Source organism: Cololabis saira, chromosome 14 (genome assembly GCF_033807715.1).
Source record: "Cololabis saira isolate AMF1-May2022 chromosome 14, fColSai1.1, whole genome shotgun sequence".
Classification (NCBI taxonomy): Eukaryota; Metazoa; Chordata; class Actinopteri; order Beloniformes; family Belonidae; genus Cololabis; species Cololabis saira.
This window is the reverse complement of record NC_084600.1, coordinates 20,335,842-20,624,199: the sequence shown is the minus strand read 5'-3', so window position 1 is coordinate 20,624,199 and position 288,358 is coordinate 20,335,842. Positions and strand designations below refer to the sequence as shown.

General features: G+C 40.5%; 9 protein-coding genes across 11 annotated transcripts in view; 5 read left to right on the top strand and 4 right to left on the bottom strand.

Annotated features, from left to right (window-relative positions):
- LOC133459786 (active breakpoint cluster region-related protein-like) overlaps window positions 1-27,260 on the bottom strand; it is a 138,560-nt gene extending 111,300 nt beyond the window's left edge. Inside the window, exon 1 of the mRNA XM_061740071.1 lies at window positions 26,291-27,260. Within this exon, the coding sequence (XP_061596055.1) occupies window positions 26,291-27,074 (784 nt within the window). The 5' untranslated portion in view covers window positions 27,075-27,260. The remainder of the gene's footprint in view (window positions 1-26,290) is intronic.
- A 6,654-nt stretch (window positions 27,261-33,914) lies between these two features.
- aspa (aspartoacylase) lies at window positions 33,915-52,501 on the bottom strand. Its single transcript, XM_061740081.1, has 6 exons — window positions 51,942-52,501; window positions 42,674-42,869; window positions 40,374-40,467; window positions 39,101-39,208; window positions 35,679-35,788; window positions 33,915-35,028 (listed from the first exon to the last, which is right to left on the bottom strand). Exons 1-6 carry the CDS (start codon window positions 52,193-52,195, stop codon window positions 34,837-34,839), a joined length of 954 nt encoding a protein of 317 aa, XP_061596065.1. The 5' UTR covers window positions 52,196-52,501; the 3' UTR covers window positions 33,915-34,836.
- A 1,390-nt stretch (window positions 52,502-53,891) lies between these two features.
- Window positions 53,892-59,438, bottom strand: LOC133459787 (nucleolar protein dao-5-like). Its single transcript, XM_061740073.1, has 5 exons — window positions 59,128-59,438; window positions 58,035-58,323; window positions 57,825-57,949; window positions 56,358-56,406; window positions 53,892-56,270 (listed from the first exon to the last, which is right to left on the bottom strand). Exons 1-5 carry the CDS (start codon window positions 59,211-59,213, stop codon window positions 54,192-54,194), a joined length of 2,628 nt encoding a protein of 875 aa, XP_061596057.1. The 5' UTR covers window positions 59,214-59,438; the 3' UTR covers window positions 53,892-54,191.
- Window positions 59,439-62,213: 2,775 nt separating this feature from the next.
- On the top strand, window positions 62,214-64,621 carry LOC133459791 (ester hydrolase C11orf54 homolog). The gene is made up of 8 exons (XM_061740080.1): window positions 62,214-62,370; window positions 62,465-62,563; window positions 62,806-62,879; window positions 62,974-63,075; window positions 63,320-63,496; window positions 63,782-63,931; window positions 64,025-64,141; window positions 64,274-64,621. The coding sequence occupies exons 1-8, from the start codon at window positions 62,304-62,306 to the stop codon at window positions 64,445-64,447; spliced, it is 960 nt and encodes a 319-aa protein (XP_061596064.1). The 5' UTR covers window positions 62,214-62,303; the 3' UTR covers window positions 64,448-64,621.
- Window positions 64,622-68,336: 3,715 nt separating this feature from the next.
- Window positions 68,337-85,836, top strand: LOC133459789 (A-kinase anchor protein 10, mitochondrial-like). Its single transcript, XM_061740078.1, has 15 exons — window positions 68,337-68,545; window positions 71,873-71,923; window positions 72,349-72,534; window positions 78,051-78,542; window positions 79,281-79,379; window positions 79,502-79,586; window positions 79,699-79,822; window positions 80,119-80,255; window positions 82,349-82,493; window positions 82,888-83,055; window positions 83,254-83,363; window positions 83,804-83,886; window positions 84,342-84,394; window positions 84,546-84,638; window positions 84,740-85,836. Exons 1-15 carry the CDS (start codon window positions 68,524-68,526, stop codon window positions 84,743-84,745), a joined length of 1,854 nt encoding a protein of 617 aa, XP_061596062.1. The 5' UTR covers window positions 68,337-68,523; the 3' UTR covers window positions 84,746-85,836.
- A 3,257-nt stretch (window positions 85,837-89,093) lies between these two features.
- LOC133459793 (LHFPL tetraspan subfamily member 7 protein) lies at window positions 89,094-230,851 on the top strand. The gene is made up of 3 exons (XM_061740082.1): window positions 89,094-89,828; window positions 137,975-138,113; window positions 229,115-230,851. The coding sequence occupies exons 1-3, from the start codon at window positions 89,472-89,474 to the stop codon at window positions 229,339-229,341; spliced, it is 723 nt and encodes a 240-aa protein (XP_061596066.1). The 5' UTR covers window positions 89,094-89,471; the 3' UTR covers window positions 229,342-230,851.
- A 951-nt stretch (window positions 230,852-231,802) lies between these two features.
- On the bottom strand, window positions 231,803-235,286 carry LOC133459346 (spermatogenesis-associated protein 22). The gene is made up of 7 exons (XM_061739235.1): window positions 235,247-235,286; window positions 234,230-234,370; window positions 233,898-234,078; window positions 233,246-233,618; window positions 233,007-233,130; window positions 232,824-232,921; window positions 231,803-231,994 (listed from the first exon to the last, which is right to left on the bottom strand). Exons 1-7 carry the CDS (start codon window positions 235,284-235,286, stop codon window positions 231,803-231,805), a joined length of 1,149 nt encoding a protein of 382 aa, XP_061595219.1.
- Window positions 235,287-240,234: 4,948 nt separating this feature from the next.
- Window positions 240,235-249,349, top strand: LOC133459790 (stress-induced-phosphoprotein 1-like). Its single transcript, XM_061740079.1, has 14 exons — window positions 240,235-240,338; window positions 243,312-243,521; window positions 243,606-243,747; window positions 243,979-244,120; window positions 244,421-244,586; window positions 244,674-244,800; window positions 244,967-245,069; window positions 247,081-247,201; window positions 247,331-247,427; window positions 247,513-247,637; window positions 247,725-247,761; window positions 247,857-247,960; window positions 248,576-248,748; window positions 248,850-249,349. The coding sequence occupies exons 1-14, from the start codon at window positions 240,330-240,332 to the stop codon at window positions 248,920-248,922; spliced, it is 1,629 nt and encodes a 542-aa protein (XP_061596063.1). The 5' UTR covers window positions 240,235-240,329; the 3' UTR covers window positions 248,923-249,349.
- A 1,625-nt stretch (window positions 249,350-250,974) lies between these two features.
- LOC133459788 (ribosomal protein S6 kinase alpha-4-like) lies at window positions 250,975-266,675 on the top strand. Of its 3 annotated transcripts, none has more exons than XM_061740075.1 (19): window positions 250,975-251,264; window positions 251,460-251,897; window positions 253,884-253,955; window positions 254,753-254,820; window positions 254,928-255,078; window positions 255,259-255,374; window positions 257,000-257,107; window positions 257,216-257,296; window positions 258,894-258,997; window positions 259,130-259,280; window positions 259,372-259,533; window positions 260,983-261,108; window positions 261,646-261,779; window positions 261,929-262,022; window positions 262,164-262,334; window positions 263,516-263,707; window positions 263,797-263,956; window positions 264,095-264,258; window positions 264,360-266,675. In XM_061740075.1, the coding sequence occupies exons 2-19, from the start codon at window positions 251,810-251,812 to the stop codon at window positions 264,579-264,581; spliced, it is 2,364 nt and encodes a 787-aa protein (XP_061596059.1). In that variant the 5' UTR covers window positions 250,975-251,264; window positions 251,460-251,809; the 3' UTR covers window positions 264,582-266,675. The 3 variants fall into 3 exon arrangements, with proteins under 3 accessions (XP_061596059.1, XP_061596058.1, XP_061596061.1); XM_061740077.1 differs by having other exon boundaries at window positions 250,982-251,076; XM_061740074.1 differs by having other exon boundaries at window positions 250,975-251,897.
- The last annotated feature ends 21,683 nt before the right edge of the window (window positions 266,676-288,358 follow it).

Genomic DNA, 288,358 nt, shown 5'->3' with positions numbered 1-288,358 from the left:
AAAGTTTTTTTGGTCAGGGGCGTGGTTTGCTGGCCCATCTTTTCATTGCATCAACAAATCTCCGACTCTTTCAAATGACGTTAAATCTTTATAAACAACATGAAATGCTTGGGATTTGTTCTGTAAATGAATGTATGCATATTATTATTTTTTATACATTAAAAAAAAACTTTTTTTTATATCATTATTGTTTTATATATATACGAGAGGTGCCGGATCTGCCCAAATAAGTCCCGGAACGCAGGGAGGCCAAAATCGAGAGGTGCCGGATCTTGTTCCGGCAGGATCCGGCACAAATTAACCCCTGGATATAGTCATGCATCGATGTCGACGCATCGACTTCAAAATATCGTCGACATTTTGTCGCCGACGCATCGCCACGCACATGTGGGTCACTCAAAACAAACAGTTCGGTCTTGGCAGAATGGAGACCGAAACTGCGACTTCCTCACAGTGTGCTCAGCAGAACCCTGAAAAAAGCCCTGAAACAAACAGTCCTAAGTCATAAAAAGTATGGGAGTACTTTAAATTTAGTCTGGAACGCCTTTGGAATTTGGAATTGGCATACCAGACCAGCACAACAGCAACGTTGGAGCATCTAAAGAGGAGGCACCCCATTGTTTCTTGTGGACGGGAAAATAATAATTGCAAAAATCACATGATCAAATTATGGTATGTATCAGCTCCTACAATTGATGTTTTCTGGTCATAACTGCATTACAGTGTTTTGCATTGCACTGCATTTTTTTTTAAATCTTGTAAATTTTGTAATTTTGTACAGAAGAGATTTTTGTTGGACTGCAAAAGTAAACAGGCTGGCCTTTTTATTTGGTATAATTTTATTCTATATTTTTATTTTGATGTGCAAAACTGTTTAATAAACTATATTATTAATGATTTTTTATATTTATTTGATACATTATGTTTTTTATTAAATCGGAAAAAGAATCTATAGAATAATCATCTAATTGCTTATTAGATTAGTCAACTAATCAATAAAATAATCACCCGATTAATCGTTTTAAAAATAATCGTTTACCCCCATGGTCAGCATCAAAGTAACAAAATGCCAATTTCCCAATAATCAAATTTATTAATAAGCAATGGCATACATAGATTGCTCAACTGATGACCATGAAATAACTGAATGAATTATTAAACTGAACAAACATGTTATTACATGTAATCACTCTTATTTTCATAATAAAAGGTTAACTTTTTCTGGCATAATAGCATCAATATTTCATATATTACTTCTTGCAACCATTTTTCCCCATGGAGACCAGATATAACTTCTTTAACTCTATTTCACACAAAATAATTGAAATGTTGTATTTGGGAGGATGTTAGAATCAGAGAAAGCATATACAACATTACTTCCCTTGTTTCTTTTTTTTTTTTCAACCTTTCACAAACTGCACAGCTTCTGTCTGATTAACCACAAGAACGACGCTGCACACGAGAAAACAGCACAGTGCTGCTCGTTGCGCTTTCACATTGACTGCACTGAATGGAGGGACAAATCTATACTGTAGAGGGGAATACTTGGCTTTTATAAAGTGTTAGAATCTAATGCCAGTTAAGTTGTCTGAATACTAGCTGTAAATAAACCTTTATAGTTAGTAAAGGTCAACCAAGATGTGATGTTTACTACTCTGAGTGACAAGGATAGCAAGGGCCCAGATGGTTAGGATATATTTGTACTTTTAAGATAACATTAAGCGAAGCAAAACATAGAAATTGATTTAAACCCATAAAAAGAATAATTAAATTAGTATAATTTAAGTTCTCAAATGACTGAAATGACTCCCAAATTATAGTTACCATTATTATTACATAAATTATCTTATTTCACCACATCATATTTATTATTGAATTTAGTGCCCACTGGAACTGAGGGCAGCACAGCGACCTGGTGGTTAGCAGCATTGCCTCACAAGGCAAGGTTTGTGGATTTTGCAGAGTTTGAATGTTCTCCATGTGCCTGCGTGGGTTCTCTCCAGGTACGCCCGCTTACTTCCACAGTCCAAAAAAATGCATGTCAGGTAAACCGGTGTGTTAGTCCATGGACAGGTCGCCGGGTCCTGTAATGGACTGACGTTTCAAGATAACTCTGAACCTCCCAAAAATCCAGTAATTTGCTAGAAAATGTGAAAGCAACATTCATGCAATTCCTCACCTATAAGCTGAACTCCAGGACAGTCTCTGTCCCCCCCTCCCCTGCTGTCGACGATTTCCCCATACTGGCACAACAATCAGAGGATTCCATTTTTATTATATTGCCATCTTTCGTCCTTCGTCAAACTCTTCTACACAACTTACTCTCCCGTTGACTCGTTTTCAGGGCTCTGAAAACGTTGTCATGTTCCTTGCTCTGATTGGTCGCAGCGCTGACCAGCTTCCTGCGAAGGCAGTTTGATTGGTGCTGCCCCTTGATCCAGGAGGCACTATGGACCTTTTTCTGATCCATCAGGGTAGTTAGTTTCCTTAAGTGACTCAGAATTTTGCTTTAAATGACGAAGCTTTGAGAATAACCTTTTTTCATTAAATCAGATAGGCTTACACATCAAATCATGTATCACACACTTAACCAAAACTGTGAGACCATAACTGTGATATGAACCAAACCAAGAAGGTGCCAATGAATGATGCCACTTAACCACATCTGACACAGTGACCGTCAACCCCGTCACAGGAGGAGCTGCTCAACCAGCCACAAATCTCACGTATGTTGCTGAGTACTCAGTCAACTGCACCTTAAGGTTTTAGCTTGAAACCTTTGTGAGAAGAAACAAATCAAAACAACCACAGTGAAATCTCCAAGACCTATTTATTTATTATTGTTACTTTTTATTAGTGTTGTGACTATCCTCTCAACTCTGAGCAAATCAAACTCCTCCTGATCATGAGCTGTTTAAGATTCTTTATATCTGGTATTAAACTTATTTCTGAGTGATCCAATCATTAGTGGGCAGTGTTAAGTGCAGGTGTAAACACACCCAGAACACATTATCTAATTTTACACAGGAAGGTTGAAGTGAATCAATTTTTGATTTTTTTTTCCTCCAATGTGTTAAAGATTGGACATGACCAGTGGATGTGTTCACCCTAAAAAGGTGCAGGGATCCTGATATTTTCAGAGTGATTTCAGGCCTGAGGAGGCTCACGCGCAAGCTGGAAATAGGTCCATATATTAAAACTCTTCCTTGATTTTTTCCAGATCTGTAGCCAAGCTCATCCACCCTGCAAGGCTGTTCCCAAAGAGTTAACCAGTGTAAATACAGATATCAGATACAGGACTAGTTTAAAGATGATGTAAGCAACTCATTAAAAAGTGTATACATACTGTAATCAGATCTAGGTTATAAATCAGAATTGGCCATGAAGACCTTCAGTGTAAATGCAGTCACTGAACCACAATCACCCAGACCAAATTCAAAGGTGGTCTGCGCCAGGCATGCCTACATTTTTTCAGTTGTAAAAATGCTATGCATCCTCAGGCACACTGAAGTCTTGCCTGTCTCCATTTTCTGTTCGTTGTAAGCAGAAGGACATACCCATTCGTGTAAGAAATGTGTCAGATTCAAGTATGAAACAGGTTGGAGCCATAACAACTGACACACACAACACACAACGCAAGAAAGAAGTGGTCTTGATCTGAAATATCTGATGAACACTGATTCGTTGCTGCTGATGAGTTAGCTAAATAAGACCAAAAGCCTGAAATCACTAAATTTTATCGTTGCATGAACTATCATAATCTGATGAACATGTCGCAGCGCTGTATGATTAAGACATCCCATCTCATTTATTGTTTTTCCAATATACCCAAAGTTGTTGCACAATAAAATAATATTCTCCAACCATACCTCGGCTTAATTTTCCGTATTTAGTATTTATATATTGGCTAGAATGATGACAATAAAGTAAATCAAATACATAAATAAGCAATAAAAAGAATCATTAATCCATACAAGCTCAACTTGAGAGAAAAAGAGCACACCAGTATTATCAGTATTGTTGGGTTTTTTTGTTAACTGATATATTCCACGATACAGCATCACCTTTCTGCATTTTTGTTTTTTGTATCAAAGCTAGACAACCGTGACCAATAATCAGTGACAATATTCTCGTGTGGAGGGCTCGCTGTCAGTTCACAAGTTCTAGTGATCCTCAAAAGAAGGTGGACATGACTGCAACATCCACATCAACTTCTGACAAGAACCTTCTTGCATTTTCTGTTCACCTCCATTCATTAACAAGAAAAGACATTCTAAAAAAACTATAACCAATGTTGACAGAAAGAGAAACAAAATGTCAAGAGCAGTAACAAATATCCAGTTATTTTTGCAAATAAACACAGTAATCAGAGATTTATCAGTTTCCCTCGACAAGGTTGTTCATAGTTCATCTAACTAGCATGTGGTGATTATGAGCTTATCAATACTGAAGTAAATACAAGCTGCTTCTTTGTATAACACTCCCGTTTTACTAAGTTGTTCATAAATACTGACCATCTCTGACAGAACCACCAGAACACCCACGCACCCACGCACCCACAGATTCATCTGTGAGGTTCAGCTTCACAATGTTCTTGTATCTTTACTGGGGATCAACAACAGCAGCTAATACTACTGTGCCTGCTAATTCAGAACAGCCTTTAGTTGAATTTGATTATAAAGATCTTAAGAAAACCATTGCCATGTAAAGCAGTAAAACAGCAAAGTTTAGGAGCAAGTTGGAAATGCAAATGACAAATTAGCCCTAATAGTTAACTGGCAAAGGACAGCTGTGGCATCAGTAGCCTTGTTAAGCAAATATTTAAAAGGTTAAAGGGTTTTAGAGTGTGTGTTTGTGGTTATTTATAACAAGATAAAGATGTTCAGAATGAGCCAAGCTTTGTTTAAACAAACAAAAGCTTGTTCATTACATTTGTTTTCAGCCATTATGTTTAATAGTTAAGAAAGCAAGAATGATGAAAAGCTAACAGATTTTTTAGAGATTTCCTTCTGTAAAAAAAGATTATGTGATAGAAGAATGTGGCATTTTTATTGCATGAACAATACTGCATTTACCAGTAAGAAAAACAGCTTTTAAAAAGTAAACATATCTACTGAAAAAAAACTGTCTGATTTTACTGAAGTATTACTACAGTATTGGATTACTTGATTGTTACAAAAATGTGTTATATACTCTACATGTATTACCAGCCTTGCACACTTTCAAGCACACACTTATCTTGAAACCTACTGTAACCTCAACAGCTCAGGGTGGCGTGTAGATTAACAGCTGCATAACCTGCAGAGGCATTAGGGAGTAGATGTACTTGAGGCCATGCATACCAACTGGCAGAAGAATGCAGGGCTCTGTAGGCCACATGCAGCATGAACACTCCTGCACACAAACACCAGTGGCTCACCACGCATGTATCACACTGGGGTCTCCATGGCAGCCACTGCAGTCAGCCAATCATTAGCCTGGTGTTGCCTCTAACTGCAGTCTCAGAGGAAGTTTTGTTTTCTTCTCCTACTTTCAAAACTTAAAACACAACATTTGCATGTTTCAATCATAAACAAAAGATACTTGAAGTCTTTTATAGAGATTTGAAATTAATGCGACTGTTAGCTGCATTTTTCCTCAATAATCGAGGATTCATCAGGGATGTGGTCGAGGGGCATGAATCAGTTAACTGACAGGAAAACCGCCACTCTTAGGGGCTCCCAGATCTTGCAGCTGCTCACGTCTTTTGATTTGATCTGAAAAAAAATGTGTCTGTACTTCCTACCAGTGTATTCCCCCGAGTGAAAACTCTTGCTGCAGGTCATAATCTGAAGGGAAAAAATTATTTTGCTTTTTTTGACTCATTTCTTTATAAGATGCAGTAACTCAAGGCCAAAAAGGGGAAAAGTAAAAAGTCATTCTGCTCAGCCCTCTCTCGGGGGAGATGGAAGCAAAACATTCATCAGAAGCAGAGTCTTTCAATAGTAAATGGAGAGCACAGCTGAGTTAAGATGACTATCCCCTTCAGTAGCCTCTTCCTCCTTCAGTAGAGAAAAAAAAACAACAACATAAAACTTTCTGGGCATGGCTATGTTCCTAATACAAACAATTAGGAAGTCCACACCTTTCTTGATTCCTGGAACTGCACAAACTTAAAGAAGCACAAAACCAAAGCCAAAACTAATCTAGCAAATGCCCAAGAAATCAAAATCATCATGTTGCATGGGTCTTCTCAAACCCAGTCACAGTTTCAGCAGTTGATGAATATGGCTGCTGACGTCAGCAGACTGCAGGAAGACATTGCATCATAGGACTTTCTGAGAGGCGACAGTGTCTACACACTGTGTGTCATTTCAACCTGAGACTGTATGGTGGGAAATCCTGGTTTGATGAAATTGTTGCATTAAATAAGCACAATTCATCAGGTCAAGTTACGTGCGTCAGTGTAGAATGGGACAAATAGAACAGGCAGAAAGGAAGAAGAATAAACAGAGAACATGCTTCTTTTCTTTTTTTTTCCACGTTATATTCTACACCAAAAGACTAACATGGCATTCACTATCGATCCAGATCCCTCAATGGCACCAGGGAGCTGTCTGATTACATGAGCTGCAGCACGATAAACACCTCCACTGATTTACACCACAATCAGCCTCTCTGACCCATAAATTCTGGACTTGTAATTCAAACCTCTGACACAGACGTAAACCCACAAATAAGTCCAATCACACCCACCACATCTCTTCCATCTTGGACCCATCATTCACGTTTCCATGCCCCACCATGGTGACATATTACCAAGGCAACAGAACATAGTCTGGTCATTTGGACAACTAAAATGTATGGATGGAAATGGATAAATTAGAATGGTTTATATAAAATTATATGTACATGTATCAGTGAGTCAAGCATAACATTGTGATCATTGACTGGTTATGGACATTCACATTAATGTTAATTTAACACTTGCCACGTACCATAAAATTGTTGGTGAGCTACCACACCCTCAACATGGCGACATCATTCCCCCTACAGCAGCCATCTCCTGCAGCAGGTTAGTAGTTTGTACCTCTTTTTCAAAGAACACAACAAAGCGTCCGAGCTGTTCATTTGTCCTCCAAACTACCCATTTAACAATCAGATTGAACCTCAGGACATCTGTGGAAAGCAATCGTAATCGAAAGAGGCGCCACTCCACAACCCACAGGGCCCAAAGGCTCTACTGCCAACACCTTTTCTCTGTCCAATGACAGGCTGGTGGTCATAATGTTACACTTGATCTTCTAATGTGCCTGGTATTATTTTTTCCCTCTCGACATAGTTATTTCCAGCTGCTGTCCTCTGCAATTAAAAAGATACATTTCACTTTTTTAAGTGCAAGTGGCATGTGTGTTAATTTGCACAATAACGGAAAGGTCAGATCCAACAAGACCAAAGACATTTGGAGACACATTAACAGCAGGTGTAAACACATGCACTATGCACTGGGGACTGAATTTCTCAGGACACATTAAATACAAGGTCTGAAGGGGGCCTTAGTTATCTAGCAGATATTGTATCCAAAATTAATTGTAGTGAGGAACAACATTCAGGCTTCGGCCCCATAAGATATTATACCCTGTGCTATTTTTTCAAAAGCATTTAAATGGGTAGAGGGAGAGCAATGCCCAGAACTGTCATTTAGGTAGGAGCACTTGGTGATAAAATGGGGGAGGGGGAAAAAAAAATCTGGATAAAAATATATATTAAAAAAAAAAAAAAAAAAGCATTTAAATGACAGATTAAAAATAGAACAGGTGCGAAAGAGCAAAATAATGTGGGTTATGAGTGTTAGGGTGTTAAAGGTGCTAGGAAAGCAGGTGATGAATAATGACGAGTCTTTGGGAGATTACTAAAGGTGGAGAGGGAAGCCCCCGGCTCTGACAGCATTCAATGTGAACCACAAATGAGAATAGTCTAGAGACTGAGGCTGCCTTGTGTGAAAGCATAGTTGTGCCAGAAAAATGCATTTGAAAGAGACACAGTGGTCAACAATAACAAGAGCCCACATGGTTTGAGCATTGATGACTTGAATTGGAGTCAGACAGCCATGGGCATTACATGAGTTCAGTGATTAATGGATTGACGTGTTCTGCTAGGCTGAATAAACATCACGCCGCTCTGCAAAAAGAGCTTAACTATAGTTGAAGCGGGAGGTAACTGTTGGGTTGTTCTGAAGTGTAATGCAACATGACAGGCACTGAATATGGTCTGAGGTCATCCATTATAACACCATGGTTTCTTGTAACTTTTGTTGGGTATATAATTGAGGAAGCAAATGTAATGCTCTGGATGACGGTCTGGCCTTGAGACATGAAGCCGAAGGTGGTGTTTGTTTATCCAAACCATAGCTGAATAGGTTGTTTTTTTTCCATCCTTATAAAATAATGATAAATAACTGCAGTTTTAATGACACACCTATTACAGTATCCCTGACACTGAAGTCACTCTCTAAACTAATTCAATTTCAGCTTTGAAGCTCAGAAGTTTAGTTTGTTGCCATGGAAATTAAGTGGTCAAGAAGCAAGAAGCAGTGCAGCAAAAGGTGTTTGTTTGACATTGTTCCAGTTTGTTGAAATGCAAGTTTGAAAACCTATGTTATGCTTTCATGTTCTTTTTATAAAGAAAATACTATCCTGTGGCAACTCTTCCAAACAAGCCACACTTGTTCAGACTTTTTCAAACTGTGCTGTCATAAATGTTAACATACTGTACCAACTGAGACCTGTAGAGTCCGAGACTTGGGTCTTAGATTTTGCTAACTTCATCTTGAGAGGTCCCTGATCTGCCCTTATGGTGACTTGGCCTGACTAGGCGATGAGTCCTGTGTAATATGTCAACTAGGGGTGGGTTAAAAATATCGATATTTTATCGATATACATGTGTAGGAACGATTATCGATCATATCGATTAAAAAAAATATTATTCTTTTTTTTTCAAATCCTGATTTTTTTCCCCATTTTATCACCCAGTGCTCCTACCTAAGTCAGTCCTGGGCATTGCTCCCTATACCAGCCCCGGGAGGCCCTGCACTGAGGTCAAGTCTCCTCCTTACCTGAGGAGTGAACAGGCCGCTTCTTTTCACCAGACAGGGTGGGGCTTCTCTGGCCGGACGTAGCGCGTGGAAGGATCACGTTATTCCGTTATTGTAACTAGAATATCGATATCGAATCGTATCGAAAATCGTATCGTCTTGGGACCTAGTGTATCGGAATCGTATCGGGAGGTTAGTGATGACACCCAGCTCTAATGTCAACTGCTTTTAATGAATGAAAGCATTATGTACTGTAGATTGTTTGGAAAAGGCCTTATAACTGTTTCCAGAATGAAATCCAGCAATAAGGTATTGTGTACATCCAAATCCTCTAAAGCAATAAACTACGAAAATTTCTGGTTTTATAAAAGCTGCCCACACTTGGTGATGGCCAATGTGATTTGCAGAACATACTGCTTCAGCATTTTGGTTTTGTGACCTTAAACACATGATGACAAGCGATGCTTTGTGTGTTGCTACTAATCTGATATGGCATTTTTCTCATTTTAAGGCCTGGCAGGTGTCATGATAGATGACCTTAGAATTAAAAAAGGAGTCTACTTTATTTTTGATGTCCGCTCTCAAAATGTTATCTTATGTTATTATTTACTTAGCTTAGCGTAAAAGTCACTCAGATAAAAAAAAAAAAAAAAAAGAAGCTTGCTTTACATACTCTTTTAGTTTCAGGATGAATATTTCACAGTAAAAAAAAAAATCCCTTAACCTTCTTTTATGTTTGCTACACTGAAAATACAGAAAAGCTACACAAAAAGGAGTAGCTAGTACTTTACAGTTTGAGCTCTACACCTCAGCCATAAGTGGGATGAGCCAGTTTCTCCTTTTTTCTCTTTTCAAGTTTTTCTGGAGTGTAAAACCTTTCCTTTGGATTAATTCAACACACTACCTTGAGGGCTCATCTTGTATACAAGACGGTTTATGACTCAAGTCCAGAGAGAGAGCAAACAGTCTGAACTTCCATTTACTCCAGAAAGAGCTCGTCTGAAAACTATGACAGGCACATAGCTCCCTTGCTGCTGCTTTTGTTATTCAAGACGGGCCTGGACAAGTCGGGCTCATCTGAGAGGAGAAACCGTCAACCCAGAAGTGGGAATGTGTGTCATATTTAAGAAACACTCTGAAGCAGTGGTAACAAAAGCACGTGCGTTCTCCAGGTTCTCCAGATGATGTTTCTTTCTTCCCCTATGGGTAAGAAAGGTAATTTTTGGGTAGTATTTTTAAGTTTCTTTTATTTCCTTGGGGAGGTGCTTTTTTTATAAGCCCGTACAGGGTTTTTTAACCTCTACCGCACATATTATTTTTGTCTGTTAGTTGTTGTTTTTGTTTTTCTCTTTTATGGTGCAAATACAAAAAGTAAAGTAAATAGGTTGTTTGTTTGTTTTTTGCTATTTAAAAAAAAAGCTGCTTGTCATGCTAATAATATACATTAGCAGGAAAAATGAATCCATTAAAAATATAACGTAGTGTGTGATGCGAAGTCTGTCTGGTGACAGACTTTTAAAATTTTAAATTTTAAATTGATTTATTACATCACTACAGACAAAAAAATAAAAGAAATTCACGTTTTGGATGGAAAATAAGCAAGTGGAAACAGTAACGCTATTTTTGTCTTTTCAGTCATGTAACTCACTGTAGCACCGGATTTTAACATTTTCCTATTTTGCCAAGTGGGATTATTAACATTATGGCTTCATTGATCTATTACATTCAACGGCTGTCCGTCATTCTGTTAAAGGTCACTTCTGTGTTAGTTCTCAAGAGTTTGACTCCACAATAGTGACGTAGAAAACCACAATATGACCATGGCATTTACCATTTACGTGTGACTGGATGGTACACCAAATGGTGAAGCATGTAAAGCAACAAGCCGTTTTGTCAGACCTAAGAGTGCTATATTTCCATGTTTGACATTATAACAGTCCATGAGAGGAGGAGAAAAAAAACCTTTTACAAGTTTATACCTGTTAAACAGGTAATGAGCTATATTAAAGGCACAGAAAAAAAAAAAAAGAAAAAAGTCGTAATAGTCACACTTCCCCTGCTTCACTGTCAGCTGAATTCACTATCAGGAAGGAAGCAGGTTAAAGTCAAAAAGGCAGAAACGGTAATAAATATTAATGCTAAGCTTGTCAATGCACTGAAAAATATTCTTGAAGGAATATTCCAGAGTTAAATCAGCCCTTGGTTTATTACTTGATGGTAATGAGGGAAACCTTTTGTAAAAAGAGCAAAACAACATGAATCGTAGCAGTAAAAATCCATGAACAGGAAAACGTGTTTAAATGTTCGACCAAAACATTCCACCCAAAGAAACAGGAATATCTGGAGATGACCCACGTAGGCACGGAGAGAACATACAAACTCCACATGGAAAGCCCCCAGCTGGGGTTTGAGCCAGAAGTGTCTAACTACCGATCCAACATGTGAAACCCAGAGGCTGCTAAAGTTAATCATTGAGGTGGTAGTTTAATTTATATTCATCAGCAGGAAAAACAACCAGTGTCAACTTCAGCATACCCAAGAGTTTGGGGGGACTTTTCAAATTCTACAATGTTTCAAAGAAGCTGAAGCAAAGATATGATTTGTTTACTATGCAGTTATCCAGCCTCACATGATCTGCCTGCACCAAGTTTAAAGAAGATGACCATGAAAGTCCAGCTGCCCATTCAATACAGCATTTTGCACCACTTTGCCAAACTCCCAGCATTTCTGAACAGAAATAAATACATAAATAATCCTGCACCTGCTTCATTTCAATATCTCCATGTGTGCAATTATCACTTAAAGCAGTACATTTGCAACGCACACAAATGGGTCAACATAAAGATCTATATGTCCGTTTTACAAAGAAACAAAAGGATACGTCTGAGCTTTCCAAGAAACTTATTAATAATAGAAGCTGCTTAATAATAACTGCACTCCTGAGCACATCAAATTCTGAAATCACCACTCATTTGTACTGCCTTAATCTTTGTAAATGACTGATTGATTTTGAAACTGAGTAGATTCTGATTCAACCCTAACATAAGCCAGGTTACAAGGACACAGCCTGTAAAATAGGCTAGAAAGGATCAATGGTACAGTATCCAGCCAATCAGAACGCATGTTCACAGCAGCAACGGTACATTGTGCTGAATTTGTACATGCAGAGAAATGCTACAGTGACAGAACCTACAGTTGAACACTTGGATGTCTGAATGAAGTCCTGCTTGCAGCAATTACCAAGCCACAGAGAGGAATGCTTGAATTGGTCAGGTTTTTTTCTTTCTTTGCATTGGATAATTTGAAGTTGATGGTGAGCCTACCAAGGAATAGTTGTTAAGATCACTGGATTGCCTGGAAGGAGCAACCACAGTCAACTGCCACACCTACCATCTAAGGTTACCAGTAGGATAAACACTGCATATAGCTCAAGAATCGGATTACAATCCCAGTGCTGTGCAACAGAGGGATTGGTTGTTTAGTTATTAAATTGTTATTAATAATTGTCTGATGACAGTTATCAATAAGTTAAAAAAATCATCAAAATTAATTAATCAAAACTAAAAAACTAAAAATAAATAAATAAAAACTAAACAGTTAATAACTGTTATTCTATGCGTGCCAGCCTGTCACCAGGGGTGGCGCTAGAGATTAACAGAAGGAAGGACTCAGGGTTTAAGAACCCGCAAATGTTACAAACGTGTAAAATAACCACAAACATCTTCTCTCATTCGAATTAATCACTTTTTTTTTACTCCGGTATTAAAGAAGCTGAAATGTTGAAACTTGGAATAAAGTTCTGATATCTAAACTAGACATTCGCAAACTAACTAGACATGAAACAATGTCAGTTTAAATACATGTGTGTTTGTGCGAATGTGTGTTTGTGTGTGTGTGACAAGATGGCCGTTCATACACGTGTGAATGGCAAAAATGGCGGATAAAATAACGTGGTGTTCAAGTCTGGCTTGATTAAAAATGTTGGACGAAGCCACGTGGTGAGTGAGTCTCACGTGATTCAAATGGCAGACGAGATATCACCACACCCAGAAAGGAAATCAGAGGCCTGAAGTGCCAAGATAAGAGTGGACGTGTGTGAGTGAGGGTTAGCAAGAGGGGATGAGAGAAAGAGGAGAGGAACATAAAACCCAGAAACACTAGAATAACTCCTCGCCACCAGAAAACTAGGCTGTTATAATGTTTCCCACACAGAGACGCACCAATGTGAAGCCATTTTCAAATCTAGTCACTCAACCTGGAAATGAGGAAAAACTTTGTTTTCTGTTGCGGCAGAAAGCGTCAACGAGACCCAACAACTTGGATACAACACCAGATAGCTAAAAAATGAACAAGCACATTTCAGCAGCTAGAGCAAATAAGCACAGTTGTGGCGGGATCAGCGGTCTGGCTCACAGCGTGTGAGACACGCTGAGACAAAAGTTAAATGTGTTAACCAAGTTTCAAGTTTCTGCCTAGACACAGAAACAGCCCGTTACGTGGAGGAAGTGATGGTTTTGTCTTTGACCGACGAACGTCCCTCTCGGATTGGTGAACAGCGAGACAGTCACACTCCATCAGTGATCCTGCCAAGGAGTGGCTCGCTCTCTCTCTTTTTCTCTCCCCGTCTCCGTCAGGACAAGTGGATGTAGCGTCAGTACCACAGCTGGGCTTTCTTTCTTCTCCCGATCGGCTTGAGAGCATTCACATCATCATTGTTGTCTTGTCTGGGGCTCAGAACGTTTGCGGGTCACTCCCTTGGAGGAATGTGGCCAGACAGACTGTAGGTGCTGTTTCCTGGTAACCAGACACTTCTTCAGACACGGTGATGGAGGAGGCAGGCTTTTAGCTGGTAGCTTGTCACGCTAAAGTAGTAGATGTGGCCTTCACAGCTCACAGGCACAGGAGAGATGAGGTCCGTGTTAAGAGTCGTGGAGGAAGAGTGTGTGAGAGGGAGGAGCTTCCCTTTATAGCCGGGCCTGGACCCCTGCGCATCAGCAAGGACCCCCGCTGGGTTTTGAGGTCCATGTCCAGTGAGAGGCCAATTCTTTATCACCTAGGTGTCATAAATGGAGCAATACCTGCTGGGGTTTTGAGTAATTTAGAGGGTTTCTTTGTCTTAAATGCTTGTGGTCAAGCATTGCTGTTATTCCTTTCTTTGTTTTAACACATGGATGTGGCGCAACACCAGTAACTCAACCGCTGGTAGAAATCTCATCCCCTTGACTTGGACAATGAGTAACTCTGAACGAGACAGTGACCCACCTATTCCCATCAAACACAGTCCACCCTACCAGTGGAAGAACTGGGAGTTAACCTACACTGGTTAAAGTGGAGGACTGAGTAGTAACTCATTTACAGATGTTCGGGTACCAATTTCTTCTTTCCGATACCTGGGCTTTGGGTATTGGCCTATACTGAATAATCTTCTGATACCAGTGATATTCTTACAGTTTTTATTTTTCCTAAAAATAACAATATAAACATTTAGATTAGAGTTATATATCTATGCCCATCCTTAGAATCTGTACCATGGCTACAGATGTTCAATGTCACAGTGAAATCCAACATTTTCAATGACCAACAGAGACTGCTCATCTAGGACAAGGAATTCCACTGTTTTTTTCCATTTCCCAACATTGTTCTGGTTTAAGTTAGAAAACCACATCTTTGCATGAAGACCATGTCACACAATGTTACTGACTCCCCATCTGGCAACTCAAAACAGGAATTTCCAAGGCAGTATTGACTAACTCCATGTGTTGGCTTTTAGAGTAACAAAGAGGAATTGGGATTCTGTTTATAAAAATCACACAGTATTAGATGCTGCACAGATATAAACACTCACCAATACAGATACTCGTATCTGTGGCAGTATCTGCAAGTAGCAGTATCAGAACAACAGTTTTAACCACACTGTGTGGTCAAAGTGACACTATTCACGTTCAAAAACTATTTAAATATCTCAGAAGGGAAATTAATTGTTGTAGCAAGTTTCAGGACTTAAGTCTCTTAAAAGATTAATTGTAGAGGTTTATCGCTGTGGGAAGGAAGGATATCCTGCAGCCGCCTGTGTTGCAGCATATTATTGCTGAAACTGTGAAATTATGATCACTGAAAGGTTTTAGTGACTCCGTCACACTGATTTCATCAATAGGGTAGTGTTTTAATTATGTACCTGTTGGGCCTCGCCCATATGCTCATGTGAACTCTGAACTTATAAATGTATGAACATTTTGTGAATGTGTATATTCAACTTTGAGACTGCTCAGCCGAAAATCGGCTGTAATGTGCCTCCTAAAATGGCCACCTTGCCATGAACTACAACCCCCAGCATGCCTTGCGTGGGGGGGGGCGGCGCCTACAAGCGGGGCGCATCCAATCGCAAACGAGGCAGCGATGACGTCACCGCAGCGCGCGGAGGATCAAAACGCTGCCGCTGCTCCCTTTTTCGCTCTCTTCCCCACAACATCTCATCCGAGCTGGATCTTTGGCTCCGGGCCAAGATCCCGTTGAAGCGGCGGTCTCCGGGAGGCTCCGGCTCCCACTAAACTCTGTCCTCTTTAAGTTTTGCAGATCCGAGCTCACGACGCCCACGAGCTCCCGGCCATCAGATTGGGACACCGCTGCGACTGAACGCTCCGACTGAAGCCCCATTCCCCGCTCCGAGCCCCTGTCTGCTGACCGCGCAGGGATCGGGGCAGTCTCCTGGACGGACGGCCGGCGTCTCGCCCGGTTGTGAGCTTTCCAGGGGCCTGGACGGCCGCGCGTCGGCGACCTGCGAGCAGGGAAGCACAGCAAGGAATGACCGGTCCCCCGCCGCGCCTAGGAATGCGTGACAGCCTCCGTTGGTCCGGAAGCACGACCCGGCACGAGGCGGCCCCGCCGCTGTCTAATCCGTTTCAGGGGAAGGGACGGAACGCGAGAGCCTGACTGGGAAAACCCCCTAGCAGGACCGCGACCCCAGTCGACAAAGCCCACAGGCACCCGATCCGGATCCCGAGGAGACGTGGGGTCGTGAGCCCCGTGATCAGTAGGATTTAAGAGCGGTTCAGAACTGTGTGAAGTCGTGATCCCTAGTTATCAGTACATTGGAGCGTTTCAGAGCTAAATCTGTGTTCCGAACTGAGATTACTGCATACATCATCATCATTGTTATCATTATCGTGTTTGATTATTTGGTAGTCGTTGTTTTCTGCCGTATTCACGTTTTAAATGCTGCGTTCGCCATCCGGTCTGCACGTGGCGAGGGCGCGTCCATCTTTAAATACCACAGAGTTCTGTCGTCTTTAAACACCGCAGCCATCTTTGTGCAGCCACAATGTTTTAAACCGTAGATGTTCGTTGATATCATCTTTGTTATTGCTTTGATTCTTTTTTTCATTCCATGCATTTAACTTTCATTTCATTTTTATTGATTGTTGTTTTTCTAGTTAATTAATGGTTTTATAATAACGTAGTGTGCCATCAGGATTTATTTGGGTATCTATTTACATCTGCTTTGATACCCGTATGTAAATAAATTCTGATTGATTTTTAATGAGTGGTTTCTGTTGTTTCATGCAATTTGGTCACATTCTGATTGTTTGAGCAGAGCCATTGCTCGAATCTCACCCTTCAATTGTATTATACTATACTTAAACCTTAATCATCTGAGACTGATTTTCTGCTGTTAAGTTATCATTTTTCCCTGGATTAAGGCCCCGGGGTGGTGCCCCTACGAGAATTATTATAATTTTGATAATTCAATTTGATATATAGTCGACTTTACTAATTATTAATAATTCTTTAATAGAATTATCATTAGCCTTCGATAACTGATCAGCTTAGCTACCTGTGTGGCACAACATACCTAATTTTGGATGTGAATGTTGAGAAGTGGGTGACTGAATTTATCGGGTAAGGGTGCATCCTATCTGGTCATTCTGCTAAGAGGAAATGATTAACAGGGAAACAGGTACTTTTCTAGGTTTGTTTAATATTGTTTTTAGTTTTTTTTCTAATCAAGGCTTTGCAGTTTATTTCTTCCCCATATTTTTTTAAATTATTTTTTCCTTCAAAAAAAGTGCCAGGTCATCAATCTATATTGCAATTAACCTCCCTGCCTCTGTTGAGTCGAGCCTAAATCTTCTGATCTTGATTCAGCTATTATCATGATCATGATAACTAATTGCTGGGTATTACTAACTATTTCTGGTATTTCTTGGGTCTATGCGATGTGTTTTACACAACATTCAGCAGTGTTCAATGTTGTACCTAATAATAGTGCGTGAACCAAAAAGTAAAAAACATTTAGAGAGTACAATAATGTATTGATTTAAAGGGGAGTTTTTTGTTGTTTTTTTTAAATAAACTACGCCTCGTTTAACGTTTAACCCGGTTTGGTGTCATGCGATTGGGTTCAGAGAACGACCCATAACACTCGTGTGTACAGACGTGTGTAGACGTGTTAAAGAGGTAAAGCTACAGATTTGTTTTCTTTATTGTTGTAATCTGTGCTTTAAATAAATCTGACATTGTTTATTATAAAACAGACTGATTTATTGCTTGTGTAGTTGAAAAATACATGAGAACAGGACCTTGAAAAAATAATCGCATATTAAATCGCAATCGCAATATTGAGGACAAAAATCACAATTAGATTATTTTCAAAAATCGTTCAGCCCTACACATCACACTGGATGGCTCATCCGGGCGGCTGTACAGACACTGCAGAATTTGGTTGCTTTCCTCCTTCTCTGAGTTGGCAGACTGAGGGGAGACCACTTTGTATATGTTAAAGCAAGAGAAAATGTGTTTTTCATAATAGGTCCCCTTTAACTGCAGGATTTCTGCAATAGTGCGAAAAGAAGATCAAAAGATGAATCAATGCACAACGTGACTGTTCATCACTGTGACCACATGGTGTTCAAAGTTGCGTTGTGTTGAAAGCGTTGCATCAGTGGTCTGGCTGCCATGGGTAATCATGCCCTTGCAACCTTTCAACTAGATAAGCACCAGTATCCTCAGTCACAATGCCAATAAATTCAGTCGTTGCCAGAGAATGGACAGCAGTGTGTTTCTGGGAGAGTGTATGGACTATTATCTAGACTCTAGAGAATGCAGTGCTACCATGCAAATATTTGGCTTGTTTCAACATATCTGGACAAGCAAAGGCTTGACCCACTGCTAACAATAAAAGATTAGCTACTGCAACATCATAACAAGGGAGGGAAATTATTTTTTATTCATGATTCAACAAAACGTCTAGCAGGTGCAATCAGCTTTTCTGTAGAAAAAGAAAGGGCACCCTTGTCCTCAGAGGCTTGTTTAGTAAATCTTCAACATTTGCGCAATCTTTGGGGCTTTTCTTGCATGTACACCCTCTTTCAAATGCTATCACCACAAGATTTGAATATGATTCAAAACTGTCTCATATGTGTGTAAGATTTGTGCTATTTCTCCTAAATTAGACAAGGCAGTGTCTTGGATAGGCAAAAATAAAAAAATAAATGTTAATCTAATGTTTTTTGGAAAACCCTTTACCAGAAATACATGTATCAACAACGTTATTCACAAATCTTAAGGCTTCTTACAATTTTCCTTTAAAGTCTTATGAACACACACTGTGCTGTTATTAATGTGAGTGATATTTTTTTCCAATTTAAATTAAGGAAGACACTATAGCTTGTCTATGTGATGAATGTTTTGAGTAAATTACATTTAAAAGTACACTTTTACTGATGCTTAATTATGTATCAAACCATGAATTGCTGAAGAGTATCGTGCAGCAATTTGTCTAATTGAATGTTTTGGCATGATCTTCAGTTTAAAATACTTTAATTCCAATATTATACTGTATGTCCATAGTCCAGAAGTTACTGACATGGATGTTAACTTGTTAGTTGTACTAGTTCTGTTATTAGAGATGCACCGATCAGGATTTTGAGGGCCGATCACCGATCATCCACAGCAGTATTTGCGGATCCCGATATTGCCGATCACAGCGTGAAATCCATAAATTCTTCAATAGTGTTGTCTCATGAACACAACACTGACATTGTATTATTAGTTATAAAAATTAGGAGATGAGAAAGTATCATGAATTGACCCCTGTTTTATTGCAGGCTGCGGCAATGTGCAATATTTCACCCTCTAGAGACTCTTAGAGATGACTTAGACTCAGCTTACAAAGAATAAGTGTAGCTTACCAGCTTAAGCTTTACTGAGGCAATAATTATGTGTACAAGACAACATGTGCAGTGCACCAACATTAGTACAGTAGACATGTCACTCTCTTAGTGGAAATTCTTTTGTAGCATTCCTCCTAGAGGTATCTCCTTTGCACACACCTTGCAAATTTGTTGTGCTTTTCGGACATTGTAAAACTCCCACACCAGCGACGCCATTTTCAGTGTTGTTGTTTTGTAGAGACTGCCACGCCCCCTTAGGAGACCTCGGTCTGAGATGTGGGAATGTTGTTGTAAACGTCATCTGATCGGTCTGCTTTGAACTATTTTGAGAACTCAAAACCGATAGGGGGCATTATCGGCCGATCGGCCGATTGCAATCGGTAGCCGATCAATCGGTGCATCTCTGTCTTTTATGACTCACCTTACCATGTTTCCCACAAGGTTTTTTTAAATGATTAATAGATCAGGCCAAGCTAATGTCAGCTTTACAGAAAATGAAATGCTTAATTTCTCATAAAACTGCTGCACATTTCAGCACAAACAATAATAATAATGACTTGGATTTATATAGCGCCCTTCAAGACACCCAGAGCGCTTTACAGAGATCATTATTCATTCATACACATTCTCACCAGTGGTGGTAAGCTACATTGTAACCACAGCTGCCCTGGGGCAGACTGACAGAAGCGTGGCTGCCACATCGCGCCAAACGGCCCCTCCGACCACCACCAACATTCATACACATTCACACGAACAAGGCCTGTGTTTGTTTGTGTAATGTGAGAATGGAGACGGTCATTCTCTGAGATGCAGAGCACAGAAGTGTGTTATAGGTAGGAACAGGAAACAGGCCTCTCTGTAAGGCCATTCTGTTACCACAGTAACTTATGAACCATGAACTCAACTAAGATCCGGCAGCAAATCACTTACTTTACACACACACACACACACACACACACACACACACACACACACACACACACACACACACACACACACACACACACACACACACACACACACACACACACACACACACACACACACACACACACACACACACACACACACACACACACACACACACACACACACACACACACACACACACACACACACACACACACACACTTCATAAAGTTTCAAATAGGCACGGATAGCTTGAGAATCATTGAAGTGGACCAATTTGAATGTTCAGATCTGGAATGCGAGATTTTTATTTTTAAACAAAAAGAACATGAAGAAAGAAAAGATAATGCCTATTAGAGCAGTCTTGCCATAAAAGTGAATCACTTCAGGTTTAGACCGAGAGTGCTGTGACTCATCCGAGGTGAGTCAGGAACCATACAGAGAGCCCAGTGCACTGTACGGTGACTCCCATGATCTGATGGGTGACCTCTTCCCAGCATGCTCACAAAACACAAAAGCATCCGCATGAGCAATATTCCCCCCTGTGAACTGCTGTTACTTCCATCGAAAGAGTTCACCTCTCAGCCGACTGAGCATCAGCATCTGAAAATGCCGCTTGCACTTCCTACACTTCCATACACCCTGCATTGTTTGTATTCACAATAATAGTCTTTCCACTGATTATCCCAGCTGTCAAAGAAAAACATCAATATCCTGTGAGATAACAATGTAGAGATTTAAAAGACAAACAATAAGTGGTTTTCTTATTAACCTATGCATTTACAGGGAAATACAGCCTCCGACCAGTTTCAGCAGAAAAGAAAATGGTGTGTCAGTATTAAAAATCTCAGCAGGTGTTTCATTTATTTCTCTTGGTTTCTTCAGTTGCTTATTCAAGATTTAAGACCAGTCTCTATAAAAAGAAAAAAAAATTGCAATGATTCCTACAATGACTTTGACTTTTATTGCAGACAGCACAAACCAAATACAGTCAGGTTTTGCTTATTAACTGTATATCCTTTGTTGTGATTGTAATTTTTTTTTTTTTGCTTTTCATATCTGCAATAACGTTGTGATGGAGAACTTATAGGGCAACTAAAGACGTCAAGTAAATAAAAATATTTATGTTATATCAACCAGGTGATTTTAATAAGTGAATAGAATTATGTTGTCCATGTCCATCATGAAAATATTTTAACATTTCTCCTTCGACAGCGCATAAAATTCGCAAAATATTTCCGAAATCTTAAGAAGTTTCCGTGCATTAAAGCAGCACAATGTAACTTTCAGCTTTTGTTGAGTTTGGCGGCTCCTTTGGACAAACGCGGTAGTGCTTTACCAGTAGTGTGGAAGGGTTCCTGCTAGGGCTGTTCGATTTTGCCCAAAAATTAAATCTCGATTTTTTTCTCTCAAAATCCAATTTTCGATTACGATTATTTTGTGAATTGACAAAAGGCAAAGAAATGATTTCAAATATGCTGTTTTTTTATTGAACATTTGCCCCATTGGGCTTTAAATGCAAACTTTGCTCTTATTAAACCAAAAATGAATGAATAAAGTGCAAAACTCTATAAAATAAGTTGAAAAAAAGTTTTAAAAAATATAATAAAATATAAAGTTTTATCTCTGAAAAAAAAAAATCAGCAAATCAGCACTTGCAAACATACAGTAAGTTATATTTCCAATTAGATAAAACAAGACATTTTCTAATTAAACTAAACTGGGTCTTTGCATGCTAAATAATAATGCAACCCATGAAGGAGGTAGAGGTGTGTAATGTCAGTCATTACATTTGCTATTCACATTTGCAAGTTTTTTGCAAGGAACACGAGCCGGTCTACCGCATCTGGCTTGAGGGATGCCCGGTGGCATGTTACAGCGCCCACTCCTACACTAAAGAGCCTCTCCGATGGGACACTTGTCGCAGGTATTGAGAGGTATTTCCATCAATCATTAATATGGTATCAATCATTAATATGTGTGCAGACAAGGTAAAAAAAAAAAAAAAAAAAGTGAAAAATCGATTTTACGAGTTTCACATTTTAACATCGTTCTAATTACACAATCGCGATTACGATTTAAAATCGATTAATCGAACAGCCCTAGTTCCTACCATCCACCTCGAAGTTACATAGTGCCAGTGATACAGACCCCCTCAGACCATGACAAAGGTGTCATTAAACCTGTTGGAAGTTGATGTACCCTCACAATGACTCTGGAAATATATTAAGGTGGAAAAGTTACATTGTGCTGCTTTAAAGGGCAAGGGCACCTAAGCTGTACTGCATCAAGAACCATCCCTCATAGCTGATGGAATGACATGGGTTTGGGATTCATTTGAAAAAGCTTTCGTCACGCACTACAACACAGAGCACATGCTTAAATGCTGCATAAATCTTTTCTGGAAGAGAAATGTGAGTTTTCGTAGCACTTGTGTTTGATCGTTACTCATACTAATGTATAACCGTCCTTCTAACTCAAAATTGTAAAACCTGACAGTTCCTCATTTTGTTTTCAATAGTTCATGTCTTTTAAATCAAATCAAGCCATTATTTAATGCTACAACTATTGCAACACAAATGTATAAATAAGATAACACCAAGTCAGAACAGTGCACGTGTTACACATGTTTTGTTGCTTAAAAAAAAAATACTTCCTCATTCTATTCTCCTTTTTATTCTAGTCATTCATTCTTGACTCACAAAATTCCACACAATCTCAGTTAATATTGCCAAACCGTTTTAGTAAGCCAGTTTTCAACATTTGTGCAAATCCTGTGGTCTAGATTAGTCGGAGCATTGTCTCCATAGCTGTGAAGTCCTACAAAAACCAGGCCTACAGCCTAAATACTGCAGAAAATAGAATAAGTTTAGTTGGAAATTATTAATTTTCAACGAATTATATAATGAAGAGCATTAACTAAATTCTTCACAAAGTCATTTCCAAATGTTGCACATGTTGGTCTGTAGTTGAAGGGCTGCTAAGTCGAGCCCATAGAATGGAAAAAAAGCTCTGAAAGCAGCAACATCTCCGCGCAAACACCGCTAACAGCCTGTTTCTACTCAGTTGTGGGTGGGCGTGCATCCTATCAACCGTCAGCACCGCATACCTGGAGCTGGTCTCAATATAGTATCTGCTTAAAAAGGCCCACTTTTCAGCAGAATCACATCAACAGAAAGAGGAACTCCTCGCATGCTGGAAAAAGAATGTAGCCAGCCACAAAAACCAGCTTTGTCGATGCTGCAGAACATTTCTTGAGATGGACATATGATCCGTCTGAAGCAACTCCACAACAAAGTGAGTCAGAACAAACCACCAAAATAATCTTAAAGGGGACCTATTATGTACGGTGGCCAACAAGGGCCAAACGCACTGCAACGGTCTAATGGGTCTCAGTTAAGGAAAACGGCTTCAAGTACAGAAACGATTCAAATTCACAAACTTAAAACGAGGTACAAAAAGAGGAACGTGGTGCAAATGAAAAAACTTGCTGCAAAAAACAAAGACAAATGCAGCATCATCAAACGCGCTGCAATTAGAGAAACGATGCAAAGCACAAAACGATATAAAACAAGAAACAAGAAAAACGCTTCATAACCGGTCACTACAACCGGAAGTGATCCAAACCTGCAGGGGGCGCATTGTATCGTCTGGTGTAAAATATAATAAATAAACGTCTCGTAATTTGCAGCGTTGTACAGTGATATAAACATCGTATATAAATATAGTCAGATAAAAAAAAAAAAAAAATCACATTACCGTTCCCGCTGTACGTTTAAACCATGGATGTCAGTCAGCTGCGCCCCCTGCAGGTTTGGAGCACTTCCGGTTGTAGTGACCGGTTATGAAGCGTTTTTCTTTTGAAGATGGTTTCTTGTTTTATATCGTTTTATGCTTTGCATCGTTTCTCTATTTGCAGCGCGTTTGATGATGCTGCATTTGTCTTTGTTTTTTGCAAAATCCTACATTAACTTCTCACATAGTCATTTTCACATAAGGTCAGGTATAATTTTTGAAAAAATTCTAACCTGCAATATGCTCTTTAACTGAGACGCATTAGGCCGTTGCAGTGCGTTTGGCCCTTGTCGGCCACCGTAATTATGGCATCTAATAACCCATTTTAAACAGGCCTTGAATGTCTTAAAAACAAGCTTTTGATTGTTTTTGCTAAATAAAGTCGAAATTCAGCCTCTGAGCCATGTCTTTATCTTCCCATTCTCTAACCTCATCATCAGAATCTGAACGGCTCGTAGAAGCCACATCACATTGGATGGCTCATCCGGGCGGCTGTACAGACACTGCAGAATTTGGTTGCTTTCCTCCTTCTCTGAGTTGGCAGGCTGAGGGGAGACCACTTTATATATGTTAAAGCAAGAGAAAACGTGTTTTTCATAATAGGTCCCCTTTAACACAGAAAATGGACCCAAAGCTTCCAGTATACAACACACAAGCAAGAAAACAACAGGACCCTAATTACAAGATGTATTGATGTTTTGTCTCCAAAATTGTGCACATTGGAAGATGACAATTTGATTTATCTATGGATGTTAACCCTCTTCAAAAAAAATTATACCTTAAAAAAGTTTCGACACAATTTTTCCATCAGCAACCGCAATATTTCTTTTAATCTATAGTGTGACTTTGTGATTTTTAACCTGTGAATCTGAGTATAAAAGTCAAAGAGGCAAAAGATGGTGAATTGTGCTTCTGAATTTGTTTTGTTTTTTCGAAGGAGGCTCAAGCCATTTCACAGTCCTTTAAGTGGTGCTTGACCTCCTGACAAACTATGATATCAAACTGCGCCAGACTGGCAACATACCAAGACGGCCAAGGAGCTTTAATATGCCTAAGATAAATAGAGTGTGTTACGTGGGAACAAAACCTTTATGAACCATATCTTTAAACATTCCAAAAGAACAAATACCTGACTACATATGATTGTATCCGTATTTGTTTCCCATCCACACTGACGATCCTTCGAGGTGTCAGTTGAGACCTCAGTTGCCAAATGTCAAACCAGATCATAATTCCCCATCTAAACTAAATATTCACCACTGCAAGAGCTTTGTCTAGTTCCCTTGCACACACAGAGCTGCACAACTGAAAGTGTAATGGGTGGCTGCACAAGCAGCACTGTTTGCTGACTTCTCCTGTCTCTCCGATACCTGAACACTGCTGTGCTGCAGGACAGTTGTGGTAGAAGGTGTTAGTTTCTGAAAGATTGATCTAAAAAAATGCAACATCACATAAATAGTTTATCAAACTTTAGCAACCTAAATTAGTTGTAGGGGCCGTGAAGTGCAAGGAATTGTGTCCTGAGAAAAGAAAACTGATAAAAATAAATCAAAGCGCATGTAAATATAAATCTGTGATATTAACAATTAAAAATGAAGTTTGTTGCTTTACATGAATACATATAGTTTTGAACTTAATCTGTATTTGTTCAAAAATCAAGACATTGTGCATTTTTTTCCTTAACAAGCAGTATTTATGTAATCCCAGGCAATATTTTCATTTACACACAAACAACAAGCAATGATCTTGTCGTATTTACCTTTCCTTTAAAAATTTTAATCTATTGGGCAGATTGACCAACGTTTAGATGAAACATGCTTTATTTGTTTGAGTAGAACACCACAGTAAAAAATATCTTGCTTGATCTACTTTAAAAAAAATTAAGGCGACTTTTTCGCATGAGATTTTTTATGTAGATCAAGAAAGACTAGTCTTTGTATAAACTACTTAATTTTTAGTATGTACAAAATTCATTTGCAAGTAAAGTCAACTTAATTTTGATAAATAAAGTAAACTTAACACAATTAAACTGACTGTACTTGCAAAATGTATTATTTACATACATAAAATTAAGTAGTTTATACAAAGACTAGTCTTTCTTGATCTACATAATAAGTTGACTTATTTTTTAAGTAGATCGAGCACAATATATTTGTATCAGTGAAAAGACGCATTTATTGTAAGAAAAATTGTGTGAAAAATAACTTTTCTTTTTTCAAAGTGCGTTTTTTAAATTTTAGGCCTTTTCATTGCACCTACGTTTTAAAAATCACTGTCACAGATTGCACAGGTGAAATGCAGTGTGAGATCAGATGTTTTCATGATCTTGAGCAGAAGACCTTACCTGCAGAGGAGTCGTCGTCGTGGTCGGAGCTCAGGTATCCATCGCTCTTCCTGTCGGGGGTGCTGCAGCGGGATCCCTGCGAGGCTCTCAGCTGGGTCTGGGGGAACGAGGGCGACTGCCTGCCTTCCTCGCAGGAGTCCAGGTCCCTGCTGTGGCGGAACATCCTGCGGTTGTCCCGGTGCAGGTTGAACGTCCTCTGGCCGTCCCCGCCGACGCTCTTCGGCGTCAACAAGTTATTCCTGACGAAGTTGTGGTTCAGCTCCGCGTCCTCGTACTCCCGGTCGCTGCTCTTGTCGTTGTCATTGGCGTGGGTGACGATGGCGGGGACGCCTTTGGGGGCCGGCGGGACGGGGATGGGGACCGGGATGCCGGCCCTCCCGCTGAACCTGCCGCGCTCCCGGCCGAAGGAGCCGCCGCCGGCCGGCGGAGGCTTCGCTCCCCCGGGGTCCCTGCTGCCGCCGCTCCCGCCGCCGCCTTCGTCGTCCCTCCGCTGCGGTTTCCGAGGCCCCCCCGTCTTAGAAAAGCCGAATGTTTCCGCGTTGAAGTTCTCATCTTTGCCCTGGAAGCCCCCCGGCTCGGGCTTCCTGCGCCGGGCCACGGTGGTCTGCAGGTAGATCACCTTGAATTTCTCCTCCGCCAGCGCCTTCTGCAGCCCCTTCAGCTTGGCTTTGCACGCCTCCAGCTCCGACTCCACGTCCTCCACGGAGTTCAGGTCCATGTCGGGAACCTCTCCGTCTGGAAACTCATTCCTCCAGTGTTTGGCGAACTCGTCCTGCTCCCACATGTTTGATGAGAAGAAGTGTCCGTCTGTACCGTCACTCAGTCGCGTCCCTGGCGCATATATCACACCTTCCCCTCTCCCTCTCTGTTTTATAATAAAATGAAGGGAAAAAAATACCTATCTATTTGAATTGGAAATATTCAGACCACGCTCATCCTCCCACGAACGGCGGACGTGCGTGTGCGCGCTGACAGATGCGGATAACAAGTTTGGCACCGGGCTGAAAAAGTTTAGACTTCCTGTATCCAGGAAGACGTGGCGCCTTCAAGTACGGCTCGGAAAAGTGTCAGGTTGTCGTGCTCACGTTTATTAGGGCCCGAGCACTGACAGCAGGGGCGTCAATTGGGTAAGCCAAGGTATGGCAGCCGCCACACCTTGGCTTCAAGGGTTACATGTAGGTGTTTGTTTTTTTAAATACATTTATGGAATTATTCTGTGTCTCTTTGTATTGATTATTATATTACTTAATACATATAGAATAACTACAAATGCAAATCAGAACAACATGATTTCACTAGTTATTTTACACTGCAAAAACTCAAAATCTTAACAAGAATATTTGTCTTATTTCTAGTTAAAATGTCTAATTTTTTGTCAAAAAAAAATCTCATTACATATAAGACAAGACTCAAAAACAACCATTTTCACCTGTGTCAAGTAGATTTTCACTTAAAATAAGTAGAAAAATCTGCCAGTCGAACAAGATTTTTTTGCTTGTAATGAGAAGATAAATCTTGTTCCACTGGCAGATTTTTCTACTTATTTCAAGTGAAAATTTACTGTCAAATAACAAATTATTTTTCTGGTAATGACTCTTGTTTTAAGTGAAATGAGATTTTTTGACCAAAAATAAGCCATTCTAACTAGAAATAAGACAAATATTCCTGGTAAGATTTTGAGTTTTTGCAGTGAGCGAGACTGCATTTGGAAAAGTTTCAATTTTCTTGACCACACAGATAAGCTACATAGCAGACTTCTGTGATGAGTATTTGCTGGACGTGTTGATTGATACTGTATTTAAGTTCTGTGACTCGTAACCTTGCCATACCTTAGCTTCCACTGAATTGACTGCAAAGGCCCTATTGTAGGAATTTTTATTTTCTCGTTTTTATTTTAATTTTTCTGACGAAATGAGGGATTTTTTGCCCCCCTAAACGTGCCCCAAAAGTCACCAAATTTTGCACGCAAGCCAGGCCTGGCGAAAAATTTTATATTTAATGGTTTGCATTAATGGGCATGGCCTAATGGCTCAACAGCGCCCCCTAGAAAAAACTTACCTTCTTGACTTGATCTTCATTGGCATGAATTAGCCCCACCGCTTCTTCTGATTGGTCGATATGTGATAGTTCCTTTTTTCTGCAATAACTTTTGAATGGTTTGACGTAAAGACTCGTGGGTGGTGTCATCGGACTCGGTTTTGAGTCCTTGAACATAATTAGTCCCGCCCCTTCTTCTGATTGGTCGATATCTGATAGTTCCTATTTTCTGCCATAACTTTTGATTGGTTTGATATAGAGAGTCGTGGCTGGTGTCATGTCATCCGCTAAATGTCCAGGCCTGAAGAATCTACATGCAAGTCATACAAGTGCTTCCACTGCAGCACGCCTGAACGTGCACAAGGGTGTGAGGGCCCGTTCATCACTGCTTGCAGCTTTAATTATTATTATTCCCCCTCTCGTGCATTGTTTCAAGAAAAAGAACAAGAACAAGATGAAGAACAAGATGCTCATTAAGTATGATCATATTGTATGAGTGTTTATGTAAGTGTCAGAACTTAAATAGATAATAGGTCTATGCAGTATATTGAATGTTTTATTATTTGTATTATTATTATTAATAATAATAATAATAATCATAATATAGGGCAGCAAGGTGGTTTGGTGGTCAGCACTGTTGCCTCACAACGAGACGGTTCCTGGTTCGACTCCTTGGCCCGGCAGGGTCTTTCTGTGTGGAGTTTGCATGTTTTCCCCGTGCTTGCGTGGGTTCCCTCCAGGTACTCCGGCTTCCTCCCACAGTCCAAAAATATGCATGCTAGGTTAACTGATGATTCTAAATTGCCCGTAGGTGTGAGTGTGAGTATGCCTGGTTGTTTGTATATATGTGGCCCTGCGATGGACTGGTGACCTGTCCAGGGTGAACCCCTGCCTCTCGCCTGAAAATTAGCTGGGATAGGCTCCAGCAGACCCCGGTGACCCTGCAAAGGATAAAGCGGGTATAGATAATGGATGGACGGATGGATAATAATAATATTTCCTTTAATCATGGGGAAATTTTAGTCTCTGCATTTAACCCATCTCTAGTCAAACTAGAGCAGTGGGCTGCCATTTTGCACAGCACCCGGGGAGCAGAGCAGTAAGGGTTAAGGGCCTTGCTCAGGGGCCAGAGTGGTTGACGTCGGTTGCAATCCAGGGGCTTGAACCTGGGTCCTCCAAACCTCCTCTGTAGCCACTAGGCTACCATTCCCCCACTCAATATACAAAAAGTATATGAAATGTTTTTCTTTTAATTGATTTACTGCTCTGTATCGGTATATGTAGGAGCTGACAGAAATTGATTATAAAAGGGTAATAAGCTAAGCTTCAGCCTACACCTCTTCGGTCTCGTTTTGTTTATATATTTTGGTCTAATGCAATATTTGCATTAACTTCATGTTTATTTGTTTTTTTCTTTTCTTTAATTTCTTTTGTATTTGAATTCTTAATTTGGAAATGACCGAAATAAACAAACAAACAAAACAAAACAATTGTTTCATAACTACAGGTTTTTGATCAATGCAGCGCACTCCAGTAACCGACTTTACAGCTAGTATGCATTCACTTTGACTCCCTAAAATGATAATAGCAACATTGATCCATTTAGAAGTCAAGCCCAGAGCATCATAAAGCACGGGTTTCATTTCTTTTAGGTTTTTTTAGTTAATTTTCTCACTGATATCAAAACTACAAATAGGGACTCAGATGGAAAAATAAAATACGATTTTTAACCATTTAGTTTTTTTCTTACACCGCTTGTCTTAAACCAAATTTGGTATTAAGATCTATTATACCAAGAATTCCTATTAATTGAATGCAACATAGTTTACTCCTGAGGTGCAAGGATCACCGCAGTCTGACGAAACTGACGCCTTACCTGGTGGTTAAACGAGGTGTTACAGGGGACAGAAATGGTTAAAAAAAAAGAAAAAATAGGCTACAAAAAACTAGTCATTAAACCACTACATAATGCTTTATCATGGCTTTGAAAACTGTATGTGAATTACTTGTAACCTTCTCCACTGCTGCTTACACACTGAAGATTTAGTGTTTTTAAAGCCATCAAGCTTCAAATGGAAATAGAAGGATTTTAACTACTTCCAGCAATAAATGCACATCTTTTCTTTGCTTATATGTTGGACTTTTATATTTACACGTTTACGTGGAATTTACAATATGATTTTGTTAATAGACTGCAAAGATCAGACTTTTTAACTTAATTTTCAAGGATGAAATATTGTCAAAAATCAGTTATCAGTATTATGTTATTAGTACAAAATTCAGTTTTGGCATTTTGCTATTGAGTGGTGCATTTTAGCAGATATGCAGACAAACTGAGCTGTGTGTTTCTGGTCATCAGCTGAATTTCTCTGGTTTGGGTGAACTGAAACACACACCAGGATATATCCACAAGGCATGAAAATCTGGGGCCTGGTGTATCGGGTTTGCAAAAAATCAATTTCTCTTTTTGTGTCACTTGATATTATAATTGCATGGGCAGGTTTGTATTTCCCAAAAATGTTATTGCTGATCTGCCAACTTGCATCATTGCAGATGCAAGACTGTGAAAGGAAGGTCCAGACTGGCTCTGACACAGATCTCCTTCCTTCCATCTGGTGGTTTCAGTAATATGACACTGAGGAAGGGATGAGTTCTTCGTGTTCTCGTGTTTATCAGGCAGTTGAAATACTGCGGCAGTAATTATACATGTTGGGTTTTTGGTGTGTATTTGTCCACAACAGATGCCTGCCATAACATAATGGAGATAATCATTCGCCTTCTTAATTTGACTTCTACTTATATAACACTGCAAAAAAATCTTTGGATTGAAATGGTCAAGCACGCTCGACCCTCTCGTTAACAAGCATTAACTTTGCCCTTCACTAATTTAACACGGTTGAATGAAGCACTCAAAGGAATTAGCACATCTTACCTTGAAAACTTTTGATCATTGCATTTTTCAAGTTGATATACATCATTCCTAAAATGCAGAAGGGAGTACACCCACCAAAATGATCAGCCTAATCTGGGCAGAGCCCATGCAACTGGGTCCAGATAACAACTACTGTATCTGATAAGCTTGCAAACAGCGCACTTCCAGTAAAAGCGCTGTAATATTACTTGTACAATGAGGAAGACAGTTATCACAGGGAAGAGGAGGGTGGAGGCGCAGATAGACACATGAAATGTTTAAGTGCATACTTGGATTCCTGCCGAGAATTGAAAGATTGTTCTCATAAAAGCTCTCTGTAACCATTGATCAGCAGTTGCAAGCCTGAGAGCCCTGATTGAGTTGCATTAATGAATGAACTAGAGGATAGGAATAGGCTGTAGTCATGAAACTGATGCGTTACGTAATTACAGGCCTGATTGCACAAAATGCATGGACTTCTCTGGGTGAGGCACAAGCATTCAATACACTCGGCTGGTGGAACGCTTTACAGTCGCTGTCCCTGTGAGACAGTCACACTCCTCATACCTAACCAAAATAATAGTTTGTATCAGTAAATCAGAAGCCTGACGAGTTTGCTCAGTGTACTGTTTTTTGAAGATAAAGCTTCGACTGATGAAGTGTACATGCAAACACTAGCTGGCAGGCTCTGTTCTCTAGATCTCATCAGATCCATCAAAGACCTCTGATTTGTTAGGTTTTTAATAGAAAGGTGTACAGTGAAGTCACTCAGCATGCAGGTTGGAGGTTCCCACTCTTCTTCCGTACATACATTTCTCGTCTGTGCATTTGTATTTTCTTCATGACGCTTTAACGGATCAAATGACACCTCAGGGGAAATAAGCTACATGTTTTCAGTCAGTGACTGTTCAGCCCTTCCTGTGCATAACTCCTCATCTCTTTAACTGCTCTACCAATCAAAAGATTATGAAACACATGAATGAAATCACAAGCTGTTAAGGCCTTATAGCCTTTACTGTTAGTGTAAACCAGTGGTTCCCAAACTTTCTGTGCCCAAGGCACACCAAAGGACAAATAAAAATTTCAAGGCACACCTATTGTGCAAAATAGCCTTATAACACGTGTTATCACTAATATCATCTGTTTATCTGTTAAGTTTATTATTTACTAATGCCAAATAAGATATGACAAAGACAACTATTCTACTCATGAAATATTTATTAACAAAATACTTCACAAAAATATTTAAACTTTATCAAATTGGGCTTCATCAAACACACCCATTTCAGGAGGATTTTTTAAAATAGTTTTTAGATAAAGAGTTTGCCTCTGTATTATGGAATGAGTGCATTCAAAGTAGTATATAGTAAATTAAAATAATTATTTTTGTCTAGTTGTATACTATATTGCAGTAGGCTATGGTTGTCACAAAATCCCACGGCACACTTGGACTTGCCTCAAGGCACACCAGTGTGCCGCGGCACACAGTTTGGGAACCACTCGTGTAAACACACTGTAAATGTACATATGATTCATGTTGTGTAATGTGGAGTCAGAAACACAGACTGTTTGGAACAATATATCCTGCCTCCTCTTTGCTTAAAATTGCAATGTTAGAGTTATAATCTCCCATGAGGGTGTATAGGAGCAAACATTTATTCTTCTGGTTATAGTCTGTGCAAGTATATTTTAAAAACTAAAAAGAGACAGTTGAATGCCTGAGCTTATAGGCTTTTAGGCTGAAATTTCTGAACAAAGAGAAGCAGGTAAATTGAAGGAAATGAAATTCACAGCACCAGTGACTGCTGCTGCTGTACTCTAGTACGACCACGAATAACTGGTCAACGAGGTGAAGTGTTTTTTCCCTAAAGAAAAGTTTCAGAGTTTAGTGGTGACCTTTGACAATGTCCTGAAAATTGACTTCATCATCAACAAACCTAAGCTCAGTTAACGGAATGAATAGTGTTCAATATGTCAACGAAAACCTGTTTATTGGCTGTAGGGTTATTGACGGGCATCACCCCTGGTCCTTCACCTGACCTGCAACTCCAAATCATTCATGATTCTGTAAAAGTGTTTGTTTTCAGGCAGTCATCTTCAGATGTTTTTTTTGGATCTGCCCCATCTCATCGCTCGATACAGATTCATGACTCACCACCAAAAATCTCTTTTATCTAATCAGCCAGTCGATGACTAGCTCCCTCGCTGACCGTATCCCTGTTTTCGTTCAGTCAAGTTGAATGTCTTACATTTTTGTTGTACAATTTCTATTTACAAGCCTTGACACTTGGATGAGTATCAGTCTGTCTGTATGTTTCCTTTTTTACAATGCTCCCATTTTCTTTTGTACTGAGGTGACTGGGAGCAGCCAACTTTATCCGCCACACTTGTTGAATTAGCCTTTTGAAAGGGTTACAGAGTCCTTTCCATGATCTCAGCTGACAGTTCTCTCGTTAGGACCATGCAAAATTAAACAGCTGAATGAACATCCTCCAATAGGAATTGTTCTATGATTTTTTTTCTAGGGTTTGCGTAGGCCATGCTTCCAGGGTGCTTCCACAGGACTTCATGTCGTGGTCGCGGGCTGCCCTCTTGTGGATGCAGGTGCTACCCTCCATGACAAACTCACCAAACTACCGCCATAAGAGGAGTGCATCTACAAAGACACACAAAGCCTTATATAGAACGGTACTACATTTATTGAATGGTTCATTTCCTCAATACTTCACCAGCTGCAAAAATGACTAATAAAAATATTGCTGATTGAAAAGTGACTTACTGAAAGACGACAGTGCTACACTTCAAGAAAAGAGACATTAAAACATTAGAAAGTACATGTTTTCCATGATTTAACAAGTCATATACGACACTTAAAGTCAAACATACGTAACAGGGATATCAAAATAGACACGTATATTGTTACAAACAATATCCATTTCATGTAGAGGAAGAGAACATATACCATTTCTTATCAAAATAACACATTATTCAGCACATATAATCTACAAATTTCACTTTAAATTTGTTGTGCAAATTTCTGTGAAACCCCTAATAAGGCAACAATAGGACAGCACCACAGATGCAACCACTGGAGTTACAGGTAGGTAGTATCAAAGGCCACACAACACACCCCAATAGATGTTACAAGTATAATTTCAGAAGACGACAACAGTTTCGGGTCAAAAATTGCAGGTTACGATCCTCTATGGCCTTCCTGAGTGGTAGTAGGAAACAAAGAGGGTTAGAGTGATTTAGAAGCCATGATTGATTAGACCTGGCCTTTAATAATATAAAAGTTTAGTTGATTTAATGTAAATAATTATTTTAAATAAGAGTATCATAAATACTTACCACAATAATATACCAGTAATCAAATTGAAGACTTTGCAACATCTCCATAAATGATCCTTTGCATAGTTATTTGATTTTATGATAGCAAACACATAAAAAAAAAAAGATAATCCAGAGTCTAAAAGATGGTATTTAGTCATTATGTACAGAGAATCTGTAATTTGCTAATAGGGCAACGTGCAAAATCTACATAAAAATCTCTGTAGTGGCTAACACATTATTTGTTATTAGCCTCACAGAGCATCCTTCATGCTTTCCTGATGGCACTTGCAACCAAGGTTTCTCGCCTGGTGGTAAGAAATGCTTGTTGTTTCTCATAATAGGCTGCCTCATTAATAAAAGTGGGATAGACGGTGCCTGAGCCTTGGTAGTGGATTGTCTTTCCATCGAACGTTTGGAACATTGGGTCACCAGGGTTCAGTGGCTCCCAGTCACAGTCCTGAAACAACAAGGAATGGCCGCGGGGAGAGTAACTTGAGTATGCCGCCCAGGCTAAAATAATACACTAATGTCAACTATAGAGGGCTCATTTCCTATTTCACAATAACTTACAGTACTGCAAAAAAGTCACAGCCACACCTAGTGTTGTTGTTTTATCAAAGTTTACTAATCATATACATTTTTTTCAGGAAACATAATAGACAGCATAAAATTACTAAAAGAAAATACACTTCTAGTACTAGAGAAAGAATGATTAATCCGTTGGCCAATTATTGGCCATTTTCTATTCATTTCTATTTCATCACTGGCCATAATAAGTTATAGAGTTATAGACACACACACACACACACACATACACATATATATATATATATATATATATATATATATATATAATATTTAACTCTTTGAGAAAACTGTCCCATACAGATGTTTGCAGTGACAGAAATAAGGATTCTATCATATGTCACATTCCTAAGGTCTGTCTTTCTGTTCTGTTTAATAAAGAAAGTGGAATATGAATAAGATGTAATTACAACGTTGCTAAAACAACAACATTCATGGTGCCCAAGACTTTGGTACAGTACTTTATATTAACAGATCCACCAGTCCAGTGGATAGAGAGTAAATTCAGCCGGTTCTGTTCACCTGCAGATTGGGGTGGACCATGGCGATGATGTTTCCATTGGCATCTCTGGGGTAATCGATCCTCTCAGAGACCCAGAAGACTTCCACCGTACAGGGGGGGAACTCCATTCCTGAACAGAAGAAAACACAGACACAGGCTTGATCAAAAGTGGCTAAACTGATGGTTGAGATTGGACAATGAGGAAGAAAAAAAAGAACACCATACTTAACTTTCAAGATTTTATATTTAATTAAAAAACCTGAAAATGAGGATAAAAGCAATTTCAGATGAAAACACATGTAAGAAAAGCTAAGCCAAAACTGAGCCCTCTCTGTGATTCAGCAGCTTGTGAACAACTTTTAGCAGCAATAACTTGAAGTAATTGTTTTCTCTCTGATCTGATTTTTTCTCACATTGTGGAGGAAGTTTGCCCACTCATCTTCACAACCTAGCTTTGGCTCATCCATTTTGTGGTCATGACTTTATACACAGCTCTCTTAACGTTTGACTGGGCCATTGCAACACCATAGTTCTTTTCGTTTCAGCCATTTGGTTGCCTGATCTGATTTCAGACGAGCTTTATCTGTTAGTCACATAGCCTCATACTAGATTGTAGAAGACTTCGTATGTGAGTTCATAGTCGACTAAGCAGTTCCTTAAAAACAGCCCTTCCAAGGTGGAACTGATGCACAGAAATTCCACCTTATTTTGTACATGAATGACCTTAAGTCTCAACAGAGGGGATTTTCTTCGTGCGTACTGGACCTTGGGAGGTAGTTACAGAGTTGGAACAAAGGGAAATGAACTGTGCAGAAAGGGTAAGCAGTGAGAGGGACATTGCATCATGTGGCTGGAGTGGAAACCTGGCTTGCTGTCTGGATTTACTATAGCGCACAGTTATGGGGCCTTTATCTTGATCTATGAAGAGCACAGCTGTAGCTTATTGGTGACTCTTTTGAATGTAGGCATTGTAGTACCTTTTTGTAAAAACAAAGACTTCAAGGTGCTGGGATTCTATAGCTGCAAAACAAGTCCAGCTCACCACTCGTCCTGGATTGGTAGTGGGTATTGTGTGCTGACATCTTGTATCTGGTTTTCAACAGATGTCTTGCCAGGCACCCAGGCCAAACATTTCATCTTTGGTCTTACATCACATTGCCTTCATTTCAAATATGGAGAATGCAATAGGACATGTTCACTTTCTCATGTTCTTTGTAAAGAAAACAGTTTTTAATTGAATTTTTTGAACAATATCTATTCAGTCTGTTTTCTTATTGTTTTGTGAAGAACTTTAGCAATGATTGTGCTAATTGAGGTCTGTGGATTCTCTAGAGTCTCAGCCGTCTTGGATCTTTTTCCCCTTGTGGCTAATCTCTCATTGTAGAAGAATCAGTTTAAAATCGGTTTAACATGGTGGGCAGCAGGCGGGGCTCACTCCTTGGGGTACGGCGCGGCCCTGGGCCTGGTGGACCGGGGTCCTCCTGTTCCTGCAGAGGTTTGTGGGGAATGTGGGTGCTTATCAAAGCCAGCACCAGCCTTCTATCCTTGTGTCTTCCTGCTCCTCTACATGACTCATCCACACATTCACATAGGACCCAGAGGTGTTGCGTGTTCCAGGATGTTGGGGAAGTTGTCTCACATTTCCAGAGACTACCGACTCATTTCTTTTTAACTCCATGGCGGAGTGGAGTGGTAAGACAAAGAGCTTTTTTTTTCACCTTGCACACACACATACACAAACATACAGTACACCTGCTCACTCACCTACATACTGACCCGAAAGTTTGGGGGACAAATAATCACAGTGGTCTTGATTCAGTTTCAGAGACCTGGGATGGTTGCTGTTTTTGTCTCAGCCTGTTTCTGTTTTTTTACTTGTTTTTCTCTTTCAGATTCCAAATGTTTGTGTGCCCGTTGTGTTTTCTTGTGTTTCAGATTTGCAGCAGATGTTTCACCCCCCCATATCCCACTCACAAATTTTTTTTAAATGCCACTCAGATTTATGAAAAGCCACAAATGTCTTCTGTAACATTTTTGCGGATGTCTTTCTGCTGTGGTATTGTATTAGCACACACACACACACACACACCTGAATGATCCATACAAGTAAAATCTTTTCTAGCGGTGCTTAAAGCTGCTGTTGATCAATCAGACCAAAGCATTTCATGAACTGCCTCTGGCCACAATTTAAGCACTTGTACACACAAGTGTATTTTTTTCTTTTAACATGCCTCTATTTCAACTGTTTTGTTACATATTAATGACATATTAATGCTTCATGTGTTGTTGTTCATCTGATATCCATTTGCACAACTGAGCAGAACCAGATGTTTTTTTTTCATTATACCTTGAAAAGTTATTAAAATAAAAAAGAACTAAAACATTTTCATTCATTTCATTTTCACATTACTGCATGCAAGGCAACAATAAGTATATTATCTAATCAGTTTGATGTTGTGGAGCCACTAAAATAGAATCTTGTTTAAATCTACATCAAAGAAGCTGAGAGGCTTCAAACACTCAAAGCAGACTTGGTCAAGCTTCCCATCTTCATGAGAAGTGTGGTGTCATTACGGAGACTTTCAACCTGAAGTAAGTAGATTCCCAAAGTAAGCGTTTCACCTGCAACTCCACAGAGCTGTGCCAATATGCAAAATAAAGCACTGGGCGAGAACAAGAAGTACAAATGTTTCAGTTCCAACCATTTGAGATAGTGCTTGTTCATCAGAGCAAGTCATTTTCACACGTGATGAAAAGCTGAAGCTTTCAGCAGAAAGAGTTGTTTAGTCATGCTGCTCAGCTTCAAAGAGCGGGAACATCGATTCATCACCATGCCAGACCATTCATTAGCACCAGTGTGGTTCCACGACAGAAGATTACCACACCAATGGCAGCCGGCCTCTAATGACATGGAAACTGACCAACTCCCAACAAGCAGGCCATTTAACAGCAGGACAGTCCGGGGAAACCAACAGACTGCAACTCACACTTGGCAAAGACTGTCTGATTATGTAAAGAAAAAGAAAAGAAAAAGAAGAGAAGTGCAGCATGGCACCGAAACACTGTCCCTTGCCTTCAGGAGCAAAGACGCGTCATGAGCCAGCTGTAAATAAATTTAGAAATAGGAGTTTCAGTACATAAGGAGGAGTCAGTCAGACTCCCATGGAGACTCTGTCACCATGTTTGACGTCACAGGAATGCTGACATGAGTTCATGTTTTCTGGAGCGTAGTGGATAATGACTCATCATATTAGTTTGTCTCCATGTACATGTACAGACGGTCTTTGAATTTCTTTTTTTTTAAAGAATAAATAAAAAATGTGAGTTCATGGTGTGGTCATGCATGCTTTAGTTGCAGACTAGATGGTATAATCTTGTAAAGAATGGCCTTGTGTATGTGCCATATAGTTAAATATGGTGAGATCATCAGTCAAAGCCTCACCTTCGTTAAAAAGTTCAATGAAGTCCAGGGCGTGCTTCAGTATCACTCTCATAGCTTCAAAGATGTTACTCCTCAAAACACCTTGAGGCTGAGGGCCAACTTCCAGACCTGCAATGAAACAACCAACAGATCCACTTGTACGTGAGAAACATTTCTGCCAGAAATGTAAGCTTTAAGTAGAAATATTTAAAACATTGTATCTAGAGCTGGAAACAGTTGGAGGGGTAATACCTGTTACATTTGAGTGACACAAAGTCAATAAAAACAACATAAAATCTTAATGACCACAATACAGACAACAGAAATCTACAAGAGTCATACATGTTTCACGAAAAAAAAAGAAAGAAAATCACAAAACTACAAAGAGACACAAACTCAGAGTAGAGATTGGGAAAAAAAATCCAAGAGGAGAAATTAAACGTAGCACAAAGAGACACAAAACTACCAAAAGACCATGAATGATTGTAGAAGTGAGAATCAATAGAAACAAAATAACCACAAACTTTTGAAAAACACAAATTAAAGACTATGACAATCAGCGCTGCACAAATTTCCCCCCTATAAGGAAAAGCAGAATGACTATCAGTGAAATGAAGACGAGGATGGAAAAATAAAAACAAAAAAAATCCCAACAGCCAAAAAGAGAATCAATCTGAACACAATGTAGCTAAAATTAACCATGAAAGTATTTATATGACTTCAGAGAAGGTGATCATGAAGAAAAGCAGGACCACATTCTTATGATGACAAAAAGAGAAGAAAAGACTCTTAAAGCCAAAAATCTTGTTTTATGTATGTTAATTACCTTAACTGTATAACATCATAATTCTGATATTATACATTTTGATGGGCTGATGGGCCGTTAGATTGCTGTTCTGTGCTACTCATCCCATTATCAAAAATAGTGTCAAAACCAGAGGTAAAAATAGACAACAGAGCACCAACATACAGACGCAACGAGACAAGCCAAGAACTACAAAGATATTCAAAACATTTTGTTTGAAACTTCTCGTTGCTGTAGATCATCTGAAGTCAAAACGTGACTCTTGTAACTATCTCTATTTTGCAATCATATACTGCAGAATAAAGATGGCAAACATTTATCATGTACAGTTCAGAACAGCCTCCAACAACAGCTCAGGCTTGATTCTGAAGTTTTTTATCTGACTTATATTAGAAATGTTCAGTCTCATTTAACACTATGCTCAAAAGTTCCTAAAGCCGCCCCTGGCACCGTCCTCGGGGGAAAACTGGACGAACTGGGGAGACTCACCAACGGGGTGCTTGGCCACAGAGCGTGAAGTGGAATATTTCAGGAGAGGGTGTTCATTCATCAGAACGAGACAACTGGCTGGAGCGATGGCTTTCTGGGATACAAAAACAACACAAATAGGAAGATAATGAGCTGCGGATAATAAAATAATAATTAAAAAGACACGCAAAGGTTATGTGCAGGGTTTTATGCAACACAGCGGTCATGTGTTTTAAGATTCTAGTCATATGCGTCACCATGTACTGGAGCAAAACATGACACGTGCAATTAAAAGAGCAGGTCTACACTGGGCAAGTGCATGGCGTATTTTAGAGCAAAAAAACACAAACTAAAATGTATTTCCACTGAATTTGCTTTTAGTCCAGCATACGGAAGAGCCATAAGATCTTGTCATCTAAACCTGAGACACTAGGAACAGAAGAACCTAATGAGTTATTTAATAACGGTTTGTTGACTGTGTGCCACGGGGGGATGCAGGTGATTTCAGAAGTTAATCTTCGATCCCTGTGTGGCAGCTTGTATTTCTAAGAATCCTGTACCAATTTTCATTCGTTTTAATCTCCAGTTGGAACAAATTGATGTTGTATTTGACATTAAATTAAATAGTAGTGACATAATCTGAAGAAGTGAAGTGAAATAGTCCATCCTGCCCAAACCTGCAGATTGCATTTCACAGACCACATCAGGGAGGGGGTAAATATTAGCAGGCCTTGTCGTATAGCCCTACATAATCTCCAAAAAGCCTTTAATACTTCCAACCAAAAACTCTTGCTCTTAATGATTTAGGTTGCGTTTTAGATAATCTCTGCTCATGGTCCTACAACCACAACGCGACCTTGGCAAATGACAACATTTTTAGTCAGGAAAACAGCCATGCATCACAGTATTGACTTCAATTATTCTGGCCAGGGTCTTTACTACATCACTTTGACTTTTTTGACATAACATTACCAGACAGAACTAAACAGTTGATTCAGTCACATCTAACACACTCTCTCTATCTCTCTCTGGTGGGCTTGTTTTGCTTTTACAGCCACAGGATGGTACATTTCACATGCTCCGAGGGCTCCTTTGACTGCATGTTGTAAGTTTACAGCAACAGCAAATCCCACACTTGGACTTGGCTCGAAACATTTTCTGAGATTTATTGGTTCAGAAGCGATGCCAGAAAACCCCACATCTATCCATGAAACAGTGTTAAAGTCAAGGATTAAGTACATTTTAAAGAACTGTTCTTCCTAAATCCTTCCTCCAAACCCAGTGTTGACATTCCCAGACCAAAGCCCTTCCAGACCATATTTATCATTTCACTTGAAAATGTTTTCGTAAACAGTAAAGTAACAAAAATGGCATGGGAGTTCAAATAATCCTGACATTGACTTTTGATCCCAGATTGTTTCAAATTTTTCTTTTTACAGTAAACAGAGAGAGAAAAAAAGTCCATACTAAATAAGATCTTCTTAAAAAAAAGTAAACTGTTTAATCGTTTCAGTAGCGGTGACCTTTTTTGGGTCTTACCAGAGATCATCATAAGAAAGTTCACCTGACAAATTATATTCCCTTCAGATTCAAGTGCATGATAGGTAAAAATAAATTTTATACCCTGCAACATTTTGCTACTGAGAAAAAAAAGCATTTGAGTCTCTGATCTCATGAAGACCTTAGTCAGTGGCTATTGCCTGTTTTTTATGTTTCAATATGCATTTTCTGACTTTAATATCTGACCTCTTACCACCATTCGTCCTTAAAGGCTTAGGGTTCCACAAAACCACAAAAATACAACTTTCCTGTTAATGATCTTTAAGCCTTGCCTTTTATATGTTATGAAAATTCAATTTTCTTTTAACGCCATCAGAAGAATCTATTTGAAGTAGCACACATGCACCAAAGTGTGTGTCTCCTCAGGCTGATGTGAGAGTTTTTGCTAAAAGCAAATGATGACCAAAGTGTATTTTGCTATGCTTTAAAGGTTAATCCCTAAAGCAGGTCATCTGATTAGTTACAAGTTTAAACTGAATTAAGGTGTTAAAGGTGAAATATTGACCAGAAAACAGACAGTCACCATAACTTCATTTTTTTTCAACCATTTGGAGAAAACGCCTGATTATTATTAATATTATTTGTTTTAAAACAAATGGTATACACATCTCATAGGCATTTGTTAATTAATTCCCTCTAATAATTGAACTTTTCACAAATGTGACAGCAAGTTCTCATGACAGCTCCTCACTGCCTCCAGGACACAGGTGTATCGGCACTGCAGGGTGCTGAGATTCAGTCAGACGTGAAACACGTGGTACCTTTATGTAATTCATCATCTGGAGGTTGAAGTGATCTTTGGAGCTTTCCAGAATCAGAGTGCTGCCCATGTTAGACGTGGTGTTGTGGAGGTCAAAGATGACGTCATAGGCCTCTGGGCTCCCTTTGGGTCCAAATATCCTGTTGATCTCCTGGGCTCTCCGCACCTCGTAGGGTAAGTCATCGCCTCCGTGGGCACTGCAGAAACACACGTTATTAGAAATCAGACCGGAGCCAAGACAGTCACATTTTATCAGGGAATTCAGCTGAAAGAACAATGTGCCACAAAGCGTATTAATCATTCACAGGTTGGTGTCTTCACAGTATCAGGAAGAGTCCTGTTAACTCATTAACTGTAGGGTTAGACAAGTTACTACAGCAGCAGTAAAATAATGATGGGAAACCTTTGGAATTTACTGCTTTTCTGCATTCATTTACTATAAAATGTGATTTGATCATCTACCGTACGTCACAACAGCAGACAAACACCGCGTGATGAGGCTAATAACACTCAAACAATTACAATTAAACATGTACAATACTGGGTGAAAAAAAGTAAACCCATTAGGTAAGTTACTTAAACAAAACCTTAGTGGAGTCCAGTTGATGGCATGATATTGGAAGTTTGGGACTACCATGATTGGTAAAAGACTTACGGTATTTATAAAAGAAAACCCATAAAAAACACTAAAAAGACAATGTTTTAATTTAGCTGTTCATAAGAAGCATCTGATGATATGATCCATGCCTTGCAAAAAGCAATCTCTAGACATCCAATTAAGAGTAGTTGATCTACACGAGGCTGGAAAAGGACAAAACAATCCGGTGAAAGTGCTACGCCATGCATCAGTTCACAGTTAGACAAACTCTGTAAATGGATCAAGTTTGGCACTGTGGCTACTCTTCCTAGGACCGCGCTCCCAGCCGAGGTTATGGGTAACAGCTAAAGGCTTGAAGACATTACTGGAGCTGACAATCATTTCTGTTCATGAGTCTACGATAAATAAATCATTGAACAGGCAGGGCAACACTACGGGCAAAATGTTTTGTGGACTCAGGAAACAAAAGTGGAATGGTTCAGAGACAATATTCAGCACTATGGATGACATGAAAAGAGCACAGTTTAGCAACAACAAAACATCATTCCAGCAGTGAAGTGCAGTGGAGGGAGCTTCATGGTTCATGCCTGCTTCACTGCCTTTGGCCCTGGACCACTTTACATCATTAAGGGGAAAATAAAAAAAATATCCTACATTATAATGTCAGGGTGACTGTCAACCCTTGTGATAAAGCAGAACCATGACCCCAATAACTGAAGTAAATCCACCACAGAATGGCTTTGGAAAACAACAACAACAACAAACCATCTCCCTTTAGGAAATTCCACCTGAACTTTGTACAGATTTCATCCAGAGCGATTCAGAGCGATTGAAAGCACCTGCAGTTGAAGTCATCATTACCAAAGGAGGTCTGAATAGCCATTTACTCTAAAGGTTCATTTCCCTTTTCTCCTCCAGACCTGTGAATGTTCAATGGGTAATAGTTTATGTGATCTTAAGCAGATGGTGTTTCTCAATTTCCAGAACTTAAATAAAGGTCAGATCACATTTTATTGCAAATTAATGCAGAAAAGTAGTTATTTTCAAGACGATCTGGGTGACTTTTCTTGCCATTGTATGTAAAGCATGGATACCAAGAAAAAAAGGTTCATACAGGGAAACCCAAATAACTTGATTGTTGCCATGTTACCTCAGACTTTGTTAACATAGAAGTCATGGGAGGCATTAAAGTGATTCTGTAAAACAAAACTACAGTTCAGGAGTACAGTAGTTTAAGAGCTTCAGACTTAATTGGGAATTATAATATGCACACTGAAGGATCCTTGAGCGGAGGTTTTTATCCTCCAGCTTAAACTCCTCTTCAACAAACTCTGACCACAGAATAAAACCTGCCCCCCTCCCCTGGATGTTTTCTCACTCCAAGCTTTTTTTAAAGCATTTCAAAATAACCACAGCTCCAGCACCTTCTCCAAGCCACACTAGAATAAAAAACAACAACAAAACAAAAAAAACACCTCTGCTGTCCATATTGTCTCACCTCCACTCATCTGGCCTTTAGGCTCAGTTTTCAGCTATTCTCCGGTATAGTCTAGATCGCCAGGACATGACTACAGAAGCATTGTGTGAGCAACTGTGGGTTTCAACACTTTGTTCTCAGCTGAGAGACGTGGAGAGGCTAAATTTAAGGAAACGGCAGAACAGTTAGCCTATCAGAGCTGGAAAAGGGGACATTATGAGCTGTTTTTAGAAAATGCCTTGCACTGCCTAATCTTCTTACATGTTGCCTTCAGAGAGGTCAATCAGTGCATAAGCTGAAGAGTGTCAAAAAAGATCAACTAACATCTGCAGGCAGAGACTGGAAGCACGTCACTCACGCAATCTGAGCTCCCAACGTCACTTAATTTTTGCATCTGTAGGTAAAATATAGTCCATAAAAGAACATAGAATGCAATAAGAATAAATCCTGAAGGATGTTTGTCACTTGTTTAGAGAGGAGTGGTGATGCCAGATGTGTTGAAATGAAAGCCCACCGCTGTTTCCCAAGTAAATGTCTTGTAATGCAAGACCTCAAACTAAGGTAATGAAAAAAACGTGCTTTTATAATATTATATGATTGTATAATCATTATTAATGCATGGCTATGCAATATAATGCATGTTTTTTAAGTTTCTTAAGTAGAAGCATCCTTGGGCAAGACAATAAACCCCACTCTGCCCCTGGTGAGCCCAATGGTGTATGATTGTGTGGAGAATGGGACAAAGAGAGGTATAAACGCAACCGAAAAGAGAGTCCGTGTGGATCTCCTCAGACAAAGACAGTGCTACAGTATGTGGATGGGTGAATGTGGCTTGTAGTGTAAGAGCGCCTTGAAAAGGGCTATAAAAATATAGTCCATTTACCTTGTGAGACATTTACATTTTTATTATCGAAGACATACAATAAAATAGGACCCCAGTACTGGATGAAGTCCTGGGAGCATCTCAATCAGGCCCCCTTTGAAACCACTGTGCCAGCCTTGACGAAAAACACAACAAAATGCATCTCAAATGGGACAAAATGGTATTCCAAGCAGTACCCGCCTGGTTCCACTTGTTAGTGCCGTATTAAAGTGCATTTCCATTGGCATGTATTCAGGGTAAACCCACCAGACATGAACCTCTAACAGGATCGACCCACTACACAGGAACCTTTTGGCGCTTTTCCACTATTACCTACTCAGCCCGACTCGCCTCGCCTCTGCGCTTTCCCACTAAGGGTCTAACGTGAGCAGATACTTTTTCTGTAACTATTCTGCCGAGGTTCTAAGCGGGCTGAGTTGGTCTGTATCTGACGTCATCACGCTACACTGCACCGATTGGTCAGGGGGTTGGGAGTCAGACGTCTGAGTCAGGATTTGGACATCAGTTGAAGAGCGACTCTGACGGAGGTTCTTGTTCATTTTATTTGACAGGCAATGGCAGCGCAAAGGTATGTTTCATGATCGAACTCTGAGGTGCAGATGCTCATAAACCTGGTGGCTGAGAAAGAATTAAAAAGAGATCTAGACTGGTGATAAGGAACGACCAGATCTACAAGGAGCTCTATCACTTCATAGCAGCTCGCGACTCCCAGCTGACTTTTCAGCAGCGCCGAGACAAAAAAAAAATTAAAAAGCGTTGCTGCTTGAAACTTCTCTCACCCTCACTTTTTAACTTGATATCGAACACAAGCCACAGACCCAGCAGCACATCTATCATCTTCTCCATTATCTTTAGTGTTGTTGTCTTCTTCGTTTAGATACACAATCAAATACATCACAGCAGCTTCACTCCAACCTCCTACTTCTGCTCCAGGTGCTGAATTGTTATGGAAAAGGAACTAGGCCGAGTTGAGTCGAGTTGAGCTGAGATGAGTAGAGCCGAGTAGGTACTAGTGGAAAAGTGACATTTGACTGAAGAAATAACACAGCTGACCATGGGGTGGCGGTAATGAGCATTTTTGGCTGTTTGTTAACGACCAACAGGTTAAAATCAATCAATCAATCAATCAATCAATCAATCAATCTTAATTTATAAAGCCCTTTACAACACACAGGGTGACCAAAGTGCTTTCCATTAAAATCCACATTAAAACAAAACAATTTAAAAACAACATAATAAAACCAATAAAATTAAATTAAGAATATATCACAGCAATACTATGTATTAAAAGCCAGTCTAAATAACCAGGTTTTCAGTCTGAAAAAAAACCCCCCAAAGTCAGTGATGGTGCGCATTTCTGGGGGCAGCTTATTCCAGAGCCTGGGTCCAGCAACGGAGAAGGCCCGATCACCCCAGAGTTTAGTCCTGGTCCTAGGGACTTCCAGCAGGAGCTGATTTGAGGACCGTAGGCCTCTAGTGGAGTTCTGAACATCGCACTTGTTCACATAAATAAACAGGGGCAAGTCCATTGAGGGCTTTAAAAACAAAGATTAAAATTTTAAAATCAATTCTAAAAGAAACAGGAAGCCAGTGAAGAGCAAATAAAACCGGAGTGATGTGTTTGCGACGTCGAGTACTAGTTAAAAAGCGTGCAGCGGCATTCTGAACAAGCTGAAGACGGCTAAGAGAAGACTTGGAGACACCAACATACAAAGCATTGCAATAGTCAATTCTCGAACTTATAAAAGCATGAATGGTTTTTTCCAAGTCTGCACGATTTAAGAATGGCTTTACTTTTGTTAAAACCCGTAACTGATAAAAACTGGTCCTGACCACGATGTCAATTTGCTTGTCAAATTTTAAGCTGCTATCAAAAATAACTCCAAGATTCCTCACAGAAGTTTTCACTTTACAAGATAGATCACCAGAGTGTGCTGAATCACCAAAGAAAATACATTCTGTTTTACCTTCATTTAAGTGCAGAAAATTTCGCCCCAACCACATTTTAATTTCTGCAATGCAGTCATAAAGGGTTTGGAGAGCACCACTTTTGTTTGGGAGCACTGGAAGATAAATTTGCAGGTCATCTGCATAGCAGTGAAAAGCTAGGTTGTGCCTGGCTATGATAGAGCCCAAAGGCAACATGTAAAGTGAAAACAATAAAGGGCCCAGTATGGAGCCTTGGGGCACACCACAGAACAAAGGAGCAGCAGAGGAGGACAGGTTCTGTTTGTCAGGTACGATTTAAACCATTTCAGTGCTGTGCCACGAATACCAGCACACTGATTAAGGCGAGACAAGAGGATTGAATGATCCACTGTATCAAATGCAGCTGTCAGGTCTAACAAAACTAAAACAACAGGACATTTGGCATCAACGGAAAGGGCAATGTCATTATGCACTTTCAACAGTGCGGACTCATTTTCTCAGTGTTCTTCTTCTAAAATCAGCGACCCGCCATGTAGTTTCCATTGGCCAACCTGATTACCTCTCCTACTACAAGAACTGCAGTCCATCTTTTTCCACCAATTAGTTGTGTGGCCCTTTCTTTACTTTGAGTCTAAAATAAAAAAAGAATATGACCCATCACTAATCTAAGACCTCTGCTGCCAAAGTATCACGGACAACAGTCTACAGCAGTCTACCACAGACTGCCCCCCCCACCCCACTCTACGTCACATTAACGTAAAGACCCCACTTCTGACCTTATGCATCACATTAACGCATATCCTAGGTCACCTTTGTACAGACTCATTACTCCGGCACTTTAAAACCAACATGTATACCTTTTTTTTTAATATATATTATTTGCTCTTTTGTATTGCACCAATCACCACAACAAATTCCTTGTATGTGTTAAACTACTAGGCAATAAACTTCTTTCTGATTCTGATAACTGTCCTGGGTAAAAACCAGCATCACATCTTCATAAGAGGTTGGGAAAAATTGGGAAATGGAAAAAAGAGCAATTAAGCAAAAATAGTTCAATTAAATTTAGACTTCACTATAGAACAGAAATATCAACAAGGAAATTATATGGTTTTAAGGAATAAAAAGTTAATTCAATCAGATAGTGACCAATCTCCAACTATGCACCTTATAAAAAACACTGCAGATGAGTTTGGGATTCGGGGGGGCATCATCCAGCCAAAATGAATAGGCTTCCATTTGTGTTTGTGCACGCATTTGCGTAACACATCATCTTCTGCTGTGGTGCACTTGAAAAAAAAAAAAAAAAAAAGAGTAAATAATAAAAAATGGTCTTAGCTGGCTTGCAGCTGGGTCACGTTCCGCTCACGTTTCTCCTGCAGGCTGGCAGTGAAGCCCGGGAGGAGGGACGCAGCTCTGCGCTTATTGGGTACCGACGCACACACGACCCGTGGAAACATCACCGGACCAAAGACACTATGGGCTGGAAATCCACGTGACTCACGAGAACTGTGTATGCATTATCCCCCTAGACGTGTTTAAGCCCCGCCTCATCACAGTGATGGTGATTATAGATTAGCCTATATTATGTTTGGTACATTGATCCCTTTTAGGCGTATGGTCCATATCTATCTGGCAGAGCACGTGTACTCAGTTACATCTATTATGCAAAAAAAAAAAAGGATTTGATTATAGTTTCCTACTAACATCTTCGAGGACATCATACACAGCAGTTATCACTGGAGTTGGTGCGCGCATATCTTAAAGGGGACCTATTATGAAAAACACGTTTTTTAACATATATAAAGTGGTCTCCCCTCAGCCTGTCAACTCAGAGAAGGAGGAAAGCAACCAAATTCTGCAGTGTCTGTACAGCCGCCCGGATGAGCCATCCAGTGTGATGTGGCTTCTACGAGCCGTTCAGATTCTGCTCCCGTCGTTACGTAACCAAAATGCAATTTGCATCGGTTGGCCTTCAATGCGTGAAACCACGCCCACAAATAACTCCGCCGGCCGGAGCTTCCGCCATTTTTCGTAGCAGTGTCATCGCGTCATTCAGGCAGCCAATCAGTACAGTGCCTCATTATCATAGCCCCGCCCACTCAGAATCCCACATAGATAATGAGGTTAGAGAATGGGAAGATAAAGACATGGCTCAGAGGCTGAATTTCTAATTTATTTAGCAAAAACAATCAAAAAGCTTGTTTTTCAGACATTCAAGGCCTGTTTAAAATAGGTATTAGATGCCATAATAGGTCCCCTTTAAATTATAATAATAAACTGAGGTCAATATAATTTTGTAAAGACATACACCGATAAGGATATAGGCCCTACTGATAGATGTAATAATGTTTTGTAGATATGTGCAATAAAAAAGGAAAGAAGGAAAAGTTTTAATTGATCATAGCGGATAGTGACAAGGCCGTGAAGTTAGTCTTAGGTTGGATAGCTGACAGCCATTCACTGGGATCAACGTCTCAAAATTCTTAATAGTAAATAGTAGCAAATAGTAAATTATTAAACTTAAGGTGAATTGTAATAATGCAATTGACAAATGAAGTTAATTTGAAATTGAATGATTTCAAATCAATTTCAAAGTCACAACAGTAACTTCAATTTCCACAGATGGAAGAAACTCAGGAAGGGTCATGCTTGAATTGGGGAGATAAAAATCTCAGTCGACGGGCAAAACGGATAGAGGAATTCAAAGGCAGACGTTTCCACATCTTGTTCTCGTCATTAAATCAAACTTGGTCAGTATTATCAAAAGTTAAGTTATGTCTCATAAACGGTCATCTATTGATGTCAACAATCGATTAGGAATGAAAGAATCTTGCTCTAGTTGTGAAATGACTGCAAGATCTCCAATCTTTAATCTGCAGCCTAAAGCTCTGCCTGCATAGTCTTTAGATGGAATGGCCTGTCATACATTAGTCTTAATATTTCTGACATGTTTGCAAAGATGCCTAATGTATGGCTGGCATAAAATATTTTGCTTTGAATTTGAAAGGTTGCTCTATTTATTATTTACACTTTTTTTCAAAGAAATCTATTCATTTTCATATATTCTTTCCAGAATATTCCACATCTTTTGACCCAGTGACTCAAGTTGAATGGAACTACTACAAGACACAAATGACATACATTTTTACCAAATTTGAGGGATTTTAATAATCCCAAAAGGAATATCTTTATGATGTATTTACAACGTATTTTTTCCATGTTCCTGTATTTTTCCATTAATTTCCAACCCGCAGGACCCAGTGAATCCAAAACTAAGCTCCAATGTAGCACCACAAGTGACAAATTTGACACAGCTTTTGAATTATAGAAGGAAGAAGCCCTCAAATCCAATAAAAGAAGGGAAATGTCGTCAGGTGCTTTCCATTTACCTCTGTAGTTGGAATTATATCACATGCGTCTATGTTGCTAGTGCTTTTGAGGCTATTTAAAAGAAAAAACATTCAAATGAATAAAAGACAATAGTGTTGTCTAAAATGTTGATGTTAAAATAGAAAAAGCCCTTTATGACCAATGATCAGTACTGGAGTTGAGGGGGGATGAGGGGGGATGGCATCCCTCCTGAAATAAAAACGGTCCAAATCATCCCCCCTGTAAAACTGCCATCCCCCCTTTCCATCCCTTATGTCATTTCATCAATGAATGTGGTATTACTGCTATTTCAACATTTAGAGTCATCACCAGAAAAATAACTTTTTATTTTCACCTGTTTCAAGTAAATTTTCACTTGAAATAAGTAGGAAAATCTGCCAGTGGGACAAGATTTATCTTCTCATTACAAGCAAAAAAATCTTGTTCCACTGGCAGATTTTTCTACTTATTTCAAGTGAAAATCTACTTGAAACAGGTGAAAATTGTTTTTTTCCAGTGATGAGTCTTGTTTTAAGTGTAATGAGGTTTTTTTACTAAAATGAGACATTTTAACTAGAAATAAGACAAATATTCTTGTTAAGATTTTGCATTTTTGCAGTGATCCATTTTACTTATCCTGTGAAGGACAGAGTCATATTAATAAGTTCAGAATACAGTTTTTATTTTTGTGTTTTGATGTATTTGATGTAAGCCCAGTGGATATTTAAAGCTTACAGAAGGCTGCATTTAACTGCTGCTATGTCATTCATGCAGTATTTCTGCAGGTGTTTTGGTCAGTGCTATTATTTGTAATATATTATATTATTTGTAATCAGCACAAATTATCTGTCCCCATATGATAAAATCCACCATCCCCCCCTGATTTTTTTTTACAACTCGAGTACTGCCAATGATAATAACTCCAGAGACAGCAGTAAGCGGTCGGGTATCCAACCTCAGACCAACTTCTCCGCGGTGACAGCTGCAGCCCCGCACCGGTGTGTGTTTACCTGAGATTTTCCGGGGTGAAGGCTCGGTTCAGATCCGTGTCCACATATCTGCTGCACTTCTCCACAGCCTTCGGGTTGGCAATGAAAGGTTTGATCTCGAGCCCTCTCCTCTGGATCTCGGCGCTGTTTTTGATCCACAGATTGACGAGCGTCACCCCCGACATCTCGTTGCCGTGCGTCCCCCCGAAAATAGCCACTTTCCTCGCCTCGCCGAAGCTTGCCGTGTTGTGGTTGTTGTTGTTGGAGGAGGACATGTCTGGAGCAGGCAAAGGTGCAGAGCAAAGGTGCGAGAAAAGTTTGCAGCTGGAGCTTGGCAGTTTCTGTTTTGTCCCTTTACGTAACGCGTATGCTGTTATCAGTCACTCCGCGTAAAAGCTGCTGTTGTGATCAAGCACATCTCGGACTGAAGGCGAAGTCCCCGATAGACAGGTCGCTGCCGCTGTTTTTACCTGTTACTGACAGATCTACAGCCAAAATAAAGCCCTCGGCTTCCGGTACAAGTCTTCCAAAATAAAATGTTTATTTTCGTGTCTGTTAAGCTGGACGCTATGCCACTTCCGGTCAAGTTTTTCAATGTAAAAGGTATTTGAGGAAATGCAAAACTTCCTCGAATACCTTTAACGCCTTTTCAAATACCTTTTACCTTTTTCAATGTAAAAGGTATTTGAGGAATTACAAAACTTCCTCGAATACCTTTAACGCCTTTCCAAATACCTTTTACCTTTTTCAATGTAAAAGGTATTTGAGGAAGTACAAAACTTCCTCAAATACCTTTAACACCTTTTCAAATACCTTTTACCTTTTTCAATGTAAAAGGTATTTGAGGAAGTACAAAACTTCCTCAAATACCTTTAACACCTTTTTAAATACCTTTTACCTTTTTCAATGTAAGAGGTATTTGAGGAAATACAAAACTTCTTCAAATACCTTTAACACCTTTTTAAATACCTTTTACCTTTTTTCAATGTAAAAGGTATTTGAGGAAGTACAAAACTTCCTATACCTTTAACACCTTTTCAAATACCTTTTTACCTTTTTCAAGGTATTTGAGGAAATACAAAACTTCCTTGAATACCTTTAACGTCTTTTCAAATACCTTTTACCTTTTTCAATGTAAAAGGTATTTGAGGAAGTACAAAACTTCCTCAAATACCTTTAACACCTTTTCAAATACCTTTTACCTTTTTCAATGTAAAAGGTATTTGAGGAAGTACAAAACTTCCGAAAGCACACAATTAGTTTGAATCCCGCAATGTTTACAAGATGTACTATGTAATACCGCTGCTTTACAGTACCATTTGCTGTTAATTATAGGGTATTTAGGGTAATTATTGATTACCTTGTGTTGTTTGCATCTTTTCAGACATGTTAAACAGGATTTATGTTTTGTGTATTGTTGCGCGTGTGCATGTAAATATAGATAGATGTGTGCACAGTGGGTATACATTTATTTTGTTGTAAATTCAGTTAAAATAGATTCATTTATCTATATACATTAATTTACAATGGATTCTAAACGTTCAAAATGTGTGTGTATGTATATGTGTATATATCTATTTGCATATAGATACATAGATTCATACTAGTGTTAACGTTGTTCTGCTCTATACAATGGTTTGGACATGTCCTTTATACAGACATACAGTATATACTTTAATATGCTGCATGAATTTCTGTTTGGAAGTAATGAATGTTGTATAATTCAGCTAGTGGGATCTTTAGGTTTGTTCTTATTTTTTATTAAAGTCAGTATCCACATCTGTGCACATTTCAGCAAGACAATCCCAAATCGCTTTCATATTCTGCTGTGATAATCTAAATGAGGAAAATGTGAAGAGTTAAACATAGGGTTAAAACCATTTTGCAAATCATTACATTTTCTTTGGGATGTTGGAACAAAAGGCCAGAATTAGTTAGTTTATAATAACTTTTTTATTTAAATGTGGACTACGTAGCAGCAAATGTCCTCCTTCAGCACTAGACACAAAGTTTCAATCCACACTTTTGACATTATTTTTTTTACATTTTTTGGTCCAAAAATATGTTTTAAATATAAAAATACAAATGCAATTACGGCAAATTACTCTGTAAATTCTTCTAAAAACCAATAGAGAGCAATAGTCATAAAAATATTTTGTTGTAAGGTACATATTTAAAAAAAAAAAAAAAACATCACTTCAAGACTGCAAGGTAAAAATGAGTTTACAAATATAGTGAAAGCTCTGATCACATCCGATCATCAGCTTGTTACTAGTCTGAGAAGAGCTCCTCACTTGGATTATAAAGCGCCCTCTTGGCTTTTTTAACCTTGTTTTTCCTGACAGTGTGTGAAGAGGATGTTTCAACTTGAGTAACAGGTGTGTCTGGTCCGGCAGAGATGAAACTGCAATCAGCTCCTTGCTTTTTCCTTTTTTCTTTTTTGGTTTCATAGACCACTGTATCAGTAGTGTCTGTGAGGGATTTCAGTGGAGCTAAATGTTCATCACCATCGTCCCCGCTTTCCTTCTTCTTCTTGACTCTCGCATCACCTAATCCCAACGTACTTGAAGACGGTAAAGTGTGTTCAAACAGAGTTTCTGCGGTCGCTTGGCCTTCAGATAAAATGCTATCAATTAAAGTTTCAGAGCTGCGACCATGTTTGCGCTTTTTCTTGGGTGAAAGTGAACTACAGGTATTCAGTGTGGAATCTTCTGATTTGGTGTCTTCAGGGGCAGCTTTCTGTTTTTTCTTCTCCTTCTTCCTTTTATTTCTCTTGTGTTTCTTTTTTTCCACGATCCCCGGTTCAGGTAGAGCCCCTGGACTTGTTTTCTGTGGTTCCTCAAAATCTGTCTCTCTTTCCACACTGTCCCATACAGCTGACCTCTTCTTTTTCTGCAGCCCACTTTCCTCCAGACCTGCTGCCACGTCTGTTGATGTGGTTGTTAAATGACTGATGCTGACGTCAGGCGTTTCTGCACCATCGCCGTGACAAACGTGTTTATCTCCATGTGTCTGACCGGCTTTTTCCTCTTCATCAGCAACAAGGAAGGAAGAGGTCTTCCTCTTATACTTTTTCTGTGCAGACGCCAAACAATCACTTTGTGAAGCAGTGGCTTCTGACACAGTCGTGTCGGACAATTCCTTCATTTTCTTTTTTTTCTTTTTCTTCTTCTTCTTCTTCTTCTCAGTTGCCAGATCAGCATCTTGCTCCTCGAGGGCCTCAGTCTTTTTGGGTGTATTATCAACAGTTTCATCTTCTCCTGGAGTATATGAGACGTGCACCCTCTCAGAGATGCTCTGTTTTTTAGCTAACAAGTCCGTACTTCCTGTCACAGTTATAACATCGCTAGAACAGTCCACATCTACACAAATATCTTCTCCAACTTCAGTATTGTCTTTAAAACTTGAGCGTTTCTTTTTCTTTTTGGGCTTTTTTCTTTTAACAGAGGTAAATTCTAATGTTTCCAGAGCAGTTTCAGGGTTTTCCAAACAATCCTCCAGATCCTCAACGTGCCCTGTTGTTGGCTGGGGTAGATCTGTAGTCTTATTAAATGATTTGCCATCATTATATTGAGGTTCATTGGCCATCCCAGTCTCTATATCCACATTGTCATTCATATTTTTTTCCTTCTTCTTCTTCTTCTTCTTCTTCTTGTTCTTCTTCTCCTCATTAAGGCTAACTGCAGCATCCACCTCCACGCTCTTTTCCTTCCGTTGTGACTCCAGCTCATCGGCAGCCTGCGACACACGGGGAGCTTCATCTCCCTCTGCGACTGCTGCTTTCACAGACGGGGCCGCCCGCTGCCCCTCTGCCTCTCCTGGACTTCCTTCTAAAACGCTTTCATAGTCTTTTTTGCCCTTTTTCTTCACCCTTGTTTGACTGCACAGAGCACCGTTATTAGCATCACCTCGGGGGAGATTTGGCCTCTCGGGTTCACACTCTGCGTCCCCCCTCTGGGAAATATCAGCATGAGGCTCAGCCACAGCTGCTTCTTTGACCTTTTCCATGTATTCATCCAGACTTGAGCCACAAAGTGTAGGATCACTGTCGCTACCCACCTCATCTGCTTTTTCTTTTTCATTAAAATTTATATTTTTCTTTCCTATTTTAAGAAATTTCTTTTTCCGTGGCGTTCCGGTTGGAGCCAGGACCTCTCCATCATCAGAGCTCTCACTATCTGAAGACAGTGTAATCCTCCGGACTTTCCATATCGTGCTCCGTTGTTTCTCTTTTGACGCCCATCCAGCAGTACTTGATGTACTTGTCTGCTGTCGTCCTTCATTATTCCTTGGATTGCAGGAACGTCGCGATATCTTGGGTTTTAACGGCACCGCAAACTGTTTCCTTCCCTGTCAGAGGACACGGTATAAACGCTCAATCACTCTCACAAAGTGCTTCAGGATCTGTTTTATTCTTGGTGTAAACAGCCTGCTTACCACAATTTTGAAGTCTCCGTCCTCCAAACGGTCTTCTTTATCTTCTTCCCTACAACAGCAGAAAGGCTTTTATTACCAACTATTCATAGGTACTGTTGCAGTGACCTTCATGCAGGTTAGTGCTGCCCTAAGTACTGAAATAAGGCACACACAGTTAAACATACCTAATTATTCACGTGATTTTCTTTACTTTCAATCATCTTTTACATTGTCGAACAAAAGGGATGTAAACAATTAAATAATATATATAGTTTTCTGTGATGATCTAAAAAAAAAGGGAACAAATCACAATTTGTCTCGTTAGATGACTGTTATAGTCAAGATTTTCACAAATAAAAATGTCACATTTGCTGTGTCTCATACAGTCAGGTGTTTGGAAGGAAAATGTCTCATCTGGACTCATAACACCCAAGTCCTGACACTCGACTGATAAAAATATGTGTAGTTTCCTGAATAAAGGTGTTCAAAGAAACAAATGTGCTTTGGAATAGTTTTACACCAGATTATTAAAGACTATGTTTTTTCTTTTTAAATATCTGATTCTAAATATTAATAATAATGAAACATTATTCATGGGAATAAACTGGAAACCTTAAGCGCCACGAGAACCGACTGTCATCCAAAATAAATAAGTAAGTACCGGTAAGTAAATAAAAGAATGATCTCTAAAAATATGCTTTCTTAAAGTGTCATTTGTGAGGTTTTCAAACAAAAGAAAAAGCCAAAAGAAGACCTGAACAACAGATGAGAGACTGCTCTGACATCCCTGTCTTTGGGATGACCACACAGAACTTGGGGTGAAAATAAACACTGCAAAACTACTTGAGGCAAGTTGGAAACATGAGTGGTATCGCAGCTTAAAGAAGCGTGATAGGAGAGTTTTGTGTCTTCAGGCAATCAGGAGAGAAGATGAAAATAAGGGAAACTCAAGAGACCTGGCCAGCTGTTATGTGCATGTTTGTGGTACTCACTTCATTACAGGAAAAATCTCTTCTGGTGTTAAAAATCCAGCTATCTGCCCATCCGTTATCTAAATTTAATGTAGCTGTCCCAAACACCCAGACATTCTTCCATCACTATAAATGAAAGGTTTTCCATATAACGCTGATGAAAAATAAAAGGCCAAATTCAAATTTTTTTCTTCTTTCCAGGCAATCCACCTATATTTATCCCTAACTTTGTACTTGGAAGTGCACGCATGCACGAACACACACACAAAAAAACAACATTGTTAATTGTTGATGTGTGACATAGTACTTTAATGTGACATTCAATTGTCACGTCCTGGATGGTGGTCCAGTTGTTTTGGTTGGTTTGGTTATACAGTATCTGAGATGGGAGACTGCAAGAGCAGGGTTGTTTCGCAAAAAAAGAAAGTGCTTAAAAGTGATTATTAGGGATTAGTCCTGATAGATGCAGGCTAACTTAACATTGAAGACCTTATTCTCTATTTATGTGTAAACTTACTCTGAAATTGGGGTTATGCAATCCCTGTCCATGTCAACTGTTGGCAAAGACGACATCTGATTTTCTCCTCTCCTCTCTCTCTCCAACAGCTCAACACAATTAAAAAACCCTCTCATGGCGTAATTCTGCAAAGACATTTGCATTACTTGTTTATTTCACACAATAACAGAGAAAAAGAACAAAAAGGAATTTAAGTTTGTGTGATCTCACATGCAGCCTTTTGTTCTGCAGGGGCGTCAGGGCCACGCTACCCTGGCCCTCTGTCTTGTTGAGAAAAGAGAATCTGTATGTGGGTGGCCTCTTCTTTTCCTTCTTCTTCTTCTTCTGTTTGTATGAACTGTGTTCTGTATTAGAATTAGATGGCGATGTTTCATCTTCATAAAAAGCTGTACCTCCAGAAGAACTGAACTCTGATTGAGAGTCTTGGGCCCTTTGTCTCTTTCTTCGCACAGCCGCTGGTACAGGTAACTGAGTGATGAAGATGCTGTCCCCTGAATCACTGCGGAGAAACACAAGATCCCATTTAGGACAACCTGGAGCAGCTGGCTGATCATATTTGAGGAGCAGAGGTGTCAAGTAAAGAAGTACAAATACTTTGTTACCTTACTTAAGTAGAAATTTTGGTTATCTATACTTCACTGGAGTAATTGTTTTTCAGACGACTTTTTACTTTTACTCCTTACATTTTCACGCAATTATCTGTACTTTTTACTCCTTACATTTTCAAAACAGCCTCGTTACTCTATTACATTTCGGCCTTTAAAAAAAAACTATCCAGTTAAATTGCTCCATCCGGATAGAGTGAATTTGGTTGTGGTTGTTTCAGATGTTCTTGTCCAGTTTTGTTCTTACATCCGTTCCCTTAGATTCCTGCAACTAAACTTGGATGTACATTCCAATAAAGGTTAGGATAAATGATAACATGCCTCTGAAGTTTGACTCTTTGCACCATTACAATACTTATAGGCAACTAGTCATCACATCTTCTGCTCTCTGAAACACATGTTAATGCTCAATAGTACACATATATGGTTCTTTAATATATTTGCATTATACTAAGATGCATTCATTTTCAATGGCTTTTGTCCTTAATGGCTTTTTTCCCCCTTACATTACTTTTACTTTTATACTTTAAGTAGTTTTGAAACCAGTACTTTTATACTTTTACTTGAGTAAAAAACTTGAGTTGATACTTCAACTTCTACAGGAGTATTTTTAAACTCTAGTATCTATACTTCTACCTGAGTAATGAATGTGAATACTTTGGACACCTCTGTTGAGGAGCCACACACCCATTCCTCACCTATGTGCTTCATCTGGACCTTCAGATATCCCATCCTTTCCGCTTTGACCTTCGGAGGACTTTAGACAGTGTGATATTTGCTCCATAAAATCAGGGGGTACGTCTCTAGTACACTGTGTAATGAATCCGGCGGCACAACCTCAGTGATTACATCCTGTAAAGCAAGACAAGCTTGTTTTGACGTCGTGTTGGAACAAAGGTGGAAAACGCATTTGAACAGAAACAGTAAAGGCGACTGGTTCCTCAAAAGACAAGCAATGTTAGTAAAATCCCACAATCTTATTGCCTGTGTCAAAAAACAGTAAACTCCGTACACGTGGTACTGAACAAAACAGGAAGAGTTTAACCAAACCACGTGGCATACAGCGATCTGACCAATCATCGTCCGCACAGAGAGTATAAAATACATCAAGATGAATACCTCCCCAACTTCCGGTCTGACGGCTGAAGGCGCTGAGAAACCCCCGCCGAAGGTTTGCAAGACAAGCTCAACTACGCCCTGCTTTAATTTTTGGTAAATGCTTTAGTATAGCTGAATAGTGCATACATTTTATGATAAAACCCGTAGTAATTTAAGGTTTTCGCCCATTGGGTACTTTTCTATCTACTCTAACCTTAAAAGACAAACGTCCCTGTTTCCTGTTCAAAAACTAATTAAAAAAAAACGTTATCTGAAGAAACGTACTGGTAGGGGAACCATCTTGTCTATGTGTAGTCTTTTGAGCTCAAGTAAACTTTCCTGCACAGCAAAAAACTAGATAGCTTGTCCTATCAGCATGGGTCCACAAGAGATGCAGTTTGCACTGACAGCCTTATGCTGAACACTCCTGGAGCATAAATGTGACTTTGCACTCTGTATACGTGCTTTACTTGAGATTCATTTTCTCAGACTAAAAGTATTGGGATGCCATGATTTCATTTTGCAAAAGTTGCAGAGGGGTTTATTGAGATAAGAACAGGACTGAGCTGTCTTAGTGAAATAACTCTGAAAGGGACATTGTATAAGACATTGTATTGTATAACTTGTTAAGAGTTTCACAAATAAAAATGTGATCCTCGCTGTGTTCCATACAGACACGTGTTTGGAAGAAAAATGTCTGATCTGGACTCATAACACCCAAGTCCTGACGCTTGATTTATAAAAATGTGTAGTTTCCTGAATAAAGGTGTTCAGCTACACAAATGTGCTTTGGAATAGTTTTTCACCATATTATTAACGACTGTTTTTTCTTTTTAAATATCTGATTCTAAATATTAATAATAATAATAATTAAACATTATTCAACCACTGAATACTCATTGATTTGCCCTCACCACTCTAAGCTCAGTGATGGGCAAATAGGGCTCAGAATCATGCAAAAATAGTCCGAGGCTTTAATAAAAACTTTAACAAAAACACGCCATATGAGTAGAATAGGTGCACGGCCAGTGTATCTTCTCGATTTCAGTGTGATAAAGTAGGTCAAACACATGTTTATTGCCTCTAGTGCAAAGCTGGGCAACTCTGAATCCTTGAGGTCTGCCATCTTTCAAGTTTATCAACACATCTGATTCAAATAAATAGATAATCGGCTGTTCCTCAAGGTCTGCACAAGTCTAATAATGACGGCCATTTGTGTCAACGTGTATTAAGCAGTCGTGCTCTAGTGGGACAAAGTGGTGTTACAAGGCTGATGTGTAACTCTCTAACCCTAACCCCAATGATCTGGTCCTGAATGTGACCAAGACTAGTGACAGACTTCTGGAAATGCATCACTGCATATCTTTAGGGTCTGTGTGAACAGTTCACCTTCAGGTTCCTTGACACATGTATCGCAGGAACGTCTTTGGACCAGAGACATCAAGCAGCAGCCAGAAAGGAAGAGCGGTGACTATTTCTTGAAGATCCTCAGAGTAACATTCAAAACTGCTGCTGTCTCCTACCACTGAACTTGGAAGCTGAACAGTATCTGACAATAAAAACCTGAATAATAAAAACTGAAAGACGGGATTAGAATTCAGTCTAACAGGAAACACCTCAATTTGATACTTTTCTTGTACACGTTTACATCCTCAGCACTTTAAATTAATAGTACATTTATTGTGATTATTACTGTGTAGTAGCCTACATGTGCAATAAATATTTTTGTGCAGTAACCCACACCTTTAATGATCTTTCTTTCTCAGACACAGCCTTAAATAAACTACAACTACTTGGATAAATTGTGTTGTATGGTGACAATAAAAGACTGATTACTCTTTTGTAATTCTTAGAGACATTACACTTTCTAGTGCAACATTTTAGTTTGAATAATGAGGTATTTTGGAATAGACTGTGATTCACCGTTATGAAGATTTTTTTTTGTTTAGAATACATACCATATGTGTCTTTTTTATAGCTTTGTTTTACGTATAAGTATTCATTGCAAGTATTTATTTTAGCTGTAAATAATAAGTAAGTAATAATAATAAGTGAAAAAAGTTGAAGCAGCAGTTTTGCAGGAAAGATAACGTTCAGTTTGTGTTTAGATATGTAGTAGTAGTAGGCTATGCATCTGATTCAATGTTCAGTGAATCTGTTCATTAAATTGCTGAAACATGTTTCTTTCCAATGTAATTATCCTTCGTCCAAACACATCAGGTAAAACATCACTACCCATAATGATGCTTCCGCATCATCCCGGAAGCTAGTTTTCCAGGATTGTTTATTTCAATTTTGATCAATGGTGTGGTTTTTTTTTTGTTTTTTTTGTTTTTTAATGGCCCTTACTAAAATAAGAAATATCTGCCTTAATATCATAGACAATGCATGCGTTCTGGAAGAGGTATATTTAAAATAAAATGCAGCAACGTGTAAACTGAAACAGCTTTAAAGAGAATAACATACTGTAATTGGGCGCCTACTGAAGAGATGGAAAAGAAAAATAGAAACATTAGAAACATGTGAAGGAGACTCTGGAGACAATTTCGGATACTTCTCTATCTACAACTAAGTTCGCAAACGCCACTGTAAGCCATTACGTTTGATTTCCTGTCCGTCAGCTGTTCGCCGGTGCGGCGAGGAAACTTCCTGTGAGGGGAACTATCTTGTCAACAATGACTCTTTGTCTGGACTTGAACCGCAGAAGTGCAGGCAGCAGGTTTTTCCTGCACAATCAAAACGCTGTCAAAGCACATTCAGCACTTCACCAAGAATCATGGCCGATACCAGCAAAACTGAGAAAGTGCAGCTGCACACCCCGGCTTTAGAGGAGCTACGTGGAGGTAAAGGGCTTCGCCTATGACATAAAGACAACCTGGCAAAAGTATGTTCGTGCGATTATGGGTTCACGTGATGATTCGTGCTTGTTGATTGCAGTATTGCAGACAGGACTGGGAAGCAACTTTGCAGAAGTTCAAGTGAGTGTCGTGGAATGTCCAGATCTTACCAAGGATCCTTTCCGGTTTCCTGTCAAGGGTAAGAGCTTATCCAATACAAATTATTGCTTTGTACTTTTATATTTTTGTGGAATTATGTATGTACATTTACATAGTTTCCTAATAACTTTCTTTTGCATTCATGTATATCTTTTTCCAAAATTGCATATTAATCTTCTTTTCCAGATAAAAAAAAATAACTGAAGTGCAAAATGTAAGATATATGATGCATGTCTGCGGTTTTGCATTCCTGACAAATCCTCTATTGTTGCTGTGCTTAAGGGCTTTGTGGAAATCCTCGCATTACTGATGTTGGAGGTGTACCGTATCTCATCCCTTTGGTTCAAAAGCATAAGGTAGTTGTTTGTTTTTAATATAACACCATCGCATGATAATATTGTATTCTGTCCAGTAGTGACAGCACTTATTCTGTTTTCTACCTTCTTTCAGGAATACAACATGAACACAATATCAAAGGAGCTGGAGCTGCCAGGAGCTTTCATCCTGGGTGCAGCAGCTGCCCCCTCCAGAATTGTTGGAATGAATGCAGAGGTGAGTCAACATCACAAAGACTACTCTTGCTAGGCAGCAATATTTACATATGTTACACAATGACTTGTGTTTACAGACAATGATGGCCTAAATAAGAGAATGAATGCAAGTAAATAAGGCTAAAACGTGATTTTCATTTAGCTTTTTCTTGAGAATCATTTCAAAAAACTGAAATAATGACCATCATAAACCTGAAAAGCTTTAAAAAAATAATAATAATTGAATGAAATATTGTGGTCCACAGCTGATGCCTCTGGTTCTCACTGAAGTACAGGGAAGGCCTGCGGTGAACAGCAGCTACTTTTCCTCCATCAACCCAGCCGATGGGCAGTGTCTGCAAGAAAAATACAGCGACAAATTCTCTGACTGCAACTTTGGACTTCTGGGCAATCTGTATGCTTGTGAAGGGAAACCTGGAAAAGTAATGAGCCTCCTAATCAGATTTTATCTCCAGCTCGTAGATTTGATAATGTGGCGTGCACTGGCTTCTTTTTAAATATACTTAGTCATTCCCAATTTGGTTTGTGGAGCATAATGATCACATCTGGTTAGACATGAGCTTACAAACAATTACCTTGACCTCTTTCACTAAAATGGTTTTGTATGAACTTCAGCCCCATCACGTGGGTTCTCCGGTCATTTGAAAGAATAAAAATTAACAAAGACTCAGTGCATGAACAAGCTGGGTTATGCACATTTTCTCCAGGTTATAGAGGTTCGGGCCAAGAAGAGAACCGGCAGCCACAGTCTGGTGACGGCCCTGAGGACGACTCTTGAAACTCACTACCCTGATAAAAGCCTTGCACTTGGAGGAACCTTCATCATCCAGAAAGGGAAGGCTAAAATCCACATCATGGTACTATTATTGAATTAGACCGAAGATACATTCCTAATAGCTACTGATGGTTACATGCAATGATTTTATGTTCTTATTTTGTAAAATTAAAAGCCAAGAGAGTTCTCGGCCTGCCCCCTCAACTCCAACGATGATGTCAACAACTGGCTCAAGCACTTTGAAGTCAGCGCTCCGCTCATCTGCCAGTCAGTGCTGGTATCCAGAGACCCTGTAAGTAAAGCAAGCATCCTACATACATGCCATAAAAAGATCTGTTTTAGGTTTTCTCATCTGTTTTCAGTAATTTTGCACAACAGACTTGAACTCTTCTAATGTGTATTTGGATGGTGTTGCTGTGTCCAGGGCTTGGACCTGCGTGTGGAGCACACCCACTGCTTCAGCCACCACGGTGAAGGTGGTCACTACTACATTGACACCACCCCTGACAGTGTGGAGTACCTGGGATACTTCATGCCCGCAGAGTTTGTCTATCGTGTCGACAGGCCCAAAGAGACACACAAAGTCGGCCGAGACTGAAAAGAATGATTAGTCATATCTGTTACCTATATGAACTCAAACTCACGATAAACATCGTTTAAATCATTTCAGATCAGGACTTGTGTTTCACATATTTCAAAATTACAACTCCAAATAAAGTTTTCTTCTGAAAAAAAGGTATCACCTAAAATATGTATGACTCTTGCATTAAAGTCACATTTGAGTAATATTGTCTCATTGCAAAAAATAGATATACAAGAAGTCTGTTTTTGTTTTTCTGCTGTTGCCCAAGTTTTAATCGTGATACAGAAAGCGAGCATCAAACAACGTTGGAGGAAAGTCAAATATAAATAGGTTAGCAACAATAGTGATGACATTTTTTGGATCTACAATCCTGGAGTGAGCAACACGCCTATATGACAATAATCCTGGGTTGGAATTAATGAAGTGCACATTTTTTTAATGTGTTCGGAGAGAGAGAGAGAGAGAGAGAGAGAGAGAGAGAGAGAGAGAGAGAGAGAGAGAGATCAGATGTTAAGTCTCTCCTGCTTCAGTGGATGCTGACAAAGTGAAACCGTTTTTTTCAATGGAGCTGGGATCCTCACTGAAAGCTTCATCCATGAGCAAATATAAACAGCTATGATGTCTTTCCTAAGGACTTTTTGCATCCACCCCAATCTATATGTCTATCTTGAACTTAATGGTTCAGATTCAGATGACTTTATTAATCCCTTTGGGAGGTTCCCTCAGGGAAATTGACATCTCGATCTCACACACAGCACTGTCATATACGAATCAAACACCAATATAAAGATAAAAATAAATAATGTGCTAATAATAATTTACCAGCTTCTTTGTTTTTGCTCATAGTTATTGTGATGACTATTGCTACTCAAAAAGTCCTTAAGGGATTGCTATACTGGGACATAACAGTTTGGACGCGTGAACTAAATACACATGACTTCTGTCGCATTTTAACAGTGTTTATTCCAATATGAAATAAAATCAATCTCACCTGCACCCGTGAGCTCACCTAAATTCCCTCTTGCACCCATACACCACCTAGCGTTCAACAAATGACAACAACAAATAAACAACAATCAATAATGAAACATATATAATGGCTGCAACAGTTATGTCAGTTCCACAGTGAGTGCCGACGGCTCTGAACTGGAGTTTGTGACCTGCTGCAAATATCTTGGCCTCTGGTTGGGCTCGTCCCTCTCCTTCACCACCCATATCAAGCACCTACAGTCAAATGTCAAAGCTCGCATGAGCTTCTTATTCCGCAACAAGGCCTCTTTCACCCGTTCAGCAAAACATACACTTATCAAATTGTCCATCCTGCCCATATTTGATTAAGGTGACACCATCTACACTGGAAGGCATCTCAATCCACCCTCAAGAAACTGGATACTCTTCCGCCATCCGCTCTGAGACTGGCGCTTCCTTCACCACTCACCACTGCGACTTATTTAACCTGGTAGACTGGACATCCCTCCATACCAGACGGCTCCGTCACTGGCTCATGCTCATCTACAAAACCATACTTGGCGTAACACCTCTCTACCTCTCTTCCCTTTGACACCTGTCACACTCTGCCCTCAATCTAAGGTCCAGTCATTTCATTAAACTCTCCATCCTCAAAGCCAGTACAGTCTTTGATCGCAGCGCGTTCTGGTTTGCTGCAGCTAATGACTGGAACATACTACAAAACACTCTCAAACTCTCTGCCCTCACATCACACTCTGTCTTCAAACAAAATTTGCAACAAATTACAGTTGACTCTTGCACCTGTTGATCAGGCCGACTTGCCACGTCCCATTGTCTTAATGTTTTTCAATGTTATTGTATTTTTATTTATTGTACATATTTATTGTTCTGATTTTATGCAATTTTACATAACGTTTTTTATTTCTAGCACTCCCCTTCCCCTCTCCCCTCAAAGTGCTTATGCCCTTTGTTCAGGATGCATTTGTAAATAAGAATTTGTTCTTAAATTGTTTCCCTGGGAAAATAAAGGTTAAATAAAATAAATAAAAGTTCATGTTGCATCAAGAGAAATTAACAGATATATGAACATTTTAATTGAGGCGTAAGCTACACTACCTATTCAATGAATTTGAGAACTAGAAAACTGTCTTTGATTTGGGTCCCAGCTTGTGATGAAAGAGGGATGGAGGGCCCCGAAGCCGGACCAGTGCAGAACCACTGATGTAAAATACACCTCAGTCTTAAATGCACCACACAACTCTATATTTCAGTGTTACCACATGACTACAGTCCCTTACTCTCATTGAGTAACTGTATTAATCAAATCAATGAGTTGATGTGCCAGAATTTTCTCCAGCTAAATGCAGAAAAGACAGAGGTGATCATTTTTGGCCCTAAAAATGAAAGGGAAAAGATCAGCGCTCACCTTGGCTCCATGTCATTGACAGCTACAAATCAAGCCAGAAATCTTGGTGTAATTATTGAATCCGACCGGAACTTCAACAGTCATCTAAAGTTTATCACTAAATCTGCCAATTACCACCGGAAAAACATTGTTAGAATTAAGGGGATTCTGTCTAAACAAGACATGGAAAAACTTCCATGCATTCATGCATTCATTTTCAGTAGGTTAATGACAATTTTACAGGCCTTAACAAGAAATCTATCAGGCAGCTGCAAATATCATACACAATTAAAACATTTAAAAAATGAGGAAGTGAAGCTCTTGGCATATCCCTTTCTTTATTGTTGACAATTTAATTTAACTTGAGTTCATCTGGATCCAGTTAACTGATCCAGAACGCTGCCGCCAGAGTCCTTACAAACACCAGGAAACTGGACCACATTACAACGGTCATGAAATCACTTCACTGGCTTCCAGTAAGTCAAAGGATATAGTCAGTACTCGAGTTGTAAAAAAGAATCAGGGGGGATGGTGGATTTTATCACATGGGGACAGATAATTTGTGCTGAATACAAATAATATAATAAATTACAAATAATAGCACTGACCAAAACACCTGCAGAAATACTGCAGGAATGACATAGCAGCAGTTAAATGCAGCCTTCTGTAAGCTTTAAATATCCACTGGGCTTACATCAAATACATCAAAACACAACAATAAAAAACAGTTTTCTGAACTTATCAATATGATTCTGTCCTTCACAGTAAAATGGATCACTGTAAAAACTCAAAATAAGCATATTTGTCTTATTTCTAGTTAAAATGTCTCATTTTAGTAAAAAAATCTCATTACACTTAAAACAAGACTCATCACTGGAAAAAAAGAACAATTTTCACCTGTTTCAAGTAGATTTTCACTTGAAATAAGTAGAAAAATCTGCCAGTGGAACAAGATTTTTTTGCTTGTAATAAGAAGATAAATCTTGTTCCACTGGCAGATTTTCCTACTTATTTCAAGTGAAAATGTACTTGAAAAAGGTGAAAATTGTCAAATAAGTTATTTTTCTGGTGTTATTTTTCTGGTGATGAGTCTAAATGTTGAAATAGCAGTAAAACCACATTCATTGATGAAATGACATAAGGGATGGAAAGGGGGGATGGAAGTTTTACAGGGGGGATGATTTGGACCGTTTTTATTTCAGGGGGGGATGCCATCCCCCCTCATCCCCCCTCAACTCCAGTACTGGATATAGTTTAAAATCTTACTGCTCCACAAAGCACTGAATGGTCTTCTTGCCTTGCCTTATGATGTAAACGACACTTCAAGCCTGATTTATGGTTCCGCGTTAAATCGACGGCGTCCCTTTCGCCGTAGGCTACGCGTTGGTGTAACGCGGGACCATAAATCAGCCTTTAGTCTTAAATGCACCAGCCTGGTAAATGTCGCCCCCTTCTGGTCGGATCAGGTATTACACTATTACCCACAATCCCGCTGCGGCCGCAGCCCGGAAGTGAGGCGTTTATTGACAGTATGGCCGCAGAGCTGCGTTTGGCTCTTCGCTTTTGGATACAATTTTGACTTGACAGCTTCGTCCCGGGGCTGCGTAAATAAGCAGTTTCCCCTGCAAGGGTGTGCAGAACCGATGCCTTTGAATGAGGGGACCGGTGAGTGGACAGGACGGCGACAGTGAGCGGAGGAAACGTGCAGAAAGCCGACATGTCGTTCTTTAAGAGGAGAGGTGAGGAAAAGCTCCAGGCTCGGCGGCCCCGCAAAGCGCAGAAAACAGCCCTGCTGGGCAGGAACAAGTCCTTATAGATGATAACACTGAAGCTTGAACCGAGGCTGCAGGGGGGGATGATTAATGGATACCTGTCAAGTTTGGGATTTAAAAATACGGGACATTTTCCGCCAGCAGCCCAACCGAGGTCCAGTATCTTACATTTTAAGACAGATTTAGGAGAAATCCAAAATAACTACCTGTCAACCACTTACAAACTACAATTATGTGCTCAGAATCTGATAATCCAACCTTTGTTAACACTGAAATACTGTGTACTTCCTATGTATGTAGTTCCTATAATACAACCTAAATGAAAACATAAAGGGGAATTAAAGCACGTTTAATTATTTTAAATATTTTCAGTTTATATACACATTGGTTGTCTTCAAGTGAAACATTTACATTTTCTTTTAGTTTGTAATTTTCACTCATGTGGCTCTCTGGTAATGACTGATGACACACAGACGCAGGTTTCTGTGCTCCATCCTGCTCCTCTTTAGAAAAGTAAATCTAATATCCCATTTTTAGAGATATTTACACGAAGTTTTCGCTTTTTGTGCAGAAATGCTTTCTCTCTGGTTACATCCATCCATCTCTCTGATTTGTTGCTCCGAGTTTAATAGATCCATGGTTTGTACCCGTTGTCGCCACTAACCTCGCGAGAACTGCCATCCAGGCTACAGCAAGGGACAGTTCTCGCGAGATTAGTGACAATTCATTTTGCACATTGTTTCATCGTCTACGCCAGTGTTTCCCAACCCTGGTCCTCGAGGCACCCCTACCCTGCATGTTTTAGATGTTTCCCTTCATCATCACACCTGATTCTAATTAATGGTCCTAATTAGCTTGTCATCAAGGTGTTGACACTTCTGTTGATGACACACGTACTTTTATCACGGTGTGCTGAAGGCTGAAGCAGGGAAACATCTAAAACATGCAGGATAGCCTGCCTCGAGGACCAGGGTTGGGAAACACTGGTCTACGCATAGAAGAAAGAAAAGGAAAAAAAGAGAAAAACACAGTCTTTAATCCCACTTGATGGTTTCAAATACAAAAAAATGAAAGACAAGAAAACAACAAATAAACATGAAGTCAATGCTAATATTGCATTAGACCAAAATATATAAACAAAACAAGACCGAAAATGTGTAGGCTGAAGCTTAGCTTATTACGCCTATCCTTTTATAATCAATTTCTGTCAGCTCCTACATATACCGATACAGAGCAGTAAATCAATTAAAAGAAAAACATTTCATATACTTTTTGTATATTGAAAACATTCAATATACTGCATAGACCTATTATCTATTTAAGTTCAGACACTTAAATAAACACTCATACAATAGAATCATACTTAATGAGGATCTTGTTCTTCAATATTTTTTTATATAAATATTTGCTATGTACTGCACTCTTTAATTTCCATTTCCAAAAAGTTCCACAGATTAACCCCATAAACTGAAACACATCTATGTTTGACATCCATTCTGTTCTTAGTTTTGATGAACATACAGCTCTCAGTTCATATACACTTTGTCTTTGCTGAAACAGCAAAGACAGCGTGAGTTAAACCCCTGTCACAGTTCAGTACATGTCCAGTCTTTAATTTACTTTCTTTAAAAAAAAAAAAAATGCTGGAGTATCTGTGTATTTTTCTTTTGTCCACATAGTTTATAACTATTATAATAGACAAAGTATAAGAAACATGTTTCATGGAATAGAATAGAATAGAATAAGCTTTATTGGCTAAGTATGAACATGCCAGACAGGGAATTTGTTTTCGTTTTTTTCGCTCACTGCACCCAGATTTAAATATGGTAGTTACAAACAGTAAAAGACAAATGGCTCTTATTAACAACTATACAACTATACTATACACTATAAAAGTGAAAGGTGCAGCTATATGAGGAAGTCATGGTTATTGAAAGGAGCATTGTTACAGCATATGATAGTGGTTATTATAATAATTATAATAATAATAATTATTGCACAGTGATTGATTACTCTGAGACTCTGAGTGATGAGAGTTCATCAGAGCAACAGCTTGGGGGAAGAAACTGTCTCTGTGTCTGGAAGTTCATGTTAACGGTTCAACAACAAAGTCCCCAGAATTGGCCCCCCAAAAAAGACTTCCCATTGATTTATTGCATATCTTTAATTTAGACTTTGTGTTGCTGTCTAGTCCTAGGCATTTCCTCACATTATTATAGCGTATGCTTTGATAGAAAGGACACATATGTGACGGGCTAGAGTGGAAGCGCGGTGCTGGTGGAAGTCACTGACCAGGTTCTGCATGTGATGGTGCGTTCTTTGTGAAACCTGCTAACTAACTTCCCTCTCAAAGCAACTGTTCATCCTGAAGAGGGAGAATGAAGATTTCTCAGTTATAGCAATCAAAGCAGCTGACACAGCAGGTTTCCAAAATGAGGAAATGTGAGACAGACCTCAGTTTGAGTGCTCTGAATCAGGCTGACAGGAAGTGAGCGGTTCATGTTGGGCTGTAAAAGTTTTACTGGCGAGAAAGTTTGCTATTTTTATTGATGAGTCAAATTGTATTCATAACTATTCTCTCTATCGCTCCTTCTGTCTGTCAGTCGATTCATTTATTTTGCATATTTTACAGTTCTGTGGAAATGCATCCACATCACATCATTGCTTGATGCCAGTTTATACAGAAAAAACGTTGGTCGTACAATGCACATTTACTTTTCTGTAATCAAGGACATCTTGTGTCATCTGCACCATTTCACTGCAATACAGGTTGCCAGTTTATACTTCTCCTTTCTGTGGTGAACGGCCCATTTTTGCCAGCTCGCTGTGTTTTAAGGCTGAAAGATTCACAAAGAACATCTTCTGGAGCACGTGTCCAGCTCCTTGTCCTTTGAAATTGATTTTGGGCCCAAAAACACTTCACAATCTTAAAATATGAATGAAAAAAGAGCCTATCCACCATGTCTGCCTCTATGCATTTATTCTCCACAGTGAGGAAGCTGGTATCTGTATGTCAGCTCCCAACTTCCATATTTGACAGCACATTTGCCAGCAGCAGTGACTAAGATTCCAGTCCAGAGTGCATTACTCGAGCAGCATCTTGCTTATTAAATTGCAGAATATGTCATAATGTAATTTGATATCTTTTTACCTTCTTGTTGTCACTCCACCAGCTCTTTTCTTTATATCTCATTGAATGTTGCATGCTTATTTCTGTTTTCTTTCTTTGGCTGCCCTTTCAAAATGCGGTGTGCTTTTTCAGTTACACCTCTGCTCTCATCTTTCTACCCACAGGCAACAAAAGCAAAGAACCTGAGAGAGTGACAGATGCTAAAGTCAACAGAGGTGAGCTCATCCTTGCTTCTGCAAGGATATGGAAATGTCACATATTGATGTTGGGAGACATTGCACATCGGTGAACTAAAAGTGGAAGCTATAGTTATAATTTCTGTTAGTGTGGACTCCTTTTAACTACTTCAACACAGGAAACTCAGGGTTGGTGGTGTGCATGATATAGAACCACATTTGTAAACTGAATCCATTGAGGGAAAAACACACCACAATCAAATAAACACTGAACAGTCTGTTTTCTCAAACAGCTGTGACAGCCTGAGGCCTTTCCCACTAAGAGCTCTTTCAAAAACATTAAAGAGACTTTTATCCAAGTCACCCTCCTGTCATACGTTTCGGCTCCTGAGAACTTTGATACCATTGTGTCATTTTCTTTTCCTTTTTTTTCATGTTTTCTATCCTCTTTCTTCCACTCGCAGCTCCAGTGGGTCCTCATTCTCCATCACTAGCACTAAGGAACCATAATGCCATCCAGGAAGCTGCAGGGCCCAGCCATGTGGCCATCAATGCCATATCTGCCAACATGGACTCGTTTGCCCGTGGCCGCACCGCCATTCTCAAAAAACAGCCGAGCCACATGGAGGCCGCGCACTTCGGAGACCTCGGTACTGAACCTGTTGATACACTTTGTATTGTTTTTTTGTGTTGATGACAGATAAATATTTAGAAGGCAAGTCTAACTTAATTTGGAATTTAGTTCTGTTTTCATCAGCAGGCAGTAGGGCTGGGCGATATGGACCAAAAGTCATATCTCAATATTTTCTAGCTGAATGGCGTTACTCGATATATATCGATATTTTTTCTGTGCCATAATTGGGGTTTCCCCCAAAGCATTATAGCATAGCATCTCTGTTAGCTTCATTTTTTTCTGAGGCAAACCCTTAAAAAAACAGTCAGTTTTAATACAAAGCCTCGTGCCAAATGTCACACAGGTACCTTTATTAACAGAGATCTGCACAATATCAAAATGTATAAAACACATGAAATAAAAATAAACTGCCTGCATATATAGAATAAAAATGCTTCTTGAATAAAATGAAACAAATATCCCTTTCCTGTGTAACAATTAAATTAAAATACACTGTGCAATTAATACAATGTAGACAGTAACAGGCAGACTTTTCCACTGAGGTTGACAGTTGTGCAAATAACAAAACATTTGTGCAAATCTCAAATAAAACATTCGAGTCAATTTGTCACAAAATAAGCTATATCAAAATCATAAAAAAAAAAAAAAAATTAAATCGATATAAACGATATTGTCTCGTACCATATCGCGTTTGAAAATATATCGATGTATATTAAAATCTCGATATATTGCCCAGCCCTAGCAGGCAGGTATTATTAACCATATAAGATTTTAAGGTTTAGATAATCTCTTAAACCTGGTTTCCACTGAGCGGTTTGGAAGGGTTAGAAAGGTCCAGCCTGTTCAGATGAGCGTTCCCACTGCAAGTTGGACTGCCATTGGACATGCGGGGTTTAGACCACATACCTATAGTGACGGTATACTTATATGACAACAACAAACGTGATGCCGCAAACTAAAACAACGGAGGTCATCCAGCAAGTTGTTTTTGTTCTGCTCGGCTTTTGGTTGTTTGTATGAACAATACATGCTGCAATGTATGAGAGATGGTTGCGGGCGGCGAAAAGAGACGAAAACTTCCAGTGTCAACTAAATAACAACTTGGTGTTTGTTTTGCACTTGCTTTTGTTGTGGGCAGTGATGTTTTTCTGTCTTTTTATAATGGTAACACAAAAAGTCTTGTACCCAACTGTACTGGCCCAGACCGAACTGTTCAGTGGAAACAGGGATTTAGTTCCAATCGATAAGTTATTCTGCTAGAAGTTTTCCATCTCCTGCACACTGGACCATCAGACATTAAATGAAACTGCTGCACCAGCAGATGCCAAGAGCAAAGCAGAAGAGAAAAGCTGGTCTGCAACTATTTATTATTTTCATCTGCCAGTTACTGCCTTAATTATTTGATTAATATAGAATGCCTGTCCAAAAAACAGCCACCACCTGCTTTTAACTGAGCAAAACGGTAAGAGCTTTTTGTTTGATAATTATTGCATGGATGATTATGTTTCAGCTGGCAACAAGTTATTTAACCTTAACTGATACAACACAATTTAGTTCAGCTTTATTTATTCATCCATTCATCTCCCTCCGCTTATCTGAGGTCAGGTCGTGGGGGCAGTAGCCTAAGGAAGTCATGTCAAGGCCATCAAAAATACATTTCATATTCATTCCAAATTAGTCTAGTTAATACAAAACCATAAAAGAACAATAATAATTATGGCTTCGCTATGAAACCAACAGGTTGCATCAAAGCTTTTTTTTTATGCAAACCCCATCCTGAGCAAGCACCAGGCGACTGTGAAAAGAAAACAACCCTCCCCTTTAAGAGGAAGAGATCAGAACCAGACTAAGGACCAGCAGTCATCTGCCTCAACCAAGTGGGGGTTGAGAGGACAAGAAAGAGGAGAGAAGAGCAAGAACAACAACAACAACGGATCAGGAACACCCACTGGGAAGAAGGAAGACGGGTTAATACCAGATAACAATGTCATTAATAGCGGAGTGCTGTGAGCAGCTTCTCATTTCTTAAACAACCATGTCAAAAGACATATCCTGTGGTCGTGGAAAATATGTTAATTTCTTTCAGAAGGGTTAATCTATTGGCACGCATCAAGGAAAGAAATCATCCTCAAAGATTGCTGAAACTACTAAAATTTGATGAGGAACTGTCCAACATGTTATTAAAAACTGGAAGGATAGAGGGGAGCAATAATCTTCAAAGAAGAAATGTGATCGTTAAAAAATCTTAAAGGAGCTTGAGGCTCCTTTTAAGAAATGAGACTCTCTAGCGCCACCCTTCACCACGACGGCCGTCGGGGGTACTGCAGCCAACAGTGAAGCCGGCACGGGAGAACGCGCATGCAGCGTCATGTGACGTCACATCCGCAGCCCAGCGCGGGAATATTTGGGCCCGAATTGCAGCACATTTTGCAGCACACATCCTGTTAAAGGCAACGGAGAGATACACTAGAGGGCTCATTCTTTTGGGTTTGGAACGCTTCATCTGACATTATTACTAGAAAACTTAAAACGTTTACAAATTTTTTTCATAAATTCTGCCTCAATCCGGCCTCAAGCTCCTTTAAATGATTTAAGAGTGAAAGTCAGAACATTTCCACATGAACAATGTGTAGCGAACTCAAAGGATTGGGACTAAACAGCCACTTATCAGTGAGGCTAATCGCTGGGGAACATAAAGCTTGGACTCTGGAGCGATGGAAGGAGGTCGTGGTGTGATGAGTCCAGATTTACCCAGAGTTCCAGAGTGATGAGCATCAGGGTAAAAAGAGAGGCTGATGAAGTCATGCACCCATCATGCCTTGTGGCAACCGTACAAGCCTGTGGGGGCGGGGCTCTGAGTTGGTCAGGTCCAGGTTCAGCAACGATATGAGGTCAGCTGACTACCTGAATATGCTGAAGGACCAGGTTATTCCATCAATAGATGTTTTCCCCTGATGACACCGTCGTACTGAAGTCATACACAATTGTGATAGTGGTTCAGGGAGCGTGAAACTTCATTTTCACACATGGATTGGCCACCACCGAGTCCAGACCTTAACCCCACTGAGAATCTTTGAGATGGGGAAGACTTTATGCAGACTCTTTCACCATTCATACAAGATCTGGGTGAAAAATGAATGCAACTCTGAATGGAAAAATGTGACATTGCAGAAACTTATTGTAATGATGCCACAGCGGATGTCTACTTCAATCTAAAGGCGATCAAACAACAAATACGTTTTTGACCTTTTTTTTTGGACAGGCAGTAAAAAAAACAAAAAAAGAAGGAATAGTCTCCATTTAGTGAAGGTGAAGTTAATACCCCCCCCCTCCCCTGCTTTCTGCTTAAGTACCAAACTGTACAACAGAGAGGCAACAAATCTACTTATTAAAGAAGCTAAAAGCAGCTTAAGAAGCTGTTTTTGTGTTGAAAAAGTGAACAAAACAATTTGCTTATTTAAAAAATAGCAAGTAATTTTGAGGAATAAAAAAACAACTATTACATTGGATGTACTCTTTACCAATTTCTTGGAAATAAACACTAGTACGTCATTAATTGAAATGCTAAATGATAAGATAAGGATAACACATTTCAAAGCCTTCCAGGGTCAACATGGTCCTGCAGCTGATTTCCTCATGCAGTCATATGCTGAAGAAACCTCTCCTCTTTGTTTCTTTCCCTTTTTTTCTTCTTCTTCAAATGAGACATGCTCTATAATTAAAGGGGACCTATTATGAAAAATACATTTTCTCTTGCTTTAACATATATAAAGTGGTCTCCCCTCAGCCTGCCAACTCAGAGAAGGAGGAAAGCAACTAAATTCTGCAGTGTCTGTACAGCCGTCCGGATGAGCCATCCAGTGTGATGTGGCTTCTACGAGCCGTTCAGATTCTGCTCCCGTCGTTACGTAACGACGGGCGCGATTTACATAGGTTGGCCTCCGATGCGTGAAACCACGCCCACAACTAACTCCGCCGGCCGGAGCTTCCGCCATTTTTTCGTAGCGGTGTATTGTGTCATTCAGGCAGCCAATCAGCACAGAGCCTCATTATCATAGCCCCGCCCACTCAGAATCCCGCATAGATAATGAGGTTAGAGAATGGGAAGCTTGTTTTTAAGACATTCAAGGCCTGTTTAAAATAGGTATTAGATGCCATAATAGGTCCCCTTTAAGTTTCTGAATGCCATGAGCTGGGACAGTGTGTGCACACAGTAGCATGCCTAACATGTTAAAAGACAGGGGGCAAGAAGTGTACTAGCAAGTTGGCTAGACAATAGCTGTGGTGAGTCAGATCAAAGTGGAGAAACCTGTGCTGCAGCCCGTACAACAAAAGAGTTGCAACCTGCAAGGCCGCAGTGATTCTGGCAAGAAAGGATGGAGGTTAGAAGGAAGAGGAGGAGTACAAGAGACAGACAAGGTTAACGTCATTCTTAGCTTGCAGGTAACTACTAAAATATCTGTAGACTGGTAATGAGAACTAAAATATTGGACAATAAGGCATTATTTTCCTGGTCGTTTTTTAAATATTTGTTTCGAAAATATAAACGTGGCATTGCAGGAAACATTTTCTTTTAATTAGGTTTGCAGATGAGGCTATGTTTATTGAGACACAGATGTTGCACTAATTATGATTTTCCACAGCTTTCAGTATCAAGGTGAATGTGAAGTACATGAAAAGGTTGATTGAAAAGCTCCTCACACTACTCGACACTTCATGCATCATCCTGCTTTCAAGAAGCAAAGATGACACCACACAGCCTCAGCCCAATTCATTTGAATTACACCAGATATGCTCTGATTTTTGTGAACCAGCAAGTGTCATCGTTGTGGTCAGCATCCTCCATCTGGTCCTCTAACAACCGCACTCAATTCCAGACATCTCAGTCAAATAATTTGGCATCTGAATGGGAATCAGATTTATTTATTTATTTTTTTATGCAGCTGGAGATGGGAGTTTGATGTGATTGGACTGTCAAAGCTTTCTGTGGATGTTGCATTCACTCGCTGACCATTTCATATGCGCCTGAGTGACGGGATCCACAGATTCTTTTGACGCACTGTTCAGAGCAGTTTGTCTGGGGTAAATCATCTGTGAAATTACATAGTCCAAAGCCACCTCTTGACAGACAGAGAACTAGAAATTTCACAAGGCTTCAAAACAAATATCTGGGCGTTTAAATTCAGCTCACAGCAGCCCCCAGACTTGTCTAAACACTCAGATGAAATAAGAAAACGGAACTCAGGAAAGCCAGGTTTTATCTACCAATTTATAGCTCAACCACCAGCAATATCCTGCAATTTATCTTCTAGTTCGAAAGTTGAAGGCTATAAATAAAGGAGTTCAGTCGTGGGTCTGTGACACGTGAGCAAAGCTGAGGACTTTGGTGTTTAATGTGTGCCTAAAGACAGGATTATTTTTGCCATGTCTCCTGCAGTGTTACCAGTTTTGTTAAATTAGATGATTGTGCATTTGTAAATTCTTCTGTGTGGATCTCTGAATTGACTGCTCATTCGTTCTTACGTTTTGCAGGTCATTCCAGTGTGAACTATCAGCCCGAGGAGACTCGCTCTCGCCTGTCGAAGACGGTTGACCAGGTCCTTCGGGACAGTGTGGCAATGCCCCACTACATGCACTTCATGGAGCGCCGGGGCGCAGATCACATAGTACGGTTCTGGCTGGAGGCTGAGCGTTTCCGCTCCAGCAGCTGGTCACGTGTCCGAGCGCACAGCCTCAACTCTGTGAAGCACAGCTCGTTGGCGGAGCCTCTCCCCGTCTCTCCAGATGGCTCGGAGCTCCCAAACATTGCCCAGAACGCACCCGGCGCCCTCGCCCAGCACAATACCGGCGAAGGCCAGATGGCAGCGTCCAAGCAGCGGGAGCCTTCCAGCACAGAAGCGGGCCTGAGACCCAACATGCCCCGAGCAGAAACCCCTAGTAGGCAGAATCCGTCCAGAACAGGGACTCCCAGCAAGGGGCAGACGAACAGCACTCTGAGAGAAATCTCTGACAAACTCATGAAAAGTGAGTCGGCTGTGCTTGCATCTGTTACACGTTCAGTGGACTACGTGATTCATTACACAATTTATAAACTGACCAAAGGAAGCTTGACTTAATATCAGCATTTCATCTAATTTAGATATTGACAAACAGTGGTAAAAGGTAGCAATTCATACCTAATAATATGAAGCAAATTTCCATAATGAGGGATTAAAAAAAAAAATATGAATTTCTATATCACAGTACTTGGAAGTGTGGTGGCTTCACCTGGAACTAGCTTTAAGATTATGAACAGTGCTTGAAAAAAATTAATGGATTTTAATTTTGTCCATCTTTTTATAAACATAAATGTGTTACATGAAACAAAAATTAGATATACACTGAATATAGGAAACATGAATAAACATCAGATCTGAGTTGTAATCTTCCTTCAGTTTATGCATGAAAATATGAATTAATTTCATGTTTTCCACATATGATTTCTTTCAGGTTTGATTTCACTCTGGAAAATTATGCCATGTTTCTTTAACCATCTACTGTACATAAACAGTGTTTAATGGCACTTAATGAACATTAGAGGGCAGTTATTTATCTACATACAACCAGCCTGATGTAACTATTGCCTGTGATCTGAATTCACCTGTTAAAAGGAAATAACAGTAAAGTGACCCTGGAACCATTGTAGCCACCATTAACCCTTTCCTTTTCAGTGTCTTTTAATTGGTCTTAATGATGCACTGTTGCTTTTGTGCCTTAATTCAGGTATAGAAAAGGATGCTGTGACTATCTTCACCAAGTACATCTCTCCAGACGCTGTGAAACCCATTCCCATCACAGAACAAATGAGAAATGACATAGTTGGTAAGAAAAAACGTGTCAATAACACAAGGACAAAGCTTTTTCATTGTAATTTTCGGGTGCATTCATACAAAATTGTGTCTGAAATTACCATAGAACAATTATCCTGTTTTTTTCCTGTGTAGCTAAGATATGTGGAGAAGATGGCATGGTGGACCCAAACTGCTTTGTCATTGCACAGTCGGTAGCCTTCAGCGTAATGGATCAACAGTGAGTTTCTGTTTCTTTTAACATTTCCACTGTGACGTTTCATTATCATCATACTGCCTCGACTTCCTCGGTAACAGCTGTCTCCACCTCCAACGCTCTCTCTAATTTCCAGGCACTTTAGTGAATTCCTGCGGAGCCATAATTTCTGTAAATACCAGATTGAAGTGTTGACTAGTGGCTCTGTATTCCTGGCTGACATCTTATTCTGTGAGTCGGCTCTCTTCTACTTCTCAGAGGTGAGCAGGGCCTGTGTTTTACTCCTACACACATCGTAACTCCCTCGTATTACACATGTCACAAAACATGAAGGTCGAGACACAATCAGCATAGCAAAAGGCACAGAAATCTAAACAAGACTTTCTGCCCCTACAGTCTGCTGATTTGATGCAAAACTCCCTGCACAAAGAAAGCCAACAGTGGTCACAGTAGACGTTTAGCAGCAGATTGTCTAACTCGTCCTATAAACAGTTTACAGAGCATAAATATTTGAAAAAATGCATCATGATTTGTTTTTGCATGTCGTTGTTCACAGTTCATGGAGAAGGAAGAGGCTATGAATGTACTGCAGTTCTGGATAGCGGCGGACAACTTCCAGAACCAGCTGGCAGCTAAAAAGGGGCAGTATGATGGCCAGGAGGCTCAAAATGATGCCATGATCCTTTACGACAAGTAAGTCCTCTCTCTGCTGTTTGTCAGTTTGAATGCACTCCCAAACATCTTACTATATTTTATAAAATAAGTTGGTTTGACTTGATTCTTACAAGCCACTTAGATACATACGTTTTATTTAGTAACAGAGTTATTTTCACCCATAAATACGATCCTTTTTCCCCCTATTACTTTTACTGTATCAGTTTTTTTAAGTTTATTTTCAGTGAAAATGCTTGAGATTAATGTGGGAACCTCCTCTGTCCTTTTTTCTACTTTACCGGAAACTTGTTTATTCATAAATATTCATAAATTGTTAATTTCAGTCTTGTGTTTCATTGAATTTACAGTGTGGTACAGTAACCCAGCATTTTTGATTTTCTTCTGTAAAGCCCTTTTGTTGTGTCGTTATCACATGCTTTGTTGTTCATTTGTAATGTTGGAGCATGCTTCCTCCCCCCTCCTCCCATGTTCAGTCCCACTCTATACACAGACTCTCTCCAACCCGCCCAACCTCAAATCCAATAAAGAGGTGAATATGATTCCTCCTGGATCCATTTCATAAACACGCAGCTTTTATCCGAACACTTCATCCACCCATACGTTTACGAGGCGCCTCAGTACATCAGCAATAAAAGTATGCAAAAAAGAGACTTAAAAACAACAAGTGAAGAGGGTAAAAAAAATGTACTCGAAAACAAAAACAACCGGTAATCTGAGAAAATCTTTCCGTCATAATTTGTCCACATCAATGACAGAAACCAGCTCTTGGAGATAATGTTTCTAGTGGGAATAGAAATCCTGTGATTACACATCTAAATATAAGTGAAGAATTTTAAACTGAAAGATGGTATTGATACTAAAGTCAGAGTAATAATAAATCATTAGTTATACTTTTACCACAAGCTGAAGAACCAGCAGCGTAACATTACTACTGTTGGAATAATGATGGTGAATTTCTTTTACTGAATTGAATCACCCCTAATGTTCATTAAAATGTAAATTTTTATCAAACGCCACAGAATTGATATTGTTTGTTATGCTGGATTCAGGGGCAAGATGGATTAATTATTCCAACCTATAAAAACTTCCAAGTACCGAACCTCCTCAAAGCCATTTAATGGAGTCATGCTGTTTTTGAGCATCAGCAGTTGCTGCAGTGCATTTATTCAACAATCAATGTACCTTAATTAAAAGAAAACCTGCCTGGAATAAAGTCAAGCTGATCTGGAGTGATGATTTCTGTTGCACATTTACATAAACTTGTGCTCAATGCTTTTGTTTTTAATCAAAATTAAGCACAGAATTAAGCATTAGTGAATCTTTTCTCTCCTTTCATACAAGATGTACATTCTCCTCTGAAGAGAATGTGGAAGCCATTTTCGGGAAATTGAATCATTTATCATCCTAAGCAGGTGGGGGTCTAAAATTTCACAAAAAAGCATTATAAAAATCAGCTGCAAGGAAAAGTTTTAATTGCCTCCACTGTCTCAGCAGCTGAAATCATACTCTCCAAAGTCGGCTGATCATTCTTATTTAAATTTGGCAACGTTTAATTGAAAATTACTTAACTTAAAGGAGGATGGATAAAACGTTGCGGTGGTAGATTACATTCAGGTAAATGTGGTGGATCTGTGACTATCAGTGTATGTGCAGAAAAATGGGCATCCAGTTTGTACAGAGTCATTTTACCTGAATAATACACTTGATCATCATTGCAGTCTGAGAGGGAGAATCAGATTCTTGTTTACGGTTTAGTTCAGGCTGCCAAATTGTCCGTGGATTTGTTGTTATTCTGGCTTGTTTGAAAGCTTGTATTTTTCAGGATCAGAGTCTGGTAGACTCTGTTGGTGGTGGTATTTTCCAGTTCGGCGAGGTTGAAAGGCCATAACTCGCTGTACCTCCCTGTTTCTCTTAATACCAAGACTTCTTGAGTCAGTAGAGTTGTGGTTCTATTAATACTTTTATTCTTAAACGCCCTGATTTTTCACATGAACAGACTGCTGACAGCCCCAGCCTGATGTGCAGTTGTTATAGATTTACTCCTGACTTGTGTATCTTTTGGGGTATTGATACAAATCTTAATCTCCTTTCTCCATTTTTTTCCTTCCCAGGTATTTCTCACTCCAGGCTACCAACCCTCTGGGCTTCGGTGACTCTGTGCGGATGGAGATAGAGTCAAATATCTGCAGAGAGGGGGGGCCTCTTCCGGACTGCTTTACCACTCCACTCAGACAGGCCTGGACAACCATGGAGAAGGTCAGGTTCTCTGTTAGACACACCGGGGACTCTTTTACCGCTATCTCGTGTTCTGTAAGGATACTGGGATGTTCAGATAGGGAAAAAAACTCAAATCTACAAGTGTGAAGAGGCCATTTAAATTGAATTACTCTTTATCGTAAATATATGTTTCAATTTATTTCAACAATTTTCTGTAATTTAATATCCTCCTTTATAAAGGTTTTGTCTTGTCACTGAAAAAGATATGCAATTTCACCTCTGGCAAGTGCCCCATGCCGTAATGAAATGAAAGCTGAGAAAGTATTATTAGCGCATAAAGGTCAGAGACAAACCTTAGTAGCTTGTGCCCAGAAACGTTATCTGAGAGCTCATTATTTTGTAACAATGTTCGCTCTGTTTTGCATTTGCTCAGGTCTACTTACCCGGCTTCCTGTCGAGCAACCTTTACTACAAATACCTGAGTGACCTCATCAATTCAGTGCGAGCAGATGAGTTTGTGAATGTCAGCACTCAGAGCCAGGCCGGGCCCGCGGACCATGACCGCGCCGGCTCAAATGCCAGCGAGGGCTCGCAGACTCAGGTGAGCCCTCGACTTTCCCCCCGTGGTCTTCACCGCCCGGGGACACTGCTCTCCACGTGATGACATTTTAGACCTGTCCTGCGTTGTTTACCTGAACAATGAGGATATCATTACTTTTGTGTTTATGTATCCATAAAGAAGTATGACAATGTTACCTCTAATGCTGCTCAGTATTCAGTCTATGCATCTTCATTACAGCAAGGTGCCAAGAAAGCAGCGATCAAGATCCTGAAAAACTTTGACGAGGCGATCACAGTGGACGTTTCCAGTCTGGACCCCGAGTCCTTGTACCAGCGACCATATGCCGGGTGAGTGCTGCTGCCTTTACTGTGACACCACTAAGTGGAGATTATTAAAACCCATTAGCGAAGTGAATTATTTTCACAGATTTGCTGCCACTTGACTACTGATGTTCTTTGTAATTTCTCCTAGTTGTACTTTAGTATTTCTCTCCTTTTTATGTCCCTTTGATGTTCCAAACTGCTGTTTGGCTTTAATACTTGCATCTATCTTGTTTTTATTGGCTCCTCCAACAGTTTTACGAACGTGGCTCAGAATGATCTGTGCAAAAATAATTCAAGAGGGTGCTTTTATAGTCAGATTGTTTGTTTTTCCTTTTACTGAAAATGCAATTGTTGAATGGATGGGAATTAAAGTGTTTGACTTATGCTGTCTCCACAAACCTGAGGGGACAGGGTTTCTCCTTTTTCCTGTGAGCTGTCTTCACTCGCTCCTCTTGTCTTCTTAGAAAGATGACTTTTGGGAAGGTTAATGAATTGGGCCAGTTTATCAGGGAGGCAGAGCCGGAGCCGGACGTGAAGAAATCTAAAGGTTAGATGAAATCACACTTTTCTATTGACTTACTTGCACTATTTATCTACACTTCGTTTTTTAAATCGTAGTCCTTTCCACAATGACAAAGACATTCTCTGTGGCCATGAGTATAACCTTGCTGTAGGTGGTCCCTGCGACTACATTATACAAAAACTTTTATCATGTCTTTTTATTTTTTTTCTACAACTGCAGGTGAGTGAAAGACCTTGGCTTAAATTTAAGCTTCCTGCTCCTAAAATATGACCAGAACAAAATCTCACGAAACTCTGAATACTTGAATATCAGAGGATGAACTTAATTAAATTTACGAACACTCCAGAGATTGGAAGAGTTGATTTTCAGTGCAGTGCAGTTGATTCAGTGAATGAGCTACAAACTCCTTCTGATTTCTCTTTTGAAGTGTAGTACTTTTGTCTGAAGCAGGTTTTTTTTCTTCTTCTCCTCTCATTAAGGTTCCATGTTTTCTCAAGCCATGAAGAAATGGGTCCAGGGAAACTCTGATGAGGTGAGATGACGTTAAACTGTCATAAATAATTCAGTAGTCTGCGACACGCGCTGTCTCAGCATAGTGTGTGTGTTCACATGCACTTTTTGGCTATTAAAGAGTATGAATAGTAGTTATTGTTTTGTTTTTTTGTGACTCTCTTATGATAAAGGCTCAGGAAGAGATGGCATGGCAGATTGCAAAGATGATTGTCAACGATGTTGTCCATCAGTCAAACCATGACAGTCCAGGCAAAGCCACTAAGGTACAAAATCTCTCTCGGTAGTCTCCATAGCGATATGTAGGATGACAACAGATCGTCTATGTGGTGTAATTTATTTCACTTTCTTTTTTCTCTGTCTGCAGTTATGACCCCGCTGAGGAACCAAAGGACTGTCAGTCCCTGCAGACGCCGGCCAACCCAGTGATAAACTGTACACAAGGTTCACACTGCAACAAACCGCATTACTCCGAGAAAGAACAAGGCGTTTTATCACCTCCACAACTGCTCTGTGTGTATGGCTGTGAGCTTGGATGAGTGATTGTTCATGCATGGACTAATAGAAGACGTGAAATACGTCATTGTTCCAATCGTCCAACTCCATAACACTATAAAGGTACATGTGTAGTCTCCAGAAGAAGTCACTCCAGTAGATGGAAACGTTTTCTGTTTCCAGAGGAAAGTCGGTGCAGGAAAGCAGCAGCGTGCCGGAAGTAGGTCTGTCTTACCTCGGATCTAGGGAGGACGCGACAAAGACTGAATTAAGCTCACCCCATGATGACACACCTCCCCACGCCTTTTATAATCATTCCTTGTTTTTACATTAAATTTGCTCCTGAGGCCCAGCCTGTTACAGCTAGTCAGCTTGGAGCGTTGTACAGTTTTTGCAAACTTGCGCCCCCCCCTACCCAATCCACTAGGAGTGGTTTTACCAGCCAGTCTCTGATCCAAGCAGTCCTGGCCATGCCGTTTTATGTACTGTAGAACAACCTGTAACGTGAATGAATCACATGAAGAGCTGATTCACTTTTTGGACTGGCTGACCCTGTTTGTGAATATTGAGGCACCTTCAGAGAGCATAGAATAAATACTCCCAAATGATGTTAAAATTTGCCATTTGTGATGGGAAGACTCCAAACTCTGTCTTAAAAGGTCTATACATATAATATATTCTGGTTTATCCTATATATATATATTAGTGTTTGTCTTTTTTTAATGGTGATCTTAGATTTTTTTAGCACATTGCTGAATTAAACATCGGTGATGAATGGACTGTTAAATTGGAAAGTGTGCTCAGTCTTTTTTTTTTTTTTTTTTTGAGCCTTACCAAGAAGAGAACCAGAACCAGAAAAATACTTTAGGTACTATGTACCAATGTTTTTTTTTTTTGACATGTATGTAAACTTAATCTATAATCTATTTAAAATGTGTTTGATTTAAATACAGATACTATGAAATGTTCTGTCTCTGCTTGTTAATTTTTTTTTTTTTAAATAATTTTCTGTATCGTGAGTGTATTGCAATTTTAGTCCAAGGCAGGCAGGTATATCAACACAATGAAATTTAAGGTGCTACTCCGATCAGTGCTTTAAAATAAAATAAATAAAACTACTAATAAATACAACGTATGAAAGACAGGACACCCCCCCATACATACATACATACAGTTCTCACTCCCTTCAACCTCACTCATCACCCCCACCCACACAACCATACATACAGTATCTCCACGCTCACAGTACACAAGACTGTTCTCCCGTTTGACCAGTAGGGGGCAGTGTTGATAGTGTTGCTGAGCCTGTGATTAATCTAGTGTATTTTTTCTCTGCTAATGCTTTAGTTGCTTTTGTACAAGTCAGGAGTAAAAAAGTACTCTCTATAAAGGTAAATTTTAGTACATTACAAAGCATTTTAAAATAATAACTTGTTTCGTCAGGCCAGGCTATGTAGTCTAACATGAGCTGGAAATGTACAACTACCTTTCTTGGTTTGATCTGAGAAAGATAAAACTCTCCTGAGGTCAAAACTGGCGTAAAAGTTAGTTACAGTATTAGGATTTGCATATTAAACTAATTTGTACACAAGCTTTTTACAGGCTACCTGCACGTGCAGAGGCAACGCCCACCCACCTATAAAACCTGCCCGTTTTCTGGTTGGCTGGGATTCTGTCAAAGCTACTGAGTCACACGTTGTTGGGCTCCAAACATGGGATATTGATATGTACAATGTTTATTACGGTAGCGAATTAGTGTCTGTTTAAGCGGTATTGTTTATACGTGAATTGGCAAAGTGCACACGGAATACGAGCAGGTACCTGCATTCAGGTAAAGTTTAGGAGGCTATGGCGAATAACGGAAATTGGGTATTTTTTCTTCAGAATAAAAGCATTTCCCAAACTACGTTTAATGTATGCACAAACTGCATGGGGCGTCCTTTGTAAAGCGGCCCATGCTGAAGGAAAAGTCAACATTTTGTCACATTTAGTACATTTAGTACACTTTTTAGCACATTTACTACAATGTTTATTAACTTATATGGTACATTGTTAAATCTTAATATCCAATCTTACACTTAAATGTTAAATATAAATCCATCCATCCATTTTCTGTACGCTTTTTATCCATTTGCAGGGTCAGGGGATTAAATATAAATAATTAATCTAATTTTAGATTTAATATTTGGGTGTAACATTTAATATTTAGATTTAACTTTTTAACATATTTCACGTTTAATAAATGGTGAATGTGCTAAAATGGGACTTTCAAAAGTTCCCACCACTTTTTTAAACATTGTTTGAAGCTAACTGTGACAAAAAGTTGATGTTTTTTCCAGGGTTGCCGCTTTACAAACAGCAGTACACACTGTACTCCTACTCCATCAAAAGTTTAACTTCTAACATAAATCTATGAATAGACCTAGACAGGGATATATCTATTTTTTTCTTTTAACTCTTTAATTGATATAAAATAAGTCTGTATATAGGTCCTTCTTGACACATCCTACCTCTCCAAACTCTTCTGCACTGCAAAATATTGTGCAGCAACCTCATAAAGGGCAAACTGGTATTACACTTGTATTACACTCTTATGATCCAGGTCCTGGTCAAGGTTTCTTCCCTTCCAAAGGGGAGTTTTTCCTTGTTTCCTGTTTGGCTTAAGGTTTTTCTCCCACTAGGGGAGTTTTTACCTGCCATTGTTTATGTTATGTTTATGTAATAATTGCTCGTGGGTCAGGTTCTGGGTCTCTGGAAAGATCCTAGAGACAACTTCTGTTGTAATAGATGCTATATAAATAAAATTGAATTGAATTGAATTGAAATCACTACGACGGAGTATTAGGGCCAAACTAAGACAAAAAAAAATAATTGGAAATTACGAGAATAAAGTCATAATGTTGCAGGAATAAAGTCGTAATAGAATAAAGTCGTATTATTATGAGAATAAAGTCGTAATATTACGAGAATAAAGTCGTAACATTGCGAGAATAAAGTCGTAATATTATGAGAATATAATTTATGAGAACTCTTAACAGGAAGAGCAGTCTTCTCTCTGTGTTAAAATGCGGAATATTGAGCATCTTGTGAAGTTATATTTATATGTTTATAATATATTTAATATTACGACTTTATTCTCAAAATATTACGACTTTATTCTCGTAATATTATGACTTTATTCTCGTAATTTAACGACTTTATTCTCATATTATTATGACTTTATTCTCGTAATTTCCTTTTTTTTTTCTTAGTTTGGCCCTAATACACCGTCGTAAAATCACAGTTAGTGGTTGAAAAGTATTTATCGTGAATAGACTTTTGAATTCATGATGTCGTAACCCTTTTTTGATAGTTATTTTCAGTACTCGAGTTGAGGGGGGATGAGGGGGTATGGCATCCCCCCTGAAATAAAAACGGTCAAAATCATCCCCCCCTGTAAAACTGCCATCCCCCCTTTCCATCCCTTATGTCATTTCATCAATGAATGTGGTTTTACTGCTATTTCAACATTTAGAGTCATCACCAGAAAAATTCATTTAAATAAGTAGAAAAATCTGCCAATGGGACAAGATTTATCTTCTCATTACAAGCAAAAAAATCTTGTTCCACTGGCAGATTTTTCTACTTATTTTAAGTGAAAATCTAATTGAAACAGGTGAAAATTGTTGTTTTTTCCAGTGATTAGTCTTGTTTTAAGTGTAATGAGATTTTTTTTACTAAAATGAGACATTTTAACTAGAAATAAGACACATATTCTTGTTAAGATTTTGAGTTTTTGCAGCGATCCATTTTACTTATCCTGTGAAGGACAGAGGCATATTGATAAGTTCAGAAAGCTGTTTTTTATTGTTGTGTTTTGATGTATTTGATGTAAGCCCAGTGGATATTTAAAGCTTACAGAAGGCTGCATTTAACTGCTGATATGTCATTCCTGCAGTATTTCTGCAGGTGTTTTGGTCACTGCTATTATTTGTAATATATTATATTATTTGTAATCAGCACAAATTATCTGTCCCCATATGATAAAATCCACCATCCCCCCTGATTTTTTTTTACAACTCGAGTACTGGTTATTTTAAATAATTCCTCTGGACACCACGGTATACAGGAAACAAAACTTTAGAATTGTGGTTTTATTTTGAAAATCTCCCCAGGAAGTGTCCTCTTTCACATGAGTTAACTTGAGGTTGCACTTGACTCGGGAGGAGATGAAAGTGCGCTGCTGTCAGAGCTGAGGCTGAGGAAGTATCCCGGCGGGGGAAGCTCGGGGATATATTGGTATTTCTGCTCTGGGACCTGACTTCAACGCCTCATTGACCTTCACTGATATGTCAATTGCAGTTGTGGGTAGTGAGAGAGAAAAAAACCAAACATCTTGAGTGTCACATTTGCCTTCCTATAGCAGCCTGAGTGCGCCGGCGCGGATGACCTGACTTTCTCCTCTCATCTTCACTCATGCCACATTTTTCTTAGTAGTTTCTTCCTCAGACCAGATGTTTCGGGGACGCACATTGCTGCTGCAGCTGCAGACGCCCTGCCACTGCTCTTTCTCTCATGCACTGATGGGCAGGAGCTTGAACTTGAAGTCTCGCTCTTGAAGGCAAATGCATTCGCTCCTGGGCCGGGAGAAGAAAGCAGAAGCAGAAGAAGAGGAAGAAGAAGAAGAAGTGGGGTTCGGGATCTATCTGGGTCTGTCTCCGGGCTTCCTGCCCCAAGCTGCGAGCATGTTCAGCTGCGTGGGCTGCTTCTGGGTGCTGCTGTGCTCCGCGCTGCTGGCCGTCTGCAGCTTCAGCTTCATCTCCCCCGCCTGGATCGTGAAGGAGCATCACCCAGGCAGCGGACACGACTCCGTCAGCTTCGGCTTGCTGTGGCACTGCTCCGAGTCCCTGGACCACATGTACCGCTGCTACACCTTCCGAGGGCTGGCCAGGTTCGCAGAGATCCCCTCCAGCTCCTGGCAGGTAGAGGAGTCTGCACACACACACACACACACCCATGATGGGTGGATGAAAGCTGTGGAGCATCAAGTGGGTAGGGCATGGCAACCTGTGCGACAATGAGCAGAAAGCCAGTTTTGTAGTAAAAATATGAATGAGTTATCTAATTTGCAAGGCAAGGCAAATTTATTTATATAGCACAATTCAACACAAGGTAATTCAAAGTGCTTTACATTGACATTAAAAGCGGCAAGACATAATAACAAATAGGTAAGAATAAGAAAAGAAGTAAAATAATAAAAAGCACAAGCTGTTAAAAATAAAATAAATAAATAGGGGCAGTACAGTACAGCAGGTTTAATTTAAGAGTATGCTTCAGTAAACTAATGTTTTTAACCCTGATTTGAAGGATCTACAGTTGGAGCAGACCTCAGGTCTACAGGAAGTTTGTTCCACCGGTGAGGAGCAGAATAACTGAACTGCCTCACCTTGCTTGGTTCTGGTTCTTGGGACACACAACAAACCAGATCCAGATGAACCTCAGGGGTCTGGGAGCTTCATAGGAACTAACAGATCAACCATGTATTTTGGTCCAAGACCATTCAGGTCTTTGTAGACCAGCAGTAAGATTTTAAACTCTATCCTTTGACTCACTGGAAGCCAGTGTAGTGATTTCATGACCGGTGTAATATGGTCCAGTTTCCTGGTGTTTGTAAGGACTCTGGCAGCAGCGTTCTGGATCAGCTGCAGCTGCCTGATAGATTTCTTGTTAAGGCCTGTAAAGATGCCATTGCAATAATCCAACCTACTGAAAATGAATGCATGAATACGTTTTTCCATGTCTTGTTCAGACAGAATCCCCTTAATTCTAGCAATGTTGCAGTCAAAAATGGGCACATTTGCTAAATTGCAGCTATAAATCAAGACAATTGTGCTTCATTTAAGAAAAGGGCTCTTGATTGAGACATTTAACCAAGCAAGATTGTTTAGTCATTATGTGTCACAAAACATATTTTAACTAAAAAATACTGGCTGAGAACGTTGTAGGAATATGCAATAATTCTCAAAAGTCAATCTTGTTGTTTTATCCAAGTTTTAATGATATCCATATTTATTTTTCCTGTTTCCCCAAGCTGTAAACAGAAAATACAGGAATCTGACTCTCTTAAACCAAAACAGAGTAGAATGTCATTAATATCATTACAAACATATGGGACGGACCTCTTAAAAAAGAGCGGGTTTTGAGGGAGATCACAATAAATACTGACTTATGCTTGTAGAGACAGTTTTCTTTTGAATGTAGTGTGGTTTTATTTTTTTTCGTACATATCTTAAAGTTGAAGGCTCTCCTAATAGCCATATTGGCCAATTGTAATCAGTCTACCTTTAATAGTGTTACTGCATTTTTTGTTTGCATCCCAGTTCTTTTTTCAAAGGTTGAAACAATGCTTTGAGTCTCGATGAAACACTTGATGGGGCAGCACGGTGACATGGTGGTTAGCACTGTTGCATATCAGCAAGAAGGTTCCTGATTTGACTCCCTGGCCCGGCGGTAGTTGCATGTTGTCCTCGTGCTTCAGTCTGGGTTAATTGATGATTTAAATTGCCCGTAGGTGTGAGTGTGCATTGTTGTTTGTATCTATGTGGCCCTGCGATAGACCAGCGACCTGTCCAGGGTGAACCCCTGCCTCTCACCTGTAATGAGTTGGGATAGACTCCAGCAGACCCCCGTGACCCTGCAAAGGATAAAGCTGGTATAGAAAATGGATGGATGGATAAAAATGCTTGATGAGTTTACCAAAATATGACAGAGATACTAAAACCATTCTTAACAGGATGATCCTTTTTTCAGACCAATGTTACAGCTTAGTGTTACTCCCTTCAGAGGTACAATAAATGTGGATTAATGTGAATTTGGGACATGATGAAGATGGCAAGGCTTGTTAACTTCATTCTGATCCAAGTGTGTGACGTTGCAGAACCTCATAATTCTGAATGACATGTTTTCAGACAGCCCTGTGATGGACTGGTGACCTGTCCAGGGTGAACCCCTGCTTCTCGCCTGTAATGAGCTGGGATAGACTCCAGCAGACCCCCGTCACCCTGTGAGGGATAAAGCGGGTATAGAAAATGGATGGATGGATGTTTTCAGACATAGAGAACCTTAAACTAACGATCAGGACTGCTTTTACTCAAAATATTTGAGTTGGTGATTCATTCAGGGACCAAAGTATATGTGTCAAGCACAAAATAAGTGTTTTTTTTTTTTTCATATTTTCTTTTTAGCCTTTAATATAAACAAGACTGGGGGGAAACACTTCGGCATAATCCTGAGAATATTCTGGTTTTGTTCTTTCTGCATCCAGCAGTAAACTGAATAAGACACAATCCTACTCCTCGATCTAATTTGTCATGACTCAGAACATTTCTATGAGGAGAAATAACTCAGTGATCAGGGGGAGGCTACTTCATACAGAGCAGCATCTGCAGCGCAGCACGGCCGACACACATCAGAGCTGCGAAAGTGGCATCAGGTTGGCAGGTGGCCCTGTGATCGCGGCCCCCCCACGAGCAGGGATTTTTAGTTTCTTCCCACTTGAGCCCGCTTCGTGAATGTGCGAGTGGACCACGCAAAGGCTGCAAACAGCTGCACAACCATAACAACAACAAGCCTTGTCGCAGATGGGATGTCTCAGGGTGAACATTTGCATTAATGTGCCAGAGCTGATCAGTGTCTGCGGGTTTATGACTTTGACTTTGAGAAAAGTTTACAAATGTTGTCGTGTTTTGTTAAATAGAGACTACAAGCCTGTGAGCTCACCACCGCCACCATCACCACCTCCTCTTCACCTCTGGAGAAATGATTTATGTATGAAGGTGAATTAGCATTTGAAAGGGGGTTATTAATAAGTGCTGTTTGTGGGATTGTAATGTATGAGTTGAAACTGCAGAAACAGTGTGCTTCATCTTCTCTACACTGGTTGGCCGTTACTTTAAAGCCACTTTCGCTTAAAGTGTGCATATCCAGGCTGTGTTGATAAACTATAGCTTTTGCTTGTAGTGCCATGCTCTGAGGCATGTGGTATTGATAGTCAGCATTTGTGAAAAAGGGTCTTCCTCATTGGATCTTTTTTCCATCACATCTCACAGATGCACTAAGATTATTTCCTCTGCACGTCCATCAGCAAGCCCATAGCGCCCTGCACCTGTTGAGGGTTTAGCAGTTGTTCTTACTTTGACCAGACTTTCCCAATGTATAAAATAGCGGTGTCAAATTATGTCAGTTATGTTTTTTAGGCAAGGCAAGGCAAGTTTATTTGTATAGCACAATTCAACACAAGGTAATTCAGTGCTTTGCATCAACATTAAAAGCAGCAAGACACAATTAAATAGTAACAAGCTAATTAAAAAGGGAAATATAAAATAAGAAATAATAATACAATACAATGAAATAAAATTGAATAAATAACAAATAAAATGAAATAAAATGATAAGAAAAGAGGTAAAATAATAAAAAGCACAAGTTGTTAAAAAGTAAGGGCAGTAGAGTACAGTAGGTAAGTATTTAATTTAGGAGTACGCTTCAGTAAACAGTAATGTTTTTATCCTGATTTAAAGGATCTACAGTTGGAGCAGACCTCAGGTCTACAGGAAGTTTGTTCCACCGGTGAGGAGCAGAATAACTGAACGCTGCCTCACCTTGCTTGGTTCTGGTTCTTGGGACACACAACAAACCAGATCCAGATGAACCTCAGGGGTCTGGGAGCTTCATAGGAACTAACAGATCCTGCATGTATTTTGGTCCAAGACCATTCAGTGCTTTGTAGACCAGCAGTAAGATTTAAACTATCCTTTGACTCACTGGAAGCCAGTGTAGTGATTTCATGACCGGTGTAATATGGTCCAGTTTCCTGGTGTTTGTAAGGACTTTTAATTGCTTAATCTATTTTCTAATCTCTAACTTTACTTTTTCTGTTTGCTAGTTGCTTTTATTGTGAAATCTGTGTTTGTGCGGTGGGTTTCTGCATGAGTTGTTAGGGGTGGAAAACAATGATACGTTGCACCTTGAAGTGGACATTGATTGGCTGTCCCTGTGTGTGGGCGTGGTTAGTAATGCTGGTAGACTCCCATTGTAGCTGGACAGGCACGGCGGGGGGGGGTAGTGGAGAGATGAAAATGGAGGTGTATATGAAAGTTGTCGGTCCAGTGAATGGGGAGTTTACATTTCTAAAACGCCCCGATGGCACCATCGATGAAGGTAGAGTGATATGTGTTATTTGTGGGAAGGACTTTGCTCCCCACCGAAGCAGCTCAAGTTTAGCCACATAATCGCAAAACACTCGGTCGCGAGCGCAGCTACAGCTAACGTTAGCAGCAACGATGTTGCCACAGCAACGCTCTTCCACTAACTAAACTGGAGGAGAGCACCGTGCGCATGCGCACATCTGCGACCAAGAGGCTGGCAAATGTTCTTGCCAAGTGGATGTAAATGGCTAGGACTGCATCTGTTCAAGTCTGTTAAAAAAATTAAATAAATGACTTTATAAAGCCACTTATATATCAATCTTTTGATCTGCCACAATAATGTAATGAATTTAAAGGAAAGCACCTCAAATTGAGGGCTTTTCCCTGCAATTTTCAGGTGTGATTAAAAATGAGATTAATTAGATTAATTAATTACAGATCTTAATTAATTAATCACAAAAAAGGAAGTCTAACAGTCTAACTTCTTGCCACAAATCTGTCACATCTGGATCTTGTGTTGCCGTAACAACGTAAGCAAGGTTACTGTTCCTGCCACTCAGTGGTTTTAATATTGTGGCTGATTGGTGTGTAATCATTAATGGCTATATATCCATAACTGGAATTCAGTCTGGAATACTGTTTAAGGCCCATTTAACTAAAATCAGGGACCAGTTAGCCAGTTTTCAGTGTGTTAATAAGTGGCTGTTATGAGCTTCTCTCCCAGTGAGGTTGATGGAGCTGCTTTCCTGCGCAGGGCGACTCGTGTTATTACGGCAGCGAACCCCGGTGCATGATCCTGATCCCACAGCCATTAATAAAGTTGAAGGGGCCATTAAGTTTTCATCAGAGCCACTTTATTACCCCACCACTCCTCACTGATCTGCACATCATTTTGTTGATGCTGCTATTTCCAACTTGTCAACAACCTGCACACAAGAACACAAACCCATACAGAACGTGCAATTTGTGTTTATCACAACAACAATGCACTTAGTCCTGAGCGTTCAGCCTCTTTGGATTCTAAGGTTTTTTTATCAAGATGTAGTAAAAAATTATCCGGTCCTTGCCAGGTCTTAAAATGAGTCATACCCGTTTATGATGTATTTGACAGAAACTGTATCCCTGCCTTTTCTCCTGAAGAGAGCTGGGATAGACTCCAGCAGACAGCCGTGATGCCAAATAGGTATAAATAATGGATGGGTGGATAAAGCATAGTGCAGAAGCAGCCGTCTGACAAAACTAAGGGCATCCTCTCCGCTTCTGTAGGAATGAAGAGAGTAGGTAGAAGCCCATCACTGCTAATGAAATGCACTTGATTAATTGATCTCAAGTAGGAGATTAAAAAAGAAAAACAAAAGGTTTTGATAGTTCACTGGTCTGAAGCGGTCAATCGTGTGTTAACACGTTACCAAGGAGGAAGGACACCAGCAATGATCTTACAGAGGTAAATGTTGCCTCCCATCAATTTGGAAAAGGTCACAAAGCCATTTACAAACAATCTGTAGGCCATCCTTCTGCAGTGAAAAGGCTAACTCACTCACATGTAGAAAACCTTTCAGGCATGTTACCAGTCTTATCAGAGGTGCCTGTCAACCTAAAGTAGGGCGGCACAATAAATGGTTAAAAAATGGCAATCTTGATTTGTGGGCTGCACGATCCTGGAAGTTATTTGCTTGGAATTGAGATGGCGATTCTCTGGCAGGACCTTTTTTTTCCCACAAATTTGAATGTTTATTCTAATGTCACAATAATATTGTCACAATTTTTACATGATAAAAACATTCCATCCATCCATTTTCTATACCCGCTTTATCCTGTGCCAATCACAGGGGTCTGCTGGAGCCTGTCCCAGCTCATCACAGGTGAGAGGCAGGGGTTACACCCTGGACAGGTCGCCAGTTTATCGCAGGACCACATATAGAGACAGAAAACCACGTATACTCACATTCACACCTACAGTCAATTTAGAATCATCAATTAGCCTCACAAGCATGTTTTTGCTGTGAGGCAACACTGCTAACCACTAATCCAAGGTGCTGCCTGCATTTCACCACTATTATAGTAGGCGAAAATCCTTTCAAACAGGACATTACAATAAACCTTTCAATTTGTGAAAAAAGATTGTGCCATTTTCCATGATCTTGCAGCTTTAACCCAAAGTCAGACTTGTTCAATGCTCAGAAAAACTGCAAAAGTAAAAAAACAAAACCAAACAAACAAATTAAAACCCTACTACTTCACTTAAACAGCATGTTAAATGTTAAAATTCCTGACAGAACAGTTTTCAGAAGCAATGTTTCTTGGACAGAACAGACAAAGGTACAGATGTTTGGTCATAATACTCAGCTCGACACTGAAGACAAAACAGTATATTAACAGAAACCCCTCATACTAATCTTTAAGCAAGAAGTCGGAGTATGTTGATGATTGGGACTTGTTTTGTAGCCGCAGGACCTGGACACTTTGTAGTCATGAAGTTGTCTTTTATTCTCAGTCAAATATGAGCCCATCTGTCTTTCAATTCAAGCTTACCGGTAGTCAAAGCTACGGCAGTGTGGCCGATAAAGAAGAGAATCAGTTTGTTACGATGTTTCATTGAAAGACCGGACCTGACCTTGAAGATCCGGTGGCTAAAGAAAGCTGTAGCCTACATTAACAGATGCCTGAAAACCTCAACGAACTGAAACAATGATGTAAGTGTACCATAATTCCTCCGTGAGGATGTGAGAGGTTGATAGCATCAGTCAGAAATCAATTACATCATTATTGATCCTAAAACAAAATAATGACCTTCAGCTAATTTTAAGACCTAAGAAGAACCAGAAGATTATTATTTTTGAACCATGTTCTCATACGGAAAACCTTGGAACTGAAAGAAAAAAAATAACGTAACTATTGTAAACACACAGAAAGCAGCTGCTGGTGTGTCAGTGGGAGTAAACAGCTACCAGACCTTGAGCTCTGTCAGAGTGGAAGAGTGCCGTCTTAGCTCACTTTGAAGAGTCGGGCTGAGCCCTGCGGATGCTGCGTGAGCGAACCGGAGGACAGGAGGGGACATGGTAGGAGGTGTGGGGAGATGATGCTCCCTGTGAGACTGGCCTACTTGTGTTGTACTTTCTTTCTGTTGTCAGTCTATGTTGTCAAAAACTTTTGCTTTGGGAAGCTTTGCTGAGCTCTGGCACTGCTGCTGCTCTGGAGCACAGGGCTGCAGGCCATTACCAAACTGGCAGGGGCCACCGCCTTTGTTTAGGCACAGACACACACACACAAACCCACAGTCACACACTCACAGATGGACTGAAGCCTGTGCAATCTAAACGTAAGTGGGAAACAATCATTTGTTTCTGTAGCATTCATGTCATGTGTCAGATGTGTCAGGGATGGGGATGGTGGGAAAGATTTCCATTCATATCAACTAAGGCAGCCCCTGTCTCATTTCTTAATTTAGTTGACTTCTCTTGGCATCTATTACATGCAAAAGTCTGAACTCCCTTTTTAATTTTTATTGTTTTTATTTAAAAACATAAAAATCCTATGATCCTTGTACTAGGAATGATCGTAGTACTTGTTAAATAAAACCACAATGAAAAGCAATATATCTTTTTTTTTCACCATACCAATGTTTTTGTAAAAAGCAGGAAAAAATGGGCAATACTAAGTACCCCCATGATTAAATACTTGTAGAGCTGCTGTTAGCAACAATAAATTGAAGTAATCATGACTTTATCATTGTTGTATAGAAACTTTAGGTTTTTCCTCTTTACAACATTAGATGTGTTTCCACTATTCAGTTCAATTTAATATTTATGCAGCATCTGTTACAATACAAATTGTCTCTAGGTGCTTTCCAGAGAACCAGGACATGACCCAGGGGCGTCACCTCTCGAGTGCTGTACTTGACAGGGGCTATCAAGGGTTTTTGCTGCAGGGGGTTCGGGGGTAAACCTCTAATAGGGTCGACCTCCTCCCCAGCCCCTTCAACCGGCGTGTCTCCATTACACTGTAGCGCTGCGCAAAAACCATTGATCGAACAAGTAACACTGCTTAGCACGTGATGGGGCGTCATGCACGTTTTTTCCTGTTCCCTAACAGCCAACGGCATAAAAAGAGACAAAAAAGAATGGGGCAAAAGAAGAAGAAAAAGATGTTTCTTGGGGTTTTGTTAGCTTTTTTTTAAACATAGGTGGAAGCGATTGAGAGTAAAAGAAAATAACCCAGCTGGACCTCTACATTGGTGTAATTCCATCTATCTTTATTTTATTATAACCTCCATCTTCATTGAATTAACTTACAGCAAAATGTTTCTGGTCCAAATGATTCAAATAAGTCGTGTTCACATGAGAGGGCTGAACGTAATACAGAATACCTGATCAGCAAACCCACCAGCTAGTTCCTATCGACTGATCTGAGTACGTCTCTTACTACATGAGTGTTTTCCGCGCTGCAAAGGTTCCTGAAGGCCTCTTTTACACGGCAGTTCCTGGTAATGGAGATATGCATCAATGTTTAGGGAAACGTTTTTTAGGTAAGTAGGTAAGTTTTTAGGTATTTGCTCATGCACAGCTCTCTTAAAGTGATGCATGACCCAGCTGTGACAAAGTTGTAGCTGGTTGATAGATGGCCACACAGAAGTTCATGTTTGCCTCAAGGACTGCAAGGTGTCCTGGTGCTACAAAACAACCTTAAATCATCACCTCTTGACTGCTATTCTTGACAGTGGCTATGAAGTGTTTCTTTTTTTCTTTTAAGGATTTTTTTGTGGCTCTAGTGGCATTTATTCAAGTTGTAGACAGGAAGGGGGTAGAGGGAGAGAATGCGGATGGCATGCAGCAAAGGGCTGCAGGCTGGGACCTTTGCTTGCTTTTCACCACACATGGTGTTGGATATTACAGCTAAATATCTCAATTTTCTTCACATCTGTCCATAGGACATTTTCCAGAAGTCTTGTGGTTTTGTTCAGATGCATATTCTGAACCTTAGTCATGTTTCCATGCTATTTTTTTAGCCAGATGAGGCTATATCAGAGAACCCTTCAAAGCAATTCATACTTGTTCAGTCCTCTTCTAGTTGTGCTGTCGTGGATTTTCACATGTAAAATATTCAGTGAGGCCTGCAGGTTCTGAGATGTAGCTCCTGTTTTTTTTTCCTTATATTTCCCAGACCGTGGATTAAACTTACTGAGATGTCTAACCCTGGAAAGATTGGAAAATGGCTTTCCGCTTGTGAATAATTTTTCTCACTGTAGGTCGTTGAACTGTTATTTGGAAGTGACCTTCTCAAGTAGATGGGCAGTTACAGTTGCTTCTCTAAGATCAGCACTGATTGGTATTGGCATTGATAAAAGACATGCCTGAATGCTTTAAACCAGAGTAAAAGATACATCCTAAGATGCACTGGGACACATCATCAGTGATGTGCCTGAGATCATCGGGGGTTTCGGGTCTTTCAACAATCATACCCCCTCCTTCAGGTGACCCAGCCGGGGTTGATCAAACCCCGACTTGTGTCCCAGTAGCATTGGCCCACAGATCGCTCCTCCTGATCCAAAGCCATCTCAAGGCTCTCTCTGCTGCCTCCATCGTGGACTTGATGGCTTTCCTTTTTGCAGCCCCCGTAATGCCAAATAGCGTGAACACCTTGCACAGAGAGCGGCCAGCAAACCCTCTACAGCCTACTTCATTACGCTCACAGCGTGCCTTCCAGCCTCTTCTTTGGCATTGCTCGACCAGCTCCTGGTACTTCGACCGCTTCCGCTCGTTCGCCTCCTCTATGCGGTCCTCCCAGGGAACTGTCAGTTCTATCAGTAGCACCTGCCTTGAAGACACTGATGAAAGCACAATGTCTGGCCTCAAAGACGTTGTTGTGATGTGGTCAGGAAACTTGAGCTGCTTGCCCAAGTCCACTTGTAGATCCCAGTCAACTGCTGAGGTGAGGAGGCTGGCTGCTGGTTTGGGCTGTGACTGCGGCTGCTCTCCAGCCCTGATAAAGGCAGTGTTCCTCTTGCCAGGTTGTTGCTTGCTGCTGTTGCTTTTGGCCACGATGGTGAAGATGGCTTCAGCAACTGTCTTCAGCACTTGGTCATGCCGCCAGGCCCTCCCCCAGGGCTTTAGAGCAGCTGCTTAGGATGTGCTCCAGAGAGCATTTCCTGGAACACAGGGCACAGGCAGGAGAGTCAACCATGCCCCAGAGATGGAGATTGGCTGGGCTGGGTAAGACATCGTAGACAGCTTGGACCATGAACTTGATGCACTGGGGTTCAGCCTGCCTGAACTCAGACCAGGTCACCTTCCTCTCCAGCGCTCCCTCCCATCTTGTCCATCCTCCTTGCTGCTGCATGCCCACCATCATGCTGGTCCATTCCTCCTCAACCCCTGCCTGCACCTCCTTCAGGACTAGCTGGCGTTTGTCCTTACCTGGAACCTTCTCGTAGCGAGGTTGAGGAATGGCTCCCAGTCCTGCACGGCCTGTTGCAACCGTGCCCACCAGAGCCCTATGTCTCAGTCGAGACTCAGCTACCTCCAGGCCTTCCTGAGCCCTCCACTTCCTACCGGTTCACACCACTATGCCCGCTGATGCCACTTTCGAGTCTTTGAAGTCCCGGTAGAGCAAAGCCTCTCTTGTGCGAGAGACCCTGAACTCCTCTTCAAGGCTGCTAAAAGGGAGCTGGAGATTGTTGGTCTTCCCATACAGAGCTGCACTGCATAGGCTCCGTGGAAAGCCCATCCAATGACGGAGGTGGCTGCTGATCTTCCTCTCTAGAGTCTCCACTGTAGACAAGGGCACTTCATACACCAACAGAGGCCAGAGAACCCGGGGTAGGACGCCATGCTGGTAAATCCATGCCTTAAACCTCCCAGGTAGGCCAGACTTGTCAACAGCCATTAGCCACGTCTCAAGCTCCTTGATGGTTGTTTGGATTGCTGCAGTGTCCCTGAGACTACAGTCGAAGACCTTGCCCAGGCTCTTGACCGGCTTCTCGGTGATTGATGGGATTGCTGTGCCATCCTCAAAGAAGCGAAACTTGTCCACCACCTTTCCCTTCTTCTGGGTCCTGGAGCTGATCTGGCTCTGGCTGCGGTGACAACCTCTTGGATTTCCTTCCAGGTAGGCTCGCTGGTGATAAAGTCGACAGTGGGAGATGGTATATCCAATAAGGCACTGAGGGGCCCTAGCTCTTGCTCTCTCTATCAGGGTCGCTCAGGTTGTTTTCCAGGAAGTGATCAACTTCTTCCTTGGAGCAAACTAGACGCCCACTGCGCTTCTGCCCCAACAGCTGTTTGATGAATCCGAATGGGTCAGCTATGAATGCAGTTCGCTTCGTGGCCCTCTTTTTCCTGCGTCTCCTGTGCCATTCAGCTCTACGCGTGGTCGTAAGTTTTTTCCTGATGATGTTCCGGAGTTCAGCCAGTTGCGGTTTCTCCTCCTCAGTTGCTGCCTTGTACTGCCTTGCCAGGGACCGGAGCTCCTTCCGCAGTTGATGGATCTTTTCTGCCCTTCGGTTCATGGTGTAGGGTCTGATGGACTTGCACTCTTCTACGCCAAACCTCTCTTTTCCATAGTAGACAATGATGGTGGTCATGGTCTGAAGCCTTTCTGTCGACGTCCCCTTTTGCTGTTGAGTTGATGATTTTGGCTGCGTCCTCATCAAATTGGTGCCACAATTTGTATTGGCTTGCAGGAGACCACTTGATACGAGGCTGCCAAATTACTTCGCTGGGCGCTGGAGGGCGTATCACATGGAGGTTCTGGGCTCTGTGGGGTGTCTCCCGGCAGGGCTCCTCCGTCGTCTCACCAGGACTAGGTCCTGTGCGCTGTGTTACACTCTCCTGCACAAAGCATTTAATGCGGCCCTGATGGATTTTTAGGCCACGCTCGTTCTTGCAGATCTTGCCACAGATGCATCTTTCGGTTGTCGTCGTCATTAAGCCGTTTGCCAAAGTCGTCACCGTTAGGTCCGTCCTATTGGGGAATTCATCCTCCCCCCCTCTTGGGTTCCCCTGTGGGCATTTCTCAGTAGGTCGTTCTGTAGCTTGGTTGGGTTTCTCCCTCGCGGAAGATGCAGGTCAGGATGCTACCCCTTGCTGCCCCAAGGGCGCTGTCTTTCCGAGCTGTCAGTTGTCTCTCCAATCGTCACCAGACTGATCCTGGTCATCTCCCAGCCTGTTCCTGGGTGTCACTGGCTGGGCCAGCAAACTGCCCAAATATATAATTTTATAGAGGTGTGAAAACATCCTATGGGACCAGCAAGGGGGTACTTATTATTGCCCATAGTTATTTTTCCCTATTTTTCTCTTATTCTCTTTTTTCGGCTTCATCTATGTTAAATAAATAGTGGCACAGTGAAAAAAGTTATATGTTGTAGCTAATCTGAGGTTGTGTTTGCCTTATAGTTGCACTGTGATCAGAAGATTATTATTTTATTACACAAAAAAAACAAAAAGTAATATTTAAAAAGGGGGATCAACATCTCTATGGTTCAAACCATATAATATTAAAGTAATATTATGCATCTTTAATTTTCTTGACTAGCATACTCTACTGGATTTGATACATTTCAGAATAGCAATAGTTTCTCTCTATTGCATCAAGTTATTTGAATTTTTTCATATAATATATTTCAGATGGTGGGTGCAGCACAGCACATACAAGTTTTATTAAAAAATAAATCAATGGTAATAAAATTGTTTTAAGATGGTTGTTTGTATATAAATAACGACTTTTGCTTGTTTCTACTGCATCGTGTGAAGTTACTTCAGAGTTTATGTAGTGCCGTGGTGGCATGCATGCTTTTATTTATGTTGCCTTGTAGTAAGTGTGAGAATGCGAGGCCGCTGCCTGGTTGGATGGGCTGCTCGGAGGAGGTGTACTGTGAGCTGCTGCTAGGTAAAGTGTGAAGGAGGAGGAGTGCACCTGCCAGAAAACATTTTCACCTTAACTTGTTAACAGCTTTTTCGCCTCCAGCTGCTTCAGGGCACTAAACACTGGAGCTGGATTAACTTGGCCTCTGTAGTTGCCAGCCGACAGTCTGACACACACACACACACACACACACACACACACACACACACACACACACACACACACACACACACACACACACACACACACACACACACACACACACACACACACACACACACACACACACACACACACACACACACACACGCGCACACACACGCACAGTGGCATCTACGTGTGACCGGGTTGGGAGGTGTGGCGCCTCGGCGCTCTTGCATTGCACTATGCTTCGCCTCCACTGTGGTTGCAAGCGCGCTCAAGATTCTCCTGCAGTACATGCCCACTGAGCGCGAGGGCCGTCTTGAGTGAGTCGTGGCTAAGCTCCAGGACTACTGTCTGGGAAATGTTTGAGTTTGTCCTCATCTTTTGTCTGTCTGTGCAGGAAATGGCACTTTGTCAAAGCTTAGCTTCTGGGCTGTGGACGGAGACTTGTGACTGGCTTCCAGTGAAATCCTTTTGCACAGGAGACAAAACCGCCGGCCCATGTTGTCTTCCCCACATGCCAAGAAGATGAATTGTAGACGCAACTGGAGATGTTTCACCGTGTCTAATTGCCAGCTACCTACGAAGAACACTTACTGGTGCATAAACCATGCTACATGCTCATTTCATCAATCAGTGAGCCAGAACTACTTTTAAGTAGGCAGATAAATCCTTGAATAAAATTCACCCATGATTCCTTTGTCTGGCTGTTGCATATGTTTTATGTTTGGCCTTCCTCATTAATGTCAACATGTAGAAAGGATTAAATGTTTGTTGTTATACATCATAAGCTGCACTATATGAATGTGTGAGAAAAAATAAATGTGAAAAACACTGTAAAGAACTTAGACAAGGTGAAAAGGTGTCATATACAGTATGTTCAGATGCTTACCATTTAAAGTACTATTTGTTCCTTAATGATGGTGTAATTTAACAAATGTTTTTGCACCATTCTTATGTAAAACATTTAAAACTGCTACGGGTAATATTCAAGATTAAATAAGATTGAAGCTGGTGTTGAAAATGAATAGATGCAATTATACTGAGTTGGAAAAGCTAGTTGAGAATGGTTGGTTCACCTAAAATCGGTGTATTTGGACTATGGTTGGACGCAGAACCTGGAGAAAGTCCTCACGGGCCCATGCAAACTCCACATAGAAAGTCCTCTGCCATCTGAACCCAGAACCATCATACTAGCAGGTGACAGTGGGGCTTAACTTAGGTATGAGATGCTTTAGTCAAAATACAACAGCGATGTGGTACAAAGGCTCTCCGTTCAACCATTTCTTTAAACTTTTTCATAGTAGCCAGTTTTAGAGTCAGCTGTCTCTTTAGACACTTCAGACTCTCAAATATGCTTTCAAACACAGTAAATGTGATATATGTTTCACAAATATATATATATATATATATATATATATATATATATATATATATATTCACTATAAGTATGTCCCTTTAAAAGCTGGAATGTGCAACAATAACAAAGATCTATGTGAAAATGCAGATAAAAACAAATATTCTGTTAGTGTCTTATCTCTTTTAAATCACCTATTTCTGCATGGGGTTCTTCTGATGTTATCAAAGGTGTATGGAAGAGGGATATCGTTCAGTGAATGATGATGGAGAAAATAAATTAGGAGAAAGTTGTGGTCCTGGATCTTTCTTTATACCTTGAGGGCATATTGGTCGGAAAAAGGAGAAGTATTCTTACTATGTAAGGCAAGAACAGGCAATAAAGAAGCAAAAAAACAATGAGCCGAAGCAACTTCTGGACAGACGGACTGGCGACCTGTCCAGGTGAACCCCTGCCTCTCGTCTGTAATGAGCTGGGATAGGCTCCAGCAGACCCCCGTGACCCTGCAAAGGATAAAGCAGGTATAGAAAGTGGATGGATGGATGCAGTCTTGTCGACGGGATTGGACTCGATCACTAGATGTCAGTTAAATAGTTAAATATAGTTCAACTATGAAGAAATAATTGCTGTCAGTTGTGGTTAGTTTTAATATAACACTTCTATACTTACAGGAAATGAATACAGGGTCATTAAAATCATGTACAAGCACACCCAACGTCACCACATCGATCATCTTATCTACGCTGTGCATATTTCATACAAGCTCGCTCCAATTTTTAAATTTAAATACATTATAATTACTCGTTTCTGCCAAATTTTCCCCCACAGCAGAATTTTGAAACCAGTAAATCTATGTTATAATTAACTCGTGTCTGTTTTACTGTGTGCACACTGGAGATCAGTGTCAGGCAGGCGCTCACCGAATCATCAACTGCCTAATATCAGAGTAATGGACAAGGTATTTTTAACAACATGAGAGAGAAATGAAAGATCTGTGCTGACCTCCACCTGGGGAGGTGGGGGGGTTGTAAAATGGCAAATGGCACACATGTTTCACGCACATACAACAGATTCAAGGGGGGCGAGTGTAACCCTGGCAGCTTTCTGGCAAACACCTGGATTCAACCTGCGAGACGAGGTCTTTGAACTCTGCTGTTGAACACAAAGCCGTCACTTGATGCCGGATGGAGCTGGTGCTCAGATTCACTGCTGCAGTAAAACCCGGCCTCTCTCCTCTCCAGTGTACATCGCCTTTTCTACTTTGATACCAGTGGGGGGAAGCTCTGTGGTGAAATCCATTTGTATGGAAGCGTGTGTTAGAAATGATGTTAAGGAGTCTAATGCACTTGTTCCTGCTCTCCCTCTACCCCCGTGTGGGGAGCCCAGTGCCCAGGTTGCATGAAAACAAACTTTTTCTTCTTGATGATCTAATTCTGTCCCTCCACAGAGGCAACACACACGAGCGTGATTATAGTACTCAAAGCGAAGTGTGCTGTGGCCTTACCCTCACATGCACAAAGTGTAATGAAAAGAAGCCGCTTCAGAAAAAAAATCTCTCATGAATCAGAGTGTGATCAAAAGAGACATTGATGTGACGAACAGTGGCTGTCCATGTCAGCGCTGATGCAGTAATTAGGGGTTCAGGGAGGGATGGCCGAGGGACATTTGGGAGTAGAGTGAAACAGTAAAGTCTTACTGAGTTATTTCAGTGATGTCCCTTCCGTCGATAGCTTGCTTAAAAGCCCATATTCATGCTGAAGTAGGTCAGTATCCACTGTAACACAGGTGCTCCAGCAAACGGCTCCACAACAAAATTGAGCCATCATCATCATCATAAGCTGAACTTCACATCATTTCAGATGACAATTAAAGTAGAACTCCACCTGTAGCATATCATCTTTGTGCTGGTGGCAACATGCGGCTTGGAAAAGCATACAGCCGCTGATTTATGCATCTTTAGATGATCCTATAGACTGGGTCCAAGTATAAATTAGGAGTGTTAAATTTGTCTGTTCACCTTGAGCAAATCCAGCTGCATAAATAGACTCACTTAAAAAACAAACAAAAAAAGAAACAAAACCAACAAATCAACCAAGGAACTGGAACTGGACAGAGAGATAGATGTTTGGTCCTTTGACAGCAAGTCTGGCGTGAAATGTGGTGTGCTGACTTATTATCATACGGCGCATGTTTACTGCAAGGCCACTGTTTAGGTGCGGTGACAAAATTAATGGGAAGTGGTGTGTGTACAGAGGAGCATTTTACAGTGATAGATTTGGCCATGAATGGTCCATTTGGAGTGCGTCCCGATTCTCATTATTACTTTCTCACAGGTCACAATGGGCTCTCTCTTTGGCTCGAGCTAAAAAAGAATTTAAAAAATCCCTCTAAAATCCCACTGTGCTTATAGTCAGATAATGCAATTGGACTGCAGTGTCTGTTAGACTCGATAACGGGTTAGCGGTGGAATATATCATGATTTTTCTGATATGTCAGGGACAGGGTATTATCTATCTTTTATATCAAACTGAGCCAAACGATGTTGTCAGCCCCTGATAACATTTGTATATAATCTGCTGGCTGTCTGTGGAAGGTACTCAAAGGATCAATAGTGGCAATAGTGCATTTCCTGCAACATTATTATTATCATTATAATTATTAAACCAGAAAGGAAAAAAAAATCAAGATTTAAAATCTGCTGCCAAGACAAGCAGCGGCTGAGAACAACAATATACACAATACACATCATTATGAACATAAAATGTCAATTTCAGTTTAGATAAATGCCATCAAAATTGTTTTCTATAAATATTTTCATGAATGCTTAAATTATCTTCAAATGTGTGTAGTGAGATCAGTTCCTAATGGTTTAAGTAGGTTTTGAGTTGATTCCAAGAGAAGCGAGCAACATATGGAAATGCATTACCCATCTTAGTTCAGACTTTAGTTGCAGTTACAAAAATAAAGTCCTGGAAGTGAAGACATTAACACCCACAGCTTATTTAAAAAAAAAAGAATGTAGGTCTGCTGGTAGGACGGCAGAACACTGAAAATGGCGTAATAATATCTGCCAGTCTGAGTCTATAGGAGGACAAAGCAGACCAAGCAGATCAGGACATACAGCATACAATGATGAGACTGAAGCATGAGATGATATTAAGCATGAGATAATTGTCGATCAAAGTTATTAACATACAAAGTAAAACAAAAGTGGTCCCAGGACCAATCCCTGTGGAACTAATTTAGTTATACTGAGACTGTGTTGACCTTTGTCACCTCATCCTGCCTTCAGGCCCAGGGGGCTTGAAGTACAGGAAAACATATAACCTACGTAGTCCTTTCACTATTTAAATCGTATGGTGTGGGATAGGTTTCATTTTTCAATTTCATTTCAAAACACATACACACGCAAAAATAAACATTAGATCTGTTTTTATTTATATAAATAGCTGAATGTTTAAAAAAGGGAAAGAAAAATCACCCCTGCTTGTCAGTTTATCCACCGAAGCTTGAAATTGTGAGATTTAGCAGAGGAATATCAAGAAGGACTGTAATGTCTGCTCAGAAAGTGTCAATGCAGCTCAGATTTGTGCAAGTATGTGTGTTTTCGTATAACATTCACAGGGCAAAGTTGTTCCTGTCAGGTTTCTCAAGTCGGTGTGATGGCTGTGGCTAATGCAGTCACGCACTGAGATGCCACAGGATTGAATCGGCAGTCTGCCAGAGTTCGGCTCTTTACATCCTGCTTGCCTTTCTTTCAACTCCCTCTGCTCACATTTACCAGATCTGCAAGCAGCTGAGTTCCCCACAAAGCAGCCCTTATGCACAAATGTTACTGTATTTGTTGTCAGGTGGCAACAAAAAATAAAGAAACGACAGCAGAACAGTGGCCGTTTAAGGCTTTAAATCAATCCCAGGTCCTCCTGAGAACCATTGTGCTCTGATTTCATAACTTCCATACATGTTAAAGAAAATTGTACCATAAGAAAGAGAGGAAGCCAAAAGTGACACTGTTTTCTTTGACACTTCCACGCACATTACAAAGACCGTGGTCTCAGGTGTACAATATCAATCAGGGGGACTAAATCTGAAATTTTCTTCACAAACCACATTTCATGCTGCACGTACAAGCTATTCATGGCTGTCAGAACTTCTGGGGTCTGTATATTTCACCCATAACTTTTTATATCTGTAACTTCATGATGTCATTGAATAGCAGATGTGTAACAAGCTGTTATCAGAGTCAGTCATGGCGATGCCTTCAAGGACGCTCTGACATTGGCCTGCTATGAGTTGCCTTTTTATCAGACGTTTTCAACGGGCCAAATTGAAGAAAACACATCTATTTTGTCTCTCTTCCTCTTCCGGATTTACATTCATACAGCACACTGTAGCTCTAATGGCTTTTCAATTTGTACGTTAGACTGTCCTTGAACACACTAACAAATAGCTTAGTATCCTCAGTCGTCTCGGGAAAGTTCCTGCTCTCTGCAAGCTAATTTTTTCTTGCTGGGAGGAATTTAAAGCGAGGGCTGCCTGAGTGGAAGAAAATCAATTTACAAGGCTTAAGAAAATGTTTGGCAATAATGTTGAGAATACTGGGCCTGTCGTTCATTCACTGTAATTTATTTAAATGAGCGTACCGCTCTGCTGGTGGAATCTGTCACTGCTGTAGAGTGTAACAGCAGGTCTCCATCCATGCAGTTGCACAGGAGCACCATTCACCATCGACCCATTACAAATACAGAAAAAAGCATAGCCTCTTAAGCTCTCAGCATTATTCACTTTTTTGCAGCATAAAAAATGTGTTCTAAAAGTGTAAATATTTTCCGCATGACTGAAAAATAAGGTCTTTGAAAACTTGTCAAGCAAATTGACATTAATGTATTTTGTCACAAGTCCTTGTCAAGGATTTTTTATTTTTGGGGGGGGTTGTCGACAAGCAGAGCATGGGGCAAGAGGTCAGCGCTGCATACGGAGGAGGAATTGCAAGTGTGGAGGAACAGCTGTCCAGATGATGGATAGAACAAGTGGCTTAGGGAGAGATGAGGAGGAGAGGGAGGAATACGTTGATCTGCATTTTATACTCATCTCAGTGAAACAGAGGGGGAAATCAGTCTTGGCCGGCAAGGAGAAGGATTTATGATCTCATCAGCTTTGAAGGATGGATGCGCCCTGCAGTGCATGATCGCTTTCTGCTGCTTTTTACATCAGTTACGTGCTATTTTCAAAGCGGCGGACACTGAAAAACACTTTACGACACGTAAATTCCACCGATGGACAAAAATGTGATATACTCTAAATACAGGCCAGTCATGTTTAATCGAACAGTGGCTGAATTCCCAGCAGCAGCAAATGTGTCAGCGCTGCGAGCATTTATCTCTCTTATGAATTATGCTCTTTGCTTTGGTGATATTTAAGAGCCTCTGATCAGCAGTTTGCAGGTAGACGCAGCGAGCTGTCTGACTGATCGGAGGAAGGAGAGAGATGGGGAGGCGCGGTGGAGCGCTGTTTCCTGCGCCGGGAATCATGCTGAGTCAGCAACGCAAGGAAGGGAGGCTGCTGTCCATTTGTTAAGCGGCCTGTCACCTCCACCGCCTTCACAGTGGATCCTGCGGGTGCTTTATGTATTGATTTAACAGGGAGCCTTTCTCCATTTTTTAACATAAATGATGGCTCACTTGGCTCTATGCATACTGTATAAGCCAGTTGTGACCCCCCGACCCCCCCTTCCACTCCGAAAATCAGTAGTTAGAGCACATGCCTCCACCAGAAGAGCTCAGGCTAACAGAAAACATCACTATAATACCCCCATCTGAAACTTCCAGCAGAGAGAATAAGTTTTTAAGGAGAAGAGGATTTGAATTTCATTGAATCAACCTTACTTTTGTTGTTTTTTTTCTCTTTCCCCCCGCAGTGTTTCCATATAGTTTTACTGCTCCAATTTGCCTCCCTGCAACATCAAAACGCGAAGCCCCTGGGATCCAGCTGCTCTCCCAAACATAACTTCTGCTGAATGCATCGTGAGCCGCGCAGCTTCGGAGACCAGGGTCCCATGTGAGCGTAGACTTATTTTCAGCTGTAGGAACGTCGTGATATAAAAATCACAGGCTTTCAGCTTTGAAATATCTTACTTTTTGAATGCATGTCAGGGATGAAAGACGTGGCCAATGGCAGGTACATGAATTACGCTCACTTTCGTCGTTTTTTGGGTCTGAGAAAGTCTGTTGGTGCTTTGAAGAGAGTTCCAACTCAGATTGTCTGATGTTTAATGAGCAGAGGCAAATTTGCTCTTCTTTCTGATGGAAACTAAGCTCAAAATCAGATTTCACTAATGCCTTACATGTGTGTTCGTGTGTTTTGCTTAAGTTGCATTCACTCTGCTTTCCATAGAGGGATGTGCGTTTTGACCTTGGGTCACCTCTGGCCAGAATGATTCTGTGAATTGCAACTCAAAGATGAGCTGATCTTTAAAAGAAGGCAACGTCATTTTAGGTCTCCGATCGCTACACAAGCCAGCTTGTTGTTTTTACGGTAAAAGGAAACATTCTTCATGCAGATAATCTCTTGCTATGAATGTGTGAACGGATAACATTTTTCTGTCTCAGCCGTTCACAGTAACACAAACAATTGACAGCGGTGACCAAACATTTTGCTAGCAGTATAAAGACGATACATCAACTTCTCCAGAACAAAGTGGTGTATCACACTTGCTTCCAGCTGTGAGAAGTAATGTTTCCCTTTAGATTTGGTCGCCACAGGTGTTCTGGTATTCGTTTAGCTGATTCACACAGTCTCTCTTGCACACACCAAAACCAGCATAAAAATGAGGAAAATCTCCTTAATAAAAAGTTAATTTCCCGCTCTGCAAAACACAAGACTTTAAGACTGCAGTGCTAATGTGCAGCTCCACAGAGAGAGCAGGAAGAGAGGGAAATACAGGCGTGGTCCGGTCCTGTACGACGTGTGTTATGAAACTCTGACAGAAAGCAGATGATAAAGTCATTTGGATGCAAGGTTATTTGTACTCTCATAGAAGTGGAGAATTTGCACAATATGACCATTAGTGATTCTACGAGTGAGGACTTTAATAACCATAAAATGAACCCTTATAAGCTCCATCTAAAATATAAGAATATGTCAGCTCATCTCTGAATGGATCTGATGAGCATAACAAATGACTGCACACAACCTCAGCTCTCTGATCTTTCGCTGGTGTTCGCTTTCAAAGTTTGATTAATTAGAGACCTGCTGTGTAATGACAAACTGTCATCATGCGAGATGAAGCTGCTCAGTATCATGTTGTTGTCCAGTTACATCATCCTTTCCCCCCAAGCCTCCACAGACCAGACTGCACGCTCCTTAACATGCAGCCGATGCTTCTCCTGCCATTAGGGTGATACTTCATAGCGTGATGCAACTGTGATCCAGAAGTGGTAACAGACTATTTAATAGTCTCTTGATTTTGTGTGAAAAGGAAGATTTCTAACTTTCTTAAAACAAGATAGAAAAGAATATTAGCAGTGTGATGGCAGCTGTTGAGCCTAAAACGAAAAATGTTAATTAAGGGCTGCCAGGGCAGAAGCTTTGAGCACTCTCTTATTACTATTCCCCATATTTATTCACTTTCTTTCTTTTTATTCTTTTTTTAAGTGTTTGGTTTCTGTACAAACATTCTGCACTTTTCATGGGCTGGAATTTTGAGAATAACCTCCCAAAAAACATCAAAACATTAATTGTAAAGTATGAAATTGGCAAAAGAAAAACAGCAAAATTAAGTCTCAAAATCCAAAAACAGGGTTTGAGCATAGATGCTCGGCTGCTTTTCAGTGATTTCCATCGGCTATTTTTGATAATTTTTTCACTTTCCAACATTTGGATTGCGGGGAAATCTCCAGGAAGGCGCATCGCATCCATCCACATATTGAACTGCTGCCTGTTTCTGTCCATGCTGTCTATTGAGAGAGTTCACCTGTGTGGACATGTGCAGTTGGTGCACGTGTCAGGAAACAAACACCCAAATGCATTCAAAGTGGTCTCTGGAAATAGTAAACTTCTATCTCTGCTACACTTCTAGCTGTCCAAGATAAAGCATGCTTTTTTTAGACCCCGTCCACACGTAGCCGGGTATTTTTAAAATCGAATATTTCCCCCCATCCGTTTATAAAATAATTTGTATCCACATTACGTTGTTTTAAAAAAAAAACCCTTCCACACATAACCGAAGATCTGCGTTTTCGACCACATTCATTAGCATTCTAACCTGTAGATCATCTGCGGCTCCCGGGGCAGCTGCGCCTCCGCGGCGCAGCTGCCCCGGCAGGCGCGTCTCCTTCTCGGTCGCCACGGAGCTGCCGCGTTAAATCGACGCAGCCCTACGCCGTAGCCTACGCCGTAGGGTGCGCGTCGCCGCGTACCCTACGGCGTAGGCTCCGTGTCGGTGTAACGCAGTAAGCGGTGGTCAAGAGCAGAGACCATTTATCTAATAAATAGCTTGGAGAACAGATGCTGGATCATCTGTAGTTCTGTAGTAAACAAAGGTCGCACGTCAGAGCAGATTTGTTGTTGTTTTGGAGCATAATGTGACGTTCGAAAACGCAAAACTGCGGTTGTCTCTGTCTACACGCATCTACATAAACTGAGTTTTCAAAAATCTTCACTTTGCCCAGAGTTTTTTTAAACATTAGTTTATTTGCGTTTTCGTGTGGATGACAGGTCCAAACGTAGGAAAATATCTTCGGTTTAGCAGATACCCGGCTACGTGTGGACGGGGTCTTAATCATCTAGCAGGACACACTCAACAAGGGGCAGTTGCATTGGCGCTCCTTCAAAGTGTCTTAAGAAAATGTACTCGTTTGATTAATATCGCCTTGTAGCTACTGCGTATGTTCACTTTCTTTGGGGTCAGAGAGTTTGCCGTAATCTGAGGGTAACAGGAACCTGTCTGACTTGCTGATGAAAAGAAGCAGAGTGGTGGATGCAGATATAGTAGCATTTCCAGTTGCTACAGTACGGTATGCATGAATTATGAAACGTGCACTTGGGACCGGCAGCAGCGCAGATCATGCATAAATGCAAAAGCAAGCAAGGGTTGTGAGAGTCTTTGAGTGTGTGAGAGGTTCACTGAAGTACGGCCTCCGCTTGAGCCCACACGCTTCCACAAGGTTCTTTGTTATAAGAGCAGAAAACTTGACCATGTGGACACATTTTTGTATAGAAACTCCTCCATGATCGAATTTAACCACATACAAACAAACCTGTTAAACTTGTGCAAGGTGAGTATTTCATTACATCCAAACTCTGATCAAATCATGAATACTTGACTCCCCCCTCCCACAAATTTACACACATCATCTGGGAATCTGCTTCTGACTGGATTGCTGAAAGTTACTTAATCTTTCAAACATGCTCTCCTAAACAAATCGTTGAAATCATTTTTATGCTATTTTCAGACTAAATCATTTTCATTTATCTCTGCCTTTCAAACCATTACAAGTGATGATTCAGTTTACTAATCCCAACATTTCCATAATGCACTAATCTGTGAAGCTTTTCCAGGCAAACAGCCCTATTGTTCAAATATAGTTTAACTAATCTGGGCTAAAACGATCTTGACAGGCTCCGTATGAGGCACTGTTTGGATGTGGTTAGCTTGAATGACAGCATTATTCTGCTGTGCAGTGAAGGTGACACAATCAGAGACCTATAGGATCATCGTTCACATGATCCTGGTGTTTTAGGTATATGATAGTGAATGTGGTTATAGTGGTGCTAATGATCCTGATGTTACAATAAAGCATATTTAAGACCATGGCCTAATTTCAGCAAACCATGTTCCTCTTTAATCCTATATCTTTGTTATAAGTCATCGTGTTAATGAACTGTGAGCCTGTAAAACTAAGAGCTGGTGGAGAAAGTTTCTTCAAAAGAAGGCATGTTGCTTTCAATTTTCAGTGCAAAATGCGAAGATGACAGCTTCTCTGTGTGAATTAATTATTTTATATATCTCTCTCTGGCTTGAGTAGGCGGATTGATAAAGAAATGGGTAAGACATAAAACACAGATGGAGCCTTGCTGTATGTGGGCAGTGGTTGTATTAAAGAAGTGTGAGAGAGTTCAGTATTTCTTTTAATTTTCTGAAGAAAGGCTCCTTCTTATTTCCTCCAAGATCCCCACTGCTTTTTTCTCAATTCTCTTCCCCGTCATCTCACACTCCCTTAATTCCTCTCCATTACTGAATCTCCTGCAGTGTTGTGTTTTATTATTATAGTTTTTTATAAATCTAAAAAGATCAGGCTTCATCTCTGGACCGGATGTATTTTCTACACCAGCTACATTCTGCTGTTTGCTCGGATTCCAAACACAGGTTTATTCTAATGAGCATATGTGTAGACTTGAGTTGCGGTCTCTCTTTTTCCACTAAATTTATTCTGCTCTTCAGTTCCAAAATTTGAACAACACGCTTTTCATTCTTCTGCTTTCAAAGCCAAGAGACCAAACAAGACAAATTCCATGGCTTGGATCTTTTGTGGAGACTCAGGGGAGGAAGAGTGGAGGGGGAGGGAGGGGAGGGGAGGGGGGGCTCACACAAGTATCAGTTGCGCTATAATTCAATTACAGCATCCGTTGAGCAGAGAAAGAAAGAGAGAAACTTTGCCTGGGGTTTCTTTCTTTTGACTACCCATCACTTCCCCCACCACCGCCATCATAGGCTATAATAAAGGCTGAGTGAAAACCTCGGGCCGGGTTCTGAGGATATCATCATTAAACTGTGCTGTGAGAGACCCTGTACATTTTAAATCCAGCTGTTTGATCCTCATATCTGATCTGATTCCTTTTTGTGATGTATTATGTACGACATCACGATGCAGAAGAAAGAAGAAGAAAGATGCTCAAAAGTTCCTAATCAGGTGGAGTCTTTTTTTCCCCTCCTCTTGAATCTAACCTGAGACAACCTCGTTCACCCCCCCTTCTCCATCACTCTCAGAGTGAGATCAGGAGGACAGGAGCAGGAGGGGAGGCGTTCGCTGCCGTTGCATGCTGTTGGGATGCTTTACCTCCCAGGCAGTTGATGACCGATAAAACCGATGTCATGGTGACAGAAGGAGGTATAATTGATGAGAATGAGTTCGCTCAGCTTCGGTCAGCGAGGAGCGCATATGTGAGCTGTTTACGAGCCTGCTGGCCTGATCCCTACTCGGTAGGAAAGCGGTGGGAATCAGCGATGTTGTGATGGCCGGGTGCTCGTGGGCAGGTTGTTCTCAGCACCACCAGATGGACGGCTGATCACTCGTCATACAATTCTGGATTAACCTATTAATGGAGCAGAATCAACAAGCTCTCACCATGATTACTGCCATCATCGCTGAACTGTAAAGGGAGTTGGTTGATTCTTTAAGAAGTAATATTGCGTTTTTTCAGCACCCTTTTTATAGCTTGGGTCTCTTTTACCGTCACTTTGAGACACACTAGAACGGTTGTACGGCTGGATATTGCACCTATCCTTCTGCAGTGGTGAGGCACACACAGGCTGTGCCAATAGTAAACACAGACAGGAAAACCTCATTCTACAGTGCTTTCTCATCAATAAGTAATGAGCATCACGTGAGGAATTTGAAGTAGAGCAAGGAAATATTCACCCAGGTCTAAACTTAGCACCTCCTTACTTCCTTTACTGCGCTGCAGAAGTATGCATGAAACATGTTCGGTTAAGGTCAGAGGTTAGAGGTAATAAGTTTGGGTGTGGAGGACATCTTGGTTGAGTATTGAAATACACAATAAAATAGTCTACATTTTATAGCATTACTAGTATTTGGTATTAGCTTTGGAAATTCTGCACATTTGAAAAAATGATGGTTTTGTGGTTTCCTGGGTCTGTGTCCTCCAACAGGATGCAGAAGGTTTCGATCAAGTGTCAGCATGTGAGTGAGGACCAGATAGATTTTAGGTTCTGGCTCAATTTTAGCAACTGAAATAATGAGATTGTGAATACAAGTGACCAAAACGAGTTTCCTCTGCAGGAGTTTCAGAGGGTGAGAAGCTTGAGCAGAGCTGCTGGACCTCTGCAACCAGAGAGTGAATCAGGTGGCACATCTGGGTAGAATGTCTCCTGGATGTTTTCCTGGTGAGGTTTTCCAGGCATGACCCACTGGAAGCAGACACAGGGGAAGACCCAGGACTTGTTGAAAGGACTATGTTTCCCCCCCAGATGAGCTGGACGAGGTGACAGGGAGAGGGAAGTCTGGGCTTCGCTGCTTAGCCTGCTGCCCCATGACCTGACCTCAGATGAGCAGTAGAAGATGGATGGATTTTAGTGTGTTATAACACTAAAAAAACCTTAGTTGTGTTCACATCAGTTATTAAAGGTTCAGTTTGAAGAAGCAAAGAAATTCTTGAAAACTTCGTCTTACAGCTTTCCACTGCTCACTTCAGATTAACAGCAAAACGCTACAGGATGTAAAGTTGGCTGAAGGAAAAGATCGGAAAGGTGGATTCAGACACCCAAATATATACTCCCAAGCACAGAAAAACATGCAGATATTTTTGCTTTCAGGAAAAAAAACATGGCCAGTAGTTTTGGACATGAAGAGTCATCTGAATATGCTCCATTGAAAGTAATCCCGTCGACTTTCCTGTCTCTTTGTCCCTTGTGAACGGCTGTTGCAGGCAGTTTTATTTTCTCTCTCATCAAAGTTTGCAACTATGCTGTTTATTATAGCCACTTACTGACGCTGCTTAAGTGTGTTCAGCAATAGAAGTAATAGAAATAAGTGTTTCAATTAACCAAAATATCAGCATTTGATGTCAAATTCTCCTCACAACTAGACAGGAGCACCACTCAGCCAGTTCCTCGAGTGTCATGTTTGCAGTACAGGCATTTTTATTTTATCCATAAAATGTCCACCGTGTCACATCCTTTCAGTCTTCCTTGTGACTAATTTGGCAGGAATAACACTAACCACTGATATGGAGCACATGGAGCTCAAATATAACACATCCGACAGAAGGTGGCAGGAGAGATGCTGCAGCTGTGCAGAGGAAAATAATGTGCCCTTTGAACATTAAAGCATCTACGTCTTTGGTAATATAGCCACAAAATAAGACAATAATACTGAAAGCGAACATTTATTTTGTCTCTTCCAGGTGTATATTTGCTGACGAGTGTTTCCTTTGATGCGGCTCAATACTTGTTGTACAGCTGTGCATGACAGGTATATTTTCACCCAACAATGCCCCAAATTAAGGCTTATTACATTCATATACCTGCCTCTTCCACACAAGAAACTGTCTGTCTGTACGCTACCTGAGGGTTTTATAAAGATGACTCTCCTCTGGGATAACACCGGCATGGATCTGTTTCCTCACTCTGCACCGCAGCTCATGTGAAACTAGATCTGTGCTTTATGTCTTCCTCTCGCGGTTCTGGGACCAGAGCTTCACTGAAGCTTTTTGGCAGGTTGGCAGGCACCTCAGGCAGTTTAAATATTTACAGGACTTTTATGCATTGCCCAAAGTAAGTCATTTTTCTGAGTGTCTATTAGAAAGCTTGATTGAACATCATGGTATTAACGGTTGCAAAACGCTCCTGTGATTTCTCTTTGGGGTAAACATTTGCCTTATTTTCAATCCATTTGTATGGAAGCATTAAGTCTGCACTTTTTAGCAGTGTAGACGAGCAACCCATCACATATTGTACTGTAAATCAGCAAGTTCTTCCTGCTGCTGTACCTTGTGCATTTAGTTAGAGGTATAAATAAGCATTTATGAGGAGGGAAATGTAGTGTTGCAAAGAAAAGATGTGGAAGATATAAATAAAATATTGGGACAGATACAAACATGCCCAGTGTTAATGTTTCATCGCTCATCTAATAAGAATTTACAGTTGCAGAATCTGTTCACGGCCCTGCTTCAGGCTGGTACTTTGAGCTGTGCACATTCACACCCACTAGTATGATTGTACTGGCTGTGAACACAGCTGGTGACTTGTTGATAGTGACAGGTCCAAGTGTATCTTTGACTCGTTGATAAACAACTATTTGGGTTTATTCATCACCCCCTGAGCCTGGAGGTAAAGTTCTTCTGGTCTCCAGGTGTTAGAGCAGGTGCTAGTTAGTGACCTGGCAGGGAAGCAGCTGTCTGCAGCTCTGGACCAACTGGAACTAGGCCAGATACAGGAGAGCCGGGAGCTCTGCTGAGCCTCTGTAGACTTCATTTTTCACTCGTTTTTTTCCCATATACAGCCATACCTTTGTCAATACCTCTGTACCTATTGTATCCTGTCTAAAACCATATGGCCTACATTTTGACTAAGTTAATACTTTTGAGTAGGGGTGGGTGATATGCCACAATTAAAAAAAATAAAAATACGATTTCGATTTTATTACAATCTTAAATTGAAAAAAGAAAAACAAACAATTGGAAAAGTATTTACGGCTGGGCAGCTCATACCGCGGGTCAGCTACTTAAAAAGGCGTTTGAACCCCTCATTTTCTACCGTCTTGATCGGTACCATATCCTTTGCGAGACAAAGGGTAACAGCTTCTGTTACCTCTTTCAATCGCTTGCTTGACTTGTCATACGGATTGCCTTTGTCAAACGCCTGTTTATGTTGTCTGTTTTGGTCTCACGCTAGCTACTGTCGCCGCCTGAGGTGCCGCCGGGCCCCTCACTGTTTAATTCTCAGCATACTGCTTGGCGAGATTCTTCTTCAAGGGATTAAACAGATTAATCGTGTTACCACCCAATGTGCAAATGGTTTCTGTGCACACTTTGCAATTACATTAGCTTGAGCTCGATCACTTGCAGAAAATCCAAACCAACTCCATACAATTAAGGTGGAATTTTTTTTGCGACCAACTCCGTTTGGCTTTCAGCCATCACTCTCCACATGTTGCCGCTACACACTCAAACAAGGAGGCGGGTAGGAAAGCGCGTAATTCGCCCGTAATTCGCCCGTAATTCCCTATGATTGGTCGGTCAGGTTGACGAGGTCAATACGTCTTGTGAGTCGGTGCATCAGCATAGAACTGCAATTTATAGAATGTGTCCTAGAAGACCCCACAATCTCTGCAGTTTGAAAGATCGTCTTCACGTTGTAATCCTTCACCATCTAACATCGTCATATCGCCCACCCCTACTTCTGAGATAATATTGATCAGCCACAGAAATTTAGAGATGTGCTCTCAAATAAAGGGAGTTTTATTTATCAGCCTGCTGCAGCTCAATGTGAGTATATTGTAGTGAAACAAGTGTCTTCTGCATTACTTGTGAATTATCTTCATGAATCTTTTTTTGTTCAAATATTTAGAGCATCTGATTCTGAAGTAAAGATTCCAACAACTCCTAATTCAATGTTTTTTCCTCACTGTGATGTTCGTTAATGCAGCCCCGAGACTAATATTAGGATATCAATAGTTTGCTGCACATAACGTGTATATTTATACTTTAGTCAACAATAATGACTGGTAACGAGGTCCACTGGAGCAAAGACAGGAGTGGCTGGTTCCTGCAGACTGTGGTGAGCCTGAGACAAATTCCTGCCCCGAACAGCGATCCAAATCAAACAACCACTCACACCATATACAGTACGTGCACTATGAAGGCCTGTGTGTGTTTCCGTGTCTCATCAGGGGTGATTCCTGCACAGGGCTTGTACATGGCACCTCTCCCAGTTCATTCGACCGTATATGAGTGTGTGTGGGTGTGTAAAACGGACGTTCACTCTGTGAGCTATTCCCACCGTGTTTTTGCTTAACCTGATACCAAAGATCAGGCAGCACATTAAAGCATTGCTTGGCAGCAGGGAGCATCTCATGTGTGCGTCCCTCCAAGAAAACTGCACCGGGTTTGTGATGACTGAGGAGCTTTCTTGGGTTCGTAGTCAGCCAAAGGTTGGAGAACTGGCCAGTAAGAAGGATCGTTATATAGCTTTCTTTTATAGAACTATAGAAGACTATAGACACTTTGTAAAACATTTGACTGAAGAAGTACCTGCAAGACAAGCAACATGAGGCTAAAGGAGCCTCAGTGAGTCAGCTAAATAATGGAAATCAGAAAAACTGGCATTTTCAGACAGAACAGAAAATTCTATGCTGAAACTCAGAAATCACTCTCCAAGAGCACACATTTTAAATTATTTAACTATTACATATTTTAATTATTAATCTTAGTGTCAGACTTTGATAAAAGTTCTTCACATCTCCAGAGTGCCATGTAATGACAGTAAAAGCTGGCATTCGACCCAGAGAACCCCAGGCTTGCAAAATGTAGACAAGTCTCAAGTAAACTTTTGTATAGCTGAATACTAGTAATCAGAAGGAGAGTCACAACTTGATCCCTAGAAGGAAGAGTTAGATGAAATAGTAAGTAAATAAGTTATAGATATACACTTGGTGAAGAAGAAGCTGATAACATCCTTTTGGACTCTGAGCTTAATTTGTGTGTGTGGGCTCAGGTGTGCACTGGCCCCCACCTGTCGCAGACACGCTCCGACGGTGCCGGGCCACTCTCCTCTTGGCCTCCAACTTCAAATCGCACCACTTCTTTTTTATTTCTGCCACAGATCTGTCCGTGGCACTCACAGCGTTTACAGCAGCAACGACGTGCTGCCACTCACTCGCTTTCTTTTTGTTAGTGATGCCACTACTGTGACCACCAAATAATGTCATTTTCCTGGCCTCCACCTCAACTACAAGTATCTCGATCTCGGTTTCCGTGAATTTTCGCTTTCTGGTCTTCCCTGCCATGATTTTTGAGTGTAAAACACCAGTCGTGAAGTACTTTGCATTGACCATTCATGGTAGAAAGTGGGCGTGTAGAGGGCGGGATATGAGGCGAATTCACTTGCACAACCTTCCAGGTGGACTGTGATTTATAAAGAGAACATTTCGTGCAGGCGTGCGTGCACCCGGTTTTATACATCAGGATTTTTTTGCACGCCATTTTTGGCTTTTGAGCGCACGTACACTTTTAGTATGAATCCTACGCACTCTTTTATAAATGAGGCCCCAGGTTTGATCTTTTATCTGTTCCCAAAGTTAGAACGAAAACCTTTGGTGAAGCTTCATTTCACTTTTATGGCCCACACCTGTGGAACAGCCTGCCGGAGGGCATCAGGGCCACAGAGTCTGTCGATGCTTTTAAAGGTCGGCTCAAGACTCACCTTTTTAAATGAGCTTTTAACTGAGTCTCCTTTTACTTGTTTAGCACTACTTACTTATTTTTCCTTTATGTAATTTTATTGCTCTTAATTTCCTCTTAAAGCTTTCATTAATTATTTATTTATTTTCTTACTTATTTAATTATTTATTTTTTAATGTTGCTTCTACTGCCTTAGTGCCCATAAGTTATCTTTTATATTAACATTCATTTATGCTGTTTTTAGTATGTTTTTAGCTCCAGTGTTCTCCTCATGGGGGCCCTCCACGTCGGGAGCTTGGCCTGCCTACAGGGGGCTGTCCTGGCCTGGATAGTTGGGGGTCCTGCTCCAGGCCTGGATAGTTGGGAGTCCTGCTCCAGGCCTGGATAGTTGGGGGTCCTGCTCTAGGGCCTGGATAGTTGGGGGTCCTGCTCCAGGCCTGGATAGTTGGGGGTCCTGCTCTAGGGCCTGGATAGTTGGGGGTCCTGCTGTCCTGGCCTGGATAGTTGGGGGTCCTGCTGTCCTGGCCTGGATAGTTGGGGGTCTCGGTGTGGATGGTTCCCATAGGATGGTGTTTCCTCACCTGGTCTATCAGTGCTCAGCCATACTCCATTTTTATCACAAGGGTGGGGGGGTGCCGGGGGTGTCTGCATCTGAATAGTATGCTGTGTGTATGTCGTATGAATGAGGGTACGGGGAGTGGGGGGTCAAGGGAGATTGATTCGTTTTACTTATTAATGTAAAGCACTTTGTGTTGCACTCTACCTGTATGAAAAGTGCTATATAAATAAATATCAATAATTGCATTTGTTTGGTTTTAGATCCTTGATGGAAAACCCTAAAATGCTCCTATAACACCAGAGAGGTTTTCCTCTTCAACTACTGACACTACATGGATGTTAGGAAGATGTGTCACTGCTAGCTGGCACTTGTAACCTACTGAAAGAGTAAAAGCATTTGTGAGGTGCTGGGATACACCACACAATTAAAGTTTGTCATCATACAGTAAACCTGTCTTCCTCTATAAACATTAGAAGTAAAATTTTGGTCGTCAGATTTCATCAGACTTTTTTTCTGCCCCCCTAAATGTATAACTGCTTTCCAAGAGTGGATCAGTTGGGTTTTTATCATTCTGAGAATCAGGTTATTACAGAAACATAAAATTTGTCTGCAGTTGTCCAAGTCCTGTAATGTAAACTCCCCTTTTAGAGGAATTACCTGCATCATTGGTGCATTAAACAAAGATGTCCAGTGAAACTCAGCTCAGCACAGAAGCAGTTTGTCCCATCATCAGATTTGTGAAATGAAAATTGAACAAGGAAGTAAGTGCCAGGGAGGTAAGGGTGTCACACTCGAGGATGTGTTGCTGTCAGCGTAAAATCAAAGCTTGATTGTTGCGGCATCAGTCAGCTAGTCCGCATATTTAATGTGTTCAGCGAAGCCATGTGCCTCTTGACTTTGGATTTCGACCTCCAAGTGTCTGTAGCAGTGGGTTGGTGCTTTTTCCTTGAAGGACTTAAGTACTTTACTTTCCATTTTCGCCATGTAGAGATTTGCAACAGTGGGTGACACTTGAGAACTCTTGACAAGTCTATGTTTCTGAGTGTAACAGCTATTATTATCACACCGATCTAGGCGCTGATCCGGTTGGCAGTGAAATGACTTCTATGGTTTGTATGGTTAAAGATTAATCTTGCTGCAAAAACTGTGAACGTTTTTGAGAAACCAAGAAAAGAACTGCAATCGCCTCCAGTCCGAGCTTTTTTGGGACATGCCCCTTTACTAGATTAACCCACTAGGTCCTTTACCTGTGACCACAAGTATGAGACCAATCTTTGATGGTATTTCCAGGGGTTCATCAACATCAAATAAGACTTTTAAGCATTATTACTAAAGACTGTGTCATTTTTCTCTCTGTCTGCGTTGCAGGGCAGCATACAGGACCTCATTAATTCTTGGCTGATTAGGGGAGCTTGTCTTTTTCCTTGAGGCTGGAGCCATTAGGTCAGGGTGAATACGTCCAACATAAATTAACTGTATTACAGAAGAATTATATTTTTCGCAGATTTATTCACTGCATGTGTTTTATGTGGTTTGTGTTTTACAGTGGGTTAATAAAATCCAAAGCATGCCCATATTGCTTTTTCTTTTTCTCTTTTTTTTCGTATTTGCTGCTTCGCTTTGTGTTCCTTAGTATCATCCAGCATACTATTATAACAAGTAATGTTAGCATTACACTGGGGTTTCATAATATTATTTTTTTTCTGCTGTTGCTTCTACCTCTATTGAAATTGACCCCAGTTGAAACCAGACAAGAACAAGATAATGGTGCAACTTTTTGCGTATTTTGTAATTTTGTGTAGGCTTATTTTCCGTGTTATTGCACTGATGGAAAATCAACAAAGTACAACCTCTGTCAGGAACATCTTTGTGAACATATTTAAGCATTTCAGATCTGAGATTGTTCATTCTTGAAGTTTAAATCAATCAATCCAGCATGAAAAAAAAAGTACTTCCAGGGTAGCTACTTTATTTACCTAAAGTCATATGTTACCCTCCCAACTGTGCATTTCCTGGCATTTCAAAAGCCTGTGGCTATACTTGCCGTTGGACATTAACAAGAGGCTTTGACTACTGAATATTTTATTTCAATCTAACATACCATAAAAGAAAAAGGGTATTCTCCTTTAGTTGTACATGTGTTTGGCTGTCATTGAGAGACTCCTTATGTGCATCCCCGAGTGTGAGGGTTTGAGAGGGACCAGCGAGTGCTACCTGAATACCACAGCCTATCGGAAGCCTGTCCCCAAGGCACGAATGGACACTCCATCCACTTGTCAGGTGATTAATCTGTTTTGCCCTCTCTCGTTCGTCTCCTCTCCATCTCGTATTCGCTCTTCACGCACACAGCTTTGTCAACCATTCAAAAGACTGGCGCACACACACACACACACACACACATACCTCTGCAAATGATACACCCTCTCCCGGTCAACTCCCAGTGAAGATCAATGAAGGGATGGATGTATATTTCAGGAAATTAATTCAGAGTTGCGGGATGCTCTTCTTGTATTAGTGCTCCGACTGGCAGGATAATCGAGATTCCTCTGAAAGATGATGAAGTTACATGACATTCAAAGAGAGAAGGAACACGTGAAAATAAATAGCTTATAGAGAGAAGGGTGGGCTGAGGAAGTCTAAGGTGATTCCACATGTGTGTGGTGGCTTAAGTAGGAACATCTGGGAAGCTGTACTATGGTTTTAATGGGCTCCTGAAGGCAGTACATGTGGAGGCGGATGCTTTAGTGTCTAACCCTTCTGAATGCTGATTAGTGATGGGAGGGCTGAGGCGAGCACGGAGAGGAAAAGACAGTGGTTGAGTGCAGATGGCATACCATACCGTCCTAACTACATTTACGTACTGAAACACCTCCCTCCCTCACATCCGTCAGCCTCCTGCTCACAGCCAGTCATGCACACAAAAAGAGCTGTCCAGCAATATGGCAAACTCATCACGTCTCCTTATCAGTGGATCTTCCGCACCCTCGCTTCACCTCTTGTCCTCCATAAAGGTGTTCAATTGTAAAGAGTTATTTCTATCAAGGGCCAGCACTGAGCATTAACTGTCTCCTCTGCCTGGCACTTCTCATGAGCCAGAAACCTCCATTTTCCACCGCCAAGTGCTAAAGCCGTTCACCATTCTGTGCTGGCTTGGTGATGCAGATTGTGTTTAATGAGACATGCCTTGCTATTTCCATCTTGAAACTCCCAATTGAGGAGACAATGAAATTTCATTGGCCCGTACAGTGTAATCCCTGACTTTCTTAATGTAATTGGAAATCATAAGAGTCCCCTTCAGAGTGTCCCTTTATTAATCACAGCAGCTGAATGGATTTTTTTCTTGCTTTGTATGGTTACAGTTATTGGTCCCCAGCAGGCTTCAGATGTGCAACATTTATTGTGGGAAACCAATATAGTTCTTTATGATGGCACCAGGTAGTATTGACATGTGTAGCAGTGCCTATAGTCTTTAGTTTTATCATCCCTGTAACACTCACCACTGTGTGATGCCTGTTTGAGGATTGTGGGATTAAATGTTGCTTTTTAGATGCTTGTATTATATAAATTGTTCATTTGTGCATGCTGTCCTTGAAAACTGATGAAGTGCTATACAATCACCTTCATTGAAGTGTTCTGTATTTTTGACCTAGAACATCATCAGATTTTTTATGCAAATCCTGAAAGCAGCTAAAGAGAGCCCACCTAAACGGTTGAGACAAAAATGACACTGACCAAGTCTGATGGAGGCAGTAAGAGTGAGGACGACCCCTCATTTCACTGCTTATGGTTATTTAGAGCACATAGAACCTCTTTCACACAGAAATTGTTCATATGTTGCTGAAACACTCCACTAAAGAGGCATTTACACAAGCAAATTGCAAACGAGTAATAAATTCAAATCACTCAAAAAAAAGAAAAAGATTACAGCATTATCATCATGTGCAGTTCCATGTCAATCAGGACGTGCTGACTGGGTCCAGATTCAAACCGCTCACAGTGCCGTATCTCTTCGAGTGGTTTGGTTATAGGATATGGTCAAGATATGAGATACGGCAAAACATCAGGTGATGGGGCGGCACAGGTTTGCAGACCCAGGTATTTCTGGTCTCACCTCAAAAATTGAGGAAGAGTGGGGCCCTGGATAACTCAGTGGGTTGAGCGGGCGCCATTTGTAGTGGATGTAGTCCTCGTGCAGACGGCGCAAGTTCAAGTCCCGACATTTTGCTTTTTACTGGAATGCGCCCTCCCTCTCTCTATCCATTTCCTCTCTACCTATTTTCTCAATAAAGGCCACTAGTGCTACAAACAACTTTTCAAACATTGAGGAAGAGAAGAAGACTTTACTAATCAACATGGCTTTGAATATAAATCAAGGAGAGAGTTAGAGGACATTTGCAACAAATGGGATTATATATTTGTTGGATGAAAACACAAGAGTTGGTGGATTTTGTCGAAGCTGCAGAGCAGAGGTATGAAGACCTGGAAGACCTGGAGGACCCTGTGAAAATCATGGCAGCTGTTGGACCACTGTCATCATGTGGTCATGTGAACTCTCGACTCTTATGAATGTTTATGAACATTTTGTGAATATGTGAATTTGACTTTAAAGCCGGCTCAACCCGAAATCAGCTTTAAAGCTTCACCTAAGATGGCCGCTTTGTCGAGGACTCCAAATCCCAGCCTTAGGGTGGCGGCCGGAGGGCGCGTGTCCAATCACTGGCCGGGCCCCGATGAAGTCACCGCACCTCGACGGACAAAACTGAGCTGCGCGCTCCCGGCTATCCCTTCTTCTCTTCTCTTCATCTCTTCAGCTCTCCAGATCTTGGCTTCTTGCCAAAAGCCCATTGGGATCACGTCTCCTCCCCTCCCCGGTCGGGGGGGGGGGGTGGAAGATCCGACAAGCGCCCGCATCGGGATCCGGCCTGGGGATCCGTACGGCCAGCTGCGGCCCAGAGCGCTACTCCGCTGCGGGGCTGCCGACTCCCGCTCCTACTAATCTTTCTGTTTGAGTTTCCCTTGCAAGGAGGACCTCCGGCAGCGTGCCCAGATCAGCCTGAGAAATATCCCGCCATCTGAGTCCGTGATGCCCACGCACTCATCAGCCATAAGACGGGAGCCCACTGGGACTGGAAGCTCAGACTGAAACCCCCTTTCTTCCCGCTCCGAGTTTTCTGTTTATATCAGGAATCGGGACATCTCGAGGACGGCCGGCCGGCGTCTCGCTTCAGCTGTGAGCTGCATTTCCTGGATCCGTGACGCCCGCGCTTCGGCGACAGACGAGAAGAGCTGCACGTCTACAAGTGTTCCGGCCCCCACCGCGCCTCGAAGCGCGTGAGAGGCTCCGTTCGATCCGAAAGCACGGCCCGGCCCAAGGCGGCGCTCCACCGCTGTCCCGTTTCGTTTCAGGGAGAAGGAGACAGAAACCGAGAGACTCTGACTGGAAAACCCCTGCAGAAACGCGACCCGCAGTCGACAGAGGCCGCAGCTTCCCGATCCGGACCCAGAGGAGGCGTGAGATTTATGGTTTGGGCAATCAGTTTAATTTAGAGCGGTTCAGAGCTAAATTTGTGCTTAATGAAGTTACTATATGCATATTACTGTGTAACGCCGGCAACTACAGGCATTATTGTTGTTTGTTTATTTTATGGCGCCATTTTCGCCAGTTATTCACGGTTTAAATGCCGTGTTTTGTCATCCCGTCTGATTGCACATGGCGTGGCGAGGGCGCCGCCATCTTTAAATACCACAGGGCTGACCCTTTGCCGGACACGTGTTGCCACATTGTTTTAGAACATACTGTAGATTGGAAGATTTGTACCACATGTTTATTATTTTGACTTTGTTTTCATTCATGCAGTTAACATTTTGTTCTTCTTGTTTTTCTTTATGGTTAGTGTTTATGTTTTTAATGTAGCTTGCTGTCAGGATTTATTTGGGGGTCGCTTTTACCATCTGCTTGACACCTGGATGTAAATAAATTCTGATTGATTTTAATGAGAGTTTGTGTTTGTGTTGTTTTACACATATTTTGGTCACAATGGCTGTTTGACAGAGCTAGTGCCGAACTCTTTAAGAGCCTTCAACATTATCCTGCAGAAATAACTGTCACGTCTGGGGGTAAGGTGTGGACCCAAACGCAGGAGAGAGAGGGAGGCCGGAGGCAGGAGTTCTCAAAAAACAAAAGGATTTATTCCACAAAGGTAAAAACAAAAAGCACTGCTTGGCAGGATCTAACCTTAACATGAACGGGGATCAAAAATCAGGAGCACATGGAGGGAAGAACAGTACGGTCCGACAGGGAACAAGGGAATGACAAGACCAGATATACACAGGGGATAACGAGACAGGACGAGAGACAGGTGCAGACACAATCAGGGCAGATGGGACACAGGCGGGGCAAAACAGAAACTGTAAGCTGGGGGGAATGTCAAACCTTGACAATAACAGCCCTTATTGTTACTCTGCAGAATAACCCCTAATTTTGAGACTGATTTGCTGTTAAAGTTATCATTTTTCCTGGTTAAAATCCAGGTGGTGCCCCGAGGATTAATTCATTTTGATAATTCAATTTGATAAATAGTCTACTTTATTAATTATTAATAATTGTTGAATAAAATGATTAATAACTCTTGATAACTGGAACAGCGCAACCGCTGTGGCACAACACAGCTCAGTGATGAAGAAAACAGTAGAGGGCTGCAGTCTTGAAATGTTTTTTGAATGGTAGAAGGCAGATTTGGTGGTGGTTTTAGCAGCCGTCTACATCCAGAGGGAGATCGCCAAGCTTCCTGAGCAGTGCCTTTGGGCTTGCATTTCAATGTGAAAAGGTTGGCAGTCAACCATATTTCTTAAATTTCTCACAGGCAGTCGACAAATGGCATGGTTGGGAGCTGTGCGGAGAATGTAGTGCTGATATGCAGTTGGACGTCATCAGCGTAGCAGCGTTTGTGGTGATGGATAATTTGGCCAAGAGGAAGCATGTTTATTGTGAGTTGCTGGAGTGCAGTTGTGGTGTTTTAGGGTGCCATATTGTTGCCTGCTTGAGAGATAAAGCAGGCAATGACTCAAAAGACAAGTGAACTTCCAAAGACAGTAGAGGAAGGTGGTGTGGGAAATGGTCAAAACCTGCCGAGAGGTCCAGGAGGACGAGGGAAGTGATGAGGCCATTGTCTGTGAAACCTTGTTTAAATTGTGTGATCATTAACTCTTCTTCTCATCTGTACATAAAATATTTTTTCCAACAGTTTTCAATATTGTCAACATGATCTTTTTGGAGAGTAGTGGATTTCTCTGCGCAAACTACTGTTGGTCATAGTTCATAATTACAACAAATACCTTCTCACACAGGTTGCAGTTGGAGGGATCTTTGTTGGTCATTGACACTTGTGGTCATTAATTGACATAATTTGAACATAAATTGAAAAGACTCCCTGATTGTATGCTGGTGGAGTTCCCTGATTAGAAAAAACAATCTCCATTGTTTATTCCAGTGGTTCCCGAACTGGGGAGCGTGCAGAGCAATTGGAGGGGTGCGCGGGACAAATGAATGAATAAATGAAGGCTTACACTTTTATTCATTCAGTAGGCTTAATGACACGGCTAGCATTAAATGGACGCATTATTGGTGCAGCTCCCATGTAAACGCAAAGCAGAGGATGAAGCATCACCAGACGCATTTCCAAAGCAATTTCCTTCCAAGGCAAAATATGACGACACATATGTTGCCTTTGGCTCCACCTCTACAACGGTGGGTAATGAGGAGAGACCGCTTGAAGCCGAAGAGGCCACTTGGAGACAAATCATTCAGAGAATAAAGACAAGTCAGTAGACTTTTTCAGAAAGAACTCGTAAACTACAATGCTCAACAGTCTCTCTTTACTAAAGCTGCATCCGTGCCGGCAAGTGCTCAACTCGCTTCATATACAGTTGCCTATGTTGGCACAGTGTAAAAGCCGCACACAGGTGCCCCCCCTATGTACCAGGAGGGGGGGGGGGGGTCTTTATAGACAAATAAAGAACATTCTGTAGGGTTAAAAAAATGTCACCAAACACTATGTACGAAGTCATAACACAATCAGGGGACTACTATCTAAAAATACGTTTTCGACGTGAAGCAAAGGGAAAGAAATGTAGACGTGTCAGATTCTCCCATTCGTAATTTTCCATTGTTTGAGCTCCATGCTTTTCTCCCAGGCTCCTGCTGTCGCAATGACTCGGCCAGCTTTTCACACATAATTACAATCAATTTAGGAAGAATTACAGAAAAAACCAGGGCTGTTAGCAGCCCATTTTCTACTAAATTAACTTGTCCTCAGAACAAGTACAGTTCTGGAAAAAAAAAGTCCTCCTAAATGTTTTTGCATTGTCTATGAGTAAACCTCGTTATGAATATGAGTTGGGTTTTTCATCAGAACACAATCGCACACAGGCGTGGTGTTGGGGGTTGATGACTTGCGACACTATTAATTGAAATGTTGCTTGCTTTTTGTTTAAATAACTGTGCATTGCAGCCTCATGACCCTTATTAGTCTCATGGGATGTGCTTAAATGGCACAGTAAATGTCATGTATATAAATCTATTTCTAACCACAGATAATTAAGTGGCTGCCAAAGTGACTGAATACACAACTTAACAGGATTTACAGCTTGCATGTGGAAATGTGTATATTTATATATATGTATAAGTCTTTCCAAACAATTTAGACACATTTTATGGAGCTGAATATTATTAGATATGTCTTTTTTGTTAAATGTAATACGTTATACGATTGAAGATGGCTACTTTCCTCCGGGGCCACTGACCAAATTGGGGCCCCACACCCTCACACATCTACCCATCCCAAATGTATCATAGGTACAAAATGACCATATAACAACATGCCATTTAACTTGACAACCTTTATTAATAATAAGAAATCAACTGTAAGTACAGATACAGTAGTTTGACTGTATGAGTAAAAAAAAAAATCAACCTGAAATAATTAAATAAAAAACTTAAAACTGAAATAAATATACCAATCTGAGTCACAAATAGCCATCAATTACTCATCAAAAGAAAGTGACTTCCACCACCTCAATCCCTCACAAAAAAGCAGGTGCACACGTCTCTATTTTCTCGATGCAAAGTCGTCAATGAGGTTGAACATTTCTTAACAACATAAATTGATATAAAACTATAGCCAATATGTTATATATTGGCTAAAATGTGTAGCTTATATAAGACCAACTGGTCATTTTACCACTCTTTTTCAACAGAGGTGAATACAGAGGGCATTAGGCGTTCAATAAATGTTCATCAGGAAAAGTCTCCAGTCCAGAGACTGGAGACAGAGATTCTTATCTAATGGGGGGCAGCTTCAGTGTTTGTGCTACAAAGTTTATTTCAACAACATACTCACCTTCAAGTGAAGCTCGAGTTTCTACTTGTCTTTCCCCTTTTTTCTCTCTTGCTCGCTCCTGATTCGTGATGTCTTTTGGACGACATGTTAAAATATTACCTTCTGTAGATTACAGGTCTCTTTTCTCTCTTCCGCCTCACAGATATGCTACTCTATTGCGCATGTGCGCTACCGTGCAAATGCTTCCCCTCGCCCCCAAAACGTAGCCCCCGTTAGAAGATGAAGCCCTACGCACAGCGCGTGTTCTGGGTTTAGGGAGGGGAAACCCGGCTTTTCTCCTCCCAGCTTATATTAATCATAAACCACCTATAATGTGTAATGAGGCTCCGAGGTATGCTATACATTGAGCCTATGAAGTTTTTCCAAAATCAGCAGCTTTGAGAAAGGACCCATACATGGATGTCCCTCTTAGACGGCACAACAACAAACCTCACAGAGAAAAATAACACTTCTGTATTTTGAGGCGCTTCTACTCTGTTTTCTTAAAATCAATAGCTCCATTTACACTGCTGGATACAACATATCTATTACCCCAATTTAGCGTGTCGCCTGTTCTTCTTACATTAACTGACATGGGGTCAAGAGTTGAGCTGGCCCCCTCAATAACCCGTCTCCGAGCGTTCATCTAAACACACGTTTGCTCTGATGTAAATAGGTCGGTGGGACCTGGGTGGGATTTATTGATAAATGAAGAGGTCTTCAAGCTCCTCATCCTCAGAACCGAGGAGGCCATTAATCAGCATAGTACAGCTCTTGGTGAGGCCAGCCGAACAGAGGGCGGGGCCGTCATGTACCATTAGATAACGCCCCCTGGCTCCTCTTCCCTCCCATCAACTCAGCTTCAGGCACTGGGGAGGCAACAACACGCCTTACGTTTACACTGCCCAGTGCACACTAAACATGGGTTGATCATTCAGGTCACCATCAGTCCACCTTTCATTCTAGTCTAAAAACACCTAACGTGTCCTTTGGGCAGCGAGCCCATATGTTGGGGGGTGGAGCTCAGTTTATACTCGTTTCAGCTCTGGCAGCACTTGTTTCAGATGTTGTTTTGGTTTGCGACACTTAAAATCAGGTGTCAAAATTTTATCATATTCGATCAGATTTAATACAAAATGTTATTAATAAGTTTCATAGGTTAGCATAAGCTAATCCAGCCAAGCTAAAATAGTTCACTGAAATAGTGACTGAATTAAGTAAGAGAAAAAGAGGCAGAATACCAGAATAGTATCGGTGATACTAAAACCTGCAGGATGCCGAGGATTGAGTTTGAACCTTCTGGTCCAGTTCTTCATGTACCGTCTCCAGCTTCTCCAGCTTGCACTGAACTGTAAACCCCCACATACAGTGAACTCTTCATTTGAATGCTCCTTATAGAAATGTGATTCTTTTCGGCTCAAAGATTACTGGTATCCAAAATACCTTGAGATAAGGTTTCCACACAGGGCAGTCACCATTGTAAAATAATTAACAATGGTCTTTTTTACTTTATTATACCGACTTTACTTTATAAATCTTGCTACTTTCAAAAAACATCATGCCACGTGCAGCCTGAGATACACAAAACTCTGTAGCAACGACCACCATATTAAAACCTTTTCTGAGGTTTTTTGGCAAGAGATCATTTGAAACTTATTTTCTTTTAGTCTGAGCTAAGTGCAGCATTTCTTTATTTAGCTACATTGTTGGAAAGACCAGAGACTGTACTGCTACATGGATGAGAAATGTTCTCCAGTTTGACATTTGAAACTGTATTTATATAAAGTTAAAGCTTTTAAAAGTCCTCAAATGAATGTAATTGAGATAATCTGCCTAGGTCTTTCTCATTGTTATTTTTGCCTAATTGCTCTGGTCAAGATGCTCCACAAGGCACTTTGCTTTCAGGTCTCAAGGAGCTAATCTGCTGTGAGGATCAGCATTGCCACCAACATTACTCCTCTTCTATATTTCCCTTCTCTGCCTTTCCTCCTAGAACCGGGCCCAAGCTAATTAAATCTTCTGTCATGCATGAAAGTCGTTGTGCTTTCATCCTCCCTCCATTCATGCCAGTCACATCAGGGACATGCTTAATGACATGTTTTAGGGCTGTCAGTCTCTCACACCTGTTAGACATTTCCTTCTGATCGCCCCCGCCTGCACTGCTAATCACTTATGTATACAGACTGTGTTACTGTGCCGCACTTGTCGTGGACGTACGACTTTTTAAATGAGTCGAGGAAGATGTGTGGCAGGCATCTGTCAAAGAGGCTGGAGAGGCAGTTGGAGGGACTCTGAAGATCAAACAGTACGGCAGGGAGACGCACAGCTGGAGGGAGACACTCTTTGTCTCTCCCTCACTCAGGGATACACCAACATATTGTGTGGTTTTAAACTCTGCTGCCACTCATCCTAGAATTTACATGTTCCCAGGTGTAAAAGTGCAGCCAGGTGAAACAATGAGCATTGTTGTGCTGAGAACCAAAGTTCATCACAGCAGAAATCACATCTACTAACATGACGACAGATTAAAACAGCTGTGGTCCATTAGACAAGATGTGAAATGTGTTTACTAGTAGGCATGGGACGATATGAAAATTTCATATCACGATATTAGTGGACAAAAATATCACGATTACGATATTATCATGATATTAGCGCGTCGCTTATAAAATTCTTAAAATGCAAGGAAAAACACTAACCGTGGATCCACTGGTTCCTTCAGAACATTTATTCTCAAATCATTCTCAACACAGTGACACTTGAGGTAGAGAACAAATAGTGTACTGTAAATGTTATGCATTACAAAGTGTAAACTATAGTACCGGTACTTATTTGAACTTTCTTTTTTTGTAAGAAAATACTTCCCTGAGAGTCGAAAGAAATAAGTGACAAATAGAAATAAAGTGACAAAGTAGAGCCAAATGCACACTGATTGTATTACTCTCTGAAACTTTAACAGTGGCTGGCTGCCTGCTACTTAGTACGGCTCTCTGGAAAAATAATAAAATAAAGGCACTGCTCTGTAGTATACAGAACAAAAGCTGCATGGCCAACACAAAGATTGAGTGAAAATAAAGTGCCACAGTAGTCAAATGGACACGGATTGTACTAATAATAATAATAATAATAATACCTTTATTTATAGAGCACTTTTCCAAACCAAGTCACAAAGTGCTTTACATGCAATTAAAAACAGGAAACAAACAATTAGTACAATTAAGACACAATTGAGAGATAAAAACAGACAAATAATACAATCAGTTAAACGCAAGTCTAAAATAGTGAGTTTTTAAAAGTGCCTTAAAAGAAGACAGTGTGTTAGCTACCCTGATCTCCTCCGGCAGGTCATTCCATAAGCGAGGGGCTAAAACAGAAAAGGCCCGGTCACCCTTGGTCTTTAAGTTGGACCAAGGAATGGCCAGGAATGACCCACCAGAGGATCTCAGGGTGCGTTCAGGCTCGTATGAGTCAGGAGGTCAGCTATGTAATCAGGAGCTAGCCCCATACGAGCCTTAAAAGTAATAATTAAAATTTTAAAATCCACTCTAAAACGGACTGGGAGCCAGTGAAGGGACTTTAAAATTGGTGTGATATGTTCTCTCCTGTTGGACCGGGTAATGAGTCTGGCTGCTGCATTTTGAATTAACTGTAGTTTATTTAGATTTTGCTGAGTGAGGCATGAAAAAAGTGAATTGCAGTAATCTAACCGGGATGAAATAAATGCATGTATAACTGTCTCTAAGTTTTTAGATGAAAGAAATGACCTGATTTTGGATATTTTTCTAAGATGGAAGAAGCATGATTGGACAACGGAATTTATATGCTGGTCGAAATTAAGGTGTTTGTCAAAAATAATACCGAGGTTTCTACAAGAAGTGGTGATGTTGGATGAAAGGGGACCAAGATGGGAAGAAATATGATTTTGTGATGAGTCTGGGCCTATGATGAGGATTTCTGTCTTCTCTGAGTTAAATTGTAAAAAGTTTGATGCCATCCAGTTATAGATATCTGCAATGCACATGTGGAGGTTATTTAGTTGATTGGAGTTGCTATTATCAAAGGAAAGGTATAATTGTGTATCATCGGCATAGAAATGGTATTTAATATTGTGTTTTGTAATAATATGACCTAGAGGAAGCATGTAAATGGAGAACAGTAATGGACCGAGAACAGAACCTTGAGGAACTCCATAATCTAATGGTGATGAAGATGACTGAAAATGACCAATTTCTACACAGAAAGACCTTTCGGACAGATAAGAACGGAACCAATCTAAAACCAACCCTGAAATGCCCACCCAATTTTTAAGACGCTCAATTAAAATATTATGATCAACAGTGTCAAAAGCCGCAGATAGATCCAACAGGAGTAGAACAGAGTGTTGACCACGATCAGCTGCTAAAAGAAGATCATTTAAAACCTTAAGAAGTGCCGTTTCTGTGCTAAAACCTGCTCTAAAACCCGACTGAAATCTCTCGAAGAGGTCATTACCGTTCATAAAAGAAATAATTTGATCTGCCACTACTTTTTCTAAAACTTTAGCGATAAATGGTAGTTTTGAGATTGGCCGGAAGTTATTGAGGATATCTGGGTCTAGTGAGGGTTTTTTAAGGAGAGGATGTATGACTGCCATTTTGAAATAATCAGGAACAAGACCAGATGAGAGCGATGAGTTGAATAGTTCCATCAGAATTGGACAGGTTATGGCAAGGGTTTCTTTTAGGAAATGGGTAGGAATGACATCGAGAGAGCAAGTTGAGTTTTTCATTTTGGAAATTTTTTCAGTGATATTTTCTATTGTAAGAAGGTCAAAGGAATTTAAGGTACGATTGATGCTAGGAGGAGAGGGTTCAGAGACAGGCAGGACAGTAAGTGAGATATTGTTTCGGATGTTTTTGATTTTATCTACAAAGAAAGAATGAAACTGTTCACATTTACTACTTTAATACTACTCTCTGAAAAAATATTAAATAAATAATAATAATAAATAATATTACTAAAATACATGAAAAAAATAACACTGGCTTCTACCTGGCTGGTAGCCTTGTGTGACCAAAAAAAAAAAAAAAAAAAATTGGCGATAATTACAGTACCCCACGATAACGTTATCGCGGCCGTTTTTTATATATACGATAATATCGTATATCGCCCCATGCCTATTTACTAGTGACACTTTGTACCTGGTTTTCAACCGCTTAACGATGGAAATATCCAATCAGATGATCAAACAGCAGCAACTAAATAAATATAGTCATGTAGGTATTGAAGTTCAAAGTGAGCATCAAAATAAGGACGAAAGGTGATTTAAGAGACCTTGAATGTGGTGTGGTTGTTGGGGAAAGATGTGCTGCTTTATGTATTTCAGAACTGCTGCTCTGCTGGGATTTTCACACACAATCATCTGCAGGGTTTACAGAGGATTTTTCCAAAAAAAGAGATGTAAAAAACCCAGACTTGTTGAGGCCAGAGGTCAGAAGAAAAGGTTCACATTTGTTAAAACTGATAGAAAGGCAACTCAAATTGCCACATAGTACAACTAAAGTATGTAGACGACCATCTCTGAAAGCAGAACACTCAACCTTGAAGCAGATGAGACTCAGAAGACAACAAAGACTTGTGTCAGTTAAGAACAGGGAACAGGGACAGGAAAGACCACAAAAGATAGAAAAACATTGTTTGGTCTGACAAGTCTAGACTTGTTAACTGACATTCAGATGATATTGTCAGAACTTGGCGTGCACAACTTTAAAGCTTGGACCCGTCCTGCAGGCAGATGGGGGTGGGATGATGCTTAACTGAGTATTGTTACTGACCGTGTCTATCCTTTGCACGACCACAGTACCCATTTCCTCATGGCTACTTCCCGCACACCATGACACAACGCTGACATCATCTCAAACTGGACTCTTGAACATTATTGTGACATCAGTGTATTAAAATGGCATCCACAGTCTAAACCCAGTTCTGCACCTTTGGGACGCGGGGGCACAGGATGTTAACGTCATAGGTGCTCAGCCGAGGAATCTGCAGCAACTGTGTGATGCTGTTGAGTCAATATGAACCAATATTGTCTGGGGAATATTTCCAGCACCTTGTTGATTCTATGTTGTGAAGAATTGAGGCAGTTCTGATGCCAGAAAAGTGGTTCCAGTCTGGTTTTTGCCTATTTTTCTTCTATTGTGTGAAAGATTCAGCAAACACGTATAACGGATGTGGACAGTTCCCTCTTGTTTAGTGTTGGCTTGTTGTTGTTAATGCCACACAAACTGACCAAACCAAAACACAGACTTGTTGGTTTTTGAGGAATAGACTCCAACGGAGCAGCGAATCATCCTCCGTGGGTGTATAGAAGACAGACTGGGCAGCTTTCCATATTTGCTGCGACCTGTTAAAATGTTCGATTGGCTCAGTAAACACGCTGCCCAGGGTCTTTTCAGCTGAATTCAGAGAGCTAAAAAGAAATTGTAACGTGTGTTTGTGTGTCCCTCAGACCAGCGCGGTGCTGTGCTCAGGAGGCTGTGCTCTGCTGGCGGTCAGCTCCTTGTTGGCCATCATCACTGTCTTCCTGCCCAGTGGAGGATGTGAGAGGAGGATCTGCACCCTGGCTGGATACATGCAGATGGCTTCAGGTCAGTAAGACAGATGAATACACCCATTCTTTGTTTGATATTTTTAAGATACAGGACGTCTTTCTCATAAATAACTAATCGATAATTGATTAAGCAAAGCCTCTGAATCGATTCGCCTCCTGGCCAGTGGGGGCGCTGTGCGCAACATTTTCTTATGATTCCTGTTTTGTGGATGGTGGCTGCACGCGACCAAACAACAATAAAATGGCGACGATGGCAAGCGGAAAATCTTTCAGATCAGACGTTTAGACTCATTTTGAATTCCCATTTAAAGAAGGAACACGAGAAACGGACAAAAGTAGGGTGGTGTGTAAAGCCCCTTTCACAGAGAGGGCAAAGCACAGACCGCCGCCGGCTTTCCCATTCATTGTGTATGTGCAACCGCGGCGCAAGGGCGGACTGCTCTGCCGCCGAGGTCGGCGGTGCGCGAGAGGGCGCCTGCCGCGGCGTTTGCGCCGCGCCTGCCTGCGCCGCGCCTGCCTGCGCCGCGCCTGCCTGCGCCTGAATTGAACATTTTTTAATTTCTCCGTGCCGCGCTGTGACGACATCTTGGCCGACTCTACCCGGAGGTGGGCGCGGCACAAACCACGCTCTATGTGAAAGCAGCTTAAGTTGTGCCAGGCACAACTAAAATACAACAGCAACACGACAAACCTGCGGATCATGTTGACACAGAACTGTCTAACTTGTGTACTACAGTACAAATGCACAAGTGAGCCATTATGGTGCTGCTAAGTTTAATTGCTCAGTTAATTTCTATGTGAAGTAACATGCCATGTGTTATAGGCATGAAAATAAAAATAATGAAAAATTGCCAACAGGTATTTGTGTATTTCTACATCTTACTGAATCAATATCGAAGCATTTAAATCAATATCGAATCTAATCGATATCGAATCGAAACCAAAAGAATCCAAATCAAATCCAATCGTGAGGTTCTTAACAATACCCAGCCCTAATCGATAATGACCTAAAGTGTTCCACAGGCCCTTGAAACGACTGTGCCTCTTAGATATAAGACATCCTTATCATATTTCACTTTTAGGTCTCACGCTGTAGCAATCGCTGATAGTGCTGCTTTTTTCCAGAACGATAAAAAAAAAGCTGAATTTGTCCCCCATCAGTCAAAAAAAAAAGAAACAAAAGAAACAACTCGAGGACAGCTGCTGCTAGGCAACCGGAGTCTGCATGGCAGGGATGAGGCAGCGGAAGCAGGGCGAAGATAGATTTAGAGGCTGCCGTAAAAAGACAATTACGCCACCTTAACACAGGTCATTGGTTCAGGGCTACATGAGACTTATCAGGCTGCTGCTTTCACTCTAACAGAGAAGTAGGCCCGTAAACACAGCGGGGGCTTGTCAATGCCTAAGCCTTAAAAACTAATGACACAAGAGCTCAGGGTTCACGCCACTATTTAGTACCAGTCCTCACTCTGCAGCTCTGGCTTCAGATCATTTTAATGCAGTTGGTTCATATTTATTCTTCTTGTTATATTGGACAGCAGGGCTCGTATTTCCTGTGGTTTCAGCAGTGTGTTTTAATTTACATCAATGTTGTATTTGTGACGCTATTAGGATTTATGAGTCTCCAACAGCCTGCTCTCTGTTACACATAAGCCCTTAATTGTTGCTTTTTATCAACCCCCATTTTTTATCTTCGTACCCTCCGTCCTTTTGGTTATTGAGCAGCTCATTTAAATCCCTGCATGTGGCATTTAAAGGGGACCTATTATGGCATCTAATACCTATTTTAAACAGGCCTTGAATGTCTTAAAAACAAGCTTTTGATTGTTTTTGCTAAATAAATTAGAAATTCAGTCTCTAAGCCATGTCTTTATCTTCCCCGTTTCTAACCTCCTTCTCTATGTGGGATTGTGAGTGGGCGGGGAGGCTATGATAATGAGGCACTGTGCTGATTGGCTGCCTGACGCGATGACGCGAATGACGCGATACACCGCTACGAAAAAATGTCGGAAGCTCCGGCCGGCGGAGATAGTTGTGGGCGTGGTTTCACGCATCGCTCCTGTCGTGACGTCACGACAGGAGTAGAATCTGAACGGCTCGTAGAAGTCGCATGACACTGGAAGGCTCATCTGGGCGGCTGTACAGACACTGCAGAATTTGGTTGCTTTCCTCCTTCTCTGAGTTGGCAGGTTGAGGGGAGACCACTTTATATATGTTAAAGCAAGAGAAAACCTGTTTTTCATAATAGGTCCCCTTTAAAGGAGCCGTCTGTAAGAAATGGCCAAAACTGGTACTGCAGTCACTTTCAAGATATTGTTGAGCGGCGTGTACCCTCCCCCTCCTCCCCCCGACCAGAGGTTGCCAGGTAGGCTGCAGAATGCAGCAGGAACGTAGGCTGCCATGGCTGCGATAATTAGAGCCGAGCTGGCAACCCGGATGCCGAAACAAATACTGACTTGGTGATTGGGAGATAGGTGGAGGGTGGAGGTTCAGGCCAAAACAAAAAATGACAACATAAACATCAGTTGAGGGCTGCAACTCCTCTTTTTAAACTGGAATATCCTGGCTTGAGTGCTGTTGTCAGTGACATAAGTATTTGAAATGAACATGATTTTTAAATGTCTGTTGACATATCGGGGTCATTTTATGATTCGTTTGATTATTGCTCTTACATACAGCTCCTTTAAGTAAGCATGATTACAGACTGAATTCACTGCGCAGGTGAAATCTTTATTGACAAAGGTGGAACTTTCACAAGGTCAGGTTAACACAAGGTTGTGTGTTTAAACGGCAACTCGTTGCTTACAGGCAGACTGAACACATCTCTGTCTGACTCCAGCATCAGATCAATGTGGCTTTGGGAAAACGAGAGCGCATCTGTGGCAAAGCAAGAATATTGAGTCTATTCTGTGTGTGTGTGTGTGTGTGTGTGTGTGTGTGTGTGTGTGTGTGTGCGTGCATTTATAATCCTGTTATGTGTGTCTATTGTAGCAATAGTCTAAATAGACAAAATAACAATGCAGAGCGAGGATCTGTGCTTTTGTTCCGTTTCCAGGTCGACTCTTGTCTAGATAGACGGAGGTTTAGCGGAGATCCCACAAAGCCCCGAGGAGGGCACATCAGAGGAGTGTTTGTTTTCCCACTACTGCTCGTGTGTGTGTGTGTGTGTGTGTGTGTGTGTGTGTGTGTGTGTGTGTGTGTGTGTGTGTGTGTGTGTGTGTGTGTGTGTGTGTATTGAGGGTACTATCAAAGTGGGCTGATAAACTGTAACAAGCAGATTAGGAACTATGGTTTTCTTTGTGGTGCTGCTTTTGATGACGGGTGTTTTCTGGCAGATTGGGAGAAACGAACTGCTGATGAGACGTTGCTCATCAACATTCCTCTTGCATCTGGCAGTGATGCTCGTTTTGATCCTCGACCACATATTTTCTTTTTTTTTAGCGGCGTCTCTCACAAACGAGACGTCAGCATGTGTGTGATGTGTTGCTTTATGTAGGAAGACTTAAAGTTAATAAGTGAAAAAGTGGAAGACGAAACTTTGCTGACTATTTCTTTCTTTAGTCTGAGATTAAGATTTGAATCACAATAAATGTGGAGAAGACATTACCCGCTGAGGAAGTGAGAAGTTATTGTGTGATTTGATGTTCGTTGGAACAGATGGAACAGGGAACGAGGCATAATAGAAAAGAATTGATTGATTATGAAGGAAATACTGTATAAGTCCCTTCTACAAGATTCAAAGCCAATTCCATCCATCCATCCATCCATCCATCCATCCATCCATCCATCCATCCATCCATCCATCCATCCATCCATCCATCCATCCATCCATCCATCCATCCATCCAGTTCATTCGAGTTTAGTTGAGTAGGGACATTTTTTACCATGAAGAAGAAAACATGTGTATGTGCTTGCTTTGTTTTCATTTAATTTTACTAAATCTTCCTTCAAGGATACAGGTGACAGTGTCTTCTGAGTGTGAACTCTAGATACAAACTTTGACTTAACTTGCATTTACAGACCTTATTTACCATAAAAAAAACACAAGTTAAAGATTTTTAAAGAAACCTTTCTGGTATGTTGTTTAAGTCATCTTTAAGAATGTATCTGGAAGGTTCAGGATCCCGAAACATCTATATTGCTCAAAGGTTTTGTACAGTAGGTTTTCTATACGCGCTACCACCCACATGCACACATTCAAGGTTGCATGGGTCAAACAAGAAAAGTCTTCTCCAAGGTGCAACTGCCCCGCTCCTTTCTTTCTCAGACCTGTGCTCTCACAGGGGGCAGTTCAAAATTAGATGTGAACTTCATCCAGTGGTTGAGCTACTGCACCCACAAAAGCTGCTGCCATCAATGTTTTACGCTCCGAGTGAGGAAGGCAGAACAGTTCTTTGAGCTATTTCTCTCATCATGCATTTTTCACTGGTTTGTGCTTTTTAGTGATCAGGATTTGTTGGATTGCCTGCTACTTTGGCTGAGCGTTTTTGGTATACACATCTTTCTCTGTGTGCACCCCATACACAAACACGTACAGTATACTTAATATTATACATTATTTCAAATGCAAGTAAGTGACAGTTACCTTGCCTTAGTTCTCACTGGTTACACTGGTTTATTTATAATTGGGGTTCGTCCTGCTGCAACGGACTCTCACGCTGCAGTTATCCATTCAGGGCTGAAGACGCGTCACACTGATGAGTGTAGAAGTGCTCGCCACATGCACAACCTTAATCTGAGCCGTTTTCTTGCAGGGCATAGTCACATTACCATACGGAGAACGTTTACACCTCGCAATTACAATAAAATGTGCAGGAGATTTTAATTGCTACAGTGCCTTAACGTTGTTTTCTCTTTTTATTGATTTGGCTGCGAGTGAGTAGTACGCCAGTTCAAAAATGATTTTAGAGTGAGTAAGTTTCAGTGGGAGATTCATGGGAAGAAAACTTGAAAGGAAAGTGCCTGAAGGCTTGTTTTTCTGTTCTGAAAGAAACATCAACCAGAGATTTTTTTCCTTCTTACTCATGCAGTTGGAGATGTTTGCGTTGCCCCATCTGGAGTAGCGGCAGAAGCTTGTGGTGCTTCACTGTTACATGCAGAGATAAAAGGGAAGAAATGGCACAAATAGTTAAATGGGGAACCATCAAATCTGGCATTGCTTTTTTCGGGACCACTGTTGGACTTCTGTTTTGCTTTTGTTATACAGGTATATATTTCATGAAATTTGTAAACCTAAATCATCCTGAGCTGCATGCCCCTAATAACAAGTCAATTGGGCGAGTTAAAAAATAAAATCAAAGAAGTTTTCACATGTTCATCTCAAGTAAAGGTGGAGTATCGGCCCCAAGTTGAATAAGTTGACTGAAGAAACATTTGATTTCATTTTAGAAAACTATCCTGAGGTATTTGTACACTTCAGCTTGTTCTACTTTCCGAAAACATGCACTGGATTTACAACTTTTCTAACATGCAACCCATTTAAACAAAGCAAACTCCCTCACGTTAAAAGTACAACTCACACAGATATAAACAAATACCTGCTATGTGAAAATGTGACAAAACTAACACAGAGGAAGAGTAATTCTCCATCTGCATGTGATTTATCAGTGATGCCCCCACACATGCCTGTTAGATGAACCTCACTCTTTGGCTGGAAAAGGGCTAAGACCAGAATCAGCTCTGTGGGTGATGGGAGTGAGACACAAAGAGGCTGGTTGCCTAGACAACTGTCACTAGGCGAGAGCTGGGGTACACCTGGGACAGGTCACCAGTCCATCACAGCACCCTGAACAAGTAGGGTTAAAAAGAATAAGTGCATTAGAATATCAAAATCATAAGTAGATGAGCTTTATTCTCTGCTGCGCCCTTTTTTTGCTTGTATTTATAAACTATTTTCTGGAGCATATAACATATTTCCCTGCAGATTTCTGAATCTAGTTCACTTGGACTTTAAACACGCGCATTTGAGTAATGAGCACCTAAAGAAAAAAGTCAGTCTAATAAATTTTAGCCATGCAAGTTATATTTTGTAGGGTGGTGTAGATCTATCACCGCCCCGTAAGGGTTTAAATGTTACCATGCTAATGTTTGCTAATATGTAACAATCGAAAAGATGGTAAGTATTACACCAAATAAGTAAACTGGTATTCATGTTTAATTAAGATGCTTCTGTGCTTAAAGAATCTAAATGATAGGATATGAGGGAACGAAATGACAATCGTACTTGTCCCAGTGAGTTTGTGAAGGAGATGTTTTGAGTTTTATTCTTTTTGTTTAAAGCTTCTTAACTATCCTGCAACCTAATTCTTCCCTCGATCCCACATGTTTGTTTGACGCAGGGTAAAGTGATAGGCAGCTACATCAATAACGATCAATATTCCTCTGTCATGTTCGGATAAAACAGCGCTTTACTCTACCTCAGCCTCAGGACCGTATCTGAATGAAAGTACAGCAGAATGAATGAAAAGTCATCATTCACTCTCTGCTGCAGCTTTTGGATGGTGGATATCTTCTTCATTGTTTTTTTTTAGTTTTTTTTTTTTCTGGTTTCCTGTGTGCTCCCTGTACGCACTCACACATCAAGTTGTGCAAGCTTCAAGCCGGGCCTGCTGCTGCGTCAGCGTTCCCTTGGGAAAGCTGCTATGCAGATGTCCTCCGAAGCTCAGTGATGATGATGATCAAAGTGCTTGCAGTGTTACTGCCAGAACCCACCTGTGATGCGCGTCAATCATCCCTCCGATACAGATGAATACATGTTCTATATCAGGCAGAAACAATTAACACATTCTGTACCAGCATCATTTGATTTATACTTAGAGAGTTTTTCTGTCATCACCCTGTGCAGATGGATGATCAGTACATTGTTTATACCACTTTTAGTATTTTAGGAGTTCTTCCCTTGTAAAGGAAGGAAAAAGTTTTCCTTGAGACCAAATGTCATTAAAGTTTTGTTTGTGTATTGGTGAACTCCTTCTGGCTGCCTTCAGGGACAAAAATGTATTAATTCCCCATCAACTGTTCCACATTTCTCTGTGATGGGGGAAACTTTTTGTCAAGACCAGTTTTCAAGGAAGGCTCCTTTGGAATCTTTCATTTATGGGCAGAAACTTTGTTCCACCCTTCAGGCTGCTTCCCTCTCTCTTATTTATCGTGCCTGTATGAGAATGTGTGCAGCACGTCCGCAGTCCTTTTTCTGACGAATCCTGCTTTTGACTCCCATCAAACTCTTTTTTTTTCTTTTTTTTTATTTCATCTTTTTCTTTCAACTCCTCTCTTCTTGCTCAGCGTTTCCCATAAGCATAACTTGATCCAAATCAGAACCCCCAGAACCTTTATTGTTTGTTTTGTGGCAGTCGCTCATATTCCATTCAGTTTCATCAGTGGGTCGGCTGCAGGCTTTCACGTATGCCTCCAAAAAGTACTTTTTCTGCAGTAAAACTTTATTCACCTTCTAATCTCACTGATCCGCAGAGCACCTCAGAAGCGGAGAAAGTCGATTAAGCTTTTACACATCCTGCTTTGTGGTATGTGACTGTTTGGGGATGCATGCTGACAGACTGTGACCCAGTTTGGATGCAGTGTGATACGGACACTGTAACCCACCGCACCTGTGCCACACAGCACTCTGACAATAGATATTAATCATATACATGTGAGTCTTGTCAGTGGAAGTGTGTGTATGTGTAAATAAGTGTGTGTCACATTATCAGAGCTGCTTTTTTGCTGACGAGTAATAAGATTTGTCACTATTACTGCTTCCTGCACGCACGCACCCTCTCACACACACACACACAGCAATCAGTTTTGTACCCTTGAGTTAATTATACAAGATGGCCAGATTTACACCGAAATTATTAATATTCTAGGCAAACACTAGACAGGCAATTCATTTGACAAAGCTTTATAAATATGAAACATGTTTGATTCACTAAATAAAACCTTTTGCTGCTATATTACAGCATCTGTCATCATTGCAAATGTTCCCATAAAGATAAACTGGGCCCAATGTGTAGTTATGAATCAAAGCTTGCTTGTTTGTGTATTTCTGCATGATGCGCTGCCTCATTGGTCTAATCTGAAGTCTGCTGTAATTACGAACACAGAAAACACTCGGCTCTGCTCACCCACTGATACATTACCCACAAAAACCACAGTAATTGGTCCACCAGTCAATTAGAGCCAGACCATAATTAAGACTGAACTTTCATCCTATCCGGTTCATCAGTTTTCTTTTAATTTATAGAAAAGGTCTCTTATAGACCGTGTGCAAGGTTGGTCTTCTTAGATCAGCCGTTTTTTAATCCATCTTTAGTGTTGCCTTCTTAAAAGCTTGTCTGTGCTAAAAGATGTTCCTCGTATGTGAAGATGCAAGAAAACCAGTGCGCCAGAGAATTTTCTTCCAATATTAATATCCTTAAATATTAATTTACCTTCCCAGTGTGTGTTCATATGTGCACACACATGCACATGCACACACACGCACGCGCACAAACTTGCATAGCTATCCTTATCAGGACATTTTGCAGGACAGCGGGATGCTGGAGTAATAAAAAAAAGTCCTTTATTAAACAAAAGTGCTGCCTACTGCAGGATATAAAAAGAAAAGAAAAACAAAAGACATTAGAAGAGCTGGGATGACACAGGAGAGCACAGCTTATAGAACAAATGGACAAGCAGGGGAAAGAAGAAGACAAGACTCTGGTCCTTTTTGAAAGCTGCATACTTGGTATTCAATGTAGTACATACTGCATACTGGTCCACCAGTCGACATTAGTAAGTAGTCGGCCACCCTAATCCTGATTATGTTAATGTGACCCCTGCAAAATGCTTGTGGCCAGCTGCTGTAGATGCCCTTTCCATTATGGGATGCAGTATGTGAGGTAGACTGGTCAGCTGCACACAGGAAATGTTTGCAGAAATAACACAGCATACGGATTAAATAACACCATAACGGTTATTTCTCATGTTCTTTGGATGGGGCAGTTTCTCATTCGAGATACAGGTGTGAAACATCAGGGAAGAGAGACATTAAGGGAGGGTCAGAGTTTTAGATAAAACACAAAACAACGACACCACAGAAAATAACCCAAGAAAACCAAGATTGACAAAAATTCATTACATAAGAGTCTCCAAGAACAGATATGAGCCTAAGAACTCGAGCAGGGCAGCTGTGAAGATGCTGTCGGAGACAACAAAAGAGACTGAGTCAGGCATGGGCGCGAGGACTGAGTCAAGGACAGGGACAAAGACACTCATTGGAGGAATGACACACAGGAACAAAAACAGACTAAAAGACAGACTTAAATACAGAGAGAGAAAGGGCTTCAGGTGCAGTGGCTGACATTGGGGCAAGACTTTGAGCATGGCTGAAGGTTTGAAACTGTACTTGGCTCAGAGTCTGGAGCTGGACAACAGTCATCATCTGGAGCCGGAGTTGGACGAGGGGCAAAGGTGGAGTCAGAGACGAAGTCAGACAGTGGAGCTAGGACTGGGCGAGGGACTGAGTCTGGAGCTGGGGCTAAAACCAAGTCTGTCAGGGATGGGGGCTGGATGTTGATCGTTGACAGGAAGGGAAGCTGGAGCCGAGGTTGGCGGTAAAACTGGACCAAATACAAATAGAAATGATTGTTATCTGAGTTTGTAAAGACATCTGTCATCCAACATTCAAACATGGGCAATTTAATACCAGTTATTTAATACCAGAGCCCATTTAACCAGGTAATAAACCCTTTTTCCAACACTGTCAGACTTTGCTATCATTTCATTTTCTTGCAAAAGATAGAAGTTGGTGCGTGACTTCTGCTGAAGTCATGGCTGCTGACTCATATACACACAAGGAGCAATTTCAGAACAATAGCAAATGACTAGTGTTTGAATCGTCTGCTGTGGAATCAGTCACAGAATGCAGACTTAGTTTTGAAACTTTGAAAGAACTTTAATGAATGAATGTTGGCATGTTTACATGAAGTTTGGTTGACAGCGCTCGAGCCAGGAGGAGGCTCCACGGCAGAACCAGCTGCTTTCCTGAAGCCGTCTCCAAAGTTGTACCGTGTTGCCTTTGTTAGTGTTTTGTCACATCAGTCTCTTAAATGTGACACCCTTTAATTTAGTTTACTTTTTATCCAGCCCACATTTAAGAGCTTATGACTGAAGAGCAGATTGTAAAAACACTCCTAAGTCAATTGTGATAGACTGATGCCGGTAGCTTCATCAACATTAATATATAATACAATGAATTTACACTACTTGAAATTATAGAAGTGGCACTGTTTAATCTGGAGTTAATTAGTAGTTTGGTAATGACCAGTATGGAGCAGTACCAATTTAGCACCAGCTCTTGATTGCAGTTTGCTTCTGTCAGAGAGGAGAACCATTTCAGAGCACAAACATTTCTCTTTGCTATTCCCCTCCTGTCAGCCTTTTCTTTCTGCTCCTCCATCACTCTGCCGTGAAAGTTCCAACAAATACGCACGCCAGCACAGTTATGCACCCAAACACACTCAAAGAACTCGCGGTCATGTATATTACATGAGTCCTCCACGTCTGAAGGGCTCTCTGCACTTTTTTTTTTTTTTTCTCTTTTCATTTTTGGAACTAACAGCCAAGGATGATGAGGGGAAAGCTGGATCCTGCACTTAAGGCCTCTTCTTTTTCCTCGTCTTTTTTTTTATTTCTACTGAAACCTCTGTTTATGGTTGCAAATGTTCAAACACCATTCTACAATCCAATGTTTGTGTAATGGCTGTAAAGAGCTGAGACGGGGAAATCAAACAAACACTTTGTCAGATGATGTGCAAGTGTTTTTACAGTAATGAGATCTTGTCTCACATGGATCGTCCCGCTTCTTCCTAATCTCCTGCTTTTACGTATGTGACGCTCGTCTGCACCGTGCATATTTTGCTTTACAGAGGTTGGTACAATGGAGTTAAAGGATTTTTCAGCAACAAAGCGTTCCTAAAATTAGTTTTTACAATGGAGTTTAATTGGCTGCTAAATATTTTATTATGAGAAGAAATATGAAATACTTCAAATAAATGCATAATGATTTCAGTTGTTGGAGGTGTAACTTGTCTTCTCCTTCCAACAATCACTGGTTATACTGTACTGTATATACAGTATAAGAGCACACTGACTGAGATAAGGTCACAGTAGCATAACTCCAGTGTATGGTATGTAGACTTGTGTGTGTGTGTGTGTGTGTGTTTGTGTTTGTGTGTTTGTGTGTGTGTGTGTGTTCCTGTAATTCCCATCAGTGCCTGTTTGATGAGAATTATGAGCCAGAATGACTCATTGTTGTGTCTGTGGCTGCTGAATTGCAGTTACTGTAGTTCAGCACACAGGTCCTTCATCTGCAAACACACACACACACACACACACACACACACACACACACACACACACACACACACACACACACACACACACACACACACACACACACACACACTTGCACGAGAGAGTGTCTCCAGTATGTATATTTGTGTGTGCATGTTTATGCAGGCCTCTCTTTCCGTTTCATTTCTCTTTTGTTGTTTTACCCTCTTCCCTCTCTTTCAGTGATTGATCTTCAGCTCAGAGGCTTCTCCTTAGTATGCAGTGATGAGTGAAATCTTGTGCCACTTTATTGTGTTTTGTGTGTGTGTACCATCTGTGTTGTTTAGGATGAGTTTTTATGAAGGTCTGAGGCCGCTGGTAGATGATACACACACATACACATGCACACACACGTGTACACCATGATTGATTATCTTGTGCTGCTCAGTTGCTGAAGCTTTACTTGTGTTTATGACTTCCTCATTTGCATGAGTTAGATGAATGCCTTTTCTCTGCTAAGTGAATTAGAAAGGTTGTATTTGGGATTTTATGCATGTATGCCTGCATGCATCCTGAACAACCTTTTGTAAAATACACAGTGTACAAATAAAGGGTTGAAAAAAGGATGTGAAAGACTTTTAAGCTCTTAATACTAATATTCACAACTCCACAGAGTTCTGAATGTATTGATATAAGTTCTTCATCTTCTTCATCTCTGCCTTTGATCATTCTGATAGTTCTGAACAAAAACATTTCTTAAGGAACAGTTTTTATATATTCAGCCTATCCAACAATAAAATAACTTTTAAAATGTGTTCAAAAAGACATTTGGAAAAAAGTATATGGTTAACTCTTTAGACTCCCCCTGTTTGCAATCATTTTCTTAGCATACCCACAGTTATACTTTTACCTGGCATTAATCTGTGATTTGGGTGATTCAGTCATAACTGGACAATTCAGGATACATCAGCTTGCGCCTGGTCTCCCCATGCGTCTTCAGTGACCCACGTCCAGATCTCCTCAAACATGACAAACATGCGCAACATTTTCATTTTCAACAGCTAAATGTCTTTAATTGTGTAAATGAATGATCTGAAGACAGACATCAATACTATCGTATCATTAGGGCCGAACACTTACAGTGCGAAGACCCTATTGTATCTGTAAGAGTTCTTGTTGTTTTTCTCGTTTTTATTTATTTTTTTCTTCCGACAAAGTGAGGGCCTTTTTGCCCCCCTAAAGGTGCCCAAAAAGTCACCAAATTTTGCACGCAAGCCAAGCCTGTGAGTGAGCATTAATTGGCGTGGCCTAATGGCTCAACAGCGCCCCCTAGAAAACTTCGTGCCTCAAGCCCCACAATACGGTTCGACGTACATGCACGAAAATCGGTAAACACCTGTATCATGTCGTCAATATTTCATAGATCCTATTTTCTGCCATAACTTTAAATGGTATGACATACAGAGTCGTGGGTGGTGTCATCGGACTTGGTTTTGACTCTTTCACCTTAATTGGTGCAAATTATCCCCGTCCCTTCTTCTGATTGGTCGATATGTGATAGTTCCTACTTTCTGCAATAACTTTTGAATGGTTTGACATAAAGACTCGTGGGTGGTGTCATCGGACATGGTTTTGAGTCCTTGACCTTTATTGGTGAAAATTGCACGCACGAGCCCCGTTCATCGCTGCTTGCCGCTTTAATTATCATTATTATCTCATTCTCCTGCACCCTCTCCACCCAACTGAGAATCATGTTATCTTTCTTCTGTGTGGAGGTTTTATGTTTATAGTCGGTCTCTCCCTGATTGTATAGAGTTCTTTGTAGTTTTTGTTTTTACTTTCTTTTCCTTTTTCTTTTTTTCTTTTTTTAATATGTTTACTTAAAATGAAAAAAAGAATATTACTGCTTTAACTTTGTACTATGTACTGCCATACCTAAATAAAGTTGTAAATGTACATCTACCCACATTCACATTGGTCAGTACAGACCCTTTTTTGTGTAAAATATCCTAACAGTATAATGCAAAACTAATTAGATACCTAGCCATGGAAACCTGGCCCAGGGGAAGACTTGAGGCAACACTGCAGTCCATGAGTGAAGTGATGAGGGTTCGTACATCGCCCTGGATCTGTAAACTGTAAACAAACAGAATTGTGGAAACCTTCCCCTGAAACCACATGACGTTCCTCCAACCAATTACAGACAGTGCTCGTTGTGTTCCAGGTCACGGTGGGGGACAGAGGAAGATGCTCGGGACACTTTACGATGGGGCATGTTTTCTTCAGGAGTACGAGTGGGATGGGGAGGAGCTAGCTCGTTGTGCTTTGTTGATGTTTTGTTCAAATGTCAACAGGTGTGATGTAATCCAGAAATTGCTTACGGTACCTTTAATGCTACTTTTAAACAGCAACTAATGGCTGTTGGTTGAGGTCGCACACATTTTTTGAATAGCCACTAGATCCAACTTCACACTTATCTGTCAGATACACAAGTGTATTTACATTCTCATCTAATTCCTGGTAAGATGCAAAAGTATACAATATTACCATCAATAAACTGTGGTTAGAGCTAGTGTCTACCATAAAAGTATGGCTGTTACAGACAGGTTTAAGGGGGCTATATAATGAGAAAGAAAGAAAAGTGCTTTCAAGCTTTTATTTGCCACTTTGACGTGACTAACTAACTCAAAAAGTCTGACATTAAACAGTCCTGTCACTTTATTTGGGGACATCTAACTATGTCGTCCAGTGAGCTTTTCAGATTTATAGGATACTGGGACATCAGAAGAACAAGCTCACAGTAAAATTATTTATCCTCTCCGCCTTCATCTCCTTCCAGCTTCGTATCGGGATGCATTTGCTGCACAGAAGTAGGTTTCACAAAGCTGTAGCTGATTTAAAAAGCCTTTCAGGGCGAGAGAGGTGGAGTGATGTTGAGCAGCTGCCTCCATCCCCTAAAACTGGCAGTAAGGACATGGCTGAAAAAGGAGTGTACTGTATCTCTGTGGTATTTTGACCTAAAATGTCACGGACTTGTATTTTGAGATCTTGAGAAATTTGCACCTTTGTGCACGATGCCATTAGTTTAATGAAAAACAGGCATATCATATTTTGTTAAACTATTCAAGAATGTTTTGGGTTTTTATTCCTGTGTGGGTAAAATTGCTGATCCCACAGAGATAAAACGGGAGGAAAAAAAGGACTGATCTGGGACATTTCTGAGCTTTCAAGTATCCATCGCAAAGGCAGAGAGAGCAGCAGAGGGAATATTTTCTCACACGAGGTGCTTTTCCGTGTGGAGTTTACATGTTCTTGCCTATGAGTGTCAGTGTCTCGTTCATGTAAGAGGAAGCTGACAAGGATGGAGCTGGTGCGTGACATTGTGTTAGAGGAGCAGATAATAAATTCTGTCTTTTCTGAAAAACAACAGCTCAGAAACTTGGAATTGTTGTCTGTATAAACTTTTGAAATAAGACAAGATATGCAGGATTTTGTGTGCCTGTTCTGGAAAATTGTCGCCTTTAAAGTCTTCGTCAATGACTTTGAATGGTGTAGAATCTTAACATCAGATTTGATATATCATTTTGTATCAATGTTTGACTTAAAGTTAGATTTCAGTACGTTGTGATAATGCCCCTTAAGGATAACATTGAATCATGACAGTGTCTAACATTTCAGGTTTTTATTGTTCTTCATTTGACTATGATGTGTCAGCTGCAGTGAATCTACATCAAGTTCAGTCCGGAGCATATAATCAATGTCTGATCAGGCCGAGCATGTTCAATTTGCAGGAACAAAATCAATCTCAGATGCAGAGGATTTATTTCTAGACCGCATGTGTTCTTGTATGGTAAGACACATCACATCACGTTTGCTCGGTCAGAAAAGAGTTTCTAATATACCACAGATTTGTTTTTTTGATGTGCAGTTTCGCTCAAGTTTCATGTGTTTTGTATGTAAGAATAAACTACACCTGCTTGTCCTCTCAGCCTGCAGCCCCACATTATATCAGACCAGAAAGCTTGCTACTTATTGAGTTTATAGAAGCTGACTTACACGAGGATATGTCAGTATCGTCACAATGTGTTCCAGTGAGATTCAACCACAGCACTTTGTCTTTGTCAGAAAGATGGCACCTACAGGAACACGTCTCCCCAAATGACATCCACACATTGACGGAGAGCGATATACATTCCCGTCTTGAAGCCCTCGAGGCCCGATTTATACTGGGCTTCATGCTCCCTTCAATCAAACACACCTTCTCTGCTCTCTCTGTGAGGTTTATGCATGCAAAACTGTTGTTGTCCGGCCAGAAACGATGCACATCGCTGTCTCTGTGGAAGAAGAGGATATGATATGAGTGCTGCTGTCTGGGGTCATTTGTTACCAGCTATCATATATGAAGACGGAGCTCAGATCAGTCCTCTTGAGGGGACCACAAACACACATGGGGTTTGTAGAAGCAGCCATGGTTTCGTCTTTACATCAAGAACATGCAAATTATTTAGGACTTTTCCACATGTATTTACTCACTGAAACACATGCTTTATTGATTTTTGCCAATTATGTTTGTAACCAAATATGTCCTCATGTTTACTTCAAAAAAGACCTTTCATATCTAACTGAAACTCCAGGCGTTTTTGAAGTTATTTTAGTTATGACATAGGATGATAAACTACATAAACACATTTATGTAATATAAATAATAAATCGCAGCAATATTTCTAGGTTTCAGTTGGTCTTTTTTTTCTCTCAACATTACACCCTTTCTATGTGATGTTGTCCAGCGTCTGTTAGTGCTGACCTCCTAAACCTTTACATCATGTATACGCGTGCGCGCGCGCACACACCTCCTAACTGATATGTCCTGTGTCTGCTGGGATGCTCGAGAGGCTCCCACTGATTGATCTGTTGATGGGATGGATCCTTCCCAGTTTATGATCTAATCTGTTACAGCAACCCCATACGCACTGATGACGGAGAGGATAGTAGAAAGAGAGAGATCTGCTCTTACTCTTCACTCTCTTCATCCCAACACATCCCTCACCTCGCTCGCCTCTCACTGATTACAGTAAAAGAGGGCACCTCACAGCAACAGACACAGAAGGGAGGAAGATGGATGAGGGGAGCAACCGGGCTGGGACCAAGCAGATTAAAGCCCGGTCTCACCTAGCAGCCTCTCCTCTTCATTGCACTCCTTTCAGCATGCGACTGCGGGGTCAAAATGAAGCTGCTGCTCAGAGAGTGAAGCATGAGTAAGATGGGATCAACCCAGCAGCTGCATTCCTCAACTAAACCCTTTTCATTGTCTATTTAATTGCCTTACCTTTGTAGTGGACCCTAGCTCAGATGACTGAGCTGTACTTGCTGTACTTTGCTTACTTTGTGTAAGCGATTATGCAACACAATTTGGGAAAGCTCATTTTCTGCTTCAAGCCTCGGCGACATGTATAAGATAACCAGGACGCTGTGAGATAGGAGAAAAACCAGTGTGACCAGTTATGTAATGACACAGAAATAATAATCTGTCCTTCTTCTTTGTTGGATTGACTCCAAGCCCCCACTGGGAGAGAAAAAAAGAAAAAACAACTGAAACCCTCCACCTCCACTAAAATGATGCAGCATGAGCCGTTTCCTGTTGGGATTTTTCTCGAGAATAAACAGCTATCACTGGACTGTTTTGATACTAAAGATGATCCAAATATGCAGCGATTCTCTGCCACATATTTAAGGTGAAAGGAGCTGAGTGTTTTCACTATGGAAGCATATGAGGGACTATATTCAAATTAAAATGCATTTGCGGAAATGCTTTTTCATTTTAAGAATGTGCCCGCATTATTTGAGTCAAAAATGAAATTGATAATATATAATCCGATTTGCATTTTAATTTTCGTATTCAACACTGCTCATTCTTGTACTTAATTCAAATTAAAAAGAAAAAGACGTTTGAGATTTAATTTTCAAATCATGCCTCAGCAAATAGTTCACAATATTCAATTTTAAATCTAAAATTTGAAAATTAAAATGCATTTGCAGAAATGCTTTTTCATTTTAAGAATGTAGCTGCATTATTTGAGTCAAAAATAAAATTGATAATATATAATCCGAATTGCATTTTAATTTTCGTATTCAACACTGCTCATTCTTGTACTTAATTCAAATTAAAAAGAAAAAGACGTTTGAGATTTAATTTTCAAATCATGCCTCAGCAAATAGTTCACAATATTCAATTTTAAATCTAAAATTTGAAAATTAAAATGCATTTGCAGAAATGCTTTTTCATTTTAAGAATGTAGCTGCATTATTTGAGTCAAAACTAAAATTGATAATATATAATCCGAATTGCATTTTAATTTTCGTATTCAACACTGCTCATTCTTGTACTTAATTCAAATTAAAAAGAAAAAGACGTTTGAGATTTAATTTTCAAATCATGCCTCAGCAAATAGTTCACAATATTCAATTTTAAATCTAAAATTTGAAAATTAAAATGCATTTGCAGAAATGCTTTTTCATTTTAAGAATGTAGCTGCATTATTTGAGTCAAAAATAAAATTGATAATATATAATCCGAATTGCATTTTAATTTTATTCTTTACGCTGCACATTTTATGTCATAATCAAAAAGAAAACAAAGAAGACATTGCTTTTTCTTTTTCATGCTCTGCCCGCAAAAAAGTGTACAATATTCAAAATGAATTCGCAATCCCAGCGGCGCAGGAGAGTGACGTCACGGCTTCTCCTGTTCTCCAGCTGCAGCCCAGAAACCCTGGTGCTCACGTTTTTTAAGGTGACATCGTATTTTGCCGATTTCCCAAAGTCTGTTAGAAAAGGTCTGATTTCCTACAACTCTAACAGAGTTCTAGATGTCAACATGAGACACAGACAGCAGCGTTTCTCTACACGGAGCGTTGGTGCCGGGCTGACTCCTCCTATTCAGACACGTGTGTTTGTTTACAACCTATGGAGCACGAAATGCAAAGAGGAGCAACGTCGACCGACAAGGTACAGTAATATTACCGGATTTTGCCACAAAAATGACTTTACTAGCATTTTCGCTTGTTTTTAGCATAATGTTTGCATGTTGAGCATGTTATTTTATAAAGAAATGTTGGCTTGATGTGTGCAGATCACATCTAACTTACATCACTGCATTTACAATCGAGAGGGTAATTTATTACTTGCAGGTAGACGTGTTTCTAAGGGTCAAAAATAAGGTTTGGCTGTGGAAAGACAATTACAAAGGCAACTCTCTGGCGTAACATTTATTTATTTGTTAGCTGGGTTAGATAACTCATGTCATCCAGGAAATCTCGTAATGCAATCTCGTACAATAACATCAAATATCAAATAAATGCTTTATGTGTAGGATAACCTCACAGCCCTGACTCCACCACAGATGAAAACCTTTCTGGGGCAGGTCGTGACCAGGCTGCCAGGCCTGGTGTTTGATGTGATGGCGTTACCTGAGCATCCAAGTCCAGGTGGTCCAGATGAACCCCAGCTGCACAAACTGCAGGGACATGCCCACAGACCTGGAGAAGCTCTGCATAAGTAATCATATGGCACACATGCAGTATTTTATATTAGAAGAGGGGGTTTTGTGGCCGGCCCGGGCTGCCTGGAACAACATCTTCACCACGATGACCACCAGAAGCCTGGAGTGGAGCTGAGACAGTTGCGGCATGCGGAAGGAAATCAGGTTGTCATCCCAAGCTGTGTAGTTTGGGTCAGGAAACCTATCTGTAATCTTCCAAACAATCAGTACACCAGATTTCTTTTGCACTGGCTGGTGTGAATAACAGTGTTTAGCTGGGTTACACTTTCAATGTAAATAGTTTTTATTTTTATACATTTTATTATGTACAAGTCAGAAATGTTGAGTTCTGTCCTTGTTTACAGAATAAAAAATATATATATCTTTCCGATTCCGAATTATATTCATTGTGAAAAACACCAAATGCAGAGAATCTCCCAGAGATTTTGATTCAAGTGAGAAGTTATGAGAAAATAGGTTATGATAATCAGATCATTTGCAATTACAGCAACATTTATTTAGGGATTGTGACAAGACATGAACAAGAAATTATGTCAGTGAATTATTTTACTCTGTCCTGAAATCCTGGAGCTTTGCTCCCGAGTATTGAGACAGATATAACAACAGGCAATCAAAGTTTTAGCTGTCATCACGAGGACCTGCATCTCCACGTGACACCTTAGTTTTTACCAGTCCACGTGTGGTTGTGGTTGTGATGTGGCAGCAGACCCAGGGGCCTTGGATCTCCAGGCCTCAGACTGTCTCCTGGGAAGGCCCTTTCCACTCTGAAGCCTCTTTGAAAGAGTGGCCTTCTGTAGTTTAGGGATGTACAGTAGCCATAGTCCTTGTTCTCTTTCAGGGTATACACACTCCAGCTCTTCATGTTTTTATTGTAGAACCATCGGTAACTTGGGAAAAAACAACAACATAATTTAAAACAATTTCACAACGAGATATGGTAACAGTGCTAAGAATCTATTCGGGTGTCAGACAACTATGATATAAAAAACCCCAACAACTTACATCTTGTGTCCCATCACGGTTTCGTGCAGGAAGGCGGTGGTTGTAACCAAGTGTTACAAGCAATGTCTGAGCTCTGTATACAGGTTGGCTAAAGCCAAAATGCTTTCCTGCAAACATCAGGATGTGATTTTGGAAGTTCTCGAAGTCTGAAGTTGTCCTGTTAGTTGAGAAAAAAACAACAGCTCTGTTACTGTCACATTACTCACTTTTATATCATATAGTGTTAATAGTATTTTATCATTTCAAATAAAATCTGTACTATACCTATTACAGTATATGTATATGCACTAGCGACGCTGGCGCGGGTTTCCGGGTTATAAAAACCCAATGTCAACAACATTTCAAAGTAGAGGGCCCCCCCTCTGCCCTAAGGGGCCGCCGCCCAATGAGAGGGCCCCGTTTTGTGTGATACGTTCATATATAATCGTAAAATGTGTAGGTTATAATAACGATAACATGTGCATTGTGTGGCCAGTCTAGGTTAATTCTTACTTTACAACAGTCCTGAACGCATCAGGGCTGTGAGCCAACCTGATTGGCTGGAACTTAACTTGTTTCGTTTTTTTACATTTGAACTAACTCGTCTTGTATGTGAGACTGCGGCATTTTGGAGGGAACTTTGAAAGAGGAAAAATGGAGAATAAAAAGCACCAGTCTGGATCGTTAAAAAGAAAGGTAAAAGAGAGAAAGGAGAGGCTAGTTGCTTCCTGTCCGCGGCGGAGGTGTGAGGAGAGCGGCGGACAGTCCGCCACTCTCCTCATATTTTGCAACGGCGCCGGTGGCTGATGAGGAGGCTAGTGTTAGCTGTAGCGGCCGTTACATTGTTTTCCACGTTACTTGTTACTTGGAATATATTGTTCGAGCCGAGGATGATGTTCTGGAGTTCGGAGTCTGTGAATTGGTGCAGCGGCAACAAGCACAGAGACAGCAATCGGTGAGCACATAAATAATGATCAGAATGTTGTTATCGCCTTGACCACCTTAATGTACCTTGTGTTGTTGTCAACTGTAATAGAGTCTATTTTCTATTTGAATGCATATTGTGTGCAGTTGATACATTTTTAATAGGCTATGCGTTTTGTTGTGTTTAGACCGCTGTGTCTATTTTCTATTTATAGATCTCATTAATGGCCTTATAGACAATTGTGTCTATTCTATCTGAATAGATTGTGTAATTGTAGTTTACATTTTATGTTTTAAGTTATATTAAAGATGGTTTGGCTCACACCCTGTGAGTCACCGTCACACCAGCACCAAGGACAGCGATGCTGTCAGATTGACGGCTGTCAGGCCGCGTGTGTGTGTGTCTGTGTGTGTGTGTGTGTGTGTGTGTGTGTGTGTGTGTGTGTGTGTGTGTGTGTGTGTGTGTGTGTGTGTGTGAACTGGTTTGTGTCACCTAGGCTTGCTTGGCTCAGTAAACGTGAGCATTTGTGTTGTTTGCTGGGTATGATGAGGTGTCCGTTATCTTTAAGTTGTTGAATAGTAAAATAATTATCATAAGGGCCCATTGAGAATGCTCCGCCCCCTCTGTGCTGAAACCCACGCTCTGCCACTGGCGGAGGCTAAAACAAAACAGAAGAAATCAGGAGCACAGAAACGAAAAGATAGAAAAAGCCATTGTAATGGCACCTTAAGTTGTTTTATTGTAATTTTATTGAGTATGTCTTTGTATTGGGACTGAGTTGGGAATGTTTAATGTGAATTTTATTTATATGCTGCTATGTTGGTCAGTCATGTGTTTTTTCTTATTTATTGTATTTATTTATTTTGACATTTTGTATAAAATACCAGTCTGAGATGGATGTTTGTTTAGCCCTATATGATGCAGTGAGTTGGAACTTGGAGGTCATTGGTATTTTGCTGAATGCAGCAATAAAATGAGGAGGATAATAATTATAATTGTTGTCATGACGCTTTCTTTGGCTTTCTCGTTTCTCATTCAGTTTTTACTCCTTATATTGTCTAAAATTGAATAGGGGAATACACAGAGCTTTGCCCTGTTGCACTATTCACCACCCTGCAGTTATTATCATCCTGTGCTATGCATTCATCTGCTGATCTGGAATGGTCTTTTTTGTTATAATCATTGAAGCTGCTTGTGGCTGTCAATCTGTTTCTAAACGACTTAAAGTCATGCAAAGTTAACCGATCTGACCCGTAAGATCCCAAAAATTTTGCGCGTGCGCGCTATGCGCGCGCACGCAGTTTAGGCCTCCGCTACGCAGGGGCCCCTTTGGGCTCAGAACCCATAAGGGATTACACCTGGCGACGCCCCTGTGTATATGATATGTATATATCATAATACATATGTACTTTTATACATTTTCTAAATACTTGATATACAACCAATAAGTAAAGCACCATAAACAAAGGTGAGGGATATATTCCTCATCAGAGCCGTCTCCTTTTCCTGAACCTCTGACCAGGATCATCGATGTCAATGCTGCACGTGAGCATACATAAACACATAAGAATGGAATTACATACCAGTAAAATAAATAGGAGACAATGCACTCAACTGTGTGCTGAATTCCTAATAAAGTATAGCTCAAAAGGATAAAAGGAACAGCAATTCCAAGTGTAAAAATATATTTATCTTGCTATGTTGGCAGCCAGGAAATGTATAACCTTAAATTGGAAAGAATCTAAACCCCCAGTATTAGCCCATTGGTGGAACGAACTCTCACGCTCCTTACACTTGATGATATTTACTACATCTCATACAGAATTTGATTTTAAGAAATCCGTAAGGTAATTGTAAGGCATAGTTACAATGATAAGACCTGAGTGTAATGGTTTGTATTGTTTTGTTGTCGTGTTTGTTTTAAGGGGGGTTTTCCCACCGTTTATGTCTGTTTTGTTTTGTTAGGTTTTTTTGGTTTTGTTTTCGTTGTGTTTTGAGGGTATATATTTGGATATCATTTTGGTTCTTTAACGGACCAGCCCCAACTTAGGATAAGAAAGTAATGACATTAAGTATATATTTATCGTCACGTTTTCGTATCCCCTTCTTCAGTGTGTTTCTGGCAAACAATTCAAGGCATTCAACCACAAAATGAAGCGTACCTGAAATCTAGGCTCAAAACTAGAGGTGGCCGGCCCTAAGCTGTGGAATAGTTTGCCACTAAATGTTAGATCTGCCCAGACCCTAGTGGTTTTTAAGTCTTCTTTGAAAACTTATTTATTTTCTTTGGCTTTTAGTGTGTGACAACTTAGTTCCCCACATCTGTGTGAAGTGATTGTGCACTGTATGTGTACTGTTATGTTTTTTATTACTATTTTATTGATCATTTTAGTATGTTAGTGATTTTATTGTTTCTACACTGTGTACTGTGTTTTTCTTTTGGTATTGTTTTATTTTCTTGTATGCTGTACAGCACTTTGGTCGACCTCGGTCGTTTTTAAATGTGCTTTATAAATAAAATTGACATTGACATTGCAAGTGCCTTGAATACTTTGCCAATTACAAACGAGTAAAACAAAACAAGACAAAAAGACTCACAAACATTCACTTACATTGTTTTTCTCAAATAATTGATCTCCTCCTCATCTGGAGACTCATGCTGCTCCTCAGCAGTCATTTTCAGGAAATGCATGCTATAACCAGGACCAAAACATACAATTTAGATTAGAGTAAATATTTAGCCATAAAAATTTACCTGGACTCTAAAACATTTTCTGGCTCCTCAGTCAGTGGTATGCCTGTATGCCAAACTCTGCTCTCCAAATTCAGAAAACAATAATAATCACATCTGACCATGCAATGAAGTGTACTTTTGAGAAGTGACAACTTTACTGTATGAAAAAATACCGTTGACGGTCAGACTGTCACGCTGGACAACGACAGGGGTAGAATTTCTGCGTGTCCCTTGCCTGGACTTGATGCAACTCGTCTACACAAAGCTGGAATAAATAAATAACATGCTCAACATGCAAACATTATGCTAAAAACAAGCAAAAATGCTAGTAAAGTCATTTTTGTGGCAAAATCCGGTAATATTACTGTACCTTGTCGGTCGACGTTGCTCCTCTTTGCATTTCGTGCTCCATAGGTTGTAAACAAACACACGTGTCTGAATAGGAGGAGTCAGCCCGGCACCAACGCTCCGTGTAGAGAAACGCTGCTGTCTGTGTCTCATGTTGACATCTAGAACTCTGTTAGAGTTGTAGGAAATCAGACCTTTTCTAACAGACTTTGGGAAATCGGCAAAATACGATGTCACCTTAAAAAACGTGAGCATTTTCCAGGGTTTCTGGGCTGCAGCTGGAGAACAGGAGAAGCCGTGACGTCACTCTCCTGCGCCGCTGGGATTGCGAATTCATTTTGAATATTGTACACTTTTTTGCGGGCAGAGCATGAAAAAGAAAAAGCAATGTCTTCTTTGTTTTCTTTTTGATTATGACATAAAATGTGCAGCGTAAAGAATAAAATTAAAATGCAATTCGGATTATATATTATCAATTTTATTTTTGACTCAAATAATGCAGCTACATTCTTAAAATGAAAAAGCATTTCTGCAAATGCATTTTAATTTTCAAATTTTAGATTTAAAACTGAATATTGTGAACTATTTGCTGAGGCATGATTTGAAAATTAAATCTCAAACGTCTTTTTCATTTTAATTTGAATTAAGTACAAGAATAAGCAGTGTTGAATACGAAAATTAAAATGCAATTCGAATTATATATTATCAATTTTAGTTTTGACTCAAATAATGCAGCTACATTCTTAAAATGAAAAAGCATTTCTGCAAATGCATTTTAATTTTCAAATTTTAGATTTAAAATTGAATATTGTGAACTATTTGCTGAGGCATGATTTGAAAATTAAATCTCAAACGTCTTTTTCTTTTTAATTTGAATTAAGTACAAGAATGAGCAGTGTTGAATACGAAAATTAAAATGCAATTCGGATTATATATTATCAATTTTATTTTTGACTCAAATAATGCAGCTACATTCTTAAAATGAAAAAGCATTTCTGCAAATGCATTTTAATTTTCAAATTTTAGATTTAAAATTGAATATTGTGAACTATTTGCTGAGGCATGATTTGAAAATTAAATCTCAAACGTCTTTTTCTTTTTAATTTGAATTAAGTACAAGAATAAGCAGTGTTGAATACGAAAATTAAAATGCAAATCGGATTATATATTATCAATTTTAGTTTTGACTCAAATAATGCAGGCACATTCTTAAAATGAAAAAGCATTTCCGCAAATGCATTTTAATTTGAATATAGTCCCTCATATGCTTCCATATTTCACAGACATTTATTTGGATTTCTAATCTAACCTGTCTTTTATGCTTTTATATTGAGATAGATATAGATGAGTTGTGGCACTCAGAGAGGATGATTTTAATGGAAATCACAGCAATAGGTTCTAAGATATTTAAAGGAGATATTTCATGACCTTTTAAAAAATGTTATCCCATTTCCTTAAGTATAAATCAAATAACTTTGTAAAAATACCAGAGGGATAGAGTATAACAGCTCCTTTCCAGCCTTTTCAACGGCGGCGTGCCTCTTTAGAAAGTTACTTTACTGCTTTCAGTGAGTAAATGCTTCCTGAATTGAGCTTGAGTGGAGACAAAGATGGGGAAGCTGGAATTGTTCTGTGATGCAGATCTGTGGTGTTAAGATATCCTGCAAATCTAAACTGATCACGTAAACTGGACATCAACAAGCCTTTTCCAGCTATCTTTGTTTCATCTGGGGTGTTTCTATATTATCTTTGCACGCATTATACCTCCAAAGAGTTTTTAATACATGAGAGCAATAAAGAAAAATATCACAAGTAATGCTACTTACGCCCTTAAACGAGTTGATGTTATCATAACTGTTTTCCGCTCCTTCAAAAGGTTCTGGAGAATCTTAATTGTGTTATGGTGACAACAACTATTACCTGCTCCTGCCTCTGCTTGGAAAAGCTGAATAGGTAATGGATTTTGAACTCCAGAAATAAAGTCTTGCATCATAGAGTTTGTGAGACGTATCATGTTTGTTTTGTGTAGAAATACAACAGGACGGATGTCTAAGGTAAGACTAATCCAAAAACACGACAAGCATGTCCACTTTGAGAATGTATTTTCACACTTACGTGCCCCAAACAAAGTGACATGGTTGTATTTTATTTCATTTTGTCTGATAAGAAAATAACTGCAGAGGCCAAATATGAGCCGTGGTGCTTAAAAAACCCTCCATGACCTACAGTAAATTGCGAGCTCCAACTAAGGCTTTAACTTCCAGAAAAACAAGCAGTTGTTAGGGCCTTAGTGAAGTAACTGATGGCACAGCATCCACGCTTCACTCAATGCTCTATAAACTTTATGAAGTTTGAGCTGTTTCTTATGGCAAACATTCACTCCTCTTTGGCTCCAACTGTGACTAGCTGTCAGTGTAGCTTCCCGTCTCAATTCCTCCCTGATTCTCCAAACTGAGAGGGCTAATACCGCTGTCTGCTGCAAGTACAGTAAGACACCGACGACTCATTAGTACTTCACACAACCCCACTTAAAAAAAAAAGAAAAAATCCCCTCAAGGAGGAAGAGTGATAATACCGATCATACTGTTATTTTTGGTGGTGAGGTTGCTGATAGCTTTGAATGTTTGTTAATCACAGTTCACGTTGTCAAGACGGCCCAGCCTAATCTCATAATCCACCCAGCTATTTCCCCTGTTATCCCTTCTCGCTGACAGGTAGATACAAACAACCTCAGCAGGCGTGAATACTATGTCAGCGGGGCAGAATCATCCGTCCAAGGATGAGGTGCTTGCCATCTGCTGTATTTACAGTTTCACATTTTCAGTCGGTATTCTTTTGACAGCCTTTAATGCCTTACTGATTTCCCTTGTCTCTTGAGTCTCTTGGTTTGTTCTAGCCCTGTTTACTCTGGTCGTAGCTGCACTCTTTCATCATAGCTGGAATTCCCCAGGTTCCCAGCTTCAAACCAAAGCATGTCAGAGACATGAAGTATGGAGTAAAAAGCACTTTTGAGAAATCCAGAGTATAATTCTCTGCTCATGAGTCTGATGCTGTTTTAAATAATGCTCATATTTTGGGCTTTTAAAAGTTATTATCTCAGGACTTTCTGGTCAGTAAGGTGGCGTGAACTCAAAGCTTGAGAAAAACTTAATGTTTCCCTGGTTTTTTGTGTCGGGAGTAGGGATTAAACTATTAAAGGTGTTCATCTTTTAAAACGATTGCTCATTCAAGCATTAACCGTTATAGTAAAAAACTTAGAGAAAAGTTATTGCGGCTTTTATTTCTTACAAAATGTACATTTTATTCACAAAGTAGAAGTTGCTGGCAAGTTGTAAATCTCTTTTGATGAGATGTGACTCGTGGAAACCGACCTTGAATTGCTCCTGTTTCTTTCTGTCGCACAGAAACAATTTCATGTTGGGAGCAAAGCTTCTCAGGCATGAGACATCTGTGTTATGCAAGTCATCTCCTGCGATAAAAGAGGGAAAGAAAAACGTGGGCAACTATACCAGACGCGAAGAGAAAAACAGGAGGAGCGTAACACTTTTGAGTTATAGCGTCAAACTCGGATCAAATTTAACAGAAGCAACAGGAGCAGGAGGCGTCATTCCTCCCCAGAGCCTCAATCTGTCACCACACATTCACACAACCAGACCCAACACACACCTGCGGTGTTCAACTCAGCAACGCGATAAACATCTCACACTGAAAGGAGACTTTGTTGCTCTCTAGAGCCAAAGATAAGGAAACATCTGATCTGTTTTCAGCAAACTTTACATTCTGTTCCAACAAGTTTCCCCTTCAGCCATCATCATTTAAAAACATTTATGCTTAATATACAGGACTGTCTCAGAAAATTTGAATATTGTGATAAAGTCCTTTATTTTCTGTAATGCAAAAATGTCATACATTCTGGATTCATTACAAATCAACTGAAATATTGCAAGCCTTTTATTATTTTAATATTGCTGATCATGGCTTACATTTTAAGAAAACTCAAATATCCTATCCCAAAAAAATAGAATATGCTGGGAATCTTAATCTTAAACTGTAAGCCATAATCAGCAATATTAAAATAATAAAAGGCTTACAAAGTTGATTTGTAATGAATCCAGAATGTATGACTTTTTTGTTTTTTTTAATTGCATTACAGAAAATAAAGAACTTTATCACAATATTCTAATTTTCTGAGACAGTCCTGTACTGTAGTGGCAGGCTGAAAATTATACATCTGGTCTAAAAAAAAGAGTTGCTTTTAGCTACATTAGTGACATTCATTAATTCCAAATGGAGATCCTTAGACGTCCTCTGTGCCTGGAGACATCACCAAGTGGCCCATGATGGGAAACATGGATATAAATGTACCCTGCACCCCGTATTTAGCTAAGCACCAGTTAATGTGGTCACTCGTACACTGGTTCTGTCGTTACATGTTGAAAATCCGTTGGGCTAATTGGTTTTATTACATAAATCTCTGGTTAATATTTTCATTTACATTTGACTGACACATATGCAACCCATAACACATTACGTCCATTAGCCTTTTTATGGTAAATCTTTCTAATCCAAATGGATGGAAATTTTATATGCAATTGTGAAATACATAAATCTTACAATTAGGCCTAGATATTTCTGTGAGTGCAAGCTGCACACAGATACTCAATTCTCACTCGAAGCTGCAGATTCTCATTGTTTTGGTCCATAATGACAGTTTATGCTCATTACCATGTATTATTAGGATCTAGGGTTGATTTAACACTGGAATATTTAACACCGCCTGGGTCACAGCCGCGCCCCTCAGGGCTTGTTTTACTATATGTAGTAATTAAAGTGGATCTGATGAGACCCAGACCTGATCATCTGATTCATCTCAGACAACACAGATAATAACAAGTCGGCAATAGTATTGCTGTAAGTCAAACAATTATTACAAACAAACAATTATTATCACTCAAAAGAGCAAACTAAGTTGTTAAAGTTGTCTTTGTTAAGCAAGATGGAGCAAAGCTGGAAGGCTGATCTGTGTGAGAGCCACATTTGTCCTCCATCACAGGGACAAGTGGACTGTTCAACAGAACCATCAAGTTTATGAGCCATGCCGTCTGAATTAACCAGAGACATTAGACAGACAAATCATTTTGCAGACTTTATTGGCAACTAGGGGATGTACTAAGGCATCATGGGGAATCACGGAGCAGCCTAATAACCTTGCATAAGATGAGACACAATGATGTACGCGAAGGAGAATGATGTCAGCACAAGTGTTGGTAAAGCTACCAGCGTTGTGTCTGTCAGTAATTAGGACAGCTGAGATCTCTGCACTGCAAGATTTGACTTGAAGCAGCTGGTTGCATGACAGGACCTTGATGTTACATCATAGTTCCTTTACAAATAGAAAAAAACAATCTCCTGTCTCTACTAATTTAAAGTATTATATTTTAAAATGATTAATTATTACCTTTTCAAACCAAAAAACAAAGTAGAATAGTCATATCCGCAGAAACTTAATATAAAATGAGCTTTAGTGATGCCCAAAGGGAAGCATGAAGCAATAGTCACATGAGCAGGCGTTTTATTAATAAATTGCATGGATAAAACAGATATAAAAGAGATAATACAGGAGGAAAAAGATGAAAAGTAGCGCGCTTCTAGACATAAAATGTGTCTCCATAATGTGTACCAAAAAAAACAACTACCTCCCATGATGGTATTTGTCAGAATAAAAGATTGTTATGTAGAAACTATATATTGACAATTGTTTCATCTAAAAAATATATATTTTAGAGGAAGACAACAGTGAGTCTGAGGTCCAAATTCCTCCATCGTCTATGTTTTGCTTGTAGTTATCAGGCACTTTAAAACTGTCTGAGCACGCAAAGGCAAGAAGAAGTCAACGACCCCCGTGAGAATTCACAAGGACGATCAGCACTTTGTGTGACTGAGGAGAGACATAGCATCCATCTAATCCTGAGAGAAATACCATCTCATATAAGAAAAAAAGAAGTTCCACTGCTGCTGAGTGCGATGCAGCACTTTGCAGTTTTTCCTGTCCTGAAACAGAATTACAGCCTGTCAGAGGCTCAGAGAGGAGCAAACAACGTCAATAGTGTGCCTTCGATGATGGGGGAGAGGGGATGCGCTCTCCGTCAGAGGACCTGACCGTCATATCTGGCCTGTCTTCATACAACTGCAGGCAACTCTCAATGCCTTCATTGGCTAGGAAAATGGCAAAAAGGATGTCATCAGATCAGCCTGAAAGCACTCCTGATCGCAAGCATGAAATGATCTCTGCAGTGTCTCAGTTGTGCCTTGAAGAGAGATATAACAAGAAAATGATAGAGAAAAATCTTCTGCCCTTCTGCATTTTCTTTCTCTTGCAGCTTCCTTTATTTCCATCCTTGCTCCTTATCTCTTTTCCTTCAAATCTCATCCTGATTTTCCCCCATTGTTGCTTGCATTGCCGTAGAAGGCATACAATGCCCTTTCCTTATGTTTTCCCTGTTGCATCATGGTAGCAGCATGTATGTGCAATAAGGATGGTCCCATTTATCTCATTGTCCCATGAGGACTGTGTTGTTTGAGTGAGTAATGAGCTCCTGTAAGTCTGTGCTGTGTCTCCACCGTCCTTAATTGGTGCAGCTTGACTCTATTAGGCGGATCTGGAGTAATTAACATCCTCTGCTGAGGGGGAGTCCAACCTTCGTAGGCTGACATGTTTTAGTGGTTTGAAGAGCTTTCCTGTACTGAACAGTCTGTTCAATGTGTATCCAAAGAGGGATTTATGGACCTTGACCTACAGTAGGTGAAAGTTTTAACAAATCTACGTTTTTGAAGCCTGCTGTAACCCTCATGATTATGTCACGGGCTGTAACAGGTCATTATTTGTGAGTTTCTCCAGCTGCTGCAGATACATGTCTACAGTAGGGATGGGTGATATGGACTAAAAAATGTATCACGATAATTTCTGGCATTTATCCCGATAACGATAAAAAAGACGATAAAAAAAACAATTCAACTCCACCTTTGTAACTATAAATCTATCACCACATTCAGTCTTTGGAGCCCCCAAATCACTGCTCTAAAAGATACTAAATGCTACTAAACTACACCAATTAAATTTAATTGATAAAAACCAATTAAATGAGTCCACCTGTACTGCAAAACTGTAACGACTCAGATCCGCCATGTTTGTAACACAAAAACGTCATCAACGGGATTCTTTCTTTCTTTCTTTCTTTCTTTCTTTCTTTCTTTCTTTCTTTCTTTCTTTCTTTCTTTCTTTCTTTCTTTCTTTCTTTCTTTCTTTCTTTCTTTCTTTCTTTCTTTCTTTCTTTCTTTCTTTCTTTCTTTCTTTCTTTCTTTCTTTCACGTACGTTGTGCGTGGATTTAATGCAGAACCATAAATCAGCTTTACACAAAAACGTCATCAACGGGAATTTATCGTTTTTACCGCGAGATGACAAATTCTTACCGTGGGGAATTTTTTTGACGGTATATCGGGAACGGTAAAATATCGCCCATTCCTAGTATACAGTACATAAAACAATGCAGTGTGTTGAAACAGGACATCCATTGACAGAAATGAACTGAGTGGGATTAGGGTCTGGACTCTGCCGTGGCTGATCCGTGTGTGAAAATGATCTCTCATACTCCCTGAACCACCTTTTGACAATTTGAATCTGATAAATCCTGATTTTGTCACTTTGGGATACAAGAAGAAAAAAAAATTGTTGATAGAAAATCTATGCCATTCAGGAAATCATGTGACCCGTTATCATGAGAAAATGTCATTGCTGAACTTAAACCTAACCACCTCAAAAAGCCCCCTGATCCTCATAATGCCCCTACAGGCTTTAACAGTAGCCAGGGGGTGCATATTTTCCAGAATAAATCTGGACTCATCAGATCAGATGACCTCTTTCCTTTCCTCCAATCTATAAGCATCTTTTTTTTATTTGACGAATCTCATTGACGAGTGGAGAGACCAGTGAACAGCGATGATGACGTAGCTAGGACTCTCTTAATGTGCTTAATTTATTCTACATAAGTTCATAAGGTTTCTGTTTTAGTTTCATGTAAGCGGTGCTTACTTTCTTGATGCTAACATATTCTTGAAATCACTTTTAAGGCATTAAGGCATAAGTCTTTCCTGTTGGCTCCTCTAGAAGGCTTTGACCAGGTTTCTAACACCTTCTCACCTACCTCGAGTTACGATGCTTTTAGTGTGATCCCCTAACATATACAACAATGTCAACAATTTGATTTCCTTGTTTTCAGTGTATGAAAATGATTAACATGATCAGAATACAGTATAAGAGGAGTCCCCTCATGAACAGAACCTGTTTGACTGTAAAGTCCCTTTAATTCTTCAAGAAAATCCCAGCAGGTGACGACGTTTAACCAGAAGCACAGACGACAATTTGATCCACGCCCTACGATGGATTGTTGGCATGTCCAAGGTGTCTACCAACCTTTTGCCCCAGGAAGTCCACTGTGACCCTGAAAGAAGTGGGTATTGATGATGGATGGAAGTATTCATTAAGTTTTCAGTGATGCCTTTTCCCCAAAAATCTAGTATTTCTTTGGATGTTTCCGTAAATATCTGTCAGTTGGTCTTCCCCCATCTTCCGAGAACGTTGCCAGTAACATAACTGCCTGCGCTGTGCTGATATATTGTGTAGTAGTCCTAGAAGCAGGCGATGACAGTCATTCCTCGTTCCTTGCCAAATGCTTGGGATCTCATCCTCTGCTTCGTCCCTTGCCAAAGTACTGTGGTATCATTTTAAATCACATAATTCCTTTTGGAAAATCATTTGGCAAGATGTTGATTTAAACTGATTCAGTTTGCATCCCCAAACACACTCCGAGTCCAAACAATAAAACGATTGGGTTTTGGTGTCCAGGTTCGTATCCAATCAATTCCTCTTTATTGAGTATACATATAGATACTGGGGGGATGAATGTAACTTAACCTCCCTTCACAGAATTGGAGCCTAGAGGTGGAAACTGGGGAGGAGGTGGGATTTTAAGCGTGGCAGCGAGCTTGGCGGGCGAGAGACATCAGAAAGGCATCTGGGAGACTCTTGCTTCTTAAACAGGCGTATGAATGAGAAGGAGTAATTGAAATAAACCGTGTGGAGGAGTGAAAACAAGCATAAAATGGGCCTGAACGATCTCCCAGGGGTCACCTAATTTTTTCACTCTAATATTTACTTCTGTAAAGGGTTTAAATTTGAGATATGCAGCTATTTGTTAATACGTCTGTGGATATTTACCGCTTTTGGCATTATTCTCAGTCTAGTTTTAGTATTGTAGAGCCCAATGCCCAAATACCTGGGGCCGTTCCCTGAAGATTCTGCGTTTACCCAATTTCCTGCCTTTCTTTTGAATCTCCAGGTTAGCTGACTGATCTCAGCCAAGAGGCAAGTAAGGTTTTTAGAAACTTCACTGGTTTCCTTCTCTGTCATGCTCGCCACTACCAAGCGATAAAACAGTGGGCAATCCTTTTCTCTTAAACACTCAGTCTCTCAATGGACATGGTCTTGAATCTTAAATTTTTCTCCCTTGAGTACATCTTTTGCTTCAGCGTGGTACATTGCAAAGCAGCTTGGATGCACCAGTCATGTTGTGAGCGAGTCATTTTTCTTTGAAAATCAAATCAGTTTTATGTCGAGTTCCTTTAAACGCATCTTCTTTCATTCTGTGGTTTGAGATAACTCGAGCGTGATTGATCGTCGTGGGGCTCCAGTCGGAGGTGTCAGATCAAGCGCCCCAAGTGCTCTGTTGATATTTAGGGCAGGGAGCTCCCAGACTTCATCAGTAGTTCTTCCAAGAAAGTAATCACCATGCTATTATCTTATTGACCTAGAGGAGCTTGAACACGATAAGCATCAAAAGCTGCATATTGTGTTTGGGGCTCTTTTATTTTCCTGAAGAGCAGTGTTGACCTACAGCAACTCTGACCTCTGTCTGGCTGTGTCGGGCATTATTAGCAAAACATAATTGGTATGCTGACAGGGTAAGTCTGGGTGTTGTGTTCTTTGCTGTACTCGGTGACACAAATGAAGCATTTAAAGCTTTTATTTGCTTCCAAAATATCAAAAGGAACCAATCTTCTCCAAGAACCATATATATATATATATATATACCGTATTTTCTGGACTATAAGCCGCTACTTTTTTCATAGGTTTTGAACCATGCGGCTTATACAAAGGTGCGGCTATTCTGTGGATTTTTCTTCCACCGCTCGGGCGCTCTAACCGGAATTAAAACTAATAAAAACTAAGACAACATAAATGCAAAGAAGAATAGGTAGAAGCAGATTTCAAACAGATAAATAGATAAATAAATACTGGTTATTTTCTCTTGGTTCTGTCCAGTTTTAATCAGCAAAGTTGCTGCCGTGTTAAAAGACACTGTTAGGAAAGGATCTATTTAGGTACAAACATGTACATCATTTACAGTTCAGAATGGTTCTGTACATGTAGTAAATGTCTAATCTAACAACATAAATATTTGCGGCTTGCATATCTTTTTTTTTTTTAAATAGAGCGGATGCGGCTTATATACAGGTGCGGCTTATAGTCCAGAAAATACGGTATATATATATATATATATATATATATATATATATATATATATAATCTCCCCCCGATGAAGATGACTTGATGGGCGATGTGTTTGGATGAGGTCGCCTGCCTGGATGAAGGTGTCATCACATGGCAGATTTGGGACCACTGTGTCTTCTCTGATACGGTTTCGAGACAGTCCGGTGATCAGCCATGCATCACTTACACACTCACAAAAGAACTGCTTGTTCTTAAAGCTTATCTGTTTGCATTGTTTATGTAAGTTGTCTTCCTGTGATAATCTAAATTACAGCCTTGTTGTCGCTGTATACCAACGGTCTGATACCTGAACCTCCTTGCTGAGGAGCGAGATACTGACTGATGGGTAGAGAGAAAATGAGAAAGCAGTAAAGAAACTGAGACAAGAAGTCACAGGACAGAGTGTCTATAAACAAGCTAAGTTTTTTTAACTTCTCTGTCCAGGTGAAAAGGGTTCACTATAGAGGATAAATGGCAGGGCCAGATCACCAGATTGCAGAGCTCACAGATAATCAACTCTCACTGCTTGTACTCACACCCAAAGTTACTGGTTCAAAAGGTTTGCTCAATTTTAATTTACTTTCCTTTTTGATTTACGTTTCCTCTTTTTGTATTTGTCTTTTTTCGCATACTCTACCACGCTGTCTGTGCACTGTGCAGTTCGAGCCACGCTAGTTTTCTGCTCCCGAACACCCTGTCAGCCATCGGATCAGGGGTTTTATGTGATTGACAGGTCCTGCTGGGTGGTTTGTGTGCACGTGTATGGCTGCTGTGTGTTTCAAAATCAAAAGTAAAGGGAGTAATGTTGAGAAAACGGCATATATGTTCATGTTTGTCATGTTGTGTAACTACAATACTTATCTTGGATGTTCACAAGGAAAACACACGCACTGGCACACTCGCACACACACAGTGGTGGTTCTGTAAGGTTGTAAGGGTACCCACTGACATACTGTACTACAATCCCTTATTCTACCCTTGACCTCACAGCTTAGTCTTAATCCTCAAATCCCCATCTGGTAATTATGATAACACCTGTCCACATCAGCGGGTCAGTGCAGGGAGTTTCTCTGTTCCACCTTACATACAGACCTCATCTGCACCAAATGACTTCAATGGCGTGTAGTGAAGGAGCCACATTGGCTGCTCAGCAAAGTTCAGCGCCAAAACAAACGAGAAATCCAGTCTCCGTTTGTCACTTAAAATAACTAAAATCAACTGATCCTGGATTAGATATGGTTCTGTTACAGTTCAGAAAACTGGTTTAAGACTATAAACAGAAGCCAAACCATCACACAACAACCTTTTAAAAGGTAAAAAAAATAATAAAGGGCTGCTGAAAAGTTTGAATGTAGAAAAAGGACAAAGAGAGAAGAGGCAGAAACCATAGAAACCATGACGACACTGGAGTAACACAAACAAAGCAGGAAGATTATATTCCAAAAGCAGAAAGCGATGAAAAGAGACGTATACTGAACATCTCGGTGGCAGCTGAATCCGTTTTGTGTGTCTTCTGTCTCAATAGTCTTTGCATTACATGGTGTCATAATTTACTCCTATCTTTTACATTTTACACATCTGTTACAGCAACCAACTGCATTAGTCCCCCACCACATCCAGAAACCTCATGGCAGCTCCATCTCCAGAATGGACTGCAACTGTTGCACAGCAATGTCCCCTCAGGATAAATAAAGCATCTTGAATCCACTGCATTCACTGTATCTCCTCTTTCATCTATTACTGCAACTCCAAGGTATCCAACCCTGTTAATGTCTCCATCTCTGGACCTTTCCAGCTATGCATCTTGTCTCTTGGTCTCCGAGCAGTATAGAAGGGCTGGTCTCATTATCGTCTTGTAAAACTTTCCCTTTACTCTTCCGTCACGGGTAACTTCAGATGTTCCTCACCACCCACTCCACCATGCCTCCTCTCTTTTACATCGCCCTGATCAATCAGTTGAGCCCAAGTATCCAAAGTCCTGCACCTTCTTCACCTCTGGTACATCCTCACCACTCCACCTGCTTATAGTGAGCATATTATACATCAGCTGAATAACACTGCTGCAAAAACTGCACACTGCTGTGAGTAAAGTAGGGCTGAATTAACAATAACCCGTAGCAGGAATAGATATTCGCTTCCCAACTTTCAGTGAAAAGCTTGGGTTCCCTGTGCTGCTGGCGTAAATAAAGGCCTCTATTGGAGAATAAACAGCTTCTCCATTCGAATGAATACAAATTATAAGTAAACAACAGCAGCTGCTCTCTCTCCTGCATCACCACACTTACTAGTGGCTTCATTACACATCCTTTGCAAGGAACACCTTCCTCTCTTCATGAACAGTTCTCGCAGGCAAACATAAACGCTCATCCTCTCCCCAGCAGGTGATAACAGTGACGCCGATTCACTCTGTCATGAACAGTCGAGGCCGGTTACACACACTGCTTTTCAAACATTGCGAAGGCTGTGAATAAGTTAACACCTCAAACAGTACTGTGTGTGTGTGTGTGTGTGTGTGTGTGTGTGTGTTGTGTGTGTGTGTGTGTGTGTGTGTGTGTGTGTGTGTGTGTGTGTGTGTGTGTGTGTGTGTGTGTGTGTGTGTGTGTCAATGAATGTGCTTTTCTGTTGTTTCTTCATCGTTCAGCAGTGTAGGGTCTATAAACCAAAGATGGATAAACAAATCTCCTGTGTTTGGCCCGTGGCAGTGGCTGCACACGATCCACTGAGCAAGAAAACACAGCCTGTCAGAACACACACACACACACATGCACGGGAGGGGGGGGGCGCAACTGCTTGTTTATTGTCGACATTCAGTTATCACCTCTGTAATGATGGTCCTGTGTTCCCCTCATCTCAGCATGGCCTACACTTGGCTTCAAAAACAACCTATTTACTGTGTGCCAATTACAGATCTCTCCATCCATCCGTCTCTCCCTCAGAGGTCCATGCACACAGAAACAATATATGTGAATCTGTTTCCACTGAAAAGACAGAGATAGGTGTTTTAGAGAAATGCTTGTGAAGAATGAAATAATTCATATTTTAATTGCAGCTAAACACATATAATATATATATTTATATATATATATATATATATATATATATATATATATATATATATATATATATAATTTGCTTGTTGTTTGGAAGTATTTTCCCTGCTGCAACTTCCTCATTAATAACTACTGATGATATTCTCCACATCGTATCACTGGAACCCCCTGGATAGCTTCTGGTTCAAGGCGGTGTTGGATCCACAATCAGCAGAGCAGGAGGTAGGATTAATGAACAAAGTCCTTTTATTTACACAAAACTAAACACAGAGCAAAAAGCAAACCCTGTTTCCAACATCATGAATTCAACACTTATCCATTACACCAGTATTAATCCTGAACCTCATGCAGCATTGGAGTAACTTTGGTTCAGGTTTAGATAATTAACTATTTTAAAAGTGTAAGACCACAGCAGGATTATGTGATACATCACAATGCTGGTGCTCCATGCTTAATTAAACAGTCTGAATGTACTGAATGTTGACCCTAATGACCCGGCAGTGTTGCGTATTAACATCTGGTATCAAGCCTAATACTAAATAATTACTAAAATCTACTACAACTACGGTAATGATGGACTGATTAATCCTTGAGAAAATCACAATAAACAAAACGGGGGTGTTTGTTTTCGTCTGTTCATTTGATCAGTCTTGATCTTGATCACAAGATCAGGAAAACACGGCTGATTCAATGCTCGCTATTGACGCAGTAAAGTCCTCAGTTTAGTGAGATGTATTTCCTTTTATTCTTATAAATTAGACAATTTAATCTTGATAGAACAAGTCGAAACCCCAGTCTGGCCTCCGGCAGGAGGTCCCCCCTTATGATCCAGGTCCTGTTCAAGGTTTCTTCCCTCCTAAAGGGGAGTTTTTCGTTGCCACTGTTTGGGTTAAGGCTTTTCTCCCACTAGGGGAGTTTTTACCTTTTTACCTTTACCCATTGTTTATGTAATAATTGCTCGGGGGTCATGTTCTGGGTCTCTGGAAAGCGCCTAGAGACAACTTTTGTTGTATTAGACGCTATATAAATAAAATTGAATTGAATTGAATTGAAATGTTTGTAGTTAAAAAGATCCCTTGTAGTAGACAACTAAATGGCACATACAGTATTTATTAGCTGTTATTTCCGGCACCTCTGCCTCCCTCAGATGATGGCTTTAAAGGGGACCTATTATGAAAAACATGTTTTGTCTTGCTTTAACATATATAAAGTGGTCTCCCCTCAGCCTGCCAAGCCAGAGAAGGAGGAAAGCAACCAAATTCTGCAGTGTCTGTACAGGATGAGCCATCCAGTGTGATGTGACTTCTACGAGCCGTTCAGATTCAGCTGCCGTCGTTACGTAATGACGGGAGCGATTTACATAGGTTGGTCTCCGATGCGTGAAACCACACCCACAACTAACTCCGCCGGCCGGAGCTTCCGCCATTTCTTCGTAGCGGTGTATCGCGTCATTCAGGCAGCCAATCAGCACAGAGCCTCATTATCATAGCCCCGCCCACTCAGAATCCCACATAGATGATGAGGTTAGAGAATGGGAAGATAAAGACATGGCTCAGAGGCTGAATTTCTAATTTATTTAGCAAAAACAATCAAAAGCTTGTTTTTAAGACATTCAAGGCCTGTTTAAAATAGGTATTAGATGCCATAATAGGTCCCCTTTAAAGTAGAAGCAATAACTTCAAACTGAGTGCCTGCACATACATACGGACCAGCCTCAACATTAAAACCACCAAAGACAGGTGGAGTGTTCTGCTGTGTGTCCTGGGTTTCATGTCAATGTTACTTTGGGACTTTTTACCCTCTTGAGTGTCGTTGCAGCAGCTTCCCTCAGCAAGACATTGTGTTTTTTATGCCATAAACCTGCTCAGGAACAACTTGTTTAGGAAGATAAAGAGCCCAAACTCCCCAAAATCGTAATCCGATCCATGTGGTGTCCTGGACCAAGTCCAGATCCAACATCCACAGCACCCGATGGATCTGCTGCCAACCCATCGATGCCAGATACCTGTTTCCTTGCTCAGATGGATCAGAGGTGAATTTAATAGGCAGACAGTTTGAATCTTGACTGGCTGCTTGATGACTCCGTTTCTCTTTAAATCTCACAGACTGAGGCACAGCTTTCGTTTAGCGGGAGTCTTCTAACTCGCTGCTGAAGGAATGATTCTATTATTGATGCCTGGTTCCCTCCGTGTGTGTGTGTGTGTGTGTGTGTGTGTGTGTGTGTGTGTGTGTGTGTGTGTGTGTGTGTGTGTGTGTGTGTGTGTGTGTGTGTGTGTGTGTGTGTGTGTGTGTGTGTGTGTGTGTGTGTGTGTGTGTGTGTGTGTGTGTGTGCAGCTGTATTAATATCTAAAATGCATATACACGAACACACACAGGGTGGTATGTTATGCATTTCAGTTTTCTTCAGTTGATCAGAGACCAGACTGAGCTGTTTATTGAGATAAGCGATATTTCCCCTCAATGCCTGATGTATTTGATACACACGTTTCTGAGACCTCTGCACAACCCCATAATCAAAACAATGGAAAAATAGTTTTATACGCTTAAAAAAATCTAAAAATTAAAGAAAATTACCCAATGTATTCACAGAGATACAAAAAACATTGACTAGATAACTGTTAAAGACAAACTTAGAGGGTGTTTTCTATTTCAGGATATAATAAGCACTTCAATTATTTCACGCCAGGCATTAAAAGGTTAATACCTCCAACTGGGGAAAACGGGGACGCATATGTTTCAGAAATGCAAATATCCCCACGGGCGTGTGCATGTGTGAGGGCATCCGGGTGACGGTGGATTAGCATCTGTTGGTTGCATGTGTTTCCATGTCAGAACATCGCCACATTACTTACCGTCACCTTGTTTCCCTGGATTGGCTTTCGTGTCTTCATACCATCACTGGCTTTGCAAATAGACCCAAAACTGGCACCAATGGAATTTTTAAATACTTCACGAATAAGAAAAATGAATTACTCCATATCTGATCATGCTTCAATTATTAATTTTCTACTACAGCATCACTGATAAAATATTGGGATTTTGACATTAATAATCAATGTCTTATTAAAATTATATCATGATAATATGAAAAAAAAGTATCAATGGACTTTAAGTTGTGTGATTAACTGAATGTTTTGTATAAAAGGTTCCTGCTGTACATTTCCATGAAACACTAAAAAAGCAGCACAAGTCTCTAACATGAAGGGTTTCCCTGCTGCTTCCATCTTGAAGGTGATCATCCCCTTTTGGATCAGCACTCCCAGTCCCTGCAATCTATCATTTCCTTGCTGTTCCTCTGTTTCTCTCATCCACCACTTCTTCTGAAACCCGTTCGCTTTCCCTCCCGGTGTATAAATGTGTTAAGTTGGATCACAGGAGGGAGGCGGCTTGGCCCTGTGATAAAAGCAGGTTCAGAAGTAAAAGAGAAAAAGAAACAGGTGTAGGATCTCAGTGAGCGTCGCTGTGGTTGTGTTTGATTTTTTTTGGCTTACACAGATGCAGAAAGAGACAAAATTGGATTCAAGGGTCCTCTCCTGATCCTGGAGATGTGTTGCTTTCTGCTTGTTAAAGTCGACGCCGCACTACGTGGTGGGTGAGTGTGTCTGTGAGCGGCTGGGGGTGATTACTGTGAAGGAGAGGGGCATTTTTGCTCGAGCGGGTTTGTGTGTTGTATTTAAACAACAGCTCTTTCTCTTTGATAGCTTCCCTTTAGTCGTTGATGCAATCTCTGTAAGCCTCTGTGAAAAAGGCGCTCCTTTCTTCTGATGCGCAGCAGATAGTCACAGCTCGCAGAGAGCTTGGAGAAGCAAAGGAGGAAAAATCTTAGCAGCCGCACGCCACACACATCACTCCATCCAATACTGGAGACAGGGGAAGAGTGTGAGAGCAGGTGTGTGTGTGTGTGTGTGTGTGTGTGTGTGTGTGTGTGTGTGTGCGTGTGTGTGTGTGTGCGTGTGTGTGCGTGTGTGTGCACTGGGGAGGAAGGGGTACAGACAAAGAAGGCTGTGGAACATCTGGATGCTGATGATAGCTCTGCTCACAGGCGTTACGAGCCAAATTAATCAAACCTGGTGGGGAGACTGTTGAGTGCCGATGTGTTTGTGTACATGGCATCTATTAAGAGTCAGTCCACGTGCTGGACAACATAACACCCACATATAGTCACCCAGAAATGAGAAAGGGATGGAGAGAGCAGAGGAGGGGACCCATAAATCAGTGGGGGTGACGTGTCCAGGGTGACTGCAGAAACTCCTCGGCTTACGAGATGCTCCTCATGAAAAGAACACAACTCACACATCAAGGAGACTCGGGGTGTGTTTACACTTGACGTGTGGTTTGGTTTGAATAAACTCAAACATATTTGAAAGCCATCACTCCAACCTTGGTGCGACCAGGGTGTTGGGGTGAGACTTCTTGGAAAGGGTTCTCTCCTTCTGCTTCCAATCGCAGAATCACGTTTTGGACTTTTGGACCTTGGACCACAGACTGAAACGATTATGTGAGCACCAAATGAACCAGAACCTTTTACCAGTGAACCAAACTTAATGCCTCATTTTGTGCTTTGGCATCAAAAGTATCAAACAACAAAGAGTGAGTGAGTCCAGACGTGTCCATCACTGAATTTGTTTAGGCAAGGCAAGGCAAGGCAAGTTTATTTGTGTAGCACAATTCAAAACAAGGTAATTCAAAGTGCTTTACATCCACACTAAAAGCGGCAAGACACAATTAAACAGTAAATAACAAATACAATGAAATAAAATGATAAGAAAAGAGGTAAAATAATAAAAAGCAAAAGATGTTAAAAAGTAAGGGCAGTAGAGTACAGCAGGTACATCTCATTCTTACAATGGCAAGAATTACGTTTCTATACGGTCAAAACGTACAAAGACCGGGTCAAATGCAGTATTACAAAAGTAATCTGTAACAATTTGTACGGTGAATTAAACCAATTTGACAATTATATGCCACAATGCCTGTTTCCAGGTCTTATTTCACACAGCTGACACAACTGTTTAAATGAACTGATTCTGACGACTGAGCTATATTCAGATTATTTGATACTTTGCATTACAATTTTGTAGTCATAGTCCTCACAGGATGAACCCCTGAGATATCTCAGTAGGTATCGGATAGGACACCGGGGTTGTGACTGTACTGCACATGGGCATGTGTGCAAGGGGATTGTTCTGGCCATTTTACACTGAGATTCCTTCTATATTTTATGTAGTGCAAAGTACATTTGTGACATATATCTTTGAGAATTTGGAGGTATATAAATTGATTCAATCCAGTTTTAATTAACGGACATCTTCTCTAGAACCACCAGCAGGTCAGATTTTTCTCCCACCCACCAAAGTATCCCAACACTTTGCACACAGATGAAGATGAATCCCAGCGGCTCTGTAGGCCATCTTACACATCAGTGTGTTTAAAGTGGAGAAAAAAGTCGCCATTTACTGGACTCTGGACATTCATCTTTGTATTTAGTGATAACCGTCCGCTGCTCTTTGGTCCATCAAGGACCAGAAAGCAGTGCTGAAAAAGTCAAGATTTCCAATTCTAGTAACAAAGTGAATTCGAAGTAGGGCTGGGCGATATGGACCAAAAGTCATATCTCGATATTTTCTAGCTAAATGGCGATACTCGATATATATCTCGATATTTTTTCTGTGCCATAATTGGGGTTTCCCCCAAAGCATTATAGCATAGCATCTCTGTTAGCTTCATTTTTTTCTGAGGCAAACCCTTAAAAAAACCTTCAGTTTTAATACAAAGCCTCGTGCCAAATGTCACACAGACCTTTGTTAACAGAGGTCTGCACAATATCAAAATGTATAAAACAAATGAAATAAAAATAAACTGCCTGCATATATAGAATAAAAATGCTTTTTGAATAAAATAAAACAAATATCCCTTTCCTGCATAACAATTAATACAATGTAGACAGTAACAGGCAAACTTTTCCACTGAGGTTGACAGTTGTGCAAATAACAAAACATTTGTGCAAATCTCAAATAAAACATTCAAGTCAATTTGTCACAAAATGAGCTATATCAAAATCATTAAAAAAGAAAAAAAAAAAAAATCTTTTTTTTTTTTTTTTAGAAATCGATATAAACGATATTGTCTCGTACCATATCGCGTTTGAAAATATATCGATATATATTAAAATCTCGATATATCGCCCAGCCCTAATTCGAAGATAAATTCTTGTCACTGCAATTGTGGAGCCCCAAGCCAAGCTATGGGCAAGTGAGGAATTTGATTTCCCAGAGATGTCTCTCCCCTTTTACTCCTTCTCTATTGTTTATACTGGTGTTGGGAAGCGGGCCCAACTGCACCATCATCACTTATTTCCCAACTTGACTGGAGGGTCAATAAGCTGCACCGTTCCCTTTCCTTAAGTAACCTTTAGGGGTGCACCAGCTACTGCTTCCATCATCTGTTTCACTTGCAGGCAGCTGTAGGCAAAGTAACAAAACACAACAGAGTTTGTACTTTCGTTTGATATGATAATGAATCCAGCTACAGCTCTTTCACAATAGCTACTCCTTTGGCGCACTGGAGTGTGAAATAAACAGAGGAAGATTGGAGTTGTTCGGCCTCCATTCCCTTATTGTATCTTTCAAACAGCATCTACATGCCAACTGTGAGGGAACAATACTTTATCAGTGCAGCCGCTGTGTCCCGTTAACATGAGTGTATTATATCAGAATAGATTGTCTCCCCTATGTTCGTGCTATCGACATATGAGTATGTCATATTAGCTCCAGAGGTGCGCCGGGCCGGGGTTTTACCCAGCAGTCAGTGCAGCATCAGGAGGAGCAGACTGCTTTCTGATTCAGAGCTCTCTTTCTATCCTCTTCCCGGTGGAAAATGTCAAACTATTTCATCTTGTTGTAATGAGTGGCTAATTCACTGCTCTCTTTTAAATAACTCTGCAAGAAATATTGCATTTTTGCACATTTTCTCTCAAGAATATCAAGGCAATTTGTTCAGATTTGTGCTGTGGATAAGTGTTTTTCTCGTTTGCAGTGCCGCTCAGACAGATGGTGGGGTGTTTATTGTCATTATTTATCTCTGCGTGTTTGAAACCACCCCTCCCTCACATTCTCTCTGCGCCTGCTGATCAGGGCAGGTACCGCCGACAGCGGTGGAATTAAATGAGATGCCATAGACCCCCCCTTCCTCCACTGACATGCGAAGGTTTTAATGATCATGAAGCTGGGAAGCATTCCAAAAGCCCAACGCTTAATTGAGAAAAATGAAAGGGGCAGAGGTATGATTCATTCATCTAAATGGAGGAACACAGGGAGCAGAGGGGTTGCCCTGTCCTCAGTTTCTCATTTTTCACCCCCCCCCCCCCCCATTCCTGTAGCCAACTTACTTGAAAGGGAATGTGGGTAAATTTTGTTATGTGAGGTGCAGGATAAATCAACATGATGAATCTCGCCGCTCGCCCAAATTGTGTTTCGCTCAGCAGAAACTCAGACGGAGGTGCTGCTGGTTGTCGTGGATGCAGCTTGAGAAAGTGAGGAGAGATTGGAATTCACGCAAATGATGATGATAACCCCTTTCACTGAGTCGAAGAAAAGGAAAAGGAGATCAAAGTTTTACAAAAACTTGCATCTCAACTGAACTGTACTGTATGCCAATATTTCTGATTTATTTCAATGAAATGTATTTCTTTATCTTATTTCCATCTGTACTTTTCAGGCTACAGTAATTCATAGCAGAGAGAAGAGCTGATGTGGTTGGGTCTGAAGGGCTGACCTGCTAATGAACCTCTCATTAGGGACATCATTAGCTGACACCTCCCACGATTTCAGTCACACCTCCTCGGGGACAAGTCTGTGGATCTGTTGAAATCAATTCTCCGTCTCTGGCTGGCAACATTTCCGTCTCCCCCCCCTCTTCCTCCTCACCCCACATCCCACCATCTTGGCTTGACCCATCACTCCCAGCTGACCCGGTCTAATCTGTGATTATGTGTCAAGCAGGAGGCCATCTATTGCAGATTAATTTATTCATCGTCCTAGTGCGGCCTCCGCGGCGGGGGATTGATAGCGTAATATATCTGAGGGAAAGCGAGCAGGAGAGGAGAAACATCATCCATTTCTATCCTCTGCTCTGTCTGAGGTGGGGCTGTCAGCTTGTTTTACGGTCGGTCTCCCTTCTCTTTCATACTTAACCCTCGTCAGGCCGCCTTTGACACAAAATTAATCAGCTGATTAAAGAAATAGTCAAAGAATATTAGTAAGGGTCACTGGTTTATCTCTTCATCTCAGGTTTAATTGTGCCTTGCAGGTGGGCCACACCTTATGTAATATTTTGTGCTAATATTTCTCTCTAATAGGAAATAGGAAGGTGTCAGAGATTCAAAGTCTTAATCTGAGTGAATTCCTGCCTCTTCCACCTCCTCCGCACTCGCTTCTACATTAATGACATACCCTGAGGTTTTGGAAAGTCAGCCCTTTGATCAACTTGATTTTCTGCAGTGAGAACATTGCTAGCCTTTTCACATCTTGGTGTTAAATTTTTTAGAGCTAGTGGATATTGATCTCGAGATCCTGCTAGCTGGATTCTTCCTTTGTGCTCCAATGGTACTGTGCACCACAGACAAAAACTCCTGTAATGAAACGAGGCAGACACACAGTGGCTAGAAAAAGGTATGTGAATTGTAAAATTGAATGGTTTTTCTACATTCATTTGTAACTTTTGATCGGATCTTCGTCTGAATTGTAATAGACTAAACATTGTGCTTTATACGAAGTGAGTTGGAGGATTAAGGACTCCGAGTGGGCCACTCCAAAACACAAATTTTCTTTATCTGAAGCCATTCTGGTGTGAATTTACATCTCTGCTTTGAGTCAGCCCATCCTGCTGCATCATCCAACTTATACTGAACTTCAGCCAGATAATCACCCTGATATCACTTTCTGGGATATATTGGTAAACCTGGGGGCTAATCTTTCCCTCGATGATGGTGAGTGGTCAAGACCCTGAAGCTGCGAAGCAAGCTCAAATCATGATGCTACTCCCCCCGTACTTCAACACTGGGAAGATGTTTAGGTGTTGGTTAGAGGTTTTTTAATGCCATATATAGTGTTGAATATTCTTCCCGAGCAATTCAAAAGTAGTTTTCAGTAATCTACAAAACATTTTCCCCAGCAGTGGTTTGGATTGCCATGGTGCTCTTTGGGAAACTTTTATTTTGGAGAGTTGGAGCTTCCTCCGTGCCATGGACCCCCTGACTTAAGTACGGTAGACTCATGGACATGGACACGGAAAGTCTAGACACAAATGGATGGATGCCTAAATATTTTCAGAGCATTTTACATCCCATTTCCATCCTTGTGCAGTTTAACTAAATCCTAAGGAGTTGTGAGGTCTCATCTATCGTTGAACTCATCCAGATCCTGTACTAGATTAATATTATTCAACGGTTATCCCATCATAATGGCATCTTTTCAGAGATGTCATTTTTTCAAGGACTGTTGCCCTGCATGTTTTAGATGTTTCCTAGCTCTAAAACACCCGATTCAAATGTTCTTAACAGGAAAAACATCTATAGTATACAGGGCAGCGTCCACTGAGGACCAGGATTAAGAATCACTCCCATACGCGGATACTTGTTATGAACAACCAACTAAAAATATTGAAAAGCCTTTTACCAATCAAAGTAGCTCCGAACCATATCGCCAAACTAATTTCATTTATTGGACATGGGTGTGCAAACTGCTGACCCCAGTTAGCTGTCACTGAAGTACTTAGCATACAAGTTCAGTTACTTTTTCCCTCCAACACTGTATATCCTTAATAGGTGGAATCAATAACAACACAAGTTATTTTAACTATTTGTGTTATCACTTTAAGCAATTATTAGTTTATCTGTTATTGTGACTCAGATGAAGATCAGATGACATTTTATAGTAAATTGAGGCAGAAAGTCATTATATTAAAGGGTTGACACACTTTTCCTATCATTGTAGTTCAAACTCTTTTGCAGTATAATATAGCCATTCGTCACTCTCTATGGGCCTGATTTACTAAAGGTTTGCGTGTGTAAAAACGTGTGCAAACGGTGCGGTGTGCGTCGCCGCGTAGCCTACGCCGTCGGTTCTGCGTCTGCGTCACTGGGCGAAAGTGACGCGGAACCATAAATCAGCCTTTAGTATGCGCTCTGTGCGCTGTTCTGAACACTCGCCAACAACCCGCCAAACACTGCCATGAATATGAATAAACGGTTGCTTTTGGTTCGTTTTTTCGTTCCTGTTGACTCTTTTCATTTTTCTTATATGAAATAGAAAACGAAAATAAAAGCGTATTTTGAATCTTTGTTAAATCATATTAACACAAAAAAGAAAAAATGCAGTGTAATTCAATATTTGTTTTTTGTTTTAAAAGGAAAATCAAATAAACCAAGCGTTTTTTGTTTTTTGATTCCCACTCATGATGGAAAAATCCAATGACCAAAAGATACACGGACCGGACCCATCACTTTTTCATGTTTTGGTTTTTGATTGGCAATTGAAAATGGAAAGAACGAATGATACACGGATTCATCCAGACTCTCCATGGCGCAAAGTTTGTGCTCGCAAACCGTAAGACGCGCAACACCTCATTTAAATACTGCAGTATGCACCTGTTATCAATTGCGCACGCAATCTTAGTTGATCACCCGCAAAACACACGCAAACAGCACGCGCAAACTTTTTCAGTGCACACGCAATTTAGTACTCTTTATTTAGGATCTTAGTAAATCGGGCCCTATATGTATAAACTGTGGCTGTGGCTCGTTTTGAGAAGTTCTTTTATCAATAAAGGTGCTGGTGAATGAAATAGAGTTGAACCGAGTTCCAAAACCACGACGCTTCCTTACAGATTTTTTTTTTTCACCGTTCCTGAAGACATGTCTGACACACAGTCAAACACATGCTGGCACTTTTCTCACCATTCCTTTACCGAGTGGGCTGCCGAAGCCGTGGGTGTGCATGTGTGTCTTTTAAAGTATAATCTTGCAGGGAAGATGTCTATTTCAGGCAGGTAGACACCACTCGTTTTCCCTTTTCAGGGATCTCGATGAAGGTGTTAAGGCTGCAAGACAAGCCGCAGTGAAGCAGAGAGGTGGGAGGCTGAGAAGACTTTTAAGGTTGCCCTCTGGCACTGGTTTGATGGAGCTCCTAAGATAGCGCTTGGACGGGCGGTGGAGAAAGGTCTCGCCTTCTAGCTGTGCTTTTGTATTGACTGTGAATCTGTTATTGAGATTTAATCCCATCTAAATATTTTCTGTTTTGTTTGTAATCCCAATAGTGGCAACTGGGTAAAAGTGTTTCTTATTCTAAATACCAAATTTAAATGACAGTAATATCTTTCTTTTTTAGGAGGTCTTGCGAGGCCCAATGCGGCGAAAAAAAGGCATTGTCAGAATCAAAGTTATCTTACCTTTAATATAGTGGTAATAGTGTGGATTATTGCTGTTACTTTAGGTTAGAGTTGTTTAAACATAAGTGTGGTGTGCAAATATGTGTAAGGTCATCTTCATGCTGAGCTTGTAATGTGACTGTATTTAATTCGAGCGGTATGTTAGTTGAGTTGTAAGGCAAATAAAAGGTAAAGAGATGGGTATTTTAACAGGTGAATAAAGACGGGAAGTTTTTAAAAATCTATTACTTCTGCCAGATGCTACAATAAAGGATGGAGTGAGGCGGCTGGGAGAAGCTTATTGAAAGTCGAGTCAAACACTTGCTCCATCCCTCCCCCTCCTCCCGTCTCTCCTGTCTGTCTACTGGAATCTCCTCGTTCCCTCTCAGACGTGCTGCCTCTTCTTTGCTTTGTCCTCCCAGATGTGCCACATTAATTCCACAGCTGCTGTCCCCATTAATGTTCACCGTCACAGCTTGCGCTCCCTCATTTCCATCTTTTTCCAGGCCCTTCGCTGCTACACGTGCCTGCCGTATGTGTGTGTTTGAGAGTGAAGTGTGGCAGCTGTTAGCCCTCCACTTCTCGGTAAAACTACAGCAGCGGTGATGTGAGGAGGGGAAAGGAGCAGATTTACTCATTCGTGGAGGTGTCATCAGCAGCAGCGCTCATGCTTGTCTGGGACTCTTGCACATACATGGATGTACGTATAAACCCACACGTGTCCGTACACGGCGTCGGCTCCGGCACCGACATTCCTTTTCCCATTTAAAACAGCTCTGCCTGAGAAGATTTCAATAATCCCTGCTCTACAGCGGACTGTTTTTCCAGTACATTGCCCCGGACAGTCAAGCCCACTGCATGATATCTGTCCCTCACCCAAGGCTGCTCTTCAGCACACAACCCCCGTGCCCCCCCCCCCCCCCTCCATCCCACATGTAAAACATAGATTTTACATGCAGTTTACGGTTGCAAGGTTTTATCTCTAAATACACATGGACAAACAAAAGAGAAAGAAACGTTTCCAAAACACAACATACAGCATCCATAACCAGCAATATATCTGTAAAATCTAATTGCATGCTCATTCATCATTAATTAGTTTACTTAACATCTCTGCCTGTCTTGTAATTATGATGTGTCGGTTTAATATGTAAGCTGCTCTACCCTTTGCTCGTTAAAGTCTTTTGTAAATAATAAGGCATTAACATGATTTGTTAATATCTCAATGCCTGCTTGTCCTACGCAGGTCTGTCGACATTGTTTATTGCAGTTAATTTGGTTGTGGAGCGGAGTAGCTGTAGCCTGGCCTGCCAGACGTGCTCCCCTTCCCACTCACAGTACACAGACCATACCAAGCCAGAATCGGCGACACTCATACACCTGCTTCCTACTCTCATGCATACTTGGATGTCTTTCGTTTATACTGGTCTCAGGTTGCTCCACGTCACACGTGTCATTCTGTGATTGATTGTATGACCGTGCAGTTTCTTCTGCGTGCTCTGGCACTCTGCCCCTGGAAAGAAAAGTCAAATCGGGGGGAACCAGACTAATTCTTTGCTTCAGCGAGGTTAGACATTAGAACGGTTGGCCGAGTTTAGTAACTGATAGGGGTGTAACAATATATCGTGCCACGAAATTTCGTGATACAAAAACGTCACGAAACGTGTCGTGGAGATGACAAAGTGTATCGCGATATTATGTTATTAATATTAATCTATTGTGTTGACTAGAAACGCGCATCGGATCCATGATCCGAGCACGCGTGCCGACCGCAGCTCGACTCGCGGACCAAAATCTTCCTCCACTCAGAGGGAAACTAGTTCCGTTTTGCGGTCCCGATCACGGACTTTTAGTGTTTTGAGCTCTGAACCTTTAAGTCTGGTATAGAGTTAAGCCTTACCGTATTAAATTAAACCTTTTTCGGGTCGGGGAAAACTTCTTCAGAGTTCGCGAGTACTTTACTGTCCGCTCTACAGTCTAGGATTTTAGAATGTCAACACAGCACCTAGTGCCGTACTGTGGCGTATCACTCCTCCCAACTAAAACATACTAATCACTACAGATAAACTGACTAGTGTCATTATAGTCCCTGATTTACATCAGAATATAAAGAATATATTTATAAAATAATGAACCCTGAATTACCAAAATAACCTTAACAAAAATAAATCTCCTCTTACACTTATAAGGTGAGCATGAATCAATCTTTTTTATTATGTAAAATTGTATGTATTTATTTACTTAATTTTAGTTGTTACATTTCTGGAAAAGAAAAAAGTCAAATCATACATGAGAGAAACTATTCAGTTTGTGGCAAAATATTTGTACTTGTATAAATCTGAAGATGCATAATGCAAACCTGACATTTACTTTTAGTTCAGTTTGTGGAAAATGGTTGGCCTGGCTTTCTCTTTCTTAAAAACTTAAACAATTATAAAGCATTATAAACTGTAACAATAGGGCAAACGCACAGTATTGTTTTGTATTTTGTGTCTTTCAAATAAAAAAACATTTTTTTCCAGTCATATGTTCCTCATTCAAGGTTGTTAAAAAAATACTGCTATAATATCGTATCGTATCGTTATCGTGACCTCAATATCGTGTATCGTACCGTATTGTGAGATTAGTGTATCGTTACACCCCTACTAACTGATTAAGTAGTTGGTTAGATAGTGGTTAGATAGGTTAGATACTGCTCTAGTTGTCCTTACTCGGTAGTTCCGATACCGTGTAAAGAAAGTAAACATTGATGTTGAAGGAGATCCAATAAGTTTGATCACATCTATGTGACCTTCATTTTTATGTGATCATGAATACACTATTATTTTTAAAGGAAAATAATTGTCTCTCTGTATTTTACAGATCTCCTGGAAGTTGTAGCTTTGAAAGAAACCCTGATCACAGAATCTGTAAATTGTATAATCTAGCAGGTGAAGCATCTGAAATGTGCAGAACTGAGTAAACCGAGCTTCCTCTGCTCTCTTCACCAGACAGAAAGCAGGACTGTATCAGAAGCTGTGACCCAACTCTGCCCGTCTCAGATAGCGTAATTACTGCAAATTGAACTTTGGGATTTTCTGTCCCACATTACTTTCCCTCTCTCTTAATCAGTCCATCAAACCCAAGCCTTTCTGTATCGTTCCCTGGATGCTGTTCCTGCTCCTGAAAGAAAGAAAACCGGGGGTAGTAATCATAGGAGCGAAAGAAAAGAGGTGTAGAGAGACCAAAACATGATAGATGCCTGTTGGAAAGACTGACAAAAGCTAGAAACTGACAAATCGTTTCAGAAGATTGATGTGTGTGAAGTCAAGCGGAGAAGTGGAGTGTGTTGGTAAAATGACGGCAAAGCGAAGACACTCGAGGGAAGCTGCACTTTGCAACAACTTCCTTAATTAGGACATATAATATTGAGAGAGGATCAAGGTGGATCAAATGTGGAAACGAATGACTTTTTCTATAGTCACAACAGAATTATGGATTCAACTTTCAAAGACCTCTCCAGGATACCAGGAGTGAGAAGAAGTGCTCCACAAGGAAAAGCCTCCGGCTGTGATTTGCACAATGGAATTAAACAGAATTGTATAGAATACTCTTGCATTATTAAAACCCCTATTAAAGATAGAAAAAGAAGAGTGTCGATTAACATAGAAGTGGATTCACACCCTGAAGGGACGGGCAAAAACCAATGAGGAAAATATATCACGCCAAATGCTGATTTCAGCCATTTATTGAATTATGGGTTTTCATGAATTAGTGGGGAATGTGTGCAATGAAATAAGTTCGCAAGTAAGGATTATTTTCATTATTTATTGCTCTATTGCTCTTTGATTGCGTAACAAACAGTTTATGGTAACCCGGTGATCTAACATCGGTCGGAAGACGCACACTGTATGTAGCGTACTGAAAATAGAAAAGCTCAAATTAATGCAACAAAGGCCACAGAAGTCTTTAACAAGGTTTGATTCTTGGCTAGTGGAGGTATTGTGGGCCCTCGTGGACTGAATGCAGGAGAGTCTAATGTTCGATCCTGGCGCTCCATCCTGGGAAATGTCTTTTACGACTCGCTTTAAGTACGTTCTCAGGAGTCTCATTGGTCTGTTGGAGAGCCCCTTCTTCCACTCTGATTGAATCCTAAATGGATTTCCCAACCATAAAACCCCCAAACATTCACTACAACCTTGACTGTTACTATAGTGTGCACGCCATTTTTGAAATATACATACCACTCTCCTTCCTTGAAAAGTGCTATTAAACATAGCAATATTACGATGATTGCCAACTAGGAACAAGCTCTTTGAATTTCTTTTTTGGGGTTGGGATTTGTGCAACTGCCCACAGATTCCCAAATTTTTTTTCAAGGCAGTCAAACACCGAAAACCACTCAGTTTTTTTTTTCTCAGACGTCTTTGAGGGAGGTTGACCAGGGTGGCATTTTTCCCACATGGGAACCAGAAAGCACATATATTTAGGCTTTAGCTACTATTTTCCTTCTCCTTCACTTGTTCCTCAGCTTATTTTAGTCTGTTTCGTTGCCATTTGTTTCTGCCTTTTGCAAAGCGGAGAGCTGTTATCATCGTAACCACAAGTGTTTCTGGCTTCCTCATACTGCACACCTTTTTTTTCCTGCCCCCCCTTTCAGTCTCTTTCTTTTCCCTGGAATGTGATAAATATTTATCTCTGTGCTGCTTGTGGGTGAGGAGGGAGGTACGGAGGTGAGGAGCGTCTAAGTAGTTTTTAAAGAGCTAAGAGAACTGGAATTACTAACTAGTCCTGGGGCAGCAGGACGCACACACACACACACACACGCACGCACGCACGCACGCACGCACGCACGCACGCATACACACTACACACGCACGCATACACACACACACACACACTTGTGCTGAATTGAGGTGAACTGATTGTGGTGGCAGCCTCATGCTTTTTCACAAACCTGTCTCATTTATGGAGGGAACGCCCTGGCTGCTCGGCCTCCCAGGGGTGTCTTCAATATCTGTTAGAGGTGGACTTGGAGCCCTGCACCGTGTGCCAGTCAATTTTAATCATATAAAGCTGTCTCAGCCCCTCACCGAAGGCATGCTGGCTTTACAGTATATTACGCTCCTCCTCACTCTGCTGTCGAGTCTTAAAGAGTGAGTCAGGTGAGTGACATCGAGACTGGCATTTCAGATTTTCTTTTTCTTTTTTAATTAGTGCATGATTCTGGAGCTTATTATAAATTAAGGGTTTGGAGTGATGGATAAGTATTTCCTTTCTGAGAGATGTTTTCATGTGCTTTAGGTGTGCATTCTTGCATTTTCTTGTTTCTATTTTAATACAAGTGTAAAAAAACTCTGCAGCCCTCCCACGTTACTCACTCCAGCGCTGGCTTTCCCAGTCTTTTCTCACTGAGCCACAATTACAAATCTTCTTCCCGCCGTATGGGCCAACAATCCTATAATAGGCCAGGCTGAAAGAGGTGTGTTTGCTCACAGTCTCTGTTTCTCATTCTCACAAAAATTACACGCATTAGTAACTGTGGGACAAAGCGGGGAGGGGAGATTCTTTTTTAGTCCAGTGCAGGGTTGGAGAAGAAGGTGCCTATTTGCATGGCAATAGGCTGATAGTGTGTATGGATGAAGTCATGGGGCTGGCTGGCCTTCGAACACAGCCTGAATGAGCTGGAGGCTTGGCCTGGACACTCCATGGTTAATTGTGTTAGCAGGAGAAAGCTTGGGCCACCCCATTCTCCCAGCCATTGAGGAGTAGCGGGCTCGAAGCCTTTTCAAGACAAGGTGGAATGGTTCCTGGTCTATGAATGGACCCGTCCAGAAGCCTACCAGAGTGGCTGGAGGACAAAACGAGAGGAGGAATGTAATTATTGGATTGGACTCTTTTTTTTCCCAGACGGTAAACTTTGTTGGCAAACACAGTTGAAAGAGATTGCTGGTGCTTTCGAGAAACTGATGATATCCCAGCTAAATGAGCGGTGGTTTACCCCACACACACGCACGCACGCACGCACGCACGCACGCACGCACGCACGCACGCACGCACGCACGCACGCACGCACGCACGCACGCACGCACGCACGCACGCACGCACGCACGCACGCACGCACGCACGCACGCACGCACGCACGCACGCACGCACGCACGCACACACACACACACACACACACACACACGCACACACAGATTCACAGCCTTTGATTACCTTGTATTGATCCTTGATGGAGATTTTTGTGTACTGCCATGCCTTTATGGCTCAATTAACCACCTGACTTCCTGGGAGACTTGTGTCCTTCTCAGGTATTCGGTGTAAATCCCTTTTCCTCCTTTTGTGCGCTTAGACTTCATACATATTTTGGGTATTTTTTTCCATTAAAGACTGCTCTTATATGCTATCAGGTCCTTTTTCAGTGACAATGAAAGTATGTATAAAAGACAGACAGGCTGGTGTAGTTTAACAATGAATCGTGAATCTCGTCCTCCACCTTGACAATGCTAACCTTGAGCGCAGGGATATTTAACCACAGATATCCTTGAGCCTGGCTATTTTTACGTCTTTCCCTAACCGTTAAAAAAAAACCGTTCTGCTTGGCCAAAGCCTTACTTTATAATCTCCATCCGTCTCTGTCAGGTGGCAACTGCACCCCCCTCCAAATAAATAATCAGATTTTGGTGTCATTATGCAGCAAATAGCTTCTGCCACCGGACAACTTGCGAGTAACCAGGTTTGGAGGGGCGCACCACATTTGTCAAGTGTCATTGCTGAGGTGCAAAACACCAGATTTGAACATGTACTTTACACTTGCTCTGTAGTCTCAGAGGAATTTAGAGGTGTTGTTAGGATGAGAAGAGAACCATCTCATTTCATTTACTGCCAGATTGGATTTACAAGTAAAATCTATTAGATGAGCCAAGAAGGAGACTGAGGTTTAAAGGGCTTCAGCAAGAAACCTCTCTGAGGGAATAACTGTTGGCTGCTTTTCACTTTCTTGCCTAATTGATTGATCATTGACTGCTCATCACATTGAATACCAGCAGAGTAATACTCTTTCTGTGTTAAACTGGACCCAGATCTGTTGCATGTAAGCAATTAGACAAAAGCATCCTCAAAGTGTGTCCTCTGTCTTAAGCTTGATGTTTTAATTTCAGATGCCTTTGCTGTTTGCTCTGAGAAGTATTTGTTATACCCTGGAGATGCCTTAAACATCAGGCTCCCTCTGCCAGGGTATTAGTCCATTGACAGACAGATAGACACGGAGTCTTGTCTGCAGCAGTCGCTGTCGTCGGTCACTATGGGTGAAAATGCCTCTCCCCCTGGCGAAAGATATACGAGATCTTCTCCTTTGCTTCTATAATTGTATTTTCCATGCACTGAAGATGCAATTATCCAATAATATATAAGTAATGAAAATCTGGAAATGAAGACTTTTCCTTGATCAGGTGTCACAAGCAAACTTGTTTGTCACCAGTTGAGAGGATGGCTAGATTATTGTATCTGTGTGTGTTTGCATGTGCGTCTCTGAGGAGGTGCTTGGTAATTTGGAAGGGGGACATGAGGCAGCTCATCAATCACACGGTGTTCGTTAAAGGTTACGTCGCCACGTTTGAGGGAATGTACTCAGCCTTAGCAAGGAGAATAAAAAAGTAATTATCCTTTATCATCAGCCAGAGGAGATTTGACATAATTAGTTTTTTTTTTTTTTTCCTTTGTTGAAAACTGATTTGGAGTTTCCTGTCCTTGGGGATTAAATAAAACAGCCAATCACTCAAATTGTTCACCAGTCACCAGGATGTACTGTCACTCACTCGTCTCCTAACAAACCCAGAAACAGAAAGCTGTCCGGTCCACATCCTCCCACTTGTTTGATCATCAGACATGATGAGACGTGCTCTTTCTCCATTATAAATGTTATTCTCAACAGATATATGTTGGTTTCCATCTGTCTGAATGGTTTGTGTCTTTTTGGCCTGACAAGTGCAGCCCTCATGCCTCAACTATAATGTGGGACATTTAATGGACGGCAAGAGAAAACAATTTTCCCCCGAGGCATCAGTTAAGTGTCACAGGGTACATTAATAAAGACATGTTATTACCGGCAAAGCACCATTGCTCAGGCGTTGTTTTCACAATAATTAGATATTGCAAATCTATTTTAAATAGGAATCTAATGTTCTATTATGTCTGCTGCTCATAAAACCTGAGACCTCAATATGTTATACCCTAAAAGGTTCTATTACAATAGAAATATGGTTGTTCTTTATGGGTTCACCCATAACACACTCAGCAATGTAACGGTGGTTCTGTTTAATATAAGCAGCCAGAGTGAAGGCCACTTTAAAAAGCTGTGTAAAGATGAATTATGGCCAGCAAACCCCCAGAACCGCTCTGGTCGTGGAACACTGGACCAGCTCTGCTCTCACTAAGCTCCTGGAGGGGGCAAGGGAGTTTGCCCAACTAGTTCACGTGTGTTTTGTGTCCCTTGGGGCACTTTGTTGGGGTTGCTCCAAGAGTACGGGGTACTGGGTCTGTTGCTACGACCTATCCATTCTCTGTACAAATGGAGCGGATGTCTGGATCACAGTACGATAGTAAGTTGGATTCGTTCGATATGATGGTTGGATTCCGTCAGGGCTGCCCTTTGTCTTTTCTGTACATAACCTTTTATGGACCGATTTCTAGGCGCAATCAGGTGATTGAAAGGGTCTGTTTGGGGGTCCTAAGATTAAATCTCTGCTTTTTGCAGATTATGTGGTCTTTTTGGCTTCATCAAAGATCTTCAGCTTTCTTTGGAAGGGTTCACAACCAAATGAGGAATGGCGGGAATGAAAATCAGTCCATCTAAATCTGAGACCATGGTTCTCAGTCGGAAAGGGATGAAATGCTCTCTCCGGGTAAGGGTCGAGATGCTGCATCAGAGGGAGCATATTTAGTATTTTGGGGTCTTGTTCATGAGAGAGGGGAGAATAGAGCAGGAGATTGACAGGTGGATCAGTGCAGCATCTCCAATAATACGGATCATTTAGGGTGAAGAGGGAGTTGAGCTGAAAGGCAAAGCTTACTGTTTACCAGCCAATCTACGTTCCTCCCCTCACCGTTGGTCATGTGACAGAATTAATAAGATTTTGTGGGCCTCTGTGCTTAAATTACCGTCACCACGATGTGACCTTGGATAAACAGAAGTCAATGGATGGATGACCCCAGAACCTACACATCCTAGGGCTTTCCTCAAGGAGCTAAAACAGTAGCTCAGTCCTGTATTTTTCCCACTTCCACTGAGAATTGAGACGCAGGCAAATTAACACCGTACAGAGGACCTTTTATCATTTTTAAATCATTGGGTCTCCCCTATATACACTCAGATTAAGTCCCTTTTAAGACACAAACATTTATTTTTGACCTGTGATAGACAGGATGGGAATCCAAAGTTTCCTTGGCTGGATTTGGCCGATAGCAGAGATGGGAGACAACAAGATCTGAATGATGCAACCTGAAAGTAAGAAAACATTAGTCTGCACTATATTTTATAATGAAAGAGTCTTTTGTGCTACTTTAATAGTTTTACAAATGTGCCCTGCTCCTTGACGTTAAGGTTTAATGTTTCGCCAGTTGACGATGTTAAAGTGCAGCATCCCACTATACCTTTTGCAATTTAGACATTTGACATCCCTTCATTACAATTTATGTTTGATACTGTTTATTTTGCCACAAAATTAGTTAAAATAGTTACAAATACAAGCTTAGAGGGGTAACACTTGTAACTATTGATTGGGTAGTGGTAGTCATCATCTCAAATGGACACTGCAGACGTTAAAGTCATAATATATCCAGGAGTCCTGCAACGTGACAGCGGGTGTTAAAAGATTCAATGTGCTGATATTAGTCATAGGTTATTAAGTCCTTTTTGTAGTTTAGCTCACAGTCCACCCACATTTATATCCATGTCATTTCTGCTTTTATTTTTAGAACACAAGTACCTTATGTTTTGCTGATAGCTACCTGAAGTGCAGGCAGCACTTCTCCGACATCCTGGCCGGAGCGCTTCTTGCAGACATTTTGAATTAAGCCAGAACAAAGACAAGGTTGCCTCTCCTCCCACCATCATGACGCTTCTAATTACCTGCCAAGCTTCCCCATGCTTTGAGACTTCATGCTGGGAGTTAAAAGACAGAGAGAAAGAAAAGGGAAGAGGGGAAGAATTATGGTAAAAGGAGGCAGACTGAATGAAGGGGGTTGTGAGACTGCAAGAGAAAGAGAGAGTGAAAGCCAAGTGAAAATCCATATACATGATTTATACCATTGCGACTGTGCGCGGTAGGCAGGAGTTATCTTTTATTTATGAGGGCATCAGCGGCAATGCGCCCAGATGTTAAGCTGTGTGGGGATCTCATCTAGCCAGAGTTGCTCTCTGGCAATAAAGCCAGAAGGTAGGCTGTTGGAGTGTGGGGAAAGGGAACGGATATGTGTGGAAGAGACACAGGTTTGTCTTCTTTGACGGGAAGCTCAAGGCTGGATAGTCGTGGCAGTAAGTGGAAGCCCTGATACTTTGCCACAATTTGTTCACCTAAAACCTCGTAATGAGAAAAACAAGCAAGTACTGATGGAGTTATTTACTGGACCAGCTCATTTTGCACTCCTCCATTATTTATCTGTGGAAGTAATACACTTGTTGTTTTTGCCTCTGTCAGCGGCTCATCAAAGAGGCGCTGAGGATTCATTATGGAAATGAAGCCCTTATTGTCAGCCTCTGCAAATCAGATGCAAGATCTCCACTCGAAGCATCATCATCATCATCATCATCATCATCATCATCATCATCATCAATCTAACCTCACATTAACACTGGCTGGATATGAAAAATACGCCTCACACGCTAATAGCACTAATAAAAGGCAGGGTGTTAATGTGGTGGCGGGTGGAGGTTGCCCACAGGGCAGCTGATCACACTTTACATGCTTGCTCTAACGCTGGCTTAGAGCAAGCCTGCATTTGGCATCACTCTAAATCATAACGTGGCAATATTTTTGACAAATGTCTAACAGCCCCCGGGCTGAACGCAGAGGGACTCCTGAACTTTAACATGGAAAAGGTTACGCCATGACTGGGTTATAATCCTTCCAGCAACCCAGCATGGCCATCAGTTGCGTTGGTTCAACCGTGGCTCCTTTCCAGCTCCAGCAGCTCTGGTTGGCTGGTTGATCACATTTCGAGCATCATATTACCAGAGAGTGTTCATTTCACCAAGGACATGTATGTATTATAAACATTTAAGCATGTGTATAGTTTGTTCTGTGTGACAATGAATTCCTCCTCCTCCTTATCAGGGGCTGGAATCATGGGCGGAAATTTCATTTCACCGTTGGGGGGGGGGGGGGGGGGGGCAATAAACAGATTTTCCTAGAGCGGTTGCTGAGGGGAACATTGTAATAGGGTTATATTATTATATTCCGTGCCCTTGTCCTTTCTGCTTCCATATGAAGTCTTCGGCTTTTTCCCTCTCTCACCTTTCTCATTCAGGCTTCGAGCTTGGATTCAATTTTCATTTTAAAATGTAGATCTTAAACAGAACTTCATAAGGGCAGCCACTTAAGCAGTTAGACCAAAAAAAAATGTTTGAACGACTCTGAGACTTGAAAGGAGACATGGTATACCCTTTTTTCAAAATATCTAAAGGAAATGTTTGTGACATTCTTCAGTCAGAGCAGACACGCAGAGCAACAGCTCTGCACATAGCAGTTAGTTTTTCTCTTCCACGGTGTGTGGATCTTTTGAAATCAGCACGACAGCTTTGTGCTACCCACTCCTGAGGGTCAAGGAACTCTGCATGATGTGAATTTGGCCAGAAATAAAGATGGGAAGGTTAAATCTCTACTACTCTGAACTGGATCTGTGATGTCACAGTACCCTGCAAATCTAAACTCAATCACAACTATTCAGTTAATCAATTTCCTTCCAACAGAGTCCAGATTTCAAAGTTCATATAATACCAATTCATAAAAACAGTTTAGTTAAAGCTTGGGTGTCACAGGGCGTGGAACTGCTGTGATCCAGATTTGCCACGATTTTGCTCTGTCTGCATGTCTTGCTGGGAACATTTCAAAAGACGAGATCCTTCCAAGCGCTGCCTCCTTGGCTGCATGCATGACATCACAAATGAATGTCAATACTTTGAGATGACGTGAGCGTCAGGCAGTAGTTTGCCTGTTTAAAGGCGCACATCTCGCCATGCCTTCTTCTGTCCAGAATTATACATGTGAAAACTATGAATGTTGTTGAACTGTTTACCAATGTAATGTCTGTGCAAGTCGGAGCCCACTTATGGTGTTATTTTGAAAATACACTCATATCTGACTTCCTGCGGCTTACCCCCGGTCCAGTGGGATGTTTCTGAATCACTCCATGGCACCTCCGGTGAGATCACTCTCTTTGACTAGAATGACCGTGATGCACAACAGCTGGTGTGACCATTTTAAAGCAGTTTCACGTCCTGTGGGACTTTAGCATAAGGAACCCATCAGATTGCATTGAATCTGAATCAGTTTGGTGCAGTCCCACCATCCTGAGGTAGCATGAGGTGACAGTGGAGAGAAAAACAGCACATTAACAGAACTAGGTTCAGGGAGGGCAGCCATCTGCTTTGACAGTTGAGTGCCTGAGATAACATGGGAAAAAAAAAAGAAAAATAATATAGGGAGATTTGTCCAGGGTTATCTGCAGATGAGACACAAAAGCGACAATGTTATTTGTAATAATAATGAGTTAAAGGGGACATATTATGGCATTTAATGTATATTTTAAACAGGCCTTGAATGTCTTAAAAACAATCTAAAGCTTGTTTTTTCTACATAAATCAGAAATTCAGTCTCTGGGCCATGTTTTTATTTTTTCCGCTTCTAAAGCCTGTTTCTGTGCTTCATTTTCAGGGGGGGGGGCTATGATAATGAGGCTCTGCGCTGATTGGCTGCTTGAATGACGTGTAGCAGGGGAGGAGACAAAGCGTCGCTCCGGGGAGAATAGCAGCGGCTGCGTAGCAAAGCGTGTCCACGGTTCTGCGTTAATTCGACACGTACCCTACGCCGTAGGCTCTGCGTTGGTGTAACGCGGAACCATAAATCAGCCTTTAGTCACCTCGTCTTCAAACAGGAAGATTGAATTTAATTCTAAACAGTTACACCACAGTTATTTACTCCGATTCCTCATCATTTCACTTCTTATGTTACAAGATAAATGAATCATGTTAACTGTAAAGAAATCACAACACAGAATTTTCACAAATGGCAACTTTATTGTTAAAATATATAAATAAAATGTATGCACTATTGCTGGCTCAAGGAAGGACCGCGCGTCTTCTGAATGTGAACAGCTCCAGGTGCTTGAAAGATCTGAAACCACAGAAGAAAAATGTATTACGGTACTAATAGAGCCCCGAGCCCGGGGCTCCTCGACGGTCCGGTCCGTGAGCAGCTCCGGTGCTCCGGAGCTAAGCTAAATACTTAGCCCATGCAAAGATCATACAAATATAAATAACATTAAAAAAAAAGGAACATACCGCTGACTCGTGTGCAGTTGCCGGGTCCGTGCTGTGGGATCTGATCCTTTTATGAGGGTAAATGTCGATGCAAAATCTCATTTCTACTCTCCCTCGCTGTTCAAACAGCCACCGCTTCTGAACAATGGAGGAGCTCGAGCCGACGGAGAGAGCTGGTTGCGGACGTGGTTTCAGCAGCGGAGGCCGAACCTCTGCGCCTCGGGTGACGTCACCCGAGGCGCAGATTCTCATCAGCTCAAAAAAAATCACGTGACACTGGGGGATTCTGTAAGGCGGGGGTCACAGACCTTGCAGAAATTCATGGGATTTTATCTCCCCTGTGCTGGCAGGGTGAGGGGAGACCACTTTATATATGTTAAAACAAGAAAAAACGTGTTTTTCATAATATGTCCCCTTTAAATATATAAAAAGATTAAAGAGGACAGATTGAGGAAAGAACCCAGTGTATCATGGTTGGCCTAATATGAGTTGGCGCTGGTAACAACATTAACGTTTGATATTATTACAGATATACAGATACCTGTATATTACAGCAATCTGTTAAGCCAGAAATCTAGGCGTACTGCTTTCAAATTTAAATTTGCTTTGCAGGTATTTTCAGCTACCATCCGTTGGAGCTCATTACCGATGCCCAAAATTCACGGGAGCCAATCAAATTAGTCTGTCCTTGTAGAGATAGTCCCTGGGCGGGCAAACCCAATGACGACAGAGCGGTGACGTAATCTGGACATAAACAGTGTAGATAAACGTGAGGAATTAGCTTTGGTTTCCACAGTTAAAGATTCAGACATTGTCTTAAAAAATTGAACAGAAGACGGCACACAAATCATTTCTATGGACGATAAATGTATCTGCTGTTCTGCTGACAGGCTACGGCAAAAGCTTAATTTACTATTTTACACAACTCATTATCCCATTGACTTATTTCCGTTGCTCTGATTATGTTCCCTTGTTCGTTGCTCTGATTGGTCGTAGCAGGAACAAATTGTGTGCAAAGGCAGTTTAATAAGCAACTGTTCGCGAAGCCCTTTGGATCGGGACTCGTATGGATTAGTTTCTTTCTAGATATAATTCTACTGAGTGAACAGATCACATTTTTTATGTTTTACGTTGGCCTGACGCCTAGTTACATTGGGATGGTGCACATCAGGCTACGATGTAGGATTCATGACTACAATGGATTCAATTGACATTTGCTGTTGGTTGATGTATCAATCACACATAAGAGTCTTAGTTATGTTATCTGTAAGGTTTGATTTGGTAGTGACTTCAGATATGCATATATGCAGCAACAGAAAAAGCGTTTATTAATAATATTTCCCCTAAAGATATAATTAAGCTACTGGGACAAAAACTGGCAAAATTGCCTTGTCGATGCGTGTGTGAGGGCAGAGACTATAAGTGTCAGTTTAAGAAAACCCTTTAGGTGTCTTTGCAGAGAGACTGTGTGACGGTGGCCACCAACATGCCCCTCCACTGCCGCTCCTCCATTATCTCAATTGAAGCAGTTAGTTAGTGAAATGGGCAGTTTTAACGTGACGTTTCTTGGCTACTGCAGCTGGTGCTTATGTTATAAAAGGTTTTCAAATCCAGTGCTGAGCGACAGCTACTTAATAGCTCCTTCCCTATTAGCAATTACTTTTAAAAGAAAAAAGAATGTCCAAAGTGCTTTGTACTGTCAGTTTGCAATTTCATGTATCTCAATCTAATTTAAAGAGATCAAAAGGGGTTTGAAGGGAGCCTAAAACATTTTCAGTTTTCCAGTTGGCTAACCAGAGGAGTCCACTGGTCCGTGTTGGATGGCAGAAATCTGTACAACTTTCATATCAGCATTTCTCTGCAGATACTGGAAGATATGATCTCACTCAATGACAAATTGGCACTGTACTCTTTCAGCTAAAGGAGCAAATTATTGTCTATGTGCCAGAGTGTGTTTCTGTACTGTACATGCAATGCGTGATATTCTGAGTTGTGACAACAAAAGCCCAGTGTATGAGTGAAATACAATAACGTCTCTCTTCCTTAAATAAAGATGATATATCCACAGCTCAGGGGATGGATATATATACCATGATATATGAAATAGTGTTGTTTATCTTTTACCCTGGGACTTTTTTTAATAACAAGAACTATGATAAATAATTGTGACAATACCTTACAGATCTCTCTCACAATCTCTCTCACAAGTTATATCAGTAGAAGAGGGTCCCTCGTATATTAATTTTTTTTTCCATATCTCCTGTTCAAAACAATAGACTAATGTTTTAGAAGTACATTTGATCGTGGGAGACATCACAGAATTTTGCCAGGTTTAGACCATTACATGTTAAAGTTTCTTAAAGGGGTATCTCTTTTTCAAGATGAATCCTTTCATACCGTCTCCACTCCCTCTTCCGTGGATCGTGCTTCTTTAGGTTCAGTAAATGGAGCGTGATTCAAAGATGGATGGAGATAAAAATGATCAAGTTAATTATGTTCAGATCTTGGTCTGTGATGTCACATTACCCTCAAAATATGAGGAGCTCACCACATCTTTTCAGACTGAGGCAGCCACAGACAAGGGTGGAGGTTGTGTAATGGGTTTGATTTGATTACTTTTTAATATAATGCCCCTGGGCTTGGCACCTTTAACCCAAAGGCCAGTGGGGGGAGGAGATTCCATTTCAATATAATAATCACAAGTTCATCAGAGCCTCACCAGGCATTCATCTTTAGCCTGATTACTGTTGTGCCATTTCAATTATTGTAGAAAGAGAAAGAAAGTATGATACTTGTGCATAAATGTCTTAAACAAGCATATGTGATTGTGTGCCTAAGAACCAGGAGAGATTTAATTGCAGAAATAATTCATCAGTGGTTAATGGGTTTTCAGTGGGAGCTTGTGTTTTTCACAGTCGACTGTGGCAAACTACCTTTAAGGTAAATAATTAAACAGATGCAAGTTCTTATTAATGGCTGTCACAACAACACAGACGAGATAAAGAGCTGGATTCACCAGCAGCACCCACTCAGAAAACAAGAAAGACAAAGAAGCTGCTCCACGTCGCTAAACTATTCATCACAAAGTTGCTACACAACCTCACGAACTATGACATTTGCGGAAATGCACCGGTTAAATAGTTATTTAGACATGCTGGTATTAAGATTGAATTCAAGTGGGGCCCGACAAAGATTTGGAGACAGGCAGCAACCCTATTGTTGTATAACCTACAAGAGGGTGGAAACTGTACTCCACGGCATGGCAGGGAGCCGTCATTTAATTTGCTTGTGTTTGCTTCCAGATGAGACAAGGTCATTTGAGGTGCTTCGCTTTTAAGCTGTTGCTTAACCATCGGAAGAGTAGAATCACTCAGAGGACAAGGAAAAGGCACCGACTGTTTGAGGCTGACAGTGTCTATGTCTTATGTCTGTTTCATTATGCAGATACACAAGCTAAGAGTGGCTGCCTGCTGGGTGTTAGCGCACATGACCTGTTGAGTTTTACCCTCTCCTCGCAGCTTTCCACACAAGCCTCTGCTTTGTGGGCAGTACTATTAAAAGCTAAGGTGTGCCTTCAACTGAGCTGTCGGTCAGCTTGATTGGTTAGCTCCTTGCAATCGATGGAGCCCAGCCCACAGGCCAGCCACCAAAATCCATACACATGGTTGGGAAAGATGAGATGGCAGTGGTAGCACAGGCTGCAAGGAAGCTGTCGACCACAGACATGCAAACACACCCACGCAATCCTTCACTCCTTGTTGCAATACTCCCCCCAATGCTTTCACTGTTTAAGACCCCATCGATCAGTTAGTGTGCATGTGGCATTTTGACTTAGACCATGCATGGATAATGTACTTGGCAGGCAGCACTCAGATAGTGGGACGGCAGCCCACAGAGCCAAAAGGAGGGGGGTGGCTCATTAATCCAGGGGCGTGCCATCATGCTATGACATTGCCAACAGGCTACAACTGGATTGGATGGGTATTACACACCAACACGCAGACACACAATCATTGGCATAACTCTCTCCGATCAGCAGCCTTCCCTGGTCTGGCACTGGACAGTTATGTCATAGATGGAGACGAACAGACAAGCGTTGGCTTCCACTGAGCATGCTGGTCATATTTACTGAGTGAGGAAGTGTCAAGCAGGACTCATGGCAGCCAGAGTGAATGCGAGGGGGACGATTGGGGAATTGGTGGCTTGTAGAGATTTTCTGCATAAACCCTGAAATCATTGAATGCCAGTCCAACTGAGAAAAAACACTGGAGATGGCAATTTATGATCCCTGATCCTACGATAGAGTACTATAGACAACATTTGAATGAAATAAAAGATTCTTTCTTCAGGTTATTGCCATATTCTTTATGCGTCATGCCTGAGTCAGTGAATTAATGTCACAGCTTGAGCTCCCTACACTCAGTGTAATTGTCAGCTTTGATGGGATACAGATGTTTAGGAAGTAACATTTATTCCATTTATACTTACAAGTTTGAATTTCTGAGTTTCTAGTCGAGTGTCAACGAAAACTCCCTCTGAGGTCAGAATTTAAAAGTTGGAAAGTCGGAAAGTCAGAGAAGCTTCATTCGCTGTACCTTCAGAATTCAAATGTGGCTGCAGTTCTGTTTGATTTCCTTCATACGAAGTCACACAGAAGTTGACTGTATGTGCCAAGTAGCAGGTAAAGTGTTGCCATGAATTACTGTTGCTACCAGTGCCTAGCAGTAGCAAGCATTAGTCTGACAATTTGAAAGGTTCTGTACAAGCATACTTTTCCAACTTTGAAACTCTTGTTTTTATTTTTGTTGCTTATTCTGAATTCTCTCTCTCAGTGCTCTGCCGTGCAGTGAAAGCTCTGTGAACAGATGCGTAACCAACAGCTCGAATGAAAGAATAATTTCCAACTCCAGGGACTCGGCAGGCTTGTATGATAGTTTCTTGAAGAAAAAAAAAGATCTTGAACCTCGAGATCCATCCAAATGGTCCTTCATGGCATCAGGCTGAAGTGACATTAATAAGTGAGCTAATTCGTTTCAGACTTCCTTCTTGTCATCCTGTTTCACTTGCTTTAAGCCAAATTAAGGACAGCTGATGCAGACGGCAAATGGGACTATTGCTCACAAAGGTTGCAGGGGAGTTGTAAAAAGTTGTAAAAAGATCTGTCACATATCATTGAACCAGTGAGACAGTTTTTTGCCACTTTTTGCCAGTTTCATCCCTGCTTTTCATGGTGATCTGTCTTTTACACATTTATCACGCTCAGCTGTCCAGAGACGCGAGTGTCTGTTTGCATTTTTCTGCTGTTTGATGATGGCCCCGTCAGGGTCGTTCACCCTACTTACGCATCAGTCCTGCTGCACCTCTGTCGGTTTCTGGGAAATTACACCGTCATTACAGACTAATCACACACCCAGTAGCTTCCAAACTCAATAAACTAATCACACACCTGATCCAGTACAAATGGACATCGATGCACCGCAAATGCAAATGTCAGAATTAATAAATGGAAATGCATTCAGTGCAAACCTACACTCAAGTTGGACTATTGGCCGTTGTAGATGTGCCACAACCGCACGCTTCATCCTTCCTGCTGAAGTGTTTTCAAGCTTGATTGCACAGCATGGAAAACTGCACAATTTTGACTCAGTAGGAGATTTTTTATTTTTTTTTCCAATTCACAGATTATTTTCTGCATATACGCAGTCAAAACTCTCATTAGCTGAAATGGTGGCCAAATTGAGCTGCTTAAATCTCCCAAAACAGAAAGAGAAGGAAATTGCTAATGACCAGGAAAATTATCCACGCTAACACAAAGCAAGTGCACGCATACGCGTGTGTGTGTGAACTTGCATACATGTCTTTGTGCGCCTCATCCTTTTTGCGTGCAAAGTGTTGATGAGCAAAATCTGGTGCACATATGGCTGTGTTCTTGTAAACACCAGCTAGTTGCATTCTAATTAACCCTGGAAATTGGAGTAACAGGAGGTTGCAGTTTGTGTGGGCGTGCTGGCCTATGACAGAGGAACCATATCACGCTCTTGTAGCAGAGACCTGAACTGTAGAGGGAAACATCTCACAGTCTGACAGTTCTCCCTGCAGGATGCTGAGGGTGTTTTTTTTTTTTATTCTCAGCATGAATGGAAGTGGTGGAGGAGAGAGAGAGTGATGTTCTCATCTCGGCTTTTTAGCAAATGCTAATGGCTAATTAGGCATTTCATGACCAAAGTTGCGTGGCTGTTCTCATTACATGGTACTCAGTACTCCCAGAGTGCCGTAGCAATATGCTTAAGACGGGGAGAAGGCCTGGCTTGGTTTTACATCCCTCTGGTCACAAATCTATTTATGTAAACTTAACACTTACTGTATTACTACTTATTCATAGCAGTTGGATTTATTGGTGGAATAGTAGCAACAACCCCATCTCACACTCTGTATGGTTATTTAACTGCTCAAAGTATTTCTCCTTGACATGATAGAAGCCCCTATAGGCGCTTCTGTCAGCTTAACTCCTCACCCAGACCCTCCGTCATTAAAGCGCCGTCTGTCAAGTTTTCTTAAAAGTAGACACCAAACCATTTTATATAAACGAACAATGCACTCGTGTGTGTGTGTGTGTGTGTGTGTGTGTGTGTGTGTGTGTGTGTGTGTGTGTGTGTGTGTGTGTGTGTGTGTGTGTGTGTGTGTGAGTGTGTGTGTGTGTGTGTGTGTGTGTGTGTAAGAGAGCGATTGGCTGGGTTGCAGGGTTATTTGCTGTTGCTTAGTGATAAAACTATTATTACAGTAGCCACTGAAGATGTTTGTCAGTCTGTGCTGTCTGATGAGGGTCTGTGAAATCCTTCCGCATTTGACACTGGGGAACAAAGCGCCGCCTTTTTGTGAGATGGGAGTCTTTGTGTTTGTGGAAAGTGAGGAATGGCGGGAAAAAAATATAAGGCTGCACACAAGAACCTCTAATCATAAGAGTACTCTTTCTTCTTCTTTTTTTTTTTGCTTTTTGTTTTGGTCTCATGTCTGTGCTCAAACAATGTTTTTTAAGTACTGATTTCAGCAGAGAACAAACAGGACAGAACCTTGTTATTGAAGTATGACTAACCAGTTTTGCAGCTGGCTTTGTCTTCAGCCTCTTCATCCTCCCACAAAACAGAGTGGCAAACTGCTGCTCCCTTTAATCGCTGCAGTTTCAAACATAAAACTGAATGTTTAGACACTAAGCAGGGTGCTATTTGATGTTTTTTCTAAATAAGGTGAGCCATTAGCATGTGTTTATAGGTTTACAAGATATTACAAATGATTCATTATCATTAAGGATACCTGACAATTTTTTATTTTTTTTTCCTTCGGACTATGTTGCACTGTCTGATTATTCATGAAGAAGTGGGAAATGTTCTTAGTTGCTTCTGTCTATCCTAAGGATACCTGAAAAATGGCTTTTTGTCAGCGTCTGGCCAGATATTAGCGTACATGACATGCAGCTGTGTAAAAAAGAAAGACAACTTCTTGCAGCTGTCAGATTTTACATATCAAACATAAAAAACGAAAAAATATATGAAAATCAAAGCATGTCACTATTTATTTATAAAACACCTAAGCCAAAATGTAAAAATGTGTGATATGTGAAACTATGTGAAAAACTAAGTACCGTGTTTTCTACACTATAAGGTGCACTTAAAATCCTTAATTTTTCTAAAAAATCAGCAGTGCACCCTATAATCAGGAGCGCCTTATGTATGAATTTTGTTGTGATTACTGACCATGAACCAGTTTTATCTGGTACACTGCGCTCAAAAATCTGTCAAAATGTTTTAGTGCGGCTTTGGTAGCGATGAAGCCGCTCCGCTTGACTGATTGTCGGACCATTCCCACGGGACATTGTATTACAGTCGGTCCTCGGTTGGATTGCAGAAATAGATTTTCAAAACAAAACAGGAACCAGATTAATGAAACCAGAAAACCCAAGAAACAAAAGAAGAAACGCATAGAAATGCAAAACACACACACACACACACACACACACACACACACACACACACACACACACACACACACACACACACACACACACACACACACACACACACACACACACACACACAGACATAAACCGTGTCAGAGCTGAAAAGAACATGCCATAGTTGTTAGTTGTTTTTTTATTCTTTTGGGTTTTTCCTCTGACTACTGTACTGTCTGACCTTGGAGCTTGAATTTAAAACTCCTGGAAACTTGACAACTCCCTTAAATATTTTCCACTTGTAACCCATCTTTCTCCCTCTATAGTGATGGACTTCAGTTTGCTTGGAATAACCTTTCCCAGTCTGATACGCAGCAACAGAAAATGAAAAGACATCAGTGCTGATGTCTTATCTCCTCAGCAAGTACCTGGATGCTCCACACCAGGACACCGATTAAATTTCAGCTTTTATGGAGGTATTCATAGCTGATCGGTTCATCAAAGGCATTTCATTAGCAGTACTCACTGAGCTTTAACGGGAGGTGTTTACACACTACATACTGCTTCTGCATTTTGACTTTGCTTTTAATAAATAATGACAATATAAAATGAGTTGTTGTTTCATCTAGAGTTCTTTGCCTAATTATAAGACCCTATAACAACTAGATGATTTTATTTATAAGCTTCCAATGCGTAAATCACATAGATGCTTAAATTATTTATACAGTATATTGAATTTGATGTCACATCGACTTTAAAAGACTTGTTTCTTCTATATAGATTTCCTGAGTGACATAAAGCTGTTAATTTGTGTTTACAAGATTTTTGAAGACCTACAATCCTTTGTCCAGTAACAGATCTGTATTGATAATAATGACATATCTGCAATGACCAAGTGTAGACTTGGTCTCTGTGCACCTTGCCGAACATCAAGTGGTGATGCTTTGCCTGGCGTAGTATGTGTACTGTCATGCAAACACAAACTGCATCTGCTTCTAGGAGGAGATAACAGCTCTATTTATGTTGCCCTGGCCGGCCACCGGTCTTTAGTGATAACAGTAATTACTTGCAGCTCTACAGGCACCTAACTGTCGCAGCACCAGGTTTCTGAAGTCACCAACAACGGTACAAACCAACTGTGGAAACATTTTTGCTGATTGTAACGAAACCCAGACTTGGAGGACATGAAGGGTTCATGCATGTAGATAAATGTTGAGGCAATAGGCTAAAATAGGTATCTGCAGCTAATGTGCATGATCTATGGTGTTGCAACTGGCGTACTTCCTGCCCGGTTTACATCTCTGACCTCACACCCCAGGGTGATGTTGATGAGTTACTGTGCTCCTAAATACATTTCTTAACAGGCTGCTTGGCGCAAAGAAAGCTGTGTATTGCAGAAGTAAGGTCCCTCTACACCAGGGATATTCAATTGGCGGCCCGTGGGCCACATGCGGCCCGCCAGGAGCTTTAATGTGGCCCCTGGTCATATTTCAAAAAAGGGGTTGTTTGTTGGAAAAAAAAAATAAATAAATAAATAAATTATTTCAGATTTTTTTGCCAGTGTTGCACAGTGTTAATGTTTGTCACATTATTAATAACCTCCGTTGTACAGAGGACTTGTTGACATCATTAGGCTTCTAGGATTGGCCTGACATTTTTTTCGTTTGAATAAGTGAGGACTTTGCATTTCAGATGGAACTTCTAAGCCTCCTATAATTTCATGTGATTGTTTTGTTTTGCTGATATAATGCACAGATGTGTCATTAATAAAGGAGCTTATGGTTAATATTTTAGTTGCTTATTTATAACATCAAACTGGCTACTATGGACTGAAATGCTTGTGCCCAATGCTTAATATAATATTCAAATAAGGAAATCTTGGTGGAAAGTGGTGCTTTGTCATTATGGCGTGTTTTATTAAAAGTAGGTCAATATCAATTTCATTAAGTTTGCACAATGCATGGTTTCAAAATGAACTTGCATTTAAAATATTTCTTTATTTGAATATTATATTTAACATTCACAATGACTATATCTGGAGACAATTAATACATAATTCATATGTAAACTAGATATATTCAAATGTATAATACAAATGTATTATATATACATAAGTCTTCGTCTTTGAGTGCAGAATACCTTTTGAAAACCCCCAAATTTTCAAATTGTACGGCCCTCTCCATCCAGTCCTTTTGCAGATGTGGCCCCCGGCCGAATATAGTTGAATACCCCTGCTCTACACCACAGATACTGTGTGCCTATAATACATTATGGCTTATGGTCAACAGTGGGGAAGCCACATGGATATTGCATCAGAATCAAAATCGACTAAATACGTGAAATGGCATCATTTATTTTCCATTTAACATTAGATTAAGAGCTTTTTTTCAGTTGCTCTCATGTCTTTGAGGCTGTCAGTTTCATTGTGATGGAGTCTCAGAGGGTGAAACAATAAGCATGTGTGATTGAGTCAAGCCTGAATGACCAGAGGTCACCCACTGACCCCGACCACTGGCATCGTGCATGTCCTTGTGTGCAAAGTGCGTGTCCACGTGTGTGTGTGAGACAGACAGAAACACACACACGTACACACAGAGAGATGAAGCATTAAATAAAAGAGAGTGTCGCCAAGGCCTTGTCCCCGAGAACGGTCAAATGTCGCACATCCACACTCGAGCCAGTGTCAGTCTCTGAATGTGTGTGAGTAGCTCAAACACCCCTCTGTAACAAAGGAAATGCTCTCAACACATTACGGCCCCCTCTCTGTTGCGTCTCAAGTGGTCTTCTTGATTACCTCCCTGGTCATCCCTGTTACCTGAGCCTTCATTTACAGATCTGAAAGCATATGATCGATGGAAGGCGAGACAGAAGCAAATTACTGCGACTCGAAAGCCGAAGGTAGATTTCTGATTGGCTCCTTAGATTAAAGGAAGATGTTGATGTGGAAGTCCGAAGAGATAATGGGAGGCGAGGCGAATGGGAACTGCTGAAGTCGCCTTTTAATTGATTAGCGTGGACAGCTCTTAAACAGGTGTTATATAGACGTGTTTAAGGACGTGGGCACCTGTGTGACAGCCATGGTTGCACGAGGAACAGAGGAGCTCATTAACGATGTAACAGACGCATAGAAAGTGAGAGACACTTAAAAACAGACTCATCCATGAGATGCAGCATTTTGGTGCTCCCTGTTAAATATATATGTGGAATAGCATCTACCTAGGGTATAGTTTGTGTTTGTAAAGGTGGTAAATACTTAATACAGACATTGAAAATACCAGGAAGCAATGCTGTGGTATGGGATGTGAGAAACTTTTGAAATAAAAGCGATTGGAAGTCAATTTGTGTGGATCATTACTGCAAAAACTCGTATAATTTCTACCTACGCCCACAGACGATGGACTTACAAAGGGCAATCAGGACTTAGAAGCAGCAATAAATACCAACCAAGGTTATACCATCTTTAAACAATGTGTGCAGCTAAGCCATCAACAGACAGCACAAGTTAAAAGCTCAAAAGCAACAAGCACAAAAATGCGTCATAAGCTCCTCCATCAAAGAGAGGAAAAATTAAAAATGGCAACTTGTTAGATACGCTAGAATCAGATCAGGACAGCATGAACACATTCAGCAACAAATAATTCAACAGAACATGTCTGCATGGTAAATATTACCTGTTTGTTGTAAGACAAACCACTAGATTTAGACCTGCTCTGAATTATGAGTTCATATTTCTCCATGATGGCTGCTGCTCAGAGGCGTCTGCAGAGAAATTGTGCTAAAATGTCAATGGAAGTGGAAAACATTGCTGTCAGAAAAAGGTAGCAAAGGTAATGAAGCTATTTGTATGCTGGGGTACATTAGATGTCTACAAAGCTCTTTTCAAACATGACATATGTAACGTTAATGATTTCATCAGTCTGTTAAAGTGACATCATTCAGTCATTCAGACACTGTATGTAAATGTCCCACACGGCTTTATTCAGACAGACCCCCTACAGTCACGAAGAGACCTACACTCCATTTTTCCTCCATGCAAGATTGGATGATACACAAAGTAAGGTTAATTAAAGCTCTTCTTTACAGGGTGTCCTTTTTTCCTGTTACTATGACAATTGCTTTTAGTCTATCAGGCACATGATTGTTTAATAAAATCTGGTTATGAATGAGAGTAGCTTAAGTGTGTTGTCACATCTAACTCATATGGCTCAGACTTTTCAATTACACCCAAAGCCACAAAAAGCCAATTTTTTCCAGCCAAAGCGAGTCTGGTGAGGGTGAACCGCGCCACTGGCTTTCCCACTAACGTCCAACTGAGCCTGCCCTAGCCCTCGGTCTCTGGCCTCACTTTTTGAAAAGCCAAAAAAGGTTGAATGGGTCTTGAGGAGGTGTGGGGGAAGTTTATTTTAAACCTCTTCTTATTATCTTTGTATATGATAGACTTCACTTACAGCTGTGGTGAACATTAGTCACAGATACGACAGATTCAGTTTTAGATTAACTGTTTCTTTTTTTACATCATCTCTCAGCCTCTACTCACTCGCTCCCTACATGCTACTTGAGTGTAGTAATGGCTACGGCTACTCTTTTTCATTGAAAACATTTGTTCACTCAGTACTTGACCAGAACTCTGATCAGAGTCCCTGAACTGAAAAAAGACTCCATTTAAAAATCTTGACCTTTTAAAAGTTTCCTTGGCAAATGTTGCAAGTGAATGTTGGTTTTAAATTGTCTTTTTAAGTAGTTAATTCTTCGCTTCCTTGCACTGAAGGCCATTTTAACTATTCAATTATGTGTTGGTAGAAAACAAGCCTGCTGGGACAATGGGGAGCGAAAAGGTCTGCCTTTGTGTTTGTGTCTTTCTAACTTCATCTCGCACGTTGCCCCATCTACCAGCTGCATTAGCCGTTAGCTTGAGGGATGCGGGGATGGTAATTTACCAAAGTAATTTGTGTGCAGACAAACAATCACATTTGTTCAGTCTTGTGCGGTCTCCGCTTGCCGCCCGGGTTCACAACGGAGCTCAAACTGTGACGTCAACGGATCGTGTCTGTATGTGATTCGGTTCACTTCCTTCGACAAAGGTTTTTTTTTTTTTACCATTTCCCATAACCCATCATATTTCACCAGGACGTTTTCACCACAGCACGACATTAAGGGCGGCTCACAGGGGCAGCACGGTGGGGCTATCAGTTCAACAGTGTGGACAGGAATAACTTTTCTGAGGGCAAAATTGAGACCAGGGGTGATTGGTGTGTTTAAGCCTGCTCACCAGCACACCAGCTCATATTGTCATCTGTCTCGAAACCAATGATTTTCAAGATTATAGTACTATATACTACTGCTATGGACAACGCTGGTCTTTTTTACTCATTTCATTTTTTTTTCAACTCTTAAATCATAATAGAGAAAAGCAGAGGAAAGGGAGAGTAATGAAGGGAAAGGAAAGGTGAAAGGAAAAGCAGAGCCAAAGGAAAAAGCCCATCTAATCTAAAGGGTTCATCGGTGGCAGACTACCATGGTGCTCCATCTCGTGTAATGAGCTTGATCCTAGAGATCTACAGATCAAATAATCTCCAGCCAGTGGCACTCCAATTTAAGAGTCCAGCCAACAGTAGAGGATGCAATTGCTGTAACGGACACATTGTCTTTTTTTCTTTCTCTTTCTTTTCTTCTCAATCCACAAAATATCATTCTTAGAGAATTATTACAAGAGTCCGTCTTTTGTTCTCGTCCCCTTGGGATTTTTTCATATCTGCGCTTCTTAAAAAATAGCTTGTGGATGCAACAGAGCAATGTGATATAACAAACACACCCAAAATACCGAAAAGCACAGTAACTTTACTTGGTTGAAAAATCCACAGCAAACAAAGATATTGCACTCCTAATAAGATGCATTCAACCAAGAGCAGGCTTAGTAGGGGAGCACCGAGATACACACACACACACACACACACACACACACACACACACACACTTTCATATCGAAGGAAGCTGTTATGATCCCTGGACAATTTTCGAAGCTTTTTGCTGGAATGTGACTGAACGCAACCATCCAGTCTTTTCTAAAGCCCCTCATCTACGTGTGTTTCACTTGTCTGATATGTTGTATGTCTGGGCTGAGTCTCACTCCACCCACACCAACACCTGCGCTACTCTGTAGCTTGTTATGGTTGTGCCACACATTTCAGTAGTAGGGTAGGAGTCCTGTCTGGCAGGGCTCCACTGCTGTGTGCTCTCTCTGGCTCAGCTGCGTCTTGTTCCTTTCCAATAAACACACACGTACACACACGCTTGTGCCTGCTCCAGGTTCTCCTTGGTACGCCGTGGTGACGGCTAGGGGTAATGGTTTCCATTTTTCCTTAATGCCAGTGGGTCAGAGAGCCCCGGTGGAGCAGAGTTCATTGCAGAAGCCCAGCAGGCGCCCGTGTCTCATGCAGGGATTCATTATGTTTCTGCACCCCCCCCTGTTCAGCTGCATCCGCCGCTCTTCATAAAGCATTCAATACATCGTCAAATACTGATCACGCAGGTTGGGGCCATTGCATGAGACCCAGGACTCCTTTCTGTTGTGAGGCTGTAAAATCATTTCATCTCTCACTTTCCAAGCAAATCTTCCACCTCTGTTTACATTTAGTTTACATTTTAATTACATTTAGGTGTGGTTTATGGATTTACAATTGGTAAAGTCAGAGTTTTTCTTGAAGAATTTACAGCTACTGGTACACACGTTATTTTTTAGAACATTTGCAAACTACATCCAGGGATGTCTGTGCTCGACATGTCGAGTCCAGACTTATTAACGGGTTGTACTTTATACTGTGTAGCCGCGATGTATATTTACAGCCTGCGTGCCACCTGCTCAAGAGCCAAAGCAAAACAGGAGGTGTTTAAATGGTTCTGCACAGCAGAAAGCATGTTCAACATTGCATTCACCCTTTAATATTGCACTAAAGCATCGTATAAGCACAGTTAGCCCAGTTAATATAAGATTTCTTTTTTAACTGATTATTTGTGCAAACTTGCAGACCCTTTTTCTTTCTAGCTGTATAAGGTTATATAGATATTAACAGTAGGATCAATAGTCATATGCAGTGACATTCACTGTTATTTTTAAGAGAACATAAGCTAAGAGTCACCGTTTCACCATGCATTCAGTTAGTGATGAATAGCTGCTCAGTAATAGTTGCCGTGCTGCAGTCAGGTGCAGAGCGCCGGATTTTCTTTTGTCTACAACTTGCTTGTGCGCATCACATTCATACTGATCCATCTTCTTTATGCCTCCATTTTAAAGACGCCACACTGCCAAGGCAACGCTTTTAAAGGCTGCGCGCGGATGCTAAATTCTTTTACACAGCGAAGGTGAACACACACGTAAAAGGGCTTCTCGTATTTTCCCTGCGGAGTCGTAGGACGGTCTGTGTGCTGAGTGAGTGCTGCAGTGCCAGGATGTGGAAAGGCCATTTAAAATACATTCTGCGATTTGAAAAATGTGTGGCAGTCAAATGGAAAATAAGTGTCCCATTTCTTCTCCTGTCTCATGAATTCATGCATTTTGCGTTTTCTTTTTTAATACCTGTGTTGTTCTGCAGGGGTTTGTGGTCGATCTACCAAGCGGCTGCCATGGCTGCAGCATTTATATTCATACACAGTTTAGGCGTGTTTATTCAAGGAAACTCCCCACATCTGGTTTTCATGTGTGGTCTTTGCAGGGGGAAGGTACATCATATCAAAAGGGACTTGACTTATATGTGAAAAATGCACTATTAGTCAAATTGAAAAATATGCCTTCAAAATGTGTTTTTTTTTCAGTTGTGTAAATGTATCCAAAATACACAATCTTAAACATTTATATATAAAATTATATTTTACCTTTGTTAATCTGACTTTATGAAATGAAAAACAAAGCGCACTGTTGTTGTTCTACTTCTTTAGAAGTTGTACCTCTTTGTTACTGTTGTTTTTTTTGTCATTTTTGTTTATCTTTTGGAATTTTTTGTGAACATTTTATGTCACTTTACATAAAGTTTACATCATGCTTGCAGTGGTTTTATCCCTACTTGTTTAACACTTCTTTTTGCAAGGTAGTTGTTTGCACTTCTTTGTGGTAGTTCCTGTTTCTTGGATGTAATTTTATGTCTCTGAGGTTCCCTCAATTCCAATCTCCGCCCTAAACCCTCAAGCCCTGAACCCTCACAGACTTTAGTGACGTCAGCTGGAAGTGATCAAGTGTGAGAGGGTGTGAGGGCTCCAAATGGTAGAAATAAGAATGGGACAGCACTTAGCAGAAACCGGAAACACGTCAGATCAAAATGTTACGTACCGGTATTATAAGTTTGGGAATGATCATCCTACGGATGTTTGAAAACAAAGTGGTAGCCTATATAAAGGAGCATAAAATTCAACAAATAACACAATTTAAATATGCGCATAGTGCAATATGTATTTCCATGTTAATGTAGTTTATTTCTTTCAATCTACCCATACCAGCACATCCAGTATGCCAGGATCAATTGCCGAGTAATTTCATTTTTGTGAGAGCGTGTAAACTGATGGTATCCTGAGTTAAATATTCCATCTGTGTTATGACCAACTAAGATTACTTTCCATTTTGAGCATGATGTCATTTCATTTTTGTAAGAGAGTGTATAAATTGATGGTAACCTGAGCTAAATATTTCAGTTCAGAACAACGTTTTTGTTCAACTTGCTGAAATTGTTTAGATTTTGTGGTCATAAATAAATGAATAACCAAATTACTGCCTGACTTGTTTGTGTTGGATCTAAAACTGTCTTGCTAGTATTTACATGTATACATTTCTGTTAACATAGGAAATCTTAATTCAAACACTGTAGCCTACTCAGATTAAAGAAAAGCAAGTCTTGTTTATTCAACACCAGGTCAACTGGAGGATTTGTCTAATATAAAATGAAAACAAAAGAAATTGAACCTCAAATTATGAATAAAAAAATGATGAAGAAAACTAAATTTTGTCCACCATCTTCCCGAAAATGCCAATTGACTTAGATAACTGGTCATCCCTCTTCTTTTCCCTCTCCTCCTCCTTTTCATCCAGCTCCCTCAGTCTCTTTTCTTGTCTTTGGTCTTGAAGAAACTCCAAAACTTCATTTGTCCTTTTTTTGGTTTTCTTCCCTCCGTTTGTTGGTCGCTCCCTGTTTGTAAAGGAAATAATAGGGCCGTTGAAAAATCATCACGGGACAACAGTTTTTCTGAATTTAAATCACCAGTGGGCTATGTATTTATACTTACAGGTGAACTTCTTTCGTCTTGCAGTCGCACATGAATTATTTTCCTCTGCCCCCTGTTTTGTTTACATTCTCCCTGGTAACCTCCTTTCATGTCACAACGCAATGAACTGTGGGTAATTCCCTTTCCAAAAGTCTGCGGAGATGCAGACTTACGGTAAGTGAGCAGTAAGGGCTCAAAATGTCTGCTGGGAGCCCCCGCGCACTTGACGACTTTAGGAATGGGACAGCCCTGAACCCTTACACAGGTCGGGGGAGTGCGCCTGTAAGTGTGTGAGTCTGTGAGGGGGAGATTGGAATTCAGGGGTTATTTTTTGTCATGATCCCTCACCTGATCACCTGCCTACCACTCCCACCTCATCAGTGCAACAGGCTTCACCTGTGCCCCCTCACCAGATATATTACCACTCCTTCCACTCGGTCTCTGTCTGATTGTTTTAGCTCCATGCAAAGCCTTCTAGCAGTTTTTCCTCTGGATTGTCTTGTTGTTTTTCGACCCTGCCTGATCCTGACTACTCCACCTGCTCGTTGCTTGTCTGGTTCCTGGTTGCCTGAAGTTTTCTGCATCAAAGAAGGACTGATTTTTAGCCTGTTCAGGTTGTGGATTACCATATTCAGCTTTGATTAATTCTACCACCTTATTTTTGGTTAGTAAATTGATCCATTCCACCGGCCTTGATCCGTGCTATTCTTGGTTTTAACCTATTATTACTATTATTACTACTACTACTACTACTGTCATTTAGCAGAAGCTTTTATCCAAAGCGACTTACATCTGAGAGCAAGAAATCACACGGGAGTGTACAGCATGGATCAGTGCTGGCCAGACTGCTGTGAGTCCAGTTGGAAACAGGTGCTGCCATGCCAGTGCTAGATTTTTTTTGATTTTTTTTTTTCACACCCATCACAATTTGTCAAAGTTGTGTGGAGTGATGCAGTCCCTCTGTGACTATTTGTACATGAACAACAATAATTATTGACCTCGTAATTAATAAGAAGAGTTCACTGATGGTCTTGTTGCTTTAAAAATATTCATGTAATATTATCGTACCTTGGGTTTATATGTCAAAGAGCATAGTTTAATTAAGCAAACATCCCTTGCATCTCTACACCTTGTGCCCCCACAGTCCTGCCCCTTTTTTGTTTTATGTCTCTTTTACGATTGTTCTGCAATTTCTCGTGCTAGTTGTGTGCCCCCTTTGTTTTGTCTCTTGTTGCTTTGTGTGACCTTCTTGGGAGGTCAATGAAGTTGAACCCTTTACTTCAGCTGCATTTATATTCATTATGACATCTGTCTGGCTGCATCGTTCTCTCCACTAAGTTGCACAGATGTGAGTTGTTGCTCCGTGGCACACCTGGATGTACAATTTAGCCACTAGTGTCACCGGGTTGTTCTGGCTTTCACCGCTGACATTTGATTTGGTCCCAAGGCAGCGGCTGAACCCAGGAGATAGTTAAGGGCTCAGACTCGGGGCCAAAGGCTGTCAGCACAATCAGGGGGTTAATGCCAGACACGCGGCTGTACGCACGCACACACAGACGTCACCTTTAACAGCTGTCTACATCGATCACAACAGCGCTGCATCAGGGTTTTTTTTTTCTCCCTCACACATCATCGTCACTTCATAATTGATTAATGCCTTTAATCCGAACACCACTTTGTCTTTTGTCATATTAATATTTATTTTCCCATCCATGCACCTGAGGCACTCTGTCTCCTGTCCTAATTCAATTTACTAAGCGGGATTAGGTTTTGTCGGGTGATACACTGACGCTACCATGGGGGCTTTGAGGGGGTTGCATCATAACAGATAAGAAAGTCAAGGGCGAGCCATTTGTCTGAAGTGGGAATTAATTTGCCATATTGAAAAGAAGATGACGATATGGAAATGGAATTATTAAAGATGATAGATTGGATGCAGCATGTGAGATTCGTGTGTGATTGTTGTATTGCTCCAATGATGGAGTTTCACAGCAAGAGTTCAGATGGGTCATCATGAGCTGGAAGCTCAGAGACACAGCCCTCGACAGGGTCTTTGTCTGCAGACTGTCACTACATGGCTACTCGTTTATGCATTTTTGTTCTTTTTATTGCTTTAATTCATTGTTAATTTTCCTTTTCTTATCCACAGCTGGAAATTGATTCTCTTATTGCACCTTCATACACAACAGAAAGGGGGGGGAAAAGGAACCACCAAACATCTTCTTGATATCTTTATTGGCTGAGAGCACGGTATCCGTAATACGTGCTCAGACTAAAGCTCCTAGTGGTCTTATCTCTAACGCTCCGTGTCTGCTCTGTTATCTGCAGCAATTTCTTCTTTCTACAGACCTGCACAGATTTATTAGATTTCAACCAATCCTTATAAGACTGTCTCCGAGATGCAAAATGTTTGTGCAAGTTAAAATCACCAAGATCCATTGAGACTAAAAAAGGACAATTGCATTCTTGTAGCCGTTTCCGATGGAGGGCTTGAACCACCTCTGGATCCCTCTGAATGAGCTGACTGAATGACTCAGTGATAAAGAGACCCATTAACAGGCTCTGATTGACCAGTACACAGGCGGGCGTGCACACTCTAAAGATAGCAGAAGCTTTTTTTATTGCCTCACTAATCTCTCTCAACTTCCTGTATTTTATTTCCTCGCTGGCTTTCTCTCTCTTTCTCTTTCTCTCTCTCTCCCTCTCTCTGTCTCTATGCAATCATTCCCTTTTATCTCTTTTTGTGCATCTCTCAAGGTCACCAGGTTTTTGCCTCCACTGACACTGGTCACCTATTTTTAGCAAAAAGGCTTTGCTCTTCTGTTTGACAAGTCGCTCACGCTTGGAGCCTGAGAAGTCATTTTCTCATAGCTTCAAACAGGTTTTTGCAGACGTTTGGAGCATGCAGCCTTTGTTCCTCCGCTTTGTTGTGACCAAAAATTGAGTGATGCGTAATTTTCCTGTTCTTTATTACTTATGTATTTTAGGAGTTTTACATGTTTAAGAATTTCTCTTTTTTTTTTAAGGTGCTCTGAATAAAGCTGAAGTCTAGCTAATAATGCCCTTTCAACTAAGTGGCATCGACTCAGTTTTTCTTGGAAGAAAAAAAAAAGAATTTAAGTTGTTTTCTTTCTTTCACTGCCCTTTTTTCTCTCTCTCTCACACACACGCACACACACGCACACACAATCTTTCTCTTCAAACACATTTATTAGGCAGTTAATACTTGCAGCTCCATTCATGATCACCTGCAGCCAAATGTTTTAAGATATGTTTGGTAGTTGGAGGATTGTCATTAGCATTATTTCCCAGAGGCATGCTGGGCTTAATTATCGACATGGCTGCATGCAGTCTAGAGCGTGGCTCATCACATCAAGACTGAGTCCCCGCTGTTTCTGCCTATGCTTCGCCAGGTCCCCAACGACTACCTGGAGGTACATTTCTGGCAAAGTTCAGCCTCCAACGACGCAGACCCTTTCATCTTTCACAACACAACTCTTCACTCCAAGCACACCAAGGGGTCAAAGCAGTGAAGAAAATGTATTACATTGTATTAAAATGTGTTAGAGGGGAGGACATGGCAGGCCATCTTTTGTTTTCTCTGCACATTGCTGTGTGTTATATCAGCTCCTTTTCTTCCAGAAGTGTTTTTAGTGATCTTCACTGAGATTACTGACTTCACATGCTCTGCTGTCGGTTGGCTTAAAGTATCCATAACATGCTAATATTGGTCTCTGGTACCTTTTTAGAGTGGCTTTGCACCCAACAAACATCCCAAAGCTTTTAAATATCTCTGAAAGACAAAGACTGAGAATCACAAGGATAAGCGCGTCTTAAACAGTGTTTCCTGATTGGCCGAATTCCTGGAGGCTTCCCAGTGGGCGGTGCTAACAGCTCATTAATGGGCACAGTTCCTGTTTATGGTTAGAAACACACATTTTTAACAAATCAACATGTTGTTGGACTGACTTGGGTCTCTAGCGTTATGTTGTTGATATGTCACTATTTTATACTGGAATGCTGATGATGCAAGGCTGAAATATCCCAAGGTGGCACAAACATCACTAAATGTAAAATGGCCAACCTATCAAGCAAAAAAAAAAAAAAGCAAGCAATAGTAGACAAAAATTGTAGCACGCCATTTCCAAAATGACCATCCAGTGTCAGTCGTAGAAAATCTCGGACTTTGTCTGTGAGGCTATAACTGAACATATATAAGCAGGCATTCAGCTTTATACTTAACATTTGGACCTCTGACATGATGCCTGACTGGAATCGGATTAGTACTCAGTAATGGCCCAGACTCAAAGCCCAAACAACAGAATTAGTGTACAAAAGGAAAAAAAAAAAAAGGTACTGAAACGTCTCCAGTTTGAGCCAGAATCCAACAGAATATAAACATAGACAGTACAACAAGCAAAGTTTACAGCAGGGCTATTCAGTAAATAATATGTTCATGTCATGAGTGTGATGTGACTTTACAGATTGTAGTGTCTCTAACTGTATATTTACGTTATCTGTACAAAGTACGTTAAAGTAAATTATTGTCAATATTGACGAGACTAAAATATTGACACGTAAAGTTAATTAACAAAGATTGTAGTGTTTCTGTCAAGAAAGTAAAATAAAACCATTCTTCACCTCTGGATAAAACATCAGCTGAAGCTGTTATCATGTTACTTTTGACTGTTGACATACTGTAGCTTCCACCCATCAAGGCTATCTTGTCTTTGTGAACGGTGAACCTGATTACATTTTTCTGTGAGATGCATTGACATGAATACATTTTTCTTGCTACCATAATACAGCATACAAAGGTGTGGAAGTGGTCGCTATTCTTACTGTGCCTACAATGTGTGCAATAACACCAAACGCACACTGACTGCCGACACAACACAGCTCTCCTTACTGCTTCCAGTTAGGACTCAATCTTCTAGGGTTGGATCAGCTCTGGCTTTCAGGTTCTGTCCTTCTGCGGATGTTGTGCTGATCTGGGCCCTTTTCATGAAATGGTGCCTCATGAAGTGTCACAAACAAACAAATGCATTCACCCCATTGTTAGTCCAGAAAAAGAAAATGTCATCCACTCAGCCATGGTCAGCCAACTTTCCAACCAAAACACAAAAATACATTTAGAAACATCTTGGTGACAAAAGCAAAATTCTTAAGACGCACCAAATACACTCGATCCTGGCTGCTGAGTCATAAATCACTGTTTAGGCTCTGCACTGCCTTTAGAACATGGCTAATATCATTTTCCTTTTTGATAGAGAGCTGAAGTTAGAAAGAAACGAAAACCCATTTTTAACACACCCAAAACTACTACAACAAGTTTTTATTTAATGTTTTGAGCCTCAGATCACATCTAAGATGATAATTTATTATAACACCATACTTATGTAACGACCAGCCAGAATAGGACCCTGAAACAACAGATGAGCTCCAGGAAGTTTTTAATTGGGGGGAGTATAACGCGACAGGAGGAGTTGAGAAGGATGACAGGTAACTCAACCAGGCAGATGTTCTGAAAGGGCGGGATGGACCGACAGAGCAGAATCAAACAGTGTGTAATTATCCAAGTTGCAACCCCCAGAGATAAAGAGGAGAGGATGGGTAATGTACACAAGACAAGGAAGGCCTGGATGGACGGTGAGCACAGTGAGCCGAGCAGCGGCAGGACAGGCATTCGAGACCACTGGAATCCTCTCAGAAAACAAAACAGAAAAAAGAAGGGGTTAATCTTCAAGAACATGTCTGATAAGGACTAGATTGGCCACAGGTACTGAACCTAGAATCACCTAGCGAAGGATGAAAGCTGAGCCCTATCAGCTGCAGGTACTCAGCCAAGATCACTGGACACGCCCATCCTCCCGGGACACAGCTGACACAAGGAGTAAAGGACAAAAACATAAACAAACAGAGACATGACAACTTAGGTCAGGAAAACACATGGCGTTAGAGAGAGAGAGCGAGAGAGAGAGAGACCCTTTGCCATTCTCCTGTAAGAAAAATGGAAATACTGCTGTGTGTGTTCAGGAAACAGGCAATTTCCTTGAAAAAGGCCACACTTGTGTACAGCTGTTTGTTAGGTGTTTATCCCTGTATCAAATGAATGCATGCATACACCGATTAACTTATCCATTTAGAAGCATATTTTCACGTGTAAACACTTTTCCAGAGACAGAAGTGTGCAGATACTCTGAGGGTGTGCGTATCTGGGTCACAGTCTGGGTTTACTGCCCCAGGCTGTTTCTGTAAATCAGCATCCAATTTACATCACCTCGCTTGATCACATCTTGGTTATTATTATCTACATGGGAAGAGACAGCCCACCTATTTTATTCCTGGGAGATTCTTGCTCATTTGAATAGAAAAATGAGAGACAATATAATAGAGAAAACGAAGTAGAGGAGGGAGCTGGAGAAGAGCTGTAGTCCTGATCTCTGACTTTGGACCTGCAACTGTTTTTTTTAAGCCTCATTCCTCGGATTTTTCCGCTCTGCGTTTCCTGCCGAACGACTCTGTCTCACAGCACAAACAAATAACCCCTGCGTTGACAAATCAAGATTTATTAATCTCATTTTGTCGTTGTTCTGAATTTGCCTGCAACACCTGAGCGAGGGTTGACGGAGGGAAGGATGAGTGTTTTTTCTTCGTTCTCCTTTGTGTAAATGCCTTTGCTAGTCAAGGTAATGTGACATCAAATAGGTTTGTGGCATGCAAGGCCACAGCCTAATGCGTACGCTCTTTAGTATGTCTTTGAAGCGAACGTCGCTCCAGATGATGTTCCTGTTTGGATGGCTGCCAGATAAGAAGTTTATTTTTGCAGTAAGAGGTGACACCGAGGATACACCCAACAGACAAAGGAAGCCTGTGGTTTTGCACATCTTCTTTTAACGCATGTATGTGTCTGACTGCTGTTTACTACGTATCGCCGCGCGGTGGCTTCTGACCCTCCATGCGTGTCTCTATGTATGTGGATGGTGGTAAATACACGTTTTTACCTGACTCTTTGCATAAAGAAGGAAACAGACGGATTAAGTAAGGTTTGAATAAGTGAGGGCTGCATCCTCGATAGAAATGTCACCATATTCCTATTGAGCTGAATTCAACAGTCTGCACCTGAGGCAACACTGAGTTTGATCCAAAGCAGAGGTCTAAACATTGCATGGGAAGGAGCTGCAAAGCTCATGCAGCTGAACTTTTATTTGTAGGATCTTGAGGGAGGCTAAAGGCTAGTAATTCTCAGCTAGATAGCTTTTTCTATGAAAGTCCAAGACAACAATATATTGGATTTCTGACATTTTTGACAATAGCTTTCAGATTTCTGCAGCTGCGCTCAGGCAGTCACTCGTAAGTAAGGCACATGAATGCTGCTCTGATTTTCTAGGTTTTTGTAATCAACTAAGCCAGTGATTTCTGTGTTAGAGGTCTGGGAAGAAAGTGACTCAGTGTCACGCTTGGATGCCAGGTTATCACACACCTTCCTGCCCCTCAATCCCGTTCAATCTTTTTCTCTCATTTTCACTGCTGTGAACCTGCTTCACCATGTCGGGGAGCAGCTTTCCATTTCTCGCTACGCCGCTGAGAAAAAAGATTCAGAGCTAATTTAGCTCATTTAATCGGTAAAAACGGCGCCGAGTCTTTGTAAGCCAGCTCTGTGCTTGCCGGACTGAATTATTTAATTTTGCTTCCCTCTTACACCGTCTTTGCCATTGATGCATCTATGAAAACCCATAATACCAGAAAAGTAGCAGGCACATTCATGGATTTGCTATTGATTGGGCTACGCTAGGGCATCCAGAGCCTTAAAGCTATAAACACATAAGAATATAAAATAAAAACAACAACAACAGAAACAGGCCGCAGCAGAGGAAAAGTGAAAACACAGGAAACCTGGTGCTCTCGGTTGCCCCTGGCTGCTTTAGCTTTGCAAATCGATATTTTACTCTCTGCTTGAAGTCTCCGCTCCCTTCAAAGCTAATAAGGTGCACATTCAAAGAAGTTGGCAGTCAAGTGAAATAGAGCAGGAGTAATAAAAGGATTTTAGATCAGGAAACGGTAAATGACATGAAGTACAAGATCCATTTGTATGTTTTTACTACAGTGAAATATTACAAAAGGTATTCAGGAATATGACAAAAAAAACAGCATCAGTGAGTATCTGGGAAGGTGTTTTGCCACCTTCCCTGTTAGTGAGCGTGCATCTCAAACAAGCGTTTCCCACCTCTGCCTCTTTGCGGACCATTTGCCAATAACAGTGAGACACATTATTGGCCGGCTAACTGGAGGCGATGCCTCATCATCTGCGCACCCGCTGTGATAGCCTACTCAGCGTTACTTATGTGATTGGGGCTGGCACACTCTTCCACACTTTTTCATTTTTATTCCCCTCTGTTGTCAAAGCTCAGGTCAGACTCGACTTTCCACCCTTTCTTCTTCTCTTACAAATGCAGACCACTGGCCGGGGGTTATGAGAGGGTGAACTCTCAGCTACTGAGGTCAGGTGGTAAATGATGGAAGAACTCATAGCTCTTCTACTTCTCTCCTTTTCACCACCTGGTAGTTTTCACTGTCCCTGTTCCGATGATAAATTGTGAATTGCTTGTTTGAATGTTTTGGCTCACAGCTTGAGTAAAGTGTTCTTCTCCTGGTGATTAACTCGGACTTTTCTCTCTTGTCCTGTGCATCCTGCGTTCATCATTCATTTGGCCGTGTTAAATGGGTGTCCTGGTGGTGCAAGCAATGAGCCTGTTCAGGCTTCAGTCTCCCTGCATGGCATCTGGGTGTCATGACACCCTCTTTCATCAGGCTGTCCATTCTTCCTAAGATTAGGCCACTGAGCCGTGTAAGAGCCTGTTGAAATTAAGCCTGTTCAGCCTGCGGTGACAACAGCGCTGCTTATTCTCACTTTCCCTGACCTTAATTGAAGGTTTGTCACCCAACACAGACCGCAGTGTTTTGTTTTATCCGTCCTGTGAAAGATACAATCAGGAACTTTTGAACAACAACCGACACCAAAGAGTGAGCACAATCCCTTGTTAAAAGTTGTTTTGTTTTTTAATATGGTGCCTACGTTACCCATCATGCAACTATTGCAACAATTGTTTGGTATTACTGAGTGAAATTGCACCTGGCAACAACTACTACTGTACATGGGCAGGGAACCAACTCAGATGTGTAGTGTTACAGTATTTTGTTCATTTGATGAACAATTTAAGTACAGTGAAGAGAAATGTGTAAAAATAAAACAGATATCTAACTTCTTTAAGCATCTCCTCTACTAGCACCTAAGTCAGGGTGGGCATGTAGCGCAGTCAGGCACATCTAATGAGACAAATATTTTATTGACATTAAAGCGTGACTTTAATAATTCATGGCACATGGAAATAAGATGGACTACCGTATATTAGAGTCTTTGCAGTCATTTGCAGTTCTGCTATCGCACACATTATTATCACAGTAGTGATACTTTTTTGATTAATTGTGGAGTCCTATATTCCACATAGATTTCTCTTGAGATGCAAAAGTGAAGCATAAGAAGATGCTGGTGAAGACTTTGAAGTGAAATAGAAGTTTAATTTTGTTTGATTTAGTTCCTTTCCATTTTAGATTTGAAGAATTTTATCTATTTGGAGTTTGCCTCTGATTTGGCTTTTAACATTTTTCTAGCCTTCACCTCTCGTTAAAGGTTTACAGAGATCCAAGCAGCCCAATCTGACTTATCTGATCAAGACAACCGCCCTGCACACTATCCTGACCTGATTGATAAAATCTAGCGCTGCTTTGCTTGTTAGTAGCCGCTGCTTTGATTTAATTTCCATATTGATTGTTCTGGGGTTAAGCTGTGCTGGCGATCCTACACTCATTCAAGTTTGTGTTGGAGAGAAATGACATACACAGAAAGCATAGTTTGATATGGATGGCCATTAAAGTGTCATTAGGTAGGGAGCTTTGAAGCGTTGGGGCCCTGCAGATACTACATGGGGGCTCACAGAGGCCACATTAACCAGGTTATACAAAGTTTAGCTCTTAAAAAGCGCCACAGACACACACTTCATCAGGCTAGACAAACTACTGTCATCAGATGACTGTTATTTTAAAAAAAAGAAGAAAGAAAACCTTTTCTCCGCGCTTCCTCACAGTTTTTTATTTTTTTATACCAGACATTCATTTTTAAAGCTCCCGTTTATACCTTGAGGATCACTGCAAGCCTTCCACCTCCACATCTTCGTCTACTACAACTGTTTACTGACCTCATGAACCACGTCTGTGATCTTCATGGAGTTATAGTGTTGTCACTCATTTATGAATGCCGTTTCCTCCGCAAACATGAAGTTGCTCTCTTAGAAAGGAGGAAAAGAGAAAGCATCTCCTAAAATCAATCAGGAGTGATAAAAGGCACGTTTGTTGTGATGTTTTAGAGTTACTCATTATCAAAAGGTCAAGTTTTGCTCGCAGCTCCTGCCAGACTAAAGCTGCAGTGACGCTGTAACTGAAACCCAGCGGCACTCAGAATGACTAAGAGCCGCTCTGATAGCTCGTAGCACAGTCGATAACTGCTTGGCAGCCTGTGGTGGGAGTCTTGGCTCGCTCTGTAGATCTGAGCTGGTGACTGGCAGCACGGGAGTAGGGGGATACTGTCTGAGAAAGCTGATCACCGCAAAAGTGCATGTGAAGCTGCGGGGTTAGGATGATGTTTTGAGAAATGAATTATTTTGGATCATCTGAGCTTATCTTGTTCATTAGATTACATACAATCCAATACAGAGCATTAAAATCTCTGTTCTTGCACAGATGGAACTCTAAAACTATCTATGATCCGGATTTATTTTTAAATACTCAATGCAACTCCAGGACAGACATGGGAAGTCCACCTGGATCTGCGTCAGCACTGATACAGAACCGAAATGAGATGCGTCTCTGACTACGTTAGCAGAGCGTCTACTGCCACCAAGAGGCTCTCAGTTGATGGCAGCTATTTGAGTACCAAACTTTCACTTCCATCAGATGATAATTAACAAAAAAACACGCAATTTTTCTCATTCTCATCAAGTCGTATCTTTCCGTACAAAAGGCTTCCATGATTTTTAGAGATCCATATTGGTCTCATAATAGTTTCATGACTTTTATTTCATTAGTAAAAGTAACATTTGGGAAAACTGCCCTTGAAAATCTGGTTGCAAATGTGAATACGAATGTGGATGGATTAATACTTACCTGTCTCCATGACTACGCAATATAGACATTTTAATGCCATAAGAATTTTACTTTTGACTTTATGACCTTATTTAAAGAATAAGAAAAAGAGTGTTTATTTGCATTAAACCTTCTTCCAGCATCTTATATGGGTTAGTTTATTATTTTATTCATCTTTGTTTGCAGTGTTCATCATGGCTACCGGACTGCTGGTCTACCCCTTCGGCCTTAACTCTTCGCTGGTCCGGTCCTTCTGCGGAGACTCTGACATCTTCTACGCCGGCGAGTGCCAGATCGGCTGGGGCTACATGCTGGCCATCGTCGGAGTCATGCTGACCGTCTTCTTGCCCTTTTTTGCCAAATATGCACCGAAGGAGCAGCTGTCCCCCACCCCTTTGCCCACTCTGTTATAGTTATGTCTTCTTTTTATTCCCCCTATTCCCCATTCTCCGGGACAGGCCTGATGTCCTTGGAAAGACATGCATCTCAGTCAAAAGAGCAATGCTACTGAGGAAGCTCCACTCAGTGATGACCAATGGCTGACACTGGAACAGCGAACAGTCTTCCTGCATCATGAATTCATTTGGAAAGAATGTGGGGTTGTTTTTTTTGTTACAATAATACAATAATGTGATTATTTTTTCGCAGTTTGACATTGGTCTTTTCTCCACGTCTGTTTTGAAGATGATGCAGTGAGAAGAAAAATTACACAGACATAAGAACTGGCTAAAAATGGACATTTCTGTTAAACTAGTCGACATATGTAACATTCCAAGAAGAGACTGGAATATTTCAGTGAGTCGAGTGGAAGCATGACCGTCGGAGGCACCGTGGATCCAGGTATCAGCTACTGTCTGGTCTTCAAGAAAACCAGACAAGAGAGGCAAAAGAAACAGGATTGAGGACTGTGGAAACGTGTGTAACTGACTCACGTGGGACCGCATTTACAGTACGACGAACTGTGCAGAGATCTCTGCGCGATCAGTGTGGTCCGGATTGAACAGTGGCGCATTGAACTTTCAAAGTAACACACTGATATAGGAATTGTGATGGAGGAAGGTTTGTTTTTCTTCAGGCTTCTTTTGCCCTCCAGACTTGTGACCTGGCTTTGAACCGATGGGAATCAAGCATTAAGCTTTCAAAGACACTGGTTTTACTAACTGTCACAAAAAGTGGACTACGGAATATCTGATATTTCAAGAGGACAAACTGAAAATCAGCCTCTTCTCTTACAAGGTGAATGATAGTAGTTATTCCAGGCAAGTGTCATTTTAAAATAGAAAATTAAAAAAAATAATAATAATAAAATAAAGTTGGGATCTGTTTGTTTACCCTTTCCCAAATTTGTTTGTGTAATGTACTTTGCTTGTTTTTTCTGTCTACAACACACAATACTAAACACTGTTATTCAGGAAAAAAAATGGTTGCAAAAGGCAGGGAGATGTAGGAATTTTGTCCAAAATGCATGATAAACTTGGGCTTTGCTAACAGTAAAACAGTTGCTCTAAATTCAAACGTGATCTGACCAACGTGTGCCTTTTTCAAAGTAACCAAGACGAGTGTTTAATACAGTTATCAGGTAAGCATTGTTTTCTGCAGACAAACTGAGGATGCCGCCGTGTGATGTGATGGGTTTTTTTTTGTCTTTTCTCCTATGTTTTTCCCTCCTGTTGGTAAAATGTTTCCTCTGTACTTGATGCAGTACGATCTCATTAACTTGAGATCTTCTGGAGGGGAAAAAAATAGCTACATCTTCAAACCTCTGGAGATAATAACAGTGGAAAAGAGTGTACATGTGTTCAATAATGCCCTGGGAGACTTTTGCTAATTATCCTAAAGAGGTGGAGCACTCCCTCTATTAAAAAGTTGTGACATGCAGTTAATGGGTTAATTGCTGGTATCTTTGCTTGATGTGTGGTGAAGGAAAAGGGAGCGGGTGGGGCGGGGTGGTCTTGTAAAATTATAAGCTGACCCTTGGTTGTTTTTTCATTTCTCTTTTCTAAGCGCTGGCACCGTTACCGTCATGTTCCAAGGACAAAATATCCTCAGCTAACTGTTCCTGTGCACTGCCAGTTTCATCCAGGTCCAAATTCATTATCTGGATGGAGTTCTGTTTGTATTTGTGTTGAATGGATTGAGGTCTATTGACAGATTTAACTTTACATAATCCTCAAATGTGGTTCCCATAGTTGGTTCCTGATAAAATACATTGATTCTATTGCCATATTTCAAGATGATCCAGAAGGGAAACGTTGGAATTGTATTGGACCTCATACTGTGCTTGGCTGTGCGGGAATGACTGGCCGTGATTGCACTGGACTTTATTCCTCGTTTGTTAAACTGTTGTATGTAAAGTCTCAGCACTGGTGAAACTGTTTTGGTAGAGTAGGATTTTTTTTTTCCATTGTGATGTTTGACTGTAAATAAACTAACTGTTCTTGATATCACGTTGTTCTTAACTGCCCCGTTTTTCGAAAATATATTTTCAGAAAATACTTGGTGTTTGCTTTATCTGAATTAACTTCTAAAAATGTTTGTTGTTCTGTGACCTTTCTTTGCAATAAAAATATTTCATGTCTTGTAAAAAGAGGCTTTCCTTTCCAGAAGGAATTTTGTTTATTTTTGTTCACACAAAAAAATGCAAGATCTCAGGAAAACATGCAGGAAACTTTCATTGTTACAATAAACATGCAGATGAAACCAGCGCCCTCTGTAGGTTCAAAAATAAAATGCAACAATAACTGCCTATTTTTTTAAACTCTATCTCAACCATAAAAGATTTGAATAAAGACCATTCATCTGAACTTCATATATCCCTTGAAACTAGTGCTTTCTTTTTATGGCTCATATACATCTGCTGATACCTGCACATGCTCAGACTTCACTGAGCGTCTTCACAAGTGCTCTCATTTCTGCATCACAAGCTTTGACGGCTTGCTGGGCATTCCTCAGCTCTGAGGGCAGGCCGGGCCTGACAGACACACAGATCAGGACGTCTCTGTCGCGGTCGTAGTTGCCTACGCAGCGATGGACCTGACCACGGATAAGACGAGGCAGTGCCTGCTCCTTTTAGACAGAAGACAGAAATGATGTCAGAAAGCTATGCTCTTTTATTTATCTGATATTCCTAAATCACCAATTCTGGCAGGTTTTTCAGTTTAGACACGCTGTTAAAGCCTTTTAAATACAAACTAAGGTTAATGATGATAATAATATGTTTATAAAGACTTTCTGAATATAAATATTTATATTAAAAGGCTTAATTTTTCTGTTATGTATATCACAGTCAAGTAGACCATAGATAGTGTATTGTACTCTTAAGTCTTGTTTTATCTAACTCAGCGGTCGGCAACCCAAAATGTTGAAAGAGCCATATTGGAGCAAAAACACAAAAAACAAATATGTCTGGAGCCGCAAAGAATGAAAAGTCTTGTATCAGCCTTAGAATGAAGGCAAATGGCGAAAGGAGAAATGTTGAGAAAAAAGTCAAAATGTCGAGAAAAAAGTGGAAATGTTGAGGAAAAAGTGGAAATGTTGAGGAAATAGTCAAAATGTCAAGAAAAAACTCGAAATGTCAAGAAAAAAGTGGAAATGTCGAGAAAAAAGTGGAAATGTTGAGAGAAATGTCGAAATGTCGAGAAAAAAGTCGAAATGTCGAGAAAAAAGTCAAAATTTCTAAATGTCGAGATCAAAAAGGAAAGGAAAAAGGAAGAAAAAAAGAGAAAAAAGGAAAAAAGAAGAAAAAAAGGAAAAAAAAAGGTCAAACATTTTTGAAAAAGCTCCAGGAGCCACTAGGGCAGCACTAAAGAGCCACATGCGGCTTTAGAGCCGCGGGTTGCCGACCCCTGATCTAACTGGACCTTAAGCAAGTCAAAGATTTTTCTTCAAAACTCACATTTTCATAAAAGACACATTGCACAACCTCCTTCCCGTTGCTCATGAGGAAGTTCTTGGCTCCAAAGCGCCCCAGTGTAACCGCAGAGTCCAAGGTAGCTGTGGGAGATTCACAGCCTGTCAGACTAATGGTGTTGAAAATACTTGAGAATCCACGAAAAACAGCAACTACCAAACTACTAACCAAAAATCTCAAATAAATACGACACTTTGTCTTTAAACTGGCTCCAGTGTCTCATTCCGTCAATGGTAGCAGTCAGGATTCTCAGCGAGTTCTCAACCACTGGTTTCTCTGGAAGGGTTTCACGCTGAACAACGCATGAGAAATGAGAGAAAAATAAATGATCATTGATAAAGACAAATACAAATTCTATGTTTCAAAAGACCTGTATATTATCAGATATTTAACATATAAAACGTTACCTGAGTTTTAGGTGGTTGAGCAGTTTGAGATTGATTTGAACTCTTCTTTTTCACAAACGATGAATTCTCCCCCTCAAAGCTGTTTGTAAATTTCCAGGAGTTGTTTGGTGACTTAAAAGTGTAGGCAGAGGACCTCTCGGGTGTTGTTTGGGTAGGAGGAACAGGTCTAGACTGCTGGGAATACTGGTTTACAGGGATGGGTGGCTTACGACTTGACTGCTGAGACATCTGAGAAAACCCTGTATGCGGTGCTGGCACACTTTTTGGACTCTCACCACCATGAACACCTTGGTATTGGCTCTGTTTTGAGTTAGCTTTGGAGCTGAATTGGAGCTGTTGTCTGACTGGGTTCCCAGATTGTCCCACCATGGAGCTGAAATGAAAAGAAATATCACCTCTTTTGTGTAAATAAAAGCCCCAGACAAACTAAGTCTGTATTTCTGTAAACATTTCTCCCTTTTTTTTACCAGTCTGAATGGATCAATAGAATTTAATTATTTTTAATTTTCAACATACAAAAAAGCAGAATAACTTACACCCTTTATGAGTCTGGAATTTCCATTTCATGTTTAAAACTTTTACTTGAGCTGCTGATGTAATGATAGAAGTTTCAGCATGCTATATAGTTTGTCAAACAGATATTGAAATATACCTTGTGGCTCCAGCTTTGTATGGATGTGGCATGCATGTGTATGATTTCTTTGCAGGGAAGGGTCCAGGAGCAGATTTGTTGCTGCCATACTGCTGGCGCGGAGCAGCCTGAGGAACGCTCCATTGATGGCTTTGTGGGGTACCAGAAGACTGTCCTGTAGCTGGGTGACCTCCATACACACCTGTTCATGCAAAATCATCTTACTTCCCAATGAGACCATTCATAACGAAAGTGTTCAATGTTTTACTTAGAATACACTTATTCTTCTCTTTATTTGTGGGTGTACTGCCACCTAGTGAGGGAAGTGTGGTAAAGGCTTTAAGAGTGAATACCAGAGGAGTTCTGAGGAGCAGCTGAGCTGGGGCTTTGAATGTATTCACTGTGGGAGAAGAAGTTGTTCTCACAGGGAGCAGAGGTCAGAGGAACTCTGTTTCTCTTCCTCTGGTTGAAGAGCAGTACAGGGAGTTGGCCTGCTGGGGGAAAAAAATGGCACAAAATAGCACACTTCTTCAGACACACCACAGATTTTCTTTCCAGGTACAAACTTCTTCCTTGAATTTGATACCAAACCTAAAAAATATAGAAATGTACTTAAACTTGAAATATACATTTCAAGCACTAAAGGCTCACAACTAGCTGGAAGCAACGCAGCCAATAATATTACTGTAAAGGCTTGCAGTTTGGTCAAGTTCCAATTTATTTATATTGAACATTTTAAAACAACAAGGTTGACCGAAGTACTTTAAATCAGAGGGAAAAAGAGTGTTAATCTGTTGTCCAACTTAAGAGAGTTGTCAAGTGAGTGACTACATGAGGCCAAAGGGCCAAGAAAGTCAGCCAAACCACATCTGATTTACCAAACTAGATGACCTCCATCTTCTTTTCATTAAGGTTCAGAAAGTGAAGTTTCATCAAAGTTTTTAGGTCTTTCAGACAGTCTAACAAAGGCCATAGTGAAGTGTTGCTGTCTGATCCAATGGGCATATAAACCTGGATATAATCAGCAAAACAATGAAAAGCTATGTTATGCTTTCTAAGTATAGACTCCAAAGGCAACTCACATACAAATATATATATATATATATATATATATATATATATATATATATATATATATATATATATATATATATATATATATATATATATATATATATATATATATATATATATAGCTGACATTGAATCACAGCTATTTCTGTGCCATGATGTGATTTAAAACCAGTCTGAAACCTTTCACAAATGTCATTATTGTGCAAGTTTATGCAGTTTGAGAAACATTGTTCTAAATTGTGTTTTTTTACATTATTTCCCCATTTCTTTTCATTAATGTATTAATTGTTACTAACCTGCTGCTGCTCTGTGTGGCTCCTGTTGCTTTCTCTGCATGTTTAATCACTAAGAATACAGTTTATTTAGATAACATTGAAGTACACAAAAATTAAATCTTTTTTAAAGGTGTTTAAAGGGCGTCAACGTCTTTGTTGTGTTGGTTTTTACCGATTTAACAAATTAGCTGTATAAATTAGCCTCGCTTAACAGTGAATATAGTTGATAAAAAATTACGTTTCAAAACTCTTGAACTATTAGTCGACAGGCTTTATAGTTTTTTTTTATGAACAATATACATTCATTTTGTGAACAATTTTAAGAGTTTCTATATATTTCGCCCAATTTAACGGAATAAATAAACGACTTACGCACAAATGTACATTGATAATAATGTTGCCTTCAAGTTACCAAAGCAAGATCGGATATTCTAACTTCGCTGCAGGAATTTAAATGGGTTTAACATTTAGTTGAAAAAAGTAAACGGACTGTTTAAAAAAATGGCAGAACATGTTTTTTGGAAGGGTCTGCCTGCAACTTTTAGATCCATTGAGTCTGTGAGCTCTTCTAAAAGCCAACTAAAAACCTACCATTTTAAACAGGCTTTTATGTAAACTGCAATGTTTTAAGTTATTTTAGTTTTTTTTTCTTTTCTATCATGTACTCTATGTATTTCATTGCTCTAAACTGTTTTTATTCTGTAAAGCACTTTGTGACAAATGTCTGTAAAAAGTGCTATAGCCTATAAATAAACTTTGCTTAGCCTACTTACTTATAATTTGTCAAATGAAAAATTATCTATTTCGGTAAATGTTTTCTATTGAATGTAGAACACTTTTCACGGTTTAAAATACATGTGTGTAACAATGGTTGATTTGACCGATAATTAATCATTAATAATTCCCCCAAATTATTCATGCTTAATTTAAAGTACGACAGTTCTCCTCAGGTGGAACTTTAGTTTCCGAGTTTGTGTTTTTGTACAGTCTATTTGGAGGGGGGGCAACGCCCCTATAAAAGGCTCTCCCGCCTAAACTTTCCCTCTTTGTTCTGTGACGTCTTCGGGGAAAGGCAGCGAAAATTTGATAATTGAACGGCTTGAGTCAACGCAGACGCTAACCAGCACTGGTTACATGTGCAAAGACCATGGACTGTAAATATTACTGAAAAAACTATCTGTGATTTCACTCTTATATTATTTTTTCAAGCGGCTTTCCCATAGACTATGCAACAATGGATGAAGCGTTTGGTCACGTGACCTATTGGTTTCTGCCAACTGTCAGTCACTGACATTAGGAATAAAGTTAATGCTTTATATAAACTTTAGATACGTGGTGCAAAAAAATGTACCCCACTCAAAGTTGTCATGGGTGTGAACTCAATTGACTGAGAACTACAATGAATCTTAGTCCTGCATGAACCTCAACCTGGAAGTTAGATTGTTGCTGCTTGGGTTTTCCGTCTGTCCTGCTCCATATTGCAAATGAATGATCAAAAAGGCCAGAGAAACTGGCTGGAACCCTCGACCATCTGTGTCAATCAAAGTTAGCTGTGGATATCAGCTCCGTCAGCCAATCCATGCCAGAGGTGCAGCAGAGCTGGCAGCAAACGTTTGCAGCTGCATATACTGTTTCAGATGTGGCAAAATCATGGCGACCATGGCAAAATCAGAATAAAATGCTATAATTAGCAGACCCTAGGTTACTACAAGCTCCGATTGCTTCACTAAGCTTTGTAGCATGACAGTGACTGATGAGATAGTAATATTGGCTGAGAAGACTGCCATACAGGAATGATAAAATCTTTGGCATGAGCTGCAGTTTTTCCCTCAATGATTTTGGATGTGATAAGGAAGATTTAAAAAACATATATTTCAAATTTGACAGAGAATTCAAGTAGCAAAGGTAAAACATGAAGAAATGTGATCTGTCTTGTTACTCTGGCCACAGTGTTTACAGTTTACTGAAAGATGACAAGTTTATCCAATCATATGGTCACCTTGCAAAAATAGTATTGCACTCTTGAAGCCACATTGGGTCTTTTAAAGTTAAATTACCTCCGTTTTGCTTGGGTTCAAATGCAGAAAATGACTGATCACATGGTTCTTTATGTTTCTAAGATACCCCTACAAAACCTCAGATGAGAAAATTCAGTTTTCATAGACAAATACAGCTGGGTTGCATCAGCACAACATTGAAAATGCATGTTGATAACAAACCCAAAGAAGCAAATATAAACAGGAATAAACCCTGTGGAACTCCTGTATATGTCCAGGAAGTATTATTCTCAAGTTAAAACTGGAGTCTAGCACATAAATGCGACATAGAAAGATCTCAACATTGTGTATTAAGATGCTTTAATCAGTGGTGGTAAATGTAACACTGAGATCTAAGAGCACCAGCACAGGACTCCTTTCTATGTGTTGACAGTGCCATTCAATATAGGGACAATTGTAAAATGAGACACAATAACACACTATACATTAAAAAATGTGTATTCAAATCAGTTGGAGGAAAAATAAGGAAATTAAATAGTTCTACAAAGTAATAGTTAAATAATGCACAAGGCAATGTTGGATGATAGATGAACCAAGGATTTAAAGAACTAAAATGTATATCAGCATTTATGTACACTGTTTGATTTCTTTAAAACCTTTTACTGTTCTCTTAAGCTGGAAATTAGAAAGTTAGAGTAAAAATATAACCTACAGAGACTGACATTATTCAGTCCTGGTTACAGGTATCTGTGATTCCTACTCCCTTGGCCTGCTGACAGAGAACAGCTCCAATAACCTATCTGCACATCAATTATTATTAAACTTAAATTTATTCTAAATATCTGCGGGCCAGTAAATGACTTGTATATGCTTATATTTGCAGTCACTGGACTCATCCAGTAATGCAACACTCACATGTTGATCTATCTCAGTAAAGTGAGTGATGTGATGTTAGAGGGGCTGTTGAAAAGTGTAGGCAGAACAAACACAATTCTGGAAATCTTTGGCAGACTGAGCCTATGTAATACAAAAGTAAGGCAAAGGTGACTATAGTATGGGACTGACTCCTGTTCTGTGCAGAACCTGAGGCTGTGTAAGCACCAGTAGTCCAGTTTGTAGGTTACTTACTTGTCTTGTTTGCGTAGGAAGGTCCTGCCCCTATCAATTATGTTCATGTGTTTGTGAATCCGTACAAACTGGAGCATTAATTAATTTTCAATTCAGAATAGCTTCATCCATTCTTTGAGTCTGAGTAACTATAGATCACCTGTTCTGTTAAACCCTTTCAAGAGTGAATTCAAATTAACTTTCAATGAATGAATTAAGGATTTGAAGGTTCATTTTAGAAAACTTAACAGTACTTTTATGGGAGTTTATATGACGTATTACAGTTTAGACTCTGGAGTTCTGCAGCTGATGTGTGAAGGAAGATACGTCATAAAATGAAGAAGATCATGGACACCTCTGAGCATCGTCTTCACAAGACTGATTAAGGAACCAGTTCTTCAGGCAGAGGCTGAAGCTGCAACACAGACCGCTACAGGAGATCCTTCCTGCCCACAGCAATAAACCTCTGCAGTTACTTTCTGAAGAGATACTTAAATATGACTACTGTGACAATAATTTCCCTTCCGGGATACATTGGGTACTTTTAATTTGAACTGAAATTATGCTGTCTGCTCTATGAGATTGCACCATAATAAAGTGTTTTTGAAGGTAATTTAAGAAACAATAAACATTACTGCTACCTACATCTCACTGCATCACTTTATAAGCTCTTTGATGAACTCCTTCTAGCTGCCGGAATATTGCATACTGCAAAACTGGATCAAAATGCTTCCACCTAGTGTCACCCTTTGGTACAGGGAGATTTTTAACACCCTCCCTCATGAGAGGTTACAAGCCGCTGTAATGGGCTAGCCTGGGACAAGCTATTTTTAAAAGTTTGGACACCTTTCCTAGATAATATACCTGCAGATCTGGAAAAATCTGCTGTTGATGGGCAGACAGTTTTTCTGAATGGAATTAGGCCTCCCCCTTGCAAGAGACACAAGGTTGCTGATGACTGGTTTCCCTCAACTCATAATTACATACATTACACGACTGAAGGGTTTGATGGGTTGGGTTGGGGAGGTGTATCTTTTATTGTCTATATTTAAAAACAATAAAATGTGTTAAAAAAAAACCAACAACATTACTGCTGGTTTTTGCTTTTCAGTTCTGATAGTGGCTTTAGACTTGGACAAATCCTTCCCTTCTATCATCCCCCTATTGTGAAAAGGCCTTTCATTTATTTGAAATAACTCATATTGAATAATCTGTCTTATATATATATATATATATATATATATATATATATATATATATATATATATATATATATATATATATATATATATATATACATTTCTTAAGTTTCAGTATAATAATTTGATTTGATGTGAAATAGGGTATACTGAGTGTGTATGTATATCAAAATACACTGAAACTTAAGAAACTTAAGAAATATATATATATATATATATATATATATATATATATATATATATATATATATATACATTTCTTAAGTTTCAGTATAATAATTTGATTTGATGTGAAATAGGGTATACTGAGTGTGTATGTATATCAAAATACACTGAAACTTAAGAAACTTAAGAAATATATATATATATATATATATATATATATATATATATATATATATATATATATATATATATATATATATATATATATATAGGGTATACTGAGTATTCATAACTGATATTAATTTATTAAAAGCCCATACACTGTACAATGAGGTTTTAGTTACTTATGATCAAAGATTATTTATCTAAACATATTTTCCGGGCGTCCCTGCTCTGTAGAGCTTGGAGTGAGTCAACCCTCTCTTGTGTAACAGTCTCGGGGATTCGTTTCCCTCTTCTGGAAGTTTCGGTCACTGAGGTATAAATGGTATAAATGGTGAGCCTGCAGCCTCTGAGGGCGAGACGTTCATGTACGCGCTGATTGCTGATTTCCGCCCTCAGAACTGGCAACCCGCGCATGTCTCTGAGGGGGCGGAGCCAGTCCAGTAGTTTCTGGAAGGAACCTCATGCTGCACCATGGACAAGGTGAGTGTCCTCCTCCATTTGGTGTTTAAACTATCATATCTGTCGGCTATTGTTGGTTTCCCACATTCACTATTAACGTTGGGATATTTTACCAATTACAACGTGGAAGTTGGCGTCCTTAATCGACTTTTAACGCCCGAAGAATGCACTATCAGTCAGCTAGCTCGTTAGCTTAGCGTCATGCACTGGCCATTTGACTGAGACTGTGTCGTTGAGCTATGCAGATGTCTCATCCCCCAAACCCTAGGGACTGCATTTAAGCTTTGGATTACCTAATAAACACGCCTGAGATTGCAGGTTATATCTGTAGTTGTGGCTATCTGGCGTGTAACTAACTCAAGTTATGAAATGTCTGCGCCCCAGCCTGGTTTTAAATATGATCCAGTCACGTGGGTGTTTAAGTTACGATGTTCACGTGTGAAGTGTTACGGCAGGAGACTCGACAGTTGTAACTGGGGTGTTCGTGTGTGGCATATGCATGTGCAGAAGTATTTTTGGAGTCTCTTCAGCGTTGTGGGAGCTAACGCAGCTACACGCTCACCCGGAGGATCATGCTAGACGCACACGGCGCCGCTTCCATGGCTACGGCCGCATGTCGGAGGAAACTGTCGCAAAGTTTCACATTTACGTTGAAAAGGGAGAGTTGTGGCAGAATCCGGTATTCCTACTCAAGTGCTTAGGGTTGCCAACCATCCCTTGAAAAACGGAATCGTCCCGTATGTATAAACTAAAGTAAGCGTCCCGTATTGAGCTGAAAAGGGACGGACTACTATGAGAGTCATACAATGGCATTGAGCTGTTGAGTTCATAAGTTATTTTTTTCTGTTTTACTACAACTGTAGCCTACAGTCATGGCCTTTGAGGCACAAATATGTTTATAAGTTTTCTACAGTCTCTCTGTTTGCACTTTTGTTATTGCACTAAAAATGTACACAGAATGGATGTTCTGCTTGCTTTTTATTGTTTCATATTCATGTATACAATTTTAAGTTAAGCAGGACAGGTTTCTGTTTAAGAAAGATACTTATTTTATCCAGGTTATTTTGTATTAAAGTGAATCGCTAGATAATGGTTTTCCATGTGTTCATGGCATTCAAAAATATGCATCTAATTTGAATTCAGGTTTGAGTCAAATAGTAAAAAAAAAATAATTTCACTCACAAAAAAGGGGCTAAAAAAAATTCACCACGCCAGGAAGGGTGAAGGCAATCGGGTTGGCCAGCCCTTCCAATGAGGTGTCCCGTATTTATTTTTCAGGGAGTTGGCAACCCTAGTTGTGGCAGAACCCGGTATTCACACTAAAGTACTGGGCTATTAAAACAATATATATATCAGGATATATATATATATATATATATATATATATATATATATATATATATATATATATATATATAATATACCTAAACATGCAGGTAGCTGGGGTTGTGAACATTTTAAACACCCCTGCAAAACAGCCTTTTATCACCTCAGGAACATCGTCAAACTCCGTCCAACACTCACCCTGAGAGATGCAGAGAAGCTTGTCCACGCCTTTGTCTCGTCCAGACTGGATTATTGTAATGCTCTCCTCACCGGAGTCTCCAACAGGAACCCCCAGAGACTTCAACACATACAAAACAGCGCTGCCAGGATCCTGTTAAGAGTCCACAAATACGACCACATCACCCCTGCTCTGAAATCACAACACTGGCTCCCCATCCCACTCAGAATTGAGTATAAGCTCTCACTCATCAGTGCATTCACAGACATGCCCCCCAATACCTAAAATAACTACTCACCCTCAAGACCTCCTCTTTCAACCTCCATTCTGCATCCAAAAACACCCTCCAAGTTCCCAGAACCAAGCTCCGCACTAGGGACGATCGGGCCTTTTCCTCTGCAGCTCCGAGGCTGAACGCCCTTCCTGACCATCTGAGGGCCCCGCAGACTGCAGAGGCTTTTAAACTGGCTGGATTTTTGTTGTTTGTTTTTTCCCATTTGTGATATGAATGATTTGGGCTCTGGCTGTTCATGTAAATGTTTGTAGATCCAGCTATAATAATTAATGGAAACAAGCTGGGATTTCTGTTGTAGCAATTACACTAAGCAAAAAGCTCATCAGTAATTTGATGTAGCCTGCATGTCATTACATGCATCTGAGTGAATGGGTTGCATTAGCATTATGTTTTTGATAGTTTTTTTTTTTTTTTTTTTTTTGTGTTGATAATTTGCAATTTCTTGATGATTGACATTGGCTGTTGGTTATTTTACAAAGACGACAGTGTACACAACAAGTGCAGACACATAACTACTGTCAGAAGGGGCCACTTGAAATGCTGTTTTTGTGTACTCGTAGATAAATTACAAAGAAAAAAGATGAAATAAATCTTTTTGAGCAAATGCTGGAAATTTAGACAATAATGTATATTGTCATTTAAGTTGAGCAGTAATATGTAAATCTAATTGCATGTGACTCAACTGGCCACCCTTAAATCTTGAGGGAATTCCCATAATTCCTGAAAGGAGTATAAACTCCTAATATTTTTAAATGTAGGAATTTGCTTCTGGTACATTGACTCTGAAGCCCTGAGCTGGTGGGTTGTCAGTCATAACAAAGCAATACTATGTTTTAGTGTCAAAGATATCTGAGCAGGAAGTTAAATTAAGGCAAAAATGATATATGGGCTATTAAAGAAACGTATACTTCCTCTTTCTGTCCAGTGGGATCTCAGCATTTTCTTTGTCTCAAACTTGGACACTGATTCTTACTGACACATGAATTATTGATAAATAATTAAATTTAGAAGATGAGTAGATGTCCAATGACTATTATTTCTGCATTCCTTTTACACCCGTTTGATTTGCCAGTTTCTATTTTTTCACTTTTACTAATGTGGAGGCTGTATCCTCTTCAGTCAGATCGATATTGGGGACTGCTTGCATGTGAATATGATGGATCTGTAGTAATGTGTTGGTTTTTGTGCTTTATAGGTTTCAGGACTAAAAGACCAGGGCAACAAGGCTCTCAGTGCAGGAAATATTGACGAAGCGGTACGTTGCTACACTGAAGCCGTGGCTCTCGACCCATCAAACCATGTTCTGTTCAGTAACCGCTCAGCTGCTTACGCCAAAAAAGGCAATTACGAGAATGCTCTCCAGGATGCCTTGCAGACCATCAAGATCAAGCCTGACTGGGGCAAGGTTGGACATCATTTGTTCTGTTATTTTGTCACATGTTATAATTGAAATTGAGCATAATCTAAAATCATAATGTTGATCAACCAGGGTTATTCCCGCAAAGCTGCAGCATTGGAGTTTCTTGGCCGGTTGGAGGATGCTAAAGTAACCTATCAGGAGGGGCTTCGCCAAGAGCCAAATAATCAGCAGCTAAAGGAGGGGTTACAGAACATTCAGGCCCGGCTTGCAGGTACAAATCTAAATATTTTCTTTCTTTTGTTATACTGAAAGAGGTTAAATAATCTGTTCCAAGATATGGTATGTTAAGGATGTCCAGATTTGAAATACCAGGAGGCAATCCACTTGAATCATTCAGAAACAGAGCTAAAAAAAGAAAGGTGTTACATCTAGTCCCATACCAGTGGATGTGTGTGCATGATCATTTCTGACCACTGATGAAAATGAACTTGTGCTTTTCCAGAAAAATCAATGATGAACCCGTTCGCCATGCCCAACTTGTATCAGAAGCTGGAGAACGATCCTCGGACCCGTGAGCTCTTATCAGATCCCACCTACAAAGAACTCCTGGAGCAGCTCAGGAACAAACCATCAGACCTGGGCACGTAAGTGCTTTTTTTTTTTAAGGCTTAACGGTTTGTTTGTTTTTTACTTAAGATTAGAAAAAGAATGGATCAGTTGAAAAGCAGAGTTATTATTGTAGACCAAATGTGTTGTATTGAAAAATATTTAACAGTAGCTGTAGCCACACATTTACTTTGCTTTCATCTGTTTGAAAAGTTGTCTAGTGCTTTTCTGCTTGAGCAAATAAGAATAAGAAATTGCAGGTTTATTTTGTAAAATTGTAATAACTGAGAACATAGTGTGTCATTTGAAATTCACTCGCTGTGCTGATTGTCTTGTAGGAAGCTGCAGGATCCAAGAGTGATGACTACACTCTCTGTGCTGCTGGGACTCAACCTCTCTGAGATGGAGGACGAAGAGGAACCCACTCCTCCACCTGCTCCCAAACCCAAAGAGACTCAGCCACCTCCTCCCAAAGAGGAAAACCTTCCTGAAAACAAGAGAATGGTAGATTAGTTCATTCAAAAGCTCACATTTCTGATGATTCTCAGTACCAAGTATAATTAATCTTTTAAACCATTCTTTCTTTAACAGGCCATTAAGGAAAAAGAGCTGGGTAATTCTGCCTATAAAAATAAGGACTTTGAGAATGCGCTGAAGCACTATGAAGAGGCAATTAAGCACGACCCTACCAACATGACTTATTTATCCAATCAAGCAGGTCTGTAGTCTCAGCATCTTTTAAAATAAATCATTTCTCACTGTGGAGTTTAACCAGATTGTTGTGATACAATATTAATTGTTGGAGACTTTGAAGTGATGCCTCCCACAACATTCTTGGATGAAAGAGGAGAAATGCATGTTGATGTGTGACTCTATCATTACAGCTGTGTATTTCGAGAAGGGGGACTTGGAGAAGTGCAGAGAGCTGTGTGAGAAGGCCATCGATGTTGGGAGAGAGAACCGAGAAGATTACAGACAAATTGCAAAGTGAGTTCTTTAATTGAGTGGGAGTGGGCCCTTGCCCTTTTCCTCCCACTGCGTCACTCATTTTATTAACTTGGCCTGTGGATTATGGGTTGCAGCTTCAGTGGATCGGGCATGTTGTGATGCATCCTGCAGATGTCGTAATAGTTTGGGATCTGCACAGTTTTAGGAGCACACAGCAGTTTGATAAACCAGCTCGGCTATATATAGGGGTGTTTCTTGGTAGTTTTTCTGGTCTCTGAAGATGGTCTTGTTCTGTTGGGCTTGGGCACTTCTACGAAGTGAAACAGCAGAGAAAGATGCACTAATGGACCTGCAACTTTTCTGAAAACGGCCATTTACACAGACTGTTTCATTCCTGTAGATAATTTTGCCTATTTGGCATAAGTGTTGTGGTTAAGTTGATTTATGTGGTGCCTCTAAATTTACACTGGTCACCTACAATTCTCAGTAGGAGCATCAGTTCTACCTGATGAGGAAAAAAGTTAGTCTGGAAACCTTAATGACTGATTATGATGAAGTAAATTGGACATCTTTAGGAGCCAGCACCTCATTGTCATCAGTGATGTTTTTCTTGAATACACGTTCTCATTAGCTTCATGTCTGACTTCAGATAATATAGTCAATAGCTGCGTCTGAAATTCCATACTTCCACCCAATGAGTATGCAAAAACAGTATGTGAGATTTTTTTAGTGCGCCCGAAACATTAGAACGTACTCAATTGATTGATCGACACTAGCTAAGCAGAAACTTCCCGCGATGCAGCGGTGTTTGGTTGCTAAGTGCTGCGCATATACGTATATGTCATAAGTATAATGTTATTATATATAATGTAATCTTGTTTCGGCCAGGATAAACGGGAAAGAGCGGTGCGCTGCTACTGCTGCTGTCACAGGAGTTGTTACCATGGTAACAACTCCCCCTCCCAATGGCAGGAAGTGCCGTGTGTGCTCTGAGTAGTACGTCCGAATTAATGCATACTACTGATATTTACTCAAAAGTGTGCCGAACTTAAAGGGGACCTATTACGGCATCTAATACCTATTTTAAACAGGCCTTGAATTTCTTAAAACAAGCTTTTGATTGGTTTTGCTAAATAAATTAGAAATTCAGCTTCTGAGCCATGTCTTTATCCTCCCATTCTCTAACCTTATCATCTATGTTGGATTCTGAGTGGGCGGGGCTATGATAATGAGGCTCTGTGCTGATTGGCTGCCTGAATGACGCGATACACCGCTACGGAAAAATGGCGGAAGCTCCTGCCGGCAGAGTTAGTTGTGGGCGTGGTTTCACGCATCGGACGCCAACCTATGTAAATGGCATTTTCGTTACGTAACGACGGGCAGAATCTGAACGGCTCGTAGAAGCCACATCAGACTGGATGGCTCCTCCGGGCAGCTGTACAGACACTGCAGAATTTGGTTGTTTTCCTCCTTCTCTGAGTTGGCAGACTGAGGGGAGACCACTTTTATATGTTAAAGCAAGAGAAAACGTGTTTTTCATAATAGGTCCCCTTTATTTACTTTTTGAGTATATACTGTTTAGTGTGGCATTTCGGACGCACGGAATGTGTTACAAAAAGACTTGCTGTAATATCACTTGTCGATTTTACAGTTTTAGTAAACAGTGTAAATGACTTAATTATTTAAGCCTAATTTTTAAGTCTTAATGTTTCTTTTATGATTTGTGGTCCCATTCAAAGTAAAACTAACAAAGTGCGGTGTGCATTTTGATGAATTTATGTTTTTGACAAGCTGCAACCACACTGAATGTGTATTTTCTGCCGTTCACACCCAAATGCATCCATCACTCAGGCAAAATGAGGATAGGTTTGTCACTTAGCTTGAGGCTTTAGAAAAGTACGCACAGCTTACGAGGGGCTGTACATGTTTGTTTTAAACAGTTTATGGCCCGGTCAGATGTTCTGTCACAGCACTAAAATAATGTACCTTCAGGATGATCTGGTATAGTACTTGTTTATCATAATCTTCCTTCTTTCCCTTTTGTTTCTAGAGCTCTTGCTCGAATTGGCAACTCGTATTTTAAGCAGGACAAATACAAAGAAGCAGTCCAATACTTCAACAAGAGTTTGACAGAGCATCGCACTCCTGATGTCCTGAAGAAATGTCAACAGGTACAGTGGCTTGAAACATGTTGACCTCAATGATGAATGCTTCCGCCCCAATAATTGGTTAATAACAGTTTCTCAAAGCTAAAACCTGGTAAGAATATTAAGCAAGAACTAACTTTTTTGTTTCTGCAGGCAGAGAAGATATTGAAGGAGGAGGAAAAACTAGCCTACATCAACCCTGAGTTGGCGCTTGAAGAGAAGACCAAGGGGAATGAAGCCTTCCAGAAAGGTTTGTGAAATAGTTTGTTTGTCACTTTATTCCTAATTAAATAGCTTTCACTAAAAAAAATGAACCCCATTTTTCTTTCTACCAGGAGATTACCCCTCAGCCATGAAACATTACACAGAGGCCATCAAGAGAAACCCCAATGATGCCAAACTGTACAGTAACAGAGCCGCTTGCTGTACCAAGCTGTTGGAGTTTCAGCTTGCCGTGAAGGTATGGCATGACCCACAAAAAACACCTCCCATCTTTAGTTAAATGCACTAATTTTCATTTGATGTTTTTGTTTTCACCCTTTGTCAGGATTGTGAAGAATGTATCAAAATTGAGCCCACTTTCAGTGAGTATTCTGCTTTAAAAATAATGATATATTTTGTCAGTTTAAAATCTTGTCAAATCTTTGGAGTTTCTGTAATCACATCTGTCTGTCCACAGTTAAGGGGTATACCCGTAAAGGAGCTGCTTTGGAGGCTATGAAGGACTTCACCAAAGCTATGGATGCCTACCAGAAGGCCTTAGAGATGGATTCTTCCTCAAAGGTACGTTAAAGTGGAAGACTGAAAGATGTCAAAGTAGCACCAAAGTAAATATTTCAACCATAGGAGTTCCAGGAGTTTTGACTTTGGAACAACCTGCTCTCTCACAACCACTACCACATTACAATATTTCTACAGATATTTTGAAGGGGTCGTTTCAGAACTTCAGAGAATCTCTGCGACATTAGCTTCAGACTCATCGCAGACTTTTGCAACTCCCTTATTAATAACTATAAAGTAACTGCGGGAGACCATGTGTCAATAAATAAAAGTAAAATTTCTGGGGATTTGGGGCGACAGAGTGCACTGCTTCAGATACTCTTGTCTTTTCCTGTTTGTTTTGTTCTGCTTGCAATATTATTAATATATTTAAATCAACATAAAACAGTAATAATAGATTTGTAGGGATAACCCTCCAGTCTTGAGTAAACCTTTACAAAATGTCCACGAAACTTTTATCATTTCTTTCTGTACGTGCGCTCCACTTAGCAGATCATCTCCTGTAAAGCTTATGTGACCGGGACTGGTGGAATGCGTGAACATGAATTTATTTGAGAATCGTCTTTTTGTGTTAAATCAGAGGCATTGTTTTTAACCATTTTCCCTCTCCACCTCCAGGAAGCCTCAGAGGGCATTCAGCGCTGTATGGTCAGTCAAGCCATGAGGAATGACAGCCCTGAGGATGTGAAGAAGAGAGCCATGGCTGACCCTGAGGTGCAGCAGATCATGAGTGACCCAGCCATGCGTATGATCCTTGAGCAAATGCAGAAGGACCCTCAGGCACTTAGCGAGTAAGATTGCAGACTTAACAGTCTGACGGTTTTCTTTGTTCAAACTGCAAGGTCCAGGACTCCCTTGACATAGATTTAACAGTTTCCTGTTTTATCCACAGCCACTTGAAGAACCCCGTTATTGCTCAGAAGATACAGAAGCTCATTGATGTTGGACTGATAGCCATCCGCTGATGAGAGACAGCAACCACATGTGTGAACAAACTCCAAGACAACAGTGGAATAACATGCAGAGCCCTCAGAAATATTGCATCTTCCCTTTTCTTGCCTTTTAATTGAAAATTACAGTATATTGTCATTGGTCTCACTGGGACTTGGTATGTATGTTGTTGTATTTTTTTTTTTTTTTAAACCTGGTTCACAATTTTTGCATTGTGTTTGGGGGGGTGGTGGGGGCATCTTGTATGTTTTCTGGAAAACGTCAACACTCCAGTTGAACTCACATGTACAGATGCTGTAATACATGTTAAAATAAACATCACAATGCAGTGTTCTTTATGCTCACTGTTTTTAAAGGGGAAATCCATCCTAACACTGCTCTCATATTCCTAGTGATTCACACTTAAAGCAGGATCAATAATTGGGGGAGAAAAAAAAAGAAGCTTGTTCACAAGTTTAAGTTAGTTTTCACTGTTGGTCACTCGTGAACATTTTTCTTCAAAGTTCAACTAAACATGGTGCTCTAAATTTGAGGGTTTGTCCTCCTTTGTTTTATGTCCTACATCTCAGGTGCAAAATTCAGTCTAACCCATCTACCTACTGCACTCATCCAGGTTTTTATTAGCACATGAAACAAGCACCTTGTGTGTGCTGTCATTCCAATAACGGAGCAACTTTTGGCTGATTGCAAAATTCTGTCAGATGAAGGTTTGGACAAAGTCTGAGTTGTTGCTTTCTGGCTTGCTTCAAATTTCAGTCAAGAATTATTTTGCTAAATTTACCTGAGCTGCTTGTTTCAGTATAATGGGAACAATGTGATAGTTGAGGGGTGGATTTACCTTTTTTATAAACTAGCCATTACTTGTTAAGCAACTTTATTTTCCAACTATATAAAACATCTTGCTTATTGGATCCTCAGAAATAGCTATTGCGTATTACACACACCAAAGTAGTTCTTTAGATTTTATTTTTGCCATCCCTTTCTAGTAGAAAATTTAGGGTTTTTAAATGATTATAGAATCACTTCTCTCAGCCAGCCAGGTGGTTCAGCTTTGGTCTCGAGAGATAAAATGCACATTAATATTTTCGCCACATGTGGCTTAAGATACCTCAATCTGAGTGTATTGTCGCAGTGTCTTTGCTGTGGTTTCCAAGGTCGGCATCAAATATGTTTGTGGATTAGTAGTGCGTTTTTATTTTACATATCTAGTAGGATTATCAATCTGCAGTACTCTTATTACTCGTAATACAAAGCAGAAATAGGAATATTGAGTTTTTTTTCAGCTCCAGTCCTAATGTAATCATAAATAAACATGCATCAAATGTAGAACTTGCACATGGTGTAAAAGAAACTGGTCCAGGAAGCGTAATGTACTGATGGAAATTAGTTGTATGCTGAAATAACATCTGAATGTATATCAAAAGTGTGGTGTTTTTTTATTTTATTTTTCTCCTTAAGGTCATCAAAGTCGAGTAGAACAGTGCGGCTTGTAGTCAATTCTTAATTTGAAAATGTATAGCAGTACACTCGAGTGCAATAATTTCCTCAACCGAATACTGTTTATATGCCAACATAAGCGTTAAATAACAGCAAACAGAAGTTGGCCAAGTCAGGTCAAACAAGACTTGGAATTTGACTTTGTTATTTTGGCTCACTGCTCTTAACATATACAATTTGAAAAGAAAAAAAAGGTGAAAGGTGCAGCAGTATGAGGTAGACATGGTTATCAAAAGGTGCATTGTTACAGCATATGTTTGTGGTTATATCAGTGAAATCGTAAGACATAATTTAGAAGAAAAGCTGTTTGAGTGGAAAGTATATTTCTGCATGTTGCAATTACATTAACACAGGGAAATGCAAGTAATGAAACTTGACTCAGGTTTGAAAATAAAAGCCTAAAGGCTGATTTATGGTTCCGCGTTACACCGACGCAGACTCTACGCGGTACCCTTCGCCGTATTCTCTGCGTCGTTTTAACGCGGAACCATAAATCAGGTTTAACACAGAAACGAGACTTGAGTCTCTAGCGTCCTCACCGTCAGCAGGCCCCGCCCACCGCCGGTCACGTGACCGGCCGTCGCCCAGGTGGTGTCGAAAGCGTCCTGGAGAAACTGTTAGCGCCTCAGCGACTACAGGCACCTGGAAGTGAGATGTAAACAGTCTTCCGAGTGAGTTATCCATTTGATTTTAGTGGAGAGAGAGAAGACGTTGAGCTACCCCCAATTGTCCTGGTCCAACATGGAGAGCTTGCTATTTAAAGAGGCCAGCTGACATGGCTAACGGACAATTAGCGTGTAGCTTGTGGTAAAAACTTTGACGGCTAACTCGGTTTACTACTACAATACCGTCTAGCGAGGTAACAGTTGTTCTCGTCGATGTCACTATGCTACGGATGGGACAGTGTGTGTCTATAAATGCACTGTTTTGAACTTACGTGACTTATTTAGTACCGTTTTCAGTAATGACCACTGCTCCACAGCTAATGCTAACGATAGCAATTTAAACTGCAGCCAAGACACTGAAAACTGTTAATCTTTCCCTCAAATTATAGAGACGTGGACGGAATCCGCTCCAGAGCAGAAGGAGCCTGAATAGCAACACATCTTTGTGCTGATTGATTCCGCCCGCTGGCAAGAGATAAATAAGATCAATAAATACTAATAATGCCAAACAGCCAGGATGTCACTGGCATGGGGATTAACATCAGGACAACAGCACTGGCTCTGAAATACATCTTTACAATCCTTCCCATAATCCTTGTGATATTTGCACTGCCGCCACAATAGAGTTTTTTTTTTAAAACATTGATTTTGTTGTGTAATGTATTTTGAGTCAAACAATTGTCATTAGAGTTGATTATATTCAGCCTATCAAGGCAATAGTATTCTTTTCGCTGAAGCTATGGCTGGGGACACATCTGATAGTAGTGATGACTCTGATGCAAAAACCAATGAGAAGGCCTGCACTGTCGAGCATCAAATCACCAATGGTAAGTTGAACTTTATCTTTTGTAGAAGTACACCATATACTTACATTCAGATTCCCCAATTTCAGTGATATAACATTGGAATAATTTAAAGTTTCTGTCAGAGTGATGGTGATTTGACAGCTATGATGACCAGATAATCTTTTTCATTATCTTAAATTGTTGCACATTTTCTTATATTATTGTTCTGAAAAAACAAGGTATACATTGTGGTGTTGAAAATACTGAATTGTATTAAGCTGCATTAGTTTGTGAGATTATCAAGGGTAGTATTGGTGCACTACCATGATAAATAGCCTTCTAACTAAGGCTCAACAATATTTGAAAATGTATCATCATAATAATATCAAGGCGGCAAGAAGAAGTCAGGGGTAGTCTGTTACTTTTCAAATGGCAAATATTCACCCTGTAAATATCAACAATGTATTTGACCAGTCAACTGGAACATCGCTGTAGAAGATGCAAATTCGCATGGAGACGGTTATGATGACAGAAAGAAAACAGGGGAGCTAGGAAAGCATAGGAAAAGAAGAACAGCACAAATGCATAACATAATCCAACATTGTGGATCAACACAAAAAGTGTATAACTGTAACTGTTACTACACTGTTATAGATTGCTTCTTGTGTTAGTTTATTTAGAGAAGAACATGCTAATATATATATATATATATATATATATATATATATATATAGTGTGTGTGTGTGCTTGTGCGCGTGCGCTACTGTCTGGGGTCAGATTTAGCAATAATGCAAAAAGATGTTCAGTGGAAACACTAATGTATTAGTTTACTTTCAGTTAAGTTAAAAAGAAGATATAACACATGTTGCTGCTTACACTGAAGGGCCTAAGCTTCCTCTAGACATGCGGTTTGCTCTCTCTTTTCATGTTAACGCCATCATTGTTGCGTCTCCAGTCCAGTCTGTATCTGCCACGATGTATTGCCATCTTAATTTTCAAGAACCATATTACATGTTTTTTCGTAATTGTGGAGTACAAGTTCTTACCAGTGATGGCTGTAAATTAAATTATTTAACCAAAATATACATTTATGGTTATTTTACTATCATTTTTGGATCCTGAGAACAAAGAATTCATAGAAAAGACTATATTTAGTCACTGAATTAAATCCATACTCAGAGTCTCAGTAGACATAAATTAAAATTGTTTATTTTATTATAACTATAAAATGATATTCCCCCTTTAAATGTTGCTATGTTTTGTTTCAACCATTAATTATTTTGGATCACTTAATTGAAGAGGCTCCATTACTCTGGACTCTACATAAATAACATTAAAAAAGACTAAATGTGGCCTATATGAATAAATGTATGATAAAATAAACCGTTCATATACCAGAATTCAAAGTGTAGTGTAAATTCCAATAAAAAATCGAAAAAGATAGCATCACATAAAGCAGAGAAGTGGTGTGTTGTCCTGCTTTTCTAACCTGCAAACCGCAAGTCGGTGGTTGATCCGGCTTTGAAATCATCAAAAGTGTCACTGAATTAATTATATGTATATATAAACTTTATTACGGGCTCTAGACCTAATAGCAAGACATACAACATAAAAAATACACAACAACTACATAAACACATAAAACCTAAAAATCTTATTCTTGAGAGTCTTAAAAGCCACCCATACCAATGTTTCCATAGATATGATTGATATCTGACCGAACTGCACCTGGGGCTTGTGAGCTTCATTATAATACGGTTTTCTGACTCATCAAGTCGAGACATAAACTTAAACATCAGGTTCCTCAAGAGAGCCTGTAAAGTGCTTAGCCCTGAGTCACAAAAGATGCATATGCATTCACAGAAGAGATAAATATGTCTTTATCTTTTATAGAGAATTCATTAATTATACAGAAGCTTTATAGCATTATAGGATGTTTTTGTTTTTTACTGGAATTATGACTTGGTTTTTAATTTGCATGCAACAGAGTTATGATTTTTATTTTTTTTCCCCTCTCCCCTCAACAAGCTAACCTCACAGGTCACACTGAACGGGTTGGCATGGAAAACTTTGAGCTGCTCAAGGTTTTGGGCACAGGAGGTAAGTGTTCACACAAAGCCTTTCATGTATGAAATGCATAAAGAGATTTAGACTTATATCAGACAAAACCGTAAACAAGATGTTAGTGCAAACATGAGTTATTCACCGTAGCAATATCTCAAAGGCAATAGGTGTGTGATAGTAAGTGAAATTATCCTGGATAATCCTGCTGATGGTAAAATATTTTATTATCTGTATCCTGACTTGGGAATTGGACATCAGTGACACAGCAGTGACACAGCAGTAGCAGAGACATCAGTGAGAAGTGTTTGTTCCATAGTTGGAGCAGATACTGTGAGTATCTTTGTTATCCAAAGTTGAAAACCTGTGACAGATTTCAGGTTTTTCCTATCAACAAACCACTTAATTTTAGTGTACAGCAGTACTTAAGCATTGGCTTTGTTCCATATGAATGTGTTTATTTATTTTAGTGGCTCCATGTCGGATTAGGGCACCATTTGGTGATTTTACTTATTTGCTCTAGTCTTGGCAGCAGTGGTTGTAGAGTTGGTTGTCCACCAGTTGCAGCATTGGCAACAAGATCTAAAGCAAGTCCACATGTTGGAGTGTCCTTTGGCAAGACATTAACCCCAAATTGTTCCAACTGGCAAGTGATTGCTCTGGATGACAGTTTTTGCAATGTGTTTATTTTTGTATGAATGAAAAACAGCGTTCTTGTATCCAAACTTGGGTAAAAGGCACCGTAGAAATGCAGACCATGACTGTTCAACATTTTATTCGTCCATTTCTTTTAATTTTTGAGTAATTCAAGGAAACATTTGTTTGTCTTTGTCTAGCTTATGGGAAAGTGTTTTTGGTCAGGAAGAACAGTGGTCATGATGCTGGGCAGCTTTATGCTATGAAGGTAATGTTGATGGTCTTGTTTGTTAATCAGATGCAAAATTATTCACATTTAACTGCTCTTAGGATATCTGGTCTTGAAAAGTAAGTTTGATGTCTGAATGTCTCCAGGTTTTAAAGAAAGCAGCGATTGTTCAGAAAGCAAAGACAACAGAACATACTCGCACAGAGAGGCAGGTGCTGGAGCACATCCGCCAGTCTCCCTTCCTGGTCACGCTTCACTATGCCTTTCAGACTCAGAGCAAACTACACCTTATACTGGGTGAGTCCCGAGACACCAGAACCAAGAGCGCTTACGTCGGCAGTGTCAAAACACTGAAAATGTTTCAAGATCTGGTTTCTGTCTTGCACTTTGTCTTTTTATTGGCATTTTGTGCATGATGTGTGTGTGTATTATTTTTGTATGTACTCAAGCTCCCTTGTAATTTGTGTGTGAAAACAGACTACGTGAGTGGTGGGGAGATGTTTACTCATTTGTACCAGCGGGATCACTTTTCAGAGGAGGCAGTGCGGATTTATATTGGAGAAATAATTCTTGCTCTGGAGCACCTGCACACGGTAAGTGTTGCTCTTTTGGCCTTTTGAAAACTGTTTTTACATTATTTTTTTTGCTAAGGGATTATAGGCACACTACACTGTCATTGTCTTTATAGCTTAGATGATCAAATTGCTCCTAATAGACAGAAATCAAACTCAACTAGTGTAACTCTAAAATTTTCCTAAAACCTTGAAAGGCAGCAGTGCCACTGAATCCTAATTATGTCTTTACCTTGAATGTGCTGAAATGTCTGTCTAGAAGGAGGTTAAGTTGTGTGTTTTTTCAATTATCTCATTCTCATTTGCAATAACGACTTGCCCTTTAGTAGATTAACTAATCTTCACTTTATAACATTTTCTGCTCAGCTAGACTCTCAGCAGTCTGTGTGACACACACACACACACACACACACACACACACACACACACACACACACACACACACACACACACACACACACACACACACACACACACACACACACAGAGCCATGCAATCTATGATTGGAGTCAATGAGGCGCATACATGGAAAACAGTAGGGAACAGAGCAGCAAAACAGCAATAAAGACCTTCATACTGGAAAAGCGCCTCTTTAGAGATGTTTTTCAGACAGTTCATGTATTCTCATTTTAATTAATACGTCTTTAAGATACGGTTGTGTTACAGCTGCTTTTAAACATGCCGTAGTGCAGCTGCTCATAAAAAAGAGAAATCTTGACGTAACTGTTCTTTCTAATCATCAGTCAACTTCAAAGTTGCCCTTTCTGTGGAAAGTCCTGGAGAAAGTTGCTTTTAATCAACTCGAGGCATTTTTTCACAACAATGACACTTGTGAAAAGTTTCAGTCTGGTTTTAAACCAAATCATAGCACAGAAACTGCTCTTTTAAGAGTTGTCCATCGCCTTTTTTTAACCGCTCTTTTGGTGCATTTGGACCCGCCTGCAGCATTTGATACATTGGATCACAACATTTTGATATGAAGACTTGAAAACTAAGTTTGTGTCAAAGGTACAGTTTTAATGTGGATCAGGTCGTACCCGTCAGAGAGAACCTTTTGGGTTCACGGTGGCGAATGCTTTTAATCTTCAGCTCCCTTGACTTATGGAGTTCCCCAAGGCTCACATTTATACCACCGTAAAGCCCTGTATGTTGGTTTAGATCAATCTTCTGTGCGATGTCTGCAATTGGTTCAGACCGCAGACAGCTTTTTTGATTTTATTGTTTCTTAAATGCATTTTTATTATATTTTCCTGCTTTTTAAGGATGATTTTTGTTTTATTGTTATCTGATTGTAAAGCACTTTTGGTCCACTTTTTGTTTTTAAAATGTGCTATATAAACACATTTGACCTTGACATAGATGGAAAAAGAGTCACATGGAAACTGAGTTTTACTTGAGTACTTGATCAAACACAAAACAATGTGTTTGTAAAACTGATGCTCAGTCGTTTTTTTTATCCTTATTAGGTGGGAAATCCTTTAAATTTTGATCAGCATGTGTACAACTAATTAGTGCATTACAGTTCCCAGTTCTTAAAAACATGTCTGTACTGTATTTGATCTCACTTTGATTACAGTTTTTTGATTACACAAATTACAGTTTGATATAAATGTAATTGGTAATTTTTCACTCTGGTTTTCTGCAGCTTGGGATTGTGTATCGAGACATCAAATTAGAAAATATACTTCTAGACAGTGAAGGCCACGTGGTATTAACAGATTTTGGGCTCAGCAAAGAGTTTCTGCAAGAAGAGGTAAGAGATACAAAACTACGCTCCCCACATAAGAGTGTAGTGTTACACGTTTTTTTTTGTGTTTGTACAATTGTGATTGCTGTAATATTTAATTTCTCCTCATTACAGAAGGAAAGAACGTACTCTTTCTGTGGCACCATTGAATACATGGCTCCTGAAATCATCCGGGGAAAGTCTGGGCATGGCAAGGTAAATACCGGACGCCCACGCGACAAATACCGGTTTTTGTTGCCAGGTGAAAAGTATTGTGTAATTTATACCAACCCTTTATTGAAATGCTCAGTGCTGTTTAATAAAATATTGCGATGACTAGGATTTGGCTGAAACATTGTCCACTAAAATGTTTATAAGTCTCTGAAAACTATGAACGTGAAGTAAAACCCACCTGGCAGGTTAAACTTTCAGCCGTTATTGTCAGTTGTTGACTTTCTCTGTGTGTTTATCAATGTTCAAAAATAATATAATGGTTTGTATCTTTTGAAGATTATGGTTTCAAAGGTAGAAGTACACAACTGTCGCTCTGCATCTGGTCTGAGGATGTTCATGTTCAAAGGCCTCAGGATGACGGGAGGATAGTTTTTGCTTTACCCAGTAAGGCTGAATGGAAAGTACCTGCTTGTGTTACTCCATTTCAAGCCTGGTGCAGTGGGAGACAGTTTTTGTGTTTTTTTTTGTTTGTTTGTTTTTTTTGGCCACCGACGCCTTACCTGTTACAGGTGACAACATGTACCTGGGCGAGGTCATTTTTAGTGGCCCAGGTTCGTCATCGCCCTCTTTCTTGTCAACTAATTACTGTTTCTATCAAATAGAAGAAGGACAATAAAAGACAGAAATATTTCAATAAAAACAAGAGTATGCATGTGCACTTTCCACACCCGCAGCAAAGAACATATCGTGTCAACATTTTTAAGAGAAGCAAACTATTATAACTGAAAACACGATTAATTCTTAATATACAATAATATTGTACTCTTTTAATCTATTCAGGGGCTGAGAAGTAAAAGGTTTTCACTGAAGAGCCGTTCGTTTTCCAGAAAAAACCCCAAACTTTACAAGTTTTTATATATATTTTTTTTTAAAGCCTTTGGTTGTAATGTTTTACTATTAAGACAAATGTACTCGGAGTTGATGGTTCAAAATACCAATTAATTTTTATTACGTCTTGTTGCCAAACCTTTTTTTTTGTTCAAATAGTAAAGTTTTATTTCATATCAATTTTATTAGGTTTTTATACAAAGTTTGGAATGTGGTTTTAACTCTTTAGACATCAGACCAGTTTACAAATGGATAAGAGGCAAATAGGTGTTTTGATTAGTGGCTACCAGCTAAAATATCGCTATATAAAAATATCAGTGTCAGTGAGGGTTTGACGAAAAATTACATCAAGGACAGTGAAAGAAGAGGAATACAACAAACTTTTGTATTTTCTAAACAAAGCTCTGCAATATTTTGACAGTCTGCTTGGACTCAGGAAAATTAGTTAAACTTTAGCTCGAACAACCTCTTGTTGATGTAACAAGAGCTACATGAATAAGGCTGTACTGATGAAAGATTAGTCAGCATAATGTTTGCATGATAGCTTTGATAGTTGAGACCAGAAGGATTAGTCAGGGGGGGAAAAATCACGTAATGTGTACTCACAAGGACTTAAAAGATCCAGGTCATATGAGACTTGGGTTAAGAAAAGGTAGTCAATATTATATCACACAACTTGCATCTCCCACAGGTCATATCTAGTGGGTGCCTTCATCTTTTATAAAGCTTTTTAACGCTTGTTCTCCTTCAGTCAGTAGATTGGTGGAGCCTTGGGATCCTGATGTTTGAACTGCTGACGGGAGCTTCTCCTTTTACCTTGGAGGGGGAGAGGAACTCCCAAAGCGAGGTGTCAAAGTAGGTGCTACTGTCTTTATGAATCAGCTTCAGGTCTTCAGTAAACCAGTACGTGTGCGCAAAGATTGTGTACGGCTATTTTGAACGATATGAAGGCTGTCATTTAAAAATGTATTCACCCCTTCTCTGCAGGCGTATTTTACGCTGTGATCCACCTTTCCCGTCTATGATTGGATCTGTTGCTCAGGACATGCTGAAGAAGTTGTTGGTGAAAGATCCTCATAAGAGGCTGGGCTCCGGACCACGGGGGGCTAAGGATATCAAAGCTCATCGTTTTTTCAAGGTTCTTTAAAGATTAAATCTCTCCTCTTAAATCCTCTAATTTATGTGTAGCTCTTTTCATGTGCTTTTTTTGTTTTTTTTAAACGCAACAGGGACTGAACTGGGACGACCTAGCACAGAAGAAGTTACCAAGCCCGTTCAAACCAGAGCTAAAGAGCGAGCTCGATGTGGGCAACTTTGCTGAGGAGTTTACGGGGATGGATCCCGTCTACTCTCCGGCGAGCACGCCTCCAAGCACAGACCGCCTGTTCAAGGTCAGTCTTCGCTTAGGGTTTTTAAAAGTAGTCCTAGTGCTAGTTCGCTGCTAGTGCCAGACTTGGCACCAGTTTTTTGCTCTTCAAACGGGGCTGCGAGGAATGCACTAACTCAGTAACAAGAAAACTGGTGCTGTGCTGGGCCAGATGCAAGAACCGCCACGTCACGGCGGGGGCCATGATTATCACAACCAACCAAAACAATGTAACCGCCATATTTAAACTATCTCTGTGAGTTTAAAACATAGATCACTGGGAAATGATGGATGGACTCTCACTGATTTAATCATGTAATCAAAATACATCTACAGGAAACACTTGATTCTTAAAAAGACGTAGCCCTGAAACGTAAACACAGACGATGTTAATTGGAGAGAGTTCCATGAAGTGGATTTAGGACTCCAAACAAGATTATTAGGGCCAGAATTATCACATGCACGTACTGAAATTTGTTAACCACTGAGGTATTTCAAGTTCCTTTTACGTATTTCCTACTTCCGCTTTGATGACGTGATAAATGACGTAGGGTCCCGGCTCTCCGGTGCTCTCCGGCCAGTGGAAAAGCAAGCCTTTGTAGAACCTGTTTGGAACTGGCTCTACCATCGGCCTAGCACCAGCATTAGCACCAGCATTAGCACCCGCCTTAGCACCAGTCCAGCACCAATTCTGAGTTGCTTGAAAAGAGTCTCAAACTTGATATGACCATGTTGTGTTTTCATAAAGTGTATCTTAAAGGAGCTTGAGGCAGGATTGAGGCAGGATTTATGAAAAAAATTCGTAAACGTTTTAAGTTTTCTAGTAATAAGGTCAGATGAAGCGTTCCAAACCAAAAAGAATGAGCCCTCTAGTGTATCTCTCCGTTGCCTTGAACAGGCTGTGTGCTGCAAAATGTGCTGCAGTTTCCCGTGCTGTCCTGCGGATGTGACGTCACATGACGCTGCATGTGCGTTCTCCCCGTTCTCCCGTGCCGGCTTCGCTTTTGGCTGCAGTACCCCCAACGGCCGTCGTGGTGAAGGTGGCGCTAATGAGTCTCATTTCTTAAAGGAGCCTCATGCTCCTTTAAAGGAGCATGAGGCTCCTTTAAAGAAATGAGACTCATTAAAGTGAAACAGGAAATTCGGGCCCGGAATTGCAGCACATTTTGCAGCACACAGCCTGTTCAAGGCAACGGAGAGATACGCTAGAGGGCTCTTTCTTTTTGGTTTGGAATGCTTCATCTGACATTATTACTAGAAAACTTAAAACGTATACAAATTTTTTTCATAAATCCTGCCTAAATCCTGCCTCATGCTCCTTTAACATTCTGATAAAGTACATGCAAGTTTAGATGGAAAATAAGTCACTATTTCAATATCTTTTTTCAAATGTATTTTTATTGTTTTCCCTTCTGTCTTAGTCAGATGAGACAATACAAAGTGATGTACCTCTAACACCTCTGCCCCGTTTCAGGGTTACTCGTTTATCGCCCCTTCCATCTTGTTCAATAAGAACGCTGTCATGGGGGACTTGGTAGAATCTCAAGTTGGAGCTGACCGACCGGCCTCTGCTTCTGTCCAGCGGAGTGCAATTTTAGAGGTATGGATATGGAGTTAAAAACTTTTGAGCAAGGTTTGAATTAAATTGAACAGAGCTATTGGTTATTGCTGGTGAATGTTGAGAGGAAGTCTGATAATGGTTTCAGTCATGTTTATTAACTGACAGGAAGCTCATACACAGTATATTAAGAGGTTTGTTTCTTATCTGATAAGATGCATTTTCAAGAGCCAGGAAACAATGAAGAACTTTTATTAGGTGGTATTCATCAAATGCTTGTTGATAAAAAGAAAAAGTCAATTAGACCTGTATTATCTCTAGCTATCTTTTTTTTAAAATGTTACAGTACCACTTATTAGGATATGCTTTACTTTATTAGAATCCTACATTTCACTATACCTGTGAGATATATGATGTATATATATATATATATATATATGAAAGTTTTATTTAAGTACAGTATTTGACTAAATGGCTTGTAGTTAATACTATCAGGTACACAAACCCAATATCAAAATCATATTCCTTCTATATGAAAACTATTCCCACTAATAATCCTTGTATTTCTTGCTTGTTTAGGAGTCCCAGTTTTTCCAGCACTATGAGCTGAACCTTCAGGGACCGCCATTAGGTGAGGGGAGTTTTTCTGTGTGCAGGAAATGCAGACATAAGCAAAGTGGCCACGAATATGCTGTCAAGATCGTCAGCCGCAGGTGAGTGGAGACGCAATGCTGCTAAACTGTCTTGTTCTTGTGTACCGCTCTTTAGTAGCTTCATGATCATGTGGTTGACTGTGCTTTGTTATCATCTGCCTGAAGATGTAAGCCCTTTTAACTCTGGTTGGTTCTTTTTATTGTGGTAGAATGGAAGCAAATACTCAGAGAGAGATAGCCGCCTTAAGGCAATGCGAGACTCACCCCAACATCGTCAAGCTGTTTGATGTCTACACTGATCAGGTACAAGGGGAAGCATAGGATGACATGCATCATAATTGCAACTAGCAGTATATTTATGTTGGTTTTTGCTTCCGTTTAAGGTTATAAATGATGTTAAACTGTATTATACACCCAAAAATGGCATACCTCCTTGTCTTTCAGTACCACACTTACTTAGTGATGGAGCTTCTGCAAGGTGGGGAGCTACTGGAGAGGATCAAGAGGAAGAAACTCTTTGGCGAGGCTGAGGCCAGTCAGCTTTTACAAAGCCTGGTCTCTGCTGTCAGCTTCATGCATGAGGCTGGAGTTGTGCACAGAGATCTCAAACCCGAGGTATGCAGCAATGTCATGATTTCATTCATTTGAAACTGCGGTAGACTCCATGTAAAAGATAAGATTCGCACCATGTAGATTTGGTTCTTCACTTCAACTTTATTTCAACTATGATTCTTGTAGATGGCATTAGATAGATACAATTTTATATATGTATGTATGTATGTATGTATGTATGTATGTGTATATATATATATATATATATATATATATATATATATATATATATATAAAATATAATAATTCATGGGAAGGTTAGCAATCATTGATGATTGATAAGTAGGCCTCTAATCTGTGGTGTATAGGAGTTGAGGCTAAGAGGCTTGAATCAAGGACTTCCTTTTGTCGGTTCTTGAAGATGTTTCACCTCCCTTTCAGACGGGTTTGTCAGTTCAGACTGACTCAGAGATTTCTGAAAGGAGGGTGAAACATCTTCAAGAACCAAGAAAAGGAAGTTAAGTTGCCTTTATTCAAGCCTTAAAGAATTACCAGGACATGGACAACAAGGTTCTACGGAGTTGTATTGTCTCAGTATTGTCCCAGCCACTTGGATATGTGGGGATTCTGAAGTGCTTTTTTTGTAGCATGTGATGTAACCAAGGTAAAAAACTCAGTGAATAATGTTTCTGGTACGGTACTCTCTTGAATGAAAAGCTGGTGATTTGTCACAGATGCTGTTGATCCTGTTGTCTTCAGATGGCCACTAGATTCATTTACCTAGACTTCAAGTCTGAGGGAGAATCACCAACATTTAATCATTACTTGAACCTTTAACTTAATTAAAAAAAAAGAAATTAATTGATGATTTTTTTCTAGGTTTCTGTACTCTTCCTTTCTAAGTTTTGGGCTTTCTTCTGCTGGCAGGCAGCATTGATGAGTGATTCTCAGATAAGGGAACCAATCATCTCATCATTCGCTGACCCCAGCTCATTCATCATGCCTAATGGGCATGAAACAACCGACTGTTTGCCCTCTGCTCCCACAGTTTCACCAAATGCTCTGCCCAGGGCTGTTGGCATGGACAGGGCAGTCAGCAGCTTGTAGCCTTGATTTGCAATAATAAAAGTATTTACTCACAGTATTAAATAGTTTATGCTTTAGTAGGAAAAATGAGCTCTGGACATGCACTCTAAAGAATAATAAGAGAAGGTCATCATAGTGTGTGTTTGTTTATCTTACAGAATGTGCTGTTTGCAGATGAGGGCGAGGACTCTGTGCTGAAAGTAATAGACTTTGGATTTGCTCGCCTGTGCCCTGCAGGCAGCGCCCCCCTCCAGACTCCATGCTTCACGCTGCAGTACGCTGCACCAGAGCTTTTTGAGAGTGCAGGATATGACAAATCCTGTGATCTCTGGAGTCTAGGGGTCATCTTGGTAATTTAACCGTTAAATGAGAAGATTTTAATGTTAACTCTGTCACATCTAAAAGACACAGCGTGCTAATGACTCCATGTGTTCAACAGTACACGATGCTGTCTGGCCAAGTGCCGTTTCAGAGTGAGCAGCGGGGGATGACCTCGTCATATGCTGCAGACATCATGCAGAAAATAAAAGAGGGGGATTTCTCATTGGATGGAGATCACTGGAAGAGCGTATCAGAAGATGCCAAAGAGCTCGTCAAAGGTTTGGCATCTGGTTTATTGTTATTGACACAGTTGTTTCTCTGCTTTAGATGCATTAGAGAACCTTTGTTCTTCATGGGGTTTTGAGTGTTTGCATGTTCTCTCATATTTATGTTTTGGTGCGTTTCTATGATTTAAGGCCTCCTGACAGTGGATCCAGAGATGCGTCTAAAGCTCTCAGATCTGAAGGAAAACAGCTGGCTGCAGGGTGGAGCGGTTATGTCAACCACTCCTCTGTGCACGCCCGATGTGTTAGAGTCCAGTGGACCGACCGTCCGCACATTTGTCAATGCTACATACAAGGTAATGAGCCCATTTACTGAATTTCTCTAAGCTTGTTTGGTTGGTTTTCAATGGATTTACTTGACGTATTCCCGTCTATTTTGTTTGATTTTTCTCATCAGGCTTTCAACCGTGGTAAGAGAGAAGGCTTTTTTCTGAAAAGCGTCGACAACGCTCCCTTGGCAAAACGACGAAAGCTGAAGATGACAAGCACAGGAGTGGAGACCCGCTGGAGTTCTTCCTCCTCCTCGTCCTCTTCTTCCACTTCCTCCGTGGCCTCTGCAACGGCATCCAAAGACCAGCCAAAGCAAACTGTGACTCCAAATCCGAGCAAGGCAAAATGAGAGGTAGAACAACACAGAAAGAAAGTGGTATACTGGCAACTTAATGCCCTCCAGTGGTTTGTTTAAAAAAAAAGAAGGAAAAAAACAGACTGTTCAACACTGGTTTCAGTGAATCAAATGTTTTAAATGCAAAACTAACTTCATTAACAGCCAAAAGTCTTCTACCGTTCTTCTATTTTCTTCTCAAACCAAACAAGTATTATCCTTGAGTGAAGAAGATGTGGCCTTCAGAAAAGTTAAATTATGGGTCAGTATTTGCTCAGCATAATTCGTTTTCTTTCACTGTGGCTACAATACAGTGCCTGGCTGTATAGGTAAAAGGGAAAAAGGAGCCATTCAAGAGCAGAAGCCATACATGCAGCAAAGGTGGTTAATACAAGAATATGAAGGACATATGTACATGTCCTTCCACTAATTTGTTTTATCTCATTGTAATAGCTATTCATTTTTAACTCTTGTCAGACATGTGAATATTTGGGAAAAAACCTCATAAGTCTATCCACAAGTGCGGTGCCATATGTTGGTACGCTGCTCAGTACAGAAAGTAGTTTTGTAAGAATATAGATTTTTTCCAAAGTCAATTTTGAATACAAATTTAGTTGTTTGCAGTATAAGTGGAGAATCTAAATGAGCAGTTTATGCTTAAAAACAAAGTGCTGCAACAGCTGAGCACGGAGGGAAATGTGTTTGTGATGCGTGTGTAAGCTTGGAGATTGCATAGGATGAATAATACTCTTTCGGAAACTTTCTGTTGGATGCAGTTTGAACAGACTGGTGATTTTCAATCCAAAGGGTGCTGCACCTCCAGTACACTACCAACTCTAAGGATCATATTTAACTCTTTGTAGAACTTGTTTCACGGATCACTCAGCTCCGTCAAAGTGATTTGATACACAGTTAACAAGTAAGCTGCGGTTGTAAGTGTCCAACAGTAGCTCCTGTATAAAAACATAAAGACGAGGAACAAGGATGAGGTTGACAACTCTTTATCATTGTGCCAGGGTGAAAATTCCTAGCAAATTTATTGGAGATTTTCTATATTTTGGTATCTGTGACAGATGGGAGTGATCACTGGTTTTTAAATGCTTGCAAGTGCAGCGTCAGTGTTTGCATGTAATTGGAAGCAAAACAACTTGGTTATTTGGATCACACACTGCCTTGAACTTGTATATTTTTTTAAACAGTACTTGTCTTGTGTTCGGGCCTCCGACTGGAGCCATATGGGACTCCAGAGATACAATCTGATTTGATGAAGTGAAATGCTGTTGCCTAACAGCTGAGCTCTACTTGTTTCTAACTGGCCTGGCTTTTATTGTCTTTTCTTTCATTCTTTCTTTCTTCTCTCTCCCTTTCTCTCTCTCTCTCTCTCTCTCTTACCAAGGTGATTTAAAAAAAAAAAGACTGTATAGCTTTGAAGCTCAAAATATGTCACAGAATGAGACACTTAATTGTGACTTTGGGAGATCGTCCTGTGAAAGAAATGTACATACAAATCATGATTTTTAAGCAAAAAATAATGTATGAAATGGTTTAAGATTCGAGCGCTGTTTTATGGTATATTAGTCTCTTATTGTCATGTTTTTATTGGACTTTTTTTTTTTTTCTTAATTGTTGATCAGTTAGACATTACAGCTTTAAAGGTGCTTTCACTGGTATTTATTACATGTCATTGATTTTAATGCTGTGGTAATGGGATTAGTATAATTTGGCTCTTGGTGCGTGCGTGTGTGCGTGAGTGTGTGTGTGTGTGTGTGTGTGTGATCTTGAGTGATGCTTGGAGATTGATTGTACAGATATTTCTGTACCAGATGAAGCATTGTTACAGATTACTGTATTTTCTATTGTGCTTTGCCAACATTGTCTTTTTAAAAGTAACTGGTTGTCTGTGTTTGAACTTCGATATTTTTACTTAACTGCCTTTATTTGGTATTGATATTCTTTTGTTATTGTAGGTGATATTTTTTATCTTCCTTAATTTTCAGCATTACTGTTTCACTGAGATGCACTGTCACTGATGTAACTGGGAATTTATCTTTTGCACCATATTATTATTATTTTCTTTTTTTGATTGGCGCAAAATAAACAATACTTTTAAATAGCTGTTTGTGATTTGTCTTTCAAGTGTTGCATTTGTGCGTGATTAATCAGTGGCACATGCCCGGGGGTGCAATCTTTATTGTGTAATTAGTGTGAAAACGGCTCATAGACTTTTACGCACTGCTATTCTGATATGTTCTGCTCCATTGTGTCTCTCTTGACCAAAGACTTTCTGGATTCATATCCACATCAAGCCCATGGAACTTTTGCCATTACCAGACCATTCAAAGAGATCTAAAGGTTGCCTATTAGTTGAATTACAGAACTAATTCTAAATGGAAATAATTTGCTGGTTTGTGTATAGCAAATAAAACCCACTTATAAAAAGTAAGAAAAAATTAAAGTGGGTTTCATGGGTTTCAGAAGTGGGTAGATCATGTATTTTATCCTTAGCATCTCTCCTGGCAGTCGTACCTACAGATAAATACAACAAAGACCTTGTGTACTGCTTGCTGCAGTCAACCTGAAGCATCCTCTGACTAAAGATACTCCATTGTGTAATCATTGTTCAGTGCTCTCCATTATGTTTTTATAACATTCTTCTTTCCACAATCGGCTCCAAGGCCTGCAGAGCAAGCCTTAGCGCACACCCAGTTTTTTTTTTTTTTTTTTACACCAGTTTGATAACTCCAAGTCTCAGGATCTGCTGCTGCTGCACCAACAAATGACTGCAGATTAAACTGATCCCTCCACCACAGATTAACAAAAGATTTCTTTTGTACAGTCTATACAGTCTGCTCTAGTCTGTCGTCCAGATGAAGACCAAGATATGTGTAGTAGTCCTCCTCCACCTCTTCTCTCGGGATGGAAATGTACAGTCATCTCCTGTCTTGTTCACATTAAATGATGTGATTGTTCCCACACCATACAACAAAATGCTACAACAGTTCTCTGTACTCAGCCTCCTCCGGCATTACTGACTCACCCAACATCAGTCATTTGAGTATCTCTGAAGATGATGGGACTCTCAGTTGTACTGAAATGTAACAGCTCTGAATAAAGGCCATCTTGCCTGGTCCCTGAGCTTTTATCTCCTCCACAGTTTGGTTCTTAGTCATTCCCTTTTCTAATAATGGATTTAATGGTTTTTGAGCTGGCATAGGTCACACTTCCTCAGAACTTTGTCCCTTTAATTTTCATTTTCCATTTAAATTACAGGTAATAACTGCAACAAAATAGGTGAAATTAAGAAACAATACACCCCTGGTTCCTGGGTTTTCGTTAACAAGCTCAGCAGTGGGAATTTAATTCTTAGTTTCCATTTAGTTCTCACCATTAGTCTGCTGTTGCTCATTTAACATCTTTCACAAATGAGTCAAACTAACTAAACACTGAGCTCCTTTTACATGTATCACACTAAACCAGCTCCACATAAAGAGATTTTACAGGTGCTGCAGTACATGACTGTGTGCCATAAACAGCTGTGTCTCCACGGAGACACTAATGACTCTGTCACACTGAGTTCAGGTGAAAGAGAAGCTGAACATGGTTCTGTCTGCGATCAATACAGCTGCCATGTGAAGCTCACCTGCTCGATCAAAAGCACAAGCATTCTTACCACTTGTATCATATATGCTGTCAGTTTATGACAAATATCTGGCAAAATCCAGGCTATATTATTATTTGATGTGACTTTGCTGTGCATAAAAGACACCAGAACTTGAAACGGAGTGCATGTGGCATCCCATCCATGTTGAGCTCCATCTCATGAAATTCAGTTTCATTTCCAGGTTGTCAAAAGGGAATGAATAAAAGTAATCACATTTTTTTACTCTGAATTTAACTCTATTCCAAATCATTATCACACACTGGCAATACAAAGGTTGATGGTACTTTGTTGGGCTCTATTCATCCTACATTTATCTCAGTTCTTCAGCCTGAAGTCTGTGATGGAAGGAGGAAGAAAGGTCAATGGTGTCATTCAGCTTCATTAAATGCCAGCCTTTTCCTTCCAATCAAAGTTTCCCTGAAATCCTGTATTTCAGTTTCTATACTGATCCTCCAGCACAGCTGAGAGGCTTAGCAGTGATGATCCCAACATTACCAATACTTCTGGCTGTCGTATTCTGCACTGGGGATGGTATTACTGTATATTTGTGTACTTTTTTTGTACGTGGGATTAGACCAAAGATGATTTCCTGGTAGTTATTGCATACCAGACATCTATTCTGTGTGTCTCTCTGGGCAGCTGGATCATGTACATGCTCACACATGGTCTAATGGCCCTTCAGCTTCATCTTTTATTCAATACCTCTGTAGTCGACATGGTGCTGCAGCAACTCTGTCTGTGTAATGAGTTCATTGTTCCATTAGGTGGCCTCTATGTCCTGCCATTTGTCCTCTTATGTTGAGTGTTTTGCTACTTGAATGCATAAATGTCCTCAATAAAAGATACTTAAATAATGCCCAATGACTTGATCTTTCTCTCATCAATTTGATTTGATACATGACCATCAGTAGTAATGGCTATAGTCTGCTGCTCTGCTACATTTCTCCCTAAAGCCAAGTGAAAGTTTGCAACGTTGCATGGTAGGAGACAGCAATTAAGAGCATAAGCATCAATCGTTAGGACAAAACTGACAGGGAGCAGGACAGTAAAAGACACAGTGGCATCTAATGACGTTAAGACCTCTATTACACCGGACAAGCACTTAGAGTCTAACGCTAAATTCCAGCTTGTCTTTACCAGTAGGCTAAATAAAAGCCATAATATACATACACATAAAGGGTTTGTAGGATTTTTAAACACGCTATTGTTTAGTATATTTAATGTGTAATATTTTAGGTTATGGCATTGTCCTGCTTATATTTACTAATTGAAGGACAGTGAATTGGGAAAGTATTAGGATTGTTAGGAACAGATTAGATCAATTAACAAAAAAAAATATTCACATAGATTTCAAATATTTAGACAAATTTCATGGCATATACTGGTAAAAATGTTATCCCAAATTCACATTAAGCTCAGGGTGGAACCGCAAAATTCCTTTTTGATAAGCATGAATATTTGTACAATCTTGCCATTGCATACATATAATATAAATTTAAGTTTAAATATCCACCTCCACCTGCTTGTGAAAACATATCAACTGTCATGTCCCAGACACAATCAGTTTCTTGGCTGTCCATCTCACTCTTTTTATTTATTGACTGTGAACAAGTCACAGTCATTCATCCGACTGTTGTAGAGATGTTTCAGCCTGGATCCAGGTGGTAGAATCGCAGACTGATTATAAGGTACCAAAGGGGAATATTATAGCAGTGGCAGTGATCCATGCGGTAACACAAAAGGAAAGAGAATACAATAAAACTGATTGGCATGCTTTGGAGTCCACTTATTGATCGCTGGCTGCAGATGAGTCCCCCGCTGAGCCTCTGGGCTAATCAAACTCTTCGCTTCACGTACTCTACAGACTGTGTGCTGCAGCAAAGGCCTCTGTTACTGACACCACGGCTCCTACGAGCAGGCTGACTGTCAGTCAGAGGGGCAATACTTTAGTTTCTGCGGGAACTAAAAGGTTCCTGTGCCGTCAATTAATCAGGATGAAATCTGTGAACTGTATTCTTGCAATCTGTCATAAATACTCTTGACGTGCAAAGTATTTATATATATAAAAGACTATTATCGAACGAGTGGGTTTCATAACCTGTGGCGCTGTCCATGGTGCTGAGCTATGCACAGTTCCACCAGCAGGGGGCAGCGGAGCGCTCTGGACTGACAGCACAAGCGGTACAATGAGCAATTGAAAAGAAACGGATAACACGAATATAATATGCCATCGAGCCATAAATCAAACCAGTCCCCGGGTAGATGATTTGCATAGGGTAAATATTGCTTATTGAGCAGGACAAAGACAGATCTGGGTGGTACACTCGCTCAAAATCATCAATTACAATCCGAACGACTTGGAAAAGATCCAAGAGTTGAGTGTACTTCCTTCCGTCGGTGGCGTGCATTCATGAAAGCAGGAAACATTTATAGATGTTATCATGCTCCCGAAATGCAGGTATTGATGACATTGCAGAACGGATCACACATAAAGTTGTGGTCTTGTATTGTTCCAATTATCAGCCCACTGGTGATAAAATGAATCCAGACTGGATGGAGAGGCTGATAACTTCAAGATGGGGATTTAATCTTACACTGGGGTTAAATTACTTGAATAGAAGATTTATATGAAGTGATAAGTTATTTTAAAAAGCCTCTAAAACCAATATAACATGCCAATTTCCATGTATTAATTCTTAGTAGTTATGTATGATGTTGCTGGAATTTGTTCTGCATCCATTCTTATCCCTTTGTTGCCTTTTTACATCACCATAAGATGTGATGAAAGTGTAGACTTTCAACTTTAACTTACAAAGTTTCACAAAAATATAGAATTTACCATTTAAGATTTACAGTCATTTTAAGCAACTGACTCCATCGTTCATGGACTCAAGAGTATTTGGAATTTTTTTCAGAAAAGCGGTTAATTGGCTGGATGTGATCTATTGCCCTATTACTTCAATGGCAATAAATGGAGCAGCTAAAAGGTCTGTAGTTTATATCAGGTACTGAGTTGGTGTTTGGCAGCGGTTTGAACGGTGCTATCAACATGATCAAAGAAGGATCTCAGTGCAAGGGAAGGAGACCATCATTGGTGTCAAAAAGAAAAAAATAAAACATTAATCTATGCAATAGATTGCAAAAGCCTTAGATGTGGCTAAATCAAACAATTCGAAGCTCAGCAGAAGCTCAAAAACATCAAATGGCCTGGAAGACCACAGAAGACAACTAAAGTGATGAATCTTTCCTTGGTGAGAAGAAAAAAACTTCTTCACAACATCAAGCAGAATTCAAGAATGCTCTGGAGAAGCATCCTACAATCAAATACATCTTTATGAATGTAAATGAGCTGCAAAACCACCAGTAACATTCAAGAACAGGAAAGCCAGATTAGACGTTGCCAGAAAATGTAGAAAGAAATCTTGTAATCAAATTCTTGGGACAGGAAAGCCAAGATAAACTTAAATCAGAATGATGTAGAGATGAAGAGAAAAGCATAGAGAGGGAAAGGAACAGCTCATGGTCCAAAACACCATGTGTCAAACATGGTGGGGGCAGTGTTATGGTATGGGTTTATATTTGGCAGCCAGTTGAACAGGCTCACTGGTGTTTATGGATGATGTGACTGCTGCAAGAAGTAGATGATGAATCCAGAAGTGTTCAGAGTAATAATCTGTCTACATTCAGCCAAAGGATAAAAAACTGATAGGATGCCGCTACACAATGAAAACTGATAATAACCTAAATATGAAGCAACTCAAGACTTTTTAAAGCCAAAGAAACAGAATATTCTATAATAATAAAATCAGGAAAAGCCCATAAGCAAGCAGCAACTGAAGATGAATGCAGTGAAAGTCTGACAAATCAGGAAACTCTGAATTTAGTGATGTCCTTTTGCTCCTGACTTCGGGGTATCATTGACTGAGAAGGATTTTCATCCGAGTATTTAAAAAATATGGTTCTGGTTATTATGTCCATTTCTCCTAGTACTTTGAAAATGAAGGTATTTATCTTAAAATGACTGCAATTCCCAAATGGTAAATGTCATATTTCACACTTCTTATATTAAAGGTGGAGGTTGACACTTTAATCACATGTTGGTTGTTTTATTTGAAATCCATTGTGATGAGCAAGAAAGGGGAAATCTCTGTTGTTGTCCAAATACTTCTGGTCCTCTCTGTAACTGGCTGAAGACCACGTGGTGAAGATAAGTACTAATGACTCTCGTTTGTGTTCATCTGCATCATTTCCTCCGCCTTCTCTTTCCATCTTTCTGAATCAGTGACATTCACAAGAACAGGTTCAATCTTGCTGGAATGTGCGAGTAGGACTACTCAAATATCAAAGAGAAAAAGGCTTCTCTGTCGTTCGCAGCATGATCAGAAACGCGGCATTACATGGAAACGATACAGTTTTTCTACAGGAGGAAGTGAGCTGAGACGCCTCGTGAATGTCTTGACATGGCGCTGTTTCTGTTGCGAGGGGATTAAAGAAAGACACGGAGCTGAGAAAAGGTCTTTACTTTGTGTTCCTGTATTCTGTCACTTTGTAAAAGAGACCTCACCAACTGAAAAGTTCTCGGAGCAGAGAAACTGGGTATTGATTCAGCAGCTCAAAAGGCTTTTTCATTTCACATACCATTCAAACAGCTTTCCATTTTTTTTCCTCCACCAATTCCATTAACCTCCCCCTCCCCTCTGACACCCGTCACCCCGGCGTTTTCTCTTTCTTCACCATTTCTGCGTCACCATCATTACCTTTCCACACATGACCATCTCCAGCCACGATGGTGTAGATTGTGTGGGCTACATGCATTGTAAAATGCGCAGTCACAGGATGCCGTTCTTTGCCAGTGGTGCACCTAAACACCTCTGCTCTGACTGCTAGAGATTCAGCTGGCAGCTCCGATGCCGTCTGCAAACAAATCAGCCCAGTCTGTTAAGAAAGAGTAAACATGATCGCAGTGTATTAAAAAGAAAGAGTATCAAAGCAGCGGTTCAGCTGGGTACGACCTGAAAGGATGATGCAGCAGCTGTGAAACATGTTGAATACTTCCACCTGACGATGTGTGGAGTGAAAAAAGCCTTCACAAAGACGAGGAAGGAGTGAGACAAAAGCAAAAGGGAAGAGTCTTTCAGGGTGCACTGGTATGATTTCTTTAGCTTTTGTGTGGCATAAATTATGAGCCATATCTATCTCTCCACCATTGTTAACTGCGCCTCCTTGGCATTTGATCTGTGAGACTGTGAGCAGTTTATTAAAAATGAAAGCCATTCTAAATGAGCCTGTAATGCTCAACCCTTTCAGGAAATCTTAATGGAACCCAGCCTATCTCTGACAAGGTTAAATGCTCGTGGAGATGGCCAGAAACGTTAACAGACTGCAGAGATGTGAATATTAACCAGCATGTGATGCAGATTTATCTGGCCTATCACAGTATATTTACATGCATCAGATATGAAAGTCTACAGAAGATGCTGACTGCACACAGTTTCTCTGATGCTGTGATTTTCATCACAACGTTTTAAATCTATTACATTGTCATCACTTGAATCTAAGACAGAAAACCTTTTTGAAACAATGGAAAGACCTTGAATCAAAAATATACACTTGCTGCAGATACAGACAGCACAAATAAATGTCAGAGATTCAAAGGGACCCCAGAAATATTATATGAAAATACCTGGAACGCAAAATATTTTGATTTTGTGATTTGTCTTTTCCTGCATACACGCATACAGGCAAAAGTGTGCACGTTTACTGTATGTGAAAATATCAGTATCAGTATATATTTAGTATATGTTTTTATTCTATCTTTTTTTAGCCTGTAAAAGCATTTGAAAATATTGGGGTACCCCCTTATAGAATTTCAGAGGAAATGTGCAAATGGGTTGTGCTAATTATCAGTCATTGGTGAATTTATTACCAGCATGCGTACAGACCTAATAAAAGCAGAGGTTTGGGCTTTTTCTGGAGCATTTCCCAAGAGGGAAAGACGTGAGCAGTGGTTTTGGAGATGCAATTATTGCTGGACATCAATCGGGTAAGGATTCTAAAACAATTTCTAAAACAGTTTGGAGTTTAACCCTTGACAGTGAAAAAGATTATTCACAAGTGGAAAACATTCAATAAAGCTGCCAATCCTCCCAAGAGAGGACTTCTCAGAAAATTGAATCTTTGGTCTGCAGATTTGATTTGGCTTGCAGTCATGGGTGAAAAAAATCATCTGACCTTGTATCCCAAGGTCAGACCATGTGCTGCTCAGAAAAATAAAGAAAACAACAACCCAGAGCTACTTTCAGACTCGAGGCCTCACTGAGAATGTTACATGTTATAAGTCCATGACAGTAAAATTAGGAGACTGATGAAGTACAGTTTGTTTGGAAGGGTTGCCAGAGAAAACCTCTTCAGTCGAAAAAGACATGGAAGCGTGACTGAAGTTCATAAAACCTTATCTGAACAAACCACAAGACCTCTGTAGCAATTTCATTTGGATAGATGATGCCGAAGTGGACTATTGCCCAGCAACATATTTGAAAAGAGGATTTCAGCAGACACACTTTCATGGTGGTGGTGGAGTGGGATTGATATGAGGTTACTTTGCAACCACATGCAAAGTGATCTGGTCATCCTGCTAGACCATGACGTTCTCTGTATACCAGTGTCTTCTAAAGTCAAGAGGCTATCTCTCCAGCAGCTAAACAAAACTGGTCAAAACAGGGTCATACTGTGATGCTCCAAAACACAGCAGCAAACCTACAACAGAATGGCTGAAGCATACAAGAATGAAGATCTTCTCAAAATCCAACCCAACTGAAGTGCTCGGGTGGAGCCTTAAGAGAGCTGAACATAAGCAAACGGCCACAAACCTGAATGAACTGAAACAGTGCTGTTTAGAAAAATGGCTCAAAATTCCACCACAATGATGTGAGAGGCCGATAAAGTCATGCAGGAAACAACTACTTCAAGTTCTTGCAGCTAAAAGTGGATCTACAAGCTCCTGAATCAGGGGGGTATGAAGTTTCATGAATTTTATTTTCTTTTGGGTTTATTTTTGCTGTATAAACAATTTTATAGTCAAAACAGCTATATGCTGTTGCTGTTTGTCTGAGCTCGCATTTTCCTTGACGTTATTGTGGTCTTGCATTAAAAACATTGGATTCAAAGAGGAGGGTATCTATGTGCACGACTAATTTCTCAAATGTGCAGTCATAATCAGTATTGAAAGATGTTTTTGTGCTTGGATGTATTTCCTGAATTTGAGTTGTATTTCTGTGTTTGCATGAGCTGATAGTTTTCAGATTTTTCAATAACTTTGTGGTCTCAAACATATGCGGTTGTTTTTCCCTGATATGCTTGGGTGCATCAAAGGTCGTGACCCCACTCGGCCTCCGCATTTCACGGGGGCCAACTCCTCAGTCATTTTGGGCTGAACACGTTTATGTGTTTTCAGAATGTTCACAGCTGCTTCAGAGAGTTGATGAGCAGTTCAGGCTCTGACGACTGAAATTTCACCTTCACAAATAGCCTGAATTAGCCTCGCAAAATGAGAAAAACATCAATTCCCCCAGAACATCCGAATGACTACATTATGCTCACGAGTTTACATGCAGTTTTTATAAAATGCAAATGTTCCTCCAGGATGATCTTACGCTCCACATGGAGTCCTTCAGATGACACCACTCAGAGAATGAATTCAGCCTCATTAAGTCTGGAAACGTCAAAGCAGAGGAATTTGTGGTACTACAGTTTCACGACATGGGATTGTCTGAATAATGCATAATCTGTGTTTGTTTGGCGAGGAGCGCCTTTAAAGTCTGGGATAAGCTGTTCACATACATCTTTAATGTCACACTCACACGTCCCCATGTATAATGAATAAATATAATCCGAATATGCCCGCAGATGCCATGGAAACTGTGCTTAAGTTGACATCCTGGTGTATGAGCACATCTTCTGAGTATTTTTAGACCTCCTTGTGGCTGGAATAAGATCTTAACTGAATGGCCTTACGCAGTTGAGTCAAAGCCACATGCTCAAATGATCCTTCAATATTCTCGTACATGATTTCTTGAGACATAATAACTAAAATATCGGTAGATATCAATATATATTTTGGATATATCTTGATGTAATGTATCTAATGAAGACTGTGGTGAAATTTAAAAGGAAGCTGAGCAGCTGTCAGCGTATCAGACATGGAGGCTGGGAATGACCAGTCTGCCTTTTAGGACACACGGCTTTCAAAAGGACAACCTGTCATCCATTATTATGTCTGCCTGTGATCTGGGTCAAGCCCCTTGTAATGCTCGAGCGCCTTTATGAGCATGCAAAAGACCAGCGTGCCGCACACAGAACCAACACACAATTGAATCTATTATGGGGTCCGCTCTGCTCTTATTAACAGTCTCTAAATGGCTCTCAGCTGAAGCTCGTGTGTACAGGAGCCCCCAGAGCGCCCGCGGCCCTCAGTCAGGCCTCACAGCGGCAGCACTTTCGTCGGCCACATATCAGCTGAAAAGTGGCACAGGATGCCGGAGGAGACATGAAATGCATTCTTGTCCTTGCGCACAAACAGCAAAGCATAATAATCACTGGGGAGCTGCCTCTTCCACTGGATGCAGGAGGAGTTGTTGCTGGAAATGTGTGTATGTGTGTGCGTTTTTGCGTGTGCATTAGAGAGGGAGCAAGTTAGATTCTGTGGGGATGCAGAGGGGGAGGAGGTTAATGCAGGGTGGAGGAAGATACAGTATCAGTATTGTGGTATCTTCATGATTAATTTAGTGTCTCTTCTTGTATCACCACACACTATTCACTTTTCTTTGAATATGTGGCACATGTGCTCACTCTTCAGACTTCCTCAAATCAAGGTTGATGGCATGGGTTAAATATTCAGGAGTTTGTTTGCTTGAAAAAGAACATTTGAGTTGCTCCAAGCAGCATCTTTACATGATGATACAACATGTCGTTCATGAATGAAAAACCACACAAACGCTTGGCATTTAAAGAACAGATCACCAGAAGTTCATGATGAAACCCTTTTATTGTGTAGTTGTGCAGTTAATCTGAGCAGAATAAAAGTTATTCGGCTCCTCACCGGTGGAACAAACTTCCTGTAGACCTGAGGTCTGCTCCAACTGTAGATCCTTTAAATCAGGCCTAAAAACATCACTGTTTACTGAAGCGTACTCTTAAATTAAATACCTACCTGCTGTACTCTACTGCCCTTATTTTAACAGCTTGTGCTTTTTATTATTTTACTTCTTTTCTTATCATTTTATTTATTATTTTACTTCTTTTCTTATCATTTTATTTATTATTTTACCTCCTTTTCTCATAATTTTATTTACTGTACAATTATGTCTTGCTGCTTTTAATGTCGATGTAAAGCACCTTGAATCACCTTGTGTTGAATTGTGCTATATAAATAAACTTGCCTTGCCTAAATCCACTCTGCTTCTAGAAAGCCTAATAATTTTAAGGGTTAATATGTTCAGTAATATGTTACTGAAAATAGTCATAAAGAAACTCACCATTCATTGGGTTCAAGTGATGCCCGATAAAAACCACACTGCTCAGATTTTTAAAAAGTTTTTAAAACCAAGTACTTACTTTTTTAGAGCATAAAACTACATAAGTGAGCTGGTTTTTGAGGTACAAAACATCTTGGCTTCAATGCGAAATCTACAAAGAGGTGAACTGAGGATGCTTTCAAGGTCTAAGCTTTGTTGATCAAGCGAAAAACCAGAGCTAGATTTTAAATCCTTAATACTGGAAAACTGCAGTGGTGGCAGGATGCAATGACCAGCAAATCTCATAAACCCATTTGTTAGTCGCAATAGAGCATAGAAACCATATCAAATGTCTAAAGTGTGGAAATGTACTATCTTATGAAAGAAAAACATAATTTTAAGTCTGAAGGCATCAACACGTCTCAGATTTGTTGGGATAGTATGATGTTTATCACTGTGTAGCAGCTCCTCTTCTCTTAACTGTTGTCTCATTTTTATTATTTATATCTACTAAGGTCAAGACTTCAGTGACTGCACTCTTCCTCTATGAAGGCCAGCTTTTCCAAATGGCTGCAGTAAGTGGTTTAGCTTTGTCTCCATGTACAATGCGAGGCCTTCTCTGACAAAGACTTCTAGATGTGAGCATATATTGCTCTAAATCCTGTGTATACCCTTTAGTACTGATGTTTCCTTTTCAGATGTAAGTTACCTACTCCACGGTCGTGAATGTACTTCTGTAAGTATAAGAACATGTTAGGGATCAATCAAATATTGCTGCGTACTTGTTACTTTCCCCATTCACATTATGTAATGTTGATTGTCCTTCATGATGGGATAGCAGGACAAACTTTGTTCTTTGTGATGAATACTGACTTGAAATCTTTTTATGATGTACGTCAATTGAAAGTTATGAGATTTTCAAAGTCTACAACAGAGTCTTCCCAAAATTGTTTTATAACTTGCAGATGCATTAAAAACATTTTTTTTTGGCAGATGGAGGCTCTTTTTATACCCACAATAGTCCCTGACCAATATAACCCAATCAGTTAGCGTTCCAGGCTTTATTTCTCCGTGTTACAAAAGTTATGACATATTGCTGCTACCAAATTCCAAATGTGATGAAAACATTTTTATGAAATGGTAAAATGTCTCACTTTCAACATTTGCAATGTTTTTATGCTCTAATGGGAAACTAAAATTATAAATAAGTAATAATTCCCAGCAGCAGAGCCTTCATGTTCATGCCTTAATGGAAACAAAAACAAAACATGACAATAGAAACAATGAGCAGCTTCTTATTGCTTGCTTCCGCTGCTACTGATTACATATTATGAATAATGATGACCGGGGAAACAGAGGATGAAATGAAATGGATAAGCAGCACTGAGTAGTCTAATAAAGCAAAGATTTCCTTAAATTAAATAGACGTTTAGATGTGAAAAAGTTTCTAAAACATTGTTGGTTTTGGTGTCTGTGACATTTAATGATAATATGAAAACAACATACAGCAACCTCATTGTACTCCAAAGATAAGTCATGCTGAGTTGTATTTAAAACGCCCAGGTGACGGCCAACATCGAGGTCATTTACTGTAAACACTCGGGTATAAATGGGGCACTGCCTTCCCTAAAGATCCTCTTGACCCTGTTAGAGGTCCAGCCGATGTTGCAGTGGGCAGATCAGATGAGGAAGGTGTGACAGAAAATCAACAACAACGATGTGCAGAGCTGCTCTCGGCTTGGCACGATGCCATGTACTGCACCAGGGACTCCGGGGCTCTGAACTCCAAACTCTGAGGCTCCTCAGCGTCCTTCTGCTATAAAACCATTTTATGTGGGTTAGTGGAAATAAAGGACTTGTGACTCCCTGCCTACATGCAGAGGAGATTTCTGGATCAATACCTGCCCTTGGTTTCTCTCCCCGGGGGCTTGTGTCAGGAGAAGGAGTGTCATCAGCAGCACTGAAACTGTTTTTTCAAATAACACACTTTTAAAGATTTCTGTCGCCCACAACCTAAGAATAACACTTCCATTGATTGAAATACTGTTCTGTAGTTTCACCTTTAAATTAGCTGCTAAACCTTGGTTCACATACTTCTGCTTCTCACATACCTGTAATATTGCTTCATTTTTCTAAAGGAAAACACATTTTTTTATGCCATTAGATTAATTGATCTCCCCTCTTGTACTTCTTAAACTAGCTTTTACTTCTTCTTGAATGCATGTATCGTTTCAAATTAGCATAAACAAAAAAAAAAAGAATCCATTAAACATTCACTCATTATCTGGTGTTCTGTTGGTGTCAGCAACAAAGCTTTTACTTGGGATATTTCCTGATTTATCAGTTATATGTTTCATTCAAACACAAATAAGCCTGGATAGCTCTCCCTCTGTGCTTCTTATTATTGGGGTCGGAAGAACAAAGATGAGCAGTTGAGTGCTGAACTGAAAGTGCAGACTTGCAGGAGATAACTGTAGAAGGCACAACAAAGCCACTTTGAGTCGTACAAAAAGCTCTCTGTTTTGCATTCCACAAAAAAAGTGAGGCTGCGTTCCAATATTTTGACAAAAACGACATCTTCAGTCATGTAAAATGATTTATTCTGGAGCTTTCAGCAGCATTTCAGTTGTTAACAGTGAATATAGTGCATCTGTTGTTCATGAAAGAATATTCAACATCAAAACAACAGATGCTTTCATGTTGATTAATGACATATTTTCTTAAAGTTGGAGAAACCTTCATCCTTCTGATATTTTAGGCGGCCGCTGAAAAAACTGTTTATAGGATGATTGAACTTTAAAAAGAAAGCGTTATGAACTACAGCTATATATTCCATCCATCCATCCATCCATCTGTTCATCCATCCACCCATCTGAACCTCATCTCCTGCTTCTGAGTTCAGGTCAGACAGCAGCCTAGGGAAAGGAGACTCAGACCTTTATCCTCCTGGCCACCTCATTGAGCTCTAGCAGGTGGATACAGAGGTGTTCCCAAGACAACCAAAAGATGTAATGTTTCCAGTGTGTCCTGGGTATGCCCCAGGGCCTCCGCCTGGTAGAACATGGCTTACACACCTCCCTCAGTAAGCATCCGGGGTGTAGGAGTCTCTCCCATAAGGCGGACCTTCTCATTCTATCTCTAATGGCCCTTTTCCACTAGTACCTACTCAGCGCGCCCGGGACGGCTCGTCACGGCTCGTCACGCCTCGTACCGCCTCCACCCGCTTTGTCCTCGTTTGTTTTTCGACACCCAGGTGAGAAGTGGGCGGGTTGGGGAGAAGCTGCTGTGACGTACTTGATTGCGCAACCCCTTTGTTTTGGTCAGCGCTGATGAGAAATAAGCTGGAGCCGCGAGCGGCTGAGAAGAAAACAGAGTGCCTGGTAGATCTGATCGTTCCTTATCGCCGGTCTACATCCCTTTTTAATTCTCTCCTCAGCCACCAGGTTTATGAACATTTGCACCTCAGAGTTGGATCACCAAACAGATGTTTGCGCTGTATAATAAAATCGCCGCGAGTCGTTCTCGCGCTGACTCCCGCTTCCTGATTCAAACCAGAGCAGTGGATTTATCCACTGCTCTGGTTTTCAAACGTCTGACGGCCCTGCCCCCGACCAATCAGTGGCGTGTAGTGTGATGACGTCAGATACAGGGCCGACTCAGCACGCTCAGAACCTCGGCAAAATAGGTACAGAAAAAGTATCTGCTTGGCCAGCCTTTACCCGTCTCGGCCCGTAGTGGAAAAGCGCAAGACGGGGGGCGTGGCGAGTAGAAGCGCGCAGAGTAGGTACTAGTGGAAAAGGGCCATAAGTGTGATGGGATGCTTGTCCCTAATATCAGACTCGTGAAAAAACTAGTACCGCTCACTCAAGTGTGGGTTACTGGAGTTCCACCCTATTGGGCCCAGCTGAGTGTGGCCCGAATGGATAACCTGAGTCCACTCTGCTGTCGACCCATTATGTGCAGGAAGGGTCTGAGTCAGGTGCTATGGTGGATGAATAGGCACCAAAGGCATGGGCCTGGACATTGCAACCCTAGCACAAAGAAACTGGGTCTTGGGACGTGAAATGTTTGAAGTTAGTGAAAACTCAAAAAAACTGCTTCGCATCGCAACCCTGTGATGTGGTTTTTGTTGTGTCCCTTTTAGTGAGCCATTCACATTAGCTGACTACACATTCCTACCAACTTTAAATGTACCACACCCCACACAAGAGGAGGATGGTATGGAGTCAAGTAGCTGATTCCAGTTCTTAAACCAGCTGTTGTGCATGCAACTTTAGTGCTGTATATCTATGGTAGTTTCACTGAGGCAAGTCACTTTTGTCGCCCTTAAAGCAGCCCTGAGTATTTGTTTTGCCTTAAGATGATCTTTTTAAACCCCTCTGCCTTTTCATTGACTTATTCCAGAGGGAATGGACCCCTCCCACAAACACAGCCGCCTCGGCTGGAATGTAACTTTGTGGTCCAGCCAAGATCACTCTCACAAGGGCATGTCATTGTGGCAATAAGTCTTACGCAAGACAGTGTTTCCTTGTGGCGGTCCCACCCCCATATAAATGGGTGAGGAATGGCATCCGACGTGAAAGCTACGCCTAATAAACAATGATGCAAGTCACAAATCTGATTTCCATATGGGATTGGTCGTGGCCCGGGTTAACAACGACCGCCACCAATGCTGGTAACCTGCAGAGTGGAGATGGAAATTGGAAATTGGAAATTGGAAATTTCATTAGTAAGAGAATCAGATTATAGGTCAACGTTTACCTCTTAAACAAACATCAGGATAACCCAAATTCCCAAAAGAAAAATGTTCACTCTAAGTTGTTCAGACACCACTACAACAACAACAACACAGTGGCAGAAGAAGAAGAGGAGGAGGAAGCATGTTACGTGCAACACGATCAGGCTTAGTATGTATGAAATGTAGAGCTATTGCATCGTTGGCATCCATATCTGTTTCCATGAAAGAAACCAAGAAACAAGGAATAACATTTCACTATTTAGAAGTTGATTCATATTATTTAATTGTTATGCACCTGTTGAATTAAGATAACATAAACAAAACTAGCTTAAAATAGGACAAGAAAACCAAATATGTTTTTGTTGGTAAGACGTCAGTAAGATGATGAAAGTGACATTTGGCAATTAGCCATTGTATGTTATTGTGCAAAGTAGGTCATGCTATTCCTAAATTATCTATTAAATCAGTTTCACGAGACTAACATTAATGTTAATTGCTATTGTAAGTTATGTACCTGAATCGTAGCTGCATAAGCATGGAAAACTGTTCAGACGGACTCGTTTTGTGTTTAGGTTCCCAACAGATCGATGGAGGAGGCAGGTGGGTGGCAGAAATCAGGAGGAGAGACTTTGAGCCACAGGACTGTTCAGTCATCTGCAGCTGTCATTTCACACCAGAATATTTTGACAGGACTGGACAGTTAACTCGTTTCAAAGAAGGTGTGAAACCATCAATTTTTAATTTTCCTGACCATCTTTGCAAAGTTAGTGTCATGACGATTTATCACATAATCATATTTCTCACATTCTTTAGTGGGCACTGACACAATGCAGTGCCCACTAAATAATAATAAAATACACTATTAGAAACTGAATTATTTTTTCCTCAAGTAAGAAGAAGACTTGAGCTCAGTGCAGGGTCTTCCCGGGGTAGAGGGAGCAATGCCCAGGACTGACCTGGGTAGGAGCACTGGGTGAAAAAATGGGAAGAAAGTATTTTGCTACATTTTTATTTAATTTAGGCATTCATTTTATTTGTGAATATGTGTTCTGTTTTATTTTATTTTTTTATTTGCTTGTTTTTAACTCATGCCTTTATTAATTACAACTTTGCTCTAATACTATTTATCTATTTATTTATATTTTATGTGCAGTTTGTTTTATGTTAGTCAGTTTTTTCATATAACTATCAGCATCATTCTTATCATTTCTCTATTGTAGAACAAATTCATATGTATGCATGTGGGTTTGTGTCTAAGTAAGCATATGTGATATAAATAATAATTAATTAATGTATGTAGTATCATAAATATACCTGACATTTATAATAAAACCAAAAGGCTTGAAAATTGGTTGAAAATTAAGTGAGTTCTGGTGATTTTAATCATTGATCATTAATTACCTCTGTTGATTAATGTGGTAAAGAGACGACAGCGTCCCAAGATGGCGGCCACGCTGACGTATCGTTCCAATAGACGGCTGCGTCAAAGGCGGCATATAGGTGTGTATATATCTATGGTTCAAACTAAACGGAAGAATGCCAACGCTAATGGGTGTGTAGCTCCGCATTTCGGAGTCCAACGCACCTCACTCAATAATTCGATTCTCTCCCTATGCTTGTATACTCGGATATCTTGGAAACTCCTTATCTCCTTTATTGCCAATAGCTCAATTTAGATGTGCATGTAACCATACTAACTGAGGGGACTGAAGAAAAAGAGACAGGCGTAAAGGGAAATGCGGTATAAGGTGAAGGTAGAGGCGGTAAAGGTCAATAAAGGGCGTATGATGACTTGTATGCTATAATTGGACAGTAAGGAGGGAGACACTGATCTGTACAGGTGGGTGAAGCAGAGAGACAGAGATGGGAAGAATGTACAGCAGGTCAGGGTGGTGACTGGATAATGAGGGAAATGTATTGACAGGAGCCAGAAGTGTGATAACAAGATGGAAAGAGAACTTGAATGAGGAAAATGAGAGAGAAGGACGAGTAGAAAAGGTGATCATCGTGGACTATGAAGTACCTAAGATTAAAAAGAAGTTAGGAGGGCAGTGAAGAGGATAAAGAGTGGCAAAGCATTTGATCTTATGGAAGTACGGAAGTGTTATGCAGAGTTGTGACAACTACAGGTGAATACATTTGATGTGCCATAAAATGAAGGTGTGGGAAAGAGTCTTAAGCTTGAATTATGGTTCTGCGTCAAACCAACACCGTGCACACGCCGTCACCGTGACGCCGTCGTGAACCCTTCGGACTTCTCCGTCACTCCATTTCGCTGCAGTGCAGTACCCCCCGTGACCGCTAATTCGCGATCTTTTCCTGAATGGTTTATCCGACTTTTTCCGGTCACAGTGAATCAAAGAGATAAGGACAACTATTGTGCAAAAAAATCACACATACACGAAGAAAAGAGCGCTGAAAGTTCACGACTGCTTCAAACCGGAAACTGGAAATGGGTTGCTACCAAGCGAACCAATCACAGCCCTCTCGTCTGCGTGTGGTCTGCGTCGCCTCGACGTGTAGTTACAATTTTTGGGAGGTGCACGTCAGTGACGGCGTCAGTGACGGCGTCAGTGACGGCGTCAGTGACGGCGTCAGTGACGGCGTCAGTGACGGCGTCAGTGACGGCGTGTGGTACGCGTCGACGTGTACCCTACGGCGTAGGCACGACGTCGTTTTGACGCAGAACCATAACTCAGCCTGTAGAAGGTGGACTAAGGACAGCAATGAGCATTTGTAAACAGCAGTGGCTTCATGCCAAGAAAAACTAGATGCAGTATTTGCTTTGAGAATGCTGATGGAGTAGTACAGGGAAGGCCAGAGGGAGCTTCATTGTGTCTTTGTTATCTAGAAAAAGCTTATGACTGGGTACCGAGAGAGGAACTGTATGAAGAAGTCAGGAGTGGTAGAGAAGTATGTTAGAGCTGTGTAGGACATTTATGGGAGCTACAACACGGTGGTAAAGTGTGCCGTAGGTTTGACAGAGGAGTTCAAGGTGGAGGTGGGACTGCATCAGGGATCAGCCATGGTCCCCTTCTTGTTTGTAACGGTGATGGACAGACTTACAGATGAAGTCAGGCAGGAATCTCCATGGACTATGATGTTTGGAGATGACATTGTGATCTGCAGTGAGATCAGGGAGCAGGTGGAGAAACATCTAGACGGACGGACGTAAGCACCGGAAAGAAGAAGGTTAGCCACAGCAAGACGGAGTACATGTGTGTGAGTGAGAGGGACACACATGGAACAGTGATGCTACAGGGAGCAGAGATAAAGAAAGTGGAGGATTTTAAGTACTTAGAGTCAACAGTCCAGAGCCCTGAAGAGTGTCAAGAAATATGTGCAGGCAAGTTGGAACGGTTAGAGAAAGGTGTCAGGAGTTATGTGTCATAAAAGAGAATTAACAAAAATTAAAGGAAGAGTTTAGAGGTAGTAGAAATGAAAATGTTGAGGTTCTTTTTTGGGAGGGAGAAAGATGGATAGGATCAGGAATCAGTATATCCGAGGGACAGCACATTTTAAATGTTTTAAAGTTAAGTCAGAGAAGCCAGATTGAGATGGTTTGGACATGTACAGAATAGTGAGTTTATTGGTAAAAGGATGCTTGGGTGGAAACTGCAAGGCTGGAGGACCAAAGAGGAGATTTATGGATGTAATGATGGAGGACACGAGATTGGTTGGTGTGAGAGAAGAGGATGCAGAGGATAGGGTTAGATGGAGACGGATGACTTGTTGTGAACTGAAGGGAGCAGCCGAAAAGAAAAGAAGATTTTATGTGGCATTTTATATGAATGCTGGAGCATGATTTGAAACAAATAGGTCATTAAATTTATGTCTTTGTTTTTTGACGAGTGAAATTGTGGTTTAGTTTGTTGTTGTCACTTTTAGTGTCTTCCACATGGTGAAGCTCATTAATTCAACCAGGGTATCCGATCAGTATCGAGAACAAGAAGGTCTGATTGGTGCATCCCTAGTTTGTAGATTTATTAGAACAAGGTTTGCTCAATCCAAAAAAATATTTCAGTTAAGTATAGTTCAGTTTAGTTAATCTGTATATCACTAGTTTACAGCAAAAATCATCTCAGGCCACTCACACAAAAAGTGTACATAAAATCATATTAAATCCAGTTGTTATCTTGCGGTTAAATTCAAGTTGTTCAGTCCAGTTAACTGTAATCACCAACACAATGCAATTTCTTATTAGGGTTGTATGCTTTATGGTATCCAGAGAGAAGAGTTTAGGAGAAAAAAATGGGCATACAAATCTCTAATCTAAGACACAATTAGGTTTAAATGTCTTATTTTTTTTTATCGGAAATGACTTTAATGGGCAGCTATTTAGTTTTATTAACTCAATATAAACCGGTCTAACTTCCATGTCTAGTTTGAGTATGATGGTGAAGCTTAAAGAGGAGCAAATAATTAGATGAAGAGCTTTATCTTGGTCAAATAAATGTCACTTCTTCCCAGATTCAGATAACATTACCCCTTTATTCATTATGTGCTTGAGGAGAAATTTAAGTGTGATCCTGTGACTGCACCTTCCTATCCTGGCTGTGACCCGCCACGATAAAAACTGCACTGTGGTCCGCGTGAAGAGCGAGGATACCCCCACACTCTCACCCACACCCCAGCTATACGCATGAGTGGGACATTTTTGTCTGCCTTCCCTGCCTTCAATATTTCTGTCCCTTATGCTGCGGGACAGGCCACTCGTGTGGAAAATTAGCTCATTAATTGAGACTCATCAACAAGGCATCTTTGATAAGTGATTTACACAGAGGTCGCAGGGGTGGAGCTGAAAATAAGTCAATCATATTATTCACTCATTTTATGGATATAGACTAAAAATAAAATGTGTAATAATTTCCTGAACAAGTGCAGTTTACAGGAAATGTAATCAGAACTGGATTAAATAGTAGAAATGATATAATACTTGTGTAGCTCACTGGTTTGAAGGATGGTCATAACAAAAGAGCACATGACCAGCAGCAACAGTGCTACTTGATGATACAAGCTCTTTCTAATAGTTTTGGACAACAGTTTCATTTTCATTGTATTTATTAAAAAGAAGGAGAAGGCAGAACAGCAGCTGACTAATTACAATCACTGAGCCTCTAACATATGTTGATGCTGCGCTGAAAACATGTGCTTTACTCCGAGTTTCCCCCGGAATGTCCAGCTCACTCGCCCTGCTGTCCCAACCACTTCTGTGCCAAGAAAGCTTCACATCTTCTTCTGGAAGGTCCTGATAGTACACACACACACACACACACACACACACACACACACACACACACACACACACACACACACACACACACACACACACACACACACACACACACACACACACACACACACACACACACACACACGTACTAAATATCTACACTTTGATCACATCTTGATTGTTCTGTTTCCAAATCATTGTGGTGGTGTGTTAAGGCCAAATCACAAATAAAACTCTGAGTCAATGTCCAAATGCTTGACTGTATACTGTTATTATATGTGGCTATTCTCGGGTGGCTCTCAAGGGAACACCACTGTAATAGCAAACTATAACAGGAGCATTTAGACCGACTCAGTTCATCTTGTGAAAAGAACCGCAATCAGAATGTCATGGGCAGAGAAAAAAAGCAAAAAAGGAGGTTGCAGTCTAAAGGTAACACCTTAACCTTTCCTTTTTCTTCCTTCTTCTTCATTTTTATTACATTTTTCTTCCACACATGGGTGATTTCTTCCCTGTTTAAAGATTGATGATATGGCTTACCTTTCCAGTGTCAACTTCCACCTGTTTCTTCAGGGAAACTGCAGCTTCATTGGTTGATTCGATTGTCTGATACGGTTTCCATGGAAATTGGACACGGGAAAGTAAATG

Bases quoted from the DNA above. Each gene is read 5' to 3' on its own strand.
- LOC133459788 (XM_061740075.1), top strand. From the start codon at position 251,810: ATGGCTGGGGACACATCTGATAGTAGTGATGACTCTGATGCAAAAACC. The intron at 257,297-258,893 runs GTAAATACCGGA...GTTCTCCTTCAG, and splicing joins GAAAGTCTGGGCATGGCAAG to TCAGTAGATTGGTGGAGCCT. The intron at 258,998-259,129 runs GTAGGTGCTACT...CCTTCTCTGCAG, and splicing joins TCCCAAAGCGAGGTGTCAAA to GCGTATTTTACGCTGTGATC.
- LOC133459787 (XM_061740073.1), bottom strand. From the start codon at position 59,213: ATGGAGCAAATATCACACTGTCTAAAGTCCTCCGAAGGTCAAAGCGGA. The intron at 57,950-58,034 runs GTGAGATCACAC...ATGTCTTTGCAG, and splicing joins TGCAGAACAAAAGGCTGCAT to AATTACGCCATGAGAGGGTT. The intron at 56,271-56,357 runs GTAAGCAGGCTG...GTCCTCTGACAG, and splicing joins ACGGAGACTTCAAAATTGTG to GGAAGGAAACAGTTTGCGGT.
- LOC133459793 (XM_061740082.1), top strand. From the start codon at position 89,472: ATGCATTCGCTCCTGGGCCGGGAGAAGAAAGCAGAAGCAGAAGAAGAG. The intron at 89,829-137,974 runs GTAGAGGAGTCT...TGTGTCCCTCAG, and splicing joins TCCCCTCCAGCTCCTGGCAG to ACCAGCGCGGTGCTGTGCTC. The intron at 138,114-229,114 runs GTCAGTAAGACA...CTTTGTTTGCAG, and splicing joins ATACATGCAGATGGCTTCAG to TGTTCATCATGGCTACCGGA.
- aspa (XM_061740081.1), bottom strand. From the start codon at position 52,195: ATGTCCTCCTCCAACAACAACAACCACAACACGGCAAGCTTCGGCGAG. The intron at 40,468-42,673 runs GTACCACGTGTT...TTTGTATCCCAG, and splicing joins AGATGATGAATTACATAAAG to AAAGCCATCGCTCCAGCCAG. The intron at 35,029-35,678 runs GTGAACAGAACC...TTGTTGTTTCAG, and splicing joins TGGTCCACCCCAATCTGCAG to GACTGTGACTGGGAGCCACT.
- LOC133459789 (XM_061740078.1), top strand. From the start codon at position 68,524: ATGTCGTTCTTTAAGAGGAGAG. The intron at 79,380-79,501 runs GTAAGAAAAAAC...TTTCCTGTGTAG, and splicing joins AATGAGAAATGACATAGTTG to CTAAGATATGTGGAGAAGAT. The intron at 80,256-82,348 runs GTAAGTCCTCTC...TTTCCTTCCCAG, and splicing joins GCCATGATCCTTTACGACAA to GTATTTCTCACTCCAGGCTA.
- LOC133459346 (XM_061739235.1), bottom strand. From the start codon at position 235,286: ATGCAGAGAAAGCAACAGGAGCCACACAGAGCAGCAGCAG. The intron at 234,079-234,229 runs GTATTCACTCTT...TTGCATGAACAG, and splicing joins TGCTCCTCAGAACTCCTCTG to GTGTGTATGGAGGTCACCCA. The intron at 232,922-233,006 runs GTTAGTAGTTTG...AATCTCCCACAG, and splicing joins GTATTTATTTGAGATTTTTG to CTACCTTGGACTCTGCGGTT.
- LOC133459790 (XM_061740079.1), top strand. The intron at 247,202-247,330 runs GTACAGTGGCTT...TTGTTTCTGCAG, and splicing joins TCCTGAAGAAATGTCAACAG to GCAGAGAAGATATTGAAGGA. The intron at 247,428-247,512 runs GTTTGTGAAATA...TCTTTCTACCAG, and splicing joins GAATGAAGCCTTCCAGAAAG to GAGATTACCCCTCAGCCATG.
- LOC133459791 (XM_061740080.1), top strand. From the start codon at position 62,304: ATGGCCGATACCAGCAAAACTGAGAAAGTGCAGCTGCACACCCCGGCT. The intron at 63,932-64,024 runs GTACTATTATTG...TAAAATTAAAAG, and splicing joins AGGCTAAAATCCACATCATG to CCAAGAGAGTTCTCGGCCTG. The intron at 64,142-64,273 runs GTAAGTAAAGCA...TGCTGTGTCCAG, and splicing joins TGCTGGTATCCAGAGACCCT to GGCTTGGACCTGCGTGTGGA.